The following is a 288,358-nucleotide window of genomic DNA, read 5'->3' on the forward strand; positions in this document are numbered from 1 at the left end:
CTGCGGCTTCTAACGTAGGACCCGTGGGAAGGCTGCGCTGCTCGCAAGTCAGGACTCCTGCACACGCTGCTTATATCCACCGTCACAAGGATCCAACTTGTCCCTGTCACCTTCCCCTCAAACAAACACCACTGGTGGGAACTCGCTGAGGTCAAGGTATGGGACAGGGGGTGTCACTGACAGTAGCTGCATCCTCAGGAGGTCACCAGGATGCCGAGAAACCCTCCCTGGGGCTGAGGATGGGAGATGCTGAAGGGGGCAGCTGTGGCTGCCACACTGTCCTTCACACCAGCAAGTAGGCTCCTTTCCCTTTAAGAGCCTGGAGTCAAGGGTACGCCATCTGATCAGCTCAAAGGACCACTGCCCTGATCCCACAAGCTGACCTGAGGGCTCTGAAGCATTAGTCAGAAAGAGAAAGAGAATGAGGGGCGCCTGGGTGGCTCTGACTGATCCCTGATCTCGACTCAGGTCACGATCTCACAGTGTGTGAGTTTGAAACCCCACCTCGGGCTCTGTGCTGACGGTGCGGAGCCTGCTTGGGGTTCCCTCTCCCCCCCTTTCTCTCTGTCCTTTATCCACTCGTGCTCTCTCACTCTCTAAGTAAATAAACTTTAAACAGAGAGAGAGAGAGAAAGAGAGAGAGAGAACGAACGTAAACACAAGTCTGCTTTGCCAGCTCCCACTCACGCCACCCTACTGTGCTAACAGCTTCTCTTGAGATTGACGACGATCGTGCCACGGGGTGAACAGCTCCGTCAAGGCAGACACGCCACTGAGCCACTGTCGTACTGATAATGGCTACAATGTTCCCAACACCGCAGGAGGTTTGGAGGACCGGGAGACAGCTAACATGATACATCGTGACCTGGAGACCCCCCAGGGCTGAATCTGAAGGCACCAAGGAACGGGAATCACAACACACTGTGCATAACTGTGGAAACACGAGATGTGGGTTAGAGCCCCTTTAAGCTACAAACTCCTGGAGGTGGACGTCGTCCTCGGTAACTCTTATCACTGCAGAGTTCGTGTTCGTTCCGCAAACAGTCATTTGCTGGCACAGACGTTCGTACGTCCGGAGACGAATCCCTGAGGAGCTGAGGAATTCGACAGGGTCTGGACAGAAGAACAGGAACAAATACAGACTTTGGATGCAGATGGCTTGAACTTGAAGCCTGGCCCAACCGCTGGCTAGTTAGGAGCAATACTTCCTTTTACGGGCCTCAGTTTCCTCGTCTGTAAAATGGGGGTGATTTTAGTAACCTTCCAAGGATGCGATGGGGAGGAAATACGGTAAGGTGCAAGCATTTAGCATAGTGACCATCCCAGAAGAAGCACCTCGTTGTCAGCTATGGCTGTGCTCAATTGCCAGCCGTCACTATAAGGATTCGTCGTCTAGGACGTCCAAACATGCGTTCCCACCTCAGAGACAGCCAGACGAGGAACAGCTCCGAGACAGCCATCTCTTGGGGAAACCTTAAAACCGTGTCCCCCCTCCCACAGATGGTAATGCGGGGAAAAGGGCTCTTTCCTCTGCTCTTCTTCATCTGCTTTCCTTCTGCAAAGGACCCGGTGTGCTCAGCTCACGGAGGATGGCCCAGCTCCTGGTTCTCTCCTTTCCTGGTTCTAAATACGGCAAGCGGCTTCCAAACACGTCCAGATAAACCCCTATATTGTCCAACAGGCAGGACAGAGGGCCTTCGGAAGGAACGAGGTAATAAAGCCAAAAGATGACTGGACCTTGGCCCCGGGCTTTGGCCTCACTTATGAGACAGACAGACAGACAGACATGACTTGCATACATTTGAGATTCTGTGTGGCACAGAGCAGGAACTGGCCCTTAATTAATGGTGCCAATGGGGAGCTAGTAGGTGGCTTCTGAGCGGCAACCCAGGAGTGATGCAGAGCAGCGACAGTCCAGGTGCGAACGTCCGTCCGCCTTCCTGCTCCCTCCTCTCTGCCACCCTCCCCCTTGAGCTGGGCCTGGATTCAGGCAACGGCAGCGGGATATACTGGACAGAATGACTTCAGTCATTCTGGTCAAGGAAAGCAGCCCTGCAGAAATGCTTTCCACCCAAGTCAGACAGGTTGGAAAATGGACCAGAATGACACGGGGGCAGCTTGGCGAGTCAGAGCCCGGTACCAGAGACCAAGCCTCTGGGAGCCATGGTCTGCAGACCATCAGGCCCGGGGGTCAGTCGAGAGCCAGCAGCGGAGACCCGGTCAAACACCAGGTCAGAGGGTCTCCCCCATCCGACGCTGTGGGGGCGAGGAGGAGATGGGCAGGTGGAGTTACTCAGCTACCCTGAGACCAACACAGCACCGGCTTGAATCTGGACTCCACGCCCCCTCCCCAAATCCTCTGTCAGGTGCTGGAGACAGCCAGAAACCAGTGATGCGGAATGCTGTGAGCTCCCCAGTGGCCTGCCTGCCTGGGAGAGTGGCCTTAAGCTCCCCACTGACGGAAATCAGGCAGGAGCACTGAAGAACAAACAACGGCCTCCATCAGTCACGTCTGCCTGGCTGGGCTGACGTCCCTCCGTCCCGTTCGGGCTACCAGCAGGGCCCAAAGGAAAGGGGAGAAATTTGGGCTGGGGGTTAGAAACCCAAGAGAACTAGCTTCGTAGGGCTAGGCATCCCAAAACGGGTGGAGGACCCTGGAGGGGGACGAGGGTGAACGACACCATCAGAGCTAAAGAAAGAGCCAGGACGCCATTCTCTCCACATCCTTAAAAAATGCAAAACAAAACAAAAAACCCTCTGCAGAGGCTGCAGGATCGCCCTTTTTGAACACAGGCTTTGGGGGCGGGCGGACCAGGGTTTAAGTCCCAAGTCGGCCAACATCTAAACTCACCCGTTAAATAGAAAAAGTACCGTCTACCTGCCGGGTGGCCATAAAGAGGAGACAGGCACCACCTAGCCCAGCACAGGGGCTGCAGATCTGGGAACACAGTGGAAGCTAGTCTTACTAGAGCTGTGAGACCTGCTCTAAATAGTTCCTGCCTAAAGCAACGCCTACTGTGCATGGTGAAGCAGTGTGGGGTGCCGGAGGAGGAAATGAGAAAACCAAGGTACCATGTAGCATAAAGGTTCAGCACGGAAGCATCGTGTGAGCGCTCCCACACCGCCCCACACTGTCCCATTCTGTCTGGCCCCATTCTGTGCTACATACGTTGGTCTAGAGCAGGGATCAGCACACTTTTTTTTCTGCAAAGGGCAAGAGAGTAGATATTTTCGGCTTTCTGGGCCACAATATCTTAGTAACAGCTGCTCAACTCTACTGTTGTAGCACAAAAGTAGCCACAGATAAAATGCACGTGAATGGAGGCAGATGTGTGCCAATAAAACTTTATTTACAAAAGCAACTGGTGGACCACATTTGGCTCCAGGGCCATAGTTTGCCAACTCCTGGTCTAGGGTTTGGGGGTTCATCAAGTTCACGCCACCAGCAAACAGCCAATGCAAAAAAAAGCTGAATTGGGACTAAATGAGAAAGAACTCCATGCTCTTTCCGTGGCCCCACCAGACCCTTCACAACCCCACCACCACTAACTGGGTCAGAGTTCTCAGTGGCCCCACCCATGCCCAGCTGCATTCTCGCTGCCCCCTAAATCCGATGGGTCCCTCTATGCCCCTTCCCCCCTATCTCCACCCCACTAAACATCCCTGACTACTCCATCTATGAGGAATCAACTTCTCCTAAGTCATGGGATACTTACGGACCCGAAAGATTAAGCCAAGTTATCCCTGGGGACTACACACTGTAGCAGTTAAAGGCACAGGCTTGGGCATCTGACCAGGGTTCACCTTCCCCTTCAGCCCCTTCCTAGTGGGATGAATGTGGGCATGGCAGGCAACCTGAGTGTTTCCCTTGCCTGTGGAAATTGGTTAGGATTTTTGAAAATTAAGTAAGAGAGTTTAGGTGAGACATGGAGGAACCGTTATTCAAAAATGGAATTGTGAAAAAGCTACCTCCTGTATAATTCTCTTTTCTTCAGTAGGCTTTACATTTACCAGGTAGATCACCATCTCCTTGCAAGATCATTTCCTTTTGACTTACTCTCCAGATTCTGTAGTTCTTGAAGCCGTATGGAGAGAAAGCACGTAGTAGGTGCTCAGTGAGGACGTGTGACTGATGGCTGCACCACCCCCGGGGAGCAGATGCAACGAACATGGCGGGAAGCCCCTGGAAGCTGCGAAATCATTTCTCCCACGCTGAAGATCTCATTTGTGATGCCAGCTGAACTACCAATGGCTGGCTGGAGAGGGGTGTACATTTTCTCTCAACCCCTTTCACCTCTTAATTGACTGAGCTCTTTTGACTTAACTTTTTTGGTTCTTATTCCTCTTTGCCTTTCTCCAGGGAGAGCATTCTCCCTTGAGACTGCTGGTCATTATTAGTCTATGTTGCATTGCTTTCTTTTTTTTTACATTTATTTCTTTTTTGAGAGACAGAGAGAGACAGCATGAGCAGGGGAGGGGCAGAGAGAGAGGGAGACACAGAATCCGAAGCAGGCTCCAGGCTCCGAGCTGTCAGCACAGAGCCCGACTCGGGGCTCGAACTCACAAACCATGAGATCATGACCTGAGCCGAGGTCAGATGCTTAACCGACTGAGCCACCCAGGCGCCCCTGCTGCATTGCTTTCTTGACAGAAACAGTTTTGGTTTTGTTTTTTGGGTTTGTTTGTTTTTTTTTTTAAAGGAGACAGAGGATTTCACAGCCTGATTTAGGCCTGGGTGTCTCTAAAAGCTTAGAGACTAAAGCCACAGGGGACAGCACCGAGGCACTGTAGAAATCCGATCTGCCTTCCCACAGTTAACTTCAGAGAAGTAGAAAGGTGTGTGAAACCTTGGTCCGGGAAAGCTCCCAAGCCCTGGTTCTTATGTGGAAGTAAAGGCACCTATAAACCACTGCAGATCGAATAATCCACAGATACATCGAGTGGGAGATTCTCAACTTTCCGGACAAACCAGGGTCACACTGCCTGTGGAGAGGAGGGGGCTGGATGCTTCGATCTCCTAGAACCAAAGGCAGCCATCCTACTCTCTGCAATCAGGGATGCCTTCACTGGTGCGTGGAAGGATGTGTGCCCAGCCCTCCCCACATCCTCTAGACACATTAATAAACACTTGCCACTCACCGTGCCGGCCGGGCGCCAGGCAGTTCTAAGGCTTTCTGTGCACCGACTTAAACTTCGCAATGACCATGTGAGTTTGTCTAGCAGTGACCATTTTACATATGAGGAAACTGGGGGTGCCTGGGTGGCTCCGTCGATTAAGCCTCTGACTCTTGGTTTCAGCTCAGGTCACGATCTCACCGTTTGTGAGACTGAGCCCTGCATCGGGCTCTGTGCTGGTCGTGCGGAGCCTGCTTGAGATTCTCTCTCTCCCTCTCTGCCCCACCCCTGGCTTGCTCGCTCTCTCTCAAAAGAAACAAATAAACTTAAAAAAAAAAAAAAGTTTACTGATGAGGAAACTGAGACAGAGAAGCCAAGTAACCTGCCTGAAGTCACACAGCTGGTAACGGGTGAAGCTGGGACACCTGGCAGTCTGGCTCCAGAGCCCTCGCTCGCCCGCTCCGTGAGCTGCCACCTCGCGCAGACACATAGCACCCTTGGAAACCAGGTCGTTTATTTTCTCCAGTGTGTGGGTTCTTCTGAGCCCCCAGCATTGAAGGTCTGGCTGGATCAGGCTGCCGTGAGACCAATTCTCACTTTGCAGCTACAGACGGATGGCCCAGGAAAAGGGGAGGGGTCTGCAATTGCCAAAATCATGCAACCACCCCGTGAAAGCATCAGCATGGACACAGGCCCCCAGACTCCTAATACAGTGCTCTTCTCATGGTCTTCCAGACTCACGGCCAAAATGCACAATGAACACTTGGACACCCACAGAACCTCTGGGGAACACGCGGTCCTTCTCCCGACAGGAATGAACCCAGAAAGCAGGGAACCAGGCCAAGATGAAGCCACCCAGAATCCTGTGTGACTCCAGCAGAATCGTAAGCACCCATCGAGCACCGGTCTGTGGGCTCCAGCCCCGTGACCATTTGCAGCAGGCCAAGCACCTTCACCTGGTTTTCTCTGTGACCAAATGCACATCCGAGCAAGATGGCTGGCAGACGGGAAGGCCGCGGCCCACACCAAGTTTCCCTTCTGTACAAAACGTGAGCCTTTGGAAGACAAAGTCAGGAGCAAAGGGCAGCGAGCTCTCCCCGCAGCAGAGCCAAGGGCCGGGAGAGGCTGCAGGACAGACCCTCAGGAGCATCCAAGTTACTCAACACTGACTGAGGAGGCTCGGCTCGCACACCGTCCTCAGCAACAGAGAGAGGCCAGCTGACAGATGGACGGACAGTCTAGGACCAGCACCCACCCCCTGAGAGAGAACCACAGCCACCGCGTCATCAGATCCCGCCCCCCGACGTGCTCTCCCTCACCCTCCAGGTGGCCACAAGAGGAAAGAGGTGACAAGACAAATGGGGGCCCTTGCTCACCATGCCTGAGTGGCACATTCAGTCTGCTGGCGCGTCCTCAAAACTTTAAAGAGAACGTGCCAGGCAAAGGGAGAAGCGCAAGCAGGCACCGACGCACGGGCCTCCGCCGCTGGGGCTCCCGGACGGCGCCCCCTCCTACCTGCTTCCATAAGCTGGCACTGCTGACCGAAGACGTGGGAGAAGGTGACCGGGCCTGTGGCGGAACCGGCTGGTGCCAGCGTGGAATCCATGGCGTTTCCAGGGTCTTCGGTGTTGGTCACGCGGCAGCGGCCGGACCCTTCAGAGCGTCCAGGCCAAGGACGCACGCCGCCGCCTCCAGCCCCGGGAACCGTAGGTCTGAGGCTCCCCGTCACTTCCAAGAAAACGTCCCCGCTCCCGAAGTTTATAACGCTTCTTCCTCTCACCACTCACTCCTTGCGGGTTTTCTCAAACGCCAGGCTGGTGAAAAACGAAACCCTCTGTGGCTTGGCAGATGGTGCACGCTAGCCTAGCCGAGTTAGACGCACAGGGAAATCTAAGTTTCACCCAACAGGAGTCCTTTCCTCTCGTCCGGGAGGGATGACCGGGATGCGGAGTCCCCGGAGTCCTCGCGGCTGCTCCCTGGCGGCCGCCGGCTGGGCTGGCCGGCTGGAGAGCTCAGGCCCCAGCAAGTGCCAGGCGGCTGCAGGAAGAGAAGTGCTGCCTCCTCGGGTCTCCTGCCAGGGGGGCAGGGCAGGGGGCGAGGCTGCTCAGGCGCCCCCCGGAGAGCTAGCCTCACCGGCCCTCCTCTCCCGCAGGCGAGGCCCCGCGCCCCTGGGCGGCCGGATGCAGGCGGGGAGAGCGCGGCGGGCGGGCGCAGCGCGGGCACTCTGCGGCTCTGGAGCGCGGCGTCCCTGGCTCATCCTTCACTCCCGCGTCCCCCTCCTGGCAGGGCTGTGGGAGGGGAAGGAGACACGGTTAAAGAGCCCCTGCTCCGACCTGCGGCTGCAGCCCCCCCCCCCCCCCCCCCGCACCACCACCCCTTTTCCGTGATGCAAAAGGGACGGTACTTGGAGATATTCTGGATGCAGAGGGAAGTGCTAACTCAGCCCAGCAGGCTCCTGGCTGCTGTAACCTCTTCATGCCCGCAGCCCAGGAAGTGCCAGCCTGCGGGAGAGGAGAATGCCACCAAGACAAACCCAAAGACCAAGAAGAGGGGGCAAATGCCACACGTCCCCCATGGGTGACACGGGGATGGTCTGTCCGGGTGCTATTCTGGGCACAGAACAATCCACCTGCTCCCCCCCCAAAGGGACAGTGTCTCTGGGAAGGGGGGAGAGGAAGGAGAAATACCTTCCACATGATTACAACAGCTGTGGCAGTGGGTGCTAGGTCTTTATTTTGATATCCCATCTGCTGATCACAAAGGTGCTAACTTGAGAGATTGAGAGAGAGAGAGAGAGAGAGAGAGAAGGAAAGACACCGCACCCTCTCCAGCCAGCATTTTGGATACTCTTGGGCGGGAGCTGGCTGCAGTGCTGGTGGGACCCTGGCACCACAGCCACCAGGACAGAGAACACGACAGGCAGCACAGCAGCCCCCATGTCTGTTTCCCAGGGACGACTTTGGCTCTTTGCCTATTCCGTATTTAAGATACAGAGGGTAAAGTTCCAACTTATTTGTGGGCCAAAAAGGCTCTTAAACAGAAGCGCTTTCCATTCAGGCTCTCTGCCAGCCCAGGGATGTTCAGAGGGTCGTGTGGGATGGTCAAGGCAAGGCAGAGGAAGCCTGGAAAATCCCCCAAGAGTTACACGAGGTCTACTTCACGTTCACGCTCCGAGGTAGCTTGAACAACGGAGTATTCGTTCCCTTGCACACAGAGGTTCTTCTCCAAGGCATGGGGTTACGGGACATCAGAGACCATTCCCTCTGACCACCGAGGTCTCACACAATCAAGGAGAAGACCAGATTTTTTGAGAGCTGCGGAAAACCCCACGCAGGATGGGAGGCGGACTGGGTTCCCACGTCTTGGTGGCTCCGTAAGTTTTAATGCATCCTACCGATGAACGACTGTGCTGCCACTAACAGAGAACCCAAGGTAGGTTGTGGGGAGGAGGCATGAAGAGGAGGAACACCAGGAATCTTCAGGGTGGTGAACGATCTCTATGACACTATAAGGAAGGATACGTGTCATCACACGTTTGTCTAAACCCACAGAGTGTACAACAGCGAGAGTAAAGCCTAACACAGACCACAGACTTTGGGTGACGACCACGTGTCAGTGTGGGTTCATCAGCTGAAACAAGAGTCCCACTCTGGTGGGGGGTGTTGATTAGCGGGGAGGCAGGGCACGAGGAGGGTCTATGGGAAATCTCTGCACCTTCCTCTTAATTCTGTTGTGAAACCAAAACTGCTCTAAATGTATTGTCTTCTTTTCAAAAAATTTGTAAATGTTTAGTTTTGAGAGAGAGAGAGAGAGAGAAAGACAGCACAAGCAGGGGAGGGGCAGAGAGAGACAGGGACACAGAATCTGAAACAGGTGTGGGACTCGAACTCACGAACGGCAAGATCATGACCTGAGCCAGGGTCGGATGCTTAACTGACTGAGCCACCCAGGTGCTCCTTGTCTTTAAAAAAAAATCCAAAAAAAGAAACTTTAAAAGAAACTTTATTTTTTTTTTAAATGTTCATTTATTTTTGAGAGAGGAAGAGAGACGGAGCATGAGCAGGGAGGGACAGAGAGAGAAAGAGACACAGAATCTGAAGCAGGCTCCAGGTTCTGAGCTGTCAGCACAGAGCCCAATGTGGGGCTTGAGCCCATGAACCATGAGATTATGACCTGAGCTGAAGTCAGACCCTTAACCAACTGAGCCGCCCAGGTGCCCCCTCCCAAAAAAAAGAAAAAGAAAAAACTTTAAAAGAATGGGGCATCTGGGTGGCTCAGTTGGTTCAGCATCGGACTCCTGATTTTGGCTTAGGTCATGATCTCATGGTTCATGAATTTGAGCCCTGCGTTGGGCTCTGAGCCCTGCATCAGGCTCTCTCTCTCCCTCACTCTGCCCATCTCCCTCCCTCCCTCTCTCTCTCAAAACAAATAAATAAACTTAAAAAAAATCCAAGGTAAACCTTCATACAGTAATTCAACCTGCAGATGTCTTTTGTTTGGAAAACCATGGGTTCTCCTCCCTTCTCTGCACACCCAGCCCACTGCTGCCCCCCGCTCCACGGTGTTCCATATACTAAACCTACCACTGGGCTCTCTGGGCGCCAGGCACCTGAGTTGCCTCCTGCGCCCCGGGGGACGGTAAACACAGTAATGATGCCACCTAATGGTCAGTCATCAGTATGTCACCCAAGTCGGGACGCTGTGAATGAAGGGAAGCACCTCGTAATTACACCAGGATAAGTGGCATCAACTGGGAGCCATGTACAAGAATTTCCCCGGCTACATACCCGGGGGTGGGATGATTCGGAAATATACGCAAATTTGATTTCATTAAATGCTGCCAAGAACCACTCCAAAATGGCTGTGCTGGTTCGCGCCCTCACCAGGGATGCACGCGGTTCCGACTTACTCACATCTTTACCAGTAATTTTGGCAAAAATTAGAAAGCTGGGCAATCCAACAGGTATAAAAAGCCATACAAGTCATCGTTCTGATTTGCCTTTCCTCAAGTACGAGGCAATTGAGCCCTCCTTGGAAAGTCCATTAAGACTGCAGCTGCCTCTTCAGGAAAAGACCACGGTAGAGTCAGGTGCCCCATTTCCTGTTCGTAGCCTCTACCCACCTTTCCAGTCATCTCTCTTTTCTTTCTTGTTGATTTCCTTGACTCTGCAAGATTTTGCTTTGGACCTTGCCAATATCTCCTCACTGACACCTTCGTGCCTGGTGTCTTTTCTAGACTAGAAATACTTCATTTTAATGTGGTCTGGTCCATTGCTTTTTCTGACTTGCAGTCTGTTTCGAGGGTCTTGCTTAAAACACCCTTCCCTAAGGCGGCAAAGTCAGCCTCCTTTATAGTTTCACCTTTCACGTGCAAGCCTTATCTAACTGGAGCCTACTTTTATACCTAGTATAGGGTAAGGTCCAGATCTGGTTTCCTTAAGACTGTGAACCAGCTTTCCCAAAACCATCTCTTCCCAACCCATCCTTTCCCCACTGTGACCCCACTATTACTACCTATCAAGTACCCATACCGACGGATCTGTTCCTGAGCTGTCTCCTGTTCTTCCAGTCCCCCCTACTGTGCCATCCGTGGGCAACATTGTAGAGTCGGTGACCAACATTTTTAAAAGCCCAGATTCCAAATGTTTCAACACACGTCAGGTCTGCTGTTGTTGAGCCTATATGTCTCTTGCCAGCAATCAGCTGGAGCAGCAGATACCCTCTTAAGTGCAATACGTGCCTTCCTGTTATACCAAATCTGGTCTGCGTTCATTTACGGTATAAACCGATTTCTCCTAGAGATGTGGTCAGGTATTAAAAACACCTCCAAAGACAAAGGTCTAACGAAAATCACATTCGAGAAAACATCTACTGACTTACAGGGCTTTTGTTACATCTGTGCTACTAAAGATCATGTATTAATTATCTAGTTGATACCTGACACGATGCTAATCACAGGCAGACGGAACAGAGGTGGGGCATGGAAGGTGGTGGAGGCGAGGAACGAGGAAAGGGTGGGAGAGATGACACATAATCTGATTGGACATGTTAAATATACGGAACAACTAACTTGTAAGAAGAGGAAAAACACCACAGTGTGAATTGTGGATCATGAAAGGTCTTCCCAATTCCAATATAGGTGAGGGTTATGACCTTCAGGGAAACCTTTAATTAAGGGAAGGAGTATGTCAGCTGGATCTGAGAACAGACGTGGGCTTTGCATCAGTAGAAGAAGGCTGGGCTGGGGGGAGGGGCTACACAAGTAAGTCATTTGGGCAATGCTAGTTTACATGCCGTGTTATACTGAAAAGGCTCTCAGGCCACTTAGGGCTCTTTAGATTAGGAAAGATAAAACCTCGCTCTACTTCAAATCAATGGTCATACCTACATTTTTAAAATCTCCCCTGGTACCTTTTCAGACTTTAAACTGATCTGCCTCCGAGGGCTCCCTTGACTTCGCTGAGGCTCATACTCCCCAGAGGAGTTAAGAACCAATTCTCTGACTGATCGGGCTCAACCCATCAGCTGTTATCACCCACAGTTCCCAGAAGGTACAGAGTACCACAGCCGGGCATCGTAGACAAGCAGAAGCAAAGGGGAGAGCAATCTGGGAAAAAGGGACCCCAGGCTCAGAGCAACTTGTTTCATGAAGCTTCGTGTCTCGTAGCAAAAGCCCCCTCAGCAGAGGCTGTTACATACCATGAGCCATGCTAGGAGCTCCATGGACGTCCTGATTGAGTAACAGATACTAACATGCCCCTTCCTGGATGAGGAAATCTGGGCTTAGGGGAAATTCAGGTGCTCTGCCCAAGATTATACAGCCATTAATAGGATCCTCAACAGGAACAGTTCTACTGGTTCTCTGCTTTGTGACTACCTGTTACGCACTTCACTGAAAAGTCCTGCTGCTGAAACATAGTCCACAAAGGTTTCCATATTGACTCAAGGGTCCCAGCAAGACATGAACTAGGTCTTTACTTTTACGAAGTGTTCAACAGTTTTATCGGGATATAATTCAAATGCCATACAATTTACCCATTTAAAGTGTACGATTTAGGGGCGCCTGGGTGGCTCAGTCGGTTGAGCGTCCCACTCTTGATTTCAGCTTAGGTCATGATCTCACAGCTCATGAGATTGAGCCCTGCATTGGGCTCTGCACTGACAGTCCACAGCCTGTCTTTCTCTTTCTCTCTCTCTCTGTCTCTCCTCTCTCCGCCTCTCCCCTCCTGTGCTCTCTCTCAAAATAAATAACATAAAAATAAAAAATTAAGGGTACAATTTAATGGATTTTAGTATATGCACAAATATTTACATCAGCACAATGTTGAACATTTTCACCACCTCCAAAAGAAACCCAGACGCTTTAGCCACCACCCCCTGAACACCCATCCCCCTTCAACCTAAGCAGTCAGGAATCATTCTGTCTCTATAAATGTCCCTATTGCGGTCTTTCACATGAATCGAATCATAGAATACTTGTTATACAATCATGTCTTGATGCAGTACTGGGTACTAAGTTATCGTAGCAAACTTAAAGGCAACAAAGGCAAAAATAGTACTTGGCTCAAAGGAGCTTAATTAAATTTCTAAACAGACTCATTTAGAAAGGGTAAGGCTTTCTTTCACTAGAGAAGTCACTGATCAGTAAATCTAGGCCACTCGCCTTCTATTCTGTCACAACAAAACCTGTAGAAGTAAATGTAATTTTTCTCTGGAGTAATAGGTCTTAAATTAAATCTCATCAATCCCAGGGCTTAAATTATTTCTATAATTTCATATATACTTTCCAGCACTGAATCAAAAATAACCAGTTATCTACTTTCCTTCCTTCCTTCCTTCCTTCCTTCCTTCCTTCCTCTCTGAATTATTGAATTCAATCCAAAAGAGATGAGAAGACAGACAAAAATCCATGCCTGAGGGGTCAGTGGTGGGGCCCAACGCTGAGTCAGAACCCAGGAAAGGTGAGGAAGGTATCCATACGGAGCAGCACCAGCAAAAGGAGACTGGTTACACTGGGCAGGGGAGATTAAGCAAATAGGTAAACATATTGAAGATAATAAGACAGGTCTGTTAGAGAAAAGGGAAAACTTAGAATGAAATGTATGGTGTTAAATAGGAATTATAAGTATGGGTATGAACTCATGGTTTCAACCTCTCTATATAATACATATACCACATATAAATAACTACAAACATATATATCTATATTATCTAATATGTAAGTATATACCCAAATAAATGAGTATAGATTTAGACATGTATGTGTGTGTGTGTATATAGTATGTCAGTATATAGACTCTGTATTCCCTAATTGTGTCCCCTGGAAGTGCCTGGAGGCAATGACGCCCCAACAGCAATGACATCTCATAGGTTCTAAATACCACTCTTCCCTAAAAGGAACCAGATCTAGTTGGTTCCAAGGCAGAGACAAGGAAAACATAAGAGCTTGATGTCTTGTTTGGCCAGAAAGTATGAAAATGCTCAAAGATGGATGGAGATATTCCCAACAACACAGACAAACCAGTTTAAAGAGGGTCCCACTGACCAAGTCAAGGATAATTTGAGCATAAAAAATGATAATAATGTATTTAACTCATTAAATAGAAATCTATGTTTCCATACGGATAGATGGATGAGTATGTAATACATACATACATACATACATTACAGCTCTTCTTTATATACTGTAAATAATGTAACTGGAAAATTGCCATTTGACTGCCATTCAAAGTGATAAATCAGACAAGAAACATCAATAAATGTCAAAACCATAGATGAAAGTTTGATGAGGAACAGTAGACTTAATGTCTCAAACTATGTCCCTATAAAACATTTATTAATTGCAAAGAGAAAAGGGAGTGACTTTACAGTGAAACCTGATTAAGACACTATCGTATTCAAGTGACCCAAGCTAACTCCATTAGTAAAAGAACAATTCAAAATCATGCCCCAGTGAATAGGGTACAATAAGACAAACTCAGCATGACTTCTGCAATATCCCTAACAAAGATCTATTACACGAATCTAATCATGAGGTGATCAGAGAAGCCCAAACTGAGGAACATCCTACAAAATAATTGTTCTGTAATCTTCAAAAGTAGCAAGGTCATAAAAGATAAGAAAAATCTAAAAAGTATTCCAGATCAAAAGCAACTAAAGAGGCAGGACAACCAAATGTGATCCAGAATTATTCCCACAAAACCTAAAAGGATTACCATTCATTATATGGTAATAATGGATTGGAGTTGATTCTGTGTGATGATTACACTGTGGTTGAATAGGTGAATTGTCCCTGATGTATATAGGAAATGTACCCTACAATATTTGGGAGTGATGGAGCATCATGTCTACAACATACATACTCTCAAATGACATGTGAGGGAAAAATTCTTTGTACTATTCTTGCTTTTCTGTAGGCTTGAGAAAAAATAACCAGACATAACAAAGACAACATGATCAAAATGCAAGAGAGTCGATGGAAAGACAACCACAGGTAATCCAGATAACTCCAGTCTCAGATACAGACTATAAGTTTGCACAAGATGATCAAGGAAACAGGGGTGCCTGGGCAACTCAGTCAGTTAAGCATCTGACTCTTGATCTCAGATCAGGTCTTGATCTCAGGATTATGAGTTCAAGACCTGTGTTGGGCACCACACTGGGCATGAAGCCTACGTTAAAAAAATATGATAAAGGAAACAGAAGAATATAAAGAATTTTGGCAGCGAAATGGAAAGTATAAAAAGTTACCTAATTGAAAAAGTGAGCAGCAAAATTGGTTATTAGACATAGGTAGAAAGAATTCCCGAGCTGGAAAAACAGAACAAAGTCTGAATGCAGCACAGAGAAAACGGATGGGAAAAAAAAAAAGAGAGAGAGAGAGGACAGAATGAGACAGTAGAATTCTACACCCACTGAAATGATCCTTCAAGAATGAAGAGTAACTAAAGGCATCTTCAGACTAAACAAATCAAGGAAAACTCATCACCAGGAGACCCAGTCAAAAATACACTAAAGGGAGGGACACCTGAGTGGCTCAGTCGGTTAAGTGGCTGACTTCGACTCAGGTCATGATCTCACGGTTTGTGAGTTCGAGCCCTGCATCAGGCTCTGTGCTGACAGCTCGGAGCCTGGAGCCCACTTCAGATTCTGTGTTTCCCTCTGTCTGCCCCTCTGCTGCTTGCACTCTGTCTCTCACGTTGTCTCAAAAATAAATAAACATTAAAAAAAATTTTTTTTAAATACACTAAAGGGAGTTTCTTCAGGGAGAAGAAAAATCACCCCAGATGAGAGCTTGGGGCTGTAGGAAGGAACAAAGAGAAGTGAAGGCTAGTTGTAGCTAAATATAAATTAGATAGAAATCAATGTGAACATGGAATATTAATATATAATCATACACACTTATAATTATTAATGGTTAAGATTAACTTATTGTCTATTAACATATCATCAGGTACTTAACTGTATTTAAAGTACATATAGAAATAAAATACAAGACCAAAATAGCTTAAAAATTGAGAGGGGGGTAAACGGATGAGAATGTTCTAAGATCTTTGCATTGTCCACGAAAAAATAGGAGCATTAGTGTATATTAGACCATGATAAGACAAGAATGCATGTTATGATCTCCAGTGTAACCACTGAAAGTATATGAAAAGAGTATATGATCACCAGACTAATAGAGGGGGGAAATGAATATCAAAATAAGCACTCCAAAACATGTCAGGAGAGAAGAGAGAACTTAAAAGAAAGCTGGTCTATTTCTGTCACTATCAGACAGGGAAAAAAGAAAAGAAAAAAGAAACAAACAGCTTTAGACACCACAGATATCCTTCCTAATAACAAAATGATCAGTTCTAGAAACCTCAAAACAGGAGACAAAAAAATGGATAAACTATATAGAAAAGTGAAAAATAGAAAAACTAAACAAAGAGCAGAAAATATTGAAAAATGGGACGTAACATATTGACCAATGTGCATATATAATGTGATCAACAACTACCAAATATACCTTTTTAAAATGTAGAACACTACAAAAATTGCCCCTATGCCAGACTTTAATTCATGTTTCAGAGAAATGTCAAAAGAAATAAAAAGAAACTTCCTTTAGCTATAAAGAATACATACTGAAAAGCCCGTAGAGAGAGGGATGAGTAGGCAGAGCATAGAGGGTTTTTAGGGCAATGAAAAGACCCTGTATGGCACTGTAATGATGGATAATACCATTATAAAGTTGTCTAAACCCACAGAATGTGCAACACCAAGAATGAACTTTAATGTACCTATGGACTTGGATATAATGACGTGTCAACGGAGGTTTATAGATTGTAACAAACACACTACTCTGATAATGGATATTGATAATGGGGGAGGCCATACATGTGGGGGCCACAGGGAATATGGGAAATATCTGTATCTTCCTCTCAATTTTTCTGTGAACCTAAAACTGCTCTAAAAAATAAAGTCTGCTAAAAACAAAAATCTAACCTGTCTCCTCCCAGCCAGGATAGGGACAGAAATAGCCAAATAAATGAAAAGGCAACATATTCAACTACAATAAAAAAAAAAAAAAAAAGAAAAGAAAAAAAAAGAACCTTATAGAAAAACATAATTCATAATGGTAAAATATTGAAAGCTTCCCCCTAAAATCACCACTATCATCACTTCTATTCATCATTATACTACAAGTTAAAAAAAAATGAAATTAGAAGTTTGAAGTAAAAAAAAATAAAATTGTCCCTATTTGCATGACATGACGGTTGTAGGAAATCCAAAAAGAAGAGTCTACAGATAATTATTAGCATAAATTCAGCAAGGTTGTAAGATATAAAGTATATATAAAACAGAAATTATATTTCTGTATATGAAACAGAAAATAAAAATTTTTAAGTATAATAGCATTGAAATATATCAAATAACCAGGACTAAATCTACTATAAAAGACTACAGACCCCTCTACAGAAAACTCTGAAAGATGGAGAGAAAGCAAACAAACCAAAACAAATGAAGAAATGCACCATTAGTCATAGACTCAGTAATTCAATGTTGTAAAAGTTTCAGTTCTCCCCATATTGATCTAATATTTAATCTTATTGAAATTTGAACAGATTTTCTGTGAAAATTGACAAAATGATTCTAAAATGTAATTGGAAAGGCAAAAGAACAAAATCTCTTCAAGACCACCAAAAAATGAGAAGACCTGCTCTGCCAGGTTATCCAGATTGTCAAGCTTCGGTAATTAAGAGAGTATGATATCGGTCCAAGGACACAAATGGACCGAGCCACTTGTGCTTGGTCCAGAAGGTGACTCATAATGATAAAGCAATAGAGATGCACAGTGGTGCTCAACTGGAAAACCATATGGGGGGGGGGGGGGGGTAAAACTAAACTAAAATTTGACCCCAACCTCACACCATACTCAAAAGTCAATTATTAGATGGATTACAGATTCCAATGGGAAATTAAAACAAAACTTCTTGATGATAATAAAGACTATCGTTTATTGCCCAATGGCTTCTTAAATAAGACACAAAAAGCATTAGCCATTAAGGAAAAGATTGATAATTAAGAGATCAAAGCCAAGAACTGAACGAATTCTGTGGCTTGTCTTTCCACTATAATAGTGACACATGACGAAATGTGCACCACCTATAGCCAAGAAAAGATTGCTACTCTCATTACAGAAAGATCTCCCTCAATTCATTAGGACAAAGAACTCAATCACAACACAGACAAAAGCACTTCATAAAAGAGGGTATTTCAAAGGGGAAAGGCAAATTGAAACCACAATGAAATAACTAACACATATCCACCAGAATAGCCAAAACTTAAGATAGACAATTCCAAGTGTTGGCAGAGGTATAGAGCGGCAGGAGCTCTCACACCCCATTGGTGGAAGCATGTGCAAGGACTGTGCAAACGTTTTGGAAAACTGTCTGATTAAAGTTGACCTTCCCACCTGCTCTCTGGCCTAGAAACTCTACTCCTAGGAAGACACCTAACAGGACGCATGCGGCATATCGCCAGTGTTCAAAGAAGCATCCATCACTCGTAACAGTCCCAAACGGCAAACAACCCAAATTCTGACCCACAGCAGTGCAAGAGAGATGCGTGTATTCCATACACTCAGGAAATCTAAGTGAGCAAAAGACATGCAACATAGGAGACTCTCCAGGTTGAAAGGGAAAGCCAGACGCGAAATTCATGGATGAATCCAATTCGTCCGTCTTGAGGAACTTCATGTAATCATTGGTGTGAGGGGTCAGGACACTGATCATCTTTAGGGAAGAGGGAAAGGGGCTCATTGGGAGGATCTCAGGGCGCTTGCAATGTTCTCTCAACATAGGAACTCTCTCAACATAGGAACATAGGACTCTGTGCTGTTGTTTACTTTGATAAAAGTCACTTTAGAAGGTCCGGGTGGATACACATCAAACTTAGCAACAGGACGACCCAGGGTAGTTCCATTTTTCCTTTACATTGTCTAGAATAAAGTTGTACTGTTGTAATTTAAAAAAATAATAATAATTAAACACTGAGTTGGGAGAATAAGTTTTCTATCCCCCAACCACTGTTACTGGGAAAAAAAAAAAAAAAGCTGAACATTTGAGAAGTGAGCTATTAAACAAAAGCAAACGCTACTTTATCTTAGCGCTGTCTTCACTCTGCCCGTTCCACTTACACTTTTTCCTGAGTACGAGACAAATTCCAATACCCCTTCCTACGATGTCTTTTTGCCGCACATTTAGAACAGTCCCCGGCTTGGACAGACCCTCAACCGTAATGGACAAATGGGCGACCTGAGATTTGGTGGATGTTCTTTTTTTTTTTTTTCCTAGTGGGGATTTCCCTAAGGAACTGCACCATCAAGTCGGGCTTAGCTTTCTCAGATCTGTATCACGACAGTGATGGTGTCTTTTATTGCCCAAACTGGAGCACCGGAGGGGATGCCGTTAGCAACTATACTGGTATGTCAGGCATAAACCAGGACCATTCCAGGCAAACTGGGACGTAAGGCTACAAGCTGGCTTGGGACTAAGAATGCAATGGCTGGAGAACATTCAAAACGTAAGGCAAGGCTCCTCCGGGATTAGAGCCGTGCTGCCAACCTTGTTATTAAAACAGGGTAATTGTGTTCTCTTACTTTCTACATAACAGCTAATGCTATTAGCTCTGAAATAGAAACCTGTGCTAAATGCATCTTTTATGAGACACGGCCTTTTGTACTTTCCCTGCCTTATTTGCCGGGTGCCAAATACTGTTTCTGGGAGGAAGACCGCCTGGGGCACGCTTACCAACGCCACGCAGACAAGCTGAGACGGAACCGTTGTTCTATTTGCCTCTCGGGCTCTTTCAATGCAGTCCGGGGGTTGAATTCTGGACTATTAAGAGCCCTGGGAGCTTAGTAAATATTTGTCAAGGGAGTCACGTGGCACAGTGGTCTTTCCGGTACCTCCTACATGTTATCCCCCCTCCACACATCTAGCTTTTGCACCTGCTGCTCTCTGCCTGAAGTGTCCCTCCCCCTTCCTCACCGAGTCGGCTCCTTCTGGACCTCAGCTTTCAGTTCTGACATCACTGCTTCACGAAATACGTCTCCGATCACCCCGGGAAGGTTAAGTGCCTCTGTTACAGGGTACCCAGACCTCCCGTGAGGACCCAGGTCTTGACGTGAGATTTCTCTAGGGCCAGAACCAGGGTGGGGCAAGTGAGACACTCACCTCAGGTGCGGACATGAAGGAATCAGAACAAATTACATATCTTACTGCAATATGTTTAAAAATGTTTGTTTATTTATTTAGAGAGGGAGGGAAAGAGAGCACGAGCAGGAAGGGCCAAAGAGAGAGGGAGAGAGAGAGAGAATCCCCACTGTCCGTGCAGAGCCCCACGAACGGTGAGGTCACAACCTGAATGGAGACCAAGAGTCAGATGCTTAATCGACAGAGCCACGCAGAAGCCCCTGTGCAATATTTTTTACTAGAGAGCAGAATGAATGCAGAAAGCTTCACGACAAACGCAAAATCAAAATGTAAAATAAAGGCAGGATCGCAAGGCAAGGCTTGTTAAGGTACAGATTGCTGTTAAATCCCATCCCTGAGTTTCTGATTCTGGAGGTCTAAGGTGGGGCTGAAAATCTGCATTTCCCACCAGTTCCCAAGTGGCATTGACACTGCTGATCCAGGGGCCACATTTGAGAACCACTGCTTTGGGTATACTCACCCCACCTCCCACCTCTCCCCACGTCAAAGTATAGAGAAATAATCGCTTCTATGCCAGGAGAAGAAACCGGCAGAAAAGCAGTCCAACATTTGACGGTCTAACCTCCCGTGGCAGATGCATGCGTGTGTGCCTCTCACATCCTAATGCCCAAAATCGATGAACATGTTATCTTATGTGACCGGAAAGGACTCTGCAGATGTGATTGAGTTGGGGCCCTAAGACAGGGAGACCAGCGTGCACGGTCCCAAAGTAGTCACTTCCTCTTGATGAAAGAAGGTAACACAGTGACAGAACAGAGATGGGCATGATGTACTTCACGAGGGCATGAAGACAGGAGGGTGGGGCCACAGGCCAAGGAATATGGTGGCCACTAGAAGACAAAAAGGACAAGAAGACAGATTCTCCTCTCGGAGCTTCCAGAAGCCCTGAAGACACCTTGGGGTTACCCCAGTAAAACTATTTCGGGCTTCTGCCCTCCAGAACGGTCTGAGTGGCTAAAATGCACAAATCAGGACACTATAGATGCTGGAGAGGATGTGGAGAAGCGGGAACCCTCTTGCCCTGTTGGTGGGAATGCAAACTGGTGCAGCCGCTCTGGAAAACAGTGTGGAGGTTCCTCAAAAAGTTAAAAATACAATTACCCTATGACCCAGCAATAGCGCTACTAGGCATTTACCCAAGGGATACAGGAGGGCTGATGCATAGGGGCACTTGTACCCCAATGTTTATAGCAGCACTTTCAACAATAGCCAAATTATGGAAAGAGCCTAAATGTCCATCAACTGACGAATGGATGAAGAAATTGTGGTTTATGTACACAATGGAATACTACTTGGCAATGAGAAAGAATGAAATCTGGCCTTTTGTAGCAACGTGGATGGAACTGGAGAGGGTTATGCTAAGTGAAGTAAGTCCTACAGAGAAAGATACCATATGTTTTCACTCTTAGGTGGATCCTGAGGAACTTAACAGAAGACCATGGGGGAGGGGAAGGGGAAAAAAAAAGTTACAGAGAGGGAAGGAGGCAAACCATGAGACTCTTCAAAACTGAGAATAAACTGAGGGTTGATGGGGGTGGTGAGAGGGAGGGGAAAGTGGGTGATGGCCATTGAGGAGGGTACCTGTTGGGATGAGCACTGGGAGTTGTATGCAAACCAATTTGACAATAAATTTCATTTAAATAAATACATACATGTTTTTTGAAGTCACTGAATCTGTAGCTCAGTTACGTAGCTGTAGGAAACTAACATCTTCCCATGTGAAGGAGCCTGGCGTGAGAGCCGCTCACATCTGCTACAGGAGAACGCCTCTCAGCCAGGCCATTCATGTACATTATCGCCAATATTCCCACTGGCTCTGACAAAATGGAAGACTGAAGCTCCATTTATAGCCATAAAACTAGCAGGTCACGGACAGAGGCAAGGTTCCAACCCAGGCTAGTGACCTCTAAACCTCACCACCTTTCCCTCCCCTCATAACACTGACACTTAGACACTTGGTACCAAGCTCAGAATCAAGCCTTTCACATACGAGATCGTAATTCGTCCTCACCACCATCCTCGGTGAAACTATTTTCATCCACGAGAAAACAGATTCAGAAGAACAACGACTTTCCCATAATGTCACAGCTAAGAAGAGAAGCGCTTGGAATCAAATCTGGATTTTATGTCAGAACCAGCAGCGCATTTCATTAACCATCAGGCCATATTGTCTTCTATGGGAGGAGACAATAGATGTTGGTTCTTCCATGAGAGGGACCACCTGCTTTCCATTCATCTTGAGCTCCGACCAATCCTCGTGTGCACCAACCTAAGGGCACCATGTGGACATGGCTGGACCTCACACTTCCCTTGAGATCTATACCCTAAATGAAACCAAGAACCAAAACCTGCAGGTAGTATAGACCAGCATCCCATCCACAACACCACCCAAGGCAGGGCTAGAGTCCCATGCTCCCTCCTAAAAATCTGATGAAAAAAAACATGGGCCTTTCCTCGGAAAACCAGGTACAACTTTACATGCACTCTCAGGGTCCTCATGTTGGCCCCACCACCACCATATCCCTTCCTCCTGCCAAGCCCCGAAGTCCATGCTTCTCACCCCAATGCCACTGCCCTGTCCCCACCTGGCTCCTAGCTTTGTGTCCCTTTAGACCAGGGGCATAAGCTGCATTCACCTGACCCACATTTTAAGCAGAAACCAGGCACGGACTCCAGAGTTCAAAGCAAGGGTCCTTCCTCCCCACACCGCAATGACACCAAGTATCGTAAACCTGTTATAAACAAAACACCCAGGGACACACTGGAGAAAGTCACTGTGAACTGGGCCACCAGGCCAAGCAGGATTGGCAACCACAGAGAGAGGGGCTGGTGTTCCCAGCAGACGTCAGCACCGCCTCATTTCTTCGTTTCTCCAGACGGTCTGAACTCCTTCCTACCTCAGGACCGCTGGAATGTTCATGCAGGACTCTAGTTCCTGGGCCTACGTACGAATTTCTCCAACAGCCAAGGAAACGAAACGGTGTAGTCCCTAGCAGGCCACGGCAGTCTAGAAGGGCAACCCACATCACCAGAGGTTAGACCAGGCAGTGCTATTGCAGTCTCTTTCGGCAACCCAGGTAGACTACGGGTAACAACCACCCAAGCCACGAGGCTTGAACAGTAAGATTTATCAACACAGTCCCAAGGCAGGTTTCATAGTTTAAATTTCTTCCCCTCCCCATCCCCCCACCCAAAAAAGTACATGCTGAAGTCCAAACTCCCAGCACCTCAGAGTGTGACCTTATTTGGAGACAGGGTCTCCACAGAGGTAACCAAGTTTAAGATGAGGCCAGGAGGGTGGGCCTTAGTCCAGTATGACTCATGTCCTATAAGAAAGGGAAGTCTGGACCCAGACAGGCACACGGGGACAACTCCAGGTGAAGACGAAGGCAGAGATCGAGCCAAGGGATGCCAAAGATGGCCAGCAAACCCCCAGTAGCCAGGAGAGGCCTGGGACAGACTCCCCCTCACAGGCCCTCAGAAAGAACCAACCCTGCAGGCACCTTGATCTTGGACTTCTGCCCTCTAGTAATTCTGCTCTGTTGCTTCAGCCCCTCAGCCTGTGGTATTCTGTCACGGCAGCCCCAGCAGACAAACAGACACTCCTAGTTCAATCCTCCCATTTCACAGGGGACCAGTAACTCGTCCCATCAGAGAACCAGTAACTCGTCTAGGTTCTAGCAGGGCTCAGCCTGGATTCCTGTCCAAGCTGGGGTCTGTCGGCCTCCCACGCACGGCTGGACACAGTCACTGCAGGCAATGATGCCACTGAGCTCATCAACCGCAGGCATCAGCGGGGCTTCTGTCCGCACTGGAGTTGGTGCTACAGCGGGTGCTGTCCTTATCTTTGGGCCTGCTCCATCTGAATCTGGACTAAAATGGAGTGGCCGAGTGACCCCTGAATGGAAAGGGGGCCCAAACTCCTCCTGTGGCTCCCACGGTCATTAGCATGGAAGAAACAACCTCATAATGGCGGGGTCGCTGGCGCGGGCGGGGGGGGTGTTGGAAGCAAATTCAGCTTAATCAGAGAAATACAGTTTGCAGGCAAAGTGCTAATTCATCAAAGCACAACCAATAGAGACATTCGCTTGGCTTTCATTAGCCCAATGAACACAATACAGCAGCAGTTGCGCATAAAGAGGCAGAGACCAGTAATTCCTTCCAAGGAGCTCCTGGGTGACCGGGTCTTTCACATGAATAAAAGGGAGCTGATTAATCAACGATGGTGAATAAAAGCTGCCTGCTATCCACTGAGACATGAACAAGATCTAAGCTAGATAGTGCTTCCCACCCGCCCTTTCCAAGCCGGTGCCCCCTCTCCCAACAGAACGAAACGTGACAAGAGCAGATTTTTAACAACGTGGCTGCCCTGCCGTCCCGGCTTCATTCCTTTCCCTAAATAATCGATATGTGCGGATCACAGCTGCTATAAACGTCAAGCCGCAATTTGTGACTAACGCCAGTGCAAATCAGTTCGGGCAGCTCGTGACCAGAGGCCTCCCCCACTGCAGCCAGGGTGGAATAATAAAACCGCTCAGGGGCTGCGGAGGCATTTTTCTTCCTATCAGCTCTCGACGCAGAAGGGCTCACGATTTTATTTAATCTTGCAGGCTCCCCGGGAAGGAGGAAATCATGGCTGGAATCCATGATGCTCAGTTGACCTTGGGAAGCTCAAGGACGGATGGACCTGATCCTTAAAAGCACACGTCCTTGAGCAAAATGACCTGTCATTCCTAGAGACCAACAGGGAAGAACCCAAAACTTCACCTGCCTCTGGGCCTTTGCACCTGCAATTCTCTTCGCTTGTGATGTTTTGCTTCCTTCTTGCCCAACAGCTAACCTCAGTTGTCACTCTGGTTTCAGCTCAGTGGTTTCTTCCTCCAGAAATTCTTCCCTGACCTCTGGGGCTGGGTTGAGCATGTTCCTCTACGCTCCTATAGTTCATGACACACGGGGACCCTGGTTTTCACTTACCCAACAGCACTTACCCCATCTGCCAGTAAAAGAAACCTAGAGTCCTTTGGGAGGTCCCCACCGCCAGTGCACACAGCCTTGGTGTGCACTTGGCTATCAACCTACGATCCTGTCCACTTGGGGCCAAAGAAGTAGACAGAGAGGCAAAGTCAAGTGAAATTCTCCTGCCGAGGCAACCTGGTGTTGGTGCAAGTGAGGAAAATGGTGAGAACCAGTTCGTCCCAAAGGTACCGGCCGTCTGTATCTCCTGCTCCTCAGACCTTCAGGGCTGGTGCCCGCTCCTGTCCTTTCAGCGCCCAGGTGTTCAGCTTCCCCTCCAGTCCTGTGAACCATCCCCGCAGCCTCTCAGTGCCCTGTCTTTGGCTGAGCTAAGCCAGAGTCTGCTTCTGCTGCTTCCCACCAAAAACCCCGAGGTCCTGTAACATCGCACCCGCTCTACAGAGACTGCCTAAGAAAAGTGGCTGTCGCGTGGCGCCTGGGTGGCTCAGTCAGTTAAGGAGCTTTAGCTAAGGTCATGATCTCATGGTTCATGAGTTTGAGCCCCACATCGGGTTCTCGGCTGTCAGTACAGAGCCCGCTTCGGATCCTCTGCCCACCGCCCCCCATCTCTACCCCTCCCCTGCTCATGCTCTCTCTCTCTCCAAAATTAACATTAAAAATACTAAAAGAAAAGTGGCTGTCACTGATCTTCATACCCTCTGTGCCTAACACAGGGTCTGGCACATGGTAACTGCTCGCCAGTTTATGGAGTGTAGGCTCCTGGCACTAATCACGGAGTAATGCTGCTTGGATCAGCTGGGTCAAGAGCTGTCAGTCTGACGTGAAACACATCTGCAGGTCTGCTCAAGATGCACGCACTGAGAAGCAAACGTGATGGCGTAGAAACACGTCAGGCTTCCAGGCACGCACGTCCGAATCTAGAGGCCAACCTCAGAATGTGTTAGTCAGAACCCAAGGGCACGGGGTTGGCCTGTTAGTCCTTGTATCCACAGCACGACACCTGGCACCCGGACAGGTGCTCGAGAAGTGGGTCTGAGTGTGTATCACCCGACGTCAGTCTTACCTTCAGCATCCTTACAGGAAGATAATGTTGTCCCCTCTCCAGACTACTAAGGCTTAAAGTCAACACCGAGCAAAACATGTAGCATGATCAGTGTCCGGTGTGCATCAGCTCCCCTCTCGTCAGAGGGCAGGTCCGGCCTTCAAGTCTCTCCCTAAGCCATAACTGTGGTGTGCAAGGGGAACCTCAATTTAACCCTGCGGCCCCCAACCCTCCATCTAAGTTACCTAGTCCAGCGTCTGCCGACGGAGGAGAGACTTTTTCCCTCTACCCTCCAAGACTCTCCAGCTGGGGCCCCTGCAAATTAGAAGGACAACAGACAGACTAACAAGAGGAAAACAAACAGAAGTTTGTTAACCCATGCAGCGCACATGGCACGCACAGGGGAGAAACTCAGATGAGGAATTCCAAGGGGGGTGTTAGACCTTGGGCTTTAGATAGCATCTGAACAAAGGACAATACATTTGTAGGGAAGCAAAAGGGAAACAGGTTTAGGCTTTCAGGGGTGGCAAATGTATGGGGAAAAGTCACGGGGGAAGAAAGAGTTGCTCACTGAGGTCTGTTAGGCAGATTGCTCTGGTGCGGTCTCTGGGCCGCAAAGAATCAAGAGTTGTCCCCAGGGATTAAGCAGGGTAGAGAGGAGAGGGCAGAGTATTTTTCTTGCGTCTGCTTTCTCTCAGTTGCCTTCAGCTCAACATGGCCCTTATGTCAAAGGGGCATATTTGGGGTTGTATACTCTGAACGCTTTCATGTCATATATAGAAAGGTAGGACCCAGGGTTCCAGACATCCAGCTATAGCTGTCCAGAACATGAACAGTACCCTGGGTCACCAGGACCCACTGGACAGCAAGCACAGTGCGCCCGCAAAGAATGGTTACAGAACAGTGCAGATAACTACATATATAATTCCACTGATATGACTTTGTACCCAACTGCCCTGGTGATCTGCCCTCTAAAAACTGTCCCGTCTCTTCCCACCTCCCAAAAGAGCTTAGGACGTCATTCTTCTCTGGGAGCGCAAACACGACCATCTAGATCAAGGGTTGGCAAAGGTTTTCTACAACGGGCCAGATAATAAATATTTCAGGCTCTTCAAGCCATAGAATCTCAGTCACGGCTACTCCTCTCTGCCGTGGTTGCATGAAAGCAGCCATATCTATGGTTATGACTGTGTTCTAATAAAACTTTATTTATAGACACTAGAACTTGAATCTCATCTAGTTTTCAGGTATCACGAAGTGTTATTCTTCTTTGTATTTTTTTCCAGCCACTTAAAAATGAAAAAAAAAAAAATCATTCTAGCTCTAGAGCCGTAGGCTATATTTGCCCCACAGGCCAACGTTTGCCCCATCTGGCTGGTGACTTACTTACTAGTCCATGGCACATGACGACAACCATTAACTGCTCACTCCCCTTCCCAGCTAAAACACCCCCAGAAACCTGCACCACGGGGGAACAAAAACTGGCCAAGAAAGCATAGAGAGAAATACTGTCTGGAATAGAAGGAGCAGTAGCAGTAGTTAAAAGCTGTGGAATTTGACCCAGGACAGCATTCTATTACCCCTGCTTCCTATTTGTCCGGTCCTGGGCAATTCGACTAACATTCCTAAGTCTCGGCTTTCTCTTATGCAAAAAGGGTATGTCCTACCTCATGGGATTAAGAGGGCTGAGTGAAAATTAACCTATTCAAAGCATTTAGCTCACAGCTTGGCACCTGGCAAGAGCTTCTTGGTGGTTGGTCCCAACATGGAAGGAACAGAGTATTTCAATGTTTTTGATGCCAATTAGCCTAAGAGCACCCGTACGTGTGCAGAATGTGTGTGCAGAGCAATATACACACCAAACAAGTTTGCTGAACCCCGGAAAGGATGCACTGTGTTGATCTCCTGGATACGAATGACTTCCTAAGCTGTCCTAGAAGGTGGGAAGAGACAGGACAGTTTTCAGAGGGCAGATCAACATGGCAGCTGGAATGTACCCGGGAAGAGTCCTGTTGACTTTCTACTTCGGCAGCAGAAACTCAGCTGTTTGTCGCCCTACTGCCCCATTTTCCATTCACCCTAACTAGTGCGTCCTAGCTCTGCACTGGGACCCACGGACCCCTAAACAGCAAACAATCCCCTGTAAGTTGCCTGTATCGAGAGCCGTCGTCAGCAACCTGCAACACAGCCCTCTCTGCCACACAAGAGCAGATGGCCTTTAGCCTTTAGGATCGAGGGCCCTCGCACTGTGGAAGTGAACGTACACTTGCTGCAGCTGTGATCCCCGGGGAGCCAGCTAGGCATCAACCAGGAACAGGACATCGTCAGACCTGCCCTCCGAGGGCTACATGCAAGGCACGATGGAGGTCTTTTTCCTTGACGCTTTGCACGTTGACCTTATTTTCTGATGCAGTCAGTGGGACCTCAGGTGGGCACCACGGCAGGCTTTCTTCTGCTTTGGCTTCAATTACAGCACTTTAGTCTCAACATCACTACTTAGCACTCCCCCCCTCAAGGTCCCGAACACTTCTTCACTCACCATGTAATCACTTAACAGGGTGCAAAATACCAATGGGGGTCATTGAAGTAAGGGAACTTGGCTAAACTTTCACCGTGCTCATGTCTTCTCCTATTACTGTAACCCCCACAATTTATAGGGCAATAAATGAAATGAGCTCTGGCTTTTAACCCGCCATAGAATTAGGCATGGTTCTCAGTGTGGTATTAGAGGCCAAATAACTCACTGAGAAGCACCACAAAATTACTGCAGTTGGGTGCATCTAGAACCAGAGTATTACATAAAAACAGGAAATTACATACAAACAAGCTTAATAAGACCCAAATTCATTGAGGACCCAAGATGGGCTTCTTGTTCAGGGGGTCCCCTGCTTCAAAAGAGGTTAACAAAGGGTCCATTTTTAATAGCTTCGCTGAAATGCAATTCAGTGGCCATACAACCCACCCATTCAAAGTCTACAGTGCAACGGTTTTTAGTAAAGTTACAGATTTATGGGGCCACCGCCGCTATCTAAAAGGTTATTTTTAAGAAGTTCGGAATTCAGGACACGAGTCAATGACTAAGTCTTTTGGGGTATGGTGGACCCCTGTGAGCCCCCTGAAAACCATGGACCCTCTAATTCAAACATAGTTTCAGGGAGTTCTGGTCCCTCAGAGCTGGCTAAAGCTCCTTAACCAAATCCCAGCAGTGGGCAAAGGGGCCACATATTCATTTTCACGTGAAAATTGCCTCCCAGCCCCAAATAATGAACAACTTGATGAAAAGTACTCAAGCTTGAACGTGCCAAATTAGAATGGATTGGCCACACTGACGCATTCCACAGCCTCGTGTCCAAGTGCTGGCACTTGGGCTCAGTACTGACACGGCAATGAGAACGGTGAGCTCATAAGCCAAGAACATGGAAAATGTTCTCATGGCCAGTCCTCACTAAGCTGCTATCGGCAAAAGACTTGCAGGTTATTGATTCCCCTAAGCATTCTAACCAAGCTGATCAGACAAGAACAAATTGGGAGTCCAGACTTCAAGGTCCCCAGACTTCCAGGATGCACAAAACAAAAAACAAAGTTCCTATGGGAGCATTGGGGCATACTGTATTTAGCGATCTCTGAATACAAGACGCGGGATTCTACTGGTAAACAAGGAGAATTCACTGGAAAGAAATAGGAAATGTGTGGAACCCCAATAAAGGGGGGAAACGTGTAATGGAAATCAGCAGTGTGGCGGGCTTGTCTCTTTTGGGGCTGTCTAGAATCTGACTTTCTTATTCTGGGGCAATACCGATAAGGTACGGTATTAACTGCCTCGGCATTTAACCCTAGAAACCAAAAGAGAGGGTGAGAATCTTCCTTCTTCTCCCCCAGCTCCTGGCAATCAGTGGGCAGGTGCGTGACGGGAGCCTGGCTCCCCATATCCCAACTGAGACTTTGAATCTGCGGAGAACAGTAGGAAACAAAGGAACAATTGGGATAGTTCTGGGGTGTCTGTGGAGGGGTAGCCTGATGACCTAACAGCATGCCTTAGTAACTGCATCTCTGGTCTGGTGGACTGTTTCTGCTAAAATAGGATTTTCATGTGTCCTATTTCTTACTTCTCCGGAACAGCCTTGGTCAGTGCCCATGTTTCAAATCTGACCTTCCGTATCCTTCCAAAGGATTCCTTGTTCTTACTTAAGAAAGGGACGGTCGGTACTGTAACTTACAAAACATTTAAGACATCTCCTGGGACCTCGAAGCAAAAACGGCAGGAACCGTATCAAGGCGTAAGTCTCTGGTCTGGGAACAACAGCTGAGATGGCGTGACTGCCAACCATTTTTCTTCTGGCGTTTCATCACTCTCTCGGAAGTCAAAGTCTCAGACAAGGGCATGTGCTGGGCAGAGCTTGGGTCCCCCACTCATACCCAGGCTGGGATGGTGAGAGGAAGGACTTGCCCCATCAGCAACTAAACAGAGAGCAAGCGATGGACTTGACCTCTCCTAACTAAATCATTCACGCTAGGGAGAAGGTATCCCCTCAGAGCATCCAGATATTGTGAGGAATGAGAATTGGATGCTGAGCTGGCAGAAAAGGTTAGGGTCTATCCCGCACAGTGAAGGCTCACCCTTTCAAAGACTGTGAAGCTATTTTTCCCTTGCAGTCTCCAAGCCCAGACCAGTGCTATATCCCTCAGGTACCACCGGACTGGGCACGTGCTTACATAACCACAGCATGTGAACCGGATCTCACATGTTAACAGGACCCGATCCACCCTCTGCTAGAGCTGGGTTCCCAGGGGGCCTGGCTGGACAATGCAAATCCCGGAAGGAATAGGACCCACACCCACGCTTGTCTCATCTGCCATGTCCCATTTCTCCCCAGTCGGAGACCATCATCGGCCTGCTCTTCCCTCGCTTGCCAGGACACCTTCTCTGCACAGATGTGTGTAACTTGCTGTCACACACCAGGCACGGTGCAAAGCTGAACACCTCTCATCTCCAGGCCTTATTCTTCACAGACCCTTCACTGATATGCTTAGGTCAGAACTGTTCTAAGGATGATGCGTGTCCTTCTTTTAAAAGTAGGAATTTGGGGGGCGCCTGGGTGGCGCAGTCGGTTAAGCGTCCGACTTCAGCCAGGTCACGATCTTGCAGTTCGTGAGTTCGAGCCCCGCGTCGGGCTCTGGGCTGATGGCTCGGAGCCTGGAGCCTGTTTCCAATTCTGTGTCTCCCTCTCTCTCTGCCCCTCCCCCGTTCATGCTCTGTCTCTCTCTGTCCCAAAAATAAATAAACGTTGAAAAAAACAATTTAAAAAAAAATAAAAGTAGGAATTTGGGGGCACCTGGGTGGCTCAGTCTGTTAAGCGTCCGACTCTTGATTTGGCTCAGGTCGTGATCTCGCGGGTTCATGAATTCGAGCCCCACGTTGGGCTCTGCACTGATAGGGCGGAGCCTGCTTAGGATTCCCTCTCTCTCTGCCCCTCCCCCACTCATTTTTTTTCTCTCTCTCTAACAAATCTTTCGTAAAAAAGTTTAAAAGTAGGAGTTTAAACATGATAGATTAAACATACATTTATACCAACTCCCAAAACTCCAACACAGTTATAAAGTAATTAAAAAAAAAAAAAAAGGTAGAAACCCACGGGGCAAAGAAGAGACATGATAGAAGAGGGAAATGTCCATGAACCCTGGAGGCAGGGAGAGTGATGTCCCAGAGACGGCTGCTGTAAGCAGAGAAAACACATGGAGGGCGCAGCAGGCGGAGTGGAAGGTAATGCCAGGGAAATCCAGAAAACCCCAGGAACTGAGTTACCAGGCACCTCTGAAGGTCGGGATGTAGGGTCAGGCTGAAAAACAGGAAGAGGGGTTGAAAGTCTGTAAGAAACTCTTAGATTGTCCACACTCCTTCCCATAACGGGGCAGAAAATGGCAAGCACATTCCAGGAAGCAAGTGGACCAGAAAGTCCCTGGGCTCATGAACGCCCACCACAGCTGAAGGCAAGGGCAAGAGCCGTAATGACAACAGGGAAAGCCCAGGCGCCTGGAAGGTCTGCGTGTCGCATTTCCCTACTCAGCCCTCAGAATGCCGAGGCCAGTCTTTTATCAGCCTGGCACACCCTCTTCCCAGGATCCTCCTGAGAAACGAATCGTCCCAAAGGAAAACCCATAGACAGAGACCCTCAGGAGTCCTGGCTGAATGTCTAGGTCTCCACCCAAACACCAGGTGAGGGTCCCACAAATAGACAAGCACGGCCCCTGCACAGAGAGCTTCTAGTCAGCTGCAGAGTCTCACCCTCGTATGACAAGACAGCTCAGAGCCAGCTGACCCCAGCGGGACCACCTCGTCTACGTACACACAGCGGGCTCTGAAGCCAGAGGCCTAGGTTCAAATCCCGGCTCTGCAACTGGCCAGCTGTGGAATGGAGACCGAGGATGGAGACAAAGGACTATCTCGTGGGTGGAGGATTAAGTAAACTCTTGTAAAGCTACAGAGAACAGTATCTAGAATATAAAAGAACTAAATAATGTCTCCATAGCTATATAAAAGCTCTGTAGAAACACTCAGGCAATGCATTCTGTATAAGACACTGAAAGAAAATGTGAAGACAATTTTGCACCCGTAAAATTATAGGATATTAATACAAGAGGAAAGAAAAATGTACCACTCTTAGGATATAAAAATCACTAAAGTTAAAAACAGAAGAGGAACAGTACCAAGAAAGTCTCACAAAAAAATATAGAAGAATCAAGATCAAGATTTAAAAGTAATGAAAATTGAAAAATCAATCCAGGAGCTAAACGTAAAAACTACAGAAGTCCTGGGGGAAAAAAATTTTTTTTCTGGCACATATACATGTTTATTATTTTTTTAATATGAAATTTATTGTCAAACTGGTTTCCATACAACACCCAGTGCTCATCCCAACAGATGTCCTCCTCAGTGCCCATCAGCCACTTTCCCCTCCCTCCCACCCCCCATCAACCCTCAGTTTATTCTCAGTTTTTAAGAGTCTCTGACGGTTTGGCTCCCTCCCTTTTTTTTTTTCCCCCTTCCCCTCCCCCATGATCTTCTGTTAAGGTTCTCAGGATCCACATAAGAGTGAAAACATATGGTATGTGTCTTTCTCTGTATGACTTATTATGCTAAGTGAAATAAGTCATACATGTTTACTTTAAATTTTACTGATAGGAAGTATAGAGCACACAGTTTATAAATAATAATAAAATGGACAATATTCTTTAACGAGAATTCTATGTTATCAATTGATGCGCACAGAATTTTCCATTGGTTTTGGCTGAACTTTTCTATCTGTAGCCAGCTATTAATGTAAATAGCAAGTATGATTTTGACAAGAATCTTAGTTAATATTTCTATTGGTGTTAATGATTAATAGGAAAGCGAACAAACAAAAAAAAACAAAGACAGGTGCTGGAACCTCACTCATTCTTTGATGACAGGAGTGACCTGGAGAAACTGGACAAGAGTCTTTTTTAATCTTCTCACTTCAGTGGAGTTGACACACAACGTTACATTAGTTTGAGGCGTACAACATAGGAATTCAACGAGTTTAAACATTACTGTGTGCTCACAAGTGTAGCTGCCCTGTGTCCGCCCTACGCTATTACGATGCCGTTGACTGTGCTCCGCGTACTGTGCCTTTTACTCCGGTGACCTACTCCTTCCATAACTGAAAGCCCACTATTCACACACCCCTTCACCCATGTTGACCACCCGTCCCCTGCCCCCAACGAGCCTTCCTGCTGGCCACCATCAGTGTATTCTTCTCTGTGTTTATAGGTCTGGTTCTGATTTTTGTTTGCTTGCTTAGTCATTTGGGCTTTTTTAGATTTCATATCATTTTGTAATTATTTTTTTTTAAGTTTTAAACTCTCAACAGAGTACCCAGCGGGTATAACGAACGAAAAATGCTTAGTCATGCTGTGAAGTTTCCGAACATCAAGGACAAAAAGAAGATCCTAAAAACTTCTGGAAGAAAACGAAACAGGTATAAAAATAAGGATAGCATCGAGTAACATATGTGATCGACCGAACAGGTGCACGGAAAGGTACTCAACATCACTAACCATCGGAAAAATGCAAGTCAAAACCACCGAGAGATGTTACCTCACGCCTGTCAGAATGGCCGCCATTAAAAGTCCAAGAGATAACGAACGCTGGAGAAGATGTGGAGAAAAGGGACCCTCATGCATTGCTGGTGCGAATATAAACAGGGCCGCACCAATGGGAAACAGTATGGAGGTTCCTCAAAAAATTAAAAATAGAACTACCCTATGATCCAGCAACTCCACTTCTGGGTAGATGTCCAGAGGCAATGAAAACAGGCTCTGGATGTGATACCTGCACTCCTGGGTTCAATGCAGCATTAGTCACAGTAGCCAAGACGTACCAGCAACCTAAGTGTCCAGTGACGGGTGAATGGATAAAGAAAACGAGGTGTAAGTATACAACGGAACATGTTATATATACGGTGGGACATATTTAGCCATTAAAAAGAAAGAAGTTCTGGGGCGCCTGGGTGGCGCAGTCGGTTAAGCGTCCGACTTCAGCCAGGTCACGATCTCGCGGTCCGTGAGTTCGAGCCCCGCGTCGGGCTCTGGGCTGATGGCTCGGAGCCTGGAGCCTGTTTCCGATTCTGTGTCTCCCTCTCTCTCTGCCCCTCCCCCGTTCATGCTCTGTCTCTCTCTGTCCCAAAAATAAATAAACGTTGAAAAAAAAAATTAAACAATACCCAAATACATCCCAGGCAAGGGAATACTAAAGGGCAGAAATCAATGCAATTGGAAAGAGGAAAACAATAGGGGGAAAAAAAATCAATGAAACAAAGAGCTAGTTCTTTGATGAGACTGATGAAATTGACCTTCCAGCAAGACTGACAAAGGGAAACCAGAAAGTATCAGGAATGACACAAGAGAACTGAGCGGATAATGAGGGACTATTATGAACAACTGTATACTGTATACATAAATTGGACAACTTAAAGAAATTAATTTCAGGGCGCCTGGGTGGCTCAGTCGGTTAAGCGGCCGACTTCGGCTCAGGTCATGATCTCGCGGTCTGTGAGTTCGAGCCCCGCGTCGGGCTCTGGGCTGACAGCTCAGAGCCCGGAGCCTGTTTCAGATTCTGTGTCTCCCTCTCTCTGTGACCCTCCCCCGTTCATGCTCTGTCTCTCTCTGTCTCAAAAATAAGTAAACGTTAAAAAAAAAATTAAAAAAAAAAAAAAAGAAATTAATTTCATTTAGGGATGCCTGGGTGACTCAGTCGGTTGAGCGTCTGACTTCGGCCCAGGTCATGATCTCACGGTTCGTGGGTTTGAGCCCCGCGTCGGGCTCTGTGCTGACAGCTCAGAGCCTAGAGCCTGCTTCGGATTCTGTGTCTCCCTCTTTCTCCGCCCCTCCTTTGCTCGCACTCTGTCTCTCTCTCTCTGTCTCAAAAATAAATAAATATTTTAAAAATTTTAAGAAATTACTTTCATTTAAAAACACAAATGACCATAACTCGCCCAATATGAAGTAGATCACTTGAATAGCCCTGTGGCTATTTAGGAAACTGAATTCATAATACAAAAACTCCCAAAAAAGAAATCTTCAGGCCTAATTGGTTTCACTTAGGAGTTCTACCAAATGTTTAAAGAAGAATGAAAACCAATGCTCAACAAGAAAAGGAAATAAAAAAGCATACAGATCAGAAAAGAATAAAACTGTCCCTATTTGCAGATTACATGATTATTTATATAGAAAATCCCAAGGAATCTGCCAAAAAAACTCTTAGAACTGCTGAGTTCATCAAAGCCACAAAATACAAGATCTACACACAAAATCGGCTGTGTTTTCTTCCACTTGTAAGGAACACATGAACATCAAAGTTAAAAAAGCCAATACCACTTACAGTCATTCCAAGATAAAAGATTTAGGTAAAATCAAACAAGCATGAATGTTCAGGGCTTTTATGTTGAAAACTACATGACACAGATAAATCAAAGAATGTCTAAATAAGTCACGTTCATGATTCCAAGAGCGAAGCATGGTAGAAATGCCAATTCTCCCCAAATTGCTAATATAGGTTTAACACAATTCCTGTCAAAGTCCCACCGAGACTTTTTTTTTTTGGTAGATACAAGATTATCCTAAAATTCTACAATGATTCTCAAATTACATGGAAAGGCAAAATAACTATAACAGCTAAACAATTTGGGGAAAAAAAGAACAAAGCTGAAAGAATTAGTCTACCCGATTTCGAGACTTATCGTACAGCCGTAATAATGAAGACTGTGTTGCCCTACAAAAAGCAGAAGACAAAATACAGATCAACGGAACAGAACTGAGAATCCAGAGGCAGTCCCCACTCACACAAATATGCCCGTCGACCTCTGATAAGATACAAAAGTAATTCAATGAAGGAAAGAGCTTTTAAACAAATGACACTGAAGTGAATATTCCTAAGAGAAAAGAAGACCCTTGACTTAAGTCTCACACATTACTCAGAAACTAACTCAAAAATGGATCACCAACTTAAATAGAAAACATAAAACTTTTAGAAAAGAAAACACAGGAGAAACGCTTGGGGACCTAGGGCCAGGCAGAGTCGCTAGACTTGACACTAAAAACATGATCCGTAAAAGAATAAACAGGTTTTCATTCCCCCGCCCCCCGCCAAAAAAAAGTTTTAATTGGGTGGTTTTGTTTTGTGAAAAAACCCTGGTAAAAGGACAAAAAGACAAGCCGCAGACTGGAAGAAAATATTTGCAAACACATACGTAACAAAGAACTATCCTCTAGAATATATAAAATGCCCTCAAAGCTCAGCAGTAAAAAACAAGCATTGCAATTAGAATATGGGCAAAAGACAGCAGACATTTTGCCAAAGAGGATGTACAGATGGCAAATAACCACATGAAAGGACTGGCATCATTAGCCATCAGGGAAGTGCAAATTAAAACCACAATGGCTAACATAAAAAATAGTGACCACACCAAATGCAGAGAAATCTCTCTCTGGATCGTTCCTACGCTGGAGAACGTAAAATAGTAGAGCCGCTTTGGAAAACAGTTGGGCAGTTTCTTAAAAATAAAACAAAACTGGGTATACATCTCAATGATTGCACTCCCAAGAATTCATCCCAGAGGAACGAAAACTGTGTTCACACAAAAACCTGTGCACAAGAGTCTGTCTATAGTAGCTTTATTCCATCACAGCCCCAAAGTGGAAACAACCTCCATGCCTTTCAATAGGTGAAGTACTTACTGGGATGCACCATGGAACGCGACTTAGCAATAAAAAGGAACAAACTAGCAATACACACATGATAACCTGGAGGAACCTTGAGAGAACCTCACTGAGTGAAACAAGCCAGTCCCAAAAGTTACATATACTATGTGATTCCATGTAGAACATTCTTGAAGTGACGAAATTACAGAGATGGAGAACAGATGATTACGGGTGAAGGAGAAGTGAGGAAAGTTGATGTGGCTGCCAAAGGGGTCTCCGTGGTGATGGAGATGTCCCGTATCTTGACCGAATCAAGGTCAATATCCCGCTGTGCTATAGTTACCACTGGGGCAAACTAGGCAAAGGGTATTCAGGATCTCTGTAGTATTTTCTTACAACTACACATGAATCTACAATTAATCTCAAAATTAAAAGGTTAATTAAACAAATACAAGAAAGTGACCACTATGAAAGTCAGGACAGTAGTTACTTTTGGAGGGAAACAAGGCAGCTGTAATTGGTGCTGGATGGCTGGGGCAAAGTTCCATTCTTGTCCTGGGTGGTGGTCGGGAGGGAGTTTATATAATCCACATATGTATGTGTGTGTGTGTGTGTGTGTGTGTGTACATGTATACACATATGCATAGAGCAGCCATTCTGTGTCCATCCAAGAGTCAGCAAATGTGGGGAAGGGTCCCTAGTCAATCTGCAATCAGCATGTTCCATGCTCAAGAAATAAGCATTTGTCTTCAGCAACTAAGACTCTGTTACTGCAGCATAAACAGCCCATCCTGACTGATGCGCACAAGGGGGAGAGGACAGAGGTAAAAGTCATCTGGACTCCAAGACCTAGGCATGAGTTACAAACACTGAACTAGCAGCAAATGCCAGTGTGTCCCTGGGGAATGGTGGGAGGGACTATCTGATGAGGTTAAAAAGCAAACACTCTAGAGGCGCCTGGTTGAGCATCCGACTTCAGCTCAGGTCATGATCTCACGGTCCGTGAGTTCGAGCCCTGCGTCAGGCTCTGTGCTGACAGCTCAGAGCCTGGAGCCCGTTTCAGATTCTGTGTCTCCCTCTCTCTGCCTGTCCCCTGCTCACACTCTGTCTCTCTCTCTCTCTCTCAAAAATAAAATAAACATTAAAAAATTTTTCAATAAAAAAAAAAAGCAAACACTGTGACCACTTTCCCGCATGTACTCCAAGGCCCACACCTACTACAGACTCCGCTGTCTCTTCCGTGGATCTCACTTGCAGTTTCCACAGGACAGAAAAATTATCAGAATGTTCATGTTATGGACTGAATTGTGCCCCCTGCCCAAATTCGTATGTTGAAATCCTCACTCCCAGTACACCTGAGAATGCGCCTGTATTTGGAGACAGGGCCTTTAAAAGAGGCAGTTAAAGCCAAATGCCATAAGGGTGAGCCCTATCCTGTAGGACGGGCGTGCTCACGAGGAGGAGGAGAGACACCAGGGATGGGAGCACAGAGGGGAGACCGCGTGATGTCACAGCAAGAAGGCGGCCACCTGCAAGCCGAGGGGAGAGGCCTCAGGAGAAACCAGCGCTGCCGACAGCCTGATCTTGGCCTCCCAGCCCCCAGAGCTGTGAGAGAATGAATGAGCTGCCTAAGCCCCCCAGTCCGTGGTACTTGATCGCAGCCACGCGGCCCAGTGCAATCAAGAACAGAGGCTGCGCCCTGAAATGTCCCAGGATCGCGCTGGATCCTTCCAGCAATGCCTCCCGCCATGAAGGCTTACCATGGGGCCCACCCCAGCCCGCACCTTCCACGGCTGCCCTCGCCCCTCAGAACACCCCCCACGTTAGCCGTCAGGAATCACACATGGCGTGCGGGGTTCCGTGTGCAAGGCCAGACAGGGGCAGAGCCAGAATCAGACCCTCACCATTCTGCGGCTTGTTACGCCCCAGCCTCCCCCAGCAGGGGGGGGGGGGGGTGGCCCAGAGGCGAGCTGGGGTAAGAGCGGGATCAGGGCACCGCCCAACAGGGGTAAAACTAGACAGGCAGACTGGAACCAGCACTGAGGACATCTGAAAACCCCGTTCTGGTGGGAACACGACCCGGAATGCCAGCCGCAGCCCTTCTGCCAGTGGGGAATCGCCTGTACGGGCTCCGACGGGTCCGCCTGCACCGTAGGGATGAGCGGCTCAGGCAGGGGGGCTGAGCAGCCGCAGAGCGGCCCCCCTGCTCCCCCGTGTCCAGAGTCAGGGCGGCCCGATGTGCCTCCCGCCCAGCAGCCCGACTGCACGCAGGGTCTTCCAAAAAGACACACTTCCAGCAGAGCCCCCTCCTGCAGGGGGGGCTGCCCAGCTTGCTCTGACGAGCTTCAAGGGCCCCTCGGTCTACTAAGGTCTCCAGAGGTTAACCAGACCTCATCCAGGGCTGGGGGAGGGAGCGGGGGTCTCCCCTCTGTGATCACAGGAAGGACAGCGCATTCCTGGCCCCCTGCCCCGTTTCTTCTTCCACCCAGAAGGGGAGTCTCCCACTCCCGCATCACAGTCCAAGTGGTCACCTGACCCTTCTCACTTGTCCAGTCACTGGGGAATGCACACCTTCACAAAGGGTGGGGACTTTTGCCTTTCAGAGGGTTGAATGCATCCCAAACACAAGAAATCTCTGTAATAAGCAAGCATGCTAAACGAGCCGAGCGGGATTTAAAAAACAAAAACAGGGGCGTCTGGGTGGCGCAGTCGGTTGAGCGTCCGACTTCAGCCAGGTCACGATCTCGAGGTCCGGGAGTTCGAGCCCCGCGTCAGGCTCTGGGCTGATGGCTCGGAGCCTGGAGCCTGTTTCCAATACTGTGTTTCCAATACTGTGTCTCCCTCTCTCTCTGCCCCTCCCCCGTTCATGCTCTGTCTCTCTCTGTCCCAAAAATAAATAAACGTTGTAAAAAAAAATTTTTTTTTAAATAAAAAAAATAAAAAAAACAAAAACAAAAACAAAACAGATTTAAAAAACAAAGACAAAGGGGTGCCTGGGTGGCTCTGTCCTTGGGTCCCTGGGCGTCCAACTTCCCCTCAGGTCATGATCTCACGGTTCCTGGGTTCAAACTCTGTGTCGGACTCTGTGCTGACAGCTCTGAGCCTGGAGCCTGCTTCAGATTCTGTGTACCCCGCCCCCCTCCTCCCCCCGCTTGCAGTCTGCCTCTCTCTCTCTTTCTCTCTCTCTCTCTCAAAAAATAAACTTAAAAAAAATTTTTTTTAATAAAATAAAAAACAAAGGCAAAAACAAAAAACCATGAAAGGCTGAAGAGAAATGAAGGTGGCTGTTTGGTGTCTCCCCACTGCTCCCGGGCAAAAATGTCCCCGGCCCGAGGTTCAAACCCAGCTCCACCCGACATCCTATGGCCAGGCAGGGACTGGTCCCAGTCACAGGTGGGCCATGAGATGGCACTGACCTCGAGGCGGGGCTGGGACGGTGGAGAAGATCAGCATCACGACTGCCCATCACAGACTTGACCACCGGCATGTTTTTAGATTAAAAGGCAACCAAGCCTTCGCAAGAGGCCAAGTCTGCTCCCTTGCATGTCCTATGCCACAGGTCCTAGCCCTGCCCTGGGGCCACACCTGGAGTTCGGTTATGGAAGAAATATCTTCAACACTGGGGGACAAGAATACCCATCCTTCCTGCACACAAACACGATCACAATCATTCTCCACGTTAAAAAGCTTTACGTCCTTCTAGAAGGTCCAGGACTCCCCCCAACGGTGGCTGCTCCTATGTGGACTGGGGGGTTGATCCCATCACTGGGGACCTACAGAGGGACGACGCTCCGAAGAGACGTACCACAGAACAGGCTGGTGTCAGGAGGAGAGGACAGAGCCAAGGAGCGGTAAGCAGCCCAGGCCCATCCCACCGGCAGGAAGGGCAAAACCAGAGGCCTCTCCCAACTGCCAGGTCAGCACAGTGAAGCGAGGGACACTGCGTCTCAGCTGGCACATCCTGGAGAAGGGCCCCCAGAGCAAAAGGGAGAGAAGCCAGAAGAAAGCACGTGCATCTGGCCATGGGCATCCCGCGTATGGCTCTTGGGTCGCACTGACTGCACCTTCTGCAGGTTCCCTTCCTTTTTTACATCCATCCTGACTGGGGACTCTGCTCCCCAGCAGCCACCTGTGAGAGGATGCTGAGCCTGGAGATTGTTTTTTTTTGGTATCTATGTATTTTGGGAGAGAGCCCAAGCAGGGGAGGAGCAGAGAGAGGAAGACAGAGGATCTGAAGTGGGCTCCGTGTAGACAGGCTGACAGCAATGAACCCGATGCGGGGCTCGAACTCACGAACCACGAGATCACGACCTGAGCCGACGTCGGATGCTCACCCGACTGAGCCACCCGGTGCCCCTGAGCCTGGAGGTTTCTACTAGACTTTTGGGAGCAGCAGTGGGTCTGCAGAGCACAGAGCTGGCACCAGATAAGCCCACCTGAGACACCTTGCTGGGGAGGCTGTCCCCAGGAAGGGAAAAGAGCACCTGTGCGACTCCCCTGCATTTGAGCTCTCTCCCCGCCTCTGTCCAGGTAGCTGTTGGGAGGACACCAAGGGTACTTCGGCAAAAAGGTGATTTCCTCAAGACTGCAGAACCAAGCTGGAAACAGAGCCCAGGGCAGCTGGTTTTCACTCACCCCTGCCCTGTGCCAGGAGGACCCTGCTCTCAGATACTCTCAAAAGCCCTCCCCACCTCTCTCAGCAGGAGTCCTATAGCCTGCCCTGCTTTACAGGGGATGGGCATGGGGGCCTTGGGTGGCATCGGGCAAACCAAAGGGCCTTAGGAAGACAAGGAAGAGCCTTGAAGCTCATACATTTGCAGCAATTAGAGGACGTTCCATGGAGACTGGGGCACAGGACATCTTCCACTTAGACCTCCAACAACAGACCAGCAGTCAGAACTAATCAACAAATTCAGTAAAGCCGCAGGATACCGAAGCAATATCGAAAAATCAATTATGTTTCTACATGCTATCAGAAAGAGAAATTAAGAAAACAATTTACAAGGGTATCAAAAAGGATAAAAGACCTAAGCAATAAATTTAATCAAGGAAGTGAGACACCTGTACGCTGAAAACTAGAAGATCCTGATGAAAAAAGCGAAGACACAAATGCAAAGACGTACTGTGCTCGCAGATTGCAAGCACTGAACTCATGAAATGCCCACACTATCTGAAGACATCTAGATTCAATGCAATCCCCATCAAAATTCCAATGGCAGTTCTCACAGAAAAAGAATAATCCTAAAATTTGCATAGAACGACCCCAAACTGCCCCGGCCGTCTTGAGCAAGAAGAACAGGACTAGAGATAGCATGCTTCCTGCTTTCAAACTCTAGCACGATGCCTTAGTAATCAAACAGTATGGTACTGGCATAAAAACAGACACATAGATCGAGGGCATAGAATGCAGAGCCAAGAAATAAACCCTGAACCCACGCATATATGGTCAATTCAGTTACAACAAAGTTGCCGAGAATGCACAATGGGGGAAGGATGGCTTCTTCAATAAATGGTGTTGGGAAAACTCAACAGCCACGTGCACGAGAGTGAAACTGGGCCACACCCCCTTACACCATACGCTCATGCAAAATTAAAAAATTAATCAAAAAAAAAAAAGCAGGTAGCTTCATCCACCATTTGAGACTTCAGAGGAGTACAGCCTCTTTAAGGTGGTTTCCTCCTCCATAAATATTGAAACAATGATGGAGTTTACCTCCATGGGGTTTCCATTAGGCAGACACGTAGCCCGGCAGTTGGTACACAGTGCGTATTTAATAACGATCATCAATTATTGCCTTTTAACATGGCCATTCTACTTCCATTCCGATAAAAACAAAATCATACTGTGGGCAAATACAAGGATGTCCATATGAAAATGGAGACTCCAAATGACAGCTATAATGTGAACCCTCCACCACCACTGTGACCATTAAGAGAAATGCACAAGTAGCAATGCTCTTAAAGTGTCAAAGTTCAATATAAATGACATCATAATGAATACTGATAGTCCACACCCGGAGCTGGGCACTCTTCTAAGAGCCTTTGATGTAACAATCAACTTCATCTTCCCAGACACCTACAGGGAAGGTCTGCGATCATCCCCACACTAAATATGAGGGAACTGAGGCAGGAGGAGGTTCAACAGCATCTGAAGGTCACACCAGCAGGTTGGTGGCATGGCCAGTTAGCTGACACTTATTTACATAAAAACCTTGAGGATTAGGCCCTAAAGGGCCAATGGGTACCTGGGAACTTCTTTAGATTCTATTTTTCTCAGGTTACTTCAATGTGTATTTATTTTCTAAATAGCAAATTAAGATTTTGGTGTTTAAGGAATCACACCAGAATGGGCCCCGAATTGGCCCCGTGCCTCGGGCGCAGAGGCGGCACACACAGGTTAGATGCTCACTGGGAGCTGGACACACCCCCAGGCTTACAAAGTCACAGGAGGGGTGGATGGCCCAAGGGCAGCTGCCCCTCCCGGGGCCCCACGGTGAGCATTCACATGCTCCCGGTCCCTGCCTTCCCTCTGTTCCCGTCCTAGCGCGGCCAGTGTCACCTAATGGCACTTGGGTAAAACGAAGCAGATGGGAGCCATGTGTCAGCTGGCTTAGAAGGGCTCACCCAGCATGGCCCCGGGACAGGGCAGGGGGCCCACAGCCGTAGCAGCCCTTCCTTGCCCAAGAATGATGGCATTTGGCAACATCCTACCTGCCGACACCAAAACTGGTCCACTTGTCTGCCCCACTGTCAAAGGAATCACATCAGATGGCAGGAAAGACAAGATGGTTTAAAAAAAAAAAAAATCTTATGCATCAAGCAAAGGTCAGAGCCGCAACTCCAAGACGTAGGCAGGCATCAAAAGCCACTTGAACACTCTTTAGAGTCCTCAGGGCCACACTTGACATTGCTGACCTTCACATCCACAGCATGAGCTATAATTGAGAGCAAGGGGAGCCACTGCACCAGCTGCTGGGCTGAGGGCCGGGCCTGGCTGACAAGTTCAGGGAGAACAGCTGGAACCGGGCAGGAGGTCCCAGAAAAACACAGCTGAGGGCCTTAGTCCTCTGAATAGGGTTGCCAGATTTGGCAAATAAAAATTCAGAACGCTCCATTACATCTCCATTTCAGACCAACAACAAATTTTTAGCGGAAGTATGGCCCATGCAATATTCGGTACGTATTTATAGTTAAAAAAAAAAAATCACTCATTTATCTGACATTTAAATGTAACTCGGTGTGCTGGGTCTTACCCGGCAGCGTTATCTCTGCAGCAGTGACATTTAAAATAAAAGCCGCCTTACTTCCCCCTCTGCAAAAATGGTCTGCATAGACAGACCCCTACACAGAAGCAGGCCATGGTTGAGGATTGGGCCGAATGCTCCACCCAGGTTGGCAACCTCGAACCGGCCATTCTCACAAAGCTGCATTCAATCCCCAACTCATCAAGGCCTCCTCTAAGGTCACTTTGCCCGCAGGATGCCTTTCAAAGCATCCCACAGTGAATCCTGAGGGCCTACTGGGTGCTGGATGCCGTAGCCAACAAAGAAATAGAGGGATAAGGTCTGTCTGTTCCCTCTGAGCTGACATTCTAGAGAAGCTGAGAAACTAGAAAATCTCAGGTAGTGAATAAAATCAACAAGACCAAATGACAGGGAGGCCACATTAGACCTCAGGAAAGGAGGCTGAGGGGACTACACCTAAGCTGAGAGTCATGTGATTTCTGGGTGGAAAGTTACTGGTTAGTGCAAAGGTCCTGTGGCAGAAGACAGAAGCAAAACCACAATCGGTATGGCTGGAACAGAGAGAGCAAGGAAAAAGATGGTGGTGTGTAAGGTGAGGCTGGAGTCAGTGGGTTTTCTAAACCAGAAAAAGGAGTTGGATTTTATCCTAAGTGCAGAGAAAATTCTTGGAGGGTTTTTTTTTTTTTTTCATGTTTATTTTTAAGCATGAGAGTTCATGAGCAGGGGAGGGGGAGAGAGAGAGAGGGAGACACAGAATCTGAAGTAGGTTCCAGGCTGTGAGCTGTCAACACAGAGCCCAAAGGGGGGGTGGGGGGGGGTTGAACTCACAGACTGTAAGATCACGACCTGCGCCAAAGTCAGAGGCTTAATCGATTCAGCCACCCAGCCGCCCTAGTCCTTGGTGACTTTTTACAGTGACATAACCGATTCAGAGACGTACACACGGCCCAGAGAAACACACAGCATCACAGGCCAAGATCAGGGCTAGGAGGGCACAAACGAGGCAACTTCCGTGTGCAGAATGTAAGGACACCCTCACTCTTAGCTTTGTGCAAGCGCTGACTCTCAGTGGTCCCACAGCCCCCGCATGGAAGTCAGCTGGCCCAAAGTCACAGGGCAGAGAGTGACCTTCCCCTGCCTCACCCTATCAGCAAACCTGCTCTTTCTCAGCCCCTGCTGCTGGAGGTGGAGGGCAGGCCAGAGGAGAGAAACTCACTTTGTGCTCCATCCGTTTCAGGCACAGGCCGCTTCCCCCTGGGCCGGGTGCTTCACCCCCCACCCGCCAGCCTCTTGGAAAGAAGGGGCAGACCCCGGGCCAGGCGGCCGTCTTGGAGCAGAGGCCGCCTCCGGCTGAGCCACGGCCAGGCAAGGCTGTTAGGGGCGGTCTGAGGCGTCCAGGCTCCTAGCCTGGAGAACTCGCGCCCTCAGGACCCGACGGGTCAGGAGCCGGACACCCCACGGCCGACCCTGCCTCTCTGCCTTCATCTCACACCTGAGTGGGGGCTGGGGGGCCAAGCCACCCTCTTCAGGGCAGGGAGCTCGAGGACCTGCTCTACCCACCCCTCCCCCAAGCGGTCCGTGGCCTCCACCTTCCTCTTGACGCCCATTGGCATGAACGAGAGGCAGCCGGCTCACCCCGGGGCCAAGGGAGGACCCCACCCGCTCCCGCCCAGGTGCCCAGGAGGGTGGCCCGGCCTGTGTCCGGAAAGCAGTGCGCTCGCGCGACCCCTTACCCGCGGGGGGGGGGGGGGGGTACGGCCAGCACCCACCCTGCACGGACTATGCGTCTCCCCACAGGTGCACACCGCTGATAAAGCTCGAGCGTTGAAAAAAACAAAGCTTGTAAATCACGGGCAGCAAGGGATGCAGGACGATTAACAGCAACATAGAACAATCATAACAACAACCTGGAGGAAATGTCGTGGGTGCGCTCGCGCTCTCTCAAACCGCCTCAGGGCCCTGTACTCACCCTGCCCCTGATGACGTAAGCGGGGAAACGCCTACGTGAGGTGACGGCGCCCCCGAAGGCGCATGACGTCCGCGTGACGCAGCGGCAGGCTGCTCCGGACCTGGGACTTGACGTCAGACGTAGCACCCGCTTCCGGTGGCGGTTGCCGGGGCAACCGAGACGCGGCCAGCGTGGAGTCTGCGTCTCGGTGCGAGCGCTGACCTCAGGCGACCCCAGGAGGGATCGGAGGACCCTATCATCCCCGCGCTGCCAGCTGCCGCAGCCGCAGGCCATGCGGAGCTCCCTGCTCCCCAGCGCCTCGCTCCCGGTCTCTCCCCCAGGGGCGCAGGTTTAAGGATCTTCCAAGCATCCGGCGGGTGGGCGTCTCTGGAGCCCGCTCCCCAGTCCTGGCGGTGACTGGGCGCCAGGCACAGCCTGACGCTCAGAAAAAGCACTGGAGAAGCCGGTTAATGCAAACCCCAGGGGCGCCCCTGATTCACTGGTCTGCCTGTTTGCAGACATGCTACGGCCTTTGCCCGGCGTTAAAGTTGGTGGACTGCGCAGAACAGTTGGCCAGGCAGGTGGCCCAGACCCCACCCCACCCCCGCCCCGCCCCGCCCCCAGGGATTCTGATTCAGCAGATGTGAAATTGGAGGCCAAGAATCTCTCCTTGAACCATCAGTCAGGTGATCCCTGAGGCAGGTAAATTCACTTACCTTTAGGCAAACGCATAGTAGCTAGAAATCAGGAAGGTGGGCAGAGTGGTCATCCCCTTGTACAAACAAGGAACCAAGGCTAGGCCAGTGACATGTGCTGGAGCGAGCAGAGTTGGGATTTCACCCATACCATATACATACATATACATATACATATACATATACATATACATATACATATACATATACATACACATACGTATACATATACACACATATATATGTGTGTATGTATATGTATATACATATATATGTGTGTATATGTATGTATATTTTTTATATATTTATATTTATATAATTATTGTCGAGTTAGCCAACATACAGTGTATATACACTGTACTCTTGGTTCCGGGGGTAGATTCCTGTGACTCATCGCTTACATACGACACCCAGTGCTCATCCCAGCAAGTGTCCTCCTCAATGCCCATCATCCATTTTCCCCTGTCCCCCACCCCTCCCACCAACCCTGTTTGTTCTCTGTATTTAAGAGTCTCTCATGGGTTTGCCTCCCTCTCTGTTTGAACCTATTTTTTTCCCTTTCCCTTCTGCCATGGTCGTCTGTTAAGTTTCTCAAGTTCCACATATGAATGAAAACACAGATCTGTCTCTCTCGGACTTATTTCACTCAGCATAATACCCTCCAGTTCCATCCACGTTGTCACAAATGGCAAGATATCATTCTTTCTCACTGCCAAGTATATTCCATTGTATATATAAACCACATCTTTATCCATTCATCAGTTGATGGACATCTTCACCCATACTTTTAAACCTCTGCTTCTCTTATGGCCAGTCTGGGGTGGAGCAGAAGTCCAGTAGCTGACTGCTGTTCTGGGGAGCTGGGGGGGACTGACCCATGTTGTACACAGTTTCTACCTGCAGGTGGCTTGAGAGCCGGAGAAACCAAAGGGTGACATGAGAGGCAGCAGCGAGAGGCAAGTAGGAAATACTGAACTTTGGGCCGGAAAGGGCTGAATCCAATCCCCAGTCTACATCTGCCAGCTGTGTGGCCCTGGGCAAATGGCTTAATGCGTCTGAGCCTGTTTCTTCACCTGTGAGATGGCTGTCGAAGTACCTGTCCTGCTGGGTTGCTGTGACAGGAGAGGGAATGTGTGGGGAATGGTTGGCACATGGCAATTCTCAGTATACGGCCCCTAGAACAACAGCTGAAGTCACTGCTGCAGAGGTAACAGTTGCCAGGTAAGAGCCAGCGGACCGGTTAGATACGAATTCCTATAGATAAACGAGTGATTCCCTTTTCTAAGTGTTAAGTAAGTCCCAAATATTGCACGAGTACATCCAAACCAAGGGGTATCTGGCCATAGAATGGAAGGAAGCGATGTATGCTGCAACCTGGGTAAGCCTGGAAAATACTATACGAAGAGAAAGCAGCTGGTCATAAAAGATCACATGCTGCGTGACCCCGTTTCAGTGGCATGTCCAGGAGAGGTAAATCTACATGGATACAAAGTAGATTTGTGGTTGCCTAGGGCTAGCGGCTTGGGGAGAAAGGGGGAGTGACTGCGACTGGGCAGGAGGTTTCTCATTGGGGTGACTGGAAATGTTGTAGAACTGAATGCAGTGCCAGCTGTACAACTCTACTACTAAAAAGCGCTGATTTGTACAATGATGTGGGTTAACTGTATGGTATGTGAATGTGAGCTCAATAAAGCTGCTCTAAGAATATATGTACGATCACAGAGGCCTTTCTAGCCTTAGTGAAATGGCTTAACTAACTAGCTGGCAGGTGGAAGAGGGTTTTGAAGGCAAGTGACCCTACTCACCAGGTAGGGTTTTCCACAGTGAGCGTCCTCGAAACCTCGGCTTTCTCTCACGGCTGGAAGGGGGCCTTCAAAGCCGCTTCATCCCACCCCCACCCTACGCCCCACAGAGATCGCCAAAATGGAAGACACAAAACACAGAAACCGAAACGATCACTCCCAGGCTTGTTCTTACAATCGGGCTTCACACTTTTATTGTTACTTTTCTTCACATGGCAGATACAGAACCGTCCTCTTCCGTGATCCAAACCCACGCCCCCAAAACCACCACTGACCAGCAAACACCACTCTTTAGAAGACCACCCCCGTTGTCGCGATCGGAACACTCGTATAACCCTTTCCGCTAGTCTGAGAGGGTGGAAAGCTGACTGGCACTTTTGCGCATGCAAAAACGAGCGGCCCCCAGCCCCCAGCGACATTTCCTGGAATTCACCATCGGCTGAAGGTGAACTTTCGAAGCTCTGGGTTCGTGAGCCCTCCTTGCTGCTGAGAGGGGAAACCTTCCAGAACGGAGAAGATGAGTGTCGACATTGATGGGACAAAATCGTATCGTGAGGATAAGGAACGGCCACAGCTTTCCATGCTTGTGAGGGTTAATTTTAGGAGTGGGCAAAAGGATTCCAGCTTATGGGAATTTACAACAAACACTGGTGTGTAGCTGGGTGGCAAATGGAAAACTGGGATGCGGGCCAGCCATCGGCACTTTTCTGTCCATGTGAGGATCTCGTGAGACCTTTCTCCCGGACCATGATCAGACCCTACACTGCAGCCAGTCGACTGAGTAATTAAATAACACAAGTTATAAAACTTTAAAAAGGGGGCATTTACAGTCAGGGACATAAATACGTGCTTTTAAAAGTGTCTACGTACATATTTACAGAGTTGCAAGATCAACCATAGTAGCCCTGGGGGGGGAAAAAAAAAAGTCCCTTTTTGTGTGTGACCACTCACGTTCTCCCAAGTTCTCTCCTTCCACTGTGGGTCTGATACATCACTACTGAAAACGGAGCTGAGAAAACAGCGCCAAAGTGGTCTCAGACATCCGTGTCTGGGGTCTGCCCCAAAGGCACAAAACCCAAGACCCTCACTGAACTGGGTCCAAACTCCTAGCTCAGCTCACCCGTTTCTCCGAGACATGGGCTGTCCCTGCACAAAGCAGGGGCCAGCTCCATCGTTCCCTGGCAGGCGACTGGTGGCCTCTAGAAATCTCTTCTTCTTCCCCCTGTGCTTCTTAATCCTCCCGCTTATCTTCATTTCCCAATTTTTGTTTGTTTCCCTTTTCAGCTAATTTGGGAAGGTCAGTCGCTAACGTGTTGACGGTCCCAAGTGAGGCAAAGAAGCACTGGGGAGACCTCCCCCTCCTGCCACATGCTGTCCCATCCCCTGCCTCTCCCAAGGGGGCAACCAGGTCTGCAAATGGGGACGGGGACTTCTCTCCCAGATGCCCAGGGACTGACTAGAATTTCGAATCTGGAAACGACTCAAGCCAGCAGCTCAGGCAAAGAAGGGGGGTTTTCGAAGTGCGCAGGCCAAGGGGGTCGACAGCAAGGCTCTGACGTGTCTACACGCCGTTGACTCCCAGAGACGTTGGAAGGCTAGGGAAGGTGGGCGGTGAGAAAGGAGACTCGGCCTCCTCCTGAAGGCCTTCCTCGGACAGGCCTAGAACTGACCCCTGAGCCAGACCACAGTCCCCGCCATGGCAAAAGACAACTCGAGAAAGCAAAAAGCAGGATCAAGGAGCTCTTGAAAAATTGCATAGTAGGAGAGGCCCCACCCCAGCAGGAAGGCTGAGCTGCAGAACACGGTCCCAGGGGCTGCACCCACGTGTCGTCCACGCTGTGGAGTCAGCTGCCTTCCTGCCTCCCTGGGGTTTGGGACCCTCGTCTGAAGACCGCACACGCACACCCACGCACGCACACACTCCCTCCCTTTCTCTTGCAGGCTCGTAAAACTGGAATAGGTCGGTACTCCCTGCGGGGCAGAGGGCCAGCCAGTCCCTTTGGCTTCACTGACTCCAGGTCACTTCAGGTGCTGAAGGAGAAAAAGAAAAGAAAAATGGTAACAGTGGCCGCATCCTCAGTGCCTTCCCTGGGCTGTTGAAGCACCATCTCAGTCAGTTCTTCTAATGCAACAATTTACTGACATACACCACGCGTACAGAAAGAAAGCACAGCTTGATGAATTTCCACCCGTGTAACCAGCACCCAGATCAAGAAACAGAACGTGACCAACATCCCCTTAGCCCCCAGCCCAGGCTCCTTTTTAGGACCAGCACTAACCCTCACCCCCAGAATAACTACCTCCCCTCGATCACCAGGGATTGATTTTTGTCCGTTTTTTAACTGAAGTAAATGGAATCAACCAGCACACATCCTTCCCGTCTGGGCTTCTTCCACATGGTGCATTTGGGGGATTCATCCCTTTGGAGCCCGTGCGTGCAGCTCTGTCCACCTCCTTGCTGGGAGATTCTACCGCAGGATCCTGCCACTTTCATCTGGCTGGTCCCCACCAGTGCACGAGCGGGCAGCTTCCAATCCGGGGCCACCGTGAGGAATGCGGGCGGCTAGGACTCGCTTATCTACGCCTGGAAGACATGTGTGGCGCCCATGCGTGCCTATTTGCGCCAAGTGGAAGTGCTGGCTGGTAGCGTGTACACGGATGACATAGGAGCTCTCCCATGCGTGTGCACACACCCGCTGAGTGTCTCCCTAGTGGTGTAACTGCTGGGTCCCACTTCAATCAATACTGCCAAAGGTTTTTCCGGAGTGATTACACTATCACCTGATTTCATTCTAACGGTCCCGATGACCCTCGTGGCAGGTGACACTGATCCCCATCTTGCATGGAAGAAACAGAGGCTCAGAGAGGGCAAGCGGCTTTCACCAGGTCAGGCTGGTAACGAGGGGCAGAGGTGGGGCTGGAACTCAAGCCGAGCCCACCCCAGAGCCCGCGTGTGCTTTCCGTCATAGCGAATGGCTTGGGCTGCGTGCCACCTGCACGGAAACCCCACTCGCAGTACTTGACAACAGAGCCAGGCTCGTGAATCAGTCCTCAGTAACTTCTGCTGCGCTGGGCGGAATAGGAGCATGGCGTTGTGCTGGGCCAAGTTCAGGGGCCGTTCTCTCACCCCATGGACCTGGTCATCATTCCTGTAACTCCTCCTCCTCCTACCACTACTCTGATAACTCAGTGGGAGCAGAAACAGCAGGGCTGATTCAAGGCAGGCTGACCACACACCAGCCACTTTCCTAAGGGCGTCTCACGTACTAACCCACGCAGTCCTTGCAGCAGCCCTATGACCCAGGTATACCATTAACCCATTTTGCAGATGGGCAAATTGGAACGCAGAGAAGTGAAGTACCTACCAGGACTGTTAGAGCCAGGATTCGCTTCCAGAAAATGCACACTTGACCACGATCCATTCCAACCCCCACCCCCTGAAACCTCTTGATGGGGCTGGAAGGAGGGCCGCTTGCAGTACAGGAGGGCGCCTTCAAGAGAGGGGGCCTCCCTTCCCGGTGGGGGCCCACGTGTGCCCAGGCCCATCCCCGCGCAAGCCGGGGGAGAAAAAGAACGCAGAGACAGGGGCCAGCCATGGAGTGGCCTGCATGTCCTCGGGCCGGTGTGGCTGGTGTTCTGTGTGTATTACCTGTGGGTCATTGAGCGGGACCCACAAAAGAAGCCGTCTTGCCAGTCCCCAGCCCGAGGGGCAGCCCTTCAGGGAGGGGACCCCAGCAGCAGGGGCCATGGGCTGGACCACTGGGGCTGGAGCTGGGCAGAATCTGCTAGAGGGGAGCTCTCTTATCAGGGAGGCGGGCAGGGGAAGACACCCCACCCACCCCACTCCTGGGACCCCATAAGAGGCCAGCGCTAGGAAGCCTGCCCCGAGGCCAGCGACAGCTGAGGGGAAGATCACGGAGGCAGCCAGATGACTGAGAGGTGCCAGTCCCTTCCCCGGACGTCCCCCTCGAAGACCCCGGGGCCCAAGTGCAGCTGGCCCCAAGCAACAGAAAGAGACAGAGGCGGACAGGACGTGCAGGGGCAGGCTTCACGCTGGACTGGGCAAGGTGGCACGTTTTATACCTGAAAGCGAACAGAAAGCTCTGGGCTTTGCCCGTGGCACCGATAAAGCCCAGAAAAGGGAGGTGCCCGCAGACAACAGTCACAGGAGAAAAGCCGAGCTCCTAGCTCGGTTCGGACCGTCGAGTAGAGTGGCCAGAGCCTCTAAGCCGGCGAGAGCAACAGGTGAGGGGCAGTCCCGGGGCCTGGGCGCTTCCAGGATGTCACCCGTTCCTCATAACAGACCCCACTGCACATACAGTCTCACACGGGGTTTCAGGGGACAAGCGTAGGCCACTTAAAAAGTCCACCATCCATTCTAGGAGTCAGACGACTCGAGTTCTGCCCCCAGTTCTGCCAACTGCCTCTCTGTGACCTACACACCCTGCCCACGCTAACATCCTTTGTCACAGCACTGAAAAAAAAATCATTCTGGATATGTGTTAAACACGGCAATGGGCTGAACTGTGTCCCTCTCAAGATTCATATGAGGAAGCCCTCACCCCTCGTGTGATGGGATTAGTGCCCTTACAAGGGACACCAGGGCCTCCTCTCTGCACCACGGAGGATGCAGCCAGAAGATGGCCTCTGTGAGCCGGGAAGAAGGTTCTGGTGAGGACCGTGCCGGCGCCCTGGCCTGAGACTTCTGCCTCCAGAACTGTAAGAGACAAATGTCTGCATGTTTAAGCCCCAGTCTGTGGTATTTTGTTATGGCGGCCCGAGCAAGACAAACAGTATAAATAAGGTGTTCTTTTAATTTGTATACACGTATACATATCTATAGATAGATAGATCTATATAGATAGATCCACAACAGGCTTGTTGTAAATACAAATTAGAAACATAAAAAAGTTTAAGACTTGAAGGGGCAAGTTCCAGTCACTTAGAAATTAGGCCATTCGGTTCCGAATGCTCACTGTTGATGGGCGAATAGAGGCTGTTAACTGCAGATGCTAATTACATTGGGCTTCTATTCACCTGAGCACCTTGCCGGGGAAGCTGCACCTGTTTGAAAATAAGGGAAGACAAGGCATACTTCCGGGTTCGTGCCCTGGCCCCTGGGCAGAGCCCGAATTAGCAATGCTTGGCCAACACTGTGTCAACCACCAGAGACTGCGGTAGCCAACGGACGCACCCTGTCTGCAGACGGATCAGCCCAGTTGCACCTGGCTCTCCTTCAGGTTGCAAAGAACACCTCCGGCGGCCACCACAGGGACGTCCTGGGCCCCAGAATTATCCTGGCACAGACTCCCATTCTCTGGGAGACTCCAGCCCAGCCTCTCGTCTCCAGGCCCCAATCTTCCCAACTGTAAGATGGGAGAGGGGAGGGACGATCTCCCGGGCCTTCCAGCTGGGTGCTATCCTAGAGTCCACTCCAACTCGGCTCCCCAGCATCCCCAGCTCAGGGCCGTGAGCCCTCTCAGGAGCCTGTGCTGGAGACGCGGGCTCAGTTCTGGCTCAAGACAACAGACTCTCTGGGGAAAGTGGATTCTGTTTCCGTTCCCCTCCCCAAGCCCCAGAGAAATAAAGCCAAGCCCAGAGACTCCAGCAGCTTCAGGAAGGAAGCAGTGAGTGCACTCTGTGGGCATCAGGGCAGGTGGAAGGGAGGAAAGTAGAACACAGAAGACGCCAGAGTTTCAGAATTCAGCCCATTCTTGCCTTAAACAGTGATGTTCTCATTCTGAACAACCCTGGCTGCATTAAGAAGGCATCCGCAAACTTGAGTGCATCCCAGAATCACAGGGCCACCTGCTAACACAGATTCCCAGGCCCTGCACACCAAGGATGCTTTTTAGCAAACCTGGAGTTGCACCTCGGGGTATCTTTAACCGGTGCCCCACTGCACAGGTGCATGCAGTCCTCCAATCGTTTCTTTAGAGGCTGGTCTCAGGGACACAAGGAAGGAAGATGTGCCGTGTCACCAACAAAGAAGCCCAAACCTACCCGAAGTCACTGGCAAAGCCCAGCCCTCCCCTCAAAAGATGGAAAGTCCGGCTCCTATAAATGAATTCAGGTTTTACCATCAGACAGTCTAGAAAGAGACTTCTGGTTCAACATAAATTTAACCTCTGTATCTTACAGAAAAGTAGTACTTTCACTTTCAAATACGTTGTGCGAAAAAAGACTACACGATCTTTTCTGGGCTTAAAGCCTCTGGAGGTCTCGATTAATGCTGGTTATTGTTGCTGTTCTTATTCAATCAGTAACAAGAGCTAATACTTACCTGATGCTTTCTATGCGTCAGGCGCTGATCTACATGTTTTGCATACATGTGACCCTTGTAATTCTCACAACCTATGAAGTAGGTCACCCCCACTTTATAGATGTGGAAACTGAGGCTCAGAGAAGCTGAGTACCTTGCTGAGGTCCCACCGCCAGTAAGTGGCAGAGCTGGGGGCGGGGTCCAGGGTCCGCACCTACCTGCAGGAAGGCCCCGGGCTCCACCAGGCCCACACCAGGCCCACCCTCTTCCCTGCTTCCCAGCCCAGCCCAAAGACCCAAGCCCCAGCCCTCCCGGGCCCCAGAGCCGCCCACGCAGTGCCAGAAGCTGCTCCACCCTCCTCGTACCTGTCAGGGAGCAGGCGAGGTGTCTACTCTTTGAAGAGGGGTCCCTGGAACTGGGCTGCAGCCGCCGCCTTGACATTCCTACACTGCCTGGTGATGTATGGGGCGGCTGGAGGAGGACACCGGGACGCCAGGCGAAGACTGTAGCTGTTGGGGAGAGAGCGACACACACCATCACCAGGGGTCCACCCCGGTGCCCCAGACACCACCCCGAGGCCTACGGCAGGTGAGCTTCAACAACCCGCGGGAGCTCCACCGCGGTCCGCCCACCACCTTCCGTCCCCTTGAAAGTGATGGCGGAAGCATCTGCCAGCTGGGTGCCGAGACACGGCACTCGGCAGGGGTGTCCTGGGGACCCCTCCCCCACCGCAGAGGGACGGGCGAGCTGGGGGCGTAGCCCTGCTGTGCACAGAGCGGCTGCACTGTTTCCCCATCTGCCTTCCCAGGCACGTCCTCCCCTCGGAAGCATCTGGAGGCTCCTGGTACCAAGGTGCCTCTAGCACCTGCAGCGGGTCCTCTCCAGGCCGCTAACGCTGCACTTGGCACCTATTCCAGCCTCGCTGCGCCAAGCACGTTCATTCCAGGAAATCTCTGAGCCCGGATCGTGGGACACGGGTCCGGCCCTATCTGCTACCACAGCCCACTAAATTCGATTATTCTTTCCCAGGGAAGCCTTTAAAACTTTTCTTAAAAGTAGGTAACGTAGACCACGATTCCTCCCCTCCCTTCACCCGGCAAACCCAGACTCATCTTTCAGGTCCTGGCTGGGATACCGCTTCCTCCGGAAAGCCTTCCTTCTTTAACCCCTGGGTGAGGCATCTCTTCTGCAGGCTCCCGCTGCCCCCTGGGGCTTCCCCACCACAGCATTTGTTCCACTGAGTCACAATTGCAACATAACGGATCTGCCTCCCTCCTGGCCCGTGAAATCCCAAGGTCAGGGCTTCTGTCTCGCTTGCGGATATATCGTAGCACAACCCACTCAGCACAACAAAAATAAGTATGTGTTGACTACGAACCACACATACGCCGGAAGTGTGCTAAGTATTTACGTCCATCAACTATCTCCCTCTACATACAACCTATCAAGGCGCATTTACTATATTAGCCCTAATTTACAGAGAAGGAAACAGGCGCAGAGAGGTTAAGTAACTTGTCTCAGGTCCCAGTTCTGTCCCCAGGCGGAAGAATGGAAGTGAGCAGGCCCTCCGGACAGGAGAGGTGGAAGGTGAGGGGAGCGGGAAAGCAGGAAGGGTGAACACTCCAGGCACATCACCTGCACCGGGGGTTGGCCCGGAGCCAGCTGTCTGAGGGAGCGAGAGATGGGAATGGGGCCAGTCTCGAAGCTGAAACATCAGGGTTTAGATCGCTGGTTCTCAACAAGGGCAAGCATTTGGCAGTGTCCAGAGACATTTCTGGTCGTCACATCTCAGGGAAGGGATGTGGCTACCGGTGGCTGGCGGCTGGGGTCGGGGATACTGCTAAACGTTCCACAACAATCCAAACGCTAACCGCGTCAAAGTTGCAGCCACCAAGAAACACCTATTATGATAAACGAAGTAAGCGAACGCGTAAACAAACAAACGTATAGACAGACAAATGAGAATCTGGCCCCCAAGTCAAGACGCAGGGCTGCCTCCGGGGTGAATTCCTCCCCAAGCTGTGCGATCAAGGCCCGTGGTCAGCTTATTCTACTATCTGAGCAAGATTCAAGGCAGAAAACTAAGACCCAATGCTCAGCGGCAAGCCTGTGCCCCAGATGGACCACCAAAGCCCCAGGGTCACAAGGCCCATGGGGTGGCCTGGAGGCTGGCTGGTACCCCAATGTGAGCACAGCCCCTCGGGCAGCCAACCCGACTGTGGGAGAGACAGTCAGCTGGCTGGAAACCTGGCCCACCTGCACGCCCCTGTCCTGGGACACCGCGGATCCCCCTACACTGTCCCCTCTCTGCAGAAATGTCTCCAATGGAGGGGAGCAGACCCTGCATCATCAACGTCTACGTCTCCCTCTGTCACCATCATTACCCATCTACTAAACACTCAGACACCAGATCCGTCAAAGATAACTGCCCTGGCCTCCCAGCCCTCTCCAGTTGGCCGGCATTTCTCGGCTCCCTGGCACACCTGTTCCACCCTCAGGCTCCTGCAGCTGCGGCAACCACAGCCTTGTCCGCTAGGGGGCGAGCTTTCTCCCCAACCCCTCCCTCAGCATCCATGTGGTTGGAGAGCTTACATTGGGGGGTGGGGGCCAAAGCGCCTGAAGGGAGGCCCCTCTTGCCACCTCTCAGCACACAGCCAGGCCCAGCAGAGGGCAACGCCAGCCAGCACACACACATCCCCTGTAATTCCCAAGTACTTCCTTTCTCTGCTATTATCTCTGGACCCTCCCGGCAGCTCAAGATGTAGGGAGAACAAGTGCTTTTTATACCCATTTCACAGATGAGGACACTGAGGCTCAGACACATTCGGAGACTTTCCTGGGGCAGCAGAGCCCAGCCCTTTCAGTTCCATGGACCACAATTTCTGGGGAGACACCAAGTCACCACCTGGATGTGTCCTATTAAGACTAGGGCAGTGATATCCAGCAGGACACCTGGTCACAAAACCCTTCCGGTGGTCAGAGAACTCTTGAGAGCCCGGGGGCTGCCCAGAGCTGAGATGTCAGGTGCTGAGAAACAGCATCTCAGGAACCACGTATCTCTCCAGCTCCCAGCAAGGTAGCGGTTAACACACAAAGACCTCCTGACTTGAGGTTCCCACTCTCTAGCTGTGTGACCTCGGCAAGTCAGGGGCCTCTCTGGGCTCTGGTTTCCCCACGTGCAAAGCTAGCCATTTCATCCATTAAATTCAGAGGAAGCTCTTAGCGCGGGACATGCTGGCACTCTCCAGCATCCACCGGCACGGTGTCTGCACTGTGGCAGTCAGCGGGGACGTGGGCGCCTGCCAAGGGACACGGCCCGAGGAGGGGGCGGCATGGCCATCAGTCGCGATCCTCGTGTCCACCTCCCTGCCTCCCAGCCTCCGAACCTCAGGACACCATCCCTGCTGGCCTGGAGGCAGAGCAGGGCTAGGAAGAGCCCTGGGACCAGGATGTGAGGTCACTGGCCTTCTAAGAATTCAGGACACGGGGGAGGCACCTGGTGCCGTGATGACTGTGATGACTGACGTGGCGGATCAGAGCAGGAGGCGGGCCAGGCCCTCCCTCCACCAGCCAAGTCCCTCCCCTTCCTCACTGGCCTCCTGGCTCCTACGCAGCCTCCCCTGCCATCTTTCTACAGAACAGCAAGCTGCCCCTTCCCAAAAGGCACCCTGGATCATGACACGCCCCTGCGGCAACTGTCAGTCCCAGGCTCCCAGCACAGTGACCCCGTTCTCGTTCCTCGACACACGGGGGGGGGGGGGCGCATCGCCTCCCGGCCCCCTTGGGCTCCTGTTCCCCGGGCCGTGCTGGGCTTGCTTCAACACGTCTGTCCTTCCGTCTGTCTGCACACAGCCCTCCTCCTAGTGGCCCTCAGCCCCGGCTACTCACGGGGAGGCCAGGTCTGCGCACCAGGCCTGTGGCGTCAGCGTCTCTGGGGGTGGCAGGGGCGTCGGTACTTGTGAGCTCCCCAGTGATCCTACCCGAGGCTGAGGAAGGCCCCCCAGGTCCTCATGGGGCTCGCCCCTCCCTCACGATCTTGCTCAAGGCCTCCCTCTGAGAGCCTCCCCTCAGCACTCCGTCTGAAGCTACAACACGGCCTCCCAATGGCCTCCAGGCCCTTTTCCTTTATCGTGTTCAGCACCATCAACACACTCAGAGTCTACTGGGTTGTTCGCTGGCTCCGCAGGGGCCTTCTCATCACTGACGCATCCCCGGCACCTGGACCTTCGCCTGGCACACAGGAGGGGGTCCACCACCGGCCAGGTGCTTGGCCAAGGAAGCTCTGGGAAGTAAGACAGACAGTTCTTTATGTCACCCAGTCCGCATGCGACTTAGTGCGGCCGAGACGGGAAAAACACCCAGGTTCGGAGGGGGTCTGATGCCAGCGCAAGGCCAAGACTCGGGCCCCCTGGCCCCCAGGCCACCCCGTTCTCATTCAGCCCCCACTGATTTCTGGTAAAGAGGACAGCTGGACACGTGGGTCTACACGCAAGAAACAAAACTGAAGAAACAGGAATGAAGGCCCCGGCTGGGAGAGGATTCCAAGAGTGGAAGGTTCCAGTTCAAGGACCCTTAGGACCTACCAGGGTTGGTTTGTTTGCCTGGGCCGTCTCCACAAGCTCATGGGTCACGGCAAAGGCGCGCCGTCCCCTCACACAGCCTTCCTGGAGCCCCGGGGAGGGGACTCAGCAGCCACACCTGAGCCTCTCTGGGGCCTTCCAAGAACAGAGGGTGCAGGGACCAGAGAGGGAGTCAAGTGACAACAAAACAACTTAAAAAAAAAAAAAAAAAAAAAAAGGGCAAAGGCGATCCAATCACCGAACAAATAGTTTAAGGACATACGGAGGCAATTTGCAGAGAAACCCCAAGCTCATGAACAGCAAAAGACGCCGTTGTCCAAGAAGATCACTGGTCAGACTGGGGACGTGCACTGTAAACTCGGAGCCCGCAGGTGAGGGAGGGTGGCCGGGCCAAGGACGGCCCCCATTCCCTGCCATTTGGGGGGCGAGCACCCCGCACCACCTCCTCAGAGCCTATTCAATTAGTTGGAGCTACTAACCCCGACCCCGGGGATGAGCGGTCACTGCGGCTCAGCACGTGTGAACGAGGCAGATGGAGCAGGGAGCACGGGGATCACACCTCCACCTTCCCCGGCCACCTCCTCAGTCAGAAAGGGAATAAACGAACAGGTGGCAGGCCACACCGTAGTGATCCCCACGGAGAGAAGTGACGTCGAGGAGAGAGCTCAGCAGTGCACGGCGGGGGCAGGCAGGGCCGGAAGGCGGAAGGGAACACCTCACAGAACCATGTGCGTCAAACCCGAAGGCCGTGGGAGACGGATCTGCTTGGACACCCGGGCCTAACCTGGGCTGGGTGGTGCGAACGGTACGTGCAAAGGGCCTGAGGTGGGACTTGCCTGGAATGTCAGAGAAGCGGGGGCAGAAGGGAGGGTCTCGTGACCCCTGAGTGAGGTGGGAGCCAGGTTGTCCTTCTGGGCAGCAGACGGACATGACCCGGCATGGCCACTGTGTTGGGCACAGACTGTGGGATGACAAGAATGGAAGGGGGGAGGGGGAGGGGGACCAGTTAGGAAGCGACTGCCGTCATCCAGGTGGGAGTGGATGGCAGCCTGGACCCCGGGGTGGCAGTGAGAAGCGGCCGACTCCAGGGATGGTTTGGAAGTGGTGCCGACAGGATTTGCTGACGAACCGGATGTCAGGGCTGGGGCGGGGGCCAGGAAGACACTGGAGTCTGGACAGACCCCGGGGCAGGATGGTCTGCCTTTAGCCAAGATGGGAAGATGGCAGGAGACGCTTCAGAGAGAGATCAGTTTGCACGGGATTCCATTTAAAGTGTGTACTCGACCCAAAGGAGAGGTCACGTGGGCGGCTGAAACGAACTCAGGACTCCGGGATTGGTCAGCATCTGGGGGGGGGGGGGGGGGTCCAGATGGCTCACGAAAGGGAAAGGGGCCACAGAGAGAAGTGCAGGGACCCAGGACGGGATGGGGGCGGGGAGGGGCAAGTGGTGACCTGGGGAAGCCCGGAGAGAGCGGTGGCAAGAAGGGCAAGCATGTCAAGGAAAGGGGAGCATTAAATATCTACTGTCGCCAAAGGTCGAGGAGGCCAAGACGGAGAGCCATGGACACGTTCAGTGGCCTAGAGCCTGCTGGTAACCGTGGTAACAGCAGCCTCCTGGGCGCAGTAGAGAAAAACCCCGAGTGAGTTCACAAGAAGAGGGTCCAGAGAGCTCCTTCAAGGAGAGCTCAGTCAAGGGGGGGCCAACGGGTCCGAGCAGAGACCCCCTTCCTCCCGCACCAGTCAGGAGGGATGTCCTGGAACGCAGTCCCCACAGCTGGTTAGGCCACACAGGAGTCTTACGCAACTCTCCAGAAGTTCTCGGGAGTGCAGCTCACTTGAAGTCAGTCTCACGTTCTGCACTCTTGCCAGAGGTAAAGGGGAGGCAAAGTGCGTGGGAGCCGGTGCGCCAGTAAGACAACCGGAGACGATGCTGAAATTCCCTGGAGGCTGGGTGCAGCCCCCTGGTCGGGGCTGTGGATGCCACCGCCTGCTTCCTGGAGCCAGCCACCGGCCATTTCCAGGAATGGTGGCACCTTTTGACTCCACCTTCCCTTCCATTCTGGGGAGGTCCTCCCACCCGAACGAGGCTCCAGGCCAGGAGTCAGAGGTAGGAACAGGGACACGGCACTGGGATGTGGGAACCTGAGTTTCAGCCCTGATCCACTGTTGACTTGCTAAGTGGCCTCTGGAAAATGCCTCTACTGAACCTGTGCCATCCCACCTATAAAATGAGTATGTCAAGCAAGAAAAACTATGCAATAATATCACTTATTGAGCACCTACTAAGTGCCGGGAGCTACTCTGGGTGCTTTATGGGAGCTCCTCGAATATTCCCAGCAGCCCTTGGGGCAGGGACAGGACGATCTGTGTGTTACAGGGGAAGAGACAGGTTCAGAGAGGTGAACGTCCAAACCACATTCTCTTAGCCAACCAGGGTGCAACCAAACTCCGAATCCAGGACCGTCTGACCCCAAAGCCTGGGTGCCCCTCCCTGACACAGTTCTTGTACCAATGGGGACCAAAGAGCTCTTTTCAATATTCCAAGAAGCCAAACGGGACAGCCACCCATGAGGACAGAAGTTGGGCTTTGGGTTGAACTGTGTCAGTTCAGAGGAACTCTGGCATCAGGAGCCAGGGACGGGGGCGGGGGGGGGGGGGGGGGGGGCGCGTGGGGAATTCCAAACTCCAATGCTCACTGGAATCACCTGGAGAGATGGAAACAATCCTGCGGCTGGAGCTTCAGCCCTGCAGATTTTAATTCAGCTGATTTGCATCCCAGGCACTGACAATTTTAGAAGCCAGCTCTGAGAGCCACTGGTGATCTGTCTCCTCCAAGTGTGGTCAGCAGTCCCTGCGGGCCTGTTAGAAATGCAGCTGCTCAGTGCCCCCCACCCTGCCCCCTCCCCAGCGACCTCCTGGGTCAGAACCTGCATTTTAATAAGCTCCCTGGGGAAGTATGGGGATCTGAAGCCCGGGGAGCATGGGGCTAGTGGACATCTTCAGCAGGGAGTCGAGTGCAGGCCACTAGGTGGCTGTGCCTAAGGAGGGCCTGGCACCAGAGCCTGAGAGAGGACCATGGAGGTGGCCCTGGGGGGACAGGGGCAAAGGTGTGAAACCACTGGCCTTCAGGTGAATGTGGGGGTGCTGGTAGGGAGGCCCGCAGCTAACACTCAGGGGTGGGCAACGCCAGCCCAGCCCCCTCTGTGCTTAGATGGTGTTTTCACTCACTATTCCCTGTAACCACGTGAGAAGGGTTATCGTGCCCTTTCTCTGGCTGAGAAGACGGCACAGAGAAGTTAAGTTACTTGGTCAGGGTCACACAGAGAGGTGGCAATAGATGGGAAAGGGGGAAGGAAGGAGGGAGGGAGGGAGCCAGGATTCACACAGATCTGACCCCGGAGCTGAAGTCGGCCTGCGGGCACTTCCTCCTTCCCTCCCACCAGCTCTGAAGGAGGCCACGTGCCCGTGCCGGCTGCTGATTTGGCCACCATGCATCCAAAAGACCAACTGTGCCCCTGCTTCGTGGGGCTCTCACGCCAGGACCTGAGGTCTTCAGAGGCCATGATTTCCCCAAACCTGTTTGGCTTGAACTCCGAATACCCAGCATGTGACAGCTCATAACGCAAGCCAGTCGACAGGAAGGCTGGCCCGGCCCGCGGTGACCTGAGCCAAAGGGAGCTGCCAGCGGGGAGATCCCTGCCGTGGTGGCGTCTCCTGCCCTGGCAAGACTAGGAGAGGGGCAGGGGACCCCAGCGGCCATGCCAAGCAGCCCTTCACTCTCTGTGAGGAAACTGAGCCAAGCGAGGAGGTCACTCACGCAAGATCACACAGCAAGTTGTTCTGCAGCAGCAGCGAGGGGACACGAATGGCAAAGAAGGGCAGAAGCCACAACGGCCTCGGAACGAGGACTGTGGGAGGCGGGTGCCCCTGGGGCGAGACTGAACTCCAGCCCCAGAGAGCTCCATCTGTGCTCAGGTCTCACCCACCCGTCTGCCACCAAGCCCGGCACGAGAGGTGCCTGGACGGTGTTCCCTGAACCAGCAAACGGCAAACCCGGAGGGAGCCCAGATCCTGATGCAGTTCAACCTCCACATGGCTTGAAAACCCAATCCACCCAGAAAGCCAACTTCCCGGAAGGCTTCTCTCACTGCCAAGGCCCCACCCAAACCGTGGGACCAGGTCCCCCACTTTTATGACAATTCTTTGAACCCGACTCTGCAGAGCACAGCCAACCGCCCCAGCCGAGCCCTCTGGGCCCCAGCAGGACAGATGGGGGAGTGGCTCCTCATGCAGACACCTGTCACCGCACTTTGCTCTGGCCGCCACCCAGCTCCATCCAGCACGCCCCACACGCCGTCCCTTGTCCCCTCTCACTGAGCAGAAACAGGCTGCTTTCCTCAACAGGAAACAGCTAAGACCAGGAGGGAGGCCGAAAGGAAGCGTGAACAAGACGGATGAACACACACAAAGCAGATTCCCATCTCGAGACAGAAATGGGTTGATAAGCCTCCCCGGAGGGCCGGATGGAAAAGCTCTTTTAAACGGCAAAACTCTGTGAAAAGGCGAAGACTTCGTTATTACGGCCATTCTGTCTTTTACAGTTGACACAGGCCAAAGAAAAAGAGACTAAGTCGACTCCAGGGACAAACCCCTTGCATGGTTTGGAGTCATGGGGGCCAAGAGTCTTAATTAGCCGTGTGTGGATCTGCCCTGGTAAATGGGGTTTCTAGGTCTTGCTGTCTGGTGCCCATCCCAGGACACTAGACAAGAGGTAGCTACCTTAGGGGGGGAAGCTTGTGGGAGCCCAGGGGGTTCCTGGGCTACCAAGGTGTCTCAACCAGCTCATTTTGGGAGGCCTGGGTTGTGCCACAGGAAAGGCATGGGTGTCCTGTGCCGGAACGGGGCACAGGTCACCAGCGATGACGCAGCCCACGGGGCAAGGGCGCCGTGGACCCGGGGCCTGGAGGCCTCATCCTCAGAGAGTGCAGGGGTCTGGGTGGCAGAGTCTGCTCACGTACCCGCCCCGTCTCCCCGCACTGTCCCGCCATTCCCGAAAGCCCTCACCCTGCATTCTGGCTGACTCAAACAGGCTGGAGTGAGGAGGGCTGGGCCAGTTCATCCTGTTTTACAGACGGGCAAGCAGAGGATGCCCGCAGGTGCTGGAAGACTTGGGACCCAGGCCAGCCGACTCCACTCCGGGCTGCTGGGCTTCCCAGGACTGTGTGCTTCATCTGATGTGTGAACCACGCATTCACACAGGCTCCCTCCCTGTCGGGGACAGACGCCCGGCCCGGCAACACCGGGGAGGCCCGGGGACTCACAGCCAGGTAGCGGCAGACAGGGAATGAAAACCTTCCTAATGTTTCTTCCGTGTAACCGGCATTTCCCCAACCAAGGTTCAGTAGAACAAGTTGCCCCAGATGCCACACGTGTCATTACCACCTGCGTCATGGCGGCCAACGTTTCCGCGCTTGCTATGCGTCGAGGGCTGTGCCCAATGTTTGACGGGCAGTCACAAACTGAATCTTCACGAGCCCTTTATGAGATGGGTACTGCTCCGTTTTATACACGAGGGCCCAAGGCACAGAGAGGTTCGGCAGCTTGCCCAAGAACGCGTCCCCGGCAAGAGGCAGAGCTGGGATCAAAGCCCAAGCCATTCACCTCCAGAGCATGGGCTCACGAAGCCATACAGGTGTGTCCGTGCAGAATTACTGGGCCTTTGATGTGCTCACAGAAGGTATAAACTCCCAAGAGGAGGACGTATGCCATCATGGACTCCAAACTTACTTCCTCTGTCGATCTGGTTAACTAGCTACTGAGTGCCTGCTCTGTGCCAGGTACCGTGGGACACAGTGCAGAGCCAAGCAGACGTGCCCTCTGAAGACACAATGAGAAGTCTGCAAGAGGATGGCTTTGATCCATGTGAAACCTCCGGGAGGGCCTGCTAAAGGGCAGGCGTGTGCATGCACACACACACACACACACACAAATTTAATTTAGCCTCTTTGAACAGAAATTTCCTAAAATCAGCCATATGAAGAAGTATGTCCTAAATTTAATTTAGTGTAATCGGTGGCAGTCAGGTCTGGGCCTTCGTGGGGAGAGGGCCTTGAGACTTACTAAAGTGTATCAGTATTGCTCAATCAAGCACCTATTATACACATACACACACACACACACACACACACACACACACACACACACACGGCCCTGTGCTAGGCCCAGGGGACACAGCAGTAAACCAAACAGACCTCCTGTCTGTCCCCATGGGGCATGTGTCCCAGAAGGGGAAGGTCGTTATTTGCATAACATAGGAATACATAATTACAGAGTGTAAAAAACAGAGGCTGCCTGAGCGCTCAGAATAAGGGAACAGACCACAGAAACACTGTGTGTGTGTGTGTGTGTGTGTGTGTGTGTGTGCATGTGTGTGTGCGTGTGTGTGTGTGTGTGTGTGCACATGCACACAGTTCCTGTTGACAACCTGAGACTTGGGTATTTGGGGATTTGCTTCTCTTTACCATGTTGCATCTTGTTTTATTTTATGGGGTAGGGAGGGAGGGAAGACAAAGCAAGCACCGGTTGTAGAACTTCCTTTACCCCCTGGACGAAGAGACGGCACTTCCAGAAGAGGGGTTTCTGTCCCTGAAGGCCACCGCTTGGGGAAGGGGGGAGAACTGTTACCACAAGTTCTCACCCCCGAATCTCTCCTGTCCTCTTATACCTGGGTCTCAAAGCAAGTTTTACACGAGGGAACTGGGGCAGTCTGCAAATCTGAAGAAGACCAGGGCAGGAACTCACCCAGTGTCTCTACCCTGGGGGCTTTTCTGAACTGTGAACAACGGACTTTTGCTTTTCAAAGGCAGCAGATTTGACAGAATGTGAGCAGCCGAGGCCAGTGCCTGCATCTCTGACGGGGTGGCACTCGCCTTGCTGCAGATGGTTTCCAGACAGAAACAGCCCTGGGGAAATAGCAGGAAACTTGGGGATGGCTGTGATGGAGATGCCTCCCCGGATAAGTCAGGGGGCGTCTCCACTTGCCGCGCAAGCCCGGAGACGGTCTGGTCAGTAGCACACGAAGCCACCTCCGAACCTACCACCGCTGCCGCCATCAGAAGCCACACGGGTCCCCTGCACACCCTTGGCCCAGAACACCTCCAGGCCCTTCCCGATCTCCCCAAGCCTTCAACCCCGGAGCACCCCCAGACTCAGTTCTTGGGCGTCTCCTCTTTACCTACGCTTGCTCTCTCGGGGATTTGCGATCACCAGTGGTTTTGAGTATCGTGTGCACTCTGAGGACCCCAGAATTCACATTTCCAGCCGGGCCCCTCCCTCTGAACTTCAAATGGGATACTCGACTACCCCTTCCACAGCTCCCCCTTGCCGGTCTGAGAGCATCTCAAACTTCACCTGCCCAAAACTGAACGCCCCACACACGTGCATCCCACATACTGGCTCCAATAACAGTCTTCCACCTCCTCACTTAAGGGCAAAAAATAAATAAAAATGCACCTGGGTGCTGGAAGCATAGGTGAAAAAAGCCTGCTGTCACCCTGAACTTCTCTCCTCCAATCCCCATCCAATCCTCAGCAAATCTCATGGCTCCCCCTTCAAAATATACCCAGAATGCCCCTGCTAGTCATACCTCCCCTGCTACCCTCCCGTCCATCCACCATCACTCCCGAGCTGGGTTACCACACTGGATTTCCAGTCTGTATTTCTACTCTTGGCTCCTTCCAGTTCATCCTCACCAGATGAACAAAGGAGACTCTTTTAAAAGGCAACGCATCCCATATTACCCCTGCCCTCGAAGCCCCCCAATGGCTCCCACTCAAGAGTACAAGAAAAGTCTTTACGGTGCCTGCAATGGCCCCGGGCTACCTCCCCGACCTCATCTCCCATTCCTCTCCCCTCCGCCTTGTTCCCCTCCAGACAAACAGCCCGGCCTCCCCAGTGTTCCCTGAGCATTCCAAGGATGCTTCTGCCGCAGGACCTTCGCACTTGCTATCCTTCTGCCAAGTGCTTTTCCTCCCCAGGTCCCCACGCTTGCTTCCTCACTTCCGACTCTTTGCTTCAATGTTCCCTTTTCAGCCAGACTTTCTCTGGCCCTCACATTTTCAGTGGTAGCCCCCGATTCTGGCTTCAGATCTCCCTACCCCGCTTTCTCTGTTTTCCTTCCCTCCCCAGCATTCACCGCCTGACATTCTGTGTAGCTCCTTGCTTGTTCACACTCTTGTCTCCCCACCAGACCGTGTTTCTTTCACCACTACAACCCCCAACACTGACCAGCACACACCCCCAGGCGCTGGCCCTACACCTGCTCCTGAGCAGATGGGTAAAGGAACAAACACACAAAGGCCTGAGACCTGCACTGTCCTTCCCAACTAAATCACACCCGCAATCACCTGTGAGTTCCGGTTACTATTTCAAGTGGGGCAGGCAGGGGCACCTGGGTGGCTCAGTGGGTTACGTGTCCAAATCTTGGTTTTGGCCCAGGTCATGATCTCACGGTTCGGGGAGTTCGAGCCCCCCCTTTGGGCTCTGCGCTGACAACATGGAGCCTGCTTGGGATTCACTCTCTCCCTCTCTGTCTGCCCCTCCCCCAGGCTCACTCTCTCCAAATAAGTATTTTAAAATAGTAAAGAAGTAAATAAAGTGGGGCAAAGAACTTAAGTGACTTATAAAAGCAACCTGAGTGTGAAATCGTCCTTTGCCTTCATGCAAATTTTTCACGGTTTTTCACCCACTGAATGAATGATAACTGAGTGACAGTTTTTAAGCAAACTACTCTGAGCCTTTAGAAGCATTCAACTTGTTTTTCATAAACAGCTCTTACATTCCCATTTTGTTGGTTTGGGTACCATTTAATTGAGTCATACGAGTACAGTCACAGATACACGTAGCATAAACAAACAGGTCTGGGAACGAATACAACGGACTTCTGGCAGCATTAACCTGACCGCTGGGAACGGACATGCACGGGCTCTCCCCGTGAGGGTGTCAGGATGCGATCCATCACTGGGAACGCGGGGCATCCGTTAACAGGGAGGGCTGACTAAACGGAAACACTGACTAAGCCTCCACTGTCTTTCACTCTATCCACGGTTGGAACTGTAACAGAAGTTCTGAAAGATTCCAGGTAGCGCTGTGCCCGGCAGGCCTGGCACTCTGCAAGAGGACCTCACACTATTCCTTAGGCGGCAGTGACCATGCCGGCCTTGAAGACTGCCGTGCACACGGGGGAGCCCTGTGCTTCCCCTTCGGCCTCATCAGTGGGATCATATCCCCCGGCACCTCAAAAGCGAGTGTGTGGGGGAAAGGCCAAGGTGAGTGATGCTGTGGCATAGGCCCAGTTGGGGGAACACCCTTGTTCAGCACGGCCCCGTCAGGTGCGTGGGACATCGTGAAATCAATCAGCGTTTACGCTCGAAGAGGGAAGGCTTCGAACAAAAGTGAAAACACACGAGAAAATCTTCCACTGCCGTGTATTTTGGAGGTTCTACAAGCGAGGGACCCTTGAGGAGATGTCCGGTGTCAGGAGGCAGAATTAAAGCTGGTGACACAGGGAGGGTGACCCTATTTTCAGAGCCAAAAATCGGGGGAGAGGGTTTAAAACCATAAAGGAATTTTTAGATAGTTCTACCCGGGCATCAAGGATGTTAGATCACAGTCACAGGCAGCCTGTGCGCACTGGCGTAGATCGGAGCAGAAACAATGCCACCAGCGTGGCTGAATGAATGAGCCAGCAGCTGCAATTCCCTTCTGGCCTCTATCGTTTACTGACTGGCTTTCCTTAGACATCTGTAACCCTGAGGACTGTGCCCTGAGGTGGTAACCCTTTAATGCTGGGTGTAATTAACTATCACCAAATAACCAATCCTTTTCTTTCAACCCGATTAAAAAAAAAAAAATTTAATGTTTATTTTTAAGACAGAGAGGGAGACACAGAGCACGGATAGGGGACGGGCAGAGAGGAAGACACAGAATCCGAAGCGGGCTCCAGGCTCTGAGCTGTCAGCACAGAGCCCGACGCGAGACTTGAACCTGCGAACTCCAAGACCACGACCTAAGCCGAAGTCAGAGGCTTAACTGACTGAGCCACCCAGACACCCCTCTTTCAACGCGATCTTAATTGGTCATTTACTTATCCAATGGACATTCTCTATTCTGTTGCCAACAATTAATTGCCCCCAAATTCACACTTTAGGCCAAAGAGTCCTAAATTCGGGCCAGATAAGCGAATGGTAGCTCAGACTCTATTATTCCTAGAGACTTTTTTTTTTCCTTTTTATTCCACAAACACTGAGCGGACACCTACACATGCTAGGTGCTGCATGGGTGCTGGGGACTGGTGACCACACTGGCGGGGGACGCAGCACCCAGACTATACTAGTTAATAGCTAAAGGCCGCCTGTCGCCCTCAGAAAGACACGCTAAGAGCAACAACGGACAAGGCAGAAAACCCTTACTTTCACCATGGCTGACGCTTAGAAGTGTCCCTAACTGTAGCGCCCCCCTGCTCATCCGTCACGGGGTACTCATCAGGATCGAGGAAAAACGTTAACTGATGCGTTCTGAAAACCGAAAACTACCACCTCGAAGATACTGCTAAAAACCAAAAGAAGAGAATTTCAAATGAAAACTGGAAGCAAATTAAGTTAACGAGATGGGGGCGATACCACGGTCACTTGTCCTTTTTAAGACCCAAAGGAGAACTCCTTTAGTTCTGGGTAAAGACGCATTTGAGAAGCCGATGAAAACAAAAAGAGTTCAAAGACCCACCCCGGAGATTATGGTTTAGTAGGTCTCGAATTTTAAATAAGCCTCCTGGGTTAGGTTTTGAAGCAGGTGGTCCGCTAAGTGAACATGCCGGGGTGGGGGACAACCCTAACTAGGGCCCCTTCGCGCACCTGGAAACACCTTGCGGGAACGCAGCTCCTCGAGCTGAAGTTACCAACACGCCCGGCCGGGCAAAATACCCCCACCCCTCACCCGAGCAGCTGTCCAACTCAATTCAGGGCATCGCCTTAATAAAACACCTGCTGTCAGCTGGCCCTAATGGGCTGCGTCCGTAATTTTTATAAATAGTTTTTAAGGCACACAGTCATACTAATCATGGCGATGAAGTCACTTAAAACAGCACATACTTCAACTACAGTATCTGGGCAGCGATTTACTGAGATGAGTCGAAGTGGTTGGTTCCTGCACCAAAGCAGTTAACGTAGGTTTTCACGAAACCGGCTGGCAAAAGTCGATCAAAAGAGCCTCAATATAAATGATAAAGGTAGGAGTATAAGACAGCTATGTACTGGTTATTATGTGAAATTCTGAAAAGCTTCTGGAGCAAGATCCTAAAACAGAGAGGAAAATCCCTGCCAGGTTCACCAGCCTGTGCACCAAGAAAGGAGATGGGTGAACTCCACGTACTTCCTTCCAGAGTCAACCACCTCCTAGCACTTAGCACTAAACAGAGTATCCACTCAAACATAAAGGACAGGCGTCCAGCAAAGAGAGGAAAACTATCCTGTTTCGGAACGGAGGCGCTTCCCCTAGCAGCACACCTTTGCCTTTGCCGAGGAAGCCTGTGCACACGTCACCCGGACGTTCACGTCACTCTCTTCACAAACCATTTCTCTAACTCACATGTTTTCAGGAGCTTGAAAGAAAAACAAAACCAAAAAAAAAAAAAAAAGCAGTCTCTATGTGTTTGTTACACCTAACACTCTCCTATTACAAGGTCGTTTGTCCAGCAGCGTCACTTACCAGCAAAGAACCAAGAGCCACGACCACTTTTAATGAGTAAGCAAATCATGCCAGAAAACCCACGTTCTAATATTAGCACACCTGACACACAAGGGAGGTCCCTGGGTGTTCTCTCAGGGCCCACCATTTCTTTGTTTGCATATCCTATTAACAGGACCGCTACCTAGCTTCTGTAACCATCGACGATCAACAGAAGCATTATCTGGGGACACGAGGAGGGCAGACAAGATCTATAAATAATGAAAAAGAGACAGTGAGGAGTACATCCTTCTCAAAAAACCTTCAGGATCCTGAACACCTGAATTATCGGAGGGCATCCCTTTTCCACAACCAAGTATTAGTCGATGCTTACACCTCGAGCCTTCAGGGAAAGGCGAAATTAGGTCTAGCGTAGCTCTTAAAAGCAGGCAAGTAGCCGACAGTGAGACCACAGACATCCCTTCCCGCCATGGGAGGCAGACACCAGGCACTCAGCCTGGCCCTCCTTCCCTGAGCACGACCCCACCTCCGAAGCAAGGCTGTGCAGCACCCCAAGCAGGTCCTTCCTCCCCACGCACACACATCTGGAAACCTACTGGCCAGCCATGGCTTGGGAAGGTTTGCAAATAGAAAGACAAGGGGATAAAAGGTGCCACTAGGAAGCAGCAAGGTTTGACTCTCTGAACGAGTCAGTACCCGGATCTGCCCGTTCCCTAACAAAGCCGTGTAGATGGGGGCTGAGCACGGGGCATCACACCAGGCCTACAGCAGAAACCACTCGGTCCTGTCTCCCAGGCACTCACAGAACGCACTAGGACCACGAGGGGCCAGGACTCGTGCTCGCCTCCCCGCCGGTTTGAGCTCCTCTGCATTAGCTGCTGCTTCCTACCCACACACAGGCAGCTACAAACTAAAGCCACGTCTCCTTCCTGCCTCTTAAAGAGCATACCACTGAAGGAAGAAGCGGGCAGGTCAGGGGCTTTCACCCCCAGATCTGCGGGTAGGGGTGGGAGGGAGAACACGACTCGTGATGGGCAGATGGAACCCCACGGCTGTGGCGTCGGGCAAACCGCGTCAGGAGTCTGGGCCCCGCTTCCCCGTTCGTAAAATGGGAGAACACAGAAGTATTTACTTGACAGGCTCGATGCGACGACTACGCGGGAGAACATATGGAAAACCCCCAAGACGGCGGCTAGCAAGCACTTCAAATTATCAGGGATCATTCTTCCACTATTATTTCAGTGGGCTGGAGTTCCTTGGTTAGGTTTTCATGATTTTACAACCAAGCTAACCAAGGTTTTCTTCTGCACCTGGCTTTTAAAAACTGCCACTTGGGCCTCGAAATTCAAAACCAAGAGAAATCAAGTTATGTGGAGAGGCGGTGACAAAATTACACTCATCTTCGTCCTCGCCCTGATCTGAAAAGTGGTTTTCGTGTTTTATAGCTCCTTCTATTTCTGACGGGTGGGAGTGCCTGACGCAGACAGGGAGGAGCTCCGGCCTGGCAGGCGCTCGGCAAAGCATCCTTGCCACCTGACCGCTTTCTCTCCGGGTACGGGCAGCGGAAGCGGACGACGAGGGAACGTTCCAGCTACTGCAACCTGTGCCGCCATAAAACCTACGTGGCAAGTCGGCTTTGAGCGCCAGCCGCAACCTTCCGTCCGATCCCAAGGGACATTCCAGAGGGCACCTTTCGGTAACAGCCGCAGCGGCTAACGTTCTCGAAGCACTTCGCTACGGCAGGTGGCATCTGTGGTCCTCACAGGCTCACCTGCCGTCCGCGCAACCAGCCTCTGCGGTCAGATCATTACTGCCATTTCGCAGAAGGGAAAAGCAGGGCTCAGAGAGCTTAAGTAATTTGTCCGAGGTCACAGGGCTGGTAAGTGACAAAGCCAGGCTTCAAACGTCTTATTCAGTCAGTAAGTATTTATACTGACCGGCTGCTACACACCAGGCACTGTTGCAGATGCTGGAAACGCAGCAACGAACAACACAAAGGTCCTTCCTCCCAGGTAGAATGTTCACTCTGGGAAGGCAGACGTTTAGTAAACAAAAGGTCACAAGTCGGTAGCAATGCACAGAGGAGTTAAGTGGCCCCCAAGACCAGTAGGGCAGAGTGAGAAGATGGAGAGGGCCAAGGGCACTATTTCCAACTGGATGGTCAGGGAAGGCTTCTGGGAGGAAGGGACAACTGCTCAGCAGCTCCAGGTCTGGAGCCAATCAACACGCTTACCTACGTTCTACTGCCTGTAACGAAATCACAACAAAACCTCAAAAGCCGGCCACGGCTGGCCTACACCACACTGTCCCTCATGGAAGGCCAGAGGCCGTTGGAAAAGTTCTCAACCTTGAATTCCATTCTTGTGTGGCCACGGCCGGCCACCCTGGACCGGAGCCCTACACTGACCCCCACTGCTACTGTGAGGGTCTCCAGGGAGGCCAGGGCGCCAAGGGCTCCCCGACACCTCGGTGCGCCTCGATGGAGGGAAGGAGCCCGCCCTGGAAGACTTCAAGACTGTTTCTAACGTTCTGATGCAAGTTCTAATCTCGTCTGTTCTGGGGAAACCAATATAAACTGATGCTTGTCAGTTGCCATGAAGTAATCCTTTTCCTTTCAAGGCCTTGAAAAGCACGAGCAGTTTCTTCAGGAGCTTCTTCCAAGAGTCGCTCAGGGATCACCATCACTCAAGTTCCACCCCTTCCACCAGGATGGTTGCTAGGCCGCGGGCTTCCTTAGTGGGGCAGGGCCTTCTGGGGTCTACCACAGGGAGGACTCACCATCACCACCCCCATGGCCAGCAGCTACTGCGTCCTAAGCACACACCTGACCTTCGATACAGCCACCTGCAGGTGAGGCGGCCGAGGCTCGGCCGGCAGCCTGCCCTGCCTCGGTTACCGGCGGGTCCCAGGGGAACTGAGACCCAGATCACTAGGGCTCAAGGCCTGTGTTTATTCCCACTGTGCTACACAGCCTCTGCAACAACCCCCCGCTCTGGGCGATGACATCAGCACCAGTCATTTGGGAGACACGATAGCCGTGCAAAACCCAAGTGGGGAAGGTGAATCGGGTGGTGTCACTGTAGTTAAGGGCATGGAATCAAATGGCCTGTTTGTAGGCGCCCCTTACAGCTACAGCTGTGGGACATAAACCCAGTGACCATGTCCCTCAGATGTGGTCGATTTCTCTGTAAACAGACATGCTATCTCCCTCAAGTGGTGGGGGAGCTTCAGAGCAGACAAGTGCCGCGGGACAGTCAGAACAGGGCCCGGCACGCAAGCTGGGCCAAGGAGCACCCCCAGCGCCCCACGGCGGCCGGCTACACCCCAGAGCCCTCTTGGGGCCCACACACAGACAGAGTCCATCAGATCTGCAGTCCGACACCCTCGTGACCCAGACTAGCCATTGAAGATGTTTTCTGAATGGCTGGCCAACTGAAACACTCCAGGAGAACGTGCCTAAATTCACAAGTCCAATAATAGCTTGGTAATAGAAGCCATATGAAAATGTTCCTGAACTCGAGCTGGGTTGGCAAGGTTTGGATGTGATTATAAAAAGCAAGTGACAGCAGAATGTTACTGCGAGGAAAATCGAACCCATGTGAGTCTCAAATAACTTCATTCTGACAAAGAATGTTAAAATAGCGTACCGGGGGCAAATTATTAAATACGACAACAAATACAATGATCTTAAACTGAAGTTCTTATTTTTAAATTAAAAAACAAAATTGCCCCAACTATATCCTAAGGCCCAAATCCCCTTTTGTTATTAACTTACCTGTATAACAAACACCAGGTCTTTTTTTTCCAGCGATTCCTATTCAAAGTTTACACTTAGATTTAATGCTAAGACTCGGTAGTTACCCAAGCAGAATTCCAGATTATGACACAGGTGCCTATCTAAACGTGGGTACGGAAATGTGCTTAGCGTAAATGTGTTCTGACTCAGGGCATAAATCCATACTTTAAAACCCACCGGAGGGGCGCCTGGGTGGCTCAGTCGGTTAAGCGTCTGACTTCAGCTCACGTCATGATCTCACGGTTCGTGAGTTCGAGCCCCGTGTCGGGCTTTGTGCTGACAGCTCAGAGCCTGGAGCCCGCTTCGAATTCTGGGACTCCCTCTTTCTCTGTCCCTCCCCTGCTCACACACTCTCTCTCAAAAATAAACATTAATGAAAAATTTTTTTTACTTAAAAAAAAAACAAAACAAAAAAACACCGTAGCGTTTTCTCACTACTGAAACGCCCCCCTCACTGGGCAGGTCATCACTGTGGTTTCCTGTGGCACATGGTGAGCTGGACATGGGAAGGCACATTTAGGCACTAACTCTTTCCATAAGATATTTACGTTTTCTGGAACATCTGCCTGAATTTTGGGTCACTTTCTATGCAAGCCAGAAGACAGCAACATGGACAAATGCTATTATCCCAACAGTTCAGCAAGTTTACTCTAATAAAAATACTTCCAAAACCCTTTACGTGGCTCACAACAGAGTATAATTTTTCAACTGCAAGTAAATTTAATGCACGGTCATGACAGCTTTTCCCTATTCTTATTCTTAACCCGGAAAGTAAACAAAACCTACACATACCCTCCAGGCTCTTAATCCTATACTTCAGAAATAACTACCCGCAGAAAGTTACGAACAACCCTTTCTTCGGCACTCTTTGCTGAGGTGGGAAGGCAAGCCTGGACCAACTACTATCTTTCTGGGTTAATGCCCCAACAGGTCAAGGTTCTCACGTGACATTTGAGGGAGGACTCCTGATGACGCCCGGGCCTTCTTTAGAACCACCTTCAAAATCAAAGGCTATTATTATAACGAGCTTGGCTTTCTGTTAAGCAGATTTTTCATGAGTAAGAAGAATGACCTACAAAGCCAGTCAGAGCTGAAAGGTCCGGGACAGGGAGAAGCGTATTCCGCGGTCAGCATGAAGCTGGACGCGGGTCTCCAAGGGACAGCTCCTGTCTGCAGTCTTGCTGCACCGGGAAGATTCCGTACCCACAGTGATGGTTCTACTTGTTCACTAAGCCAGAAAGCTCTTAGTAGAGAAACTATCGAGTCCTGTATTCCACGTTTAGAGGAAATGAAACTTAAAAAAAAAAAAAATACATATAATAGATAACCATAAAAACGATCAACAGGATGGCGTAGCCTGGAGGCAGTTCAAATCCCAACTGGCCAGTTGAGAGTGGTGTGGTCTCTGAAGGAAATCACTCCCCCGGGGTCCATTTCCCCCATCTGCACACGATACCAACTTCGAGGTGCTATCGTCAAGTTTGAAAGACGCTTAAGCACGGTCCCTCAAACACAGAAAGCACTCGAAAGTCGTCAAGTCCGCAAGGCTCATCAGGTCGTTTCCAAAACCACTTGGGAAAGGAAGCAAGCACAAGGCTGGGAAGGTGGGAGGAAGAGCTGGGGTTGCACGTGTGGCTGGAGACGGGAAGGGGCTACACAGTGGGGCACCTGGGCAGCCCCCAGACAGGAGACCGGGCCACGGATGCGCCAATGAGCAGTTTTCCATGTTTCCCTTTCTCACACCCACTCAAATCTCTCTTGTTCCGTCAAGCCTTTCCTGACACTGTTTTCATTTTGGCTAAAAAAGAATTTTAACAGTAATATGGAGATCATGACCACCAGCTGGATCTCGCTCCTACTATGTTATTTTTTCTTTATCTCCTAGCACAGCATAAAGGCCCTGCATCTTGTAGGCAAACTCCCAGAAGAAGGTCAAGAGGCACCAGGAGGGAGGGGACCCAACAGGGGCTGTGACCCTGGAATACTGGCTGAGAAGAAACTGCACACTCAGCCGACCTTCCTCTTCCCGAGGCCGGTCGCCTCTTCTTTCCATAACCTACAGCCCAGCCCAGGGCTCTAAGACTAGCCCTTTACTCCCCACCTCCCAGGTGACCCCTCCCCACTACCGCCTTCAGAAAAATGGGAAAGACGAGACAGTACCGGCAGGGGAACTGTAAGCTCAGACAGCAACACATCAGTGCTCGAGCCATGAAGGGCTACACTAACGGTCTCGTTTTCCCCCACCTCCATTCACTGGTTCTTCAACGCCTGCTGACATTACCTGGGGCTTTAAACGACAGACTACCCAGGCCCCACCCACGGTCTATTTTAAAAGGTTGGTCGTAGAGCTTTGGAGCCGGTCGGCTGGCACCTCTCTAGGTGAAAAGCCTGAGAGGCGCTGCACGTGAGAGCAGGGCTGTGGCTCCTCGTTGTCGTCTGACAGCCGGGCCTGCTGCCCAACAAGCGTGCCAATCCCCGCCAGGTCCCCTCCAGCCACCCCCACCTCCCAAGTCTCTCAGGCCACCCGATCGCTGTCTACACTCTACGACACACTCCTCAACGGTGCTTTCCGGAGACAGTCTCTGAAGGAGGAGATTCCCGAAGGGGGAGCAGCGGGCTGCTGCCACCCAGTAGGGAAGAGGCCACAGGCTACTGGGTCTCCTAAACAAGGACAAGTGGCAAACCACTTCCTCTAACCATCAGCCCGGTCTTTAAAATGCCACCTCGGTTGGGGCGCCTGGGTGGCTCAGTCAGTTAAGCATCCGACTTCGGCTCAGGTCATGATCTCACGGTCCGTGGGTTCGAGCCCCGCGTCGGGCTCTGTGCGGACGGCTCGGAGCCTGGAGCCTGGAGCCTGCTTCGGATTCTGGGTCTCCCTCTCTCTGCTCTTCCCTGGCTCATACTCTGTCTCTCTCTCTCTCAAAAATAAAACATTAAAAGAAATTTTTTTTAATAAATAAATACATGTGGCCTTGGCATCCAAGTCCGCCTTTCTCCCCCCCACCTGCACTCCACTCTCCTCTTGAGGTCAACGTCTATGCTTTATGGATAAAGTCAGTCCATTCAAAGGTTTGGTATCAAATCAAAATCCACCTGAGTAGCAGATGCAGTAACTGAGCTACAGTTTTACTAAAGTCACTTTCACCAAGTAGTGAAAGGCTGCAGCCAGCTAGACATCCATCCTCAAATATGCAGTTAGAGGGATTTTCTTGAGCACCCAGCCTTTGGAAAGCTGTGACAAAGTGACATTTTCCATAGGAAGTATAAACAGGGGAGACGGCCAAACAAATGTAAAGTTCCACCAGAGCCAGGATTTTTAATCCGCTGATGTAACCAGGGACCTCAACACAGCCCGGTATACAGTAGGTGCTCAATAAACCGTGATTCTGTAGAACATCTGACTAGAAAGCACCTGCAGCAACCAGGTTAAAACAGCCAGCCCAGAGAGGGGTTTGTAATCACAGCGAGAGGTGCTTCAAAAGAGCAAAAACGTAAGGCTTCAATTACTAGCCTTCGGAACGTTTTAAAACGTTGCACTCCACGAAGAGTAAAAGCAACCAGACTCTCGGGCGGCTCGTTCCTGGCCGGGTGGGAGCTACAGGGCTTCCTGGGGACTCCTCCCGAGGAACTGTCCGTGTGCCTGTCACGCTCCAGCACTGCTGTCAGCACCGGGGGCCCAAGGAGACAGACCCAGTCCCGCTCTTTTCAGTCTGGTGAGACAGTCTGTGAGCATCCATACCCAGTAAAAAAAAAAAAAGACCTCCTTCTGGAAGGAAGGCTCAGAGACCATCTCATCCGTGACCCACTTGGGCACATTGGGAACTGAGATTTGGAGGGTAAAAGAACCTGCCCGCTGGCAGGGACGCGGAGGGCACCTGTTAGACGCCTGTTAACTGGCACGTGGAGGGAGGGACGAATGAGGAGCACAGGACGGAAACCCGCTTCTCCTTCCCAGGGCAGCGCTTCATCTCACAAGGCCCAGCTCCTGCACGGGACACTGGGCGAGTTCGGCGCTCAGTTTAGCGGAACATTTAAAACAAGGGGACACCGAAAGCTATTGCAAAGCTCCCTCAGCACCCCTCTCCCCCCGCCCCCCCCCCCCCCACACATGCCTCCTCGTCCCTGGGTTTTTGCAACATAGGAGTATCCTCGGCCAGAGGTGGGACCATCTGGCCAAGGCAGGCCGCTCGCACCTTCAGCTTCACTGCCTTTCCCTCGGATGCAAGAACACGCGGAGACAGGAAGAAGGTATGACAAAGCAAGGGCTGCCGTGGAGGGCTTGATGAAACTGCTGATCTTCAATCAATTAAAAACAAACAAACAAACAAAACAGCAATTCCATATTAAGCTTGATACAAATGTTACAGCCTGTTTCATTCTTCCAGGGATTCATAAAAATAAAAACCCCCAAACTAGTGTGAACAGTTACCAAGCAGAGAGGAAGCAGAGACCCCACGTAGGAAATTCTTTATTTCCCTCTTGGCAAAAGGAGTTCACAAGGTTATTTCTCAGCACCACGGTCCCGACTGCGCGTCTACCCTCTAGACGGGATGTGAGTTTAACGTTCAGTGACTGCCAAACAGGAGCAAGGGAAGAGAGGTGGTCCGGGCGGGCTGTGCCCGCCGCACTTCTGCACAGCGCAGCCTCCGCGGTTCCTCCCGCCCCTTCGGCCTCCTCCCTCACTGCTCCCCAGGATGTACAAAAGCAGTCCTTTCACGAGGGTTTAGAAAGTGGTTTTATTGGTTACAATGATATAAAACGTATCGCTTGAATTCCCTCTAGTTATTAAGTGCTCGCTGGTAACAGCATAAACACACTCTTTATACAGCTGACAAGCTCAATGATTTATTTCACGCCAGAAGGGGGAAAACAGCGAATGGCACGCCTGTCTATAATGACCCTCTCCCTCTCTCTCTCTCTCTCTCTCTCTCTCTCTCTCTCAAGGCTACATCGGTTAAAGTCAACGGACAACCCCTTTTGTACGTCAAATTGTAAATTTTAATGTTTGTGTTAGAATAGTCTTTTATATCACTCTCCAACAAGAACAATAAAACAACTCACAGCAAACTTCAGTACAAGAACACTCTCCAGATTAACAACGCGAACAGAAATGTAAAACGTAAATCATATATAATACAATTGAAGTGTCCAAAACAATTTAAATAATTTTAAATATTTTATTTTTAAACTGCTACAAATGCTTTACACAACATTTCAACACAAAGTCCCCATAACAGAAATGTAACAAAACGGGAATGGTCGTGAGAGGGTTGAAGTGGCACAAAGTCACCGAACAAGCATCAAACTACACATTTTCAGAGGTAGATTACTTTTAAAGTTGAGAACAAAAATCAACATGAATAAAACCAAGCCATTTTCCACCAACTCAGTCATTAAGAAGGGAGGCATAGAATGCACGGAGAAATGACACTTACATCCTCTGGAAGAGGCCAATCTGTGGGTTTTTTGCTCTTAGAGACCGAAGTGTAAAACCTGGCATGTATAAATTCATTTATACTTACGTGTAGATATGCATCTAGAGAGGCCTGGGGTGCATCCTGGGCACGGACATATTGCTACGCAGTGTCCGGTAATATAATGGTTATGAATTAGTGCCAGATAATCAATCGAGAGGACAAGGTCCATTTGGATATATAAACATGATGCTGGATAAAGCATTTTTTAAAAAGTCCATATCCAATCCTGATCTGGTTTCCTCTCCATTATGCTGGCAATCTGCTTGTGATATATATTTAAACAAAAAAAAAAAAAAAAAAAAAGGCTGAAAGACGCTAAGTGCCTCTCCGTACAGAACTCATTTAAAAGAAAGGCATAAAGAGCTGGTGTGTGACCAAAACATTTTAGAATGAGTGCATCAGAATTTGTCATCCCTGAAATCTACAAAAACTTCTCCTAAAACTGAACTTGCTTTGCAAGGTAAGAAGTTCAAATCGTTCCTTTCTCTGCTGTGTGCCAAGCGCCAGGGCCGCACTTAGATCCGAGCCCCCAGTGCCATGGCGACGTGCCCTCCTCCTTGTAGCCCCATCACCCAGGAGCCAGGCACACGCCAGGAGCCGGGCTCCAGCGAAGCAGGAGACCCTGACCCTAAGCCGGGCAACAAGAAGCCTGCCGACAATCAGTTGTGTGTTAGGATTTGCGAGACAGCTTCAACTGGCCTCGCAAGCTTGGAAGATTTCGTATCCTTTGCTGTAGTGCTTATCCTAAGTTGAGCATGCAATGTCTTTATTTAGTCAATTAAAGTTTGTTTTGTTTGGGGGCTTTTCTACAGGAAGTTCCTAGAAAACAAGAAAACTGAAGGTAAATGCCAACGCAACGTAACCCAGTATGAACTGACCACGTTCAGGAAAAGACAAGCAGACCATGCAACAGATGTTACCATGACAGCAAAAGAACACCTCTGAAGGTATACAGGAACCTGGGCATCCTACGCAAAAAAGGCTGGAAGGGACCACAAGCGGGTCTCTTTGGACTGGTGTATGGCAGAGGTGGGCATGTAAAAAAATTAGCATCACTGTAGTTTTTAAATCAATTCATGGCAAATGGGAAAACTTGGTCTGTTATTTCAGTTTGCCTTTTCACCTTTTAGTGTTCAATGGGAACATAGTACTTTTTAGAAGCTGCTCTAAAAGGAGCATTAAAAAAATGTAAAAACACCTTGAAATTTACAAAGACTGAAGAGGGGTAGATAGGAGGAGAGAATGCATCTCTCTCCTCGTCTTTCTGTCTTACGCCAGGTGGCAATGAGCCCTCAGAGACAGATGGAACTTCGGTCCCATAGGACGCAGAGGAGTTCCAGCTGCTAACTGAGGAAGGGGAGCCCAACACAGGGTTCACTGGGCTGAAAGGTGTGACAGGACAACCTAAAGACGGGTGGCATGCCTGGTGCCCTCTGCTGCTCTGTCCTAAGAGGAGGATTCGGAACACAGGTCTTTCTGACACCCTGATTGGCACAATGTCTTGTGCTCCAGGAAATGACCGACTGGCAAGTTCTGCTGAACCCTCAGCACTGAATGGGAAACTCTGACTTCACTCACATGGCTTCAAAAACCTGTGGAATCCTCAACTGGCATTTAAATGTAAAGTGTCTGAGTGCTGGAGACTAGCTCTTCATCAGTCTGTTTTAACGAAACACCCAGGAAAACATGTGCTGCCAGTTCTGTGAGGTCCTTGAATACGTAAGGGGCTAATGCTGAAAACAAAGTCAAAGCAAATATTTCTAAATACGCGCCATGAAACCATCCCTGAATAAAATTTACAAGCAGGAACATAGTGAGAAAGGACAGAGACTACAGATTAAAACAGCTCCTTTCCAGTGTAACACGTCCAACCTGCGAGGATGATGAGGCTGGCTTTCCAAGAGCCCTGGGCTGGCCAGTGATGACCCACCACCTTCCCCAGGCCAGAGCTCAGGAATCCCGGTTTCATACCTAATGCACCTTGTATAAGGCGCTAAGAAGAATAAACTCTCTGAGGAAATGCCCACTCTTGTGTCCAGATGAGTTAAGTATGATGTCCTACTGAACATTTGGTTTTTACGTCCCAAAAATACTGCACAAGTTTACGGTCACTTGTAAGCAGCTCCCCGTGTGAGACACACATCCTTCAGATGTGCCCACAATACAGTTCCAGCGACTCCTGCAAACAGGGAGGCCTGCTGCTCCCATCTGCCTGTCAGAAACAATAGCCATGTTTGCTTAACAGACTCTTCCGTGTTTCCTTTTAGGCTCAATCCAGTCCAGCAACGTAACCCCCTGTTAACTATCAAATAAAGCAAAATAATGAAAATTAACCGGAGCAAAGGAGAGAGACACAATTTTATTAGGCACTTTGGTCCTTTGCACTGTTAAGGGTTCTTCAAAAAAGCACTGGAGGAGGAAGAGCCAAGGGAATGAACCTCATAACTGTATGGTTACTCAGAGAGTTTCTCTTTATAGTACTTTGATTCTTCATAACCTCACTCTTGAATTGTAGAAATAGGAACCAGTACAAAAATGAGTGATTCTTTTAGGTAATATTGCAGACAAACATGGATGCACACAGTACATTCTAAAGCATCAACCATCTGGGAGATGTTTTTTCAGTACAGTCAGTGAACATGATGGCATTTTCTGGTTCTCTAACCTTAAAAAAAAAAAACAAAAAAACAAAAAAAACTCGGCTTAAGAACACCCTGTTGTTGTGGAACTTCCGCAACACAGAATGAGCACAAACAGGTACGCCGTTAAACTGCTACAGGCAGGCAGCTTGAACAGCCGATAAACAGGTGCATATTTTCACCAGGGCGAAGCTCCAAGATGCTACACACAGGCCTGTGCCGTGGCCAGAGACCAGATGCCGAACTGGAACTATCACAACTGATCATTTAGTTCACTTACGAAAATCGCTTGTTGAAATGGAACCCTTCACTCCTACAGTAAATCATTCCAATCGGCCTTTGGCTAATGACCCTTCTCCACCTCTTTCTTCAGCCACCACGTAAGGCACACCAGCCCCAAGAACGCCACCTCATCACCTGCGCGCTGAGAACAGCACCTCCGAGTCTCCAAAACGGCAGACACGCCCCAGAATTCACTCTAATGGTTTGCCTGAAACACCAAAGAGCTTCAGACACTGAAAGTGATCGCCAAGAAAGCCTAGAGCCCAGCAGCTCACCCTGAAAGGACAAGCTTTTAGAGTGTCTTACAGAAATTCTGAGGTTGAGCACTTCGCGCGGGATTCACCTGTAGGCATTATGCAGGAAACTCCTATCAACTCGGGTTACTTGAGTAACTTGGAAAGTCTGAGAAGCCAATATAACAAGTTGAACTACTGCCCTGTGTTTTTATGTGTTGCTGAGGACAGTCTTAATACAGGGAGGACATGGAATAAAATTGTGAAATCACCTCCCACCTAAGACGAACTCTTACACCATTGCTGGGGGAACGAAGGCGCTGACCCACGGGGCTGACCTGCCCTGGGCTGCCACACCGGCCCGAGGGAACTGCCCAGCTCCGCACGGCTCTCAGCGCCCCCTCCTCTCCTTTCTTCAGAATCTGGCCTGTTTCTTAATCCTATACCTGGTGGCGGGGCGCGGGTCGGGGGACGTAAGGCATCTTAAAAAGGAATATGGTGCTGTGTTTTGTTCCATAACCAATCTGAAGCAAGTTTTTCAAATTAAAACACAATAAAAAGAAGACATGATAATAAAAGCATCCTCAGTGACTGTAACTAGGCTCCAGTCACAGAAATAGTCAACAAGATTGCAGTGTGGTTTCAATGAACTCAATGATCTACCTTAACTCTAAGCAATGATCTATGATCCGGAATAATAACAAGAGACACTGAGATGTTACCCGAGATACGAAGGAAGTGTGAGAGAATTTCATCTTTTCGTTAATAGGGTACTTGTGATTCTGAACGCTTTTCATGGTTTCAATTCACAACTGGCCCTGTTAGAGAAATGGTACCACGTGCTGAGTCCTAGGTCTGAAACAAAAGCTGGGAATTCGTGGCTGAGGCAGCCCAGCAGTGACCCTTCTTCGTGCCTCCAACGTAATTAACCAACAGCTACTTCCTTTAAATGCTTATGTCAAAATTCTACAGGAAAAAGGAAAAAATAGCCATCGGGCAAGAATATTGTTGTCTTCTGACCGTCTTCCCCCCCGCGCTCGGCAGCTTGGCTCTCCTGTGGCCCTGGAAGCCTCGGCTTACCTGAAGTCCTTCAGCTCCTGCTTGCCACCACCATCCTCCCTCCTGCTGTCGCCCGGCTCGGCAGCAGCTGCCAGCTGGAGGCTTCGGGTGACTGGCCCCCCACTCCGTTCTCTAGATTTTACATTGAACCGGTCTGTTCTTTTCTTACTGGCCAGAGCAGATTTGCTCTGTAAGACGGCTTTGCTTTTCTGTACCCTCACGTGCAGGCTCCGGGACGTCTTGCTCGCGAGCTGAGCAGAATGATTCTTGGCCACAGCTTTGGGTTTTTTCCCCTCGCCGTGGGTTATTTTGGCCATTCTTATGGGGCTTGAGTTCCTTAAGGAGGAGCTTGGCTTTTTGGACTTCACCGAAGCCGTGAACTTGACATTCTGCTTGGACCTGAAGGCCGACGAGGGCAGCGGGACTTGTGCCGGGCCTGAGCTGCGCGCCCTGGTCTTGCCCAGGGGTGCCTGCACACTTTGCATCTTGATCTCAGCGTCCGCGGTCCGCCTGCGGTGGCCGCTATTGTTTTTGTCGTTACTTGCAGGTGACGGGTGTCCACCTTTCTTGGATGAGTGGGCAGCTTTTTTTTTGGAAGGAGAAAGAGGTTTTTTGGGGCAGCTGAAAGCGGCGTGCTTATTCAGGCTCCCGATGTACGTGAACTCTCTGTGACAGTACGGACAGATGTGCGAGGAGCACTCGGAGGCGGTTTTTAGGTCGGCCTTCTGCTTTGCAGATTTGTTTTTTTGCAGGATTGCTTTCTGGACAAGCTGGTTTTTTTTCTTCAATGCATTTAGCTTGAGCTTGTTTGAGGACATCTTGCTGAGCTCGACACTGAAGTTCAGTCTCTTGGGCTGTCCCATCCGTCTGAAGGCATTTTTCCCCGAGTTATCGAAAACCACCACGCCGTTCTTGGGCTGCACAGTCTGTTTCAAGGGGACTGGGTTTTTCTTAGGGGTGTACCTCTTCTTGTCACTAGCAGAGGCACATGCCAGGATGTGTTTGTGTAACTCTGGCATGTTGTCTACACCCTTCCCACACTTTGTGCAGCGAATGGCAGTGGTGAAAGTCTGCGGGATATTGTGCGTAGTGAAATTTGTGGCCGTCACGCCGATCCCCATGGGGTTTCGGTGATGGTACTGAAATGGAGGTGGTTTAAAGCTTGGGTAATGTTGATTGAGACCCAGTCGAACATCTGGGTCTTTTGTCTTTATTCCAGAAGCCATTATTTTTATGGTCGTGTAGAGCTCTTCAGAGGAATCATTTAATTCTTCTTCTTCTTTCGAGGTTTCTAGAGGGTCTTCCGGCAAACTCTGCATGTGCTCTACGTGGGCCTTGCTGGGGTCTGTGAAGTTCTGGGGCCTGAGCGTGCCGCTCTCAAACTCATGGTGTGTGCACACCTTATCGGGGTGGAGATCTCGCTGGTGCTGCTGCAAATTGCACAAAAAAGCAAACTCTTTTTTACAAACTGAACACACAAAGATATTCCCAACTCCATGAAGCAAAAAGCGATGTTCCGACAGATCAGTTTTAGCCTTAAAGAGCTGCACACAAAATTCACATTTGAAGGGCCATTCTTCAGCATGGATAGATAAATGTTTGGTTAGATCTTTAATGGAAAGAAAAGGTGATTCACAGACATTGCAGACAAAGTTTTTGTTGAACGTCTCCTGAACAATCTCCTGCTCAACTGCAGACTGGGGCTCTTCCCTGGGCTTCAGCTCTTCATTCTCTAGCTCCTCCTGCTTGAAAGTTATCATGGGGAGAGAAGCTTCCAGATTATCCCCAGAGGAAACAACGGAGGACACTGCCGAGAGCGGCGGCGGTGAGGGGGAAGAGGAGGAGGAAGAAGAGGAGAACGAAGATGAGGAAGAAGACGAGGAAGAAGATGAGGAAAGGGTCGGGGGTCCGGGCGAAGCAGCAGACGTGAGAGGTTCCACGGAAGGGATGGGAGATGGCGAGGGGGACACCGTAGGGGACAGAATGGGAAGTGGCGACTGCACGGTAGCATTCGAGAGCGGGGAGGGACACGGACGGGGAGACGCCCCAGAAGAGGAGGCCGGAAGAGGGACAGTAGGAAGGAGTGGAGGGGGTGGTGTGGCAACAGTCAACACAGGAGGACAGGCCGGGGGGGAAGAGGGATGCGTTGGGATCAAGAGAGGAGGCAGCTGCCCAGCAGAAAGGGAAGATGTCTGCAGGGCAGGCGAGGAAGGAGAGACATCAGGTGGGGACTCGACCACAGGGGCCGATAAACCAGCGTCAGGGCCGAGGCCAGAGTCTGGCTGGGGATCCAGGGATTGACAAGGACTCGGGCTCCGGGTCACGTCTGCAGCATTCTCTGCGGGTAAATCGACGCCATTGTACTCGTTGAGAAGAACCTTCTGCAGCATGCGGGTGGTTGGCTTCTTTTTCTTTATGACACTGCAGGCTGGCTGCACCAGATGGTTTTCTTTCGACTCCTTGCCTTCAGAGTCACTACAAGGCTTCTTGTGCACACTGAGGTCTAATACAGATTCCCAATGGACCGGGGTCTTGCCTGTGCCCTCAGCCTTCTGTTTGACACCGCTGGATAAGTCCAGCGGCTGTTGGTTGCACACATTGCTGAAAGTAGGACCGGCTGCCCACTCCTTAGACACTTTGTATTCATCAAAGCCTGGCGGGCTCACCGTTTCTCTCTCCTCTCTCCCAGACAAACTCCACGCTGGTGAGTTGCTATGACTTTCTAATTTGGGTTTTTTGGAACCCAGAACGGCATCGGTCCACACCGCTTTGCCATCACTTTGCTTTCCAAAGTCTCGGAGGGCAGGACTGTGTTGTGGGGAACTGGGGGGAGAGCTGGTCCGCCGCTTAAACCTACTCGAGGTCACGGGCAGCATCGACGCGGGAGCAGACACGCAAACGGGACCTAACTTCGGTATTTCCGTGGCCGAAATGCCCGCAGGAGGCGTTAGTTTGTCCTGGGTTTGAAGCAGTTGTTTGAGCTTCGACGACAGGTACACACTCTTCTCTTTGTGGAAAGACACCGCCTCCGAAGTTGATATGCTGAGAGGCAGTAAGGAACACGCGGGCACCGAGGGCTCAGACTCCGTCTCGGCTTTGATTTTAGGGAGCGCGGGAGGACTCGCCGTTCTCCGTTTCTTGGACTCACTGTTCGTGCCGCTGGAAGGCTCTTTAGGAAGATCGTTGGCTACGGGGGCCTGTGTGGCCTTTACATTCTGAGTGATTTCCACCGTGACCGGAGTAAGCAGGCAATTGATGCCGTACAAGTCGGCCGAACCGGACTCCATCTCAATCACGTCACAGTTACTCGTGCTGCTGCTGGTCTGAATTTTGCCATCGATGTAGAAATTTAAGTTTTCAGAGATGTTGCTGGAGATGTCCATGATGTACACGTCGTCGGCCTCCCCGTCCTCCTCGGGCTCCGTGCTGGGCACGTAGACACTCTGGGCGGGCGGGGCCTGCTCCGCGGGGGGGTGCGGCTCCTCCAGGAGGCCCCCTTTCCGCCGCACGCCCTTGGGAATCAGATGGCGCTCGTGGACTCTGCGCTGATGCCGCCTCATGTTGGTATGTGTCCCGAAGACCTTCTTACAGTATTTGCACGGATGAAGCTCCTTCACTTCCCCATTCTCTTCTGCAACAGAAGAACCGACGTTTTCTTGCGGAGCCTTCTCTGAACGCAAGAGCAGAGAGTCTTGCCCGAGACCGGAAGGGGTCGAGTCGTCGTTTGGAGCCACACTGTCTCCGGACGATCTGCCATCGGCCGGGTCTTCCGACGGCTGGAGCGTGAGGCCGGGCTTGCGCTTCAGCCCCGCCTCGTGGCGCCGCTCGTGCCTCCGCCTGTTGATCTGGGTGCCGAACGCCTTCCCGCAGTACTTGCACTTGAAGGCGTGATTGACGGTGGATATGTGGATGTGCATGTGGCGTTCAAGCCCCTGCTTGGTTGTAAACTTCCTTTCACAATGCTGACACGGAAACATAAACGTTTCAAACATATCACCATTGGCCTCTTCCTTAGTTTTGGGAGTTCTGCTAACAGGCGTCAGCCCTGGAGAGCCTTCGAGAGCGTCTTTCGAAACATTTTTTGGTTCCTCTAACAAATCTTCAGGCTTCTCGTCACACCGAATTTCCGGCTCTTTCACAGAACTTTCATTTGGCGTGTCAGCTTCTTCCTCCCCCTCTTCTTCCAGCTCATCATCTTCATCTTCTTCCTCCTCCTCCTCCTCTTCCTCCAAATCGTTCACCTCACAGTTCGCTGCTTCGGGCTTCTCCTCGGGTTCCGCGTGGGGCGCGCAGGCAGTGGGGGAGACTACCGGTTCTGGAAGCACATCCTGACTAACCGCTTCCTGAAGAACGGCGGTCTGCTCAGCTGTTGAGGCCGAAGGCTTCTCGTCCTCTTTGGGACCTAGAAAGCACAGGGAAGCAGAAGCATGGGCGTAAGGGCAAAAACTAGCCACGTTATGCTCAACTCTTACTGTGCAAGTGACTTCTCTTATCACCTACAATGTGAGAGAGTGTGACCAACCAGACAGCGCTCTTTTCCCGCTTAGAAAGCTGTGCTGGATAGGAATCCACTTCGCTCATTCACCCAACAAACATTTTTGGAGCATCTGGCACATACCAGGCAACATGCTGTGCAGCGAGGACACGTATGTGAACCAAGAGTGCTCACGTGGGGCTTCGGTTCTTTTCTCTGTTCAGCCACACACACACACAAATACAATTTTGTTAACAAATCGTAGAGCTTAAAATTGTGCCGGATACTGACACAATACTGAAGTCACCGTTACGGTGTGTGTGATACGGAGTTTCAGGAGTCTAGTTGTGAAGTCTAATTTCCCACGATTCCAAACTGAAAGCAGGAAACCGTTCGTCATATTACCAGGTTAGGTTCTCAGTAGCCTGTCTGGAATAGAATGGATTCTCTCCCTCCCTCCTGACCAAAACTGTGTATACAGAAGCTAGGACATTTTTCCGGAACCCGGTGACCAGAGTTTTTTTCAAGTAAAAGAAACTTCAGAGATCACTTCTTCCAAGCCTAATCAAATTATTAAGAATTCAGGAGCTGTGGAAAAAAGGGAACCCTCATGCACTGTTGGTACGAACGCAAACTGGTGTGGCCACCGTGGGATACAGTATGGAGATTCCTCAGAAAATTAGAAATAGAACTACCCCACAATCCACAATAATTGCACCACTGGATATTTACCCCCCACCCCCAAAAAAGAAAAAAGAAAAAACGCTAATTCAAAGGGATGCATGCACCCCTGTGTTTATTTCAGCATTATTTTCAACAGCCACATAATGGAAGCAGCCCAAGCGTCCATCCAGAGAGGAATGGATAAAGATGTGGTACACACACACGGACATTATTCAGCCATAAAAAAGAATGAAACCTCGCCACGTGCAACAGCATGAATGGAGCTAAAAAGTATCATGCTAAGCAAAGTCAGTCAGCAGAGAAAGACAAAGACAAATACCCTATGACCTCACTCACATGTAGAATTTAAGAGACAAAACAGGGGCGCCTGAGTGAATCAGACAGTTAGGCATCCAACTTTGGCTCAGGTCATGATCTCACAGCCCAGTCCGGGAGTTCAAGCCACACGTCTGGCTCTGTGTTGAAAGCTCAGAGCCTGGAGCCTGCTTCAGATTCCGTGTCTCCCTCTCTCTGTCTCTCTCTGCCCCTCCCCTGCTCGCACTCTGTCTCTCTCTCAAAAATAAACAAACATGAAAAAAAGAAAAGAAAAAGAAAAAGAAAGAAATGAGCAAAGGAAAAAAAAGAAAAAGACAAACCAAGAAACAGACTCTTAACTATAGAGGACAAACTGGTGGTTACCAGAGGGGTGCTGGGTGGGAGGATGGGTGAAATAGGTGAAGGGGATTAAAGAGCACACTTATGATGAGAGAGTAACATACAGAATGGTTGAATCACTATATTGGACACCTGAAACCAATACAAAACTGCATGGAAACTTTACTGGAATTAAAATAAAAACTTAATAAAAAGACAAAAGAACTCAGGAGCACCTCGAGAAGGAAACAGAGACCTGAAGTCACTTCTGAGCCTCTATGCCCAGGAGACACCCATGTGAGCCCAACCTGAGGTGGACGGCAGACAGGTGGTCAGGGAAGGACTCACTAGTAAGGAAACAGTGGAACAGAGGCCTGAAGAAAACGAGTCATGCACATATCTGGGAGAGGGAAGCTCTCCAGACAGAGGAAATAGCAGATGCATAAGCTCTGAGTCAAGAATGTGCTAGATGTGTTAAAAAAAAAAAAAAAAAAAATAGCAACAAGTAGGAAAGGTGGGGTGGGGAGTAGAAGATAGAAAACTCTTGGACAATAGAAATAGAAAACAATGGACAAGGGTGAGGGCAGGGAGAGGTGGTGGGAGGTGGTCAGACTCTGGATATATTTTGAAGACGAAAATGACAAGATTGCGGACTGGCTGTGGCACATGGGAGAGGGAGGGAGGAGGCAAGGAAGATTCCACAACAACTGTGATAATCCTCTCTACTGGAAGACTGAGGGAAAAGTAGCTCTGATCTTGCGCGCGTGCGCTCTCTCTCTCTCTCTGTGTGCGCATGTGTGCACTGAAGGGAAATCAAGAGCTACGTTGGATGTGTTGAAGTTTGTGGTACCCAACATACACCTGAGTGAAGATATTAAGTGGTTGGTTTTACAGGACTCAAGTTCAATAAAGAGGCTGAGCCCAGAACTGTCCTTGGAACACGGAACTGCACGAGGCCATCTGGAGAGCGAATGCAGACAGAAGAGAGGCAGGAAGATAGTCCCCCAGGTGACTCTGGTACTTAGAAGTCAGAAGATTGGATAGTGAGGTATCTGGAGAGCGAAGAAGAGTAAAGAAAGTTTCCAGGAGGGAGCAATCAGCTGTGTCCATAAGTGAGAGTTGGGTTGGCTAAAAAGAGGACAGAGAATTCAACATCCGATATACCAAGGTAACTGGTGTGCTGATCATGGACAACAGTTTTGGGGAACTGTGGGGACAAACGGCTAACGGAGTTCCTAAGATAATGGATGGAGTGGGAAGACAGGGAGACTATAAACAACTCTTTCAAGTGTAGCTAATAAAGGAAAGCTGAGAAATGGGGCAATGGCTGGAAGGAATCACAGGGATAGCAAGGGACTCTCAGATGGGCACTGTTATAAGCCCATTGAATGCTGATGGGGGTGGTCCCCGATGCTGCTTTCTCTACAGTACCCCCTGAGCCCTTGCTAAATTAGGCCCCTTTTAAGAAAGTTCAACAAGAGTTAAGAAAAGGCTCTGTAAAGGAGGCAGAGCTACTCTGAATTCTGGCTGTTCATTCACTGGGCAAAATTTACTGTATGCCAACAGCAGGTAAGACTGTCAAGGCCCTTATTCTTACAGGGTTTCACTTTAACAGGCACTACGTACAAGCAAGCAGGAAACAATACTGCCATCAACGAACGCTCACGCTTTGTGGAGGTACAGGTTGCTCCAGAAGCATAACAGGAGAAGCATCTAAGAATGGCTTGGTTAATCAGGGAAGGCTACTGAGAGAAAGTACAGACTGCCTGAAGGTCAAGGACAGAAGAGGAGAAGCAAGCAGGAGGAAATCAAAACTTGTAGCACACCGTAAATTAGTTTGGACTTACCTGGGGCAGTGGGGGAGGGGGATCCACTAAGGTATTTTGTTTTAAGTTTATTTATTCATTTTGAGAGAGACAGAGACCGCGCCAGCAGGGAAGGGGCAGAGAGAAGGAGAGAGAAAATCCCAAGCAGGCTCCACACTGTCAGTGCACAGCCCGATGCGAGGCTCAAACTCACTAACCATGAGATCATGACCTGAGCCAAAACAAAAGTCACATGCTTAACCGACTGAGCCACCCAGGCGCCCCCATTAAAGGTATGTTAAAACAGGAGAGGGCCATTTGGAGATGTGGCTACAGTGTGGATAACGAGATTGGAGGCAGGAGACTGATCCTAAGGCAGGGACATTCGAAGGGAGAGGACGGGGCCTGAAACAGGGATGGGAATGAAAGGAAACAGCGGACACAGGAGAGTGGCCAGGCTGTGGACAAGAGGCCTGTCAAAAGACCTGGTGACCACCAGGATGTGGGGGAGGGGAGCTAAAAAGGCCAAGTGTTTCCAGCTCTGTGAACACAAGGTGTTCGCACAAGCTCACCTGCTCAGTCCTAGTCCCCCCACCCCCCACCCCGGCGTTGCCCTAGGAACGTCAGTCTTACCCTCACCCATCCGTCCACCACTACATTTACTGCCTGTCTCCCCACAAACCAGCCTTCTCTCCCCCAAGACAAACTCCCATCAATCCCCCAAGTTCTCCACATACTGGGACACACCAATCATTTTATGTTGGTAGGAACTAACACCCTTTCCAAATACATTTTCAACAGCACACTGCTAAAAATGTCAAATATAACAACAGAAAATGAAAATAACATCTCTAAGGCTTAGAAATTTTAGGGTTCATTTTAAGTCAAAATCTGTGGCTTCTTTTATCGGGGGGGGGGGGGGAAGGATTCTTTCCCTGTGACTGGTAAACAATTCCAGACTTACAACTATCTAAAGTAATAAGAAGCAAAACATGCAGAGCCCTATTTATTAACTAGTAAGGCCCACACCAACGTGTGTCCACGCACTCGATGAGGTCTGCTGAGTTTTAAAAATAAAGGAAGGTTTGGGAAACACAAGGAAGAGTCTGGACTGTTTGCTCAGTACACAGACCACTTGCTGGGGACAATGCAGAACATTCAGGAGAGGCTTTACCCTATTAAGGAACCAATTGCACTCTGACCAGCTATTCCACAAACAGGTAAATATTAAGTACTTTTCTTCATAGGACCTAGTGTTATGTGAGGAATAAAGACCTGTCTCCAAGTACTGAAGGAGAGAGGGCAGTCGGATTTTCTTTTTTAATTCTGCCACTAAAGGCAGTGACATTCTTTAGTGTTCAAACAAAAGACTTACTTAGCAAATCTGCTATCAGCATGTAGAACTTAGTCAACCTATCTGTTCTTGCTTCATAAAATGCCACAGGAAATTATAATCTTTTATGAATGCCATCACCTCCAACAGTGCTAATAAAGTGGTTTAAAAGGCATCCAAAATATTTTGTTGCGTTTTTTTCTCTACAAATTTTTTTTATTTATTTGAGAGAAAAACAGATTGTGCAAGCAGGGGAGGGGGAGAGAGAGTGAGTGAGTGAGTGACAGAGAGACAGAGACCGAGAATCCCAAGCAGGTTCTGCACCAGCAGCACAGAGCCCGATGCAGGGGCTCGATCCTGTGAACCATGAGATCGTGACCTGAGCCAAAACCAAGAGTCAGACGCTTAACTAACTGAGTGTCTACTCAGGCGGGTACCTATGAATGTTCTCGAAAGAGTCACAAGGCTCTATTGAAATTTGCCTGTTTGGGTCACTATGAGCAATTCTTAGCAAGCATGTATCTGCCACGTACCAGATCAGAAGACACACCTCCCTCATTTCTATCATCAACAGTCTCAATATGGCTGCTCAACTGCCAAGAGCACAGAGCCACCAGCCTTTCTGATTGACTTTCAATCCTTGCCTCTCTCTGAATTCTTCCATCATGGAGGGCCTAGAATGTTAATCCTCAGAGGGGATGATAAAAAAGAAAATTTTGGGTGGAGAAACACAAAGAATAAACTAGGAAGTTAATTTCTAACAAAAAACAAGAACGCTTTTTTTCACTCTGCACACTTTTCATGCTGATGTATAAAATCAAAGGTGTTTGGTATTTCAAGTAAACTCTTAACTGAAGCGCAAAACAAACGATTTAAGTATGTAAATCAGAAGCATTTAGCTAAATAAAATGTTTACAAAGTCAATACTGATGCCCACAGTCCACAGCTCACCCCACAGCTCAGGGGTGGACTAGCACCACCGTCCCAGAAGCCTTCTGGCATCGCTACCAGTCTGATTCTATCACCAGAGATTTGTTTTGATGGTTTTGAGCTTCATAAATTATTTATAAACGTGATCATATAGTACATTTCATTTTATTTTAACCAGGGAATAATTTTATTTTTAACAAAGAAGGTCTTTAAAAATACTTTTAAGGGAAGGTGGGATGTGGAGGCTCAGTTCACCGTTATTAAATTCAGGCAGCCTTGGGGCACCTGGGCGGTTCAGTGGGTTAAGCATCGGACTCCTGATTTCAGGTCATAACCTCAGGGTCCGGAGAGCAAGCCCTGCATCAGGCTCTGCACTGACAGCACCGAGCCTGCTTGGGATTATCTCTCCCTCTCTATCTCTGCCCCTCCCTGGCTCACGCCCCACTCCTCCCCCTCAATAAATACGGCTAAAAAATAAAAATAAAAAATTAATTAATACAGGCAGGCTTTTCGCTGTTAACCCTTTACAGTTCTTGGGGGATTCTCAGAAGGGCATTCCAAGGAGATTTACGGTATCTGTGATTTACAGTAACTGGTGATACATACCCGAACAAGTCCAACTTCGAAGCTTACCTTCCGCAGAATCTCTCATATTTGCAGAAGCAGAATCTGGCTCGCTTGTCTTCAGGGGTGTGTCTTCAGCTTTGTTTGCTTTGTTCTTACTTTCCTGGGATTTTTTCTTCCCTAAAACACAATATTTATTTGTTTACTTACTCACTATTACCCTGAATTCTTGAAAAAGACAATTACTAATCCAATGACAGCAAACTGTATACTCCTGGACAATTATCACATCGGATTTCTAAAGAAATGAACAGATGACGAATATGAATACGTGTAAATCATGTCAGAGAAGAAAAAGAAACCCAAAACCCTGTATTTTTGAGACTCCTCAAACTATTAAATCATCTGTTCGAGAAAACGTAACAATATTGACGTCAGAGGAAAACTGGATACTAACACTGAGTTTCAGTACCACACAAATAACAGGGACTGGCAGAAGTCTGATTAGGTGCAAGAAGCCCTTTAGGGGAAGACAATATGGTATAACTTGGGTCCCTTTTAGTTGAGATAAGCTTGTCCATAACTGTGAAAGTGAAGCAAGAGAAGCAGACTCTGTTGGACTACAAAGGATCCGTGTGTGCAACAGCTCAGATATCACATGCAGAGGAATTATGAAGAATTCACTGTCAGGACAGCAGGAATTCTGAGGGTCCCCAGGGACCCGACTCCAAGTTCAGTACGATTCAGGATTTCATTAACAAATGCAAAAATGGAATTCAGGAAACACCCACTGCATTCCAACCGACAGCACAGTTCAGAAGGGAAGATTAAAAGGCAACACAGTTCGGACAAGCTGGAACGAGCTCAGGTCACTAGACAGTCACAGGGACAAGCCCTTCTCTAGAAAAGTACGAATGCCGAAGGTCTGGAAGCTCCGTCTCTTTGGGATTTGGCCAGAATTTGTGGCCCTGTGTTTCTATTTTTTCAACTCTAAGGTACTTTTTCCTGGTAGCTCTTGGGTTTGCAGTTTTCAGAGTCAGAACAGGCTCATCTTCGTCTTCCCCAAACCCCTCCTTCTCCTTCAGCAGCACTCTCCCGCTGGGCCTGGCAGACCTGTCCTTTCCTCTCGCAAAACAAGCTTCCCGCCACCTCCATCTCTGAATTACTAAAATGACAAACCAGAACGCACTCGCTCACTGCTCCTGGAAAACGGTGTTCTCCGTAACAGAACATCACTACAGAGAAGCCCAGTTAACTAAAATATAGACAGCAGATAAAAATGAGGTGAGATGCACAAATAACACTGAACAGTTCAGAACGTAAAAATGGAAGCATCGATGATAGCAACAAGCACATAGGAATCCTCAAAAAGCACCACTAGATTCTGACAGATATTTAAGAGATGAAACAAAGAGGAAAAAAGTACAAAATACTTCATAATCAGCCATTTAATTTGTCAGTCTTAAAAAGCAAACTCTAAAGTACTATTTTAGGGGCGCATAGGTGGCTAAATGAGTCAAGGTTAAACGCCCGACTTCTGCTCAGGTCATGATCTCGCGGTTCCTGAGTTCCAGCCCTGCAGCGACTCTGTGCTGGAGCCGGCTTCAGATTCTATGTCTGTCTGTCTGTCTGTCTCTCTCTCTCTCTCTCTCTCAAAAACAGACATTAAAAAATGTTTAAATACCATTTTAAATCCCTAATTCTTTAAGCCCATTAAAAAAAAAAAAAATGATGCATTCTGCAACTATGTTAAAGAGTTTGCCCAAATAAATTCCTGCTAACATGTCCATCCCTCATTTCCAAAGGCATCTAAAATGGACCTCGGGACACAAGCAAGCACTTTACTGGAACCACACTCTGGTGGCAACAGAAGCCAAGAGCCTGCAGGCGGAAAGATTATAAACCAATCCCCTGGAAAGGGCAAGGACATGAAAACACCTTTTCACACTACAAGAGGTAACCTCCTCTTTCAATTCTTTCTCCTTTTGCCACCTTAACAGCACTGAGCTTAAATCTGTGATGACAAGGAATCACAGATTCCTTGAGGATTCTTGAGGAATCCAGCTGTGCTTTAGGAAGTTTGGGTTCTATCTACTTTCAGCTAGTTTTCTTATCCTCACGATGACCTATGCCCTTCCCTGTGTGTGATACCCAGTGCAGATCAGATTACCAGTAGCAAACAATACAAATATAAATGATCACTGGCTGCTAACATAATTGCCCCAATGCTGCAGTTCACGTCTGCTGAGAACCACGTAAAGGACTCCTGGTGCCCTAGGATGCTTAATTCTGAAGTTTTATTCAGTAAAGTTTTTCCCTGGACCAAAACCACAAAGTTGTTGTAAGACATCATCAGTACCACCTCATGTACCCCAAACAGCCCAAGAAATGACCCTTTCTTACCTCTAACTTTCTACTTTGAATAGGTATGGGCTTTTGAAATAAGTAAAAATGGAGGTATAGTGTAAACTGTGCCTGTTATGCATACATATTTCTTAAAAATTCACACCGTGAAATTTAATAGAAAAACAGATGTCAATCTGTTGTAATACAATCCCTGACAGAAGCAATTCAAAGTTTTTCTGCAACGTCTCAAATGCTATACAAAGCTGGTTAGCAGGTCATACAAAAAACTGGCCTATATGTAAACAGTATTAAATAAGTGAAGTTTCTAGATATAACTTACAATAAAACAGCACAACTTTAATAATAGCATTCACTAATACACATTCACACTGAAATCACGTAACTGCCTGCTACGTAAAAGTACTCTTTTAAGTTTTATTCCCTGCCTAAAAGAATAGGAAAACATCTAGCTGATACTGAACGTCAAAGTCTACTTCTGGACTCTCCAAACCTAATTAGTGAGAAGTGCCCCACCCCCCTCCCCCCACTTCCAGGCACCCTCTTTAAAAAACAAGACCAGATGGGGCGCCTGGGTGGCGCAGTCGGTCGAGCGTCCGACTTCAGCCAGGTCACGATCTCGCGGTCTGCAAGTTCGAGCCCCGCTTCAGGCTCTGGGCTGATGGCTCAGAGCCTGGAACCTGTTTCCGATTCTGTGTCTCCCTCTCTCTCTGCCCCTCCCCCGTTCATGCTCTGTCTCTCTCTGTCCCAAAAATAAATAAACTTTGAAAGAAAAAAAAAAAAATTAAAAAAAAAAAAACAAAAAACAAGACCAGGAAGCCCTTGATCCCCCGTGAAGAGAAACCATTTGAAGTAGGGACATCTGCATCCTATTCAGATGGCCACAGGCTGCCTGGGCGTCCCGCGAATGATCGTCTCGGTCGTGGGGCTGTGTGATGCACTGAAGGAAGGACGTTGAGCAGCATCCACTCACTAGACGCCAGCAGCACCTCCACTTTTAACTGTTGACAGGCAGATCCCCAGGCATGGCCAAATGTCTGGGGAGGTCTCCCCAGGTGAAGAACCACTGGGCTGAACCAATACAGGCCACTAAAGACACAACGGGGGCTCTGCAGTCTATACAGTTAAGAATTTTAAAAGTATCTGAAGAATTGCAAAAAGCAAAGTACGGGACAATTGAACTTCCCTCCAAAATGACTTCAGTGAATGCTGACACTTAGTTTTTCAGGGACATGAGTCTATCATGAATCTAAGAGATGACTCATGACACTGATATTACCTGACACATGAAATGATTCTCACGATCTTAATCGGAACCATCTAACACCCAAGTTACTTCCCATTAGGATTGTAGACTGGAGATGGAAGAGACTGTATCGAAACCACCTGTCCTACCTGCCATTTTGAGAGAAAGTGAAAGCCAGGGCCCACGGGGGACTAATCAGTCCACGAGAGAACAGAAAGTAGGACCCAGGTGTCCCGACTCACACTTAGCTATGCTTGGTGTCACTCACAAAGCCAAATACTGCAATGGGAACAGAGGAACAGGTGGTGGGACCTTCTACGTTTCGTTAGATAAGCAATCCCCCCCCCCCCATACTTGGTTTCTGTTCTATTTGTAATCAAATTTAAAAACAAAAACAAGCCTATAACCAAAAACAACCTGTAATGACTCTTACAAAGGGGAGCGGGGGCTCGTTAGTGTCTGGGAGGCGGGACGTGCCTCTAGCACTGGTCCGGCAGAGCCCGCTGGGAGCCTGGTAAGCACACGTGTGCACTTACCATCGGGTTCCTGAAGGGTCCTACATAGAAGCTACTGCCAGCTGCGTGCTCCACTTGGTCTAAACAAGAAAGATACAGGAATGAAACACAAGGAAAGTGAAATGGAAACGACAACGAAGAACATAATGAAGGACAGGACAAACTTTATGTATATAAGGAAAAGAAATGCACACAAAGTTATGAAGAAAACTAAATGAAACAGAAGGAAATGAGCAGTTACCTACCGAATCAAAGTTCTCACGCACACACAAAATAAAAAATAAATGAATCTTTAACTGTGATCTCAGCTGCTGACAGGAGGGCTCACTCGGCATACTTACTCTTATGCCTCTGCCACACCCGTGTCGCAAAACAGATGCTCTTACCGCTGACGGCACCATTCTGCCAGAGACCCCGAAGTCCCAATCATGCCGCTCATCTTACAGTTACCCAAGGACCAGAGCCGTGAAGTCATCTGCCCAAGGTCATGTAACTAAATCAGCTCTAGAGCCAGAATTAAAAACTGAGGATGACGACGCTAAAAGTGTTCCTTCTACTACAAAAAGTGTTATTTCTTAAGACCTGTAATGGCACAATCAATACCATATTCTTTAGAAAGCATTCTTTCTATGCGTTGTCTCACTTGGTTTCAAGGGCAAATGAAAGAAAAAAGTGGTAGAGACATTCACTGCATTTATGGGAAAGGAACAGCAATCAAATTGGAATGCAGATTATTTTCCCCATTTCAATTGTATCTTAGGCCACAAACACTTATAAGTCAACAGCCCAGAAGCTCAATCTAAGCAAGTATGATTCACCGTAACAGAACTGGGTTTTCTAGTGAAACAGCTACCGTAGAGAGAAAACCAACAGTCATAATGACTACTCTTTAAAGATAATGTCTAGCATTATACCTCTAATGCCTGGATGCAAGTTGCAAAACCAGAATTGCCTAAGGCATCACATAAATAATTTAACCTAGGTCTGGACTGTGTTCTACTAGTCTAATAAAACTGGTCAAACACTAGAAAAATCTAGAGAATAATGTTTCACTTAAAAACGTGCAGGCATCAGAGAAAACACAAAATTCTAGAAGGCATGCTCAGGTTACATTAAAAATTCATCACAACAGTGAAGGCTCACGAATTTCGTGATTTAAGTGAATTAAATTTAGAGCCATATGTAACTCTACATGTGCTGCCTCCTCACTGGGAGCTACCCAACTCCTACGTATAAAATCAGATTCAGTACTGGCGCACAGAAGCCGGTCTATCTGATCTCTGTTGAGGGAGCTCACCACCTTACTCAGATACACAGCTGATTCCGCACCAGGCGAGGCCCCGTCTCTGAGCTCTTAGCATGAAAGGTCATGGAGAACATGAGCTGCCCCGAACTGGAGCCACCACGGACTCCCCGAAGGACTCCCCAAAGGACGGGCTGTGCCCGTCCTGCCTCTCTCTGGTGCCTCACCTCTCGCTCAGCCCTTCATCTCAGCAAATGAGCCTTCGTCCTCTCTCCTCCACTGAAGATCCACTCTCCACGGTTCCCCCTGATCTCATAATTACAAAACCCGAAATCTCTTTAGGCTTCATTTGCCTCAAGTTCCCCCTTTTGTGTCTGACAGTTTCGTGGGCCTTACATTCTTTAGATTCCTCTCCCCAGCCTTATGACACCACCATTTACGATCTCCTTTTGTGACCACTTTTTTTGCAGAATCTTCCTCTTCTTCCTGCCCTCAGACAAGTGGGTCCCTTACAGGAAATCTGAAGATCGGGGGCTTCCGTACAAGGCTGGAGAAAGGCTTCAACAAAGTATTCAGCTGAGCCAAGGGTACAGATCTTAGAGAACAGAACAGACATGGAATAACGGAAAGAATGGCTATGTTAAAAGGTAAGGAAGAAGAACCCTAAGATTTGACACAGAAGGAGCCTTTAAAGGTGATCTTAGTCTGCTCCCCAAACTCCACAAAAATGCTTCTCAAAGCTTTATCTCATTGTATGAATTGCCTAAAATCTCAGAGCAAGTTGGCAGCAAAACTGGGATTTTTATTCCCACCCAATTCACTAATCTGTCTCCTGTGTTCCAGAAGCCTTACTATGAGTAATACTTTCTGGGTCCTAATTTTTTCACCCTAAGAAAGATAATGGTGCACCTGGGTGGCTCAGTTGAGCGTCCAACTCTTGATTTCAGCTCAGGTCATGGTCCCAGGGTCGTGGGATCGAGCCCCACATCGGGCTCCACACTAAGTGTGGAGCCTGCTTAAGACAGTCTGTCTGTCTCTCTCTCTCCCTCCCTCTTTCTCTCTCCCTCCCTCCCTCTGCCCCCTCCCCTGTTCACGCTCTAAAATAAAATAATAAAATAAAAAAGAAAGATAATAGTGCCATGTTCATTGCAAGCTACATTGAGAACTTTATCATAAAATATAAAGTCAGGATACAGCTTTTCAAATTTTTGAAAGGCAAGGGTGTGGCTTCCATGGCAGCAGGCTGGCCTGGCACTGACAGCAACTCTCAGAACACCTGCTGTAGAGGTAAATCAGAGTTCACGGGCAAGGTAAAACACTTGCTTGGAAAAAAGCATAAAGTTCAGGGGCGCCCGGCTGCCTCAGGCAGTAGGCCATGCGACTCTTGATCTCAGGGTCCTGAGTTCAGTCCCACGCTGGTCGTGGAGCCTACTTAAAACATTTTTTTTTTTATTTAAAAGGCATAAGTTTCATGTTAAATGACTTCTTTATAGGATGAAAAGAAACACACACACACACACACACACACACACACACACACACACACACACTCACGAACTCTAACAGACCACGCAGTGAGGACGGCGCATCAAAGGTAACAGCCAAGTCATGGGCTGAAAGAATGGCCGAAACGTGCCATGTGAGCTGGTAACGGGAGGCAGGGAGTCAGACCCCCAGCCCTTGTTTTCCATCTGGGGGTGGTTAACCTTCTACAGTTGGTGTGATGGGTACAGAGGACACAAGCCAGAAACACATATGACAGTCCGTCTTCCACAAGGAATCAGCAGTCTGTTTAGACCACTGTAACATATGCTTAAAAAAGAAAACAAGAAGATAACTGAATGACTCAGTAACCTGGACGTCCACGGAAGTCACAATCTGGGCAACGGGGAAGCTGGACAGCAGGACCAAAGTGAGAGCAGGGCCTCCAAGACCACAGCCAGAAAGGCACCCGCAAAGGTCGGCCAAGCTGCACACGGGTCGGGGTGTGTCCATCAGATGGTCAGGGTGGACGTTACAGCTGCCCAAGGGGGTCTCCGGGGGAAACCGAGCTACTGGGGGCCTAGCCCTGCTGCCCCACGGTGTTTTGGGCAGAACGCTCTGAAGTGGCAAGATGCTGTGCAGCAACTGGTTTTTATGAAATATGCTCTCCATTTTCTATACATTTCTTTCATATTTAAAGTAACTTGAAGTGTACCTGACACTAAAAAAAATTCTGTTAAGCAGCTCGGGCACAATTTCAACCTTTTCCTGGAGTTAAGCTCTCCAAGAGCTGTCTGTAATCCCAGAGGCAAATTACGAAAATAAAACCTCTCTGGTTTTAAATTGCTCATAGTATTAAAACAGGGCTCTAGGCTTTGCTTCCAACAGAAACAATGGAAAAGTTCTGGATTTTTCAGTGCTGCAGATCCCGGTGTAAATTCCTGGGATGCTTGTGTCGCGCCGGGGGGGGGGGGGGGGGGGGGGGGGCGTGCACAGCCTCTGCCCCTGTGGAGGGTCCAGCCAGCAACTCTTCCAAGTGCCAGGCTGACGGCAGTAGCAGCAAGGATCACATCTGAAGGGAGCTTTGAATTTCTCTAAAAAAGGCTTTTAGTGGCTTTGACCGGATAAATCCAAATACCAGAAGAGGCTCCCCAAATAAACTTTAATAAATTCAAATTAAGAAAGCATTAAATTTCCTTATACTGTTCGGAACCTCAAAGTCTTGTGGCATGAACAAAATGAGTCTAGAGACTAACCAAATACCCCTGAAACTTAAACAAGCTGCCAGCCTGTTCTTCTTTATAATTATTTTAATTTCTAGGGTTCTTCTCAAGGATCTTCAGTAGCTTTTATTTTACAGGGAAAAAATGTATCTAAAGTCTGAAAACCTTGCATATAAAAAGTGAATGGGCAACTACAAAGTAAAAACCTTAAATTCAAGTGTCAGTCCCCGGAGGCCACACAAACAGGACTGGGAACTAGGTAGGGAGGTGGTGACGACATGAGCCTGGCAACTGGTAAAACAGAGTGCACAGCCACACCCTCAAGAACTGGTTATCCTCAGCTAAAAGGAAAGTCATTTATGATAAATTTTACAATTCTATATCCGGATGAATTAACTGCGCAATTTAGATTAAAAATACTTTCAGGAAATAAAATCTAGATATAAATCTGAAAGAAGACACAATTACCACACTTCAGATCATTCTCTAGATTTGTTTACAGAAATGTTTACAGGAACAATGATCAAGCCACAGCACTAATTAATCAAATCAGGCTACAATGTATCCACAGATGTAAACCAAGAAGATTAGGATGCTGGCAGGTGGCTCCCAGCAATGAGACTATTGGTGAAGGTAGGAGACCTGTTTATGTGTTCATATTTTCTAACTTTTCTAGATGAACATTTGGTTCTATTATGCAAAAAACAAATGAATACATTATTTTTGAAAGAAATGACTAACAAAGGCAAAATTAATGAGGCAACTGAAAAATGGCCACTATGGATTGAGATTAATATATGCCATTTATACCCATACAATTTGGAAAAGGTCTCAACTGTCCACTCTGTCTACACGGCAGAAAGTACTGAAGTGCTCCTCTGTTCTCTATCTCCTACCTGTACACCTGCTGTTAAGTGTCCAGAAAACAAGCAGTAGCTCCAGAAACACCAAATCCACAACAGACGCACATTTCAAGGGGGTGTAGTCACAAGAGACATCATTCAACGGACGACACTGCGTACGCATTCAAACTGCCACTGCTAACCTTCTGGTGGGTCTTCAACTCTTTTCCCTGTGCATCACATCGCTTCAAACAAAAATTTAATTTCCCTCCTCCTTTTGAGCAGCCACATACCTTGTATTCTTTTTCTTGCTTCACTGCACTCGGTTATGACACCCATCTTCATGGTTATGACACCCATCTTTATGTAAACCAAAAAGCTAATTTAAATAATCGTGCTGAGTGCCTCCCAGGCGTAAGCGAAGGGTCAATGTTTTGGCAGTCAGCCATGATAATCATGAGAGTATGGTTTCCTGGCTTTTATTTTGCTTCCCCTAAAAATGCAAAATTCATATGCCACATTTTGATAGAGGTTTAAGAAACAGGTTATGAAAATAAGACCATTTACAGAGACACTAAACTACTCCTCACTTAGATCTACCATGAGACATTTTATTCGGGTATAGTTCTTAAGACTATTCATCACTACAGCGGAGCAATCTCATTCCCTTCTTTCCAAGACCTCAACTGTCTTCTGGCCTCCGCCACACCTGCAGATGTGCCTCTATCAGAGCTTGTGAACGGACACATCATCACTCCATCGGAGCAGAGCCTGGACCTCTGGAGGCTCATGCATGGGCACCAACTAGCACAAATCCGCCTACTCGGAGAACTCAAAATGCTGTCTTTTAGAGATTCACAAGCAGAGAAGGAACTAAAATGTATCCTCCTCACAAATTATGGTCACAAATTACATTTAAATTCAAGATTTTTTTCTCCTAAGATCTGCACCTAAAAACAAAATCCCACTAACCAGCCTATTTGACAACACATCTCGCACTCAGATGCACTAGCATGTATCAGACTACTGTTCAAATTTAGCTCAATTCTTGCAAGATTAGAATTTTTTCCTTGACATACTTTGTAAGGTTTCTGGAACCATGGTGAAGCGGAAGTATTTGGATTTTTCCTGGGTGCTTATTATCTACAAAGCACTTTGTTAAGAGCTATATAGGGTGGGTGGGTGTATGTGTGTGTATAACTTAAAATTGAAGTTATGTCCAACTCTGTGAAAAGCCAAGCCCCTTTGCAGAAAGGCTCTACCTAATGTCAACAAGAAGCAAATTTTGAACGGAAGAGATGTTCAAGAGAATCTGAATCTCATTAAAAATAAAAACAAGGGAGGAGAAGGGAAGAGAGAGGTAGGAAGAGGGAGAGCCAGAGAGGTGGGAGGGAGAGGGAAGGGGCAGAGAGAGACAGGGGAGGGGATGATGTAGATCGCCGGCCAGCCAGGTAAAGCGAAGACCCCTGGCGCAGCTGGGCCCTCCTCAGGAGTGCGGCCTGAGACGACAGCCTTTCAGACACACTAAAATCTTCTCAGGGCTGGTGTCCCAGGGTTAGGCCACATTATCCTGACTTGATGCTGCTTCTATCTTTTGTCAACACACGGGTAAAATAACGCCCCCAGGGAACAAAGAAGCTTGGGAGGAAGGGCTCACAGAAGACTAGGATTTTAAACGGCTGCCTCCCAGGCCGGTGCCCAAGGCAAGGAGAAAGGGCCTCCCTCTCACTCCGGTCACATTTCACCTGCTCCCAAAAGGTTCCTGTGCCCCCAAAGTCACACATCTTTCCTGCAGATGGTCTGACCCCAACTAATGTAAGACACTGCAATGGGCTCTCCTGTCCCTCCCCACTGTTGGGGTGGCACTCTGATTAAAACAGGTTCCTGCGGGGCGCCTGGGTGGCGCAGTCGGTTAAGCGTCCGACTTCAGCCAGGTCACGATCTTGCGGTCCGTGAGTTCGAGCCCCGCGTCGGGCTCTGGGCTGATGGCTCAGAGCCTGGAGCCTGTTTCCGATTCTGTGTCTCCCTCTCTCTCTGCCCTTCCCCCGTTCATGCTCTGTCTCTCTCTGTCCCAAAAATAAATAAACGTTGAAAAAAAAAAAATTTAAAAAAAAAAAAAACAAAAAACAGGTTCCTGAAGGGCACAAACTCACACAACTTGAAATCCACAAAACTAAAATGATATTGCACAGCCTTGGGCCATGATTTGATTAAGGAGAAATACTCCTGGTTAAGGCAGACAGGAACAAACCATGGACACACTAGTGACCACTACCTGATACTGTCACCAGGAGGAGTAAATCTGACAATGCATAAAAAGAATGCTGCGCAGTGCCTGACGCAGACTCAATGGAACCAACTGTAAGGATTAGCTACAGGAGATTCTACTAAACAAATTTCAGAAACCCCACGCCCACAAGTCTAAATTGTCAGCACATGTTCCTTCTTAGGAAGACAATGACATCCTGCTTCCACTAACAATCCCGAATTCATCCATTTGTTTTGTTCATTTGTCCTATACAGTGATTCACACGATCCCACCCAGATATCACTATGGAAATGTGCGAGTCCGGATGAGGACGGAGGTTGAACGGAGTGCTTCAAACACTCACTAATGCTCCCATCAATATGCAGTATTGCTCCCACAGAAGCTGGAGGTACATTTCGGTTTTTTTTAACCTGTAACCTTGATATTTTATTGCTTCCAACCAACTGTCTAAACATACCAGCTCACTTCGTGGTTCTTAATCTTTTGGGAAAGAAACCTTAGACCCCTTTGAAAATCGGGCAACAGTGAAGGCCCCTCTTTCCAGGTGGTCACACAGAGACATAAATACACTTGGAGACCCAGAGACCTCTACGTCATCACCAAGTTCAGTTCTGAGTCTATGTGAATGTGCATATGGAGGGGTACACCTGTGTGATCCCTGAAAAATACCCCAACTCCTTAGACTATTCAATAAAATTGCCGCAGAGAAAATCGGGGCATTTGTTTCCTTAAAACGGTCTTGTCGGTTTTACTGGTAACTTGTAAGAAAAGGACTCTTTCACATTTTTGTTTTTTCCTGACTGCACATCCAGAGAGATGTGAAGTGACAGATTTCCTAATCCGTCATGTGCAGCACGGAAATTGCTCCCGCACATTTACTTTCAAGGCGGTCTGATCATTTAATGTTTAAGGAAACGTATCCAAAATACACCCAAAATGTCAACCACATGAAATTTGGTCCTAACAGTATGGTAGTCACGAGTGGTTACGACCACAGAGAGGTGACAGAAAAAACGAGAAGAAAACAGTAAACACTTCATTTAGGCAACAAACATGTTTACTTTTGCCCAGGCAAACGCAACAAATCAAATTCCAGGAGTTATCTAATCCACCAATCTATGCAACCACAGGTGTCCCAGTTTGGGCAACTAGTAAAACGAGACGGCTTTTGAGAGAAAAGCGGGTCTCTAGCACATGAGGAGTTCTCCAGGGCCATGGTGTGTACCTAGCTGCAGATCCAAATAACATCTTACCTCTTACCTGGTTTTCAATCGACTTAATCCACTTCATGTCACCGAAGCAAAACAGATGGATTTCAATAAGCCACGTTAAAAGATACCGGAACTATTCCTTTATTTTTCGAAGTGCCGTGATAAGTCCAAGCACGGGCAGAGTCACCACGGAGCTAATTGTACCAGTGCCCACCAATTAAGATGGGACCAAGGTCAGTGTGCAGGCATATTCCTACGAGGCTCTCACTTAGTGCTCACAGTGATCCCACAAGGCAGATCTTACCCCATTTTACCAACAAGTAAAGTGAAGATCAAAACATGTGGAGTAACCTGTCCAAAGTCATACTGCTATTAACGGGTGGAGCCAGGATATGAAGCCGGCCTCACGATTCCAAGGCCGTGTTCTGGCATGCCACAATGAAGTCCACGTGCTGTACATCTTCTGGAACTCAAAGGTATAGCTGGGTCAGCAATTTTTCCCTGCTCGCCTCCCCACAACAGACACACACGATTCAGGCTCATTTCAGCAGGTTATCCGTTTGCAAAGTATTGATCAAGCTGTATCTAATACAGAAGCAATAACGAAGCCCAAGCAGTACACTCATGTACTTTAGCACAGAAATTTAAGTTGGACATAGCACAACAATCATTCACTATAAAAACAAAGTTTACCAATTCCATGCACTTCTGACAACTGCCCATGAGATTCAGAGGATCCTGTCTCTCTAAAACTGAAGAGGGTCAGAAAGTGTTTTAAATAAGCATCATTTTTTTCTTGATTTTAATATATTCTACCCTCTACTGCAACCATAAATTGAATTCACCGTGACACACAGACAGCAATTTCCATTTCTAAGGCTTTTTTTTTTTTTTAATGTTTATTATTTTGACAGAGAGCAAACCAGTGGACAGGGAAGGGGCAGAGAGAGTAGGGGGGAGAGAAAGAATCCCAAGCAGGCTTGGAGCTGTCAGTGCAGAGCCCAATGCAGGGCTCAAACCCATGAACCATGAGATCCTGACCTGAGCTGAAATCAAGAGCCGGTTGCTTAACCAACTGAGCCACCCAGGTGCCCCCAATTTGCATTTTTTTAATCCTGAATTCTTTTTCTTAAGTTTATTTTGAGAGCGAGAGAGTGCACCCCAAAACTATAAATAGATACTAAGCTTCACACCCAAATTTGATCTTGTTATCAACTCCATGATCACACGCAAGGAAGACTTTCTGTGACAATGTATTTAGCAGCTAATAAAACTGCTAAAGACAAATTTGGCATTTTAAGCCCCCTGTTCAAAACTCCAAGATTGATTTATAGTTACTCCCTTTTATTATTTGTTTTGAATGCCAGTGAGAGAGACACTTTAATTTTGACCCCATTGTTAAACCTACAAAAATTACAATCCACAATATGTAACTACACGAGGAGAGTTCCAGAGAGTTCCGTGTGTAAAAGATCAGAGCTGCGGCTAACCAGCGCCACGCTGCCCACAGAATAAACCCCGGGCAGCATAAACCTGGTAGAGATGAATGTGAGACTTTGGTCTACACTAATGCCAGCATTATTAGGCTCACAGAGAAGGTACCAGAGGCAGGGGGTGGAGGTAGAAGCCCTCAGCCCTCACAGGGATCCTCAGACGTTCTGCCTAAAACCAGCAGTCGCTTGACTGCACAGAGGAACAGGGTCTAAAGATCTTATATGTTAAAAGCAAAAATACAGCCAACAGAACCAGAAAGGGCATACTCTCCACCTCAAACTGGCAAGAGAATGAAATCTGAACCTAAGAAGCCAAACGGTAGGAAAAAAATAACAGAAGGCACAGGAACTGCATTGTTGCCCGTTCCAAACTGTATCGCCACTTCAAACACTGCACGATTGGTTTTGGGGTTCTAAACACCGGTGAACAAAACAAACCAGTCTGTCTTCATTTTTGTGGCAGGTGGTGTCTCAGGAAACCTACAAAAGACTGCAGCAATAGGAAGGATTAGAAGGACAAGGGGAAAGACTATCACTGCAGCTTTAACAGAAGGGGGGGGGGGGGGGGGAGGCATTTTAGCCTAAGTAGGCATCCACTGGTTTTCTTTTTAACCAAAGCAAAGATAATCCTCTGCAACTACACATAACTGGTGTCACACATTTAATTTATTAAACCTAGCAAATTAGGTTTGGACCATTCAGACACTGATTAAATTAATCAAAGCCTGTAAGCAAAAGTTTTTAAACTATTGAATTTGCAAGGACTTTCGATATCATAATCTTATTTTAGAAACTGGTATTTTTATATACCACACACACACAGTATCATGATTTTATCATTAGAATAAGTCTCTAACCTCTGAAACTATTCAAAGATTCTGTCTGTCCCCCTCTCTCTCTGCCCCTCCCCTGCTCGCATGCTCTCTCAAAAGTAAATAAACATATAAAAAATAAAAAAATAAAATATATTAAAACAGGGACGCCTGGGTGGCTCAGTCAGTCAAGCGTCCAACTTTGGCTCAGGTCATGATCTCACGGTCCGTGGGTTCGAGCCCTGCGTCGGGCTCTGTGCTGACAGCTCAGAGCCTGGAGCCCGTTTCAGATTCTGTGTCTCCCTCTCTCTCTGCCCTTCCCCTGTTCATGCTTTGTCTCTCTCTGTCTCAAAAATAAATAAACATTAAATATATATATATATATATAAACATAATACTTAAAATAACTATACATGTACCAGCTTATTATGAAAATTTCCATCAAAAATTTTTTTTAAATTTCAGGGTCCGTGGCTACAAAAAAATGGGAAGTGGAAATAGATACAACAGATGCTTCAGAAAGCTGGGAATTTTCTAGTCTCTTACCCATAACCCTTCAAGACGTTTAATAACCCTTCTTAATATATGTGCCAAGTTTTAACCTTTTAATACAAAGGTGCCTCCTAACTTAGAGAAAAAAAGGACAGAACAGAAAGGAAAATGCCTTTGGAAAATGAAAGCACAGATTACAAAGCGGAGGTTTTGTCCAGTTTACCATGTGTGTTTGAGGCATGGGGGTGGGGTGTTAAGGATTAAAGACTAAATCTTGGGGCACCCAGTGGCTCAGTTAAATTAAATTATCGTCTCTTGATTTTGGCTTAGGTCATGATCTCACAGTTCATGAGATCAAGCCCCAAGTTGGGCTCTGTGCTGACAGTGCAGAGCCTGCTTGGGATTCTGTCTCCCTTTCTCTCTGCCCCTCCCCAGCTCGCTCTCTCAAAAATAAAGAAACGTTTTTTTTTAAAAAGACCAAATCTTTAAGGACAGAGTAAATACTCTTATTAAAAGTTTCAGGTAAGGTCGCCTGAGTGGCTCAGTCAGTTAAGCATCTGAGTCTTGATTTCGGTTCAGCTCATGATCTCACAGTTCACGGAATCGAGCCCCGCACCGGACTTTGCGCTGGCAGCACGGAGTCCGCTTGGGATTCTCTCTCTTTCTCTCTGCCCCTTCCCTGCTCACGCTCATTCACTCTCAAAAAAAATAAACTTCAAAAAAAAAGTTCAGGTAGAAAAGGCTGTATTACATTTTGTTACAAATTCAAGAAGTTTCAAAATTCTTACATACGCATACATGTTCCAAAGACTCTGCGGTGGAATAATTACAATTAAGAAACCAACCCCTGCCCCTCGTTAGGAAAATTCAAGAGTGCACAAGGACAGGTTAGGGCAACTCCTTTCTCGCTGTTTCTTTTCATGCTTTTCCTCCTAAATGAGTCAAGCCACTAGAATGGGAACAGTAAACAAAGTCTCTTAACAAAGTGCTGCTTCAAACAGTTCAAATGAGCTCCTCTTAATAAATAAAAAAGCTACTACCCCCTCCACCCCAATAAACACTTTGACAAAACAAAACAAAAAAAATAAATAAAACACAGTCCCTCTCTTTTGTTAGTGTCACATCGTAAGAGTGAAAGAAACTAACAATAAGCATGATTTAACCCCACAACAAATCAGAACTGCACTTGCCATCAGTTTCTAGATTTAATTTTTGGAGTGTACGTAAATTAAAACATGTTAATGATCCAGAACACTCAGCTTAAGAAAACTTTTTAAAAATTATATTGTATTCAGTTTAAGAGCCCATCATTCTCCACAAAAGCACACTGGTGCAAGAAGGAAGCAGAACAACACATCATCATCTTGAAATCACCAATAAGACGAAGTGAAAAGAGCTCCTCCCTGCCCACTGTCCACACTGCACAGGGACCTAGGCCAAGGCAATGTCTCTCTCTGTTCTTGTGGTTTCTAAAATGACTTCAAAAACAATGTACAACTTAAGAAAAATGGAATGAATCCCATTCATCTGAAGCCCAAACCAACAAATGCCATTAAAAAAAAAACACTTAACAAACAACAGCTAACAAGGGACAAAAACGTAATGTTAGTGTTTTTAAAAGCTGTTTGTTTGAGGTGCTCAAAGGAACACAATAAATCTCTTCAATCCATAAACCCCCAAAGCAAAAATAACTGAAGGCATTAGTTCTCACCATAAGGTAGCTTTCTAATACCAAAGGCTTCACTTAATCACACTGCCTGGTTATTCAGGATTAAAGTGGGCAATTCTACAGTGAGTAGTGAAAATACATCCTGGCTAATTAGTAAAGCCTTATAAAACACTGCTACTTATTCAGTATAGCTGTCCCACTCAGAAACACTATGAATAAACACTGGATTTAGGCGAGACAGAGCCAAATATTGTAGGAGCCACGTGAACTTGGGCCAACCACATAACCCCGGCCCCAAGCACCAGTTCCCTCATCTACAGAGAAGGATCCACTCCTTGCCACGCTACTGGGAGCATCAGCAATGCTGTCTACGGAGCACCAAGCACAGGGCCAGGCACGTGTGACACACACTCATGGAGTCACTGCCGTCACTCCCACCATTAACAGAAAGCAGCGACTCGACACGTTAACGACGGGATGCGCAGGTTAAATGTCAAATCACGAGATAGGTCCGAATCAAAATACATCAGAAGGAATGAATTCCAGCCAAGAACCCTTGTAAGGTCTGACCGTGTTTGAATCGGAGTGGCAATAACGAGAAACGGCTGCTTTCAGTATTCATTCATCTTTTTTACTTTGAGAAACAACGGTAGTGTTTTCAAGTAACTCTTGCTTCTCCATTCAGATTCCCTAAACTGTGTCAACCAGCTTATTAACATTAATCAAATCAAACTTTAGAACTCTCCTTGGCAGCATGTAAAACGTGAACAGACAGCGTGAGTGCCACGCGAGCACGCCAGCCTATCTGAAACCAACACGGGCAAACACTTCTTCCAGCCTAAGGTTGTCTGGAGAACTACTAACGTTTAACCTGCATCACGGTGTCCTTGGAGTATTTACCCAATTCCTCACTTCTTCACAGGCAACTTCACATATAGAACTATAGTCCCTTCTGTAATTCTACTAAGCGCATGTGTGCAATAGCCCCTCTGTAAACCAGAACACGAAACCACCTAGTTCAGAAAGGAGGCACTCCGTGAGTTTTAAAAACAACAATTAATCTGTAATTTAGAAAAAGAACCTAGTACTCCGATTTAGGGAAAGCACGGGAAATTGTTTTGTTTTTTACTTTCAAATTACAACTACATTTTTAGTATCAACTAAACTACTTTGAGCTCATTGCATTAAGGGTCTCATTTCTTTTTTCCTTTTAGAAAACTTAGTCATAATCAAATCTATCTTCTGGATTAGGGTAAATTTTACCTTCCAATTTATATATGGACAGGAGACCCAGAATAACAGCCTAAGTACACACGGAGCACAGCAGATTTCCTAATATGCTCAGTTATGATGTTTGAAGCAGTTTTTAATCATGGCATGTATTAGGATATTTTCCAAGTTCATCCACTGAACTACAGTTGAAATGTGCAAAAGGCTTTGAAAAATTCTAGTTAATCCACTTAATTTCCCTATGAGCAAGGTTATACAGAGCAAACATGAAAGGTACAAAGCTACCGACCAATTTATTACCTAAATTTGGAGCAAATCCGTAGCAACAGAATTAGAAATTAAAAAAAAAAAAAAAAAAAAAAAAAATGTCCTGTCACCAACTACTGAAAAACTACCAAAACTGTATCAAGCTTTTAAAAAGAGGCCACCGTAGGGGTGCCTGGCTGGGTCACTTGGAACAGCATGCAATTCCTGACCTCGGGGTTGTTCAGTTCAAGTCCCACGTTGGCTGTACAGATTACTTCAAGATTAAAAAAGAAACTTTTTTTTTTTTTTAAACGTTTATTTATTTTTGGGACAGAGGGAGACAGAGCATGAACGGGGGAGGGGCAGAGAGAGAGGGAGACACAGAATCCGAAACAGGCTCCAGGCTCTGAGCCATCAGCCCAGAGCCTGACGCGGGGCTCGAACTTGCAGACCGCGAGATCGTGACCTGGCTGAAGTCGGACGCTTAACCGACTGCGCCACCCAGGCGCCCCAAAAAGAAACTTTTTTTAATTAAAATTAAAAAATAAAGACAGGCCATGGGAACAGCAACATGGACCAACCTGGCATGCAACCATCAGAGATGGGACCCAACGCTCAGCAAAGGCATCACTCAGCCAGAGACAAGTGAGAGCCATCATGGGGTCCAACCAGGACACTGCTCACTTGGGTTCAACACGCCAGGCTTGCAAGCATTTAATGCTGAGGCCACATTTCCACAGGAAAGTCACCACCTCCAAGTGCCCGTGCCCTACAAGCAAACAAGAACTACCAAGGAGTGCCCTTGAACTAGGCACAGGACCTGCCCACCAGATGCCCACAAGGTTCAGGGCCCATCTGCCATCATCCTCAGGCACCACAGCCAGGCATCCATCATTCAGACAGGCCTCTGCCCTTCAGCTTTGGCCAGAGCCTCAAAAAGAGCCATCCGGGGGTGCCTGGGTGGCTCAGTCGGTTGAGCGTCCGACTTCGTTCAGCTCAGGTCAGGGTCTCGTGGTTCGTGGGTTCAAGACCCACGTCGGGCTCTGTGCTGACACCTCAGCCTGGAGCCTGCTTCCCATTCTGTGTCTCCCTCTCTCTCTCTGCCCCTCTCCCACTCATGCTCTCTCTCTCCGTCAAAAATAAACAGACATTAAAAAGAGCCATCGGCTGCTATAAGACACCAGGGCGGCAAACACCACCGAAGTACCCTTGTCCTCTCAGCTTTTACTACACATATTCCTTAATTTTAACTTTAAACGGAACCAGTGTTGTCACATCTGCTGCTGCTGCCCGCCCCATGGAGACCTGGACGAAAAGCAGCATATGCTGTAGAAGAAAAGGCATGGAAAACCTGGGTTCAAGTTCTGACGCTGACGGCCACCGGCAAGGAGCTTGGACAAGTTACCCAACCTCGCTAAGTGTCGGTCTCCTCCTCCGGAGAAGGTGTGCACACCACAGAAGTAGAGGCTGAGCAGGAATGCCCGAGGGAGAGAGCGCAGCACTACCTGGGGCTCCCGGCTGCAGCCCCATGGGCCGGTGCCCAGGAGGGAGCATGCTCCATGCCTCCATCAGAGCCTCTCGCCACATCTGTCTTTTACCTGTTGCCCAGCAGCGACCCATGACCTCCTGTGTCCCCCCGAGTTTTTCCTTCCCCAACTCATGCATTGGTCTTTCCTCCTTCCCTCCTCAATATCCTTCCTAGAAGTCCCCCCCACGTGCGCTGCTGTGCACTACACAGCAGCACGTCCTCCCGCCTGCTCCCCTCCCTACCCAGGACCCCCCCCCCCCAACACACGCAGACTGGAACACCTAGTGAGCCTGACCTGCACTGAGCCACGTTAAGATGGATGAAAAGCTCCTCCCTGAATGTTTTACTCATCTCTCTAATTTTCCATACCAATCCAGCCACTAAGTGCAGTGAGTGCCTGGCAGAAACAAAGGCCAATACGTCCATTTACCAAGCTGAGTTTCATGACACAACCACACTTGTGCGGGTTTCTAAGTGGCCCCTCCATGCACCCACCACCTCCCCTCTCCCGCACCGACCCCAGCAAGAAATTTCCCCAACTGCTGACGGAACCTCCAGCTTGGTCCCTCTCCCTGGAGCTGAACTTGCCCGGGCCCACCCCTGTGTCATTCATGCCAAAGCCTCAGAAAGGCCACCTCTGGCTACCCATCTACAGTCACACCGTGTCTCATACACATGAAACGTGACAAAACTCATACTGTTCATCGGTTGACTGGTCATCCCCCTGCTCTTTAGAACATACATTCCATGAGAGCAGAAACCCTGGCCGTTCTCGTTCTCCGCTGTAACTTGGGCACCTAGCAGTGTCGGACACGGCAAATGCCTGTCACATCAGGGAGACCCTCCAGACCTCCACCACTTCTCCGACCTGCTGACAGTCCCCTAGGGCTCCTGCGCACATCCTCCCCGCTCTCGCACATCCTCCCCACTCTCGTCCCTCCACCCTTTGGAAAGAGACCACCCGGGGAGCCCAGGCGAGTCCCCTTCTCCTTCCCTGTTGCCCAGACACTTTGTTTCCTTAAATGGCCTCAGACCAAGTCACTTTGCACGTGGCTCTCTTACCTCCCATTCAAGTGTGTATATAGGCTTTGTCACCTTTGGAGAAGAAAGAATTCGAAATATGTGCAACTATAGAAAACTTTAAGTGTTCTTCCCGGTACCACGGTTTTTTACTTGAATGACTCTGATTACAGAGATACGTGAAAGATTTCCTCTTGAAACGGATTATAATCTAACTGTTCTGTGAGTACCACGAGTCACCTAGATAAATACTATAAACTAGTTGGTATTCTCAGGGACTATTTACATTCTTCTAAGCCTCTCGGGTAACCTTAAGGAGCTATATATACTCTTCCAATTCACTGCCGCTTCTGGTATAAACTGCCTCCTTCACTGTGCAGCTCTCAGGCATCAAAACTATTTGCTGCTAGAAATACCTCCTCATCGCTTCTCGGCCTTTCGGCTAAGATCAAGTGTAGAAATACCTCCTTCTCTCGAATCTGTTGTGAGCACGAAAAGGGTAGCAGTAGGCCTAAAATAAGGGTGAAGGGCCACAGTTAGGCTCTGCCATGGGAAATGGGAGTGGAGAGGCCCGCTGCTTATTTGGGGCTTACAGAAATCCTCCACAAATACCAGCTGATTAAATGAGTCACAAACTCGGTAGTTCCTCCGCAAGAAACACGAACTGTCAGCCACATTCCATCGGTGGCACTTACTGCTCCAACGGACAGGCGTGCGCCAGGCTGTTCTGTATGATCTCGTTTGTTCTTGACAGCAACCCCACGAGGTTAGGTAGCACAGAGACTACTCCGCGTTAGGACGCCCATTTTTAAAGCTATGGAAACTGGACCCCCAGAAAGGTGACACGATTTCCCCAGTGATACACCTGGTCAAAAGCCCGGAGCCCCAAGTTCTGCATTCCTTCCACTAAGCCCATCTGTGAGAGCCGCTATTGTTTCCTTAGGGGAAAAGAACTTCAGGTAAGGATCTTCTGTAGCCAAGAGACAGCAGGGCAACACCACATTCGGATCCTGCTCTTACGTTCTGTACTTTAAAAGCACTTTTGCCAACAGTCATTATTTATTGCTAACACGCAAATTCCACCTCTTCTCACAGTTAACGGCACAAATCGAGAAGACGGTAAATCCTTGGAAATACGTTCTAGGTTACTTCACAGATTATAATCTTCCTACAGTTCAAGTCGAAATCGCTGAAACATCTGACACTAAAAGCCCTCCCTTCTTCTCTACCTGGAAAGGCTGATCTGTCCCATCCAAGAAATTCTCATGCTCAATCTCCTAACGGGCTGCTCAGACATGTAAGAAGCTAGGCTGAATAACAAAGCTGAGAATCCAAAATTCTAGTTTGAAATACCCAATGTATGCACATCTTTGGCCCATGGCAAACCTACACGCTCCCTGGTCAGAGACAATATGAACTGTATTCTCACAACACTGTGTTCTCTTCCTTCGCTACAAGTTTGTGTGGGTCTTTGTTTGCCAATCAACCAATATTGATTGAGGGCCTGTTCCATGCCAACCATCCAGGCGCTGATCAGCAACTCGCAGATTTAATGTTGGTCTCCCCCAACTAGACTCCAGGCCACTGCTTCTTTTCTGCTCACCAGTGCACACCATACAACCTAGCAGAGCGCCTGGCATACGGTAGGGGCTCAAGAAACATTAGTTGTAGGGCACCTGGGTGGCTCAGCCGGTTAAGCGTCCGACTTCAGCTCAGGTCATGATCTCACGGTCTGTGAGTTCGAACCCCACACCGGGCTCTGTGCTGACAGTTCGGAGCCTCGAGCCTGCTTCGGATTCTGTGTCCCTCTCCGGACCTGCCCCTCCCCTGCTCCTGATCTGTCTGTCTGCCTGTGTGTGTCTCTCTCTCAGAAATAAACATTTTTTTTAATTTTTTTAAAAAAGAAGAGAAACATTAGATGAATGAAGGAACAAATGAATGAGTAAGAGAGGCAAAAACAGAGAGAAGAGGCCACTCTGTAAAGGAAGCAGGGCTTTTTACTGCCCAGAACACGCCTCATGACCCACTAGCGATGTGATGAATTCTGAAAGGCGCCACATGCATCGCACAGCTGTAGGCACAGCAGCTGTCATGCAAAGGAGCCGAGGCCCAGAACTCTGAAGAATTCAGCCCTTTGTTTCTGTCTGCCGGCCTCATAGCCAAAATGAAGCGAAGGCCACTGTCAGTCTACCTGTCAGCTGCGTGCCTTCAACATCTGGCTTTCAGAATCACTAAATTAACATGCTACTGGATGAAATTTATGTCGATTAACTCTCTGACATCACTGCCTGCAAAACTATTTAAATGTCTGAGGTCACACATAAGACCTAAAGAGAACCGAGTTAAAATGAACAGTTCTCCGTTTCAGGTCTTTGCAAGCAAAAAATTAGCTTTCAGAGTATTTAACTTAAAAGCAAAAAAGGTTTGACTCATTATTTAAACTCTCTTAAACTTCAGGACTCTACCAGTAAGTGGTTCAAAACAGACTGTTAAGTTCCAAGAGTAAGCTTCATGCAAGTATTTTCATTAAAACCTAAGATTCAGTGGATTATAGGCTTCCCAGAGTTAAGTACAAACTACTTCACTCAACAGGAAAACCCAGCAATCTAGGCATGTATATAAAAATGAACATGTGTAAATTCATCTATCACTAATAAAACAAAAAGTTTATTTTCAGGTGTTTTTTTTTTTTTCCACATCCATCTAAAAGAAGAGAAAATAAAATTCAGGAATAAATAAAAAAGCAGAAAATGATGAAATGTTCTAAACATGCACACTAAAGTATGCTGAACAGAGAAAATCCTGAAAGAAGCTGCGAATAAGCTATGAATATATCTAAATATATGACTAGTTACACTTAGCAGAGTAAAGATCTCCCTTCCCCTCAAACTCTAGTCCCTGCAAATAAATCGCAACTTACCTGGAGAGGCTGGTGGCATCACTTACAAAAAGAACACTAAATAAAGAAACTAAAATATGTAAACAATTATTCACTAAGCCTAAAATCAACAAAAATTGTAAAACTCAGTTACAACAGTAGAAAAAAACACTTAGGAATTTTCTAGACCCTGATCATCTGATTCAAGATCAAAGCATTTAATGACCTAAAAGAGTGACAAAAATAACATTCAGTAAATTGTACTGAATAAAAGACCCACCAACTGTCTCCTGGGATGAGTTAGCTGTATTCACATTACACTGAGAAATACAGAGAATATGTAATGGAAAAAATCAGAATGAACTTCTTGCCTATGTTTTCAAATATTATTTTTACATTCCTCCAAAATCAGGTTTATGTTATGATTTTATTTACAATCGGACTTCCACAACTCACTTGGCAATGTTCTGAATAAAGGACGAACTCGAGAGTTCTGATGACTACAAAAATTTACGTAAGGCCTAAAGCAGGCCAAAAAAAGGGGGGGGGGGGGGGGGGGAAACGAGCAAAAAAGGATTTATATTAGTACGAAACTACCATACCGTGCCTTGGCTTATATTCAAACTGGGCTCTACGAAAGATTCGCGAATTCACATTAAAATTCGTCATTAAAAAAAAAAAATCCCAACGTGTCCGAATGCCAGCTGGAAATATGATACATCCAACCAAACTATTTTCCTACCCAGAAATTATCCCCTCCCCCTTATAAGTGTGACTACGCTTTGCCTTTTGTTCGAAAACATCGTAAAACAAACTAAAACTATTAAGAGTTGAGTCAAAAGTGACAAAACGGCACAGTCTTCAACTTCCATTTTGTTACTGGCCTAATTTCGAGGTCTGCTGCGCTCAGACCTTCGCCCACCCCAAGTGTTGCAATCGTGCGCAGCGCGGCGCGGCCCGGCCCGGCGCGGACAGGAGTGGCGGGGCCTGTCCTGTCCCGGCCCGGCCCGGCCCGGCCCCGCGCCGACAGCAGTGAGGAGCGGCGGGCCCGGCGCCGCGCGGCCCCGAGCCGAGGCGCCGAGCTCCGTCCGGGGCCGGGCCGGGGCGGGCCGGGCCGGGCCGGGCCGGGGCGGCGCGGGGGACAGAGCGGCGGGGCACGGCCCGCCCGGCCCGCTCTCTGCCCCCGGAGACGAGCGCACCCGCCGCCGCGCGCCCGGCCCGGCCCTGGCCGCACGAATCTGCAGACCTGGAAATGTCACCCTCGGAACACATTTCGTGACGCGTTCGCTGGCGAACGGCACACACAAAAAAAGCTAAGAATACGCCGGGTGCGCAGGGCTTTGGAAGAGACCGGCCGCCGCTCCCTCCCGCAAGTGCGGCTATTCCGGAGGTTCCGAGCGAAGTGACAAGTAGCCCTCGGCCGACCCTCCCGGCGCTCGGTCCGCTCACTTTTGCGCGCCCGGCTTCTCGGCCCCAAGTTAGCCAAGAGCCCGAGCGCGGCGTCCGGCCGTGATTCAGCAGCGGCCCTGGGGAGGGGAGGAGGGAGGGGGACGACCGGGGGCCGGGATCGCGGGCCGGGGCCGGGCCGGGCCGGGGAAGGTCACGGAGCGCCGCGGGCTTCGGCCGAGCCCGGGCCCGGTCCGGTCCGACGGCGGCGGGGGAGCCGGGGCGGCGCGGGCTCCTACCTTTCCTGCTTTTCGGGGAGCTCCGCTTGCTCCGGGCGCTGGCTCGCTCTTCCTCAATCGCAGCTGCTATCTCGGGGTTGTCTTCCCCATTGTACCAGACCAGGAGCTCCTCGCCCGGCGCGATTGGCTGCGGGGAGAGAAGAGACAGGCGCCGGGCCAATCAGAGAGGCGGTTGTTGGCGGGGCGGGGCGGGGCGGGGGCGGCGCTCCCAGCTGGGGCGGCGAGCCAGGCCAGCCCGGCAGGAAGGGCTCCTTAACCCTTGGCGGCCGCGGGCAGGGCCCCTCTGCTGGAGGGAGGACCTCATTTCCCGGCCCGCCTCCTCTTCCCCCGGGTCCGCGCGGGCGGACCTACGGACCCGGCTGGGCGCGACCGCCGTCCACTCCAAACTGCCCTACACTACCGAAGCAGCTCACTGTTCGCAGCCTCACGACTGCCCACGCAGAAGGAAAAATAAAACACGGAACCATTTTGCCCACGAAATCGGAGCTGATGAGAAAATAGAAAGCGTAATTTAACAGAACCAGGTGCTTTGGGAAGAGAAGTGTTGAACGCTAATTAATTACCAGCGTACGTTTCGGATGCCAAGAGCAAGTTCAGCATGTTAAGGAAGAAGTGTATGTCATTGCACATTTAAAAACGCACAGCTAACGAGATCACGGAAATGCTAAAGTAAGAGGCGGCACGGAAGACGCAGGCGTCCGCGCACTCTACTCTCTAGGATCTGCCACCGACCTGCTCGAGCCCAGGGAGAAGCCACTGCCTCGCCCTCTGCACCAGACAAGTTTTAAATTCCTAAAAGTACCTCACAGGTACTATGCTCCTAAAACATTAAGTCTTAACAGCCATGTGAGTAGCGAGGACATATACCACCACCATGCTGATTACGCCTAGAAGATCCTGAAGAAAAAAACACACCGAGTGTGGACACATCACATTCCTCAACAGAATTTAAGGAATGGCTTAGTGGTTTCTCATCTATGCACAATGACTCATCTATTCAGAAAGTTCCAAGAGTAACAATACAAGTAAAATTCCAAGTAAAACCCACTGAATAAAGTCAGAATCCATCAGCCCATACTGATACAAATAAATGAATGAAGTCAATAAGAAGGAAAGCTCTTCCTTAAAGTAGATCCCAACTAATCAATGAAAAACAAATAATGGAATTCGAAAATCACCATTTGGCAATCAGTGCAGTAATAATTGACTCATCAATAGATGCTAAAACTAGGAAGTAAATTTTGGGTGTAACTGACTATTAGCATGGTCTCAAAATATCTCCTCATAGAACATTCATTAATTACAAAGGGAAAAACAGTATCCTTATAATTACATAAATCAACATCATGTGCCTCCTGATATAACGTACAGAAAAGAACATCACTTATGGAGATCTCTGCCTGAAGAGCATAACCATAATTTAATCATGAGACCTAAGAAAAGCCCAAACTGTGCGACATTCTACAAAATAACTGACCAGTCTCTCAAAACTGAAAGGTTATAAAAGATAAAGACTAAAGTACTGTCCAAACTAAGGAGACTGACAAGACATTATAACTGAATGCAACTGAGCATTCTTTTCCTATAAGGACATGAACGGAACAACTAACAGAATGTGAAAAGGTGTATAGATTAGCTAATAAAATATTGTGTCAGTATTAGCCTCCCAATTTTGATCACTGCACTATGATTATGGAAGGCGATGGCCCTGTTCTTAAGTGCAGGTGAATTCCATCGGAGATGCCTGTTGAGAAACAGCATAGCTCCTCATTTGAACATACCTTCCCATCTAGATAAAGCCCTTGAAAGTAGACATTACTTTGTTTCCTTCTCTGCAAAACTCAGTTCATATAGTCCAAATTTAAGATATTCTGAATTCTTTAAAAGAATATAACGACTGTTTTCTTTGCTCCCCCAGAGAAGGCTAAAACCTGCCATTTTCTCATCTTTAAACCAATGTACTATTACTTTCCTTCTTGAATCAGCTGCACCTAAACCAAAAAAACTTAATCTAATATATGGGCTTTTAATGAGTTGAAGTAATCATTACAGATGTCTTTTGGCATTCTGATGAGCTAAATCTGTTTCTGCTGAAGGACAGGCTTTTTTATTTAAGTCAGCTATTTCTAGTTCCAAATGTATAGTTTGCTTCTCTACTATTTTGTAAGCCACATATTTATGAAATGGTGGTATCCTGTAATATTTGAAATGATTAGGGTTCATATAAGCAAGTGAGGACTTCAATAAGACCAAAGTAAGAAAAGAAACATGCAAAGGAGGGAGGCAAAGTTATTCCAAATTTATTCCTAACCTAAACAGCATAACAGGAACAACGGCTACAAGACACCCACTGGGCATTTTCAAGACACCTCCCAGACTCTGAGCTTAAGTTTCCTTGCTCATCCACTGCAATCTTCTGCACAGTACTAACTGTACTAGCAACTGGGTGAAGATAAACAACACAAACTCTTCATTTAGGATGGTACGCCTTTGTTGCAAAGCACACAATGTAAAAACACAACAGAATCTGTTATTAAATCTAATATAACATGTCTAAATAGCTAATGAGCTGGTGAACATCTAGGTTAAGAGCAACCCGATTTGTTAGCTGTTGAACAACCTGCAAAACTGTTAGCAAGTGGGAGATTATTGTATTATGGAGTTACAGCCTTCCCAACTTCGTAGTAAAACAGCTACACAAGAGACCTTTATGAAGAGGAAAACAATCTATTTATTTTATTTACAAGAGCACAGTTAAGATTTTGTAAGTCAAATTTCAGAGAAGAAAAATTATGTCCTAAACACATTAAATACAAACCCACATTTTAAAAAGTAAAGTTGATGGGGTGCCTGGGTGGCTCAGACAGTTGAGCATCTGACTTCGGCTCAGGTCATGATCTCGTGGTTTGTGAGTTCGAGCCCCACATCGGGCTCTGTGCTGGCAGCTCAGAGCCTGGAACCTGCTTCGGATTCTGTGTCTCCCTCTCCCTCTGCCCCTCCCCCACTCGCACTCTGTCTCCCTCTCCTTCAAAAAATAAATTAACATCTAAAAAAATTTTTTTTGATAAATAATAAATAAATAAAAAGTAAAGTTTAAAGTCCAAAAAACCTCTTTTTTGTATATTGTATTTTGATGTTCAACAAAACAACAACAAGAAGACTTTAAGATCTGTCAGTGTTTCCTTTGGGTTCTGACAGCCTTGCAGAAGAACCAAGCACACTCTCTTACCGAAATATCAGCAAATATAAACCTGAAATCTTACCAGACCAATTAGGAAGAGGCAAGGTTCCAATAAATATTCCTGACACGAGGTCAAAATAAGAGAAATCCTCCAGAATTACAGGAATACACAAAGCACGTCAACGCTCAGCCACCTACAATCTATCCCCAACATATGCTCTCTTCAAAGTCACAGATCAGACGCCTCAACTCTCAAATGGATGAACTGAAGACTGAAATTCACCTTTCTCCCTGCAGGCCACTAGGCCGCACCTGATCTGACCCCTGGCCACCTCACTAGCCTCATCTATCATTCCTCTCCTCGCTCTAGCCACACTGGCCTTTGTTCTATTCCTTTAAAAAAAAAAAGTCCAGCTTATCCCTACTTCAAGGCCTTTGCTTCTACCGGGGCCCCTCTTCCTAGACTGTTCTTTCTGCAGAGATCTCTGTGTGCCTGGCTCCTTCCCATGGTACGAGGGTGGGGAGAGGCGCTTCACATTTGTCTTGTCTTCCCTGACCCACGAGGAGGGATGGAGATATACATACATATACATATACATATATACACATATATATGTATATGTATGTATAACTATGTAATTTCACAAAATTATCATTTTACTCATTGTTTATTATCTGCCTCCTCTGCCATAAACTGCAGTCCCAGGAGACCAGAGACTGTCCTGTTCACTATCACAGGAGAACACCTAGTACACAGTAGACTCTCAATAAATGCTTATCAAAGTAATGAAGAGATGAATGAATGGATGACAGGCTAACAACTAACTTTCAGAAATTTAAAATAGTTTCTCATCATACTACAAACAAAACCAGTCTTGAGATTTCCTAATTATCTGGGTAATAGTTGAGGAGGCTATACATAGCCAAGAAGAACATCACATGTAGTTTCATTTACAAAACCTAACCCACAGAAAGCTTTATCCGGAAGATTGTAGTTAGATAATCACTAGCAAGGAATCTGAAAGGTCTTGCGCATACGTGAGCAAACACCAAAGGTCAGGACCGGGGGAAGTCTGCAAAAACAGAACTATGTCACTTCAGACAGAGACAGGTAAGAATGGTGGTAGTCGTGCGCTTGGGAGCACTTCGGTTAGGCTAGGAACTGCTCACAGAACCTCACCTACAGTGGCTCGTTTAACCTTCACGACACCTAGACGTGTTAACTGTACTATTAACTCCATTTTTACAGAAGAGAAAACAAAAACGGTGTAAGCAACTTCTCATGCTCGCACATCTAGAAGCCCAGATTCACTCACAAGCCAGTCTGCTCCAGGGTCCCCACTCCTAACCACGGCATTATACCACCTCACCAAAAATAACAGCCAGCACTGAGCCCTGAGCAGGCGCTAGAGCTCTACCTCTACTGACCTGTGTAATCATGGTAACACCGTGAGGTCGATACTGTATTTCTCTGTATCTTACAAATGAGGGAACTAAGGCACAGAAAGGTGAGCTGCCTACGGTTGCACGGCTAGGTAAAGTCCCAATGGCTTGCCCTGGGTCACACAGCAAGCCCAGATTTAATCCAGCAGTCGGGCTTCAGAGTTCACTCTCCCAAACACTATTTGGGAGAATAGTGTTTTGGGAGAAGCAACACTCTTGCTTCTCACTGTTTCTCAGATTTGCTACCAGGGAGGTGAACACATTTTAACCGGAAGTCTTGCAAAGGAACCACAGCGAGGGAACGTCACCCCGGACATGCTCTCCCTTGGAACCTCGCTTCTACTCCCTCGATCCTCTCCTATTCATCCCTTTGCCCGCCCTTCATCTCCACCAGGATCCTACCTCGATTTAACCAGATGTCATGCTCACTTTAAGTAAATTTGAGAGACAACGCGTGAATTCTCCAATCAAATTTTTTTTTTTTTTCAACGTTTATTTATTTTTGGGACAGAGAGAGACAGAGCATGAACGGGGGAGGGGCAGAGAGAGAAGGAGACACAGAATCGGAAACAGGCTCTAGGCTCTGAGCCATCAGCCCAGAGTCCGACGCGGGGCTCGAACTCACGGACCACGAGATCGTGACCTGGCTGAAGTCGGACGCTTCACCGACTGCGCCACCCAGGCGCCCCTCCAATCAAATTTTGACTCCAATTTCAAACTGCGGTGTAACAAAACCGTATAGTAGTACCTACTAGGAAATCACGCTATTACCGTCAGCAGAAAGAAAATGAGAACGAAGGTTGTAGACATTTTAAATGAGAATACACCACAGAAAAATATCTCCTGCAGGGATTAGAATCAAGGACATGGGTGTATCTGAAGTAAAGGGCAGTCCCACTGGCTACAGATGACAGGAAAAATACAGCAGAGGAAAATTAAACAGCTCTGTGCTAACTGAACTTCCAGAAGTCCTAGTGCCCCCGCACAGGCAAATTTCAGCATGTTGCAAAGCTGACCACGGTCTTCAATGCTTGCTCATCGAGAGATTTCAACTCCGTGGAGATAATCTGTTTTCACGGAATGTCCCCCAGCCTATGACATTTTTAAATGGAAGTGAATAAACAGAAATGTGAATTACAGCAATTTTAGTAAACATATGTATTCCAAAAAGCAATCATCATCTATCTTTACAGCCGTAAGACTCTTTAGAGAACATTTCCGTGCACGATCGGTACAGATTCGCCTTCCCAGAGAACCTGAGAGCAGGGACAAAGACCCAGACTCGCCTGTCGCAGAAATACGACGATACTCAGTGCTTCCCAATGTACTCAGTACCCTGAATGCACTCGGTGACCTGTGACCTCACCACAAACTCTAAAAAATGATTTGCCTCTTCTTTTCATCTCAACAATTAATGTCTCTAAATAAAAACTTGGCAGGAAGAAGAAACCCACTCTGTTTAGTTTCCATTCTGAATGACATCTACAGAAGAGAAAAGCTAATAATCCAAGGCTGCCTTATACCGAAGACCAAGTGCATGTTTTTGGTCAGCACAGAACCACCGCAGCTGGCGACAGCTGCTTACAGTCGACACGTCTGCCAGTCAGACCGTTCGTGACGCCTCTGTTTCGTAGGAGGAGGGAAGTAGTTGCCACACACCTCACTCACTGGTCTCTGCGAGGGGGCAGGGTGTAATTACTTAACTCTTCGTGCTTTAGCGCACACAAAGCAGTGGCAACTGTAGATTTAAAACAAAGACCTTCCCATGTGTTGATGAACCACTTTCAAATATAATCCTTTCAAGGTCGGCAAAGTCATTCTTGTCAGTCCCAAGTGAGGACAGTTTTTGCAAAACTGCACGCAGAGTGACTAGAGCAGACCAGCTTTAACACTCTTACCTTTAAAGTTTTATAGTAAATGGCCCTGTTGATTTCCAGCGGAAACAAATTCTGCTCTTCTCCTGAGCAAGCCCAATTCACATACCGCAGCCAGTTTCCCTTCTCTGGATCGGTGGCATCAATGCACATCCATCCCAAATTTGGGTAATATACCTGGGGGGGGAGGGGGAGGTAAACACCTTTGTTAAAATAGAAATGTCTTTAAAATGTCTCCACTTTCAACTTTTAAGACAACTCTTTTTCGTCATATCCAAGTACTCTACAAAACGCTTCACAGAAACTAAATTAGCAGCAAAGAAAAGAAAAAGAAAAGATAAAAACAGAGATCCAAAACTGATAATCCTCATTACTCATTTTTCTATCTGGACTTGAGTCATTTTTCTCTCTTAAACCTAAACAACTGTAGTAATTGTGTTTAATGATCTCTAAATGCTCTGCAAATACCGTATGTACACAAAGACGAGTGACAGTCCTAGTCGCTACATGAACTTGAGAAGAAGAGTGAGCGTCCAGCAATGCCCCACCGCACCCAAATCCCCTGAGTGTTCTGGGTTGTTCTGCAAGTCAAGGGCAGGGGCCTGGTCCTGCCAGACCACACGGTTTGGCGGGTCCCTTTACTGCAAGGCTGAAAAAGAACTTCGGTGAGTGAACGTGCAGTATGAAGGTCCACGTGAGTGACGGCGTACGAAGCCCTGGCAGATGCAGCTGACCCTCCAAACCTTATCTAAGCATCTGTCAGGACTAAGGTGTCATGGAACACACTTCGGGAAATATCAGTGTCCTTCCAAGACCGGAAACGCAAGCCGCTTTTCAGGACTCAGATCAAACTTACTCCTGCAAGAAGCTTTCCCTGATCATCCACTCTTGGTCAATGTCCCCGCCCCACTGGCCTCTACCACGCGTCCAGCACTTCTCATTCCGTCATTTTAAAGAAAATCTATTTAGCAACTATTTTTAACTTTTATCTTTGTACACACACACACACATATATATGGATTTTTTTTTTTTTTTTTACTTCCCCCAAACTAGACCGTAAAAACACTTGATTAGGCACTGAACTAGAGCTGCAGGACCAACTGGTGATAGACCTGTCAAAAATAAAGCAAAAGAAATGAGTCTTTTACTTCTCTTTAGGAAAGAAAGGAAAGACTCTCGATGCTTCCACTCCTTCCCTACGTATATGAAGCGAAGACTCCCGCCACTCATTTCTTCTCTCCTCTCCCACCCACATTGCATACTCTTCTTTACTGCAACTTTCCTTCCGGAACAAAACTCCCACTCTGCACTCTCAGCTCTTCTGACCATACCTGCATCTCCAAGCCTGCGTCTGGCAGGGGGCAGCGCCCAACCTTACTGGGTACTAACCATATTTCCTTCCTATTGGGAACTGGATGTCAGGCATAGTGCTACATGCTTTGCATCTTACCTCAATGAACAGGGTAGGTTCGTTATCATCTCCTTTTTTAACATGTGGAAGGTGAGGATCAAAATTCAATTGAACTTTCCCAAAGTCACCCAATTAAAAAAAAGAAAAGAAAATCTGCCTGACCTCTACCATACTTATCAGCACCTTCCTTGACCGTCCTGGTTAAAAACTACGACTCCCTCTCTTCCCATCAGCCCCCAGTCACCCCCCCAATTTGTTTTTCTCCATAGCACTTATGCTCTTGTAAAGTAGGAGATCTACTCAGGGACTTACTTTTTTTATCTGGTGACTGCATCGTCACACCAGAGTATGGGCTCCATGAAGAGAAGACATGTTAGCCTTTTTTCACTCACTGCAGTGCTTCCAGTATCTTGACTGGTACCTGGCACCGAGTAGGCCCTCAATAAATAACTATGGAACGGATGTAAGGATGCTGTTACACATAAAGGTATTCAGGGCCATCCCCTGTGAGTTTCTCCAAAAACTGTCTGTTTACTGAAACCCCTCTCTGCACCACTCCAAAGAAAAGCTCTCCCTGTTGCTGCAGACCCCTCTTCAAACTCACTCTCATTCACCTTCAGTGCATACAAGTATGCGTGCACACACACTCCCCCCCCCCCTTTTTTTAATATTTATTTCTTTTTGAGAGTTGGGGGTGGAAGACAGAGATTCCCAAGCAGCCTGCACACTGTCAGTACGGAGCCCGACGTGGGACCTGAACTCACGAGCCATGAGATCGTGACCTGAGCCGAAATCAAGTCAGACGCTTAACCGACTGGGCCACCCGCGCGGGCCATCCACTCCTCTCCCTCTAGACAAAGAGAAAGGGAAGCCCCAAACGGTGTGTTACCAAGAGTCTCACAATGCAAATTTTAAAGTTAAATTTTAAATGCCAAAATAACAGAAGTGGCTTTACTTTAAAATGTTTAAGAGACGTCTGTCACATGTCAGCATGGTGAATTAAGAAAAATGGGAGCTGTCGCTACTTTAACAGTCAGTCCACAGTAGGTAGTGACTTTGGACTCATTTAGGGATCAAAAGCGTTGCTTCGGTTTATCACAGAGGATGGCATGGTCCCACTCACACCCCATCCGACGTCCTGACACCGCTCCAGGAAACCAACGGGAGACAGATGGTGCTGGAAAACCCCACACAGTCAAAGAGGGCAGCTGGGGAGAGACACGAAGCCCACCCACCAACCTGAGGATATCAGCATGAGCCATGCCAGAATTTCCCGACACCCTGGTCAACACTGACCTCTGCAAAGAGCAAGGCAGCCCACTCGAGTGAATTATTTATTTACGTAGGGTTCATTTTGTTTCAAAATCGATGGCAGCATCTGCTAAGTCATACTTAAACTGAAATACATATTTCACAGAAAAAGATGAACACTTCAATTTTTTAACGTGCAAAAATAATTCACAAAGGAATACACAGGACCAAAATCTCATGGAAATAAATTAAGTTTACCTAATAATCATAAAATAACTTCAAATTAGATCATTTCTACCTAGCAGACTGGTAAAAAGAAATTTTTAAGAGAAAAAGGAAAAAAACACAGGACCAGAGAGTAGACATTCTCCCAAACAATGCTGATCAGAGAATAAATTGGTATCATTTTTTGGATGGAATTTATTAACAGTCCATGACAAAAAAAAAAAAAAAAAAAAAAAAAGCTTTAAAATGTACACACACTTTAGTGAGCATACACACTTGCAGGAATTTATTCTCATGAGATAATTGGCAATTGTACCAAGACGTATGTACAAAAATGTTCCTAACAGTGTGGTTTATTACAGACTGTTTCCAATTAGTTGCTAAGTGAAAACCACTACGGATTAGCTCAGTATGATAATCCATGCACAGAGCAGAATACTAAGCAGACCTAAAAAGCACTTTTGTACAAACTGTTAGTTTATGTGGAGTCTTTTATTTTGTTAGATAATTCTATATCCCTTAAGAATTTTTCCAATGAACACACATGATTTCTACAATTGGAAGAAAACCAAGGTAACCACGAGCTGGGGAAGTATTTTTACTGGTGCAAAGGGCGGACACAAAACTAGTGATGACTGAATAAAGCTGGTTATAGAAAGGATGGCTTAAGATGGCACCATTTTTGTTTCAACATGTGAATGCCTGAGGAGAAAAATAAGCTGACACTAAATACACGAAACTGTCAGCAACGGTTTTCTCCGAGAAGTGGGATCATCCATAGTTTTTGTTTTCTTTCTTCTGTTTATCTGAATTTTCCGCCTTTCCTCCACTGACTTCGTGTGATCTCAAAGTGAAGAAGGGGCAGGGTGGGAGAGCAAATTCGTCTCCGGCGTGAAACCCCACGTCGGACTGAAGGCCTCAGAGGCCCTACCGATGCTCCTCCTTCCTCCTGCCATCACCACCGTCGTCACACACAGTTTAAATCTGCAGCTTTCTCATTTTTATTGAGAGTCTAACCTTATAAACAGAAACCGGTATGAAAACATCTTTTGACACAATTTCTACCTTAGCTGGCCAAACCTGGGCTTCCAATCAGAATCAATTTCAGTGGCTGACACACAGAACCCAAACGGTAACATGTGACAGCTCTGGCTTCACGTTAACCGCCAAAACTAGACCACAAAGGCGCTGCAGCACTGTTAGGCTAGGGTAGCGGGAAACGAACTAGAATCCCTTCTTTCACACAAAGCGAGTGCAAAGGCAGGTCAAACGCCCACTCCAGCTCCAGCTCAATAAATGATATGCAACCAATCAATTTCCAAATCTTTATAATGACCAAAAAATATTCGGCTGACTTGATCCCAGAGAGAAATATTTTCATATAATCAATAATTTTTCCTCATCCAATCTATAGGAGTCCCTTTTAACAAAGCAAGGTATACCCTTTAACAAGGCATAACAAAAGGTACACCTTTTATACAAGGCAAGGCAAGGATACCTCATTGTGTATATACAAAACAATTTTTACAAATTAACTTCCAAGTGGAAATTCCTTCCTCGGAGAAACAGAGCTCAGGGAGAGGCATCTCCACACCAAGCCCCGGGCTAGATGCTTAATGAGGGATTTTATTTAGCTTTTACAGGAACCCTATGATATAGAAGTAAGCCCCTTTTATAAATCGAGACACTAGGAAAGGCTGCAAATTTTACTAGAACACTGAAGTCACTAAAAGTCTGAGCCAGGATTCAAACCCGGTCCCCTCAGTTATGCTTCCATTTCAATTTCCCTTTTTCCAAACCTCTCCTCCCATCCTGGACCTTCCCTCAGTCACCCAAGGCTGACTTCCCTTCCGCCCTTACCACTGAGCACAGCCTGGGTATTAACTCTTTGTCAAACAAAACCTAATTTTCACACCACCTAATTGCCATGCAATTTAATCCAATCCTTTTGAAATAGCCATAAAACCACCTACATTCAAAATCCAGTACACACCGCAATCTAAAAATGCATCAAAGTTAAAGACTCCTGAAGAACAGAGGATGCTTTGCAAAGGACGAACCAAACTGATAAAACATACTTACCTCCTGGGTTGGGGGTGAGGGTTTTCATTTAGATCTGTCCTTATCATTTACTTGTTATATTCTACATGTGTTCATTCAAATTTGTAAACTCAAAAACCTCTCATTCAATTAATGCAAACATTCATCATTTGAGTCCTCAACTGTTTGTCTAGGAGGTCCTTACCCACTCTCAACTTACAATAACGAACTTTACTCGGACACAAATCACTGCCAGGGATTAAGACAGAGCACTAAAGATGCTTCCTCATACTGAATCGACTCTTCATGCTGAGATACGTCTTGCATTCATCCAAACAACCCCCAGCCCCCTGCAAATTAGAGTCTACAGTGATACAGCCTTTCCGTTGGCTGTTCTCTGGACTTGCCCTTCAAACAGCTCTGACACATTACTAACGGTGGGACAGAACCTCTCCGGGAGGTCCATGCTCCTGAGGCTCCTTTCCATCTTTATTCCTCTGGGGATCTAGCTTACTGAATTTCCACCATTATGATCCATACACTGTTTGCCACTTTCCCCGCCTGTTCCCGGGAAGAGACAATATCTATTTCCACTTGTGGAGACTGACAAAAGGAGTAAAGGGGAGACAGGAGGCTCGTGTCTCTACAGGCCCAACTTGCGGAGCATTTACTTCTCATGTGTTCCATAAGTAAACAATAACTCAGCTTGTAGAAGTCACTTTCGGGATTCCTCCTGCCTCCCCCCCCCCCCCCCCCCCCGCCCCACACACACACCATGTTAGAGCTTTTTGGTTCAAAATACAGCCCATACTCTCTAACATTAGAAGAGAAAAAAATTCGGACCACCTGGGTGGCTCAGTTGGCTGGGCGTCCGACTTTGGCCCAGGTCATGATCTCACGGTTCGTGAGTTTGAGCCCCGCGTCGGGCTCTATACTGACAGTTCAGAGCCTGGAGCCTTCTTCAGATTCTGTGTCTCCTTCTCTCTCCACCCCTCCCCGACTTGTGCTCTGTCTCTCAAAAATAAATAAATGTTAAAAAAAAAAAAAAAAGACAAGAAAAAAATTCAGGGCACCTGGGTGGCTCAGTCGGTTAAGCCTCCAACTTGAGCTCGGGTCATGATCTCCCAATTCTTGAGTTTGGGCCCCATATCGGGCTCGGCGCTAACAGTGTGGAACCTGTTCAGATTCTGTCCCTCTCTCTCTCTGCCCCTCCCAACTCATGTGCTCACATGCTCACTCGCTCTGTCTCTCAAAAATAAACAATTTTTTAAAAACAAACAAATAAATTAGAAATTCTAACTCTGAACTATGGATGCTTAAGAATCCCATATAACCCTATATATGATAGGCAAAATGTTGTGTACATATACACACTTGTACATTTTCTGCGGAAATTTTCAAAAGGGCCCACAACCCACAGAAAAAGTAAGAACCTCCGGGCTCTGCTAGCGGGAAGGGCACAGAACAGGCAACCAGGAAGCCTGGACGCGAGGCCAGACTCTGGGACTGGCAGCTTGAAGGCATGAAGCAAGCCACCTCACACAGATTTCTCACCTGTCGAAAGACTCAGGGCATTTCCAGTATCCTATTATTCCACAAACAAAAATCTCCATTGGGTATTGCCAGTAATCTATGCAATACCACGAATATTATATGTCAGACTCAGTGCTCCAGAACTTAGGACACTGGTAAAAGCACATGCCGAAAGCTTAACAAATAGGGGCTAAAATAAAGGAATAAATGGACTCCCAGAGACACTTTTTTTTTTTTTTTTTTTGCACCAGACCAAGCTGCCAATCTGCGTAAAAGTTAACTTATTTGGGAGGCTCACTTACTTCTCTGTATTGCAATGCCCTCATCTGCCCTAAAGTTCCACAGAAAAGAGTATGATCGGCCTAGAAGCTTCTATGACCACCAACTGTACAGCTACTCCACTTGTAACTACCAAGTTCAAAATCTTTTCACTACCGGGGTGCCTGGGTGGCTCAGTCAGTTGGGCGTCCGACTTCAGCTCAGGTCATGATCTCGTGTCTTGAGTTCGAGTCCCCGGTCGGGCTCTGTGCTGACAGCTCAGAGACTGGAACCTGCTTCGGATTCTGTGTCTCCCTCCCTCTCTGCCCCTAACGCACTCACATTCTGTCTCTGTCTCTCTCAAAAATGAATAAACATTTAAAAAATTAAAAAAAAATCTTTCCACTGCCATCAACCACATAGCTTCACAGTAAACCTAAGACACCAGTCATCACCACACTCATCCCCACTTGCTTCTCCTTTCTGCACACTGAGACCAGGGCTCAGCTAACTTTTTCTGTAAAGAACTAGCAATAAATATTTTCAGCTTTGCAGGCTGCACGGACTCTTGTCAAAACTCCTCAACTCTGCCACCGTAGGGCCAAAGCAGCCATCGATAACACACAAACAAATGAACGCAGCTATGTTCTAATAAATCTTGATTTGTGAGCGGACATCTGAGTTTCATATGATTTTTTATGTGTCACGAAACATTTGATTTTTTGTTTAAACCACTTACAAATGTAAAAAGCACTCTTGGCTGTGGGACTGTAAACAACAGGTGGCAGGTTGCATTTCCATGAGACCCAGGTCTTTTCCTCTGGCACCCCCCCTCTGGTGCAGGTTTGGAAGATGGAAAGAAGAGCTGAGCAGTACTTTCTAGAAAAAGGTTCTACAGAAACAGCTGGCTGACTTCTCTGCTCTTTTTTCTTCTTGCCTCCATTTTTAACTTAGAAATAATCTGAAATTCGGAGTGTTGAGCTAGGGGGCACCAGGGTTGGCTCAGTCGTTTAAGTGTGAGACTTGATTTCGTCTCAGGTCACGATCTCACGGTTCGTGAGATAGAGCCCTGTGCCGGGCTCTGCGCTCAGCGCAGAGCCTGCTTGGGACCTCTCTCTGCCTCTCCCCTGTGCACATGCACGTGCGCAAGCTTTCTCTCTCTCTCAAAATAAATAAATAAACATTAAAAAAAAAAAAAAAAAAAAGAAGTGTTGAGCTAGCCAAGACTAGGGAATGCACTTGCTCATGTCTAATCTGAACAGTGCAGATGGATAAAACGTTTTTCACTTCCTTAAATGATTAAAGTCTTCTCACTGAAGAGCAATAATTCATCAACTTTAGTTGAAATACAATTCTACATCTTCCCACCATCCCCGATTCAAAAGTTATTTGCCTAAATGAATAACATGCAAACAGAAGTAGTGAACTATCAGTTTTCACTTATAAGAATGGGGCGGAGGAGGGGACCATTAAAAAGATTAACAATACTGGGTTTTAAAAAGCTAGAAAAAAATAGGTACTTTTGGTGGGTATACAAATCAGTGCAATCCTTCTGGAGGTCTGTTAGCAAAATTCACCAGAGACTAAAATGTAAATAACTTCTGACTTAACATTTATACTTCCAGGAATTTATCTTAAGAAGATAACCAGACAAGTCAGCACACATGTATACACGGTGAGTTTCATAGTCAGAAGAGTTGTTAATACCATGAAGAGATGAAAACTATTTAAATGACAACTGGTTGAATAGTGGAAGAATGCAATGGAATTCTATGTGGCCACAGGACATAATGATGCAGATGAAACTGTTTGACATGGGCACGTCCACAGCAAATTGAAAGAGAAAAACCCGTCACAAAACTGCATGTGCGCTTTGATCTCAGTTGCACGAAGCATCTCTATATGGTGTTTGTATATGCACCAGCCTGTGTGAGAGACAGAAGAAAAACAGGCAGAGAAGCACAGACTTGGAACGTTCACCAAAAGATTCACAGATGATTTTTACTTTCTTGTTTACAGTGTTCCGTAATGTTTACGTTATTTTCCAATGAGCATGTATTACTTTTATAATTTAAAAGAGACTTATCAGAATGTACACCAAGAATGAACCCTAATGAAAACTATGAGCTTTAAGTGACAGTGATGTGTCATAAGTGCAGGCTCTCTGAAAGTCTAACCAATGCACCACCCTGGTGTGATGGTGGGAGGAAGGGGGCGATGGGGTATGCAGGCACACTCTGTACTTTCTGCTCAATTTGCTCTGAACCTAAAACTACTCTAAAAAAATAAAATCTAGGGGGGAAAAAAACGCATCAAAACAATTCACATGCAAACAACTCACAAGTGCAACAGAAGCCATCTGAGACCCACGAAAGCGAATCTGAAAGGCTTTTGTCAGAAGCGCAGATCACCGCAGACCTCTCGGCACGGGTGGGGGCAGTCAGCACGGGTGGGGGCAGTCCCCGGAGTATCACACCAAGTCCAGCACTCCAGCTGCCAGCAAGCAGTTCCCCACCAGAAACTGCTCAAACAACTGCTCTCCTCTTAGGAGAACCTGACTGTTTGGGGCATCACCCTGAGGACACTTTATTGTTTCTCCCCCGTTGTTTCTGATTTACTAGAATGTTTTCAGTGAAAGCTTAGGGGACGAAAGACTCTGTGAGACAATCAAGGGCTCAAGAAAAGCAACTTAACACTTGGTCTTAGTTAGCTTTAAAATGGAGTTCTAGCTGGGGCAAAAGACGAGGCTGCTAAAAGATAAGCAGGTCTTAAGGGGCTTTAATAGAAGACCAAATGCCAAGATGAGATTTTAATGATAAGCAGTTTCTCTTACTTGAATACAAGCCATTCTGATGCAAGTCTGAGGATCAGACCAAGGTTGGAAGAAATCACTGGGGATATACTAAATTTTACTTGGGTGTTTTACCTTCTTTACAAGACACATGGACATTATAACTGCTGCTTCCTGATTTTGCCGAATGCATGCCTCTACATATACATGTATCTACTTTTATCTTAACAGAGCAAAGGCTTACAGGTTTCTGTACGGAATACTATGTTATGTACCTTGTAGTCGGAACTACCTGAATGACATCCAGTTGTTTTTAATTCCCAGAAGGAAAAGCCAGCCTTGACAAGAACTAAAGTTTTAAATATAACAAGAACTGGCAATGTCAGAAGACTCACAAACTGTGGTGGTATACAAGTACCTAAGTTAACAATGCGATCTTCACATGTTTGTAAGTAGAAATCGAATCCCTAATATGTCATGGCTCCGAACTAGGATATTCACCAAGCTACTATGAACTCATACTACGTACGAATTTCAATACAAACGAAGCTTAATTTACAAAAGACACGATTAATGATTTATATACTACGCCCAACAATAACAAACTGTTAAGGCGGGTAAATTAGGTACAATAAACTTAGGTATAATATTAATGACATTTGTTCAAGCTCAGCAATACACAAACGGAACTAGAGAACACATCTCCTGGTTTCCAGATACTGTCCTCACTAAGATTAGCGTGGACCCAGTAGAACATATCTGTTAGCTTCCCTGGGAAATTTCTAAAATTAAAAATGCAGTTGATCTGGGGGCATACTTTTGTGGTCCTGACATTTTTAATCACACAGGCATTATCTTGAGTAGTTAATATCATTTTTTGGCTGGGCAGTTTTTGTACAAATGTAAGCGCTCTTTCACCTCAAAAGTAGTGAAATAGCATAATGTGATTATTCTCACGCTAACTCCTCATTTCCTAAGGCCCTTCGGGTTAACTGTCATCAGATTTATTATAAGGGACTCACGACAAACACAGAACCTCAAAATTACTGGAAGAAACCAGAGGAATCTTCAAGTTAAGAAACACTGCCCTGAACACTGAGAACAGCAGCGACATACCTGATGTACAAATGTCACAGAACTTCTTGAGGTAAAGTATCCAGACATTTCCTAGGCATATTTTGTTTTTAGGTCTGTGTATGTTTACGTGTGAAACAGATGTGATTCCATTTAAGACAATCTGATAGGGATGCTTTTCCTAACCACCGAAAAACTTCACTTGCTTTGCAAAGGGAGTCACACACCACTGAGATCCTATCAGACCACGAGAGCTTCCCCAGAGCACCTGATCTGAACAAAATTCCACAAGAATGATGAATTTGCATGCAACGCTCCAGGAAGCAGTAACAACCTATTTACCTTCACAGCTATCTTAATGAGGGATTTCTTCTTGTTCCCGTTTTTAAATTGAGGATTTTAGGGCCCAGAGGTTAAGTACCCTACACCCAGCGTCACAAGGCTAAAATAAAGGTAGGATCTGAAACCAGGTAATCCAATGAAACATTTTTAAATGTCTTACTGTCGGGCAGGAGACATGGGTCCTAGCTCTGCATCAACACCACTCTCGACACGGGTCCTCACGGAGAGGAACAATTCACCTCTGTTCCTGACGGCCTCACCTCTGTAAGGAATGTGCTAATGCCCTACTCTGTCCTCCAGGATCATAGTGAGAATAGGAAATGCACAAAATTAAAGCCTCCTGAGAAGTCCGAAGCACTCTATAAATATGCCATGTGCTAAATATATCCAATTCTGAATATTCCAGCAACACAGAGATTATTTTCTAAAACACAGAGAAGACCCTGACAGTGTTTTATTTGTGGTCACCTCAGAGTGTTCTTTTATGGTACCTATTTGGAAGCCTGCAAAGGGACAGACCGAAGTCTTGGTTGTAAAGCACAACACCCTGAACAAGGCAATGTAAAAACTGGATTTGACATTCATCGTTGAGGACACCCAAGCCGCTTCAAAATACAAATGTAAACGGCGGTCTGTATCCAAAGAGACACATTTTCTCTTTAATAAAAACATTTTTGATTTTAAAGAACATAGTAAGCGAACTATTTTAATTTCAAATGTCGACTCCTGAGAGAATAGAATGATTTCTTTAAAAACGTACTGAATGCTGATAAACAAAGAACCAGAATTCTTTCTTACCTCCCACATGTACACATTATTCTTAACCTGAGATCTTTTTTTCTTATCACCAACAAATGGCCCAAACTTTTTGCCTTTTAAAATTGGTTTAGTGGCCCAGACACCTAGAAAATAAAACCAATATTTTTATAAAGTATTGTGGTTAAAGTTCAAAGCATTAAAGTCAATTCTGTTTCACAAAATAGTTAAAAGGCTAGCTAGCCAGTCTAAAAGCAAGATAATGTTAAATCAATGGAGAGCAAGTGAAATTAAATGAAATCAAGTCTTCAGGAGGATTTTTATTTTTCTTCTTTGTATTCTTCTGTACTTCCCAAATAGCCTGTAAAGAACCTACACTGTTTTATAAGTAGGAAAGAATGTTTTATATCTGTTTGTTTCTATTTCTCACATGTAAAATTACCCAGATGGCACAATCACAAACACCCAGAGAACAGCACAATAACAACTTAACGAGAAAAAATACGAGGAGTGAAACTATATAATTTTTCGAGGGAATGTTTTTGTTTTAAGATGTATTTATTTATTTAAGTAATCTCTACACTCAACACAGGGCTCAAACTCATGACCCCGAGATCAAGAGCCACATGCTCCACCAACTGAGCCAGCCAGGCGCCCCGAAACTATAAATAATTTTTAACTCTTTCTACTTTTCCGCAGATTTGGAATGATCTCCAATGAACATGAATTGCTTTTACAAAGGCTGAGAAATGCAGTTTTGTGAATAAGTATTTCTGAAGTTCGCTCAAAACGGAACACTCTTTCCTCTCCAGCTAGGTCTCCTGAAAACTTGGCTACTGTAACAACTCACTCTTCAGAGTTGCAAACAGCCAACAGTTATACCGCTGCTGTTCCTGCTGCTCCTGCTGCTCCGTGGTATTCCTAGGCTGTTGTTTTTCTGTGCACTACCCACAGGCAAACAGACGAGCCGAAGAAGGCAACAGGCAAAACGGCGGAAGGTGGTGGTGGGGCCAAGGGAACCGGCACCCAGAGGTGACGCTCCCTGACAACATCCCTTTGGACAAGTTCCCTCATCTTCTGGTCTCCGTTTCCTCAGGCACAGAAGGAAGGCGGAGACTGAGCCAGTCCTGCCCAGCTAGGAGGTTCAAGTTTCCCTCTTCTGTAAGTCTATGAATCCAGTTTGATAACAGAGCTAACGATCAGTTAGTGGAGCTATAAAATCAACCACTTTCTCGTGAATGATGTAAGCGCTCACGTTGCTTACTGAATACTTTTTCAGTGAGAATTAGGAAAAGCATTTATTAACAATTTATTCACACACGTATACACATAAACTGGAGTATCAGAAATACATCTAAAAAAAAAAAAACAAAAAAACGAAAAGGGATACAAACATGATAGATTCCAAAAATGTACTTTGACTAAATTTTTATGATTTACTTCCTTATTAGCCTTCCGTCCAAAGATTAGGTCACGCAAGCAAAACCAAATACACAAAAGCTCGGTTTGTATTCAATGAGAAATCCCAGCCAGAAGCATTCAGAGACACTCGGATCATCATTCGTTCAAGTACCTGCTGAGGTCCATAATGCGTCAGGTACTGGAGACATAAAGAGAAATAAGAAATGAAGGCCCTCAAATCAATGCAAGGGCAGATGTGACGATACACAAGGATGAAATTAAATATAACAGCACAATCACACTCAAGTCCCAGTGAAACGAGACAGGAAGGAATACGCTCTGTAGTACGAAGAGCCCCGAGGAAACGTGGAAGGGAACACGCGGGCTGAATCACGAAGGACGGGAGGTGGTGGGCGTGGAGGTATTTCTGGTTCAGTTTTATAATCTATGTCCACCCTGGATTCTTCACTGGAAAATGCAGAAACACCACACAGTGTTCTAAATCAAAGTGTAAACCTGTTGCTTTTATGATGAGTTCCCCCCACCTCCACACAGGCTGCTCCCTTCCCCTCCCCGTCCCCTCCGGGGACCCTAGTACTCACCAATCCGAGTCTTGTCAACAGCAGATGGGAAAAGCCTCACTTCCTCCGGAAGTCCTCGAAGCACATGTTCAGGTACCTCAGCCAGGCTCTCAGCAGCTGCGACAGGCTCGGTGGCGTTCTGCAAGTCAAGGAACAGAAGGATCAGAGCAGAGGGAAGCAAACCCAGTCGGTGGGTTTTTTGTTGTTTTTTTTTTCTTTTTTCTGGCCCAATAAGCAAATATGCAAAACTGTAACTGCAACCTGAAGCTGGCAAGCCAGACGGAGACTACAAGGTGCGAGATGCAGAGCATTTCAGGAGTTGCTTTCGCTGTTGTGAGTCTCCAAAGGAAAACTGCAACCTTCAAGTCTGTCTGTGTTAATCTGTTTTGTTCAGCCACCTGTAGTCACTTTCAAACTACGTGAATCTCTGGCACCACACTGTTTCCAACTCCCACAGAATCTGGAAGTAAAATACGGCTTCAGCTTCCGTTTCAGTCAAAGGCTACCATGAGCATTTTAGAACGCTTAAAAAATAAAAATCAACACTCCTACTTAAACGTATAATTCTGGCACACACTGCAAAGGCCCGGCCGGCCGGCCGGCCAGACCCCACCCCACCTATGTTTTCATCCCTCTGGCAGCAACGCCCCCTTTAACAGGGGCTTGAATATTCCGACAAGAACACTACAACTTTTTCTGGGCCCTCAATGGAAATGCAACCTTTCCCGGAAGCAGTAATTTACGGCTTCCATCAAGTCACATTAAACAGCAAAGCTGCCAGAATATCACAGTCTCCAAGAACTAGAGAACTGTATATAATTACTAACCAAAATTCACTTTAATCTTAAGAAATAACATTACTATTAGGTATGTATTATATAAGGGAAGAGGAAGCAAAAATCTGAGGCAACTGGTAAAACGTGACTGTTAGTTTGAAAATAACGTTCAAAGGAAAGCCAAGTTTGTATTGACTGTTATCCCATATACTCCCAAAGAACCCATGTACATATCATAACACCACTAAGAATGATGGGTCCTTTAGTCTTAGGTGTTTTTTATTTCACTGCAAAGGGAAACACTTCTCAAGGATTTTCAAAGATACCAAAGTAAGCAAAAAGCAAACTCCAACCTAAGGAAGTTAACTTCCCCACAATGAAGCTCTTACAGCTTTTAAGAATGTTTTGTACAAAGACAAGAAATCATCCACGTTTGTGTAATCCCAACATTATTTTTTTTGATGTTTTCTGTGCTTTGTTTGTTTGTTTAAAGTATCAATAGGCTGCTTTAAGAGAAATGAATCCCCCAGCAAGGAGCAACTCATTATGAAGGTCCACTCTCTGGCCTTTTTCGAGTCGGGATGCACACAAGCGGGCCCCCAGGGACGGAGATTCCCTTCTCAAACAGGGCAAAAGCTCACAGTGCCGGCACTCCGGAAGCACGAGCGCCGTGAGCCTGCTGGATCTACAGCTTGGTTATGACAATAATACCAAGCACACGTTAAATGCCTTTCAAAACACAAGAATGCCAAAACTGCCCCCGAAAATGGGTCTGATGGTGTTTTTAATTAGCTACAGTGTGAATACATTCAGCACACAAATTTCTCACTTTTAAATATGGTACCCCATTTTTAAAACTTTAATCTGTAAATGGTGATTCTGGAAACAGGAATCTTTTTTCCAAAGGGAGAACGGGTATTAAACTGGCAGTGGGTACCCTAGGCTACATAATGATTATTGGACAAATAATAACATGAAGAAGTACTTAGCTAAGGCTCTGAGTCCCATCAGCACATGGCCACTTAGCAGCATGAGGAAGTTTTCTTCTCCTTCCTCAGATAGGACCCTAGCCTAAGATTTAAAAGGACCTGACACCATTTAACCTCCCTAGGAGCTTTGAAAAGACACTGCATCAGCTACTCTAAACTGGTACTTCCAGACACAATGACAATAATACTAATAAGTTAGCATTTCCTGAGAAAGTCCTCAGGGCCTCAGTACAAGGCACTGTACTAACCGTCTTCTGTGCATGATGGCATTTACTCCAAACAGCTCAAGGGGCAGGGACTGTCATTGCTTCCTCTGGCACCGCCCCTGCCCTATCCCCTCACCCCCACCCCCAACACCAACACACCCATTAAGGAGGAAATTGAGGCTTAGGGAAGTGGTCTAAGTTGCTCAAGACCAGGATTTGAACCTTTGTCTGTCTGACCCTGAGCCCATGTTCATAACTACTGTGCTCTTTCCAGTTAAGATTCTGCTGGATAAGGTCTGAGGATCTAATGTAAAACGTGCTAACTCTAGGTGATAGCGCTGTATTATAGAATTGAAATCTGCTAAGAGAAATGTTCTCACTAAAAAAAAAAAAAAAAAAAAAAGGAAAAGGATAAATATGAGAGATGATGGATGGGGTAATTAACTAGATGGTTACACATATATCAAATTACCACTATGTATACTTCATATATCTTACAATTCGTCAATTATACCTCAATAAACCTGAAAAAAAAAAAAAAAGAAAAGAAAAAAATTCTGCTGGAACAGAATCTGAGAACCTCTGCCCTAAAACCTCCCAACTTCCATGGCAGTGACAGCAGCCAACGGCTCCTGAGGCAGGAATGGTCATTCCCACGGGAAATGTGTCACTGGAGTGTAATTTGGAGACCACGTGTGTTAACATTTCTGATACACCTGTGAACAGAAAGGACCTCAGCAGAACTGCCACAAGAAAAAAGGGAAGACAAATTCCTATGCATTTATTTACCTGCTTTTGGTGAACCCCTCCCTGCTTGTAAATTTGGGCTCATTTACCTAGTGGAGGAAAGCTTTTTTTTATATTTTAGTAGCCTTCACACTACAAGACTCGACTAAAATTTGCAGACTTCCAACCACACCAAGCCAACCCTGGCAGCCCCAGGACCTGGCTCTCACCTTTCCAGCTGCGATGGCTCCAGCTGGAAACTGCCTCTTCCCTTCCTTAGTTTACCTTCATAGCTCTTATCACAATTTTAAATAATTAGTTGTAAAATTACGTGTTTAACATACCTCCTCTGATAAACTACAGTGAAGACAGATGGTACCTTTTTTTTTTTTTTTAACATTTATTTATTTTTGAGACAGAGAGAGACAGAGCATGAGCAGGGGAGGGTCAGAGAGAGAGGGAGACACAGAATCCGAAATAGGCTCCAGGCTCTGAGCTGTCAGCACAGAGCCCGACGCGGGGCTCGAACTCACAGACCGCGAGATCATGACCTGAGCCGAAGTCGGACGCTCAACTGACTGAGCCACCCCGGCGCCCCAGATGGTATCTATCTTATTCGATGTTGCGTTCCCAATGCTTAGCAGGGGACACAACATGTTTGTTGTCATTTAAATACCTGAATGAATACATAATTCTTGTAAACCAACTTAAAACTTTTTTAGAAAAAGGAGGGCTAGAAATAAATAAAATAGCTGGGTCATCTATCGGAAAGCATTTTTTCCATGTGCCTGAATTTCTTGAATGTGAGGTAGGTATATTTCTGGGTCAACATAAGAATTCTTTTTTAGAAAATGTGATATAAGCTTTCAATTCTTAGCACGCAATTTACAAGTAAACCTTTAGAACAAAAGACTATTTAAAAGAAAATTTCTCTCCCCCACCCATATATAAACTGGGATCTCATTTATACACACAAACATACGTATACACATATGTTTATATATATGAACATCCTTAGAGTATTAGATGTAATATTATACTCTAAACAAGGTCATGTTGGTTCCTACACTGAAGATCACCATTTGATCCTGGGACTACTTCCCAGATCAATTTTTCTCTAAAAGAAACTGCAGCATCTACTCAATTTCTGAGTCCCTTCTACGGCCCAGGCAATGTTTTAAGCACCTCCTTTGCCTTAACAATGTGTCACTCTATGGAGGAAGACCGACAAAATCAACCAAGGATATACAATGCCTGATACTTTCTGATGCTCTGAGGAAAAATTAGGCACAAGAGGAGGACACAGTGACGGAGATGGGTAGGGTGCTACTTTAAACAGAGAGCTTCAAGAAGTAGAAGGGCATCATGTGACAGTAAGGGGGGCAAACACACCAGGACAGGCAATCAGCAAGGACCCTTGCTGACTCAAGAATAAGCTTGACATGATCACAGAACAGACAGGCAAAAAGACCAGCGAGTCCAGAGCAGAGAAGGTGAGGGAAAAGCAGCTGGAGCTGACGCGGGAGAGGCAGGTAGGGGTAACACCTTAGGAGAAATGGATCACCTGCTGAACTACACAGAATATGAGGACTAGAAGGTGACCAACCAGAGACCAAACTGCAGGCTCCAGGAAGGACCCTTGCTCCCCCTTCTGGAGTGGCCAACCGCCCATCCTTGCCATCCCAGAATAAAGGCACGTTCCTGTTTCAAGGGTTTCTGGACACCGATCACTGTGGTAAGCACAGAGGACGTTACAAGGACTTCTCTACTTTCCTATTCCGTAACAGGAAACAGAAGAGCTCGTTTATTTCACCGCTTGATGAAGTAAAGGCTCCAAACGTGTATCAGTGAACTGATCTAGAACAGCGTATGTTAAATTTAATGTGTTAAATTTAAGTTAACTTAATAAGCTTTGTTATTGATCTCATTAAATCAAGGTCTCCAACTTCCTAACTCAAACTCAAAAGAAGGCAGTCAGTATTCCTTCCCCTCCCCGACTCGTGGCCACAAGCAGCTCTCCTTCACTCAGTCCATCACTCAGTCATTAACAAACACTTCCTGAGAGCCCGCTCCAGGCTGGCCCTGCGCTGAGCAGTGAAGGCACGATGGTTCACAAAGCTGATCCGGGCCCTCTGCTCACAAAGTTTTCAGAGAACTGCTTTTTCCCTTCCCCTAATACCTAATACCTTTCCTTTGGCTCACGATGACTTCCCATGCTGGATGGTGGGGGAGCATCAGGAGTATGACTTTTACTCCCTCCTCTGGACCAAGCTCTGCGCTAAATGTTTTTCCTGCATTACCTCGCAATAATCACAGCTAACACCGATGGATGTTCAGGACGCCATTCGGATGCTACTGCAAGCTCTTTTAATCTTTTAACCAGCTCGTTTAATCTTTACACCGCCACTCTGGCTGTGGGCACCTTCATGATCCTCACTCTACAGATGAAACTGAGACCTGCCCACAGACATGGCTAGTAAGTGGCAGAGGCAGGATTCAAACCCAGACAGTCAGGCTTCAGGGTCTGGGTTCTCAAATACTATGCCACAGAGCTGTCCTGTCAAGTAACTCTCCCAAGCTGCGTGGTTTTAAAGTAGCAGAGCCAAGGGGCACCTAGTGGCTCAGTCGGTTGAGCGTCAGACTCCTGATGTCGGGTCATGATCCCAGGGTCAAGGGATCGAGTCCTGCATCAGGCTCTGAGTTGCGTGTGGAACCTGCTTAATTCTCTCTCTCTCCCTCTGCCCCTCCCCCTCTTACATTCTCTTTCTCTAAAATAAAATTTTTCAAAACACATAAAAAATAAAAATAAGAAAAATAAAGTAGCAGAGCCAAGATAAAGTCCAGACAGACTCCAGAGTGCACGTTCCAACCAAGCCAGTGGGGTATCTCACGGTCATTTAGGGCCACCTTTGGGGGGTCCACAGGGTCAGGGCTATTTCAACAATAGTCCTAGGATGTTACCTGCCTTTTTCATTCTCAGGCATGTAGAGGGGAGGTTTTCAGGGTTTATGACAAGTGATGATGTCATCATTCCACTGGCTAATGGATGTGTGATTGCCTAATCTCATGTTTTAAAAATTTCTGAACTATGAGTAAGGACTGTAGTCTAACCAACTCCTGAACTAGGTCTAGTTCCTGGTCTTGATACTGTAATAAAGTAAGATGTTACCACCGCGAAAAACTGAGTGAAGAAGAGTATAGGGCTCTGTACTATTTCTGCCACTTCCTGTGAAGCTATACTCCCTAAACATTGTTCAAAGAATTTTTGTTTCAAGGGGCGCATTCGGTAGAGCTTGCTCATTCGGCAGAGCTTGGGGCTCTTGATCTTGGGGTCGTGAGTTCAAGCCCCACAGTGGCTGCAGAGTTTACTTCACAAAAAAGAAAAAAAATTGCTTCAATTTCTCACATGGTAAATATCCAAAGATCTAATGCACATAAACAAAAGCCTGATGATTGCTGCACGAAAGAGACCACCTCTGCTCTTCCGGCACCTCCCATCTCAGGACTGAGAAGCAGAGATCAGGAGAGATTCTGAGAGACTGACTAAACCAAGAGGAGGAAGGAGGGTGGGGTCCGCACATTCGCACCCTACCTCCCCAACTTCTCCACTACAACTCGAGGGGCTGTTCCCTACAGGCAAGGGGGGGGGGTTCCGTTTTAAGGGTTTCACTCTGAATCGCTAACGGAGAACAAGCAAAGCATACCAGAACAACCTGGGATAAATAGCTTCAAAGGCAATTAAAGGCAACCAGTTATTGTCCATGCCCCTTCGGGGCTCCTGCAGAAGAGAGTTCCTACCCCTTACTTTAAGCACCAGCCTGGTTGGGCCAAGACCTATCAAGGCAGGAGGGTGTCATTTTGCCTGCAGGGCTCTGGGCCTCTGCCCTGCCCTAAGGAAGCCAGTCCCCCCGCTGTCCTACCACGCAGGATTTCCCCTAAGGCTCCATTACCACACGCCCCACCTCTCCCCACCTCCCCCGGCACTTTGCACTTTGTAAGCACTTACTGGCTGGCTGGTTTAATGGCCTCTCCACCAGAGGCAGGTTTAAGCTGCAGACCCAGGGGGCAGGTTCCGTTTCACTCACCGCTGCACCCGGCGCCTGGCACAGGATGCCGAGCCCGGAGCAGTGGTTGCTGTCAACAAACAAGTACCTGGCAGTCAAGTGCAGGAGGTCTGTGTGCACAGAGATGGCTGTGAGGGTGTACAGACTCAGCTGGCCACGGAGTCCAGGGGAGTGGATGAGATCAGAGAAGAGAGACAAGAAAGGACAAAGCCCTCAGGATGTCACTATCTAAGAGTGGGAGGTAAGACCAGGCACGATGTCACCGTGGCAGAAGGGGCATCAAGAACATGATGTCAGAAAGGCTGGGGAAAAGGCTCCACGAAGGGGGAGAAGTCAACAGTCGAATCTGCTGGTGAGCTTGCAGTATGTGTGGTATCTGATCCTTCTCCACTTCCCACCGCTGTAGTCACCCTTCAGCCTGAAATAACACAGCAATCCCCTCATCCTTCGAAGGGCAGACGAGCACCCCACGTGCCAGCACTGCGCTACCGAGGAAAGCGGCAGCGAAGACAGACGGGTTCTGCCCACCTGACCGGGTATTCCACTGGGACCAGGGAAATAAAGAGTGTGATGGGGCACCTCGGCAGCTCAGCTCCGACTTCGGCTCAGGTCATGATCTCACGGTTCCTAAGTTCGAGCCCCGCGTCGGGCTCTGTGCTGACAGCTCAGGGCCTGGAGCTTGCTTCGGATTCTGTGTCTCCCTCTCTCTCTACTCCTTCCCTGCTCTCTCTTTCAAAAATAAATAAAGACTTTAAAAAAAAAAATTTTTTTTTTAAAGAGTGTGATAGATAAGGAGGGGGCACTGTCCTCGTCAGGGCAGCTGCGTGCAGGGGGACATCTTAGAGAAGATCACACACAGACACTTGGACCTGAAAGAGGAGAACGGCCACGCGTTAAGGATCGAGCATTCCAGGGAAACGTACTAAGGGGACAAAGGGCTTGGCACGTTCAGGAATAAAATGAGACCACCGTGGCCAGGTCACAGCGAGCCAGGGAGAAAGCAGAGGCGGCTGCCGCCAGAACCTGCAGAACCTTGAAGGTCAGGGTAGAGAGAGACTGGAGCTCATTTAGAGAGCAGCGGGACACAACTAGACGGTCTTGGGCAGGGGAGTGACATGACGTGATGAGAAGGTCTTCTGGCTTCCAGTCTGTTCCCTATTCAACTTCTCTAAACCCTCTGCCTTCTTGATTAATCATCCTATAAAAGCATCCGGTTCAGAATTCCTTTTTTTTTTTTTTAACTTTCTAAATAAACCAGTGGTTACTTTACTGGTTGTAGAGTCTCTCGAGGTTGAAGAGAAGCAAAGTAAATTAGACCTAAGAGCTCTTCTCAACCTGACATGCCCCTGAAGGAGGGTTCTGCTGCCTCCTAGTGAGTCTGTTACTGCTGAGACTGAGCTGCCAAATTTCAAACCACCTTCATCCAAGGCAGCAAACCAAGGAGCAACAGCCTTTCAAGTCAGGTGGGAGTTTGCTTGGTCTAGCCACAGCCTTAAAAAAAAAAGAAAAGAAAAGAAAAGAAAAAGAAAAAGAAAAAGAAAAAGAAAAAGAAAAAGAAAAAGAAAAAGAAAAAGAAAAATTCTATTGGAAGAAATCACAGAAAAATCTCGATTTTACTCTCAAAGTTCCTCCCTAGTCCCTACAGGCACCACTCTCTGGAGGTCCTCCTACTCCTTGGCGTCTTTCACAGATCAGGCTTTTAGCCAACAGGGCCCCCAGACCACTGATCCTTCTGGCCCTCAATTCTTCTGACCAGTCAATATCTTCTATATCCTTCCAGGTCAAGTTCAAATCCATTCATCCATGAAGACATTCCAAACAACTCACGATAATTGCCTGCTTTTCTAATTTCCTATATGCTCAGGTTTATGTTGTATGAATACAGTACTCAAGACATACAGAGAATGGTCCCACAGAGAGAGAGACCGTCAGCCAAGCAGTGCTCAATGAGGGGGTTTCTGTGAAAATCCAAAGTAATGACTTGGTCTGAACTAAAGCACTAACAGTGCTTAGAAAAGTATGTTACAGGGCAGAATCAGCACTTGCTTACGAGCTGAAAATAATGGTGATGATGATACCTACAGTGTTTCCTACATGCCAGGCGCTGGCCTTGACGTTTATTAACTCATTTACTCTTGACCACAACCACATGGGGTGGTCACCACTATTATCTCTATTTAACAGGTAGGAAAGCAAATACCAAGAGGTCAAGTGACTTGCCCAAGGTCACACAGATGGAGTGCCTGTGAAGGACGAAAGTCCACTCCCTGTGGAGTCCTGTAAAGGACTGAGGGTGAAAGTGAGTCACCACACAGCAAAGTTGAGGAAGAGCAAAACAATCCTACAAAACCTTTTTCTTTGCCAAAGCATTAATATCAGAATAACAAAAAATGTAAACCTTCTTGCCAGAGTTCCTCCCACAGTTATATAAGAAAAATGTCATCCAAGTTGCTAATTTTTTTCCAAATTTCAGAAATAATCTAATATTTTCATTCACAAAGACAATGTCCCAGATCTTATAAAAATTGCCAATTTATCTAGTAGAATACATGATTCAAAATGAGATTTAAGTGCCATCATTATTTTTTTTTTTTTAATTTTTTTTTTCAACGTTTTTAATTTATTTTTGGGACAGAGAGAGACAGAGCATGAACGGGGGAGGGGCAGAGAGAGAGAGGGAGACACAGAATCTGAAACAGGCTCCAGGCTCCGAGCCATCAGCCCAGAGCCCGACGCAGGGCTCGAACTCACGGACCGCGAGATCGTGACCTGGCTGAAGTCGGACGCTTAACCGACTGCGCCACCCAGGCGCCCCATTAAGTGCCATCATTATTAAACATGTTAATTTTCTAAACTATACATTCATTAATCAAAGTTTAAGTCATAACACATAAGAATCACCTTACTTGGAAGTCTCTTTTTAAAAAGCCTGAAAAATCAAATTCGCATTTATAATTACTTATAAAAATCTAATTCTATATTAATAATATGCTACAACAGCAAAAGTGGTTTCAATGTTTTATACCTCATTATGCATATATACCCAGGATTAGGAAAAAAGTAGGGAAGATAACCTAAAACCAAAGATAGAAAGCCATTCAAGGCTTTACCAAATCTTTGGAAATACATCTATGAACAGATGTATCTGAAGGGTCACATGGTCTGCTGCCCCCCATAAAACGTCCTCTGTGAAAGGAATAACCTACCACCTATAACAAAATGGATGAATCTCAAAAACACCACGCTGATCAAAAGGAGACAAACACAGGGGTGCCTGGGTAGCTCAGTCGGTTGAGTGTCTGACTCTTGATTTCAGCTCAGGTCATGATCTCAGAGTTCATAGGATTGAGCCCCACTTCAGGCCCTGTACTGACAGTGCAGAGCCTGCATGGGATTCTCTCTCTCCCTCTCTCTTTGTCCCTCCCTTGCTCGTGCTCTAAGTAAATAAATAAACATTAAAAAAAAAAAAAAAAAAGGAGGGGGGACAAATACAAAAGGGCAAGTACTAACAATTCCACTCACGTGAAATTCTAGAACAGGAAAAAACAATCCACAGGGACAGAAAGCCAATCAGTGCCTGCCTGGGGTAAGGACTGGGGGGGTGGGGAAGTGACACTAACTGCAGAGCAGCAGGAAAGAATTTTTGGGGTAATGGAAGAGTTCTGTACCTTGAGAGAACTGAGTGCAGGTATCTGGCAATCTTAAGACTTGCGCACTTCAAACAGGTACATTTAAAAAAAAAATTTTAGGGGCACCTGGGTGGCTCAGTCAGTTAAGCATCCAAGTCTGGCTCAGGTCATGATCTCGCGGTTCGTGAGTTCGAGCCCCGCGTCGGGCTCTGTGCTGACAGCTCAGAGCCTGGAGCCTGCTTCGGATTCTGCGTCTCCCTCTCTCTGCCCCTCCCCTGTTGACACCCATTCACTTGTGCTCTTGCTCTCTCTCCCTCTCTCTCTCAAAACTAAACATTATAAAAAATGAAAATTAAATTTTTTTAAACTTTATTGATTTATTTTGAGAGTATGTGGGAAGAGCAGAGAGAGAGAAAGAGAATCTCAAGCAGGCTCTGCACTGCCAGTGCAGAGCCCAATGTGGGGCCTGAACTCACAAACCGTGAGATCATGACCTGAGCTGACATTAAGAGTCAGCTGCTTAACCAAGTGAGCCACCCAGACGTCTCTCAAATGAGTATATTTGATGCACACAAATGATACCTCAATGCTGGGCTTTTAAAGTAAAATAAGTAAATGAATTACACACTGTCCTCTTTAAATCATGTCCAAATGAAACTGTAATGGTCCCAGAAAACCAAAGATAAAAATACTGATGACGTAGTAAAAAAAATGATTTAATCAAAATTTTTTTCATACCCAACTCAAGCATTCCTCTGCTCAAAACCCTCCGACGGTCTCCCATCTCCTTAGGCAAAGTCTACTCTGTTCTTTACAATGACCACAGAGCTGAGCCCACACCTCTCCTCCTTCATCTGCTCTGCTCCAAGCACACAGGTGCCCTAGAACCAGCCTGCTCTGCTCCCTAGCCAGCCCCCACCTCTCAGATACACATCCACTGGGATCAGGAAGGTAACTCCACTACATGGCGTTATATATATAGCATGGCATTGGCATTGGCTGCTGTTACAGGAGGCTGCAAGTACGATCTGACATAGACGATATGTACTAATGTTTTCATTTTTAAAAATATAAAAATAAGCATGTTTTACTGGTATCTCATTTAAATTTGTATCAGTAACTAGGGGCACCTGGGTGGCTCAGTTGGCTAAGCGTCCGACTTCGGCTCAGGTCATGATCTCGCAGTTCATGGGTTAGAGCCCTGCACCGGGCTCTGTGCCGACAGCTCAGAGCCTGGATCCTGCTTCAGACTCTGTGTCTGCCTGTCTCTCTCTCTGCCCCTCTCCCACTCATACCCTGTCTCTCTCTCTCTCTCTCTCTCTCAAAAATAAATTTAAAAAAAATTTTAATAAAATAAATTTGTATCAAATTCTTTTTACATACTCTATCCAGAAAACAACCATAAATGATCATACCCGTTTTCATCAATTTAATTAAAGCACCTAGTTTCTTAAACATGAACTTTATTTTAAATTTTAATGTTTATTTATTTTTGAGAGAGAGAGACAGTATGAGCAGAGGAGCGGCAGAGAGAGAGGGAGACACAGAATCCGAAGCAGGCTCCAGGCTCTGAGCTGTCAGCACAGAGCCCGACATGGGGCTCGAACCCACAAACCATGAGATCGTGACCTGAGACAAAGTCGGATGTTCAACTGAGTGAGCCACCCAGGCGCCCCTTAAACATCAACGTAAACGTCAATGCTGGAGAGCAACAGCAGTGTCTGACAGAAGAGTTTAGACTAAACATGAACATGACTTGACATCGAGAATGTGTCATAGTATATCACACTAAGATACATGCTATTCTACAACAGACTAATGATAAGCACCACAGTTCATTGTTGTCACCAGCAAAAGACATCCAAGAATTAGAGCGCTAATATTTCAAATTCTATGAACAAGTCTTCTTTGTTTAAACTTGCAAACAAGACTCTTAGCTACTATTCTGGGAGCAAACAGTGAGGGGGAGAGAGGATGAAACAAGCTTCAGTTTACTGAAACAGCATTAAATCGTGTTTGGTTAAGGAATGAGCAGAAGAATACGACCGCAACAACAATAAAGAGATGCGGACACCAAACAAAACAACCTTTACACGGTCTCTGGAAAACAACAGTAGCCAAAGAGTTCTAAAACACACCAAAAAAGCACCCTCTTTCAAAAAGCTGGCAGGCCCTTTAAATTGTCCGACTGAAGAAACTATCTTCAACTACAGCATTAATCTCAATAGTGAACAAACATATTACTATACTCTTGCCCAATAAAGATAAAGGTGCTACTCTAAAAAACGGAAACCAGATCATGTCACTGTCCAGTCGCTTCCCACTGCACTTAGAGTAAAACATAAGCTTCTTCCTATGGCCCTTAAGGCTCTATAAATCTGACCCCAGCCTCTCCCCAACTCCATCTTGCCTCAGAGCCCCCCTGATGCCTGCCAAGCTCCAGGCCCTGGCCTGTTCTGTCTGTGTTTGAACCAGCAAGCTCATTCCCACCTCAGAGCCTTTGCACTCACTACTGATCGCTCTACCTAGAATTTTCTTTCCCTGGATCTTCACATACCTGGTTCTTGGCTACCACTTGAGTCTGTTTTAACTGTTAGTCACCTCTTCAGAGCAGCCTTCTCTGACCATGTGATCCGAAGAAACTCCCTGCTGCCTCCATTCATCACCCTTTATCACACCGCCTTGTTTCGCCGTCCTCACGGCACTTTTCGCTATCTAAAATGGTCTCGTCTTCCGCTTTTCAACTCTCTCTGAGTAGGTAAGCAGCAGAGCAGAGCCCTGGCCTATCTAGTTTACTGTGGAACCCACAACACCCAGGGGTGCCGTCCAGTCCATCAACGGCAGGATGAATGAGGGAGCAAGTGAACACCCAGAACAGAGAAGAGAATGGAACCGGGGACTGCTTATCCCAGTGCTCAGGGTTGGATCTGCAGCATCCAGTGATTAAAAGCTTCTTTTGTTATTTCACTGTGCAAAACTTTTATTTAAAGTCTGGAAGGCTAAGCTGCTAAAACTGTTTTGCTACTGGCAATAGCAGATCGTTCATCTGGATGTAGAAATGCTGCAATCATAAGCTGCTTTGTTGATAGAAAGTTTCAAGTGTCAGTAACAACCTGAGTTACGCAAAGATTCAAAAAAAAAAAAAAAAAACCACCTACATGTGATTCAATAAATCAGAAATCAAGGCAGCTGTATTACCTCATTAGGGCTAAAACTTACACAATGCCCCGTGTCAATTAGATCTCAATAAAGCTGGGGAAACAAATCACCGAGGCTATACCCAAGATGCCACAGTTCTCCTCTCTTCCCCGCAGGATTGCACTGCCCCCCAGCCAGCCCCTAATACCAGAGTTTTAAGTCAGATGTGGCCATATGACTAACTTTGGCTAATCAGATGTGAGTAGAAGTGATGTATATTGAGACAAAGCCTTCATCATCTCTGGTTCTTGAGCAACTACAAAGGCAGATCCACACAGGATGTGTAGCAAGAACAAGAAATAAACAAATGTTGTATTAAGCCCCTGAGATTTTGGAGCTGCTTTTTGTTAGCACAGCATAACAGAGCTTATCCTGACTAATAACGGCAGTATAAAATGGTGACCTAGAACCTTAGCTTTGGAATTTGACGAGTGACAGTGTGAATCAGAGCTCTATCACTTACTGTTTGAGTGGCCGTGGGCAAACCACGGCCACCGCTCTGGGCTTTAACTGCCTTCGTCCATAAAATTGTTATACTACCTACACTTCATAGAGTGGATGCAAAGACTCAATTAGTGAGAAAGTACATATGCAATATTTAATGGAGTGCCTGGCCTGTTGATTAAGCACTCAGTAGACAGCAAGTGGTATTAAACTCTAGCATACCTATTTTAAGCTACTATAAGCATATTCACATTATGGGACTTTGCTCACCTTTGATATCCTATAAAGTAAAGCATTCTAAACTCTTTATTCAACGAGAAAGTAATTTTTAAAGTTTTGGATGCTCCTAGATAAATCTACGGGGGGAAAAAAGAAAGAAAATAGTGGAACATCTCAAAAGTTAAATATTGGGATGGGTGTAGAATGTTAATGAAGTAAAGGACACCTGTGATTTAAAATGGGAGAGAAAAGAAACTGGGAGAAGGCAGTCGGGAAGCAGAATGGCTCTCCTCTTGTCTGCCAACCAGCCTGGACTGAGTTGGAACAAAGGCTCACGGGCAACACGAGTGGAGTTCCCAGTTGGGAAGATAAGAGAAGGGCTAAGTGTTGAATGGAGAACAAACTGGAAGGGAAAGAAGGACAAAGACCATGTGGATCTGGAGGCTTTGTGCAGCCCTGGGCTAGGGTCAGAGAGACAGCCTGGTGAGCTACCACACCAGGAACGACTTGGAACACACTGGTAAGACTGAGCAGTTCGGAATGTTGCTCCAATAGTTAGTGTTTAATATACCATGAGACTCTGGAGTCTGTTGTTTCTTCTAAAGGACTCATTTACAAACAGTATGGTCTGCTCACTCAGAGGATCCTTCAGTCCCTAAAACTCAACCAGCAAACACATGAATGAATGATACAGTACTACTCTCTTTGAGACCATTCCCACTATAAGAGATTGCTCTGACTGCTAAAGTTCATCTAAGGAAAGCTGCTTGGTACCTACAGGGAATAATCTCAGCGTAACATCACCATTAAGATTTTAATTAAAAGTCAATCTGGTTCAGGGGCGCCTGCCTGGCTCAGTTGGTGGAGTATGCAGCTCTTGATCTCAGGGTCACGAGTTCGAGCCCCACGCTGGGTACAGAGATTGCTTAAATAAATAAACTAAAAAAAAAAAAAAATCAATCTGATTCAAGTTAAAACTTTAATATCCGAATTTTTGTGTAGTTACTTCCAAGTTTCTCAAGCACTGATTGCTCATTTTCACTGGCTGAAAAGGGGAAAATAAATATAAGAGGGAAAAAGATAAAATGTCCTGAAACAATCCTTAACTTTTAAAAATTACTGAGACAACTGCTGAAAAACACTGAGATTTTATGCCATGACATAATAATCAGGTCTAAATATCATACAACCAATATTCCTCAGATAATGAAAATAAAACTAAAGATGCTGAAAATTTTACTCATAAAAAGTGGACAACTTTTATACTCCAAATGAAAGTTTCATTACTACCAGACCACGTAAATTACATCCAAATCAGAAATGTGCTAACCATTAGAAACATAAGAGGACACTTTTCCCCTGATATCTGGCATTTGGCATCAAAGGCAGTCTTCTGCAGATCTGATATTAAAACTTGTCAAAAACAAAATGAAATTGTAAAAGAGCCAAAAAAGAAATGGTTATTGCTACAACTCTTCTGAATGGCATGTGGACTTTCTCCACACACAAGGTCGTGTGATGTAAGGGGAGCCACAGAGTGAAAAGTATGAGGTGTCCAACAGGTCGAAACGCGTTAGAAAGAAAGTATTAGTAGCCTGATATGGTGTAACAATTAATGTGTTAGTAAGCCTACCGGTAAAGCTGTAGCCACCTGAAAATAACTGGCTGCTGATTAGCAATACAACAAAAGCAATGTCAACATTTGGATTCCACTACGGAAGCACTCGCAATCGTTCTAATCCAGAATCAAGACTCCTAACAACAGTTCCTAGGCAGGAGAAAAGCCAAGTTCCTTTGGGTGACCAAGTTCACATATAGAACCAGTCTTAAGAGAGAAAGAGAAATGAAATCTAGGACATATATGTGCACATAACTTTGAGGAACAATGACTAGGGCAATCCACTGTTCTCTTCTCCCCTCCCCCATCTGACCATTTCAAAACTAATTTGGCTTCAAAAGCATGTCAGTAAATCTGCAAGTTGTAAAATAATAGGAACCATGTGCCCCATGTGTTCGCCAGATTCATTTTTTATGATGTATGGTCCTCCGCATTAAAATAAACATATTTTTGATAAAGAAAAGTAATGAAACAAAATCAAAAGAATCCATTCCCCAAAAGTCACATCTCTCAATGCAACCCGGGACTGAACTTCACTAAATGCAGCCCACCCCAATAAAAGTGGGACTCCAGTTAGAAGCACCTGTGAATGATGAAAAGGTGTCCAAAATCTCAGATAGTGAGGGATACAAAATGTTTTCAAGTCTGGTAGTTTTAAGCTCAACACTACTAATTAGACTTCACATTTTCAAGTTTGTCTCTCATATTTTTTAAATGTTTATGAAGATCTCAAGAGAGTGTCTCTAACACCCATGAATTTCTGTTAACTACAAGTAAAATGATAATAAACCAGAAAATAAGAATCCTCGTTTAGAATACATTAGTCCATATAACTGGTTTTACTTATCAGAACAGCCCTGAGGCTCCAGAAATCTCCACAGCAGAACTGTTTAATCCCCAGGTAGCTCCACACCCTCTTCCACTAAGAAACACATCTTACATTTCAATATCTGCCTTCTTGTTTGTATTCTATTAACAGGGTTTTCAAGGACAGAGTGCTTATAAAGTCTCCCACTTGATCAGTTTCAGCTTCTAAAAATAAATTTCAATCTTCCCTTTTCAACCAATGGATAATTTACAAAATAAAAAAAAATATTAAAAATGAAAGCTTAATAAGCTTCAAAACAAAACCAAAAAATGAACACTACAACGTGGCAGGGGAAAGGTAAAAACAGAAAGTCTGAACTAAGGTCTCAAAGACTCTGTCCCCTGAGCAGGCTTCCTCAGAAAGGCCAAGCCACGCCCAAACAGAGCACAGGCCACTCCACGAACAAATGCACACTATGAAAGCAATGAGCTAGTTAATGGTGCGAAGAAACAGAAAAGAAAATCAGGGGAAAATGAATGTGTGTGTTTTGATCCTTCAAAAATCAAGAACTGGTCTAGCATCTAGGTAATGTATTTGTATAAATTCTTATTTTTAAACTCACCTGATTCATTTTCAATTCCTGTTGTGTTCTGAAAAGTTACACACAACAAAGAAACTTCTTTGATTACATGAGCCCTAAAAAGAAAAACAGACAATTGTAATATGTACCTGCCTACACATTCACAGTGATTTCAAACCACATACAGAACTGTAGAGTTTGCTCAAAGGGCTATTCATAAAGCAACTCCATGCCAGGTCAAATTCAATCTATGCTGAGAGCTTACTTTGCAGATTTATTATCTACAATAAAATAGATTTCTTACTAATCTTTACTAGGCCCTCATTGTACTCTACAATTGAAAGCAGACTCATTAGAATGACATCAAATTTTTGCTGTGAAATTGCATCATTCCTAAGAAGAAACAGATTAGCTCTGTTAATAGAAACACAAAGCACTGCTGAGTAATTTATTATGCAATGTAAATGTTTTTCTTTTACTTATATCAATACTGTGTTGAATGCAAACACAATTAGACCCTTTACATTATTTAGTTTTTCAAGTTCCTGAAGTACAGAGGTGAATTTACTAACATTTCCATGGGGAGTTCTCTTTGAGGAATAAAACAAAAACCGTGTAGTAAAATACAAATGTTTTCATAAAAACTGTTTGGAAAGAGCTGCAATATTCCTTTACAATCTTTATTCGTATATTCACAGTACACTAAAACGATACGACAAAATCATTTCTTGTAAATGCATGTGACATACTTGTTTCTAAATGACGATCTACGAAGACAGTCCTTTCTGCCACGTACATCCTAGGAGGCACTGGAAGTCACTCACAATAAATGAGAGTCGTGCTGCTTTAAGTAGCACTTCCACAGAAACGTTCTAAATGTTTCTGGCAGGTACAGGCACACATACCATCAGTCATAGGTCTATTTTTTCATGAACTTGCTTTAATAAATTATCCTTTCTTCCTAGATCCACAAGACTCCACTCACATTGTAGAACTTTATGTTCTAATTGTTAATAAACCAAGGAACGTGGGACATTTTTCATCTCAGAATATGCTGCCTGCCCGCTATCATAAAAAACAGCGCTTTGACATTTTGTCCCAGTTCATTAATATGAAGATTTTGGGTTTTTATTTCCCCTTGAGCTACTTCACCACACTCACCTTGATCAGCTTTAATAATCAAAGGTACTGTATTTAAGTTAGGGCCTGGTCATCTGAACTAGTTTTTATTCACAAATGGCACAGGGAAATGTATTCTGTAACTTGCATCTTGTTAGAGAGCTCAGTGCTAGCCCAACCAATACAAACTCCTAATGAGGAAATACTCAGAGAATATGATTTCAGGTAACTGGAGGTTAGCCCATGAGGTCCATTCCTTTAAATTTTAATATCGAGCATCTTTCTCATATATATTTACCATGTCTTTCTGTAGTATACATCTCCCATTGAACATAATCGATCCTTTTCTATGAGACTTGGAATCATTATAAAGTTCAAAGTGTATTTGGGTGTCAGACAGTGATGAGGTTAGTGGCCCGAGGTGTGCGTCCCTCAACCCCCTCTGTCACCAATGCCTACTGAATGCCACACAGTCCACTAGGAGGGCCATGAGGGACACCCTGGCACCCAGAAGTGAATAAAACATCAGTGGTTTCACCTGCCCTCTTACAAAGCTTTTATGGATGGATTTAGTAACATCGGCCATAGGGAGCTCTCTTTAAGGAACCAAAAAAAAAAAAAAAAAAAAATGCAGTAAATGCCAGTACTGTAATGAAAGATCTTTTGGAAAGAGCTATGATGCTTTACCATTTCCTTCAGATGGTCTTGTCCTTCCCATGAGAATCTTCGGTATCATCATCGTAACTATCACTTATGATGCTCCTCCCAAGACAAGCAGGCACTGTGCTATGGTCACGTAAATCAGTCCAGCTGATTTTTACAAAGATAAGTACTAGCACCCTCAACAAACAGGTTCAAGGAGGTTGGATAACTCAGCCATAACTGAGTCTCATAACTGGTTTCTATTAGTGCTTCTTCTTAAAAAAATTGTTTACCTGTTTATTCTGGGGGGGGGGGAGGGAGGGGGGAGAATCCCAAGCAGGCTCCGTTCTATAAGGACAGAGCACAACTTGGGGCTCAATCTCATGAACGATGAGATCACGACATGACCTGATATCAAGAGTTGGATGCTTAACCGACTGAGCCACCCAGGTGCCCTTCTGCTATTGCTTCTTAACCACACTTCACCAACTTTTACTCCCGTCTCACCGTAACTCCTACTATCTTTGTGTCAACCACTGTTTTCAGCAGTAAGCAGAAAATCCCTGCCTCTGGGGAAAGGGACCCGCAGACCCGCAACAACAACAACAAAAAAAAATCAGTAAAATGTGCAGTAGATGAGATAATGAAAGTGCTTCAGGGAAAAATGAAGAGGTGGTAGGGAGGAGGAGGTAGGAATTACCATCTCTGTCTCTATGCCTGTGAAACCAAGAGTAAGTATGGTCAGAAAAGGCCACTGTAAGAAAAGGACATCTGCATAAAAGCCGGAAGGAGAGCTATGGGCCAGGACGGTATGGGAACATGAAGTGAGAAACCCCATTCGGCAGCATGCCCATGCCCAGGTGTTTCAGGGAGGGCAAGGAAGGAGGCAGGGAAAGTGGAGGAGGGGATTCAGAAAGGCAGGGAAGGCAGATAAAGTATGGGTTTAGCAAGGTAAGCACTGCTCACCAGAATGGCTGGAGCTTTTCCATCCAGGGACAGAAAGCCGCTGGGAGGCTCAAGGTGGCCGACCTCGTGTGACTTAGGTTTAAAAAGAGGCTGTAAGGAAAGAGGGTGGAGGCAGGCAGATCTCTCAGGAGGCTAATGCCCCAATCTAGGCAAGAGATGATGTTGGCTTGGCCCGCACAGAAGAGATGTGAGAAGTAATCAGATCCCGGATATATTTTTAAAACAGAGCCCCCAAGATTTGCTGCCACCGGAGATATCAGGTATGAAAGAAGAGGAAGTCAGGGATGACACCCAGATTTTTATCCTAAGGACAAGGAAGGCTGGAGCTGCCATTTTCTGTCATCGAAGGAGATGCTGCCTCTTCCTTTCCATCTGCTTTTCCTTGCTTTTTTCCTCTTCCTTTCCTTTCCCTCCCCTTTTGTAGTTGCTGGTTCACAGGCACAAATAACTGAGATACTATGGCCTCTAATCCCAAAGAACTCAAATACTAAAGTATTCAGAACGTTTCAGTCTTTCATTTGTTTCTCAATGAATCTCACTTTCTCTTAATAAAAAGTTACAACATAATTCAGGTTGTTAAATGATTAATAAGCTTCTCTCTGACTTCCCGCACTATCTGTTCCTTCCTTGTCCTAATAGGAATCCGCTCATCATTTCTTTCCAGAGAAAAGGATCGTAACATCTTTTTCTTTTTTTTTTTTAAGAGTTCACTTATATACATGCATGCTTGGACCCTCCTCTCCATCACTTCTAATCCCAATTGCCAAAAACCAGAGTCTCATTTTTTTTCTCTCTTAACTCACGACATCGTCAATTATATATCTAAAATATTTTACGTGAAAAGCATTGCAAATCCGACACTGACTTCTCAAATGATACTTTAAAAATTAAATCTTTTACTAAATTATACTGAAAACAAGGGATGTGAAACACAAGAACTGAGAATTTGGCAGTGGCTCTCAACAGAAGACCACTGCATTTTGGACTGGGCAACTAATCCTTGTCTGTCCCTTCTATCATGGCCATGGCCTTGTCTGTCCCTTCTATCATGGCCATGGCTTTGTCTGTCCCTTCTATCATGGCCATGGCCATGCCTGCACAATCAATGCCGGCAGTGCCTCTGACTGTTTTGAAAATCACAAATACCTACACACCTCCCAAATAACCTCCTAGCTGAGAACCTCTGAACTGTAATAATCATGTAACTAGCTGCAATATGACAATATGTTTAAAAGCAACTACAGACTCTGAAAGTTGGTACTGAAGTAACTTTAGATTCCTCCAGCATGCAAAACCCCTGTGGAAGCGTCCTGGCAATCCTATCTATTTTCATATTCAGTGCTGACTTCAACAGCATTATTTTCACATACCCACCTAACTAACATAGAATCTCAAGGTCAAAGTTTTATCATATGTACAAACTTGAACCAACAATCCTATCAGTGCAGTGGCAGAGAAAAATCTTTCCATACCTATCACTGAAACTGACTAATTCTATCAAGTTAGGGGAAAAAAAATACCTAAACAGTTAAGTGCCTCTGGTTTTCCAATGGTAAATATTGAAAATCTTAAAATCACGAGGATTTCTCCTACCCTGGCTTATGCCTTAGTTTCTTTTTTGGATTTCTGTACCTGACCAAACCTCCTTGAATTCCAGCTTGCTGACATTTATCAGATAAAGTACCTGAGGCAGATACACAGACTAAGAGTATGGGAATCTTTATCATCAACTGTACTTTACTAATAGCATACATTCTTAGAAAAATAAGAGCTTGATCTTGATTTTACATATCCATGGCTTTAATAATATACACGTACTTAACTTTTCAAGATATTGCTTCCAAATTCTAGGGCAAATCATCCTCACAAGTATTTAATTTAATATTATAGAGATGACTTGATTATACATGATCAGTATCAATGCAGCAACAATAAAATAATTAGGGTCTTTATTCCAACAATGGTCCCTTGAAGTGGCAAGACAACGTCAAGAACTGTAAGCTGCTGTCTTCTGACATGGAGGCCAGAGACCAGAAAAGGGAGAGATACGTGGGACACCCCGGTCCCTGGGTCAGACCAGCCCGGCAGCCCCACCGGGGCACACCACCATCACCCATCACCCATCCTCAGAGATAAGGCAGATTAAACTGAAGACAAACACAAAGTAACATGAATGCAACACACAGAACAGGTTAAACAGTCACATCTACCCTTTGTAGACCCGTCCATCTACAAAACTACATGAGAGGCAAAGTAAAAGCAACAGCAGATTCTTTACGATCAGTCTAAATCTGAGAAGGAAGGGGGAGAATTAGGAAGATAATTGTTTGATTTCATTTGCATATTCACCTTTTAGTCACTGATGTTATTTTACAACTATTCTCTCGGGTCATTTTAGATCTTTTGGAGCTATCTGGAAAATAATTAATTAAATTTGCAACAAAGTCATTAATATTACTTTATAATTATTTTAAGTTATAAAAAAATGCATATTGTAACATCAAGACTCAGAAGAAACTAACTTTTAAGACTCAGGAAGCAACATAGAGCTTACAGACAAATACTAAAAGAAAAATAAAAAAACCAGTATGGTATATCAAAATGCAAAAGATCGTAAATGCCCTAAAAATGTGGGCTAGATGCAAAGAAAAGTTTTAAAAATTCCAATCTGTGGGGCGCCTGGGTGGCTCAGTCGGTTAAGTATCTGACTTCGGCTCAGGTCATGATCTCCTGGTCCATGAGTTTGAGCCCCGCATCGGGCTTTGTGCTGACAGCTCAGAGCCCGGAGCCTATTTCGGATTCTGTGTCTCCCTCTCTCTGACCCTCCCCCGTTCATGCTCTGTCTCTCTCTGTCTCAAAAATGAATAAAAGTTAAAAAAAAAAAATTTAAAAATACCAATTTGTGAAAGAAGTCTTAGAAAGTTTATGGCCTATATAAGATAAAAATATATATATATATTCTAAACTAATCACAGCATAAAGTAGATCTTTCATGGTAAGTAAGTATCATTGTAGCAAATGCAGAGATGATTCAGCTTTTAGTGGAGTAGATTTACAGTGTTTAACACTGATTTCAACTTACTCTGACCAGAAGATTCTTGAAATCCAGAAACTTCTAGAAAAAACAGTAAAAATATCTAAACTATGCCGACTTCTCAAAAGCAGTTTTCATTAATTTACAAACACAGCTAGCATATTTGACATTCAAAACTACCACTCCTAATTCCTACCAGAAGAATGGAATCACCAAGTTACAATCTATAAACTCTAGGTATCAATAACGAAAACAGTTGGCACTTATTCAGATTAAACAAAAACACGTAATTCATAAATACTGAATCTGCCCAGGAATTTGTCAAATACAAACACAATTTCACAAGAATAATCATCTAGAACATCTAGTTTCACACTAAAATACATACTCCCAACTCCGCTCATAAAAGGCAGATTCTATTACCATATTAAATCAGCCAAAGTGAAAATCAAACCAGATACGTTTATCATTTTAAGAATAAAGAGGTCACGTGCACCCGTGTGTGCGTAAAGAGAAAGAGACCCAGAACACGGCAAAGATTCGGCCAGTGTGAACTCTTGCTTCTTGACACCCCACCCTCCCGCCTCTCTCCCCATCTAGAACGATTTCTACCCAAGGCAAAAAGGCAATCATGCAACACACTGTATCACACAGGAATTTCTCTGCCTGAAAAGTAAATGAGATTTGAAGAGAACGCTCACAAATAAATCCGTACTTTCTCCTACTTCAATGAAGCGATTTCCCCAACGAGGCCTAGAACACTATGGACAAAAATACCCCAGGGCCTGATCTTCCAAATTCTTGGAGCAAGGTGTCCTGACACAAACCTAAACAGGGAAGCAGAGTCCAGCGAATCTACTCCTGGTGGGAGAATCTGATCCTGACAACACGGTTTCCACAAGAAGGAAGGGAAAAAACAGAAAGTCTGCCGTTCTGAATGGCTTCAGAGCTGCAGAAATCAATGAGAAAATGAGGTTGATCAGAGCTTTTGTTTGAAATATGTAAGTTAACACCACGGAAGAATGTTAAGAGATCTGTGGATGTGCGAGGAAAGTACTATAAAGCCGAATTTAGATTATGGCGCCCTGGGGGTTTTTTCCTCCCTTAGAATATCTCTACAGGAAAAAAAGAGAGAGAGAGAGAGAGAGAGAGAGAGAGATTCAAGAAAATTTTTTCATAAAATATTGCTTCAAGCACCCATTAACAAAGAGCTAGCTTAGCTCTCATAAACATATAGCAAATGCTGATTATCGCTTACGTTGTTTATGTCATGGGCAGCTACTAACAAATGCTCTCCTTTCTTTGGATTACATTTATACACCCATGTCATCATATTACATTACATCACAAATTTCAGGTTTTGTTTAGCGTTTCTACAATAATACCCTCTAACCCCACAATTTAAAATACCCAGTTTCTCTACAGAAATTAAAACATATTATGCCCACTTTAACATGTTCCTCTGATATCCTTCCTCAAGGCACTAAAAACTAAAGAATCACTGTCCATTTTCCCAGATGAACTAACTCCATCAATTTAAAATGTGCTTGAATTAAAAAGTTACTTTCCTTTCCTTATTTTCAAGGCTACCTGACAAGAAGTCTAGATGTAAAACTCCACCTGGGGAGATGGGTGGGTAAGAACACAAATGCCAGCCCCCAGCTCTGTAACACAGCTGGGCTCCCATCTCTCCTAGAAGTTCAGCTTAACCAAATGCTGGCTGTACATTCTGCCAAACAGCATTCAAACCAAAGCAGTTTCTACAAAATGATACTTTTCTGATATTTCCCTATGTTGGACATGCAAAACTTTTAAGTTCTTTTCAAAGGAAAATTAAGTCAATTCTTCCCTAACACTTAAATGTCACGCTTCCAACTCAAACACAAAATTTCTAAAGATGCCACATGGTAGTTCATTTCACAATCCCTAAAATACAAGGACTTCTCAGTTGACCCCTCTGAGTCAATGTTTTTCCACTGTCATTGCCAATACAGATGTTACTTCTGTGATTAAACACTTAAAACTGAGGGATCTTCAGGAACCCTACAAAATACTTGTCAGTTTCCTGGAAAACGGAAGCAACCTTCTGCAACACGATGCTCTGGTCCTGGCACTCAAGTATTCATTTTCTCACGCAAGGACTCTCTAAGCAAGCGAAGGGAATCACCTTACAAGTGGCTGCTGACAGCTTTTCTGGTTTTTCCCACACAATAAAATACGTAGGAAAACTCATCTTCCACAAGCTACACGGAAATGACAAGGCTTCCTGAATTCATCAGCGAAGAACCTAAAGTAAAATTGCAAGTTATCCCAGACAGACTGACAACTTCCGGCGTACCTTGCTAAGATCCCAGACACGCTTTATGTCACTACCAGATTCAAGGTCTTCTCCCAAGAGTTTATTAAGGTATTTATTATTTGGGGAGGGAGTGACTCACTCCACTTTAAATAAAGGCTGAGGTTTAGGGTCTCTCCTCTAAATATGCAAGTACTTCTGTTCTCAAGAGCGTTTTGAAAGAACAGCAACACCTACTGTCTGCAGAGCAATGTTTGTGAATTGCTCTGCGGTTTAAGTGGCTCTGGTACATACAGAAGTTTTTACTTTTTAAGGGAAAGCAGGATTCCAAATAAATCATCTGTAGTTCTTGTTTCAAGGTAAAGATATGTAACTCCCCTGCTTATGATAGAAAGAATGAAAGCCTATCTCTTGGTACTATGAGCAGTGGTAAACCAAAGAGCACGACTCACGCGAGACTGTGTGCAAAAAGCACTAACAGATTAAATGGGAGCGTCCCGGAGGGGTGTGAGTCCCAGGTTAAATGTAAATCTGACCCTGTGGGTCAGGCTCCCCAGATGTCGTGTGAGGAGTTATTATCCCACCCATCCTCCCTCTGGACCCACTCCAAAAGCCCGGGAGGTCTTTAAGGAAAGACGCAAGAGGAATTAAAGGCAGAGCCCTTGAACACGTGCACCTGGGAGACCAGGGCCAAGAGCCTGATTCTATGACTGTCTGTCAGGCAAGCAGCTTCCGCCACCTGGGATGAGCAGCGTGGAGCCACCGGGAGTTTCTGACTGAGGAATGCTACAAACAAAACAACGCCTAACAGTTTAGAAAGATTAAATGGACAGGAAAGAGCGAGGTGGGGAGACGGCAGCCAGAAAGACTGGGACTGGGCAAGTCGGTTAAGAATCCAAGATGTTATGTGATGAAGGTCTGATATGACCAACGCCACACACAGGAAGAAGAGACAAAACGTGTCTTCGAACTAAACAGGAAGTAAAAAGAGATGGTGAAGAGGAGTCCAGAATATGCTACGTGACTGAGCGGAAGAATGAATATGTTTTTAAAGACAGAGCAGCCAGAGTAGGGATAGTATTTAAGTGGAAGGTGGTGAGCTCCATTTTAGACTTTGAGGAGAGGCCAGACATCCACACAGAAAGCTGCATCCATTAAATGAGGGGAAAAACGTCCCAGCACAGATTGCCTTCAAGTGTGGGGATGGCTGGGGATGGCTGGGGATGGCTGGGGATGGCTGGGGATGGCTGGGGACGGAGATCTAGAAGTCTTCAGCCACAAGGGGGTGCCTAGGGATTAAGGAAACTGCCAAAGGAAAAAATATCCACAGAGAAGAGAAGACTAAGGATTTGGCTTTATGACAGGCATGGAAGGGACTAGAAAGAAACTTGCCCCCTCCACCATGTCGGGGCGGGGGGGGGGGGGGGGAGGAGGAGGCAAAAAGCTTAAGGACTCAGAGGTAACTCGGAAGGGTTTCTCTCGGCAATAATTTTGCCATGTTATCCCACAAGACTTACTGCACTGAGAGAAGTAGCTAAGAAAAACGCTATTAATATTTTTGAAAAAAACTAAAGTAACTGAAATTGCTTTCATATTCTTCATCTATTCGCCTCAGAACATCCCAACGAAAGAAAGAAGTAATCATTATCCCCACTTTACAGACAGGAAGAGGAGAGGACAACCGACCTGCCCCCCACCACTGCCAGAAATAACTCAGGCCCTGCGCTCAATCTGTGATACGGTTTATTCTGTGCATCCAGGCAGGGCTCAATTAAATTACTATGGGACCGCACAGATACGACAGTCCTCTCCCAAAACAGGTAAAACTGACTTGCTCAATGTCCTCTAACAAATGGTAAGACAGCTTCATAATTAAAAATCTAAATTTATCCCAAGAGCCCCCCTTCTTAAAATTCCTATTTTCAGATGTACGTTAAAACTAGGCCTTTCTGAATTATAGCGAATTCCCTAAAATAAGCCTCAGAGAAACGTTCAGAATGTCACATTTATACCGATACTCCAAGTTACACTTGATTTATACTGTCTTAATAACCTCCCGGGCAATGCACAGGATTCACACTGAAGTATGTAAGGGTTTGGTGAACCTCCAATTTCTTTTCAAATTTTAATAGCATCATTTAAATTACTTGAAAATGCCATGGAGTTTTCCCACCAGAGTTTAATGTCGTCTTAGTGGAACTACTTACACGCACACGGAAAAGCTGTAGGTTTTACCAATTCCCAGACAAGCTGCCCACAATAATCAAACTAACAGTTGCACTTAGCTTTACATATTTCAGGCAAGCTGTGCCAAGAAGCAATTTAGCTCTTTCAAAGCAAAGCCTATCGTACAATTTAGTGCAAGAGCTCCAAAATATTCTTTTCACCAAAATGGCTGGCAAATATGTAAGTAATTCAGTGAAACCTCCTTTACTGCACGTTCCAAAAAGACTAATAAATGAAACACAGCATAGGTATGACATGAACCGAGACGCTGAGAATAAACACTATACAGTACTGAGGAAAATACGATAAGCATGTTTCACTCCAAATGAACCAGATTTACCACGTACAATAACTAATTCACAGTTCAGGGAAGTGGGGTGAGGAATGAAAGGCATTCTCTTTAAGAAAGCATACTTGAATGGCACATGCATTCATTCCAGCGAAATTATGAAGATATTCCGTAATTGAGAAAACCACCCCATTACCAAATGTGGTCCAACAGGACATCTCTTTTTTTTACGTTTTCCTTATCACTAAGCTCTAGCTAATTCTTTATGCCACGATAAAAACTCAATCTATTCTGCTCCTCCAAAGACTGCAAATGTAGATTGGATAACCTATACTTTTTTTGCCCGGGGGTAGTTGCATTAATGATGCATGTATGCCATGAAGATCAATAGCTATCTTTAAATTATAAAGTAATAAGCTGAAGTTGGGTAAGCACTTCAAAAGTAAACTTTATTTCCTCAAGACAAACTTATCGCTTTCAATGCATAACCTGAACTGGTTGGGGGCGGGGAAAGATCTTAGAAAAACTAGTCTGGCCGCCTACATCAATCTTCAAGGGGTTGCTTCACCCTCGTTTTCCAGAAGACGGTTGTTTCTGTGCCATTCGGGATAACAGGCAACAAGCTTACATTATTCACCACGCATCAACTCTATACAAACTGATTTAAATCCGTAATAATTTAATCTACAGACTATGTCATGAAAACTCCCTCATACTCTCCAGGTTATCTCAAATTGCTTTATCTCTTGCCACAGAACTGCTGAAAAGTGTACGATTCGATAAAATCACAGGCACACACACAGGAAGGAACCTCCACGGGGGAGTAAGTCTATTCCCCAACTTCAAGGTGGGCTTCATGTAAACCGTAGTCTATTCTTCCGGTTCTTTGCCTAAAGCGATTCCATAAACTGCTTTAGTGGTTCAACCATCCCATCAGATGGGCCTTTCTTTAAGGCTGTGGTTGACAACTGGGTCCCCACCAAGGGACATCTGGCAACGTCTGGAGACTTCATCAGTTGTGTCGGCTGGGGGGAGCTGTTACTGGCATCTCACAGGTAGGAGCCAGGGAGGCTGCCAAACATCCTCCAATGTGCAGGACCGCCCCCAAAAGAAAAAATTATCCAGCCCCACTTGTCAATCGTGCCAAGGTTAAGAAATCCTGCTTTAACGGAACCTAAGTGATGCTTTTTCAGTAACGGAGTCCATAGCTTTCAGTCGCTCTAGGAAGATAATTTTAGCGGCTCTAATTATAAACTTCTCACTTCAAAAGGAGAGAGCCAGATCTCTAACCAAATGCTATGAGGAGTGACAGTGTAACTGACAGGCACCACGCAAACCACAGAGCACTGGCCACACGTCAGCAGTATCAGCAGTAATGACTGCCAGGTAATGTCCCCATCATCTGGAAACTCCCTGTATCTGCACATCGCCTCACAAGTTTGACAACTTCCCCCCACCGTCCACCTACTCCCCTTGCACTCCCCACTATGGAGTTTTCCCATGCAGCCCACAGGCTTTTTTCCCTGCCTGGGTATTAAAAATAGCATGAAAAGCAAGTTGGAAGACACAAAAATAGTAAATAACCTAAGGTGCTTTCCATCCCAGAAAGTCTATGATTTAACGGGACTTAAAAGGTTTGTAAATCAGAACTGGAACTTGAAAAGAGATCAGCAGCTTAAAGAAACAGTCCCATGAATAAATAAACATCTAACGTAAAATAATCATCAAAAGAATATGCGTGCATACATATATATGGAACTGCACAGACCCGGCTCAGGGAGAAGAGAATAAAAGGAAGCTGAAATTGAGTGCTGCTTCCTATAACTGCATTGGCAGGAAAAATACCTATTTAGAGGCTAAAAAACAGAATTTACATTTTCACATACCTTAAAAGATTACAAAACTTCAAAATTCACAATGGAAAAACCTAAACAATCTTAATGAAAAGAGAATCTCAGGCTTTAGAAACCTTACTGATCAATACAGAATTGATAAATAAATTATGGCCCATCCATATATTACACAGCCATTAAAAATCACATTGAAGAATATTTAATGGCATGAATAGATGCTCACAATATAGTAAAAAGACAGGTTATGGATAATATACACAATCTGGTATTCTGTGTAATCGATTCTGTATAAAATATAAAAGCAAATAAATACATACAAGAAACACACACATGCACAAGACAGACAAGGAGGAGGTCCGCCAAAATGTTAACGGTGGTTATCTGAAGAACAAGAAGATCAGAGCTGGTTTCTTTTCCTTCTTTGTGCCTTTCTCTATTTTCATATCATCCTACACTGAGAATCATTTGTTAGTTTTTTACTTACAAAGCGAATAGATTATCACAAATACAAATTTAAACCGTACTGTTTCAGGAACCGTCCACAAAATGAGAAAAAAACAAATCTGAATATGCCAACCTTTCAATTAAAGAAACCACCTTCAGAATCCACAAAAGCGAACTTTCACGGAGTTGTTATTATGTGTCTGGTATTCTTCTAAACACTTCAATGTATTAACTTATTTAAATCAAACCAAGAGAGATACGGAAAAAAAAAAAGAAGAGCCCTGGAATAACAGAGGCTGTGAACCATTTTAGTCCCCGTGTGAATTTCAATCTCGGCTTCTATAGATTGAAATGAGTGTTTAATCAGATGATCTTTAAAGGTCCTCTCAAGGCTACAATGAGATTCTACACATGATGAATATGGTTGCACGTTTGTAAGGAAGCTTCTAGAGAATGATGGGGCAGCTGCATGCAATCTCAAACACAAAACCCTACTTAAAAAGAACATGATTATGCGTCTCAGTTCCTCCTCAGTATCTATCTGTACAACAAATTGCATAACATGTTAGAAATAAATTCTAAAGCCTTACATTTTCCCAATACTTGGCCGTATCTGATCAGTTGGATATGAAGTCTGGTATGGTAGGTAAGAGAATCACTGAAAGGTTAGGTTTCTTGTTCAACGTTAGGGTTGTTTTTAACAATAAACCTGTAGTAAACAAAAACTTTATGAAATATATTAGTCGTGTTCTGGGTACAACCATTTTGGGGTCTGATTTAAGGGGCCTAAAGATCTACTGGAAGTCACCAAAGGAATTCCACTTACGAAATAAAACCAAAACCTGAATACAACACGGAATGGAAAATGAGGGGCCAGCATGAATCTCCCTTCGAGGTTAAAGGAATTTGGGCTTCCCGGGTAAATGTGGGTTTATTCCCCAAGCTCACCGCGCGACAAAAGGGGGCCAGTCGCAGTTCAGCGGCTCACTCGTGGGTCGGGAGGAACCACCGAGATTTGGGAATACCCGTAACTGTTAGTTATACTTCGGGTCTCACTCGCCACCATCAAAAAATAGGTTCGTGGATATCTTTAGTAACAAAATTAACAATACATAAGTGCACGTCTGTTAAAAACAAAAACAAAACACCGGTGGGTCTAAGATAGGAATACCGAAGGGAGACAATTTGCAGGGTGAAACCACACAAAAACTACTTAGGAAACACAAAGACGCAAGACACAAAACAAATTAAGAATGCAAGTGTGAAAGGCACATTCGCCTTGAACACAAAAGAGAAAAAGCAAAAAGCTGGCACGGCCCAGGGACCCCGCGTGCGCCTTCGCTGTCCGGGGACGCGGGTCCCGGGTGGACTCGCAGCCGCCGCCCGGCCCCGCCGCCCACACGCGTCCCCCTCGCGGGGCGCGCGGCGACCCAACGGCCACAAAGCGAACCGCACAACTTCGCCGCCGCGGGCCCCAAGGCCGGCCCGGGGGCTCGGGCGCGGGAGGGAGGAAGCGGGGAGCCCCGGGCAGGCCCGCGCCTGGTGCCGGGACCCCGCCGGCCCGGGACGCCCGGTCCTCCGTGGGGGCGCGTCCGCCGGCCCGCCCGGCCCTGCGCGCCCGGTCCCCGCGGGTCGCCCCCGCCGCCGCCTCGCTCTTCGCGGGCAGGGACGAGCGTCCCGGCGTCGAGCCCGCCGCCGTCCCGGAAGCCGCCCGTCCCGGCCGCCCCTTACCTGCGCCCGCCGCGCCCCGCGCCTCAGAGCGCCGAGAGCCGCCGCCCGCGCCGCCGCCGCTGCCGCCGCTCCGCCCGCCCCGGCGTCCGCGGCCGCGCCGCCGCCATCTTGGCTCCGGTCGGAAGTGACGTCGGGCGGTGCCGGCCGCGGCCGCGAGAGCCCACGCCGCCCGCGCCGTCGCCGAGGGCCGCGACCCCTGGCCGCGCGGGCACCCACCCCGAGACGCACGCGCCCCGACGACCTCCGGCCGCCCCGACCCCGAGGCGCCGCAGCCCTTCGGTCTCGCGCTGGCCCGGTCGCCCTCGCAGGGACAGCGCGGACCCCACGGGCGGCGCCTCGCCTCGCCACGACCAGCCCGACCGCACCCGGGGGGGGGCGGGGGGGCGGGAGGTAATTCTGCACGATTAAAAGTTGCTACGGGAATCTGTAGCCTTTAGTAAAAGGTGCGGGGAGGCGAAAAATGGGTTCATCACCGAGTTCCTGGCAAAGAAGCGTCGATCCCATTCTTCGCGCGTCTCGAAAGGACCAACCTTGCCTCACCCAAAAAGCTCAAGCTCCAAGGGGGCAGATGCACCTGGATTTAGTTGCTTATTCATTTGGAGCAAGTATTTATTGCCTGCCCACCATGTGCCTGGCACTGTTCTCGGTGCTGCAGCTACATCCGGCCCAGAACGTGACATTCGCCTTGTCCTGATGGATCTTATTATTTACAAATAGATGGGGTGGGTGGCTACGAATAAATGCTGTCATGGAGGCGGACTGGGTTGAGTCGGAGATGTTTAGCAGGTAGTTAGAAAGGAGTCTGGAGTCAGGGAGAGAAAACTGGGGGTTCTCAAATGTGGGTAGTATCTAAAGCCGTGAGCACTTCAAGATAAACTTATGCCCTGAGAATGAAATCAGGGAGAATTTAAAATGTAATGGGTAACATTAAGCCTCTGTGTTAAGGAGCCACCGGAAAGAATAGACACTAAATTGGATGCAGGTGTGCAAGTCCACTTAGTTAACTGGGGTTTTAATCTTAAGAAAACCTGATGTATCTAACATACAGTATGTTATAATCTTACTGCAAAGGGATGATGTAGCCAATGACCTAGTCAGGCATAGTTAAAAAAAAATCAAGATAATCTCATCAGAATAAATTTCATCAAGGCCTTTGAAAGTGATAGGGTCAGTACAGAGCCTAGGGAAAAAAAGAAATCAAACCTCAAGCGTTTGCCTTTTTTCTGCTACCATTCCAGGGAACGAGGTCCCAGATCTGGGAGATACTCCTATCTATGTATGTTACTAAAATAGCATACTCTGCTGTGGATCAAAGACGACATCAGACTTTCCAGACTCCTTTACCTAAATCGATGCCTTGCAACATGATCCATACATTAAAATTATCTGGAGTATCTGCAAAACAGAAAGAGAGAGAGACGCCACCATTCCATCCACTGAAAACACTGACATACGGGGGCACCTTAGACGGCTCAGTCTGTTAAGCATCTGACTTCAGCTCAGGTCACGATCTCACAGTTCATCAGTTCGAGCCCCACATTGGGGTCTGTGCTGAAAGCTTAGAGCCTGGAGCCTGCTTCAGATTCTGTGTCTCCCTCTCTCTCTGCCCCTCCCCCACTCATGCTCTGTCTGTCCGTCTCTCTCTCTGAAATAAACAAAAATAAAAAAATAAGACACTGACATACAAATCAAAAAAATTAAAAGAAGAACTCTATGCCATCTGGCATTTAATAGAGTGCAAAGGAAAATGAAGGAGCATCAGGTTAGAAGGACCATGGGGACATATACTTGACATATACTAGAGAGCATCATGCCAAGAGATGGTTGACCGAGTAGCCCGTGGTTGTCCTCCTGTCATTAAGATGACTGGGTGTATTAGGTCCCTGTGGCTCTTATAACAAATTACCATAAGCTGTGTAGCTCTAAACACCAGAAATGGACTCTCTCTCGGTTCTAGAGGCCAAGAGGCCAACATCTGTATCAATGGACCAAAATTCAGGCATCAGGAGGGTCGCACTCCCTCTGGAGGCTCTAGGGGAGAATCATTCCTTACCTCTTCCAGCTTCTGATGGCTGCCTGCATTCATAGGCTTGTGGTCACATCACTTTAGTCTTTAAGGCCAGCATCTTTAAATCTCCCTACTCCATCTCTGCATCACCTTCTCTGGGTGTGGTCAAATTTCCATTTGTGTCCCTTTTATGAAGATAGATGTGATTGCATTTAGGATCCACCCAGATAATCCAGGGTAGTCTCCCCATGTCAAAATCCTTCACTTAATCACCTCTGCAAAGACCTCCTTCCATATGGGGATTAGGATGCGGACAAATCTTTGGGGACCATTATTTAGCCTGCCACACTTGGGTACATCCTCGGCTCTTCTAAATTACCCCCTAATCAGCCATTGCAAATTTTTCCCCTGTGTGCTTTCCTTGAACGGGCTTATATTTTCCAACCTGTGCCACTTCTCAGGATAAATACTATGTATATGTTACCAACTTAACCCAAAAAAGACACTCTCTGCCGAAAATACAATGTAATTTCATGAGTGTTTATTATCCGATAATGCGAAGTATTACTCTTCTGCCTTGTTGAAAAGCTGAAATATATTGCTAAAGGGTGAGGGAAGGAAATTCAGACATTTTCACCACATCTCACGGGCAATTTCTATGTTGGGACAGAAGTATAAAATGCACTCTTTGTCTAAATCTATAACACGGCTGGAACTCCACTCTACACAGGTCCAGTGTAGATCTTGGCCAGTTTTGTACTTCGGTGTGCGGTAGCATTCCAGAGCATGTATCATCATTCACCACCACATCCCAGTACCCAGAACTGTCTGGCACATAGCAGACACTAGAGAGATGTTTTTAATGGGGGGGGGGGGGGGGGGAGCCTTCTCTCTGACTCTTCTGAAGCGGCCGGATTACAGCAAGTATGTGTGGACCAAAGACATCATGCACTTAAAAGACAACATATGGCTATAATGGAAACCACAGAACTCCTGCTCAGGATAGCAGCCAGAAGACTTACAGCGGAGCCCCTCAAAAAGATGAAAGATTTTACAACCAAGATTAAGGAATTTACAACACATCACCAACGTGACTGTAAGTGGACTTTTCAAATTCCTCGGATGATAACAGTGCTTATTTTCCACTGGCTTCTATTCTAGGTATTTTACACAGACCATCTCTCATTCATTCTCGTAGCAACCCTACACGATAAACTATCCCCATTTTACAACTGAGAAAACTGAGGCCAGGAAAAGTTAAAGAGCCTGTCTAGTTAGTCACAGAACCAGGTTTTCAACCCAGACAACTTAGCTCCCTAGTAAGCTGCAGGCTTAACAAGTAAACTATACTCCCTACACACACACACACACACACACACACACACACACACACACACACTCTCTCTCTCTCTCTCCTTCACACACACACACACACATACACACACACACACACTCTCTCTTTCACACACACACACACACACATATACACACTCTCTATCTCTCTTTCACACACACACACATACACACACACATACACTCTCTCTCTCTCTTTCACACACACACACACACACACACACACACACATATACACTCTCTCTCTTTCACACACACACACACACACACACACACACACTAAAAAGCCTGAGAGCTGGTAACAGGTAATTCTGCCACTATGTGCGCTCAACTAGTCGTTCCTGAACCCAGATACTTGGGGTAGGAATTGGGATGTATTTTTTTTTAATATCTGTGTAAGGAGACCATTCTAAATAGTCCCTCTGGGCTGTCCCGCAAGAACGTCTCATGAACACGGGAAAGGGGATTGGGTGTCTAAGGGCAACAGCATCACATCAACTCACATTTTGTCCAAAGAACACATCGCCTGGGTCTCCTTTCCTGGTGACCGTATATGGTTTCCAATGAGACCCAGAGTCTCTTCTCTCAACCTCTTCACCTCTCCCTCTCCACTCAGCATCCCTCTGCCATGTTGTTTACCTAAGCAAGGAACAACATCCCAGCAAAGCAGACCAGCAACCAAAAGATTTGGAACTTGGATTCTGGGTTCTGGTTAGAGATGAATGAATGAAGTTCAAAGATAGAAACTCAGGAGGCTAACGATACATCTTCTTGTGTACCGGACGCTTTGGGCTGCATAATTTTCGTGTGAAAATTTCTGCAGCCTCCAAATGTACAGAGGAGCCTTAGCAGCAGTAAGACTGAAAGGCAGAAAGGGGAAAGGAGGTGACCTCCACCGAGGACCAGCCTGCCCTTCTCATGAAGTCCTCAGCACAGCACAAACGACGGCTGCCGTTTTACGGATGAAGAAACAGAAGCCCAGGTTGTTGAAGGGCACAGCCTGGTGAGCGCCAGAGAGGCAGGGTTCGAGAACTCGTCTGGTGCCACGGTCCATGAGCTGTCTACTGGCCACTGCTTCCCAGTCACCGTAATGCTCTTAGCCCTACAATCTCTGGGCAGTGAGGAAAGCACAAAGGGACAAAGACACCATCCCTGCCCTCCAAGAACTTAGCTTCTGGTGGAGCAGTCTGGGCTTGCTTACAAAAGCCCTGCAGAGCATTGTATGAGACTAGAACAACATCTCTATGCTCCCTGTGTGCCCCATGGGGGCTTGATCCCCACTCCTTTTTGTTCTTCAGTATTACTTTAAGGCGGCCTACTAAATGGGAAAAAAACATCTGCGAATCATACATCTGATAAGGGGTTAATATCCCAAATATATAAAGAACACATACAACTCAACAGAAAAAAAAAAAGCGATTAAAAACAACAGGCAGAGGATCTGAATAGACGTTTTTCCAAAGAAGATGTAAAAATGGCCGACAGGTACATGAAAACATGTTCAACACTGATCATCAGGGAAATGCAGATTAAAACCAGAATGAGCGACCACCTCACACCTGTGAGAATGGCTATTATCAAAAAGACAAGAAATAACAAATGTTGCTGAGGAGGCGGAGAAACGGGAACCCACGTACACTGCTGGTGGGAATGTAGAGTGCAGCCACTCTGGAAAGCAGTGCAGAGGTTCCTCAAAAAAAATTAAAATTAGAATTACTACGTGATCCAGCAATGTACTTCTGGGTATTCAGCCAAAGAAAATGAAAACACTCATTTGAAAAAAAATAGATGCACTCCCATGTTTATTGCAGCATTATTTACAATAACCAGGATATGGAGACAACCTAAGTGTCCATCAATGGATGGGTAGATATATATGGATGTCGGTATATATCATCAGTATAAGATATGTATATTGTATTTCTCCTATATCTGCCCATATATATTATATATAGCATGATAGACAGATAACCACAATGGAATATTATTCAGCCATAAAGAAAAATAAAATCTTGGCACTTGCAACAAGCTGAGTGAACCTTGAGGGCATTAGGCTAAGCAAAATAACTCAGAGAAAGACAGATACCATACTATCCCATTTATATATGAAATCTAAAACGAACAACCAAACAAAACCAAAGTCATAGATACAGAGAACAGTTTGGTAGTTGCCAGAGGCAGGGTGTGGAGCGTGGGCAAAATGGGTGAACGTAATCAGAAGGTCCAAACTTCCAGTTTTGGGGATTCTCTCTCTTCCTCTCTCTCTCCCCCTCCCCCACTTGCTCTCTGTCTCAAAATAAATAAATAAACTTAAAAAAAAAAAAAGAAAATCTCTCCCCCTCCCCCACTTGCTCTCCGTCTCAAAATAAATAAACTTAAAAAAAAAAAAAGAAAATTCAGAGCACCGTTTCTAGATTTTTCCATCGCACTCCATACACCACATTTTTAGAATGAAACATGTTAATTAATCAGTTTCAAAGTTCAGAATTTGCCATGCAGACGTCCCTGAGTAGCAGCACCCACTCCTGTCTCAGAGCCCCTAGTATAACAGGCTCGAAGGCCCATGTAGTTTTGTTCGAGAGAATACAAAAGGAAGTTTATTGAAGTCTTCATTTTCCTTGAAGGCGGAATTAATTCACTAATACGCCACCACGAGAACATGAATAAAACATATAGGTTGGCAACGAAAACATAGAGTGAAAATATTTTTCAGCAGGAAATAGCAAGCAGCACGGGAAGGAATAGAAGATAAATTACGTACAGAAATATGCGCAAAGCATTGAGGTGGTAAAGCCTGCATTTGTTTCCCCAGATAGGAAGCTCCTGTGTGTCCCTTTACAGGGGTGTCTATGAACAGGGTGGCCCGTCCTACCTACCCGGACAACATTCATTCACCATTGACATGAATCAGATGCTCTGTGAGTCCTCACTTCCCACCGCCCCCACCCTTCTGGTTTTCTTCAGCTTGCTTTTTGTCTAGAACTCACCTGTCACTCCTTCTCTCCTCCATCCGAATTTCACCTCTCAGAAGCCAGCATTTTGATGAAATTTTCCTTTAGGAGTTACATAAGATTCCTAGGACTGCCTTAACGAAGCACCGCAGGCTGGATGGCTGAAATCAACGGAAATTTAACTCGCTCACAGTTCTGGAGGCCGGGGGTCTGAAATCAAAGTGTTGGCAGAATTGGTTCCCACCGGAGGTTCTGAGGAAGAATCTGTTCCACGCCTCTCTCCTAGATTCTGCTGGTTGTCTTGGTGTTCCTTGGCTTCTAGACACATCACTCCAAATCTGTCTCCATGCTCCCATGGCCTTCTTCCCTCCGTCTCTCTGTGTCTTCAACATGGCCTTCTTAGGAGGACACCAGTCACTGGTTTTAAGGCCCTATCCATGGGCCATGAGTTTATGACCTCATCTTAACTAATTACATCTGCGAAGGCAGTATTTCCAAATAAGATCCCGTGCTGAGGTTGCAGGTGGATATGAATTTGGGGGCACACTATTCAATCAGTGCAGATGTGAACCCCACATTGATCACGTTCTCTCTTTATGAATCCCTACATATGCACCATCAGCAATTATCCATATGCTCCGTCCCACTGTGGTCCAATTACTGCATGTAGACGTTTCAAGTCCCAAACCTATTCTAAGCCCTTAATGAAAACAGTTGTACACGCTTCCATTACCCAAACACTGGTAGAGGAGAGTCTTCCCTTCATCAATATTGTTGATTGAGGGGAATCTGGGTGGCTCAATTGGTTAAGCATCCAACTTCAGCTCAGGTCGTGATCTCACGGTCCGTAAGTTAAAGCCCTGCATCAGGCTCTGTGCTGATAGCTCAGAGCCTGGAGCTTGCTTCACATTCTGTGTGTGTCTCTCTCTCTGCCCCTTCCCGGCTCATGCTCTGTCTCTCTCTTTCTCTCTCTCTCTCTCTCTCTCTCTCTCAAAAATAAAATAAAAACATTAAAAAAATTTTTAAATATTGTTGGTTGATAGAGATCTGTGCACTGTGTTATAATTTAAATCTAATCTGTGAAATAGAAACACTTCAGCCATAACTTACGAAGAGCTCAGGGCCTGTGCTTTGAATTCATTTTTCTTCCAATTTAATTTGGCTGTGTATCCCTCCCCCCTCCTCAACCTTTCTAAAGCTTCACAAACAAGTGTCAGAAGGCATGGCATTCCTTTGTCACAGAGGTCATCATTTATACAGTACTGAGTCATACAAATGTCACAGGCGAGATGGCACCTGCCAATACTTGCCAGGGCTGAGACACCTGAGCTGGAATCCTAAACATTGTAATCAACCTGTCTGAGCTTCTATGCAAAACCTACCCATTGGCCACATTATGATTAACGTTAACTAATTGTAGAGCAGTGGTTCTCAACTAGAGTGAGATTTGATCCCAAGGCGACATTTCCCAATGTCTGGAGATGCTTTGGATGCTCATAACTGGGTGAGAGATACTACTGGCCTCTAATGTGTAGAGCCCAGGGAAGTTGCTAAACATTCTATGATACACAGGACAGCCGCTCCCACAGCAAAGAATTATTTGGCCAAGATGTCAAAATGTTGAGAAATCCTACCGTAGCTTATTCTGCGTCTGAGTTTCTAGTCTCACCTTCAGACATTTGCCTGCTCTATTGGAATATGAAACAAGAACTTGTCAAGGAAAAGGAGTATACCTCAACCTTTTGTTGTTGTTGTTGTGACATCCTGTATTCCCAGAAGCCTTTCTAGACATTTCTTTCTAACTTATGCCTCCCTCACCATGAAATTTTAATATCACAGATATGCTGTATATCTGTTTATGGACTATGTGTGCATCTGTGCTCCCTGGTGAAATACTACAGCCACAATCATGAAAGAGAAAACAAATATTTTAGTAGAGAATAAGCTAATCTTTTACATGAGATTATAGACAGCTTTTTTTTTTTTTAATTTTTTTTCTCAACGTTTATTTATTTTGGGGACAGAGAGAGACAGAGCATGAACAGGGGAGGGGCAGAGAGAGAGGGAGACACAGAATGGGAAACAGGCTCCAGGCTCCGGGCCATCAGCCCAGAGCCTGACGCGGGGCTCGAACTCACGGACCGCGAGATCGTGACCTGGCTGAAGTCGGACGCTTAACCGACTGCGCCACCCAGGCGCCCCAATTATAGACAGCTTTTTAAAAAGTTATAGTAAAATGCACATAACGTAAAATTTACCATCTTAACCATTTTTAAGTGTTTAGCTCAGTGGTATTAAGTACATCCACATGCTTGAGCAGACATCACTACCGTCCCTGTCCAGAACTCTTTTCATTGTCCCAAACTGGAACTCTACACCCATCAAAAAATCACCCCCCATTCCACCTCAGCCCCAGCCCCTGGCAACCTCCATTCTACTTTCTGTCGTTATTAAACTAGTGTAGGTACCTCATATAATTGGAAGATTCATACCGTATTTTGTCTTTAATTATGCCTGGAGTGCCTGGGTGGCTCAGTCGGTTGGTTGGGCATCCGACTTCGGCTCAGGTCATGATCTCACGGTTCATGGGCTGGAGCCCCGCATCCGGCTCTGTGCTGACAGCTCAGAGCCTGGAGCCTGCTCTCTCTCTCTGCCCCTCCCCCACTCGTACCCTGTGCCTCCCTCTCAAAAATAAATAAAAACATTAAATTTTTTAAAATTGCGCCTGGCTTATGTGACTTAGCATAATGTCCTCAAGGTTCATCCATATTGTAGAGTGTGTCAGAATTTCTTTCCTTTTTATTTTTTATTAAAAAATTTTTTTTAATGTTTATCCATTTTTGAGAGACAGAGAGACAGAGCACAAGCAGGCGTGGGGCAGAGAGAGAGGGAGACACAGAATCCGAAACAGGCTCCAGTCTCTGAGCTGTCAGCACAGAGTCAGGCACGGGGCTCGAACTCATGAATCATGAGATTGTGGCCTGAGCTGAAGTCGGACACTTAACCGACTGAGCCCCTCAGGCGCCCCATCTTTCCCTTTTAAGGCTAAAGAATATCCCATTGTATGTATAGAGCATATTTTGTTTATCCATTCATCTGTCGGAAGACACTTGGGTGGCTCCCACCTTTTGGCTGTTGTGAATAATGCTGTTGTGAACATGGGTGTGCAAATATCTGTTCAAGATCCTACTTTCCGTTCTTTTGGATAGATACCCAGGAGCGTAGTGCTGGATGTTTCATTTTTAATTTTTTTGTAAGAACTGCCACACTGTTTTCTGTAGTAGCGACACCATTTTACATTCCTCCCAAGAATGCATGAGGCTTCCAATTTCTCCACGCCCTCGCCGAAACATTATTTTCTGGGTCTTGGATAGTAGCCATCATGATGGGCATGAGGTGGTATCTCCATGTGGTTTTGATTTCCATTTCCCTAATGACTAGGGATATGAACATGTTTTCAGGTGTTTGTTGGCTATATATATCTTCTTTGAAGAGATGTCTATTCAAGTTCATTGCTTTTTAAAAAAATTTTTATTTAAATTCCAGTTAGTTAATATATAGTGTAATATTGGCTTCAAGTGTACAATACAGTGATTCAACACTTCCATACATCACCCGGTGCTCATCACAGCAAGTGCCCTCCCTCACCCCCATCACCTGTTTTACACCCCGACCCCCGCCGCCTCCCCTCTGGTAACCATCAATTTGTTCTCCACAGTTAAGAGTTTATTTCTTAATTTGTCTCTCTCTCCTCTCTCTCTTTTTATTCCCCTTTGCTTCATTGACCTTTTCATTGTGCTGGCTATTGAGTTGTAAGGGTTGTTTATATATTCTGAATATAAACCCCCTCCCCCTTATCTGATCTGCAGGTATTTTTTTCCCATTCTTGGGTTCTTTTGACTCTCTTGATCATGTCTCTTTTTTTTAATGTTTATTTATTTATTCTGAGAGGAGTGGGGGGAGAAGGGCAGAGAGAGGGAGAGAGAATCCCAAGCAGGCTCTGTGCTGTCAGCACAGAGCCCGATGCGGAGCTGGCTCTCACAAATTGTGAGATCATGACCTGAGCCAAAATCAAGGGTCAGATGCTCAACCGACTGAACCACCCAGGCATCCCTTGATCGTGTCGTTTGATGCATGGAAGTTTTGAATTTTGTTTTAGTCCAATCTGTCTATTTTTACTTATTTTGCCTGTGCTTTAGGTGTTATATCCAAGAAATCACTGCCAAATCCAATGTCATGGAGCTTTCCCTCTACGTTTTCTTCTAAGAGTTTTATGGTTTTGGCTCTGACATTTACATCTTTAATCCATCTTGAGTTAATTTTTGTGTGTAGTGTAAAGGAGAGATTCAACAACTTCTCCTTCTCCTCCTCCCTTACATCCCCCTCCTCCTCCTCCTTCTTCTTCAGCTTCTTCTTCGTCTTTTTCTTCTTCTGCATGTGCTAGTTTTTCTGACCATTTATCGAAAAGACTGTCTCTTCCCTATTGAATGATCTGGGCACACTTGTTCCAAATCATTTGATTATATATGCGGGGGTCTATTTCTGGGTTTATAAACAGCTCTCAAATATCAATTCCTCTCTCATGTTTCTTCTTCAAACATCTGTTTCAGCCTTGGGAAAGTTTTGGGTGTTCTGTTTTGTTTTTAAGAATTTATGGCCAAGAATTTTTAAATGTTTAATGATTAACATTTTGTATCCTCCAAGAACCAATGTTTGCCCCTGTTGGGAATGCATAACTCAAATCAATAACCTCCTGATTATGGGAGGAAAAGTTCACTAGTACAAAGGTTGAACACATTGATCAAAATAGGGATGTTGTATCCATAAGATAACATATCCCCAATTACTTTTCCTAATGAATGCTGTTCACGCCAAATGGCTCTTCAGTTTAAGATCGGGATTGTGTTTAGCAGATCCAAAGAGGCAACATGCCCAACAATGAACTAAAACCCCCTAGCAGTGAGAAAACCAAAACTTCACTTCCTCATACTGTGATTACCTAATCTAAAAATATCAACAAACCCAGGCTCCATTTGACTGGAGAGGCACCTTGCCTCTTTCTCGATGTATCTCATGATGCAGGGCATAAGGATAGCAATATGGAAAGCTTAATATTAATCATACTCTTTTTATGTATTCTACTCTGAAAGCAAATGTCAAAGAAATTTACTAGCAAGACTGAAGCCTCATTAACATCTTCTTATGCCACTCAGGATTATGTCTGCTTCCAGGGAGGCAGACCAAAGCATGAGGAAACCGTAAGCCCGAGGCAATGTTTTTCAAACTTTCTCTTCCGATAGGATTAAAACAAGCAATAGGCATTCCTAGGGGGTTTTTCCTTATTTACCCAGGTGGCATCACAAATCACAACACCCCGACCACTTTGTATAGTTGACCATGATGTTAGATTATGACAACAGTTATATTGAGCAAACAAATATTTTAGCAGGGAATAAACTAATATTTTATGCAAGGCTATAAATGGCTCTGCATTTATTTACATATTTTATTTTGAGAGAGAGAGAGACAGAGAGAGTGGTTGATCTCAGTTGTGAGTTCAAGGCCCACAGTGGGTATGGAGACTACTTAAAAATAGAGAGATAGAGTGAGTACAAGTGGGGCAGAGGGGCAGAGGGAGAGAGAATCTTAAGCAGGCTCCACGCTCAGTATAGAACCCGACAAGGGGCTCGATCCCACAACCCTGGGATCATGACCTGAGCTGAAATCAAGTGTATTGCTCAACCGACTGAACCCCCAGGTTCCCCTACAAATGGCTGTTAAATGTAAAACTAATTCCTATGTTTCTTTTAAAAGTATTTGTTTTTGGCTCAGAGCCTGGAGCCTGTTTCCGATTCTGTGTGTCCCTCTCTCTCTGCCCCTCCCCCATTCATGCTCTGTCTCTCTCTGTCCCAAAAATAAATAAACATTGGAAAAAAAAATTTTTTTTAATTAAAAAAATAATAAAAAATAATAAAAAAAATAATAAAATAAATAAATAAATAAATAAATAAATAAATAAATAAATAAATAAAATTATTTGTTTTAGGGGCGCCTGGGTGGCTCAGTCGGTTGGGCATCTGACTTCGGCTCAGGTCATGATCTCGTGGTCCGTGAGTTCGAGCCCCGCATCGGGCTCTGGGCTGACAGCACAGAGCCTGGAGCCTGTTTCGGATTCTGTGTCTCCCTCTCTCTCTGACCCTCCCCTGCTCATGCTCTGTCTCTCTCTGTCTCAAAAATAAATAATAATTTTTAAAAAATAAATAAATAAAAGTATTTGTTTTAGGGATGCCTGCGCCTGGGTGGCTCAGTCGGTTGAGCGTCTGACTCTTGATTTTGGCCAGGTCATGATCTCATGGTTCATGAGTTTGAGCCCTAGATCAGTCTCCACACTGATGATGCAGAGCCTGCTTGGGATTCTCTCTGCCTCTTCAGTGCTCTCTCTCTCTCTCTCTCAAAATAAATAAATAAACTTTAAAAAATAAAATAAAAGCACTTGTTTTTCCTCTGAAAAGTATTTTAGTGTTTTGTTTTTGTTTCTAAGAATTTGTGGTTAAGAATTTTTTTAAAGAATTTGTATGACTTTAATTATGATGCCTAGTATCTCTCGGCCTGATTTTTATGTATGTAAAATTAAGGAACTAGACCAAACCCCTAAGATCCCTACTGGTTCTAAAATCTATCATTCTAATTGTATTTATATAAACTTCTCTCAGAAAGTTTCACAATAAAAAACTGAACCAGTAATAGTTGACAAGCAGAGGTATTTTGAGTTAAAAATAGTGTAGTTGAGATATCCCTTACTTTGTAAGAAACCCTCTAAAAATTTTATTTTATAAACCTTCTTCTTAAATTTGATTTACTTATTTAAAAAATTTGTTTTAATGTTTATTTACTTTTGAGAGAGAGAGAGAGAGAGAGAGAGAGAGAGAGACAGAAAGACAGTATGAGTTGGGGGAGAACAGAGAGAGATGCACACAGAATCCAAAGCAGGCTCCAGGCTCTGAGCTGTCAGCACAGAGCCCCACGCGGGGCTCGAACTCGTGAACCTTGAGATCATGACCTGAGCTGAAGTCGCACGCTTAACCAATGAGCCACCCAGGCTCCCCAGTTTTATTTATTTTTTTAAAGAGAGCGTGGAGGGAGGGGGGACGCCTGGGTGGCTCAGTTGGTAAAGCATCTGACTTCGGCCTAGGTCATGATCTCACGGCTTGTGAGTTCGCACCCCACGTCGGGCTCTGTGCTGACAACTCAGAGCCTGGAGCCTGTTTCAGATTCTGTGTCCCTCTCTCACTCTGCCCCTCCCCCGCTCATGCTCTGTCTAAGAATAAATGAAACATTAGAAAAAAAATTTTTTTAAACATTAAAAAAAGAGAGAGAGAGAGAGCGCAGGGGAAAGGCAGAGGGAGAGAGTCTTAAGCGGGCTCCATGCCCAAGGCAGGGCCCCATGTGGGGCTCTATCTCACAGCTATGAGTTCACAACCTAAGCCAAAATCAAGAGTCCTTGGCTTAACCAACTGAGTCACCCACTCACCCTTAAACCTTAAGCCTAAAGTGTAAGGCGCCTTAAACTTTAGGCATTTTTCAACAATAACAACTACTTAAGTAAGCATCATTTGCAATTCACCTTTTATTACAGGTGACATACGGAGGGAAATGCAGAACAAAGAAAACCATAATATTGTATAACTTGAGACTTCACATGGTATCTTAAAATGTCATTATGGAATTTGGACATTTATGGTTAAATAGGGTAGGGATGTTCTTTCAGTGACAAAAAAATAAACTCATTAGCTGATAACATATCTATGGGAACATATATAAATACATATATAAATATGTATTATAGAAGGTACATTATATAAAACAAATGTATATAATACAGTCTTTAATATGAAATGGGCAAACGTGTTTATATAATGTAAACTATGATGTATACATACAAAAGCCACTACTTTGAATCAAAGAACAAAAAGACTATCACATGTATCTTTTTATGTAATCATCTTGTTTGTTTAGATATAATTAACACATAACTTTGTATTTGTTTAGACGTACAATAACATAATATCTCTTTTAATTAAAAGAGATTATTACAGATTCTCCCCCTTAGATGGAAGATTGCTGAATAACAGAACAGGAATTGACTTGAAAATAGCAAGAAAAACAATTTCCTCTAAATCTACAATGTCTATTTTAAAAGTAGTTATAATTCTAAAAGCATAATTATAAGAATGGCATGTATGAGATTAATAAATATTATAATGGTGTTTTAATCTTTTCTGGCTTCACTGAATTTTTTTCTGCTAAGATTTCTGAACAAAATATATAAAGTGGATGCCATTAATGTATGCATTTATTTAATTCTGTTCCACTTCATGTTTAGAATAATACAGGTGGACGACATTTGTGTATACAGTTATAATAGGGCAAAAATAGGTAAAGAAAGCAAAGTGGAAGCAAAAAAAAAAGGTAAGTACAACAGACGTTTCCATAAAAGTACCTCAACAACCTCCTTATGGTTCAAACATAATGTGTGTCTTATGCCTGCTATAAATAAATATGTAAACATAAATATATTTATATATATTTATAGATACATAAAATAGATACATAAAATCTGTTTTTAGATATATATTTCCCTGTAGTGAGGGCCAACAGACAGGAAGTCCAGAAAAGCCTTTGGTCTAGATGAAATCTGACAGCAGTCTACTGAGGAATTCCTTCTTTTTTGCGGAGACTAGTCTTTTTCTATTCAAGCCATCAACTGATTGGACGAGGCCCACCCATTCATAAGACCCTCCCTATGGAAGGCAATCTGCTTTACCAAACGTTTTCTAATTTAAATGTTCATCTCATCCAAAAACACCCTCCAAATTGATATATACAAATAGCCATTACAAAGATAGAGTAATACTATAAAACTGAATCTGATCGTAACAAATATTAATGGAAATATAACATTGGTACTTAAGTATTGTATAGCAATATTAATTAGCACATTCAGATAAAATTCTTTTTTTCTGTCAACAATTTCCATTCAGAGGCCATGTTTATGGGCAAACTTATTTTTTCACAACTCTACAATATTTCTTTCTCCTTAAAGAGTAGCACTAAACAGTTGCTGATGAATCTTCTAAATTTGGTTGCACTTTGTTCTTTTTCTGTGCATGTGAAATTATGAGTGAAGATTATTCCTATGAAAAGGGAAAACTGTATTAAAGCAAAGACAAGACCAGCTCAATCATGTTTATAGATCTTTTATATTTCCGTCTCTTTAGCTGTAGATTAATGTGTGGCATTCAGGCAAGACTTGACATGAAACCTGGAGAATTTCTGTTACTGTAGTTTATAACATACATCATTTGTTTTTAGTATAAACATCTTTAAAGAACATTATCAAGCAATAGAAAGAAATGTATTTCTACCAAAGCACCTCCAAATTCCTAGAGGAAAATGTGTTTTTGTTCCAAAATTTACGCACGCGCACACACACACACACACACGCACACGCAGACACACACACACACACACACGCACACATGCAGACACACACGCACACACACACATGCAGACACACACACACACACGCACACATGCAGACACACACACACACACACACACACACACACACACGCACACACACAGCATTTACTGGTAAAAATATGAGATTACATCTAAAAGCAAAAAATAAGGATGCAAATATAACATTGGGGCGCCTGGCTGGCTCAGGCGGTGGAGATCGCAACTTTTGATCTCGAGGTTGTGAGTCCGCACCCCACTTTGGGTGTGGAGATTACTTACAAATAAAATCTTTAGAGGTGCCTGGGCAGCTCAGTCTGTTAAGCATCCAACTCTTGATTTCAGCTCAGGCCACGAACTCACGGTTTGTGAGTTCGAGCCCCGTGTCAGGCTCGAGCTAACAGCACAGAACCTGCTTGGGGTTCTCTTTCTCCCTCTCTCTCTGCCCCTCCCCTGCTCTCTTGCTCTCTCAGAATAGATAAATATTCCTTTAAAAATAAAGTCTTTAAAAAAAGAATACAAATATGACATTAAGTGTAAAAAAGTGATTTCCTCCCGTAAACGCCCCCTTTCTGAGATCTCTGTAGGAACGAACCTGCTGTGTCTCACCCTCACACTTTTCCTTTTGCCCTGCATTCTTTATCTGTCTTCACTTCATTGTTCGTGTTCGGATTAGTTGATCCTGAGATGTGACAACACAGTTGACTGCATCACTAAGTTGACTAGGAGGCAAGGGGAGGTTCAGGTATTCCAGGTTTGTCCATTTACTCTGCACAGATTTATGGAACAGCAGGCAAAGTCTGGGAGGTGGAGCCCTGCCTTCATGGGGTTGGGACTGATAGTCGGCCGATTGACGCACAGTCTATCCCACCTGAAGTCAAGGCCTCGTGTGACACCTCATTAACTATACCTTTCAGCTTGCCTACCTTCGTTCCCTGTGACTCACCTTTGCCCGTCTTACTGGCTTGCTCCTCACTTCCCCTCTCTCAGAGAAGCCCCATTCCCACTTTCCCAGTGGTTCCCTCTTCACTTGCCCCCTTGTGAGCCGCTCCCCTGCCCTTCCTCATCCCCTCCTGCCACCCCTCCCCGCCCCCACAGTGAGGAGAAATTCCTCCTTCTTTCATACTCCCAGAGCTCCACATCCTTCCTAGAGCTGTTTCCTAGGAAGGCTTCCTCGAGCCTTCCATCGGCCTGTTTCAATGCATTTAGAACTTTCTGCTTTATAATTCTCATTATTTGCACCCACATCTTAGCTCTCCCACTAGACTGTTAATGACCCGAGGACAGGGTGCAAGGCTATTTGGTTCTGTCCTCACATCTGTCACAGTGCCCTGCCCACAATGGATACAGCTTATGGGGCGAATAAATTACTGAATTAGTGATTTCTTTGGGCAAGTCACTTAACCTCATTTGATCTGGTCTGCAAAGCGAGTTGGGGTGTAAATGTTTGCAATGATGACTTTTCGTCATGTTTTCCCGTAAAGCCTGAAGGCTCTGATTAACCATACCTCAATCATATGTAAAGGTCTGGATCCGTAACCTTGAACTGGAAGGGTATAGAGTAAGCTTTTCTGGACCTTGGTCCCTGCCTTCTCCAGACCCGGCTGACCTTCAAGAAGATGATAATGATGTGGCTGTCAGCCCTGACTGTCATCTTCCCCATGTGTGGAAATCTACCCTCCTGGCCCCCTTCTCTCCTATCCCAAACGCTCTCCTTCTCTGAGGCCGTGCTTATGACTTTGTGCTCATGGATCTGCTCCTACCCCTCCCCCCCGCCCCTGCCTTAGCTCCTTGACTGGCCAAGCACACGGAGTCACACTTCACACCTTTCCTCAATATGAGTTTATTTCCGGACTCTGGATTCTATTCTATTGATCTATGTCTGTCCTTATGCCAGTGCCACACTTCTGACCACTGCAGCTCTGAGGCAAGTTTTGAAATCAAGAAACATGAGCCTAATTTTATTTGCTTTTTAAAAATTTTTAAATGTTTTTATTTTTGAGAGAGAGAGAGAGAGAGAGAGAGAGAGAGAGATGGAACACAAGCGGGGAGGGGCAGAGAGAGAGGGAGCACAGAATCTGAAGCCGTTTCCAGGCTCTGCTAAGCTGTCAGCACAGAGCCCGACGCAGGGCCCCAACTCACAGACCTCAAGATCATAACCTGAGAAAGAGTTGGATGCTTCACCGACTGAGCCACCCAGGAACCCCCTAATTTTATTTTTTAAATAAATTTAAAATTTAAATTTGAATAATTTTATTTTCTTTTTAAAATTGGGATGTTCCCTGATTTTATTTTATTTTATTTTTATTTTTATTTTTTATTTTTTTTCAATTCACATCCAAATTAGTTAGCATATAGTGCAACAATGATTTCAGGAGTAGATTCCTTAATGCCCCTTACCCATTTAGCCCATCCCCCTTCCCACAACCCCTCCAGTAACCCTTAGTTTATTCTCCATATTTATGAGTCTCTTCTGTTTTGTCCCCCTCCCTGTTTTTATATTATTTTTGTTTCCCTTCCCTTATGTTCATCTGTTTTGTCTCTTAAAGTCCTCATATGAGTGAAGTCATAGGATTTTTGTCTTTCTCTGACTGGCTAATTTCACTTAGCATAATACCCTCCAGTTCCATCCACATAGCTGCAAATGGCAAGATGTCATTCTTTTTGATTGCCAAGTAATACTCCATTGTATATATATACCATATCTTCTTTAACCATTCATCCATCGATGGACATTTGGGCTCTTTCCATACTTTGGCCATTGTTGATAGTGCTGCTATAAACATGGGGGTGCATGTGTCCCTTCAAAACAGCATACCTGTATCCCTTGGATAAATGCCTAGAAGTGCAATTGCTGGGTGGTAGGATAGTTCTATTTTTAGTGTTTTGAGGAACCTCCATACTGTTTTCCAGAGTGGCTGCACCAGTTTGCATTCCCACCAACAATGCAAAAGAGATCCTCTCTCTCCGCATCCTCGCCAACGTCTATTGTTGCCCGAGTTGTTCATGTTAGCCATTCTGACAGGTGTAAGGTGGTATTTCATTGTGGTTTTGATTTGTATTTCCCTGATGATGAGTGATGTTGAGCATTTTTTCATGTGTCGATTGGCCATCTGGATGTCTTCTGTGGCGAAGTGTCTATTCATGTCTTTTGCCCATTTCTTCACCGGATTATTTGTTTTTTGGATGTTGAGTTTGATAAGTACTTTCTAGATTTTGGATACTAACCCTTTATCTGATATGTCATTTGCAAATATCTCCTGCCATTCTGTCGGTTGCCTTTTAGTTTTGCTGATTGTTTCCTTCCCTGTGCAGAAGCTTTTTATTTTGATGAGGTCCCAGTAGTTCATTTTTGCTTTTGTTTCCCTTGCCTCTGGAGACGTGTTGAATAAGAAGTTGCTGCGGGCAAAATCAAAGAGGTTTTTGCCTGCTTTCTCCTTGAGGATTCTGATGGCTTCCTGTCCTACATTGAGGTCTTTCATCCATTTTGACTTTATTTTTGTGTCTTGTGTAAGAAAGCGGTCCAGGTTCATTCTTCTGCATGTTGCTGTCCAGTTTTCCCAGCACCACTTGCCAAAGAGACTGTCTTTATTCCATTGGATATTCTTTCCTGCTTTGTCAAAGATTCGTTAGCCATACATTTGAGGGTCCATTTCTGGGTTCTCTATCCTGTTCCACTGATCTGAGTGTCTGTTCTTGTGCCAGTACCATACTGTCTTGGTGATTACAGCTTTGTAGTATAGCTTGAAGTCTGGGATTGTGATGCCTCCTGCTTTGGTTTTCTATTTCAAGATTGCTTTGGCTATTTGGGGTCTTTTCTGGTTCCATACAAATTTTAGGATTATTTGTTCTAGCTCTGTGAAGAATGCTGGTGTTATTTTGATAGGGATTGCACTGAATAGGTAGATTGCTTTGGGTAGTATCGACATTTTAACAATATTTGTTCTTCCTATTCAGGAGCATGGAATGTTTTTCCATTTTCTTTGTGTCTTCTTCAATTTCTTTCATAAGTTTTCTATTGTTTTCAGTGTATAGATTTTTCACCTCTTTGGTTAGATTTATTCCTAGGTATTTTATGGGTTTTGGTGCAACTGTAAATGGGATCGATTCCTTGATTTCTCTTTCAGTCACTTCACTCTTGGTATATAGGAATGCAACCGATTTCTGTGCGTTGATTTTATATCCCGCAACTTTGCTGAATTCATGAATCAATTCTAGCAGTTTTTTGGTGGAATCTTTAGGGTTTTCCATATGGAGTATCATGTCATCTGCGAAGAGTGGAAGTTTGACCTCCTCCTGGCCGATTTGGATGCCTTTAATTTCTTTGTGTTGTCTGATTGCCGAGGCTAAGACTTCCAATACTATGTTGAATAACAATGGCACAAGTGGACATCCCTGTCCTGTTCCTGACCTTAGGGGGAAAGCTCTCAGTTTTTCCCCATTGAGGATGATATTAGCGTTGGTCATTCATATATGGCTTTCATGATCTCGAGGTATGCTCCTTCTATCCCTATTTTCTTGAGGGTTTTTACCAAGAAAGGATGCTGTATTTTGTCAAATGCTTTCTCTGAATCTATTGAGAGGATCATATGGTTCTTGTCCTTTCTTTTATTGATGTGATGAATCACGTTAACTGTTTTGCAGATATTGATCCAGCCCTGCATCCCAGGTATAAATCCCACTTGGTTGTGGTGAATAACTTTTTTAATGTATTGTTGAATCCGGTTGGCTAATATCTTGAGGATTTTGCACCCATGTTCATCAGGAAAATTGGTCTATAGTTCTCCTTTTTAGTGGGGTCTCTGTCTGCTTTTAGAATCAAGGTAATGCTGGCTTCATAGAAAGAGTTTGGAAGTTTTCCTGCCATTTCTATTTTTTGGAACACCTTCAAGAGAATGGGTGCTAACTCTTCCTTAAATGTTTGGTAGAATTCCCCTGGAAAGCTATCTGGCCCTGGACTCTTGTTTTTTGGCAGATTTTTGATTACTAATTCGATTTCCTTACTGGTTATGGGTCTGTTCAAGTTTTCTATTTCTTCCTGTTTCAGTTTTGGTAGTGTATATGTTTCTAGGAATTTGTCCATTTCTTCCAGATTGCCCATTTTATTGGCGTATAATTGCTCATAATATTCTCTTATTATTGTTTGTATTTCTGCTGTGTAGGTTGTGATCTCTCCTCTTTCATTCTTGATTTTATTTGGGTCCTTTCCTTTTTCTTTTTGATCAAACTGGCTGGTGGTTTATCAATTTTGTTAATTCTTTCAAAGAACCAGCTCTGGTTTCGTTGATCTGTTCTACTGCTTTTTTTGGTTTTGATAGCATTAATTTCTGCTCCAATCTTTATTATTTCCTGTCTTCTGCTGGTTTTGGGTTTTATTTGCTGTTCCTTTTCCAGCTCTTTAAGGCATAAGGTTAGGTTGTGTATCTGAGATCTTTCTTCCTTCTTTAGGAAGGCCTAGATTGCTATATACTTTCCTCTTATGACTGCCTTTGCTGCGTCCCAGAGGTTTTGGGTTGGTATTATCATTTTCATTGGCTTCCATATACTTCCAAATTTCCTCTTTCATTCTTTAGTAGGATGTTCTTCAGTGTCCATGTATTTGTTACCTTTCCAAATTTTTTCTTGTGGTTGATTTTGAGTTTCATAGAGTTGTGGTCTGAAAATATGCACGGTATGATCTTGATCTTTTTGTACTTACTTAGGGCTGATTTGTGTCCAAGTATATGGTCTATTCTGGAGAACATTCCATGTGCACTGGAGAAGAATGCATATTCTGCTGCTTTAGGATGAAATGTTCCGAATACTTCTGTTAAGTCCATCTGGTCCAGTGTGTCATTCAAAGCCGTTGTTCCTTGTTGATTTTTTGATTAGATGATCTGTCCATTGCTGTGAGTGGGGTGTTGAAGTCTCCTACTATTAAGGTATTACTATCAATGAGTTTCTTTACGTTTGTGATTAACTGATTTATATATTTGGGTTCTCCCACATTTGGCGCATAAATGTTTACAATTGTTAGGTCTTCCTGGTGGATAGACCCCTTGATTATGATATAATGCCCTTCTGCATCTCTTGATACAGTCTTTATTTTAATGTCTAGATTGTCTGATATAAGTATAGCTACTCTGGCTTTCTTTTGTTGACCATTAGCATGATAGATGGTTCTCCATCCCCTTATCTTCAATCTGAAGGTGTCTTTAGGTCTAAAGTGGTCTCTTGTAAACAGCATATAGATGGATCTTGTTTTCTTATCCATTCTGTTACCCTATGTCTTTTGATTGGAGCATTGAGTCCATTGACTTTTAGAGTGAGTACTGAAAGATGCGAATTTATGTTTCTTGTAGAGTTGGAGCTTCTGGTGGTGTTCTCTGGTCCTTTCTAGTCTTTGTTGCTTTTGATCTTTTTTTTTTTTTTCATCTTTTCTCCCCTCATAGAGTCTCCCTTAAAATTTCTTGCAGGGCTGGTTTAGTGGTCACAAACTCCTTTAATTTTTGTTTGGGAAACTTTTTATCTTTCCCTCTGTTTTGAATTTTTTTTTTCAACATTTATTTATTTTTGGGACAGAGAGAGACAGAGCATGAACGGGGGAGGGGCAGAGAGAGAGGGAGACACAGAATCGGAAACAGGCTCCAGGCTCTGAGCCATCAGCCCAGAGCCTGACGCGGGGCTCGAACTCACGGGCCGCGAGATCGTGACCTGGCTGAAGTCGGACGCTCAACTGACTGCGCCACCCAGGCGCCCCTTTCCCTCTGTTTTGAATGACAGTCTTACTGGGTAAAGAATTCTTGGCTGCATATTTTTCTGATTCAGCACATTGAATATATCCTGCCACTCCTTTCTGACCTGCCAAGTTTCTGTGGATAGGTCTGCTGCAAACCTGATCTGTCTTCCCTTGTAGGTTAAGGAGTTTTTTCCCTTGCTGCTTTCATGATCCTCTCCTTGCCTGAGTATTTTGTGAATTTGATTATGATATGCCTTGTTGATGGTTGGTTTTTGTTGAATCTAATGGGGATCCTCTGTGCTTCCTGGATTTTGATGTCTGTGTCTTTCCCCAGGTTAGGAAAGTTTTCCGCTATGATTTGCTCACATAACCCTTCTCCTATTTCTCTCTCTTCCTCTTCTGGGACCCCTGTGATTCTGATGTTGTTCCTTTTTAATGAGTCACTGATTTCTCTAATTCTTAAACTGTGCTTTTGCCTTAGTCTTCCTCTTTTTTCTGCTTCATTATTCTCTATAAGTTTGTCCTCTATATCACTGATTCTCTTTTCTGCCTCATCCATCCTTGTTGCCATAGCATTCTGGTTCAGACATCTTGCTTGTATCTGTGTTGGTTAAATCCCTGGCTGTCGTTTCTTCACGCTCTTTCTTTTAGGGTGAATTCCTTCGTTTTGTCATTTTGAAGGAATAAAAGGAATTAATGAAGTAGAAAATTTTAAATTAAAAAAATTAAAATTAAAAAAATATTAAAATTTTAAAAATATTACAATTAAAAAATTAAACACACACACACACACACACACACACACACACACACACACAAATCAAATAAATGATGTTAGATCCTAGGTGTGTTTTGGTCTGGGTGTTGAAAGTGCTTTGACAGATTAGAGAAAAAAAGGGCAGGGAGAGGAAATCGTTTGAGAATTTGAAAAAATGAATACACCAAAGTAGACTAAAATGAGATGATGGGAGTAAAACAGAATTTTAAAAAATTTACACAAAAATAAAGAATATAGTAGAAAAAATTAAAGAAAAATATTTTTAATAAAAATTAAAAATAAAAGTGAATTTTTTATCTTTCTGTATTCAAGAAAAAGAAAAGAAACAAAAAAGAAAAAAAAGAGGAAAAAAGGAAATTGTTTGAAAATTTGAAAAAGTGAATTCACTGTAGTATACTAAAATAAAATGATGGAAGTAAAATAGAATTTGAAAAAATTTACAGAAAAGTAAAAAATATAGTAAAAAAATTGAAGAAAAATATTTGTAATAGAAATTGAAAGTAAAAATGAAGTTTTTCTCTTTCTGCATCCAAGAAAAAGAAAAGAAATGAGAAAGAGAAAAAAGAACAGGAAGAAAGAGGAAATCGTTTGAAACTTTGAAAAGGTGAATACACTGTATTAGACTAAAATAAAATGTTGGAAGTAAAATAGAATTTGAAAAAATTTACACAGAAGTAAAAAATGTAGTAAAAAAACAAAGAAAAATATTGTTAGTAAAAATTGAAAATAAAAATGAATTTTTCTCTTTCTGTATTCAAGAAAAAGAAGTGAGGGGCGCCTGGGTGGCGCAGTCGGTTAAGCGTCCGACTTCAGCCAGGTCACGATCTCACGATCCGTGAGTTCGAGCCCCGCGTCGGGCTCTGGGCTGATGGCTCAGAGCCTGGAGCCTGTTTCCGATCTTGTCTCCCTCTCTCTCTGCCCCTCCCCTGTTCATGCTCTGTCTCTCTCTGTCCCAAAAATAAATAAACGTTGAAAAAAAAAAATTAAAAAAAAAAAAAAAAAGAAGTGAAAAAGAAGAAAAAAGAAAGAAAATGGGATAGATGGACTTTCTACCAGATTGAAATAGAACTGAAATTACTTTGTTTTCCCCTAGAAGTCAGACTAGGAAGCGCTTTATGGTCCATAAACTCAGCAGGCGGTGAGACGTGTGTTCTTCAAGAGCGAGGTTGGCCCGGTTGGGCGGGGCTCATTGTAACGGCTCTGCTCTCCACTAGATGGCGCTGCTAGCCTCCTGGGGTGGGTTCTTGTGGTGCTCGTAGTTGCGTATGCGCATGTGCGGGAGCGGTGAAATGGCGTCACCCAGCTACCCGGTCTGTTCTCCCTGATCAGCAGTCGCACACCCGTCCTCTGTCTTCAGCTCTTGACCGCTCCCCGCTTCTTCCCTCTCCGTGACCAGGCCCCAGGCAGTCGCTCTCTCCCGAGTTTTGTCTCAGATGCGGCTGTTTTCCCCGGCCCCTTACTTCGGAAGGGCTGCGGCTTCGGCCCCTTCCGCCCCTCTGCGGGAGGGTCTCCCCGAGCAAGGGCCGAACGCGGCTGCACCCAGGAAAGTTCGCCAAACCGTGCTGCTGCCGGAGCCCAGGGACTGTGGCCGGGTGCCAGCCGCCCCAGAAAAAGTTCGCGAGCTAGCGCAGCAGCAGCCTTTCAGGGATTATGGAAAATCGCAACACGCATCTGGCACCAGGCTTCACCCTTAAAGACCTTGTTCCAGCACCAGCGATCGGGGCCGTTCTCTGGGCTCTGCTGGGTCCAGGTGGCCTCACCCTCTACCAGAAGTCCTTCTGGCCGTGGAACCGCTTCTCCCCGTGTGGCCCGAGAACCTCCCGGACCCCACTCTGCTCCTGGGGATTCGCCCTTCCCTCCAGAGCACCCACCGCCAGGTATCGAGCTGGGGAGTTGCAGCCTTTGCTCTCCCTCTGTTTACAGTCTTAATGGAATTTAAACCCTCTTCTTTCTCCTTTCTCCCCTTTTAGTTCAGTCCCTGTGGCTGTTTCCAATTTTCCACTTTCTCTCCAGCTGCTTTTGGGGAGGGGTGCTTTTCCCGTATTCTCTCCCCGACCCTTGACTCCCTCCTCTCTCTGCCTGCAAAAGCACCTCCCTTCCCGCGGCTTCTTGCTCCCCAAGTCCGCCTCTCTGCACCGCTTACCTGCTAAATTCTGTGGCTCAGGTTGTGCAGATTGCCGTGTTAATCCTCCAGTCCGTTTTCTAGGTGTGTAGGATGGTTTAGTGTTGGTCTGGCTGTATTTCACAGACGGAGACACACAAAATCTTCCATGCTGTTCTGCCATCTTGGCTCCTCCCCTCCCTAATTTTATTTTTTAAAGATTGTTATGTGTTTATTTGAATATGTTGTGCAGACAGCGTGAGTCACAAATTTAAAACTTTTGTGCATCAAAGGACATTACCACGTCAGTACAAGGCAGGCAACTCAGACAACGAGAAAAAATATTTGCAAATCATATATCTGATAAGGGCCTAGTATTCAGATTACATAAACAACACTTACAATTCAACAAGAAGAAGAAAAATAGCCATATTTTTTAAAAAGAGCAGAGGATTTGAGTAGATTTTTCTTCAAACAGGATATACAAATGGCCAATAAACACACGAAAAGGTGTACCACATCAGTGATCAGAGGGAAATGCAAATCCAAACAATGGTAAGATACCACTTCATACCCACCAGGATGGCTGTCATCCAAAAGACAGACAAAAAACAAACGTTGGCAAGGAACGATTACAATTGGAACCTTCAAACATTGCCAGTCGAAATATAAAATGGGGCAGGAGCTTTGGAAAACAGACCGGCAGTTCCTCTAGAAGGTAAACGTAGAGTTGCCATGGGACCTAGCAATTTCACTCTTAGATTATATCCAAGAGAATTGAAAACATATATCCACACAAAAATGTCTATACAAATATTCAATACAGCTTTATTTATAATATCCCAAAGGCCAAACAACCCATCAACTGATGAATGGATAAGCAAATTGCACCGTATCCTTAAAATGGAATACTATTCAGTCATAAAACAGGATAAAGCACCGATTTATCAAGAATGCTTCATGTTTCAGGGGTGCCTGGGTGGCTCAGTCGGTTAAGGTTCCAACTCTTCATCTCAGCTCAGGTCATGATCTCTAGGTTCTGTGACTTCAGAGTCCCTCGTTGAGCCCTGCATCCATCGGTCTCTGGGCTAACAGCAGGGAGCCTGCTTCCGATTCTGTCTCTCTCTCTCTCTGCCCCTCCCCACCCCACTCTCTCTCAAAATTAAAAAAAAAAAAAAAAAGAATGCTTCATGCTTCAATATGAATAATGCTTCAAGACTGAAACTGGAAAACATTACGTGAGGTGAAAAACGCCAGACACAAAAGACCACATATTGTAAGATTTCACTTGTGATAATTACCCTGAATAGGTGAATCAAATCCATAAGACAGAAAGCAGGTTAGTGGTTTCCAGAGAAGAGGGAAATGGGAGTCACTGCAAATGAGTACAAGGTTTCCTTTTGGGATGATGAAAATTGTCTGGAAGTCCATAGTTGGTGATGGTTGCACAACTCTGTAAATAGGCTAAAAATCACTGAAATTCAGTACACTTTTTAAAAAGTGAATTTTATGGTATGTGGATTATACATTAATTTTTTTTTTAATTTTTTTTTCAACGTTTTTATTTATTTTTGGGACAGAGAGAGACAGAGCATGAACGGGGGAGGGGCAGAGAGAGAGGGAGACACAGAATCAGAAACAGGCTCCAGGCTCTGAGCCATCAGCCCAGAGCCTGACGCGGGGCTTGAACTCACGGACCGTGAGATCGTGACCTGGCTGAAGTCGGACGCTTCACCGACTGCGCCACCCAGGCGCCCCTATACATTAATTTTTTAAACTGCAAAGACAAACTAATCTCTATCCCAGAATTACCTACTTTGAGCACAATATACAATGAAATGAGCGGTAAGCACACTCCAAAATATCGTGACGGAAAGGGCAAGTTTCAGGGGCGCCGAGTGGCTCAGTCAGTTAAACATCTGCCTTCGGCTTAGGCCACGATCTCGCAACTCGTGAGTTTGAGCCCCACATTGGGCTCTGTGCTGAGAGCATGGGGCCTGCCTGGGATTCTCTCTCCTCTCTCTGCCTCTGCCCCACATGTGCTCTCTCTCTCAGAATGAAAAAATAAACTTTAAAAAAAGAAAAAGAAAGGGCAAGTTTCAAGGGTGAGTCTGAAAAGAAAGCCCTGTGAATTCATTCCTTTGGTCTGAGGAGTGATTTCTGATACCTGTCAAAATGGCAAACCAATATAGGCTGCTGTTTCCTTCTTCAAAAAAATCAACTTTGGAGAAACTATTTAAAAACAACAAAAGGATGGGGCGCCTGGGTGGCTCAATTGGTTGAGCGTCTGACTTTGGCCCTGATCATGATCTCAAGATTTGTGGGCTTGAGCCCTGTGTTGGGCTCTGTGCTGACAGCTCAGAGCTTGGAGCCTGCTTCGGATTCTGTGTCTCCCTCTGTCTCTGTCCCTCCCCCAGTCATGCTCTGTCTCTCTCTGTCTCAAAAATAAATAAACATTAAAAAAGAAAATTACAAAAAAATAAATAAAAACAAAAAAAGGAAAGTATGGCTTCCATAAAATGCAAACCAACAACAAAATGTTAGAAAAACTAGCTGGTTGTGGGAATACTGGTGATTTAGCCTGGGCGGTGGCAGCTGAAAATGACACTAAGAGGTCAGGTTGGGGAGAGATCTTAAGTTCTCCTCTTCTTTCTTCCCCAAAATGCCTCCCCTGCTTAACCAGAGAAGTCTCAGGTCATGGGTGTCTGAGGGCACCACATGTCCTTGCTGGGCTGAGGAGTTGATATACATTAATGTATGTGTATGCCTACATCCATATATAATGCATACATATGTCCTTAATATAGGCACATATATACACGTATTTTTATATATCATGAGTCTCTTAATTGCATTTTTCAGATTTTTGCTACGTATATGCATAGTGAGAGGGAGGAAACTCTACGTACCAAACAGCAGAACACATCTTTTTCTGCACATTTTGGGGTACATGTGGAAAAAATATCAAAAAAGTAGACCATAAATTGGACCATAAAAGAGACCTCAATAAATTCCAGACGAACAGGATCACATATGCCATATTGATCATGTTCTTCAGCTATAATGCAATAAAATTACAATTTAATACCAGAGGATGACCACAAAAATGCCGTATGTCTGGAACATGAAATATTAAGAAATAACCTATAGTTGTAAAGGAAACAAAAAAAGAAAGAAATTCTTAGAACTCAATGATAGTAAAAAAAAAAAAAAAGAAAAAGAAAAGAATGATAGTGAAAACATTTGTCCATAACGTTGATGGTCTGGTGAAGAATACTTCTGCCGAATATTTCTGCCACAACTGGAGTTGTGCTCACATGGCATATCCCACAGTCTGGAATCTCTCACTTAAGGATGAAGTTGCATGGATTTTAATGGAGTCCACAGTTTAATGGAGCATTTGGATTTTTAAGGAGACCAAACTCTGATGCATATGGTCCAATCATTAAAAGTTTGCTTTCTTCTCCTGAAAATCAATAATTTTCTACCTTTGATGAAGAAATAGCTCAATGATGTGTTGTTGGGAATAATCTTAATACCACATCGAAATGCTTGACACAACACGAAGAAATACAGCCCATGCCAACAGCAAGGAAAACAGGAGACAGGAATTTGCACTCAGCTCCTACTCAAGTGGAAATGGAAACTTCCAGAACAAGTGTGACATGTTGGGTGAGCCAAGGATGGGGCACTGGAAAGAGACTTCCCTGAGGGATTTGCCCATAACTTCTGGTCTTCCTTCTAGCTGAGCATTCGTAACTATCTGAGCTGCTACATGCTTGCTGCCATTCTCAAAGACTCTTAATGAGGAATTTAGTATATGAAGTGGGCAAGTGTTGTTTTTCCCCAGCAGACATTAATGCCCCACTTCTCTGATAACCGCATTCTAAATTCACCTTGGAAAATGACCCCCTTCTTGCTCTCAGGCTGTGCAGTGCATGTGGATGCCAACCTAAATTTGGAGGATGGGTACAAGTCCAGGCCTGTCCAGGGATTTCAGCATTTCCTGGGCACAGTGATTGGTTTATACCCAGGAAGATGGATTTGTAATCAATCCATCCTTTGGGAGATTTTCACAGGGTTTTTGCTGAGAGAGCCACTCTGTCCTTTTGAGAGCATAGGCAATAAGATATGTAAGTCTGGAGCAGGCTGGGGTTATCTTTGCTGCCACACGGACAGAAGGCCTAGAATGGAAGGAAAAAATTAGAACCAAAAAACAGGGACGGTGGGACCCAAGAGATGAAAAGAGACATGTTCTTGATGACATCATTCGGGTGCCTAGATCCAGCCATGCGTAAAATTAGCAGTATCTCTGGAAGTTTCTGGTTATCTAAGCCAATAGGTTCTTTTTTTTTTTTTTTAATTTTTTTACATTTATTTATTTTTCAGAGACAGAGTGCAAGCGAGGGAGGAGCAGAGAGCGAGGGAGACACAGAATCCGAAGCAGGCTCCAGGCTCTGAGCTGTCAGCACAGACCCTGACATGGGGCTCGAACTCATGGACTGTGAGATCCTGACCTGAGCTGAAGTTGGACGTTCAACCGACTGAGGCACCCTGGTGCCCCATGAGCCAGTAAGTTCTTTTTTAAATTACACTAACTTGATATTTATCACTTCAAGGGAAAGAACACTGGCAAGTATAGCAACTAATAAAAAATAAAAAACGAAACCAGTCGGATTCGGAGCCATACTTTTGGCTCAACTGATCCATCATCAACAATGTCCAACTATGGACACCTTCTTAAAAGACAAGGAACGGCATATCCTAGTCACTCATATAAACAACTATTATTCTTTATTTAAAAATATGTTTTATTTTGTTTACAAAGAATTACAAGGGATTTTAAAATATGTTGAATTTTATTTTATTTTTATTTATTTAAGTAATCCCTACACCCAACGGGAGGCTTGAACTCATGACTCTCAGATCAAGAGTCACGTGCTCCTCTGACTGAGCCAGCCAGGCGCGCCAAATATGTTGAATTTTAAAATAAATTTGGAGAGCTGCGTGTACCCCAAGACCCCATTTTATACTCCACTGAGGTCACCAGTTTGAGAAACTCTGACTCAGCTTTATCCCTCCTTCCCAGCCTTCCTTCCACAGTGGATTTACAACCATCTCATTCTATATGGAAGTATGTCTTCTGACTGTTCTTTAGAAGCCTGTTGAAAACATTTTACCTGGACAGGGAAACGATGAGACCTTCACTTATGTAAACATATTGGCTCTTTCGTTGGCTTCTGGGCACATTTTTTGGGTGCTCTTTAGAGCTGCCGTCTTAAAATTGACGTGCTTAAAATCACATGCTCTCTGCTCCGCTGAGAAGGGCGTTATAAGGAAAAGAATAGAGGATTTAGAAAAGGAACAGCGCACATGTGTATTAAATTCTGAGCATATTTGCATGCACGAGTGATTTGCAACAGGGAAAACCATATTGCGCATCAATATTTACGTTAAAAGAGCGAACTACCATCCAACCGAATGAGGATTTCAAACCTCTCCTTGCTGTCAGCTCCCTCATTTGCACTTGAAAAGAGCTATCAGTCAAGATTGGGTTTTTTTGTTTGTTTGTTTCTTGGGGTTTTTTTTTTTTTTGTTACTGGAGAGATGATTCTCTTGGAAGGCTATGTTTTTTCTTTTTTTAAGCTACAACATGCTTCACAACTTAAAAGTGTGTTCATCTTCTTAAAATCACATGGGCTTCATTTTTCAAGCCTTGAGTTAAAGGGATATCGCCCTGGATAAAAATACATCCACGGGGGGGAAAGGGTTATTTGCAATTCAGAAATGCTAGTCTAATGCATTTGGTGGCGGTGTAAGTTGGGACCGACATAGGAATCTAATTTAAAGTTTTAGAAACCGTAACTGTTTTGGTTACAGTAATGCGAAGATGAGTCCGTTTTCTGACAGCTCAGCAGGCCTCCCAAGCTGTGATTGTCAAAATGATAGACACTGACAAAGAAAATCAATTCTATGTCACAGTGAAACCTATTGCTGAGGTTTTTCATTAAAAAAACTGCAAGAGAAGACCAGGCAGGACTCTTGGGCATATCTGTAAGGTGTGAAAAGCAGCAGAAGAGGTATCTGAATCAAACTGAATTGAAAGATTTCTTTTCCAAGAGAGGCCCCCATTCAACCACCTTAACACTTTCTAGAACATTGCATGTCTTCTGCGCCAACCCCAAGGGTAAGACAGCTAACAATTCATTAGTAGAATTGCCATGTTCTTCCTTTTCCTTTGCTTTAACAGCAAATGCCAGATGCTTAGAGCCTGGAGCCTGCTTCTGTTTCTGTGTCTCCCTTTCTTCTGCCCCGTCCCCCACTCCGGCTCTGTCTCTCTCAAAAGTAAATAAACATTAAAAAAAAAAAAAAAAGACTCCCTGGTTAGTACTCCTGCTGAATGGCCGCTGCTCTGTGCCTAAGTCACATCTGCCACTCTCTGAGCTCCCTAACGTGGTGCAGCAGTGATAGTCCCTGCTTTCAGTTGTCTTGGAAATGACGAGTAACTGAGGAATCCCTGCCTCCCCCCATCGCTGTGGGGCTGGTGCTTTCCCATTTCCCACCCAGATTCCTACTGGTGTCCCACGTTGTGAAGCGATGCCTTACACCCCAGCCCTGTTCCCCACGATGGGCATGGACCGAGGTCTCTCTCTCAGGCATCATCCACATCGCCTTCCCTCCTTCCACCCTTTCCCCATACCCCAGCCCTAAGCCAAGGAAGCAGTTTGTAACTCTCCCATTTCAGGGCTCTGTAACATAATATGGTGATGTGGTATAGTGGAAGGACGATGGCTTTTGAAGTTTCACCCAGTATTGTGACTTTAGGCTACCTAACCGCGGTTCTCGCTTTGCAAGGTCGTCGTGAGGACTCAGGAAAAGAGGATTATAAGGCTTCTGGAACCTGGTGGTACTTGGAACGGAAGGTCGGTTTCATAAGCACCGTGTATGCGCGCGCGCGTATTAGGGGCAGAAATGACACCAACTGGACCATTTGTTTTTACTTCTATCCCTCGGACGGTCACTGACTGCGGAGCGGGCTTGACTCGGTCCCTCCTAACCTGCTCCCTTTGCCAGGCTGGACTGCACAACATGTGGGAGAACGCGCCTCCTTGTGGCCGGCCAGAGAGTTGCGGTTACTTGCCTTGTCTTGCATCAGTACTTTTTTTTTTTTTTTAAGATGCAAAGTCACTTTCCTGACCCAGGTGCTGAGAGGGGTGTTAGGAGCGCGGTGAGGTCACAGGAGTTGACCTCGGGAGGTTGCCTTCAAGGAGTTACGGTAACCAAGGTAACCAACCGTTGGTTGGTTGGCCGGTGGGGGCTGAAGGATACATTGTTATGCTGAGGTTGTTTTTCCCACTAGCAAAGCATTAACTTTAAGACAGTTGGGAGTTCCCAGGGATGTCAGACTGTGCCAGTCTGGAGTATTTGTCAATGGGCTGCAGATTGTAAGGAGATTTGATTTTGTGTACATTTTCTTTTGCCTTTGTTCTCCACATCAGCCTGTGGAGGGGGACATCCAGGACTTTAGCAACTCCTGGACAAGCTGGGACACGGTCCCCACTAGGTTTATCTCGCTCTGTTGCTGAGCTGAGACCAGGTCTCTGCAGGGGTTAAATCACAACACTGGCGGTTTAAATGGGAACAAGGATTGAGAAAAGTCTGGAGAATGGCACAATTTCCCTAAAGGTCAGGTGTAATCAGGGTACCAGCTCAGAGACTGGGGGCGGGGTGGGCCACGTTGGGAGAAGGAACTCACAAAGAACAAAGTTCCTCCCATTGTGTCTACACAGCGACGTTCTGGACTCTGTGATCTGGCTTTGTCTCTAATCTTTCTAGGACTGGTCTTCATCAAAGAAAGCCTTTTGCAGATTTATGAGCTATGGGGTAATTGTTTTTCTTTTGGCAAGACAATTTAAGGGAAGTTTCTCTCTCCATTATTACATCCCACAGAGCCAAAATGAGAAACTTCCAGTTGTCCTTTTCATCCACCAGTGCTGTGCCAACTTAAACATTACAAACAAATCACAAATTAATATCCCCTAACTAATCACTAGAAGCGGAGAGAATAATTATGGTTTAGTCATGCAGTGTAGAACAGAAGCAGAGAAAGGCACCATGTGCCGTGAAAATTGGAAGGAACACCATGGAAGGTAACCTCAAGCACCTGGACTGGAAATGGGCCAGGACCACACGGTTCACACACCGCTCAGGCACAGGTGTTCCAGTGAATGAACCAGAGCGACCTCCCAATCTTTTAAGTCACTTATCAAATTACCCAAATTCTACTCCTGTTGGTCCTTGGAGGTTGCCTTTGCAAAGACTTGCCCGGTTCAGTCCTGCCCAGTGAATCAAAGCTCATCAGATGAAAGAGGAAAAGGACCAGGGTGTTGACTCCAAGACTTCCAGTCCCCTTTCTATTGTAAAGCTGCTAATGCAACTCTCTGGGTTTATTATTACACAACAGCACTTTCCAACTGGGGATCATTTTGCTTTTCCCCTCCCCACACCGGGGGGGGGGGGGGGGGGGCATTTGATAATGTCTGGAGACACTGTGGTTGTCACCACTTGGTGAGTACTACTGACATCTAGGGGGTGGGGCCAGGAATGCTGCTGAATACCTCCCAGGACAGGAAGCTCCCAGGACAAGGAAGTATCCATTCCCAAGTGTCCATGTCCAGAGAGCCTCCAAGATGGCATAGCTCTGTCAGGCTCTTCTGTTTTCCTTTTTCTCCAACCAGAGGAAGAACAACTGATTTGTATGTTCACATTGCTGCCATGGAATAGCATCCACACTTTCCCGGGAATGTTCAACAAAAACAGAATAGAGGGGCGCCTGGGCGGCTCATTCGGTTAAGCATCCGACGCTTGATTTTGGCTCAGGTCATGATCTCACGGTTCATGAGTTCGAGCCCCGTGTGGGGCTCAGAGCCTGCTTGGGATGCTCTGTCACCCTCTCTCACTGCCCCTCCCTGTTTGTGTACTCTCTCTCGCTCTCAAAAATAAACATTTAAACAAACAAAAGCAGAATAGAGAATATAGGGTGATGTTAAAACCCTGATACTTTCATCAATTTACTGAGCCCAATGGAAAGAACTGAGCTAACTCCATTGTAAATTGGTACAGCTCAGGAAATAGGTCAAGGGTTCAAAGCTAGGATCATAGGTTTGTGGTCAGATCCAGAGGACTGCCAATACCATCCAAAAGAAAGGTAGAAAGACAGGAATAAAGTATTGTGGAAACTCAATGTGTAGCCACATATCATATAATTGTAGTATTAATTCAGTTTTTACACATGGCCAACGGGGAAATTTACAAGATGCATGTAATAGTGCCAGAAAATAAGAAAGTGCTCACATAAATAAAAAATACAAGAATGGGGGTAGGGGGCGCCTGGGTGGCTCAGTCGGTGAAGTGTCCAACTTCAGCTCAGGACATGATCTCATGGCTTGTGGGTTCAAGCCCCGTGGCAGGTTCTGTGCTGACAGCTCAGAGCCTGGATCCTGCTTTGGATTCCATCTGTCTGTCTGTCTGTCTCTGTCTCTCTCTCTCAAAAATAAATAAACATTTTAAAATAATTTTAAAAAATACCATGATGGGGACATGTCAGGGACACATGAGCCAGCTGCAAGAGCTCCTCCCAGTGGCCAAAGCTGGAACATCCTGAACAACAGAAAAACGAGATAGTGCGGGATTATAAACCAAAGTATAAAATAACTAGCCATGAATCCGTAATACCGTAACTAAGTGAGGAAGAATAACTAAATCTATTCTGGGTTGGGGGATAAGAAAACTCATATTTTATTTTTCGAAGCTGTCTGTTAGAGGCGTGCTAGCATCTACACTCTGGAGGCAGAGGGACTTCCTCTTCTCTCTGCCACTTCCAGCTTAGTCAACTTGGGCAAGTTTCTCGTCTTTCTAAAGGCTCATTTTTTTTTTTTTTTGCATAAGCAAAATGCAGATAGTAAGGGTATCTACCTCATTATCGTGTGAGTCTCTTACCTTGGTGCCAGCACAATTCAGGAATTTAAGAACTTTTCTTTCCTCCTCTGTATTATTTGCCAGTTGGCATCTCCTTCTTGCCTCTAACCTGTGAGGTCAGTCAGGATGGGGACTGGGTCCCTCATCCCCAAAACATTCATCACATCACCGCATCCATCACAGTGGTTTCAAAGAAGCCTCTGTTGAACAAATGAATGAACCAGTGAATGGAGGCATGTGTAGATGTGATCAGAACTGCAGCCACACTGGCTGAAGGCCACGGTGTCAATAGAATGGGAATCTTGGTTTCAAGCAATGGGGACAGGGAAGGTGGGGAGTCAGCAGGTGGGGTAAGACCTTCAGACTTTGGATCTGACTGTGTTTGGCAATTCTCTTGACTGTTTCTGTCTTGGAAGGAGGCATGCAAGTTACCGAGGCCCTGCCAATCCGACTCTTGGAGATGCAGAGTCTGTGAGCACTTCCTTCCTCCTGTGAGTAGCAGGTGACCTGGGAGAGCTTACTGTCACAAAGGAGCTCCACAAGAAGCAGGACTTATATAAGACACAATCATTAAAGGATATCGTTCTATGGGGTGTCCAAACATACCAGTTGTATGCTAGTCGGTAGAACATACAACTCTTGATCTCGGGGTGGTGAGTTAGAGCCCCATGTTGTGGGTAGAGTTTACTTTAAAAAAAAAAAAAGGACCTCCTTTGGGAAGTATTGAATCTACTTTGAGCCAATTACCTTTCAGTGCCAAAAGCACACCAATAAGAACTCTGTTGTGTTTGGATTTTATAAATATATCCGTATATATGCACACATACAATTTCTTAATACAAACAAGTTACACTGTGGATTTGTGTATGTTTTTGAAATACATGTTAGATCCTAGGGTTATTATAGGCTCTAGCAGTAAAGTTTTTATTCTTTGGTTATGATCCTTTCAAATGTGTTCTAACTTCAATAAGATCATACTTATTCCTGTGATTTTAGTCCTAAAGGAACTTTCCTTGGATAACAAGGGTGCATTTTCCAGTTCTTTTGATAGCCACAGAAGATAGCTATTGCATCCAGTTTAATCGTCTCATGATTATCATGAATTAATGCTGTGTGTACTTGTGTGGACTTGCTCGATTTTCTGGATGTGTAAACAGTAACAAAAGTGGGCTTCACTTAAAATGGCAAAGCAGGGTAGCTACCAATGCCAAATTTGCCAAAGGAGTCCTTAATTCTCTGTTTGTCTGTACAGACCCAGCAAGACGTTGTCAGAGCTGGCTCAGGGTGTGATTGGTGAGTCTGCTTGAAATTCCAGACTTTCCATCACAGAGTGCTGGATGTGATAAATGGGCTGGGGTCTGATGGTTAATGACTGCTCTCAAGGACAGCTAGAGTATCCTTCAGGCTGAATTACAGTGAACTACCAAGAACCTGCTACATACTCAAAAGCTTTCTGCAAAAGCTATACATATTCAAGGATGGCTTTTTTTTTTTCCTCCAAACATAGAGATTTTCTATTCCCTTCTTTTCTAACCCCATCCTGGACCCTCCTCCCAGTATTCTGACAACCGTATCAGGCAAGCTGCTCATCGGTTTTCCAGCCAAACGCACCCCTTGGCATTTTAAATAAAGATGTCTGTATGATTTAGTTAAGAGGGTAAAAATTATGCACTGTGGAAGGTGCCTAAAAAGTGGTTTAGAAATTGAGATGTAAGATGTCCTTAATGCAAATGTTCTCTCTATTTTTCCTGGCAAATAATGTCTTCATTAATGCTTGCCACTAGCTGGTGCTAGGGCACCACTGAGCAAGCGTGCAATTTCATTGAATCCGTCCACCAGGATTAGTCACCCTAGGTGGGTCGTTCCTCTTTGTTTAACATCACGCCCTTATGTCATTTCCACTCTCTGGCTAATCAACATGTAGGAAAGCAGTTCTCCAATCTTCCCACCCCACAGCTGCACTTTACAAACATCGAGGAAATTTCCTTTTGAATGAGATGAGCTTTCAAAACACCGGGATTTTCTCATTTTATTGTCACGTCCAACACATAAAGTTATTTTGATTGTTCTTCAATCTTATAATATACAGGGTGCATCTGGGGGACCAGAGATTTTAAAGACAGAGGCATCCTAATAAAGATACGAATCCCCAAATTTATATTGTTCAAGTCCTCCTTAAGGGAAGCAACAGGGCTAGATAGCTAGCCAGAACTCTCTTTTTATTTACAATTTTACATTGGACCATTTATATATACGTTGAAAGACTCTGCCTTATAGAGGTCTGAAAGCCTCTCTATAAATGTGGGGTCTTTCACACTACTGGAAAAACAATGCAGAAGTTCACATCCTGCTGTTTGTTGGTTACTTCTGTTATCCTCAACCAATAAAGAATAGCAAATTTTATGACAAAAAAAAAAAAAAAGAAAAGAAAAGAAAAAGCACAGAAGAAAAGTTTAAAAATATGCTGACAATTCCATTTCTGGTTAAGTTTTATGTAAATATCACCTTTCAAAATACTTAGGAAATTTGCACAAATTAAGTTTCATTTTAGTATACTATCATCATTATACATTTTGCTTTTAAAAGTCATTAGATTTAAAAAAAAAAGTGGGGAGGGGGCACCTGGGTGGCTCAGTCGGTTAAATGTCCGACTTCAGCTCAAATCATGATCTCACGGTTCGTCAGTTCAAGCCCCGCGACGGGCTCTGTGCTGACAACTCAGAGCCTGGAGCCTGCTTCGGATTCCGTGTCTCCTTCTCTCTCTGCCCCTCCCCCGCTTGAGCTCGCTCACATTCTCTCTCTCTCAAAAATAAATACACATTAAAAAAAATCAATAAGTAAAAGTCATCGAAATAGTTAGAAATACCATTATTTGCAATTGTCTGAATTAATTGCTCTAAAGTGATCAGCTCTGGCATTTCTGATGGTAACATGGAGTGCTCCTCCCCCCTGTGGAGATCAAGGACAGGATGTGTTCTCAAAGGTTTGTGACACATGTGAGCCACTCTGTTTGTCAACAGCAAATGTAAAAGTCTCCTATCCCCGTTCTGTCTGGTATATAATATTGCACCAGAAGTTTAGAGGAAGTGGACAGCTTGGCCAGCAAGCAGCGTTTATTCTTCCTGGCGTCCTGTGTCACATCATGTGTTGGGCTGTTGTTGAGGTAGGAGGGTTGGTAGTGTGGTTAGAAAACCTAAAACAGCAGGCTGAATGAAGGTATCAGCTATTTCCCAGCGTACTGACTTGTAACTTTTAAAGTAGTGTCGAGTTTTAGCCTCAGCGACAAGGTGCTGGAAATATGAAATAAATTATTATCTTTCTTTAACTAAGGCTATCCAATGAACCAGAACAGCGATCATTTCCACTAACTGTGTCAAAACCACAACAATCACAATTCCATCTGGAAAATAATCTGTCGCTCACACAGTATGTCAAGATGATTTCCACGAGTGGCTGGCTGGCTCAGTAAGAGGAGCGTGTGACTCTTGATCTCGGGATCGTGAGTTCAAGCCCCATCTTGGGGGTAGAGGCTGCTTAAAAAAGAAAAGAAAAGAGGGGCGCCTGGGTGGCGCAGTCGGTTAAGCGTCCGACTTCAGCCAGGTCACGATCTCGCGGTCCGTGAGTTCGAGCCCCGCGTCGGGCTCTGGGCTGATGGCTCGGAGCCTGGAGCCTGTTTCTGATTCTGTGTCTCCCTCTCTCTCTGCCCCTCCCCCGTTCATGCTCTGTCTCTCTCTGTCCCAAAAATAAATAAACGTTGAAAAAAAAAAATTAAAAAAAAAAAAGAAAGAAAAGAAAAGAAAGAAAAAAGATGATTTCCAAATGGACCAAAGATCTACATTTTATAAATGAAATTATATAAGCACCGGAGAAAAAGTAGGCAAATTCCTTTGTAACGTAGGAGTGGAGAAAAACCTTAGTCATTATGACTTGAAATTCAGAAGCAATAGAAAAAAGAGATTGTGAATTTAACTCCCCCAAATAAAACAAAACACATCGAAGACCTTTTAAATGGCGAAACTACTAGACGCAAAGGCAAAAGACAAGAGGGGAATGATTTGCAACTTATAGAGAAGGGATTTATAGACAGCGCCTCTAAAAGTCAAGAAGAAAAAGTGATTTTTTTTTTAATGGATGAAAGTTACAAACAGTTCATAGAAAATGAGAAGCAAATGGTTTTTAAAAAGAAGATAAAGATGCTCAACGTCACTCAGAATAGGGGAAACGAGAAAACCTCACCGAGGGGTTATTCCTCACCTATCAGAGTTACACACATTTAAAACTTTGACACAAAATGCCATCGGTGAGACTGCGGAGGAAACAGGAATCCTCATACATCATAGGTAGGAGTACAGAATAGCATAAGCCCTGTGGAGGAGGATTTGGCAATATCTAGCAAACCCCCGTATGCATTTATCCTTCGAAGGAACAATCCCATTTCTAGGAAACTATCCCAGCGATTCATCCGCAAACAAACAAGCAAAACACAGAACGACATGTGAATTTACTCATACATATTCAGTTACTCATGACAACATTATTTGCAATGGTAAAACACTGGAAACAGCACAAATAGCCCTCAGTAGGGAAATGGTTGAATAAAGTATGAAAAATCCGCACAATGGAGCACTGTGTGTCGTATAAAGGAATGTGGACTATCTCTGTATTCTTAAATGGGGTGATATGCAGGATATATTGGTAAAAGAAAAGGCCATCCACAAAACACTGCATGTAGCACACCACCTTTTCAGTAAAGGAGGGGAGGAAATACTAATGCGAACACACACACACACACACACACACACACACACACACACACACTTATATTTCCAAAAGGAAACACAAGAAGGATAAACCAGTGGGGAAAATATTGGGAGGAAGAGGGAGAGCGAGCATATGAGGCAAAACAGAAATAGAAATGAGACTTCTCTGAATAAATCTAGCTATAAAGCTTTGACTTGGGAATCAGGAAATATTTTACATATTTCAAAAAGAAAATTAAATCAAAAGGCAGGGAAAAAAAGCATTTCCTTAAAATTCGAAAACAAATCCAAACAAGTGCTGAATTATATATGAAACTGATGTACCACTAAGATCACTAAGATAAAGAGCTATTTCAAGTTAACTTTGGTAGGCAGCATTTGGACTGCACATCATTAGAATATTCTGAGGCTAAAAAGAACTGGGAAGAAAATTTGAACTTCAACAGTCTTTTATGAGTCTCAATATTGACATTTTGAAGTTATTATATGTGTATGGTAGATTAATAAGTCATTATAGCAATAAAATTATTGTTAGAAATCAAGATTTTTTTAGTATAATGGAAAAGACACTTCTGTTATAAACAAAATTAAAGAATTTAAGTGTCAACCCAATGATGTTAAACTTGAAGCGGAAATATCACTACAAATACTTCAGGCTTTTTGCTTTTGAAAAACAGTGAAAGATGTGTTTTCTAAATCAGTTAACAGAGGCAATAACAGCTCAGTAGCAATGAATATACCATTCCCCACTGAAACAAACAAGGCTTTTTAGAGAAATAGCTAAAGCTAAATTGGAGGCAGGAAGTGTATGAGCTGGTCCTGGGGGCTCTGGTGCCAGAAAGCAAGGAAGCAAAGACAAATGGGGTCATGTCAAAAAGCCACCTTGTGGGGCTACCATGGCCTAAGATGGGACAATTTGAGCTTCAGAAAGAATAATGATTGCAACTGATCAACACATAACAAATGTATGAGATCCTGAGTTCACAGTGATAATCAGAAGAAGGGAGAGGGATGGCAGCAGTAACTCAAAACATTCATCGGGCTCTATTGAAGCAACTATTGGAAGCTAGAACACCAACTCTTTTACGGACCGAATGTTTGTATCCCCGCCAAATTCAAATGCTAAAACCCCAACTCTCCAGTGTGAAGGTGTTCAGAGGTGGGACCTTTGGAGCTTTCTCTCTGTCTCTGCACCACATGAGGACACAGCAGGAAGGTGGCAGTCTCCAAGCCAGGAGGAGGGCTCTCACCGGACACTGAATCTGCTGGCAACTTGATCTTGGACACCCCAGCCTCCAGAATTGTGAAAAATAAATGCCTACTGTTGAAGGCACCAGTGTGTGGTATCTTGCTACAGCAGCCTCAGCTAAGACGAACTCTCTACTCTGAGAAGTGGTAATGCGAGGGAAAGAATTAAGCTTTCCTTCTGCTTGTTCCGTGTGAACTGCATTTCTACGTTACTAAGTAGTTCTAGTTGATGAAGAGAAGTTCTTCTTTACAAGAAAATTCCAGCTAATAAATGTGATAGAATAAAAATGGTAGAAAGATCACCACTTTTCAATTCCTAATTAAATAAGTGGTCCAGATACAAAACCTAATGGTGATGGTTGACAGGGATATTTACAACGAGAGGTCGGACTGTCCCACCTGAACCCAATGGCGTGTCCAGCATCACTGTAGGTAGGACAACCAGTAAGTACCTGCTGATGAGACACCATAGAAACTACAATAGAAAGTACCACTGTGATGTATTCTTGCCAAAGAATTGCCAAAACCTCTAAACCTAGCTTTTAGTTTATAGAACAAACAAGGGACAAACACCAAGTTAAATGTCTCCAGAAGAAAACTAACAAACACGTGCAGAATGTAGGACACCCTGTAGAAAAGCAGATGCAGTTTCTAAAATAAGTCAAGAGCATAAGGGAAATAGGGTGGAGGGAGCAGGGGTTGGGGGAATGTCCCGGATTATAAAAAAGACTCGAGAGCCATAATAATCTTCAAATGTAATGAGTGGAAAATTAGAGTATGCACTGACTAATCGTTCTTATTAAGGAATTTTTAACTTCAGTTAAATGAGGTGATGCTATTGTGGGAAATGCCCTGATAGTTCAGAAAGATCTACAGAAGTATTTCAAGGTAAAATGACATGGTGGTAAGGCTATGCTTTTAATTAGTGATGGGGGAAAAAAGACAGGAAGGAAGGGAAGGAGAGAGGGGAAGAATGGTTAGATAAAGCAAGTATGACAAAATAAAAATGTTGAAATCGCTAACGCAGAGAAATGGGTCCGTGGGGGTTAATTATTCAATTCACTGCATTTTTGCGGGAAAAAAATGTTCATAATAAAATGTAAAAGACAAAACAATAACCATTGCGCACTTTGCCGAAAAGATTTCAGATGATCAGAGTATCACCTAGGATAGACCTTCTGGTCATGAGTTTCCTGCACCCGGGTGCTGACAGTGACCTTCCCAGGTAGTCCAGAGAAGAGAGATATGCAACGATGGGGTGACAGGTGCTCCAAGAGTCCCTCGTGAGCTGCTGTGTCTTCACTGTCCCCTTAAGAAACATTTTATTTTAAAACCTTTCTTTCCTGGAACGCCTGGGTGGCTCAGTCGGTTGAGCGTCCGACTTCAGCTCAGGTCATGATCTCATGGTTTATGGGTTCAAGGCCCGCTTCAGGCTCTGTGCTGACAGCTCAGAGCCCGGAGCCTGCTTCAGATTCTGTGTCTCCCTCTCTCTCTGCCCCTCCCCCACTCATGCTCTGTCTCTGTCTCTGTCAAAATTAAATAAACATTAAAAAAAAAAAAAAGGAAACCTTTCTTTCCTTTATTACTGATCAGGCTGATTCAAACAGTCCATTTAGCAAAAGTGCCCGACAGGTCCGAAACATACCGTGTGAAACCAAATGATGTGGCTCATTCATTCCCAGAAGGGAATAGCTCTTTAGTATAGGCACAGAAAAGAACAAATGTTTTTATGATCTGGACTTAAAAAAAGTTAATGTAAGGAAGAGCGGGAACATACTGGATTGGGAAGAAGAAGAGCTGGGTTGTGCCAGTAAAGGACTGTAGAGTATTTGGCAAGTTGCTTAACAGGAATAAGAGTGTCCAGGGGATCCCCAGTTCTGGGCTTCTAGGAGCACGTAGTCTCATGAGGTAGTGAGCATCTGCTCGCGGGTGGTGCATGAGCAGAACAGGAGCCAGAGACAGAATGCAGAGCTAGGAGATGATTGTAAGGTTCCTTGTGACTGTGAGATCCTGGGATGCTGGGACCCAGGTGCCAGAATAGCACACGCGTGGAAGGGTGTTCATAGGTAAATAAAAGAAGCTCCAAACTCCAGTTCTGTGACGGGATCCGCTACCTTGCCTCCGGCTGGAGTGCATCTCTGCTATGAAACACAGTAGCTTGTTTCTGGATAGGCTGGTCAATATTTGGTTTTCCGGGCAGTGATTCTGGGGTGCCCCAGAGAATGTGGTCCAAGAATTCCTGAGGGATCCTGGTAGCCCTTTCAGGCAGACCTCCCTTTGTCAACCTGTCTGATTGAAGCAGGGGTTTCTCCATATACCTAACCAAAACCCAACTCTAGAAGCAGGTATGGGAATCCAGCTGTCCTCGATGACACCAGACATTAAGGAGATTTGCAAAACTGTAAAACAGTGTCACTCTTCTCACGAAATTGGTTTTGTTTTGGAATTCGTAGTTATTTTTCATTAAAATGTGCTATGTATGGTAACGTATAAATGGGCTTATTGTATTTTAAATAAATCTATACATATTTTTAAATGTGTATTTTTGAGAGAGAGACAGAGAGAGCACAAGTGGGGCAGGAGCAGAGAGAGAGAGAGAGAGAGAGAGAGAGAGAGAGAGACAGAATCCAGGCTCTGAGCTGTCAGCACAGAGCCCGATGTGGAGCTTGAACTCGTGAGCGGTGAGATCATGACCTGAGCCGAAGTCAGACACCCAACCGACTGAGCTATCCAGGTGCTCCAATAAATATATATTTATATATTAAATATATATTTATAATATATATATAACATATATATTTTTATATATAATATATATAAATATATATTTTATATATAATATATATTTATATAAAAAATAGATATAATATATATAATATATTTTTATATATAATAAATATATGTTTATTATATATATAAACATATATTTATATAAATAAATATATATTTTAAATTTTTAAAATTTTCCCAGTTTTAATTTCTAATGTGGTAAATATCGGTAGATATACCACGTAAACAAAAGCTCTTTGTGGTCCTAAATCATATTTGAGTGTAAAGAAACCCCAAGATTGAAAAGCTTAAGAACCATCGTTCTAGAAAAATCCGACCTCGGGGTACCTGGGTGGCTGAGTTGGTTAAGCATTCAGCTTTTGATTTTGACTCAGATTATGATCTCCTGGTTCTCTCTCCCTTTCTCTCCCTTTCTGTGTGCCCCTCCTCCCCTCAAAAAAACAAAATAAATAAAATAAACATTTAGAAAAATCTGACCTCATTTTACTTCTAGCCTCTTCTTACCAAGGATGAAACTTAATCCTTGCAACAGCTCTTGAAGGAAGACACAGATGGAGAAAAGAGGCTCAGAGGTAAATCACCTTGTCCAGAGGCTGCCAGTCCCAGCACACTTCCACTGTCGGCTCAGAAGTCAGAATTAGTTCCCTTGCCAGTTCTAAATCAATCACTGGAAAGGAGATGAGATCCATGATTGATTTAGACAGGTTGCTTAGGGATAATGGATGTTGGGGTGTCAACCACAGATTGTCCATTCTCTTTATAAATGACAAGTCCATGCAATGAAATGGCCAAAGAGAGGTGCACTATCTCATTATGGATCAGACCATTCCCGGTGGCTACAACAATCCTCAACCCGCGGTATTAACTGTCACAGATCACCGAGGAGCTGGGACCCAGGTGCTGCAGCCCCAGGACCCTATAATGTAGCCTCTGTGTACCTCCTCCACCTTCTCCGGACAGCTGGGCTTGGTGCTTTTACAATTGCTGGCCATATCTAAGTCCTTTTAATACAATTCTAATTGATTTCTTAATGTCATTGCCTCGGCATGCAAATCTATAGCTGTTGACTCTTCCCACAACAGCCTGAAAGGTTGTAATTTTCCAGAGCATCCATTCAGTTGAAGCAATGGTCAAGTTTCCACTTCCTGAAGGCACATTCAGAGGCAAGAAAACTGTGTTTACTGTGAAGAAAAATTAGCATCAATCATAGGTTGTACTAAAAGTCAGCTGACTGATTTAGGAAAGCTAATACACGCAAATATTTGTTTGGGTTCTCAGGGCTCAATGCAAAGCTGGAGACACTTAACTTTTATTCTAAAGGAGCCTCTTTGGAATAATGATTGATGTACTGAAGTTCTTCCAAAGCTCAAACCCAGAGCAAGGCCGCCCGGCCACAGACTGCTTCTCCAGACTTCTCACGGTGTTATTTCTGGAGGAGCTGTGGCATTGGTAACTCAGGGCACACACTGATCTGTAAGCAGAGGCCTGGTCTGCGGACTGGGGGGAGGGGGCACTGAGAGGCAATAGAGCCAGAGGCTAAGACCTCAGGTCTCAGCTTTGCCACTTAGTGTTGAGTGCCTTTGGGCCTTTTGCCCTGACCATGCCTCAGTTTCCCTGCTGTGAAACAGGAATAATAAATAATAATAGTGTGCACTTCCTGGGTTGTCGTGAGCATATGTAGAGCTCATAGAATGATGTGCAGCATATGACGAGGGATGTGTGTGTGTTTACTATTATTATTATCCCTCTGGGATTGAGGCCGGCAGGGTGAACCAGCGAGGTGGGTATGGGGGTGTGGGGTCGGACTTGGAGACAGATGCTAGGGAAAGACGAGGGAGGCCCAGGGCTTGGTCACGCCCCCGGGGTTGTTGGTGCTTGTCCAGTGCTTGGGAGTGTGATGGGTGTGAACACGCACTTGTGGAAGAGAAATTTCATCTCCCGTGGCCCCTACTAAGCCCGTCAGGAAACTTGTCACACAATTGGCTTTCCCTGTGCAGATAGCTTTTTTTTTTTCTTAGATTTTTTTTTCCAAAAATTATAAATGTTTATTTATTTTGAGAGAGAGAGAGCATTAGCAGGGGAGGCGCAGAGAGAGAGGGAGAGAGAGAGAATACCAAGCAGGCTCTGAACTGACAGCACAGAGCACCACAGGGGGCTCAATCTCACAAACCTCAAGATCATGACCTGAGCCAATATCAAGAGTCTGACGCTCAACCGACTGAGCCACCCAGACGCCCCTAGATTTTATTTTCTTCAAGTAACCTCTACACCCAACATGAGACTCAAACTTATAACCCTAAGACTAAGAGTCACAAGCCCCATCAACTGAGCCAGCCAGGTGCCCCAAAGATGGCTTTGGATAAAAACGAGTTGCCCTGCCAAGGCAACCCACCCTCCGATTATGAATACGTATACCAGAAAACATATGAAATGGAAGGAACCCAGCCGATTAAAATGCCCTCAGATTTGATTTGCACAGGGTTCTAAGTGTTGTGCTCCTCAGCATGGAGAGATTAACAAGCAAGGAGGTTGAATGGAGATCTTTGTACTTCGACCCAACTGTTTGTTACCAGAGGGTCTGTGGGTTTGGTCCGATGCCTAGACCCACAGATGCAGACGGAGAGACACGTAGCTGGCGCGGCGCGATGTGGGGTTTATTTACTGAGTGGGCTTGGGCCGCGACTGGAGTACAGCACAAATCTGTGACTCAGACCCTTGTTGCTGCTGGCAACTCCCCTGGGTGACCCCCCAGGCTGTGTGCTCCCCATCTTGTGCTCACCATGGCAACCCTTCATAACCCACAGGTCGATGACCCGGGATTAGCTGAGGAGCTGATTTCAGGGCTTGGCCACTGGGGACAGCCTGACCCCAGTGAGCAAAGCTTTCCCCCGTAAATAGCCATATGCTCTGTGTGTGGGGCACGGGGGAAGAGGCTGCCTGCAGGCTTCTGTCAGAGCCTTGAGGGCCCCAGAGGGGATGGTGTGGGGGGCCATGCAAAAATGGATCTTTTCGGGGCTCCTGGATGGCTCAGTCAGTTAAGCATCTGACTTCAGCTCAGGTTATGATCTCACAGCTTGTGGGTTCGAGTCCTGCATCAGGCTCTGTGCTGACAGCTCAGAGCCTGGAGCCTGCTTCGGATTCTGTGTCTCCTTCTCTCTCTGCCCCTCCCCCCCGTCTCTCTCAAAAACAAATAAACGTTGAAAAAAAGAAAAAAAGAAAAAAAGAAAAAAAAAAGGAAATGGATCTTTCCTCCCACCGGTTTTATGCTCACACGGGAAGGGCAGGTACACCCAGCACAGGGGGCGAAAGGACATTTGTTTAGTGCGGTGGTTTCCCGTGGCTGCCATAACAAGGTGTCACAAGCACGGTGGCTCCAAACAACAGAAACGTATTCCCTCCTGGTTCTGGAGGCCAGAGGTCCAAAGCCACGGTGTTGCAAGACTACACTACCTCCGGATTCTCCAGGGGAGACTCTGTTCTTTGACTCCACCAGCGTCTGGCGGCTGCTGGCATTTCTTGGCTTATGGTGCGTTACTCCAGCCTCTGCCTCTGGGGTCACCCCGCCTCCTCTTCTCCCTGTGACTTCTCTTTTTCTGTGTCTTATCAGGACACATTGGATTTAGGGCCCACTGGGTAATCCAGGATGATCTCATCTAAACATCCTTAAATTAACTACATTTGCAAAGACCCTTTTTCCAAATTACGTCCCATTCACAGGTTCTAGGAACTTGGATGTGGACCTATCTTTTTGGGCACAACCACTGAACCCATTACACCCAGGTACAGGTTCTATACCCAATGCCCGTAGTCCCTTCAAGGAGGTCAAAGGCCACGATACAAGGCAAACAAACCGAATTGATAATCTAGGCTGCTAGATAAAGTTTTCCAGAAGAGAGGGGGAGTTGAATACCTTGTTTCTTAGACTTTTCAATTTATTTCTCTAGGTGAGACAAAAGCAGTCAACTGAGTGAGCCTGTGTAGGAACAATGTCTTATATTGGGGGATCAGTGACACAGTGAGAGCTAGAGGTTTGGGACGGAGGTCCTTCACCTCCTATTTTTTTTTTAAGTTTACTTATTTATTTTGAGAGAGACAGTGAGCAGGAGAGGGGCAGAGAGAGGCAGAAAGAGTGAGAATCCCAAGCAGGCTCAGCACCATCAGCGCAGAGAATCATGTGGGGCTGGAACTCACGAATCACAAGATCATGACCTGAGCCTAAATCAAGAGTCGGACTCTTGATGCGTAACTGACTGAGCCACCCAGGCGCCCCTCCTTCACCTACTATTGTGTGGCCTTGGGTAATTCAGCCACTCCAACGTTTGGCTTTCTCACCCAAAAGAAAAGGGCAACAGCAATACCCACATCTGAGGGTTGTTGCAATGCATGTAGAGACTCTAGCATGTTCTAGGACGTGATAGTTGCCAAATAAACAGCAACTCCTATTGCTGTTGTGTTGTTCTTTTAAGATTTTATTTTCAAGTAATCTCTACACATGACGTGGGACTCCAACCCATAGCCCCGAGACCAAGAGTCGCGTGCTCCACCAACGGGGCCAGCCAGGTATCCCTACTGCTTTGTATTTAGAAAACACTTCCACGTGCACTATGGATTTGTTCCAGGTGCAAACAAGACTGTGGACCGTGTTATTATTTCTATTTTTGCAGGCGAGGAAACAGACAAGTAATGTGCTATTACATGAACTTCGAGCCAGACACTCCAGCATTAGACTCCGTGTTCCTTCTACCCCATGGTTCTCTCCCCTTCCGGGTGGCTCAGTTGGCAGCCTGCTGAGGGCAAGCTCATCCATCGCCGTGGAGTATACAGGAGCGTGGGGGAGAGGACCGAACAACGGGGAGGTGGGAAGGCACCAAAGAAGTTCCTAATGTTGCCACAACCATCTTTGAAGTTGTGTTGCTCTGTGTTTGGGTGTCTGACCGCCATCTGACGCCATGGCCATTGAACTCTAATCCCGTTGGAGATCTGTGAATGAAGAGTGTGCCTCAGACCCCAAATAGTTGTTTCCTTCAGCCACAGACCCAAAGAGATATTTTCATCATTGGCACGCTTTATGAGTTATTAGAATAATTCTTCTCACTGTTAACATCTATGGCAGCGCCTGACTCACAGAAAAGTGCTCCATGAATATTTGTTGAATGCTCAGTTGACGTCGGTATTTTATTTTCATTAAAGCGTTTCTGATCACGCAGAGCGCGTGTCGAGTGAGGAAGGCATTTTAGGGTGACTCACCACAAAGGGTAGAGAAATGAGTGCCGCTGGGTCTGCCTTTCTATACCGCTCATCATGCAAGTGTTGGCTTTGCCTATTGTTCCAGGACACATTTCTGTCACCGTGGATTCCTCCAACATGAGCGAAAAATTGGAATGACAGTATCGGAAGGTCTGGGGACATCTGTCTGTCACAAAGGAAGCATGGTAGCTGCCAACCCATTGTTTAGAGAATCCAGGGAATGGCTCCAGGTCAAGAGTGGATGAGGTCAGTGTCACTTTCCATCTGGGATGGGCTGGATGGGCCATGGGGAGCTGCCTTCCCAGATGGGCTACTCATGGGGTGTGTTAATTTCCTAGGGAGGCTGTAACAAATTACCTCAAACTGTGCGGCTTAAAACAACAGAAATTTATTTTTCATAGTTCTGGAGACAACAAATCTGAAACCAAGGTGTTGGCAGGCATACCTCCCTCTGCAGGCTCTAGGGGAACCTTCCAGCTTCTTCAGCTTCCTGTGGTTTCCAAGGGTTCCTTGGCTTGTGGCTACATCACTCCGACCTGCCTGTGTCTTCATATGGCCTTCCCCACCCCCCCCCACCCCCGTGTTTCTCTTCTTCTCTTTTTACAAGAACACTTGTTATGGGATTTAGAGTCCCATTAATCCAGGATGATCTTGTCTTGAGGTCCTTAACTCACTTACATCTGTAAATACCTTTTTTCCACATAAGCTCACCTTCACAGGGACTGGGGGTAAGGACTTGGACTTCCTCTTTTGCGGGCCTCAGTTCAACCCATTAGAGTTGGGGCTGGCTCCCGTTTCTGAAGGCGATACTGATAAAACAATTGTGGACGGATTCCCAGTCGATTCCAAGCATACTCCTTATTTCCTACTTAAAAGAGGAAATGTTCAATTTAATTTTGTGCATGTAGACATTCATTTCAGAGAAGGTGACTATCATGAAATCTTGTGATTTTTGACAACTTCCCCAGAAAGATTTTGGACTCTGGATCACCAGAGGAATTTTCTCAGGAGCCAACTTCACATCTTTAAATTCCTTTTCTTCTACATATTAGAAAATCCCTTCCAGCATCTAACACATCACCTTATACTTAAAAAAATACACTGACTTTTTAATTCACTCAGTTCTATTTTTATTAGAAATAATTGACTAGCTCCAAACATGTTCTCATGGAAGGTAAATGAGACATTTCTATCATTTTGAAAAGACACAATAAATGTATTTTATCAAAATGTTTTCATATAGAAAATAAGATCAGGAGGTCATCTGAAAGAGGACAGATGGATAGGAACGAAAGATCCTTGTGAAGTTATTAGCCATTTAAATCCAATTAATTTAGACCTTCTTCCTGGGAGCATCACACTTATGAGGAAGATGTCAACCAATTCCTAATCAAAGCTGGATAATTAAATATCCAAAGAATTAGTTCATGTTTACTTTTATTTTTCCTAGGGGACAAAATCCTCATCTCTAGAAACACGTACATTCTTTTATTATGATGAGCCCATTGGTCGCAGCATGATTTGTAATTCAAAAATTTAGAAACATCCTAAATATCCATCTGCAGGAAAAGAGTTAAGTAAATAATGGTCTGGTCATGGTCTAGTGCTCCACACCAGCTACAGAGATATACTGGAGCTCCACACTCAGTGAGGAAGAATGTCCCAGTGGAGGGCGGGGGGTGGGGGTGGGAGGAGAGCAAGTTACAGAGAAGGATTCGGAGCAGTTAAAAGTTGAAAACATGTACAACAAAGCTACATGTTGGTTATGGGTGCCTACATATACAATAAGAAGAGTGGTAGAGAAATATACATGTTTTCCAATGAAATGTATGCAATTCAGGAGAATGGTCCCTCTGGGAAGGATAAGAGGAAGGAACTGATGTCAGGAGAGTACCCAAGGGACAGTATGTGCTGGGGGTAGGGGGGTTTCTTTCTCAAAAAAAAGTATGTAGAAAACATGAGAATACATTTGTGTTTGCTAGAATGGAATTTGGGCATGTGGGGCTTTCTTTCCCCCGTATGTTTAAAATATTTCATAATTAAAAAAATAAGTTCCCCATTTTCCACTGGCTGAAGAAACTATATCTTCAAAATGCACTACTGTTGAGCTGATAGGGAAACAAGTGATTAAAAAAAACTTTTTTTTTCCAATATTTACTTTTGAGAGACAGAACTCAAGCAGGGAAGGGGCAGAGAGAGGGACACACAGAACCCGAAGCAGTTCCAGGCTTGGAGCTGTTCGCACAGAGCCCGACATGGGGCTTGAACTCACGGACCATGAGATCATGACCTGAGCCGAAGTCAGATGCTCAACCAACCGAACCATCTAGGTGCCCAGGAAACAAGTGATTTTACAAGAAGACTTGTGGGGGCTCCTGGCTGGCTTAGTAGGTAGACTGTGCGACTTTTGATCTCCAGGTCACGAGTTCAAGCTCCACGTTGGGCGGAGAAATTACTTAAAAAAACCAGAAATGACACGTGGACCAAATAAAGGAGGTCCAGAGGAATAGAGATGCCTGCACCCTGGTTATGCTTCAGGCACATTGTAAATCTGTAATTTTAGGTAACCATTTGAACCCCAATGTCTTCATCCCTAAAGTGGGGTTAATCTCTCTTGCCTACTTCACAGGGATGTAGTGAGAGTAATTGGGGCTATCATAATTGAAGCAAGAAGTGGTCGTTGGAATAATTGCTGCTAATGACTGAGCAGTTACTGTGTTTTCAAACAGGCAGTAAACATTCATTATTTATTTTAAGGCTGATAACAACTCTATGATGTAGGTATTATTTTCTATGCGTGTGTGTGTGTGTGTGTGTGTGTGTGTGTGTGTGTGTGTGTGTAAAAATATTAAAGCTCAGAGACAGATGGTTTATTCATGCTCTTCCCTCCAGAACCCACCCCTGCCAACAAGGAATGGGCAATGACGAGGGGTGGGGGTGAAGTTACCTACAGTGGTCGGTGACCCATGTGGCCTGGCACAGGGAGTTCTGACCAACAAAGACGATGGGTAATAGCCAAGCAAAGCAGATTCCCTCGGGCATCAGAAGTCTTAGAAATGCAGTGAATCGGTCCAGTGGTGGCAGAAACCAAAGTTGAGGGAGGCTGTTGCTCTGGCAGGGTGCACGTGCCTCGGGGGCACCACTGGCCCATTTGTGATTTAAGCTGGGAGATCGTGGAAGTTCTAGATCCACAGAGGCCAGGAAACAGCATGGCGTTGGCCGGTGATGGTAGGAAGGACGGGAGGGAATTCTAGATGTTCAACACAGAATTCCTGCTCTTTCTCAAACCCGAAATACCCACAGCCTTCCCCAGTGACCTGATAGTAACTCCACTTTCTAGTTGCTCAGGGCAAAGTCCTTAGAGTCATTTTGATTCTGTTTTTTTTTTTTGTTTTTTGTTTTCCACATCCCACGCCCAACCCATCAGATAATTCTGTTGATTTTATTCAAAATACAGTCAGAACAAGACCACCTTATGCCACCTCCACTACAGCCATCTGGTCTGAGCCATCAGCATCTTGAGCCTGGATGTGATAACACTGGCCTTTTTTTTTTTTTTAAAGATTATATTATTAACTAATCTCCATACCCAACATGAGGCTTGAACCCACAACCCTGAGATCAAGTGTCACATGCTCTACCAGCTGAGCCAGTCAGGTACCTCTACCAGACTGGCTTTTTAATTGACCAGTTCCCAACCAAGAGTGAGAGTGATTTGTTTAAAGTTTTATTTATTTATTTTAAGGGGGTGGGGAGGAACAGGGGGAGAGAGAGAAAGAGAGAGAGAGAGAGAGAGAGAGAGAGAATCCCAAGCAGGTTCCATGCTGACAGCTTGGAGCCCAATGTAGGGCTCGAACTCGTGAACTGTGAGATCATGACCTGAGCTGAAATCAAGGGTCAGACGTTTAACCAACTGAGCCACCCAGGTGCCCCGAAAGTGATTTATTTAAAAATGTCAGATGTTTTTTTTGAAACAGCATAGCTCTGCTCAGAGCCTTCCAATGGCTCCCCATTAAGAGCACCCCCAACCTCTCTGGCTTCATCACGTACTTTTCTCCCCAGAATCCATACTGTTCCAGCCTCCTGAGCTTCCCTGCCTTCCCCAAACACCAGATGGGCAGACTTGCTCCTATCTCAGGCCTCTGATGTTCCCCTGCTGGGAAGGCTTTTCATCCCGATGTCTCTCTGGCTCACTCCTTAGCCTCTTCAAGAACCTTTCCAAACCTTGGCGAGGCCTTCCCCACCCCCAATTCCACGCTTCAGTCCTCCACCTTACACTGCTTCTCCCTTCCCCTGTTTCTCTCCACTGTCTCTACTGCCCGTGAAGCTTCTACATACTCTATGACTTATTTGGGGTGCAGTCTGTCTCCCATGCTAGACTGTAAGCTCACGTGGGCAGGGATTTTTGTCAGTTTCGGTCACTGTGTATCCCCAGGACCTAGAAGAGGACCTGAGAACAAATGTTTGTTGAATGAATGAATGAATGAATGAATGAATGGATTATTCATCCCACAAGAGAATCTCTCTCTTTCCAGAATCCCCAAAGACCTCGTTGACACCAAACACTCCCTTTCCAAGTGGCCCTGTGCCATCCACAGCTCCAGCCTCATCTACGGGGTGGACGTCAGAAGCAAAAGGAAGCTTCCACGGGTCCCTTTAGTTGGAACATTCTTATCCCTCCTGAGGTCACACACGGGACGCTCTAAGTAGTGTTAGTTGTCCAAGCACATATTTCAGATGATGTCTTCAGTGGCTTCCAGAGGGCAGCCGTCATTTCAGAAGCAGCTCCCTGTGACTGGCATGTGACTTTTTCCCCCAAAAGATTTGCATCAGTGGGAAGGTAGAGGCAGTAAGAGAGAAGGGAGCAGGAAAGGAAAAAATGGGAGAAATGAGGTCTCAGGACTGCATATGATTCTGGCGGGGAGCCCTTGGACGCAGAGGTAGAACACACAGAGTGCTTTGCCTCAGTGTCTGATAAAATGACCGCCGGAGAGAGCAGAAATGATGAGGAATCGTTTGGGGGAATCCAGGCTGGCCCTTAGCCTGTACGAGGCAGATACGTGTACCTTGGATGCTCTGGACTAAAAACAAAACAAAACAAAACAAAACAACCCACATTCTTCACAGCAGTGGGTCAATCTTCATGCTTTGACTCCAAGATTTTAAATTTATTCTGCAGTATTTCCCATGAATGGTGGTGACATAATTTATATTTACTGAATTTAAGAACCCAGGCTCTATGACACATCCTAACACAATGTTAAGCCTCAGGTAGAGCACAGAGAAGTGCAGTCTTTTAGGCAAGGCAAGCTCTCCAACACACAAGTGCACGACTGAGTATTCCAAGCATGTGTCCACACCCAGCCGGCTCTCGGGGACCGGCCTCTCCCACTTTCACTGGACTTTTGATTAGTCGAGAAAGGTTTCATGTCAGAATACACATTATTGCCCATCGAAGCATTTGTCCCAAGCCGCCCCATGCCCTGAATACTAAGAAAGATGGATACAGCAAGGGGTTCAGTTACTTGTTCTTTCCCGGTTCATGAAAGGTGGGGCAGGAGGCAGAACTATGTGTTGGTTTTCAACTGGCTCTTTCAGGTTGACCAAAAAAAAAAAAAAAAAAGAAAAAAGAAAAGAAAAGGTGTGTATGTCCATGTGGCAGGGGTTAATACAAGGCTCTGATCTGGTGTAGTTAAGCACGCCGGCTCCCAGGTGCCTCTGACGGGAGAATGGATGCTGTCATTTCCATGAACTTCCAGCACCCCTTGGTGGCTCCGTTAGGGCGCAGTCCTCTTGTGCGGGGAGCGTGTGAGGCGACGTAACTGCACACGTGGTGTAGCTGAGATCTCTGTTCTCGGTCTTGAGGCCACGTGGACGTGGCTCGTTTCCTGTTAGAAAAGGGATGCTTTTTTTTCTTCACCGTCTCATGGACTTTCTTACAAAGAAACTGTAGCCCAAAGAGGTTAAATGACTCACCTGAGGCATTCCTGTTGTAAACTAGAGAACGGGACTCAAATTCTGGTCCTTTCCACTATGCTTCATCGGTTAGGAAACAGGCACCCAGAATTCCTGATGTCTGCTCCATCCAACGATCCCGATTTAACCAAAACAGAGCGCTGCAAGGAAGGCATGGTACTAAGGGCTCTCGTGCTCCAACTTCCAACCTTTAGGAGCAGGGATAGGTTGGGCAGGGAGAAGGCCCCAGGTGTTGCCCTGGAGTCCACACTGAGCAGTGTAGGTGGGCATGGGAAACAGATCAACCGCCAGAGAGGGACAGAGCGACAGAGGCGGGGCGCCTGGCCACTGCGGTCTCCAGAGCGGGTGGAACATTTGCAGCGGAGGACCACAAAGCAGGGAGATGTCCCAAGGACAGGAATTCCGGAGTGACAGTCTGCCCCGGGGCCCACAGGCGGTGGGAACACCCTCACAGGGCTCCCTGCCTCTTCCTGTGTAGCCAAGCCCCACACACCTGAGGCCGGGTTCCCAGGGAGGACTGGCAGGTACAGAGGGTAACTGTTCCCTCACCTGGCTCCCATCCAGTGCCGTCCAGTGCGGAGAAATCAGGAGCTAGGCAAGACCTTGTTAACTCTTTGGTGACCAGAAGGCAAAAGAAGTCCCAAGGTGCCACTTGTCTCATCCCATTCCTCACCTTGACCTTAACCTCTCTACTTTGACAGAGCCCTACGTGAAAGGTGTGTTTGTGTTTGTTTCCAGTGGATGCATTTCCCGCGACCACTTAAAATTCACTCCCAATCAAGAAAAGAGGCATATGTTTCCATAACTTATAATCTTATCTGGAGGTGTTCTGAAGTGTGACCCAGACATGATCTTTCCAATCAAAGGCCCGACTCATCATTACACGCAATCATCTGTTTTATTTTAAAACATGTCTATACTGCGTTGAGCACCAACACAGATGTGACCAAGAAACCCACAGTCCTGTCCCAGCAGGCGGCGGGTCCAGTGTGTGACTTGGGGCGGACGGTTATGGTTCACAGTGACAGAAAAAAAGAAAAGGGCAGGAAAGACAAAACGGACTTTGTCCTCAATTCCTGTTCAGGAATCTGAGCGAAAGAAAGAGAGGGATCCTTAAGCTCACAAAGCTCTTCAAAAGCCCCTTCTCTGAATTAGCGGATGTTCAAATATAGACCCTGGGTTGGTGGACCAGCCGGACTTGGTAACAGAAGAGCAAAAGCTGTTTAATATAACATCCCCACGTTACTGCAAGAAAGAGGGAAATGGGCTGTGCTTTTTTAGTTTACTTTTTCGTACAAGTGGAGAGGACATCAGCCTTACACAACCACAATCGTGACAGACCATCTGGTCAGTATAAAAACTCTGCGTTTGGGAAAAAGATGTCACCTGACCTACGGGAAGAAATGGACTGAGCTGGATGGTGCCTACACCAGATGGCAGCTTGGGTTCCTTTACTTTAATGATCTTTTCAACGATGACGCCACGGAAGGGTGTGGTATGTGTCGTGAAGACTGGGAATCTCACTTATTTTTACATCAAGCCCTTAAATCCACCTGCTTCCTTAAAATTACTATTGTATGGGATTCTTCTCGTGTCCACATCGGTCCTCTGAGGCAGGAAGTAAAGGTTAGAAAATTGGCAGGTTCTGTTTCTCAGGCCAGAGGAACGCACAGGGTTTCCTTCTGTTTCTTGGTTTCTGGAACACTTGAGCCTCAGGCACCATCGGGCCTCCAGCAGCCTCCTTGGCATCCAGGGCTCAGACTTCCCTATTCTCAATCCGGAGGACTTATGTCATGGAAAGAAAAAAGACTGCCCCAAGAGTCCTTGGCTCCTGGGCCCTCATCTGAGGGAAGAGGAAGCAGCAGGTAGGAGCAAACCTTTGAGTCACCAAGTCATCACTGGAGAAGGCAATAAGCAAGCCTAGAGCCTGCCTGATGACCTTATTGTGAGAAACACAGTCCCTTCTCCAAACCATAGACTTCCTGTTTATAATCTAAAATGGGTGTCTTTGAAATGACTTACCCCGGGCCAGTGAAAGGCAATCGCTCATTACATGTTATACTAGGTTAGATTTCTACTTGATGATTCACATGAAATTTGAAAACGGGCCAGACTACCTTGGAATGTGTGTGTTTCAACTGATCAGAAATTGCAAAAGGCTTTTGCCATTTACGAATATAGCACTTGAACCCAAGGGCTCCATTGGTATGAATATTTCCAGACTTGTTTGCCTTTTAACAATAACAGAGCATGGTTGGAATGAAGACCTGATTACAGTTTCTAACATCGATTAAATTATGTCATCTTAGTTACAAATCAATTTACGCCGTTTTGCTCCATTTTCTATGCACTCTGTCTTTTAAATCATCCGGTATGAAATTTATATTTAAAAAATTTTTCAAAAGGCAAATGCCTAGAGGAGCAAGTCGTTTGCATTGTCTTTCCTTGAGTTACTTTGGGTAAGCGGAGGGATCACCATGGATTTGGAGTGGGGTCGCCAAGCATTTCCATGGGTCATCTTCTTCCACGTGCCCCAGGATGGGGAAGTCGGAAACTCTCTTCTAAACATGTTGGCAGAAGGGCACAATTTCTCAGCTCTTTAGGGCCTGTGAAAACAAAGAGAAAGGTGGCTGTCACTTCTCTTACTGGCACCGTGAATAGTAATCCCATGAGTCATGGTCCTATTGTCCTCTTGTCTAAGACTCGCAGTTCTGGAACCCGGACCTCTTCTCCTCTCTCTGCTCATTCCTCCTGCATGCTTGGTCCTCACATGGCCAGGGGCAGACTTCCAGGCATTTCCAAGCACATAAATCTGTGATGCTATTGTGGGCTGTGTCCCTCAGCCCCCAGTTGTAGAACATTTTCCCTCTCTGCCACCCTCCACCCCATTGTATAACATCTCCCTAACAGAAATAAGAAAAAGACTTCCTCTGGTTATGAGTTTGAATCTTCTGAGTTCTTATGGAATTTTCAGAGACAGAAAGCACTCCTTCCCCTCCTCAATGGTCAATTCTAGGAGTTCACTACCATGTGTGTGGGTGTGTGCAGGGCAGAAGTGGAGGGAGGAGACCTCACTACCAGAAGAATTCTCATCAGAACGGTGACCTAGCTCTGCAATGAATGCTCTTCTGGAAACCACCCAACTCCCTCTGATGCCTGGGAGTGGGGAGATTAGGTATCAAGGTGAAACTTGGTTTGGGTTTTCTTTCAAGTTCAGTTAGTTGAAAAATTAGGACAAGAAGCCAAATTTGGTTAGAGCTCAATAGGAGTCAAATAAAAGCCATCTCTGGCTCTAACTCTCTCTCTCTCTCTCTCTCTCTCTCTCTCTTTTTCGAAACTTAGAAGGGCCAGTTACCTGTTTCTCCCGGGGAAACTTCAGATGTAGCCCTCACAGAGGTAAGGGGCTTCTGAAAAGGACTCTTTGCTTTTAAAGTAAACTCTATGCCCAACGCGGGGCTCAAACTCAAGATTATGAGATCAGCAGTTGCTTGTTCCTCTGACTGAAGCAGCCAGGCACCACTGAACCTGATTTCTAGAGGTTTCTATTGGCTCGAGGTTGGGGTTCTAGATATGACCACTCTCATTTATCTACCACATGGGTGTAATTTCTTTACTTACGAGTACCTTCCTGACATTTTTCGAGCAACCAAAATGATGATCCCACCAATGAATCCAATGGCTAGTAAGACTCCAACTATGATTCCAACCAGGGTCACTGTCGCCAGGCCATCTGATTGAGGAGGAAAAAAAAAAAAAGCATGAACCCCAGATAAATGATACACCTGTGTCATTTATAAACAATACCACTGTCCCACTAAAGACAGCAAATAATGTTCTAATTTGCTTCTCCTTATCCAGTAGGAGTTGACTTAGAAGAGAGGAAACCTTGGGCTACTCTAATCCCATCTTATGAGTGGCAAGATTCCTGGGTCTCAGGATCTATCAAGCATATCACTCATACTGGGTGGCTTCATTGTTTATTATTAGGTAGTGTTTGTCTGCTGCTATTAAATTAGCCCCTACTTTTATTCTTAGTAACAATAAATTATATGACACCATTCTCCATAGCTGTCATTAAGTGAGTAGACTCATTTGTGGTTTATTTTCAGATTCAGGTAATTTTCTTTTCTCTCTTAAAAGAGGTTTGAAACCTGTTCTCAGAAGGTTCTGTATTGCACTCTTGTTGACTACAATCCAGGAAAGAATGTCATTCATCAAAAGATTAGCTTCAAAGAAACTTTTTTAAGCTCCCACAAAAATATTTTGATAACAAAATCTAGCTTACCTTTCTCAACTGTTGTCTCTGTGTCTTCACCTATTTTCTCTGGAAAGAAAGAGATGTAATGATACAGAATTATTAGGATTTAATAACTATAATTTAACAACTGGCAAAAGATTAATTTACTCTAAGTGGAAGGCAGCAAGGCACAAGCAAAGAGGATAATTTCTTAAATAAATTGGATCAGAGGATTTTTAAGCAAGCTCTGACATGATCCTATCTTCAAAAGTATTATTATTGAATTTATGAATGCTTCTTCACACCTATGGGCCCATAGCACTTTGGTGTATCTTTTTTCTCACCCACTTTTGAGAGCAGAGTCAAGGAAATTGACCCACAGAAATCTTACATAAATGGTCACAAAGTTTCAGAGGTTTGAATGACACAAGAAGCCAAGGCTGTTGATTCTATGGTCCAATGTCAAGACCGTAGAAAACTCATTCACAGTGATGAGTTTGATTTTGAAAGATTTTGTTTTAGAACAATATACTCTAGTTCTGGAAGATGGGCCCAGACAGTGATTTGTCTTACGTATCAGTTCCCTGCTTTTTCTTTAGTAGCAAAACCCACATCTTACAGGGCAGCAATATGCCCAGCTAAGTTTAATGAGGGAATATACCTTGGGGCACCTGGGTGGCTCAGTCAGTTAAGCACCTGACTTTTAGCTTAGGTCATGATCTTGTAGTTCATGAGTTCAAATCCCACGTTGGGCTCTGTACTGACAGCTCAGAGCCTGGAGCCTGCTTCAGAATCTGTGTCTCCCCTTTTTTTCTGCCCCTCCCCTGCTCACGCTCTGTCTGTGTCTCTCAAAAATAAGCATTAAATTTTCTTTTTTTTTAATGAGGGAATATACCCTTTGTGTTTAGCCTCTGTTATTTTAGGATTTCTCTCTGTAGCCAAACCTAGTCCCATAGTTACAATGTGAATATTCTCATTAAGCTATCACATGGGTTTGAGTTATTAACTTAGAGTAAGTAAGTAATAAAGCTGCGGGTTTCTTTCAGATAATTTTACACAATGTCTATTTAAAAATATACGCTTTGGGTTTTATTTTTCCCATCACCCTGCTTGCACACTAAGTCCTTAACTCCTCTGGGTGGTGGTGATTTACCTAGTTTGCAGATGGAGAAAAAGTCAAGAGGCTTTGATTCAATGAAACAATAGAGAGACGTGGATCAATTAGGTGCCTCCCTAGGACTGTAGTTCACAACCTGCAAATACCGCAGATATCCAAGAGCTTTTCTAATCAAAGGGGAAAGCACCATCTGCAAGATGCTTAACTTTTCCTAATGCTTGAATTTGAAAGAAGTCTTCGTACCAAGGCTCTCTTCCAAAAAAAAAAAAAAAAAAAAAAATGTACCTTTTCAAGATGGTCCCAGGATAAGAGTGTCTGAATCCAGCTCTGCCGGCTGGCATGAGCTGAACTCATAGCTGTGGAGCATTTATATGGAGCTCAAGCTGATGGTGCTATCCCACCTAAGAAGGGGGTGAGACTGTTGGGTCTGAGGCCAGCCCAGAACAAAGGTGTCATGGAATCACTCCTGAAAGGTCATCTTTGGTTGCCAACTACCAGTAGAAAAAAAGTCAACCATTCGCTTGTCATGAACTAAACTGGTAGCTGCTGATTCCAGACTTACAACACATCCTCATCCATTGTGACACCGTTGGCCAGAAAACATATTACCAAAAATTCATGTGGAAGATTCGTTACCAAATTAAAGCTTATTAGTTCTATATTCCCTAGCTCCCACCCGGTGACAGTGGCTGCAGTCATGAGAATGTGTCATACATACATGTGAACGTCATCATACTTGGGTGTTTCGTGGGAAAGACATCTGCTGCCCTAATAAAATCAGCTCTTAAAAACCAAGTGCTTATAATTATATTTTAACTCACATGTGAAAATTTCTGGGATGCTGGTGTGTTATGGGGAAATGTGCGGTAAGTCACAGTTTTTGTGACAGGGTAGGGCAAGAGACAGGACAGGAGACTAATCATGAGTATTTTCCAGAGAACTGAGAATTTTGTTTTAAAGGAATGGGAGAGGTATCCTGGTATTATAGGAAGAAGGCTCCGTTTTCTGCAGGTAATTAGCCGTCAACTCATTTACACGCAAATGATTCTCCAAAATTTTGAAATGTTTTCCAGTGACCATATTGATGATTCTTTCCTCCCATAGCCCTACTTGGTTCTATCTAGTGCTTAAATGGTAAGCGTTTTTTGGGGTGCCCTGGGTGGCTCAGTCGGTTGAGTGTCCTACTTCAGCTCAGGTCATGACTTCACAGCTGTGAGTTCGAGCCCCGCGTCGGGCTCTGTGCTGACGGCTCAGAGCCTGGAGCCTGCTTCAGATTCTGTGTCTCCCTCTCTCTCTGCCCCTCCCCTACTCATGCTCTGTCTCTCTCTCTCTCTCTCAAAAATAAATAAACATTAAAAAGAATAAATAAATGGTAACCATTTCTTTAGCATCTCAGAGAGACTTTGTGGCTTTATTCCCAAAGTACTTCATACAGCTTTTTTCTTTCCTATCATGGTAAAATACACATAACATAAAACTATCCTCACCATCTTTAAATAGCAAGTTCAGTGGCATTAAACACATTCGCTCTAGTGCCACCACCACTGCCGTCCATCTCCAGGACTCTTCCTATCTCACAAAACTGACACCCCATAGCCATTAAACCAACTCCTCACTCTCTCCTTCCCCCAAGCCCCTGGCAACCACCCTCCTACTTTCTGTCTCTATGAATTTGACTCTAGGCAGTCTAGTACCTCATGTAAGTGGAATCATACAGTGTTTGTCTTTAGGTGACTGGTATGTTCCAGTTAGCATAAGGTCCTCAAGCATCATCCATATTGTAGCATGTGTCAGAATTTTCTTCCTTTTAAAGGCTGAATATTAGTTCATTAAATGTATATACCACATTTTGTGTATTCATTCATGTTGATGGACATCTGAGCTGCTCTCATGTTCTAGCCATTGTGAATGATGCTGCTATGGACATTTTGTGCACAAATATAAAGCAATTAAAAAAAATCCTCAGAAGCATTATAGTTTTTAAAAACAGAATGGTGATAGGGTCTAGAAATGTATACTGAACAATAAAGAGTAATTTTCTAGGTGTTCAGATGGGCAACTGATTGGAGGAACCATTAATTTAGGTAAGGTCTTTATGTTGACTTTCATTTAAAGATGGAAACACTCATCTAGATAAAATAATTAGCAAACATTCAGTGCAATTATTGGAGGATCACTTTTTTCCCTCTCCCACCCCCATCTACTCTAAAAGAAATAAAGAAATTTAAAAAATCTCAAATAGGAGCCCCTGTGTGGCTCAGTCTGTTGAGCGTCCAACTTTGGCTCAGGTCATGACCTCACAGTTCATGATTCAAGTCCCTCGTTGGGCTCTGTGCTGACAGCTCAGAGCCTGGAGGCTGCTTCGGATTCTGTGTCTTCCTCTCTCTCTGACCCACCCCCACTCATACTCTGTCTTTCTCTCTCTCTCAAAGATAAATAAACATTAAAAAAAATCCCAAACAACTGAATTTCTCCTAAAAAAGCTCTAGAAATAGGCTTTTTCTTTCCATTGCTAAGTTATAATGGCAATTATTTTTCCTCCTTCTCAGGAAGGATGGAAGGATGGAAGAATGGTCTATACCCATAATAATGGCAAAGACCCAAGACAGTGCTCCATTCACATTGCTGCAGGTGTCACCTATGAATCACAAGGACAGCCCCCAATCCTGGTAAGACTGGTTACATAGGTTGCTTGGGTTTTCTGCTCCTGGGAGTCAATGTGAAGTTCTTAGTGTAACATTGTATCAAGTTACAGTCAGCAACATGACACTGGTAGCTAACTTGCCCCTTAGGGACATTTTCACTAGTTGTCATTCAAAGTGGAGAGCTGTGTTCAGCAACCCAATAAATCAGATTCAGTTTAGCAACCCTATAAGTAGAATTCTGAAGCTAGCACATAAGTCTTGGTTCAGAATTCACTGTTATGTTCCAATATATGCGCCACTAATCATTAGATTTGTTCATGGATATTTGGAATGCACTGATCATGCAAAAGAAGATCAATACCTATTGGGGCGACTGATTTTCTTACCTATGGAGTGACTGGTCACCACATTCAAGGTTGTGGTGCTCTGGCTTTCTTCATTGGCATGGCCTGTACTTTCTTGAGTCGGCCCATCCTCTATGTGAAAGTCTGTTATACTCTCTGTATTTGTTGGCACCTATTGGAGAAGTAAATGAGACAAAAGAGAAATAAAATCTAATGTTTTAAAATATATATTCAGCCTCATAACAGAAAGGGATTTAAAGTGGCATAAATATATAAAATATATGATGACTTAAATTTAAACAGGAAACAAGAAAACAAACAGAAATGACAGAGTGGGGATAGGAATAAAACCAAACGTACTCCACAAATAAATATCAAATGTTGACTCCATAGGGTCTTAATTCTTTAGAAAATACCAGGTCACTAGGCTTTAATTCTTTATCTCCCTGAACTTAAATGGCATTTTTCCTTTATTTGGCACATAATATGTTGTATCCTCTTTCAATGCCCTCCCTCCTCCAATTAGAGTAATAACCGAATTTTATTGAGAGCTTACTATGTGCTAAGCCTTTTAAATACCTTCTCATTTATTCCACAAACAACCCTCTAAAGTTAATCCTAATATTAGTCCTATAGTCTGGATGAGGCCAAGAGAGATTAGACAACATGCCCAAACTCAGACAGCTAACAAGCAACAGAAGGTGACTTAGAAGTGATTCTGTTGACTTCAAAGTTCATGCCAATGTGGCATTGGACAAATAAGCTCATCAGCACAGGCAACAAAAGCAAAATTAGATAAGTGGGACCCCATCAAACTTAAAAACTTCATGCATCCTAAGACACAATCAACAGAGTAAAAAAGCAATCTGTGGAATGGGAGAAAATATTTACCAATAATATATCTGATAAGGGTATAAAGAACTCCTACCACTTAGCAACAAAGAATCAAATAACTTGACTCAAAAATGGGCAGAAGGGCTCGCACAGACCTTTCCCCAGAAATGATAGACAATGGTCAACAAGCATATGAAAGATGCTCAGTGTCTTAACATAAACATCAGAAAAAGGCAAATTAAAACCACCATGAGATGATCACCTCACTCCTGTCAAAAGAATGGTAAATAACGTACTGGCAAGAAGGTGGAGAAACTGAAATCGTTGTATCCTGTTGGCGGGGATGTAACATGGTGTAACCGCTATGGAAAACAAGATAGAGGTTCCTCCAAAAAAATTAAAAATAGAACTACCTTATGACCCATCAATCCCACTTCTGGGTGTATACCCGACTGAAAGCAAGATCTGGAAGAGGTGTTTCCACATCCATTTTTCATAGCAGCACTGTTCACAAGATCCAAGAGTTGGAAGCAACTCAAACATCCACTGACCAATGAACAGATGCACAAAATGTGGCACACACATACAATGGAATAATAATCAGCCTTGAAAACGAAGGACATTCTCACATGCACTACAACATGGACAAATCCTAAGGACACTATGCAAAGTGAACTAAGCCAGTCATAAAGTATCCTTGCATGTGGTTGCATGGCTGTGGGGCAACTTCTTCTCTTCCTGGGACACTCTTCCTGGGACACTCACCAGACCTGTCGGGCCAGTAGACTCCTCAGGGTCTGCACCGGCACCTGTGGTCACCACATTGTCTTCTGCACGTAGGGTCACCATGCCATCTTCCACACCTAGTGTCATAATGTCATCTTCTGGCCGGACCGTGCTAGCTAAAAAAGAAAGACTGGGTCAGGGCTTAAGGTAGAAATTGTGTGGGCAGACCTAACTGGCCAGCTACAATCAGATTATTTTCTTTACCATTTCTTTTGGGGATTGTTTTTGGGGGGAGGGTCGTCTTTCCAGCTTACCACAAACCACTCTCCTTGCTGTACCTCTGTCACATACAAGGACCTGGTTGTCTCCATAGCAAGGTAAAGGGAGATAAAACTACAAAATGGTGAGGCCGCCAGCCCTTCCCCACTGCGGTAACAGGAGGGATATAGACCTTGCCTTTTCAGTAATGAACCAGGTTCTTCCTGGTGTCGTTTCATACAATGAACTAATGTATTCGGGTTGCTAGAATATCATTTAGACCTGGAAAAATTTTTAATTAGAGTCACGTGGAAAGACTTCTAAAAATACCAATTGTTATCTTAAACATTCTGAATCATAATGTCCAGAAGGAGATCTCCATCCTTAAATATCAAGCTTGCTTTCCATTTAATTTTGAGACTGCTGTCTCCTTGAATGAGGAGAACCATTGCCTCTGACCACGGACCTCATAGGTGAGGTCAACTTCTTAGTTTATAGTTGAGGTTACTATCTGTGGGAGATAGTAATGTATGTAACGTGCTGAGGTAGCCAATAGGATTCTTAGTGCACAGAGAGCTAAACTAATAAGGGACCTCGGTGCCCCAGGCTGGGGTTTTTCTGCTTTAACATTGAATGACCCTGTTGTACAAACCAGAAAGGTTTTCAGAGGAGCAGGGGATGGGTGGGGTGGGATAGCAGGTTGAATTCCACACAAAGGTGGGGTGGGGGAGTGGAACAGATAACAACAGTGGCCTTTTCTTGAACCTCTGTCTCAATGATCCCAAACTAAATCACGACCAAGCAAGGGCATCATCTCAACTCATCAAATAACCCTTTTCATGAGTTAAAAATCTGACTCATTGGCCACGGGCTCCCTCCCCATACTCAGAGTGGCTCTGGAAATTCCATGACTAAATACAGTTGCAAACTAAGCAAACACAAGTCCTAGGAGCAAGAGGGGCTGGGGTGCTTGGAGGCTTCTTTGTGTAATTAAAGAGTTGATGTTTGTATCCAGGCAGTGCTCAAGTTAGCAACCCAGACCTTGCCTTAAGATGCCTTATTTCTCCCTATGCTTAGAGAGCCCAGCCAAGGGCACAGCTAATAAATATTTGATCATAACTTCTTTGCTGATGCATAGAGGTAGAAAGTCTCAAGAGTAAATTCGCTTGCTCTGTGAGCCTTCTCTTTGCATCTGGAGTCCTAATCCAGGGCTGCCTATCTATGGCTTTGGTTGAGCCCCCTAAGCATATACATTTATTTTTTCATCTGGGGGCGAAATGGCTTTCACCAGTTAGCAATAACTGAATACCTTCGTGCAAGCAGCCTCCCCTCCTGGCTGCTTGCTGGGGTGGGGGTGGGGCCAGCGATGGGCTCCCACCAGGATTTATGACTCTGGTGGTAGACCAATGTTGAATGTAAGAGGGAGATATCCCTTTGCCAGGCAAGTTGTCCTTATTAAACACACACACACACACACACACACACACACACACACACACACACACCTATACCCCTTTTCTTCCCCTCCAGGTTTGAACAGTTAACAAATCATGAATTTTACAAATGTTTTCTGGAGGCTGCTTAGCAAAACCATTTACTATATGGTACCTTCCAACTTTACAAAACAAAACACCCTTGCTTTAAAAAAAAAAAAATCAACTACTGAATGAAATTGGTTTGAATTCTTTCATAGAAAGTTCAGCTCATTGAAAGCGTAACTTGATAAAAAATTCCTTCTTGTTCTTTTCTATTCTTGGCCCACAGAGCCAAGCACTAAAATCGCCCTGAATAGACAAAGGGCGTTTTATGAATGACACTCATGATTAAGATGCATGGCTTTTGTCTCACTGCCCTGGCATTCTTTTTGCTCCATGGGAAAGTTGATCTTTAACAAGGGATCTTCAATTGTCCCTCGTATTATTTTGGCGGAAGGCTTTCCTGGGTGAAGAGTTCCTACCAGCCCAGCTGCCGCGTTTCCAGCCAGCGATTGATGCCCCTTTCCCTTCAAGGGTGAAATTCAAATCATGTCTTGATGCCCTTCATCTCGGATTCTTTTTCCTCCTAAGACACGTGTGTGCGCAGGCAATACCCACAGCTGTTTATACAAGCGCAGTGAGGAACGTACAATCACAGGGTCAGTTCTGCTGCCGTGTACCCTCATGATCTCACAATTCCAGCCTCACCCAGATTCACCCAGCCTGGGGGTCAGAATCAATGGAAGTTTCCAAAGACGGTGGCAACCCGTCCATTTGCTTTGGAATTTGTGCGTAGGTGTTATTCTTTCAAGAGCTCAGCCAAACTTTATATTACCTATGAGAAGATGTGATAAATCCATTTTACCTTGAGGTTCTTAAGCTTGAGAACAAGTAAGAACTGAGGAGATGTTTATTGGCTTGAAAGTGCTAATTATGATCACTTTTATCTTTGCATGGAAGCCCGACCTCTCCAAAGGAATTCTTCTAGTTTATATACAGTTAGGAGAGGGCCTTTCATTTAAAATATCTTAGGGGCGCCTGGGTGGCTCAGTCGGTTAAGCGTCCAACTTTGGCTCAGGTCATGATCTCACGGTCCATGAGTTCGAGCCCCGCGTCGGGCTCTGTGCTGACCGCTCAGAGCCTGGAGCCTGTTTCAGATTCTGTGTCTCCCTCTCTCTGACCCTCCCGCATTCGTGCTCTGTCTCTCTCTGTCTCAAAAGTAAATAAACATTAAAAAAATTAAAAAAAAATAAAATAGAATATCTTAGAATTTAGGTGCAAGGTAAATCATGCTGCTACTGTAATAGTAATAGTCCCAAGTTCTTGGTCAAAATGTTTTAAATAAGTGTTTTCAATCTTCTGGTTTTATGGACATTCCTGATAAGTGGGGAGTTCTTCCATTTATCTGTTGGCCGTTAAAAATATCTTCTCTTGTGGCCATTTTTCTCTTGTGGCGCTCATCTTTTTTACAGTTTTGTAAGTGTTGTTTATACCTTAGGAATACATCCTTTGGGGGCACCTGGTTGGCTCGGTTGGTAGATCTGGATCTCAGGGTCATGAGTTCGAGCCCCCTGTTGGAAGGAATATACTCTTCTTTTTTTTTAAGGTACTATCTTTTTAACAAAAATGTTTATTTATTTATTTTGAGAGAGAGAGTGCGTGCACGTGTGTGCGAGTGGAGGAGGGGCAGAGAGAGAAGGAGAGGGAACCCCAAGCCGGCTCCACACGGTCAGCCCAGAGCCCTTATGGTTTTGTTCTTACACTTCATATTTCTATTTGCCTTGTGCTTCTTCTGAAGTATGATATAAAATGGGGATATAATTTGATTTCCCCTGAAAGATGAGCCGGTTGTCCCAATAAACTCTCCTTCTCCCCCTGCTTCAAAACTAGCTCTCACTGACGCAAAGGTCTTCTTTCAAGTACCATGTCATGGTCATGGGAGGAAGCTTTCAGTATAAGGACCAGCTGCAGTGGCCTGGGCACTGCCATCTGCCCCTTCTTCCATGCCACCCTCTGTCTTCAGATTCTTTCCAGAACCGATTCCGAAATCCGTGTTCCCCTTACCATAGGCTCCCCCTTCCTCCTCATATCAGCTAACCGCTGCCGGATGAATTCAACGCCACGGGTGTAGGGGTGTAGAGAGTGAGGAGGAAGGGTAGACTACTTCAACAGAAGTTCATCGAGGTCTTTCCAAGTTGCATGTTCTACTTAACGTGGGAGGCCCAGCTTTATAACATCACCCTCCCCCGGCCCCCCACCACATTTGTGCAGCCACGTAGGGTTTGTTTATTATCTTTCGGCTGACTTTATTCCAAAATGGCTTTGTGGGTGAGTTGCACTGGCATCATTGTCCCCTTTATCAGATGAAGAAAGTGAGGCCGACAAACATCTCCCCTTGACCAAATTCTACTTAGGTGTCCCTACCCATCCTTGCAAGAGTCTTGTTTCTTTCTTTCTTTTTTTTTTTTTTTAACATTTATTTATTTTTGAGACAGAGAGAGACAGAGCATGAATGGGGGAGGGTCAGAGAGAGAGAGAGGGAGACACAGAATCCAAAGCAGGCTCCAGGCTCCGAGCTGTCAGCACAGAACCCGACACGGAGCTCGAACTCGCGGACCACAAGATCATGACCTGAGCCACCCAGGCACCCTGCAAGAGTCTTGTTTCAACAAGAGTCTGAAATCAGCTCCCAACTCACCAAGTTCCCCATCCCCCACCTTTGATGTCTAAGTGGTAGGCCTGCCTTGAGCAAGAATCCTGTCAGGCCAGTTTAGCAAGAACCCCCTACCCTTGATGTGTCTTCTCCATAATTGGCCATTCACTGCCCCCCCCCACACACATACTCTGCTCCTTGCTTATAAACCCCCAGCTACCTTTGCTGCATTTCGAGCTGAGCTCTATTTCTCACCCCCCTTGGGATAAGTCTTGAATAAAGTCCTCCACCTGTTTCAACAAGTGTCAGAATAATTGTCTAACACTGGAAATTAAATGATTTGCCTGGTTCACCTGGTTGGTGACCAGACACAAAGCCATGTGTTGTGACAGCTCATCCGTGTAGTAACCAACACAACAAAAGACATCTTTGTGCTACCGTGGCCGCGGTGGCCCAGAAAGCCCGCAGCCCCCCACCCTGGGTCCTGACGTCCTTCCTCTTCAGCCCCCATCCTCTCATAAATTATAATCCTGGTTGTCAGAAGCAACTGTTTCCTGTGGCATCACACATCCTCTTATGAAATCCCATCTGGTTAGAATCTTCCAGTTTGACTTGTGTAGGAACCAGAATCTCAGCTTCCTCAAATGAGTCCCTTCGAGGACTAAGCTTTCAGAAGTGGTATAGAAGGAAGGTGTGACCTGCTTTATAAGAGTGTGACTCTTTCAGCAGCTCTCCCTTGCTCTGCAAATGAAGACGGCAGCAATAATCAAGACTGGAATCTTCCCAAGGCTCACCTGTATATCCCCAAATAGTCCATGTGTATCTACTATGTGTTGGGTCCCATTCTGGGCACTGAAGACAGAGGAGTGAACAAGGTGAGTTCTCTCATGGATTTGGGTACCATCGGCGGTGGTGGGGGGATACTTCCAACAAGCAAACAAGGAAAACCTCAAGATAGCTTTTTTCCACCCCCTTAGATCTGTCCTCAAAGGGCACTTTCTCGGGGAGTCCTTTTCCCATGACCGAAGTGAAATTCCCTCCCTCCACACACCCTCACACATATACCACAGTACTCAACCTCTCATGCTGTATATCCACTAACTGGCTGTCCCACTAGAATATAAACTCAATAACGGCCGTTTACTTCAATGTCCCCCCTTGCCTAAAATATCTGGTACACAGGAGACACCCAGTAGGTATTTGTTGAATGAACATGTGAACTGTGGACAGGAAGAGCCGGTCTAATTAACCTGGAAGCCGAGAGTGAGCCCGAGGCACCACTCACTGAAGAGACAGAGAGTGGTCAGTGGGGCTGGATGAGAAAGAAGCAAGACTGAGGAGGTGTGGAGGGCCAGTCAGGTGGGATTTTCCTTTCAATCAGAGGGTGAGGGGAAGCCAGAAGATGAGGTTACTGGAGTCGGAATGCCATGTGAACGCTGGGGGTGGGGGCGGGGGTCTGTCAAGGACGGTGCTGGGATCTGACTGAGGCAGGGAGACCACTCGGGCTACCTGGCTGTCCCGGCAGGAGCGGCTCACTGCTTGCACCAGGGCAAGGGGAGAAAAACAGACAGGTAATGGCCGGGACGTGTCTGAAGTCATCACCCACCAACGATCAGAAATAAACACAAAACATCGGAGCCAAGAATTCGTTTTAGCATCTGTGACAGCTGCGTTGAGAAACAGCATTCGGAGTGTGAATGGATGTACTGACTGTATGATGCTGAGTCTTTTACTGGACTTCCCTTGTTTCGTTAGGAGAGCCACGGAAGTCCCCTCCCTAAGTTTAAGAGCCTCTGTCTTGTTGCCATGTCCGCAGGCGGCAGAAGCTCCCGCTGCCCTCTTTCTGCTGACCTGAAGCCTCAGAAGCAGACAGCTGGAGAAGCGGCCTCCACAGCATTTTATCTTGAAACAGGAAAGTTGATTTTTAGCAATAAAGAAGTCACACGCTGAGCTAGCCCCGGGGTTTTTCAAAGAAAACCTGCGGTGTTCGCCAACAGATCAAGGCAGTCTTTCGTGGTCCCTGGTGTGTTCCATGTTGAGCTGTTCCAGCGTCTAAATGCACAAGTAAAGCCTTTGAAGATGGAGAAATACGTGGCCAGGGAATGGTTTCCGTGGCCACTGAGAAATAGAATGCCCCCCCTTTTTTTTTTCTTACATCCTAGGAAATTCTGGTTTTCCCCAGTAGGGTAATTACCAAGCGATTAATTCTAGCATTCCCCACTCCCTACTTACATTTAGGATGAAGTAATGCTTTTAGAGAGAGGTCAAAACACCTATTTGGAAAACAAAGGCAAAAAAAAATTAAAAAAAAAAAAAAATGTCTGCTTCTATTCCTTTGCCCAGACATAGGCCTCTGCGTATCACTTTTCTATCATGTCTCAATGCTGTGCTCCAAAGCCTGAAAATAAACACACCCAGAGCTGTGGAAAGGTGCCAACCTCCAACATTTTCTAGCACCCTGCGGACCACCCACAGTGATCCCCAGATACTCAGATCTTCATATGGTTCTTCATCTCCATTCAAACGGCCCCAATTTAGCTGTTTGATGTTATTCCCTTAGTTTCTGCAACCAGAAGAAAGGTGTTGGGACTTAGCTTTTTTTTCTTCACCACATCTTTTGAGTTACTCCTCCTGTCCTACGGGCCAGCCCATCCTCTGACCCTTGTGAAGGAGCCTTTCCTTGGAATATTGAAAACCACTTGCTGACGCGGAGCTGTGCGCCTGTGCTCAGCTCCTGGCAGACACTGGGTTGTGGTCAGTATAATCACTGATGTGGCAATGGGTTCCCCCTCTAAGCCACCCTCTCCTTGGACCCTGGTAAAGTGCTTACTGGATCAAAAGTGTGGCCATGGAAAATCTAGGCAGCTCCTTGAAGGCTTGGCCCTGCCACTCGGTATCCCATGATGATTTTCCTCCAGGTGGCACAGTGCTACTTAAAGTCCACACTGCCCCATGGTCCCAGTGCTTGGCACCGTGGTAAGCCTTTTGTAGATGTTTGTTGACCAACGGTTGGAAAGAGAACACTGACACCCAAGTAGGACGTTCCTTTTGAATTATCCCTTCCATGACAAATCCCTGCTACTGTCCACTGTGCTTCCCTCAAGAGTTGTTGACTACCTTCCCCCTTCCCCCGAACGTGGCTGAAAATAGGACAATGCCCCTCCGAGGATGAGCTCTGTGGCTTTGCTGTTCAATCTGTGGTGAGCAGCAGCCTGCTGCTCGGTGTCTCATCCTGGCAGTCCCTGCAGGCCCAGACCAATGGCGAGGAGTGACCATCCACTGTTAGCACTGGGGACCTGTGCCTCCCCTGTGAAATTCAAGAGAGACGTGTCAAGGCTGAGATCACACAGGTATCACTAGTTCCTCTGAAGAAATCAGAAGAAATGCCACACATCAAGATTTGGAGCAGAGTTCCTTGACTTTGGAGACGGGGCCCCACAGTGCCCCCAAAAGAGGCAGAATTCTGAAGAGCTCTGTAGCTGAGCATGGGCAGTAAAAGAAGGGAGAGGGGGCCATGTGGCTGGGGACTCATCTTTCAATTCCATAGCAAGGGCTCACACCCAGTCACTGGCAGGTGAATAGAACAGAACATGCAGGCCATTAGACGTGACACCAGGCTCCCAGCCACCTGCCTTCTTTCTCTCACCTGATGGGGGAAGATCAGCTGAGACCCACTGTGTGCCCTTCACAAGGCTTCACAGTTAGTCTCCACGGCTATCTGAGAAGCAGGTATTTTGTTCTATTTATTTTTCAGTCCAGTGTAATTAACATATAGTGTTATATTAGCTTCAGGGGTACAATATAGTGATTCATAATTCTATACTTACTCCGTGCTCCTCACGATAAGGGTACCCTTAATCTCCCTCACTTAGTTCACCCATCTTCCCACCTACCTCCCCTCAACCATCCATGTGTTCTCTATAGTTAAGAGTTAAGAATTTTTTGAGTTTATAGTTAAGAGTCTTTTGGTTTGTCTCTTTCTTTGTTTTGTTTCTTAAGTCCTACATAAGAGGGAAATCACATGGTATTTGTCTTTCTCTGACTTATTTCACTTAGCATTATACTCTCTAGATCCATCCGTGTTGTTGCAAATGGCAAGATTTCATTTTTTAGGGCTGAGTAATACTCCATTGCATATATACACCACATCTTCTTTGTCCATTCACCTATGGATGGACCCTTGGGCTGCTTCCATATCTTGGCTGTTGTAAATAATGTGGCAATAAACATAGTAGTGCATGTATCTTTTCGAATTAGTGTTTTCATTTTCTTTGGATAAATACCCAGGAGCGGAATTATGGGATCATAAGGCAGTTCTGTTTTTAACTTTTTTTTTTTTAAATTTTTTTTTTCAACGTTTATTTATTTTTGGGACAGAGAGATACAGAGCATGAACGGGCGAGGGGCAGAGAGAGAGGGAGACACAGAATCGGAAACAGGCTCCAGGCTCTGAGCCATCAGCCCAGAGCCCGACGCGGGGCTCGAACTCACGGACCGTGAGATCGTGACCTGGCTGAAGTCGGACGCTTAACCAACTGCGCCACCCAGGCGCCCCTGTTTTTAACTTTTTGAGGAACCCTCCACACTGTTTTCCACAGTGGCCGCACCAGTCTGCACTTCCAAGGAGGTAGGTATTATAATAATGGCTGCTATTTTTGAATTTAGGGGAAAATATACAAACCGTGGTGCCCAGCACTCTCTCCTGATCTTTACAAAAGCCTTGCAAACGAATGTCATTCTCATTTTGAAGCTGAGGACGGTGACCCTGAGAGTAAACTGCCCATGTAGCCAGCAAGTGGGGACACAGGGATTAGACATCGGATCTGTCAGACTCCAAGCCCCGCTCGAGCCACCGTCTCACACAGCCCCCGTGTATCCTGGTTACTTTCCTGCAGCTCCCCTCATAATCCCTCTACTTCATGTGGCAATGACTGGGGTGGCACTGAAGCAGCTCCCTGGGCTTCTGGATGCCAAGGGCACCCGAAGTTTCATCTTCTGACTGCACTGTCGTCTAAACCCCACCTACTCTTCTACCTGGCCCCGGTGCGAGACTCCTTCCCTTAGAGCCTTCCCAAGGTGACAAGAGAAAGTAATTCCTCTGAACTAGCACAGGATAACACCGACACTGGCTACTTTTTCTCTGCTAGCATCTATAAGCTTCCTGAGGGCAACACCCCCTTCTGCTGGAGGTTTGCAGCCTCCCACCCACCAGCGTGGCCTCTGTGAGCTGAATGAATACATGAATATCCCCCTTTTCAGCGTTCACATATCAACTTACCCACTCACCACCATCCCCCACCCCCCCCACCCCCGCCCACCACAAACAGGGCCCAGGACTCCTCCAGCGTTAAAACTGGATGCTGTTGGTTACAACCTCAACCAAGATTATTACTCAGCCCGGGGAGAGGTTTTCTGTTGACCAAGAGCAGAATGTTCTCTGTAAAAGAGGAAATGAGTTCAGCTTGGTAAACTGGAATCAACACCTCCGTAATAACTTTTCTGGAACTAGCTGGGTCTGGCGTCCCGTTAGAAAGGCCACCTCATAGTGAGGACTGTTGAGTACTTGAAAAACCAAATGACTAAAAAACCTGCTTTAGAAGTCATGCCCCGGAGCAGTGCATCTCAACCGTGTGGTGGACCATTTGGGAAACACTCGCCATCTGCTCGGAAACTGAGCTTCTGATTCATTCAAGGCTGTCAGCTGAGCAAGCCCTGATTTTGCAAGAGTAAAAAGAGAAGCCCCTTTAGATCTGACCTCACCATCTACCCATGCAGCTTGCAGACAGCCCAGCTGTGCAGCCAGGAGGATGAGGCCTTGCAGGAATGTGCAGAATGTGGCTGTGTTTCCATTAGCTGCCCTCGGCCTTGATCCTGAGCCTGGCTGGGGAGTCTGAAGTGTGCTTCGGTAGATTATTAAAAATAATTGTTCTCAGCTGGTGGGGGGGGGACAATCTCTTCTGACCCTCCTTGCCACCTTTCTCCCCTTGTTCTGATGAATGGGGAGGAGTTCAGGCAGCAAACTGTATGTCCAGGGTTTATTTCTGATGCCATTTTGATGATCTCCCCAGGTACCCATCAGATACATCAAACTGGATGTCCTACTATTACCTCAAAGTCACTGCGTCTAAAACAGAGTACACAGACTTGAACTCCTTCTTATAACATTGGTTCCAAACTTATCATCCCTCCAACCTGCTTTTTTTTGTATTTCTATCACCTGCCTCCTTGTCATTTCTGCCCAAAGTTTGGATCACTGTGTTTCCTCCCGCTTCCTCCTGACAAATGTTTACGATGCACCAACCATATGTTCTTTTAAGTGCTGAGTAAGGAATGGCTCCTGCTCTCTTCTCTAATGGGCAAGAGGTGTATACAAGTAACTAAAATACAGTGATAAGAATAGTCAAAGCAATCTTGAAAAAAAAAAAAAAAAATCAAAGGAGGCAGACTCACACTTCCCAACTTCAAAACTTACTACCAAACTGCAAGGCAGTTTGCCAAAACTGTGTGGCATTGGCGTAAGGACAGATGTACACAACAATGGAGTAGAATTGAGGGTCCAGAAAGAAATCCATCCATTTATGGTCAATTGATTTTTGACAAAGGTGCCTGAGTAACTCAATGGGGGAAAGAATTGCCTTTTCAACAAATGGTTCTGGGACATCTGGACAGCCACATGCAAAAGAACAGAGTAGGATCTCTACTTCGTATCACATAGAAAAAGTAACTCCAAATGAGCCAAAACCCTAAATTTAAGATCTGAAACTATGCAACTATTGGAGGTAAAAATAAGAGTAAACCTCTGTGACCTTGGATGAAGCAATGGGTTTTTAGATATGACACCAACAACATAAGCAATAAAAGAAAGCGAGATAAATGGGACTGCATCACAAATTTTAAAACTTGTGCTTCAATGGACACCATCAAGAAATTGAATGGGAAGGATATTTGCGATTCATAGGTCTGATAAATGTCTAGTATCCAGAATGTATAAAGAATTCAACAGGGACGCCTGGGTGGCTCAGTCAGTTGACTGTTTGACTCTTGATTTCAGCTCAGGTCAGGATACCAGGGTTGTGGGATCAAGCCCTGAGTTGGGCTCCACGTTGAACATGGTGCCTGCTTGGGATTCTTTCTCTCCCTCTCTCTCTGCCCCTCCCCTGTTCACGTGTGTGCATATGCTCTCTCTCTTTCTCTCAAAATAAATAAACATGTTTTAAAAAGAATTCAACAATAAAAAGACAACTCAATTTTAAAATGGGAAAAGGATTTCAATAGACATTGCTCCAAAGGAAGATAGGTTAATGGCCAGCAAGTGCATGAAAAGATGCTAAACATCGTTAGTCAATCAAAATCACAATGAGATACCACTTCATACCCATTAGGATGGCTTCCATCAATAAATGAAATGAAACAAAAAACCGAAAATAACAAGTATGCTAAGGATTGGAAAAATTGGAACCCTTCTGCATCGCTGGGAGGAATGTAAAATGATGCGGCCACTTAGAAAACAGTTTGCAGTTCCTTAAAAAGTTCAGCATAGAGTTACCATATGACCGGGCGATTCTACTCCTAGGTATATCCCTGAGAGACATGAAAGCACATCCACGTAAAGATTTGTGCATGAATGTCCACAGCAATATTATTCATTCTAGCCCCAGAGCGGAAGCGACCCAAGTGTCCAGCAACTGATGAGTGGATATGTAACAGACGGTATATCTGTACAATGGAGCATCATTCAGCCACAAAAAATTAATAAAATTCTGAGACACACACACCACAACAGGAACGAACTTTTGAAATCATGCTAAGTGAAAAGAAGCCAGGCACAAAAAGCCACATAGTGTACAATTCCATTTATATGAGATACCTAGAGTAGGCAAATCTATAGGCCTAAAAAACAGATCAGTGGTTGCAGGGGGTGGGGGTAGGGGGACGGGAGAAATTCCTAAGGGTTTGATTATTTTATTTATTTATGATTTTATTTTTAATTTTTTTTTTTTTTTAATTCTTGAGAGAGAGAGAGAGAGAAAAAGACAGAGCATGAGCAGGGGAGGGGCAGAGAGCGAGGGAGACACAGAATCCGAAGCAGGCTCCAGGCTCCCAGCTGTCAGCACAGAGCCCGATGCGGGGCTCGAACTCATAAGCCAGGAGATCATGATCTGAGCCGAAGCTGGACGCTTAACCAACTGAACCACCTATGTGCCCCATTATGAGTTTATTTTTAAATAATCTCTATACCCAACGTGGGGCTCAACCTCACAACCCTAAGAGTCACACGCTCCACCGACTGAGCCAGCCAGGTGCCCCTGACTCTTCAACTGGAAAGGGTTAATTTTATGATATGTGAGTTACCTATGGATAAAAAAAATGTAAATAGTGTTGTGTGGTTAAGAGGCGAATAGTAAGAATGCAGGAAATGAGGGAAGAGTAAGAAATCAGGAAATACTGAGCTACAAGTCAGTAGCTGGCTCTGATTCCCCAAATCTGACCTCATCCCCCCCCCCCATTCTGTTGTCATCACACTTAGTCTCTTATCTCCTGACCCCCCCATCCCACCCCACCCCACTGGTCCCATAAACTAGATTCAATCCCATATGGTTCCTGTCATCATTTTTTTTCTGACAACTGCTAATTCATGGCCCACCTCACTCCCATTCGCGGTTACTGCCTATTGCCTACAAAAAAAGGTCCAACTCTCTCACTCATCAGGGGTTCGTCCTTCCCCCTGACTTCCCTTCCTCCAACACCAGTGAGCCTCCATGCATCTTCCCACACAAACTCCAGGTTGTTCCAACTCCCGTGCATTTGCTCAAGCAGTCTCTCCTGCCTGGACTGCCCTTCTCTGCCACTTTGTCTGGCCAATCCTACCATTTTTCACAGTCAAGATCAATCCCCATCTGCCCCATATGGTTTTTTTTTTTTCCAACTGTTGACAACCGCAAGAATCTCATCTCCAAACTCTGAGCACATAATGGTTTGTGCTGCTCAGGACATGTTGTTTTATGTTGTCTTGTATGTTCTTTTTACGCTTACACCACACCCACTCGTCTTGCTTCTCTCTGTGAGCTGCAATCCCGCTTCGTGTTCCTTCTTTCACTCTTAAAAGTGTTTTTTTTTTAAATATGTTTTTATTTATTTTTGAGAGACAGAGTACAAGCGGATGAGGGGCAGAGAGAGAGGGAGACACAGAATCCGAAGCGGGCTCCAGGCTCTGAGCTGTCAGCACAGGGCTCGAACTCGTGAGCCACAAGATCATGACCTGAGCTGAAGCCGGAGGCTTAACCAACTGAGCCACCCTTAGCTCTTAAGTTCTTAATAACATGTGTGTCCTATAAATATGTAAAGGGGCAGGACCATGACCTTCAGTTTGGTACCCCAACGCCAGCCAGCTCTTCAATCTGAAATATGCATCTAACAAATACCAGGTGATGTTGTTACTGTAAGGGTACTTGAAGAAACCAATTGGCTGATTTTCTGGGTGTCCTTGGAAGCCTTGAGCCCAAGTATGGGTGGCTGTCTCGTTGAGTGGTTAGGAGCATGGGTTCTGGGCTTGGGCTGCCTGGATTCAAGTCTCACCTTTGCTATTTACTACCTGCCTGTGTGTGTAAGTAACTGAACCTCTCTGAGCCTCTTCACTGGCCTATGAAATGCAAATAGTTCTTACCTTGTAGGTCTGCAGCACGGATTAAATGAAGCAGGGCTTGGAGAGTGCTGGAAATTGCTAAGCACCCAGTAGAGGTTAGCTGCTATTACATAGTTACTGCTGTTACCACCACCCAACCAGAATCCAGTTCCCTTGGCTTTATAGATCCAGAAATTTAATCTTACTATGGGGTGATCCAACTCAGATGATACTGTTTCCCATCAGCCAAATTCACAAGAGGCCAGGAAACCAAATAGTTTATTTCCAACAGGAGACAGCTTTCCAACACCAAACACATCATGCCCTTCTCAGGAGTGAACTACCTGGGATGCTGTTCGGTGTGTATAAAACAAAGGCAAAGGGTGGGGCTCTTGGGTGGAGTACATTTCCAGACTGTGATGGAACAGAGGTCCCTGATTCACCATAGAACACTGTGACTGAGATCAGAACACCCATGGCCACCAGATAGGATCTCCTGCATACTAGCTGTAAACAGGGATTACATGTGCCTTGCCTGACTCACAAAGCAGTCACTCAATATGTACTGGGTAAATAAATGAATTCCTTGGGTAGGGCGGGTTTACCATCATCAAATCCTCATCACTTTTCTCTCCCTTTCTAGATTCTCAGCAAACTGACACCTTCTTCCTCAGGCAGGACACTATTTATCGATAACAGCCTTCAGTGCTAAGTTGCGTCTTATTCTCCTGGATAGAGACATTGTAATGAATTGCAGGAAAATACTGCATTCTCATCACATCTTCTAGCACCCCTTCTCTGCTTCCTATCTGTTGTCTGTGTAATTGACAGTACTTTGCATGCTGTACACGTTAACAATGTCAATGTCATTCATTACCCCCTGTGTTCAGTGATACTCTCTCCACTGCCTGGGGCATTGGCAGCTCTATCCCCCTGGACCCTGGTGGAGAGCCCATCATCCTCCAGAAAGATGATTATCCTTTTGTTGATTTCCCCCCACCCCCTGCATGAAATTGAGTGTTACCCCAAACAATTTCAGTCTGCAAGCTCCCCAGACAACTAAGTGAATGAGGTGCTCAGATCTGCAGACTTCCTTCTGGACTCAGAGTGATTCCCCTCAGAGGGCAAGCCCACCTCGTCTGAGCAGTTCCCCAGGCAAAGGCACCCAGCCAGACAAAAAGAAGGGAGAGCCTGCCCACCCCTGTGTGTGAAGCCCGAGGGAATTCTTGCCTTGGACTGGTCCCCCCACCAGGCGCCAGTGGTTGATGGGCCCTGGAGTGGGGCAAGGAGGAAAGAAGCTGTCACCTCATTTTCCCCACTTGCATGAAGTTGGCAGAATTCCAGCTGTTCCCTAACCTGGCTCTGTCCTGTAGCCCTCGGATCAAATGCCTGATCTCTTTCTTTCCCCCAAAGTTTTAAGAAATCAGTAGGGAACGGATTCAAAATTTCAATCAAGGTTGCTTCATTTCTTATCTTCCCCCCCCCCCCCCCCCCCCCCCCCCCCCCGCCCATGGGAATCTATCAAGACTCATCTTGATAACTGTTGACTTGGCTGTAGGAGGGCTCCCCACCCCGTGCCCCCAGTCATTTGATTCTCTTCCAACAAATCGCTCACGCTGGGGGTTTCCTGGAGGGGTTTCAGGGTGGCAGGAATGGCAAGGCTTCCTTCGAGAGCCTTGCAGGCTCTTATTCAGATTATTCAAATGAGTTTCACCAGGGTAGTGCTGGGCATTTGGGTCTTTTGTCTCTCTACATCTTCCCCTGAAACATTTCCACAAGTTGTAACCTGGCATGCCTGTTCTTGGAGCCCAAAATATGACAAATATTCAGATAAGCCAATGGAATTTAAAGCACAGGTCCGTTGCTCTGCTGGTGAAGACTTCAGGGAATGCTTTGTAATGTTAGGTGTGCCTCTCCCGAAAGTGCTCACAGCTCAAATCCAGTACCTGGCCCTGTACCAAGCACTCAGGAGATGCTCGATTACCATACGGGGAAGGAATTAATGAATCCTATTTCAACGTACTGTGATGTCTTCATTCTTATAGGAATATTATAGCAAGTAGTTAGTGTAAAGGACTTTTTATACCTTTATATATATATATATTATAATATTATATTATATATATTTATATTTATATATTTATTTTTATGTAATTATACAAATTATATGATTATATAAATTATTTATATTTATATGTGTATAGTTGTATATTTATATATTTAAATTATATAAATTATATAATATATAAACTATTTAAATTTAAATTTATATAATTATTAAAATTATATAATTATATTTATATATTTATATATAAAATATATATTTATATTATATTATATTATAATATTATATATATATTCATGTTTAAGGAGCTTAAAATGACATAAACCTTCAATTTCAAGTTCAACTTTTGGTTCTTATGTGGTTTTGTAATGTAGTGAAGAGAGCCTGGGGTTTGGAGTTAGACCCATCTCTGAAACCCAGTTCTGGCATATTCTGAAGATAGTGATGTATAATTTAAGGAGTTGCCATGGTTAAATGAGGGAACTGTGACATTCCCAGCACGTGGCGGGGGTGGAAATGGGAGAGAGGTGGTGTCCTCCCCACTTGGCCAGACCACTCACTGTCACGCCAAGGTTTGGGGGCTTTACAATTCTTTGGTAGAGAGTTACTCATGGACCACTCATTTTAGAGGCCAGAGAAAGAGAGAAGGAGTCGTGTACCTCCGCTCAGCCAGGGTCCTGCCTTATCCGCCAAGTTCTGACTTAGCCTTCTCTCACCTGGATCCTTCTTAAAAAATTTTTTTTTTCTTTCCATTAAATGCTATTTTGGGGGCGCCTGGGTGGCGCAGTTGGTTGAGCGTCCGACTTCAGCCAGGTCACGATCTCGCGATCTGTGAGTTCGAGCCCCACGTCGGGCTCTGGGCTGATGGCTCAGAGCCTGGAGCCTGTTTCCGATTCTGTGTCTCCCTCTCTCTCTGCCCCTCCCCTGTTCATGCTCTGTCTCTCTCTGTCCCAAAAATAAATAAACGTTGAAAAAAAATTAAAAAAAAAATGCTATTTTGGATCTCACACACCAGTGTAAGGGATAGACTTCCCTCGCGAAGACTCTAACAGACCTGGTGTTTATTAAATGCTTGATAGATGTCTTTAAGTGAACAGAAACTCTCAGCAACTCATGAAGGTCTCAGGGCCTCTGAAACTCACTGCCAAGAGTTTCGGGGAAATCACAGGGAAATTTGTTCACCGCATGATTAATCCTGGGTGGATTGGTCCCGGAAAAATCACATGTGGGTCTGTAGCGAGCAGCAGCCTGCAGAATTTTACAAAAGAAACCATACCGGATGGGCCCCGGGGTACGTGTTTTGTATGAAAGTTCAGAGTGAGGGCGGGGCCTGACGATCCAGGAGAAGGCCAGATGTGCGGACAACGGTATTCCTCTGGAGCCACTCAGCTCCAAAGACGATGACACATAGGACCAGAGTACAAAACTGAACCAGATCATACAGCAGAGGAAGCAAACCCCGTAGGGAGTAGGATCCTGTGAGAAGGATAATAAAATTCATCCCCATAATTACCCCCGGCCCAACTCCGCAACAGGACCCACAATAGCTCAGCTCAATGAAGTTATTCATCCATATTCACATCGCCTCAGTCATTATCCTCAGACAAAACCCCTCCTGGGCCTCAGCTGCTCGAAGGCAGCCCAGCAATTCAGTGTCCACACACAGCTTGGGGCAGGAGGGGGGGTGTGGGGGGGAGGGGGGGGAAGGTGGGGGGTGTCTGCCGTTAACAGATTTTCTAGTACAGATTTTCTAGTAGTTTTTTTGCTTTGCTTTGTTTTCTTTTCTTTTCTTTTTTTTTCTTTCTTTCTTTCTTTCTTTCTTTCTTTCTTTCTTTCTTTTTTTTTTCAGACAAGGTTTACAGAGGCCTAAGTCAGGTTCACGCCTCGGGCAAACCCCTCCTTTAAAGCACCTCTGACATTCAAAAACTGGCGTAAGGATAATTACAGCCAACGCTTTCCTAGGAGGAAACAGAGGATGCTGCCCAGCTGTTGCCTTCCCTTAGCTAAATTGGGATGAGGCTCAGTTTGGGGGTGTCCCACACCTTGGCCTGGGGGAGCACGAAACGGCATCCTCTGCACACTGTGTTGCCAAAAGGGAAACGTAAGTGAAGGGCAGAGCTGTGTATGTTCCAGTGGAAAGAGAAGTTCCAAAGATAGGACCTGCCATGAATAGCCCACGGCCCTGTAAAAACAGTTGCTCAAGTCTCTCTGAAGCAGACGGCCTGGCACAGAGTAGTACACCCTGTATAATTTCCCCAGGGCTGGGTATTATTGTCTTCGTGCGGAATTATAGCTGCCTAGGTGAGGTCCACCCTCCCACCAGCCACTCCCTCCCAGAAGGATTTTTTTTCTGGTAGGAGACCTTCCTCTAGCCTCCATTTGGAAAATACAAGAGTTTACCTTTCAGCAACCTCCAACTCCAAAGATCACGAGTGAGCTTACAGCTCCTCCAGCCAGGATTTAGTGAGCAGCTACTTCGTGCCAGATATGGTTTTGGCCCTAGGGATCGAGACTAGGACAGAGCTCTGTTCTCCAGAGCTTATATTCTATGCGGGGAAACAGATAAAAATAAAGTGGATGGAAGAGTCCGAAGAGGGAAAGGGGCGGGGGAGGCATAGCTGGCGGGCAGGCGGAGCCCCCACCAGCAGATCTAATGCAGTTAAAGTCCAAGGAGACGCCAAACACTCACTCTGTCATTGGTGTTGGCCGAGTTCAACACAGGGCCCCAAACCAGCTTATGCCTCAAGGCTCACAACAGTCCTCCACTGCCCCACGCTACTCAGGAGCCCTCCGCTCAGTCCTGCTACACACGGCATCCTCTCCACGGAGGAGAACTGACGCCTCTTCCAGACAATCCCAATGATGGGGGTCCCTGGGGTGTCCAACACGTTGCGCACAGGGTGTAAGACCAGGCGGCCACCAGAGGGAGACCATCGCCGCACAGGGGAGTCCTCCCCACCCCAGTACTGCTTAGTGTCCCTCCTGATACCCAGGGCCAACTTCTTCTGAGGCCATGTGCATTCCTCCCATGCACAGCCCTATAGGAAAGCGCAGCCCAGCCAGGGGAAGGCTCCTTGCTTCTTGCCTTCTACCCTAGGTCTCATGAGCTGAGCAGGGGGTGGGCAGGAGGTGGCCTGCCCTGCAGGGACATCCCTCTCTGCTCCCCACCCCTGCTGCCCGTGGATGCGGGGTCTCCTCCTCACACCCTGCTCAGCCATTGCTGTGGGGACTCGGCACCAGCTAAGCCACCGTCTCTCCTTCCCGGGATCCTCCAGCCTCGCGGGCACACTCCCAGCTCCCCTCTGCTCTCCTGGGCAACTTCAAATAACAGGCCCAGGCATTCCAGCAAGTCCCAGCTCGCACTCGTCCCCACCCTGCCGGAGCCGTTCTGCTGGGTCTCACCTCCTCCTGCCGGGATCCAGAGCCAGGCGCTTCCCAAAACCAGGAGTAGAACCGGCACCTTCCACATCTTCTTGGTTGACTGGTCCTCTTTGGGGCCCGTGCAGCTGGTGTCTGTGCCAGGGGAAGATTAAAAAGCCCTGCAGCCAGAGGCCCTCGCCCAGTGGAACCAGAGAGTAGGGGCTGGAAGGCGGGGAGCAAAAGCCTCAGCGCGGGAGGGGTCCCCGAGCTTCCTTCCCCCACAGCAGCGGAGGAGCAAACTTGGCAGTTGGAAACTTTGCAGAGAGTGAGAGCGGAGTCAGCATTTATCTCTCCCGAGGAGGGCGGGGAGCAGCTGGCCCTAAGGTGGTCCCAGTCCAGGGCTCACTAGGACCGCCCTCTGCCTCTGTTTGGCTAGCACGAAAGCGATGACCTCAGGCCAGGTTTAAAGTTACAGGGCTGCAGCTGTGGGGGGCTGCCAGGGCTTGTGGAGGGCCCTGAGCCCCAACAGGAGGGAAAGGGGACGCAGACAGTGAGCAATTTAGTTTTTAAAACATTTTATTTTATTATTGTGGGGTTTTTTTTGTTTGTTTTTGTTGTGTTTGGTTTTTTTGCTTTGTTTTGTGTTCGGAGTAAGGCACAAGCCTACGTTTTTCTTGTTAGGAGGAGTAAACTCTTCCTTGTGTGGCCAATAGTTTTGGAACCAAGCATGGGATTGTTCTCGCAAATATTGAATTTGACGGCTTTCTTCAAAAGTGGCGGTCCTCATCTGGGTGGGCCCGGAGGCGGATCGGGCTGGTGGATCGTGCCTTGTCTGGGGGACCTGAGCAGGTGGGCTCTGGGGTCCTGGCTGCCTGAGAGAGATGGTGGGGACTTTCGGGGACTCCCTGGCTCTGGCAGTTTTAGAAAAAAGGCTGAGTTTGAGGTCTGCTTCTCCTCCCTTTGGATGTAGCGCTGTGGTGCTGGACGGACGGACAGATGGACGGCCGTGTGCCGGGAGTGAGGTGTCGTAGCCCAGGAATGTCAAAGGCCCCACCTGGTCACCAAATCTGTGTCCGCTTCCAGCCCACACTCATCCTTTTTAATCCTGGAATTTGGACTCATGATCCCTGCTTTACTGGTTTAAGCCATTTCTCAGGTGCTGGATGTTAGCAATAGGCAAACTTGGTGTGTGTGTGTGTGTGTGTGTGTGTGTGTGTGTGCGCGCGCGCGTATTACTTTTTTCCCTTCTGAACCGTAGACGCATGCCCCAAAGCTCCTGACTGGTATGAAAGTTGGTTATTTTCAGATCCTCATCCCCAGACCCTGATTCCAAATTTATTTTGTCATAAGAATCACAAGGGGGAGGTTGCTTTAAAAGCTCAGATTCCTGGGCTCCACCCCCCAACTCCTTAAATCAGACCCTTTGGGAATTCACTTGTTAAACCAGTGTAGAACTTTGTCCAGAGGCCTCGATTCTCAAACACCAAGGTGAGACGCCTCAGTGCTGTTAGATGCAGGTGGGCTTCTGAGGGTCTGGGGTGGGGGAGATTCCACATTTCTAAAGGTCTAGGCAATGTCTTATCCTGGGGCTACAAGATAGGAGCTGAAACCTGACCTAAAGAGAGGGAAGGGACCCTGGGTCAAGGGGTTGAAAAGGTAAAGATAAAAGGGATAGAGAAGATAACCTGACTGCCTCTCCCATCTTGTTAATAGATTATTATTACCGCATTACCAGGAATGTTTGTTCACAGACTGAATGATACATGTATCATCTGTTGAGCCTGTTAGATGGAGAAAAGATGCAAATCCACTCTAAAGAGAGAGAAAGAAAGGGAGGAAGAGCCCATCTTCACTTGGGAACAGGGGTGAAATGAAGCCTGTGTGGTGGGGATGGGTTAAATTCAGCTAGTTTGGAGGGGGGCTGGGGCTAGGTTACTACTCAAGGAGATGCCCCTCTCCCCACCCCCACTGCCAACCCTCTCCCCAGGGATGTGTCTAGGTTCTACAAGTTTGGTCACCAGACCTTCTGGTGGATGATGGAGGAGGGAGACGTGATAGAGAGTTGCATCCTGTTGGAGGCCATCCTGGGGACGGTGAGAGGGGGAGGACCAGGGGAGTCTATGGACGTGGTCTAGGTGCTGTTGGTTTGAGTAACTGGGAAGAGTGGGCTACAGAAGCTGGTGAGGGACCTTCCTGAAAATGCAGACAGCACAGGAGAGACAGGAGACGCTGTCTCGGGCACAGGGGTAGGAGGCAGAGGTCATCTGAGTGACTCAAGGTTGGGCCAAGAAGCTGCAGTGAAGCTTAATGGACCTGGCAGCCTGAGATCAGCCCAGATGAGGGGAAGAAGGAAACAGGTAGAGTACATGCCGGAAGATGCCTCCAGTCTTTGAAATAGCTTGTGCTCCAAAAACAGTGACTGGTAAGATAATAGTGACATTTTCTCTGTTCACCAGGAACCAGAGCCCTATGTCACTTAATCTTCAAAATACCCCTTGGGTTGAGAACACTGATAATACCCATTTTGTATATAAGGAACATGTTTCCAAAGGGGTTTCCAGAACAAATGTGCATCAAATTTGTGTGAGGACTGGCTGGTTAGAATTAAGACACTGAGGGGCGGGGCGCCTGGGTGGCTCAGGCGGTTAAGTGGCCAACTTCGGCTCAGGTCAGGATCTCACAGTTCTTTAAGTTCGAGCCCTGTGTTGGGCTCTGTGCTGACAGCTCAGAGCCTGGAGCCTGCTTCGGATTCTGTGTCTCCCTCTCTCTCTCTCTCTACTCCTCCCCAACTCGTGCTCTGTCGGTCTCTCTCTCTCACAAATAAATAAGCATTAAAAAAATTAAAAGAAAAAAGACACTGAAGGGCTCCTGGCTGGTTCAGTGGGTGCGTTGGTGGAGTGTGTGACTCTTGATGTTGGGGTCCTGAGTTCGAGCTCTACACTGGGTGTAGAGCTTTCTTAAAAATAATTAAGGGGTACCTGGGTGGCCCAGTCTGTTGAGCATCCGACTTCAGCTTAGGTCATGATCTCATGGTTCATGGGTTTGAGCCCCACATCAGGCTCTGTGCTGACTGCTCAGAACCTGGAGCCTGCTTCAGATTCTGTGCGCAAGGAGAAGATGCAAGGTCAGAGCACCCGCCATGGGACCCTGAACCATGAGGTTGCCGTAGAGAAGCTGTCAGAATCTCTCCTGCTCCCTGCATGCCCTGAGGCCTGTCCAGAGCCCCGGAGCTCCCCCCACGCTGCCTGGGAAGACCTCTCAAGCGTCTTCTCTTGCTTCTCAACACGCACTGCTCCGGGGCCAGGATACCACCCGAAATGGTGGCCGATGTCAAAGGCACCTCTGTGACGCAGGAATAAATCACGCACTTAGGTGTATGAGCAAAATGTATTTAGCAGCAAGGGGATGAGGTTGGGGGTGGGGAAGGCGGGTCGGGAGTGGTGTGGGACTGAAGGAGTGCACAGCAGCTTGGTTTGCTGGAAAGAGCCTCAGTGTTTTCGAATCGAACTTCAGCTCCCTGGTGGCCTCTGGCCACACAAGTCTCAGTTTCTGCTTCTTTAAGGGGCGCCTGGGTGGCGCAGTCAGTTAAGCGTCCGACTTCAGCCAGGTCACGATCTCGCGGTCCATGAGTTCGAGCCCCGCGTCAGGCTCTGGGCTGATGGCTTGGAGCCTGGAGCCTGTTTCGGATTCTGTATCTCCCTCTCTCTCTGCCCCTCCCCCGTTCATGCTCTGTCTCTCTCTGTCCCCCCCAAAAAAAAATGTTGAAAAAAATGTTGAAAAAAAAAATTAAAAAAATAAAATAAAATAAAATGGGCGTGTTATTCCTATTTTGGAAGGGTCTATGCACAGCCACGAGTGTGCCTGCTTTGATCGCCACGATGGCTGTTTCTGCCAGGCCCTGCCTGGTTCTCAGCCTCTTGAGTCCTCCAGTGCCCACCTGTGCCCACCTGTGCCCACCAGCGCCCACCTATGCCCACCAGCCAGCCCCTACGTCAGAGGTTCTTGACATGGGCCCGATGGAACCGGTTCCTTTCCACCTTAGGACACCCAGCTGGATCAGTACATGGGGACCTGGCATCAGCTTGTTCTCTGTTAGGACCAACCCTCACCTTGGGCCTTGTTCCTCTCCTGGATCCCTGTCCAGCTCCCTGGGCCCGAGGACCCCTCTGGGAAGTCAGATTATCCCCCCATTTCTACCCAGGAACTAGTGTTCTGCACCAGGATCCTACCTGGAGGCTGGATCCTGCCATTCCACACATGGTGGGAAGCTGGCTTGGATTCCTAGTTGCCAGAGCACCACCCTACGCTCCCAGGAGCCTCCCCAATGCTGACCGCCCCTTCCTATTGTCAGAATCAAACTCATGCCCTATTTCAGTGGCGGTCATACCATTTTGCTGGCAGACCTTCAAAAGAATTTTGAGAAACTAGATACAATCATTTTTTTTAATGTTTCCTATTTATTTTTGAGAGAAAGAGAGAGTGTGAGCAGAGGAGGGGCAGAGAAAGAGACAGAGAGAGACAGAGAGAGAGAATCCCAAGCAGGCTCTGCACTGGGAGCCTGGGCTCCATCCTGGGCTCCATCCCACGCACGGTGAGATCATGACCTGAGCTGAATTCAAGAGTCAGGCACTTAACTGACTGAACCACCCAGATGCCCCATATACCCAATCATGTTTAACCACAGAATTAAATAAGTATACGTTTAGTGGGAGGTAGTCTATATTAAACACTTGATAAAAAGAAATAAGGTGAAGACTGACTGTGATTGGAAAAAATACTCATGGTATGTTTTGATGATATGAACTGAATACGTATTGGCATGGAAAAATTATATAAAAATCTTATCCATGAATTTTAATCCATACATTTTGACATTTTTTGATAGCAGATCCAGAAAACTTTCCAGTTACCCTTAAAAGAATCAGCGTCACTAATATTCTTTTGTATTTATTTTTATTTTTCATTGTATGTATGTATTACGTAAATTCTATACCCAATGGGGGCTTGAACTCACGACCCTGAGGTCAAGAGTCACGTGCTCTACTGACTGAACCAGCCAGTAGAGCATAATTATATATATAATAGAGTATAATAGAGTATACTCTATGTAGAGAGTATAATTATAACATCTAATTATAATGTTATAATAATCACAATTATGAATTATAAAAATATAAATTCATTACAGAAACTGTGGAAAACAGGAACAAAGAGAAATTATCCTATGTCCAGATTTCTTTGTGCATTTGTTTGCAACTTTTTTTTGACAAGGTTTCAACCCCTTGCTTTGTGTTTTGTCCTATTTGTTTCATTGTTATCTCTGTATTGAAAACGTTTGAATATTGGTTTTGTTCTGAATCACTTGAGAGGAACGGAGATTATGGCCTCCAGCCCCGAACACCTGGGTGTGAATTCCCCAAGGACAAAGACATTCTCTCCTAGCGGCAGTAGGATTAGCAAAGTAAGAAACTTGATATGAATACCATACTATTATCTAATCCACAGCCCATATTGAAATTTTGACAACTGTCCCAATAGTACCCTTTACAGGTTTGTTTGTTTTTTTCCCCAGAATCAAATCCAAAGCCACACGTGTCATCTGTCATCGTGTCATTGAACTTGACTGTCTTGTCTTCCCAAGATTCCAGAACACTGCTTTTCTTTGTCTTTCTTGAGCTTGATGCTTTTTGAAGACGGCAGGCTAGTTATCTTGCAGCATGTCCCTTCCGTCTGGGTTCCTCGGATCTTTTCTCCCGATTATATTCAGGTATGCATTTTTGGCTGGAGGGCTGCAGAAGTGACCCATGTTTTCTCAGTGCCTGAAGGAGGAGGCAGAATGGCGGTTCCCAATGCAGTTGATTGTTAACTTTGATCCCTGGGAGGGCCTTCTGATGCTGAATTCAGAACCCCCCAAGGTAGTCCCAGCTCCACCCTTCACAGGATGTATGCAAACCAGGAAAAACCAGTCTATATACACAGGCACCCCTGGGGCTAAAGATATTTTTTTTCCGCCCCAGAAAATGCCCCATAGTAAGACTTGAGCTTGTAGAAGGAGCTGCCTTTTGTAAATGGAGAGGGGTTATTTGTGAAGATGCTGATTTATCCCTCCCTGTGGCTTTACAGGAAAATTTATGGATGCTGAGGATTTGAGAAGTTGCTCCCTTGCTGGGATGCCCCTGGGGAAGTCTGTGTGTGTCCCCAGTTTGAAAACTCCTGCCCTGTCCCTCTGCCTGGGTGGATCTCCTCCCCGCATTCCAGCCACCTCATCCCATCCTGATATAGTTGAAAGATTGAGCCCAATGTCTTCTAAGCTACGGTGCCGCCCCTGCCCCCTTGAGGATGTCATGAGCTCCCCGAAACCAGGAGCTTACTGATACAGTCATCTTCGTAGCCTTTGCTTGTGACAGGAAAGCTTGAGATTTTATCTGACCTGCTGGGAGGGAGATCCTCCCCATCCAGGGCACACACACACACACACACACACACCCCGTCCGGGCTCACCCCAGAGACTCAGTCAATGGCAGGTGATACACCACAGGCCAGTCTAATTCCAAGGACAAAACCAAGAGCAAAGGGGCGCCTGGGTGGCTCAGTCGGTTAAGCATCTGACTTCGGCTCAGGTCATGATCTCATGGTTTGTGAGTTCGAGCCCCACCTCGGGCTCTGTGCTGACAGCTGGAACCCGCTTGGGATCCTCTTTGCCTCTCTCTGCCCCTCCCTCTCTTTTGCAAAAATAACATTAAAAAACAAACAACAAGAGCAGGTGTTGATAGGGCGCCCAAGGGACTGGCTTCTTGGGATTTTCCAGGAAGAAGAAAGCCCTGGGGCGCTAAAGACAGTTTTACCCATTTCATCATTCTGTTTGGTCAAGCACTGCTAGCCATTCATGCTGCCACTCATTCACTATTGTAATTCATTGACTCACTCGTTCCAGAAACGCTCACTGATGCGCGTGGCCTGCCCCGCGTGGCACTGCCATGGGCATTCTGGTTGTGGTGCCAGGACTGTGACATTTCCCGCGTTTGGCTGGAGCTACCCCACCCACACGACCTGCCATCAGCCTCCTCGGGCCAAAGGTCCACTTTCAGCGCCCTCCCCCCCATCTTGGTACAGGAGAATTGACTCTTCTCCGCCCAGGCGGGGCCCTGTGTCTGTCTTGGGACAAGGAACAAGGTGTGTTGTTCCTTTTTTTCACTGGTCTATTAAAAGCATCAGGCTTTTGAGTGAAGCAATAAGGAGAACATTCAACGCTGTGGATCAACAGGCTTCTGTGTGCCTCGTCGTCCTGGGGAAGCCTTGGGCCTCTCCGCTGGGCACAGAGTGAGGTCCACAGACGCCAGGAGAATGGAGAGCTCGGACCTGGCCGTTCCCCGTTTCACAGACTAAATTTGGTGCTGGTTTCACGGGCCACCAAAGAAATGCAAAAAGCGCTCACTCAGGCCACTGGTAATTTTTTTCCACAACAACGAACTGCTTATTTATATACAACCTCCCCCCGCCCAACCCCCTCCCCCAGCCCCAAAAGAGAAAAAAACTGGCTGAATCCACGAGTTGCTTTGAATTCAGGTATTTTGGATGGTTGGGAGGAGAGGGCCACTGATTACTTTCATGCGTTGGGAGCATAGTCAGTTTTTTGTTTGTTTTGTGTTCTGTTTTGTTTTATTATTATTATTTTTAATCAACACTGAGTTTTTAATGGACAGGCAACCATCGGGGAGGAGGGAGGGTGGCGTTTTTTACAATTTAGACCTATGCACACAGAAAGCCCCTTTCATTGCTGTGTTCAGAGAGTCCTTCATTATGGAGACTCAGCACTGCTTGGAAAACAATCTGAATGAATGTGTCTCAGTGTGGGAGGCTGGGAAGTCGAGTAGGGACAGGGCTGGGAGGCTGGTGTTTATCTTACTGTTCTCTTCAAGGCTGGTGGCCCTGAAGACATCGGTCCTTGGCTTTCTCTCCCTCAGTTTCCCTGGGTGGAAACTGAAGCTTGGTGATGAAGCCCCTGTGTATCAGGAAAATCACTGACGTGTGAGGCGTAGCCGTGTGCTGAAGGCTTGAACGACCTCACCCTGCATTCCACCAGCTCCTGCTCACACGCTGAGGGCAATGGCAGCAAACCCTCACCACGGACCTCATGCTGTCCCGCCCTCCTGGAGTCCCCTGCCCAGAGCTGCTGGTGGCTTTCCCCAAAGATGAGGCCAAGAGGACCAGAGGATGAGCCCCAGCCCTATATCCCTCCACTGGGTATAATCCCTATGGAACAGTCTGGCTTTTGTTGGTATTTTGGAATCTTCTGTTGAGGTCCCAAATCGGTTTTAATCATCACTGTTCAGGAATCTAATTCAAAAAATTCAGACGTTAGTGCCTGCCAAGAGGTGGGTTTGGCCATGACAGGAAAACAGGAAAAGGCTTAAAACTTAATAAAGCTGGAAGAAAACAACTTTAATGTCAGCAGTCCAATATCCAGAGCCCCTGCCCCCCATCCTGTCCTCAACTGCCTTTGGATAGAGCCAGGCATCCCGAGATGGGTGAGAGGCACAGAACAGTTTCTGGGAGATGTTATTAGAGGGATTTAACTGTTTTCCTTAGCAGAGCCGGGGAACCTGGTCACCTTTTTATTACTGGCACCAACAGCAGGAAGCTACAATACAGATGATTTATTCTTTCATTTAACAACTACCTACGGATCATCCGGCAGGGTGCCAGGTGGTGTCCTGAGCTCCAGGGACATGGCAGGGACAAGGCATCCAGGTGGCTGTTTCTGAGCCCTTTACATTCTGTGGGGGAGACAGATGATAGGTCCACAAGTAAATCCGGTAGGTAGGGGTGGTGGAGACTGTTATAAAAACAGTAAAAAAAAAAAAAAAAAAAAAAAAACCTCAGAGAAGCAATCTTGCAAGTGGGGTTGGAAACCACCAAAGGCAGTGCTGACTTTCGGAGGTGACACACGCCGACAGGAAAGTTTAAAGGACATCAATTTTCTTTTTCTTTTTCTTTTTTTAACACTTATTTTCTTTAGTTTTGAGACAGAGAGAGAGAGCACAAGTGGGAAGGGTCAGAGAGAAAGGGAGACACAGAATCCGAAGCAGGCTCCAGGCTCTGAACTGTCAGCACAGAGCCCGATGTGGGGCTTGAACTCCCCAACTGTGAGACCATGACCTGAGCCAAAACCAAGAGTTGGACGTTCAACCGACCGAGCCACCCAAGCGCCCCAAACATCAATTTTCAAATTCTCAGATAACTTGTGTTCTCTTTGCCTACGTGGCTCTAACACGTTTTTCTTCCACTTTGCTGTAGAAAGACAAATCTATTAATCACCCTTAATCGCACAATGATGCATGGCCTATAGGATGTAAAACCCCTGTAAGGGCGAAAAGATGACAATTCAAAACGATGGCAGATGCATGGTCTTCTTTAAGTAAAGTACCATAAGCCTATAGGAGAGCTTTATGTCTTTTTTTGTCATATGGATATTTCCATGGAATGTGAAATCTAGTTTTAGAATTGGGGTTTTGGGGCGCCTGGGTGGCTCAGTCGGTTAAGCGTCCAACTTTGGCTCAGGTCGTGATCTCGCAAGTTTGTGAGTTCGAGCCCCACGTCGGGCTTTGTGCTGACAGCTCAGAGCCTGGAGCCTGCTTCAGATTCTGTGTCTCCTTCTCTCTCTGCTCCTTGCTTCAGATTCAGTGTCTCCTTCTCTCTCTGACCCTTGCCTGTTCACACTCTGTCTCTCTGTCTCTCTCTCTCTCAAAAATAAACATTAAAAAAAGATGGGGGTTTTCGGACCCAAGTTGGGTCATTCTGAATTCAGATATCAACAGTGATGACAATTTGATTTTATGACCTGGCCTCTTCCATATCCTGGCTCTTGACCCAGATGTGTGGCTCTGAGGGAGAGCTCTGGGAGACCAATGCAGAGAAAGGACAAAAAGAAACAGTGAAGGCTAGGGGGACGTGATGGATGTTTCTGACGTGAGAAGGAAGAGTCAAGATGCTCAGAAGGAGGACAAAGGGGGAAAGATGCTCCCTGGGTCCTTTGGGGCTCTGTCCAAGGTCAGGGTGATGGCAAGGAGATGGAAACCTCAGTCAACACATGGGCCAATGTTCTGCTTCCAGAACCATCCAACATGGCAAGGATGAAGAAGTGTGGCACTGTGGAGGGAGGTGTCCAGACAGGTTCCAGAGACGACCCTGAACTGGCACAGCTGGCCCCTCATGGAGGGAAGTCCCTTATGTCCCCCTCAGAGGAAAGAGAGAGGCCAAGAGGACCAGAGGTCCTGACACAAGCCTGGGTCAGGACAGGGAGATCTCAGAGAGCAATGACCTTAGCACAGAGCAAATAGCAGAGTCGAGAATCAGTAATAGCAGATGCCAGCTCACGGATTAAGAACAGACAGGACCAGTGACCTCACCAGCCAATTCAGCAAGGATGGAGGTCAAGCCCAAAATGTGCATATGCATGTGGATGTCTAACTGTCATAGACTTAATGTTTCTGTGTCCCCCAAATGCATATGTTGAAACCTATTCCCCCAATGTGACAGTGTTTACAGGTGGGGACTTTGGGAGGTGATTAGGTCATGAATAGGATTAACACCCTTACAAAAGAGATCCTTCTGCCATGTGAGGACACAGTGAAGAGAGCCATGTATGAACCAGGAAGCAGAATCTCTCTCATCAGACACTAAACCTGCCTGTGCTTGACCTCGGACTTCCTAGCCTCCAGAACTGCAAGAAATAAACTTCCATTTTTTGTTTATTATTTTTTTAATGTTTATTCATTTTTGAGAGACAGAGAGAGACAGAGCATGAGCAGGGAAGGGGCAGAGAGAGGGAGACACAGAATCTCAAGCAGGCTCCAGGCTCTGAGCTGTCAGCCCAGAGCCCGACGCGGGGCTTGAACTCACGAACTGAGAGATCATGACCTAAGCTGAAGTTGGACGCTCAACTGACTGAGTCACCCAGGCACCCCGAAACTTCCATTTTTTATAAGCCACCTAGTGTGTGCTATTTTGTTATAGCAGCCAGAAAGGACTGACACTAACTTTGTAGGACAATGCTACATTGTTTTCCAGAGTAATTCCTTGTTTTAAATGACACCATACCCCCTACCCTCTGGAAGCTGTGCCAGTTTCTATTAGGGCACATTCTGCCAACACTCGTTAATGTCAGACGTTTTAATACTACAGCGAATTCTTTTTTTTTTTTAATTTTTTTTTCAACGTTTATTTATTTTTGGGACAGAGAGAGACAGAGCATGAACGGGGGAGGGGCAGAGAGAGAGGGAGACACAGAATCGGAAACAGGCTCCAGGCTCTGAGCCATCAGCCCAGAGCCCGACGCGGGGCTCGAACTCACGGACCGCGAGATCGTGACCTGGCTGAAGTCGGACGCTTAACCGACTCCGCCACCCAGGCGCCCCGTTACTACAGCGAATTCTTACACAATACCGTGTGTTAGGCACTATTCTGTATTTTACGTATACTAATTTTCATGCAATCTTTGTGACCTCATGAGTCGGGTACTACAGTAAAAGTCTGCCATAATCCTATAAATGAGGTCCAGAAAACACAATTGTTTAAGATATTAGGTGGCGTTATTGTGGGGTTGGGGAAATGAGAACAAGGGCTGGGTGGATGATGGGAGCCAATTTCCAATAAGGTTTTACTGGGCGAATATTCCATTTTACATAGAGGAAACTGAGGCGTGGAGAGGCTGTTGCTTTCTCAAGGCTTGGAGGAGCCATCCTAGGACCCAGTCTGGCTTTAGAGTCTGTGGTCTTATCTCCAGCACAATGCAGATCTAGAAGGTGTAAAATAGCACAGTTCGCTGGGGCTCTGTATGCAAATTAGTACCTGATTACTAATGAGGCTGATTATTGTTCCATAGGTTTATCCACCATATACATTTTCTCTTCTGTGAAAGTCCTGCTTGTATCTTTTGCCCATTTTATTATTAGGTTGTTCACCTTTCTCTTATTGATTTATGGGAATTTGACATATGTATATATTATATCCATGCTACCGATCCTTTGTGCTTATAAGTGTGCAAATATATCCCCCAATTCATGGCTCACTTTTTCTTTATGGTGTCTTGTGGTGAACAGAATGGATTAATTTTAATGTAGCTCACTGTGTCAAGTTTTTCTTTTAAGTCTTACGTAAAAAAAAAACAAAAAACTTTCCTTATTCCAAGGTCATAAAAATATTCTCTGATATGTCCTTCTGAAGTTTCAGATTTTTGCCTTTCACATTCATGTTGTCGATTCACATGGAACTGATTTTGTAGGTGGTGTGAGGTAAGGGTTCCCCCGCCCCCACCCCAGATGGATAATCAGTTATCTCAGGATTTATTGCCTAATCCATCCTTGACTCACAGAACTGTGATGTCTCCTCTTTATGTATCAGGTTTGCAAATAATTAAATCTATTCTGCTTCATTGATTGGCATGTCTGTAATGGCATAAATATCATACTATCTGAATTACTATAACTTCATAATAAATCTTGTTATGGGGTTGGGCAAATTCCTCCTCCCTCACCTTTCGGCCAGCCTTTCTTCACCCAAATGCCTTAAAACAGTCATTGTATGTAAACCATGACATTTTCCCTAGGCATCTAGGATGCTTGCTCCTACCCTTAGGAGGATTGAGAGAATAATTACTAGAATCATTTTCTGTGTTCAGAGGAGTAACTTAGTTGAGAAAGGCTCCAGATTATTTTCAGCCCATTGCTCTTCTTTCTATATACATTTTGGAATCAACTTCTCAAATTTCTCAACAAACAAACAAAACAAACAAACACCAACCAACAAAACTGTTGGGATTATGACTGAAATCACATTGACTCTACAGATCAATTTGGAGACAACTGATATCTTTGTGTTGTATATTTCTAGCCAAGTACAGTATTTAGGTTTTTTTCTTTTAATTTATTTTTTTAATTTACATCCAAATTAGTTAGTATATAGTGCAACAGTGATTTCAGGAGTAGATTCCTTAATGCCCCTTCCCCATTTAGCCCATCCCCCCTCCCACACCCCCTCCAGTAACCCTCTGTTTGTTCTCCATATTTAAGAGTCTCTTATGTTTTGTCCCCTTCCCTGTTTTTATATTATTTTTGCTTCCCTTCCCTTATGTTCATCTGTTGTGTCTTAAAGTCCTCAAATGAATGAAGTCATATGATGTTTGTCTTTCTCTGACTAATTTCACTTAGCATAATACCCTCTAGTTCCATTCACGTAGTTGCAAATGGCAAGATTTCATTCTTTTCGCTTGCTGAGTAATACTCCATTGTGTATCTATACCCCATCTTCTTTAACCATTCATCCATCGGTGGACATTTGATCTCTTTCCATACTTTGGCTATTGTTGATAGTGCTGCTATAAACATGGGGGTGCATGTGCCCCCTCGAAACAGCACACCTGTATCCCTTGGATAAATACCTAGTATTGCAATTGCTGGGTCGTAGGGTAGTTCTATTTTTAATTTTTTGAGGAACTTCTATACTGTTTTCCAGAGTGGCTGCACCAGTTTGCATTCCCACCAACAAGGCAAAAGAGATCCTCTATCTCTGCATCCTCGCCAACATCTGTTGTTGCCTGAGTTGTTAATGTTAGCCATTCTGACAGGTGTAAGGTGGTGTATCTCATTGTGGTTTTGATTTGTATTTTAGGGTTGTTTTTAAATGTTTTATTTATTTTTGAGAGAGAGAGACAGAGAGACAGAGACAGAGCACAAGCAGGGTAGGGGCAGAGAGAGAGGGAGACACAGGATCCGAAGCAGGCTCCAGGCTCTGAACTGTCAGCATAGAGCCTGACGCAGGGCTCGAACCCACGAACTGTGAGACCATGACCTGAACCGAAGTTGGATGCTTAACTGACTGAGCCACCTAGGCACCCCTAAATCACATCTTTTTTAAAAATTATGTTTTTATTTGTTGCTTATGTATAAAGATACAATTGAATCTTGTACGTTGATCTCATTTGCAGCCATTTTGCTAAACCCTTTTATTAATTCTAACAATCAGGTCTGAGAATCTTGGGGGCTATCTCTTTGCAGATAATCATGTTATCTAGGAATTCTGATACTTCTGCTTTCTAACCCTCAAGCACTGTTTCCTCTTCTTGCCTTATTGTTCCAACTAGTACCCCCAGCACAATATTAAATAGAAACAGGAATGCGGGCACCTGACTGGCTCAGTCGGTAGAGCATACGACTCTTGATCTCAGGGTCCTTGAGTTGAATCCCCACGTTGGGTGTAGAGCTTACTTTTAAAAAAATGAAAGTTTGGTAGGCTTTACCTACAAACGTCTCTAGTACTGGTGTATTATCTTTGGGTCAATTTTTAACTATTAATTCAAACTTCTACATCCTCAATAATTATATGACTGTTTAAATTTTCTACTTCTTCAGTCAGTTTAATAAGCTATGTTTTCTATTAACTCGTCTTTTCCATCTACATTTTCCAATTGGCATAACATTTATTATATACTCTAATTATCTTCTTAATCTCAGCTACCTCTGCAGTTTCTTTTCCTATGTCAGATCTTGTTTATTTGGGAAAGTCTCTTTTTTCCTTGATTCATCTTGCTAGAGGTTTTACAATTTTTTTTTTTATCAGTCTTTTCAAAGAACCAAACTTTGGCTTTGTAGATACTAAGTACCAGGCACTATTCTAAATTATTTTTCTGTATTAACTAATTTAATTGAGTGTATATCATACTTTCTCATTCCATCTTCTTTATCATTCATATTTTCCATCTCCTTTTCTGTGTTTGGCATCCCAGATACTATTTTCAGCTGTATCTCTCTCTTTTTTAAAAAAATTTTAATGTTTATTTTTTGAGAGAGAGACAGATCGTGATGGGGAGGAGAGACAGAGGGAGACACAGAATCTGAATGAGGCTCCAGGTTCTGAGCTGTCAGCACAGAGCGTGACTTGGGGCTCAAACCCATGAACCGCGAGATCATGACCTGAGCTGAAGCCAGGCGCTTAACTGACTGAGGCACCCAGGAGCCCCTACGATGTATCTCTTAATTCACTCATGCTTTTGCTAATCTGCTGCCTACCACATCCATTGAATTTCAGTGAATATATTTTTCATTTCCAGAAGTTCTACTAGGTTCTTTTTCCAGTCCGCCTGGTCAATTTTTGTGGTCTCTCGTTCTTTGTTCATTTTTAATGGCACATTTTTTCTACACACATTTCATACTTCTTTTTTTAATGTCTTACAATTGCAACGTCAGAAATTCATATGATTCTAAATCAGTATCTTGTTGATTCTGCTGATCTCACTCAGTGAAACTTATTGCCTTGAGTATTTGAGTTTTTTTGTTTGTTTTTTGTTTGTTTGTTTTTACTGTGAGCTTATGTTTGGTTGAGTATCTGCTGTAGGGATACTGAGAATCTAAACTGGTAATGCGTTCTTCCAGGGAGGATTTATGTTTGCTCTTCTTAAGGGCCAGAGGCTTGTTACCATGCTGGGCACACTCGAACTCATTTGAAGAATCAGGGCTTATGGAGGGAGGTCTAAGGGTACATGCTCCCATCCACAGGGAGCTCAGGGCTTAGCATCCCAATCCCAGGGCTGGTACTCACACCATTTCCTGCCATCATTACAGGTCCTGACTATTCCCACTCTGCTGTCATTGTATTATTCTCCCCCATGGCCCTACCAACCTTGGAAGTTGTTCTTATTTTCATACAAGCCTAGCAATCATTGAGGTATGTTTATTGTAATTTTCCTAGGATCTAGTTATATTATAGTAGGAGGGGCCTTTGGAAGAAATGATTTGCCATAGTCCCTGCGTGAGAAAATCAGTTCATTTTTCACCTTTGGATTATATCAAGGAGAAAGTCTGAAGGAATTGTCCTCGTGTCTTTAACACCTCCTGAAGACCTGCTAAGGGTCAGAGACTTCACCATGCAAAGTATCCAGCTGGAATTTAATACCATAGTTTTGTTATCATTACCTTTACCTCATGGTCACATTCTATTATGGAAAGTGACCCTGGGTTTCCATTTGCTATTGTGATATGAAATTTCCTTTAAAGAAGAGTTAATTTGTATACAAAAAAAAAATGATTTGATTAAAAGAAAATGCTCAATAAACAATAGAACAGCCTGCAGCCAAATGTTGCGAAAATCATATGAGGATGAGGGTTGGGAAACACCACCAGAATGTGTCTTCCTGACTCCTCAGATCCCATGACCCCCTAAAAGTTTGCCTTCTCAGCCCCGCCCCAAGTGCTTCCTCCCTCCTCTGAATGACTAAAGCACAGTGCTTCTCAGCCTCTCCCCTGCTAATCACACCCACTCTCTGTGTCATGCCCCCTAGCTCACTCCGAAACTCAAGTGAGCTCTTTGAGGACAGTCAAATAAAAAAACCCAAACCCGACTCCCCACAGATTGTCTCCTTGCACCTCTTTGTCTCCCCATGAGTCTTCATCTCCCCACGTCTCCCCAGGATCCTTGCCATGTGTCTTACATGTATTCTCGTGGCACTTGGTACACTCTGGTTTTGTTTGGACATGAAAACGAGTTGATGTAACCAGAAGGACCCAGCTGGGGGCGGGGGTCATAAGAGGCAAACCAGTCTCCGGTGGTGACAGCAAATGGGCTGTTGCTCCCAGACCGGCCAACAACTGGAGTGAAGGCACTAAGCAGCTTGTCTCCTGGCTTTTCATTTGTTTGTCTCATAAACAAACTCAGGGCTTCTGTTTCTTGGGAAGTCAGTATAAACCCCTTCCCGTTTCCTGGCACTCGTGGCCAATGAGCCATCTGTGCTGACCACGGTGCTGGCCTCCAGTGGGCACTTAGGAGAGCAAAATTCTTACCTACTCCTGCTTTGCTAAGGTCTCATGACAGGCTTGCTTCAACCACAGGGGCAACGCTACAGAGGTAAATGGGGGTGAGAGGGAGCTCCGAGTGGAAGAGGACGACAACTCCTGGCCCACGCATCTGCCTTTGGGAAACCAATAATTTGTTTTGTAAGATGTTGTTCCTTTTTCCACTCAAAGTTTATTCCTAGGACCTGGGGAAAAAAAAAAAAGTACAATGAGGTTTTCTCTAGGACTTGTACGGTCTGATAACTGTACTTATTTAGACTACTTTCTTTCCTTTCTTCAAGTCACAGCTGTTTTTTAATTCATGTATTGCAACAAATATTTACTGACAGCCTCTCTGGCTTGGAGTTTAAGAGCAAGGCTGTGGAGTCGGAACGCCTGGTTTCAATCCCCGCCCCCGCCCCCTGCTAACTGGGTGACCACAGACGTAGAAACTTCTCTGAGGCCAACTCTCCACTAAATGGGGATCGTAATAGTACCTGCTGCAGAGGGTTATGGTGATGGAATAGGATCATTTCTGTGAAGGAATCTGCATACTGCTTGGCACTTAATGGTATATGTTGGTGGTGGTGATGATGGGGGCACACGTCATATACCACGTTGGGTTCTGGGGACACCAGCATCAGTGAGAAAATCCCTTGCCCACAGGGGTTCACAAAACATCCATCAGATGTAGCAGGCGGTGGCGGAACACGGAATTCACTGGAACAAGGATGGTGTTAGTGAGAAATCCATTCCTTGGCCGTAGGTTCACGTGAGGTCAGGTCTGCTAGAGAAGCACTCTCAGACTCTTAGGAGAGGAGAAATGACCGGGGTTGGGCAGCTCAGAGAAGGTGCTGCACTGCCCATTCTCTCTGCAGGATGTCTTGTCTGAAGGTGCATTCTTGGCTTCTCCGAATATCAAGCCTACCTGACTGTGCTGGGTTCCTGCAGGGGGAGCCCCAGCTGTGACCAGGTGGCTAAGTGTGTCTACTTCAGGGAAGAGGGATTACAAAGTCCTTTGCGGCCATACATCTTCTGCCACATCCTCTGAGGCAGCTTTTTTTCATTTTAAAGCCATCATTTTGTTCTCCATCTTTCCTGTCTACCAGTAGGGAGCCTCCGAGATGGTTCCTGGGAATTCCTAGATGCTGGTATTTGTGCTCTCTTGGGGTGCCGTGTTGCATCAGGGGCGGTCTATCTGACCATTGGCATGTGGCAAATGGTGGCTGGCCACTCCCTCTCTCTTTTCCCCTCTCTCATCAGTTGCTTTGGGGGAAGCCAGCTTCAACATCCTGGGCACCCTTAGGGAGAAGCCTGCATGGCAAGGAATGCCAACACCAAGTGAGGGAGCTTCGAAAGCAACTCCTCCAGCCCCCACTGAGCTCTGAGGTGACCACAGCCCTGGCTGACCTCTTGACCAAAATCTCTTAAGTGACCCCGTCTCATAATCACCCCGCTGATCTGCTCCCAAGATTCCTGACCCTCAGAAGCGGTGAGACAATGCACGTTTCTCATGGTCCGAAGCTGCCAAATTTGGGGAAAGTTTGTCACGCAGAAACAGATAGTTAACATTGTCTGTTTCTCAATTGTTGGTACACTCCGAAGGGGAGTAAAAGGTGTTATTGATCGGCCCCCTACCATTCCAACAGACGGCGCCCAGTAGACTCTGGTCTGCTTTGGGAGGAAACAGGGCTTGAGCACACACCTGAGTCTGAATCCTGGTTCCTGCAATTACTTCCTCCTACATGATCACGGGCCACTCTAACCATGGTAAGCCTCAGCCTTTTCAATTTCGTAAATGGAGGTAATAGCTACCTTGTAAAATTGTTGAGAATGAAATGAAATAATGCACGTAAGGAGCATAAGGATAAGAGTCCCCTCATGTGCTGGCTATTAATGTGAATAATAAAGCCAACTCTTTTCTTACCTCGAACTTGTGAGAGGTTCCCCGGGGGACAAGCCTCTTCACTACCCACCCCCCATCTGCCATTCACCTGCGACCCAGTGGGGGAGGGGGAGGACCTCGGTTTTGAAAGCTAAGTGGGATGTGTTTATAGGATAGCCAACACTTATTTGCCTTTCGGAAGTCACCCCACACTTCACTTGAGTTGGTGCCACCACAAAATAGTCCCACACATGTGACATGTATACACATGGACAACCAGTTCTACTCACAGATTCGGTTAGAGGAAATTTGGGATAACTGGTCCCCTTCAGAGAGGGTCCTTTTTCTTTCCTTTTCTTTTCTTTTCTTTTCTTTCCTTTTCTTTTCTTTCCTTTTCTTTTCCTTTTCTTTTCTTTTGTCTTCTTTTCTTTTCTCTTTTTCTTTTCTTTTCTCTTTTTCTTTTCTTTTTTTCTTTTCTTTTCTTTCTTTCTTTCTTTTTTTTTCTTTTTTTGATTTCCAGGGTGGAATAGAGTCTGATTATTTTATCAAGAGTCCTTCTCAAGTGATGCCTCCCTAACAGACATGCAGGCGCTTGAAAGCAAGCATAATGCCCCATATTAAGTTTACTTGGCTAATTTTAAAGCTCTGGGCATCCATCATGTACTTAGCTCTAAATTATATGGTGGATCTGGGTTTTTCTTAGGCTTCATCCATGCAGCAGGTAAATAAAACAACCCTGTGAAGGGACCGTAAAAAGCCCTGTAAAGGCCCAGTGTTTCTGTCCTCTCCTGGCAAGGGCTGCAAGTTGCCTGTCCAGGAAAGCTGTCCTTGTGCTGTTTGGTAGGCCTGTGACTTGGGACCATCCAGGATAAATAACAGCCCAGGTTAATGGAGGCCACCAGCCCAAGAAGCCCTCAGCTCCCCGGAGCCTCTCTGGCAGCTCACCAGTCCTCCTGGCTAAGTCCTTCACCATCGAAATCATCCCGTTACTCCCTCAGTCTGGAAAAATCACTTCTGGGCATACGCAGTGTCCGTCCTGACCACGAGAGGGCGCCGCAAGGCAACAAGCCTGGAGGACAGGTTTGCCTCCTTCCTTCCTCTCCCAGGATGACACCAGGAGACAGGACAAATATAGCGTAAACAATAGTCAGAGGCTGCAATTTGGGTGCGACAGCCTCCGATGCCAGCCTCTTCTCCTTCTTTTTTTGACTTTTTTTTTTTAAGACGTCTAATGAGAGGGAAGCGTGCTGAGTTTGGAAATAGAACCTCTATTTCAGGTCAAGGCCTGGGCTCAGATTTGCTGAGTTGGAGGAGGGCCCTGTTCCTTCTAACATGAATTAATAAACTCATTCACACAATCGACAACTAGTTATCAAACCACCATGTGTGGGGCACTCTGGGCACTCTGCAGGACACTGGGAACACAACAATATGCTCTGGTGCAGCTGGGGAGGAAAGTGCCCTCCAGGAGCAGGTGCTGTTGCGGGGTGGGGTCGGGGAGCGGGGGGAGAGAACATGCGCGGGGAAGGGGCAGAGGGAGAGGGAGAGAGAGAGAATCCCAAGCAGGCTCCGCACCATCAGTGCAGAGCCCTACGCGGGGCTCGAACTCACGACCTGTGAGATCATGAGCTGGGCTGAGACTAGGAGTCCAACGCTTAACTGACTGAGCCACGCAGGTGCCTCTAGCGGGTGGCTTTTGAGGTGCTGCTGAGGGCTGAGTGTGAGTGTGCAAGGCAAAGTTACCAGACACACGGAAGCCAGGTGAGGGCAGGGGATGAGCGAAAATCCGAGGCATGACTGTGAGCCGCTGCAGGCACTTTGGCCTGTCCGTCTCCCCCACCACCTCTGCCTTCTCAGCTGGCTCCCTACTTACTCCCCCTTGGACCCCACTGCAACCAGTCTCACCCGGTGGCCAAGCGGATCTTTAAAAATATGAATCAAGTGGAGTCTCTCCCAGGCGCACAGCCCCATCACACCTTCCCACGGGCTACCGAAGTCTGCCTGATCACCTTTCTGACCTCCTCCTCTGCCCTCTGCCCTCTGGATCATGGGCCTTCTTACTAATTCTGGAAATTTCCAAGGGCTGTCAGACTGCTATTCTTCTCAGGGCCCACTTCTTGAGCAAATGAGCTCGCAGTGACACGGAGCCCGAGCCTAGAGGGGCCCCACACTTCCTTCAATGCTCTGCTCACACCATCTTGAAATTCTTCATGAGTTTGGAACCAGGCCCCATGTTTTCATTTTGCCCAGGACCGCAAGCATCATCTGGCAGGTGCTACCTCTACCTAGAACACTCTGGCCTTGGTATGTCTGTCTCCTTTAGTTACCGGAGCCTTCTTGGCTTGAGGGTCACTTCCTCAGGGAGTCCCTCCCTGGCCACCTGTCCAAGAAGACTCAGCGGGTCTTTCTTGGTCCTGGAACCGTTTTATTTCTCTTACAACACCATCTGTGTCTGAAATGACCTTATCGTTTCTTTCTTTCCGTGTTTGTTGTCTGTCTCGTCTTGCTCACGCTGTCTGCCCACAGCTGTGTCCCCGCTCAGAGCACAGAGCTGGCTCTGTGGGCACCAGTGCCTGTGAGTGTTAGTACAGGAGTTGGGTGGGTGCGAGACAGTGGGGCAGAGCAGGAGGGAACTGGCCCACGCCGTGTGAAGAGGCAGGTAGTTCTCTCTCTCTCTCTCTCTCTCTCTTTAAAGCTTATTTATTTTGAGAGAGAGAGAGAGAGAGAGAGAGTTAGCAGGGGAGAGGCAGACAGAGAGGGAGAGAGAGAATCCCAAGCAGGCTCTGCATTGTCAGAGTCAGCCGGACTCGGGATTCGAACTCACGAACCTGAGCTGAAATCAAGAGTCAGACGCTTAACTGACTGCGCCACCCAGGCGCCCCTCTCTTTTCTTTGTAAATCTCCCTGGAACACTGGCGTGCAGACCAGCCAAGCACCCTCTCTACCCCGCCGGCGCTGCTCTGTGTGTCCATGATGGTGCTCATTTCTTCCAGCCATGGCCAGTGTGAAATCCTAGACCAGAACAGGGGGAGTGCACTTGCCTCTGAAGTCGGAGATGGATCTGACCTGTGTCCTGAAGCCAAAGAAGAGAAGGAATGTGTGGCATTTTCTCTCCCACTTGGAGCCTCTCGGAGGTGATCCCTGAGACAGAGAGATGGCCTACCATCCAGACAGCCCTGCTCATAGCTGCTGGGCACTCAGCAGCTTCATCCAAGTGAAGTCAGGCTTAAGTTACGGACTAAATGTTTGCGTGTGCTTCCCCAGGGTAGAATGATCCAGAACCTTCCAAGGGCACCAGTGCTTCCTCTGAGTCTGTAATTTGTCAATGGATCGGGTCAGGAGTTTTCTTCTGAAATGTCTCCAGTGTGGGGGGAAAAATGTCTGAATTAAGGCTGTAACCTGGGGGACAAAGGGTTTCATTTGGACTGTATGCATTTTCTTTTTCAGTTAAAAGTGTGACTTCAGAGGCACCTGGGTGGCTCAGTCGGTAAAGCATCTGACTTCAGCTCAGGTCATGATCTCGCCGTTCCATGTTTGAGCCCCGGGTCGGGCTCTGTGCTGACAGCTCAGAGCCTGGAGCCTGCTTCAGATTCTGTCTGTCTGTCTCTCTCTCTCTCTGTCTCTCTCTCTCTGCGCCTCCCCCATTCATGTTCTGTCTGTCCGTCTCTCAAAAATAAGTAAAAATTAAAACAAAATTAAAAGAAAAGTGAGACTTCATTACCATGATTACTATTACTATTGTTTGTTGATTTACCCAGAACCTGAGGGCAAGGCTGTCTCCCTCTTGGAGAAATGGAGCCTTTCATTCTATGCATTCAAGAAATCCTTATTGAACCCCTGCTATGTAACAAGCAGGGGGTGGGGCTCACCTGGGTGTCAGAGACTGAACCAGGGACAGTATGTGTGTGAACTCACTGGAAGCTGCAGTCACCCCATAGGGGTCCTACTATTAATCCCACTTGATGGCTGAGGAATCTGAGTCCCAGAGGGAGGTGAGGCCGCCTACCTAGTGGCTCAACTAATAACATGGACCAGACCCGTCTGTGCCACTCCAGTGCCCAAGCTCGTGACCACCATCCCGTCATGCCCGGCAGGTGCTTTCCTGAGCCAGGAAGAGAGATAATGACCTAAACCCTGGGGCTCTGTCTGCCACCTAAAGATGGGCCCACCAGCCAAAGTGAAAACCAGTCGCCTTACCACCACCTCTCTTGTTTGTCATCTTTGGAGATATTGCCCCATTTGCTCCATCCAGCAGAAAGTTCCATTGGGAATTGGCACAGCTAGAGCTGTGTGCATTTTATACCCCACCTCCAGGGGGCGCCATTCACACAGACAGCTGTCCCTGAAAGTCTGCAATGGCCAAGCTCTGGAAAGAAGACAACCCGTGTCCGTTTTCTATTGATGCAAAACAAATCATCCCCAAACCTAGCAGCCTCAAAGAACAAATGCTAATTATCTCACAAGTCCTGTGGGTCAGGAATCCAGGAGAGGCTTAGCTGGATGCTAATGGCCTAAGACCTCTCTGGAGGTTACAGTCAAGATGTCACACAGGGCTGTCCTCACCTGGGGCCGGGGTGTCCAAGCTCATTTACGTGGTTGTTGGCAGGAGGCTTCGCGTTCTCACTGACTGTTGGTGGGAGACCTCAGCTCTTGGCCACCTGGGCTTCTCTTTGACTTAGTGTCCTCGGTGGCAGCTGGCTTCCCCAGAGAAAATGATTTGAGAGAGAGAACAAGAGAAGAGTGCCTGAGACAGAAATTAAAGTCTTTTCTTAACCTCGTATCAGAACTGAATTGCCATAAGTTACTGGTTGCAGTATGCTGTGGGAGGGGACTAGGCAAGGGTGTGCATCCCAGGATGGTCGGGGGGACACTGGGGGCCATCTTGCAGGCCCACTGCCACGAGACTGCAAAACAGGAACACTGGCATCCTTAGAAAGTCACATTTCGGGGGCGCCGGGGGGGCGCGGTCGGTTAAGCGTCCGACTTCAGCCAGGTCACGATCTTGCAGTCTGTGAGTTCTAGCCCCGCGTCGGGCTCTGGGCTGATGGCTCAGAGCCTGGAGCCTGCTTCCGATTCTGTGTCTCCCTCTCTCTCTGCCCCTCCCCCATTCATGCTCTGTCTCTCTCTGTCCCAAAAATAAATAAAAAATGTTGAAAAAAAAAAAAAAAAAAAAGAAAGTCACATTTCGGAGCCAGTGCCTAGATCCACCAGCTCGGGGTCCCCAGACTTTGTAGGCCTTGGGGGTTTCAGCCATGGAGACTTTCACTCCTGTTATGTGCTCTGCAGATGTGCCCCCCCTTCCTGTTCCTTCCCAGTTGAGCTTTGATGTTGAGGTCTCTGTCGTATTGCCCAGTCAGTGTTGCCCAAGCTGTCAGGAAAGTCAACAGATTTCATACAAGGTTTGCACTCAAGATCTAGACAGCAAAAGGTGGGGCTGCTTTCTTACCCTTCTGAAAGACTCTTAAGAAAGAAACCTGTTGGTGGGGCGCCTGGGTGGCGCAGTCGGTTAAGCGTCCGACTTCAGCCAGGTCACGATCTCGCGGCCCGTGAGTTCGAGCCCCGCGTCAGGCTCTGGGCTGATGGCTCAGAGCCTGGAGCCTGTTTCCGATTCTGTGTCTCCCTCTCTCTCTGCCCCTCCCCCACTCATGCTCTCTCTCTGTCCCAAAAATGAATAAATGTTGAAAAAAAAAATTTAAAAGCATTAAAAAAAAAAAAAAAAGAAAGAAACCTGTTGGGGCGCCTGGGTGACGCAGTCGGTTAAGCGTCCGACTTCAGCCAGGTCACGATCTCGCGGTCCATGAGTTCGAGCCCTGCGTCAGGCTCTGGGCTGATGGCTCAGAGCCTGGAGCCTGTTTCCGATTCTGTGTCTCCCTCTCTCTCTGCCCCTCCCCCGTTCATGCTCTGTCTCTCTCTGTCCCAAAAATAAATAAACGTTAAAAAAAAAAAGTTTAAAAAAAAAAAAAAGAAAGAAAGAAACCTGTTAGGGGGTGCCTGGGTGGCTCAGTCGGTTGGGCGTCCGACTTCGGCTCAGGTCATGATATGGTGGATGGTGAGTCCAAGCCCTGCATCAGGCTCTGTGCTTGGAGCCTAGAGCCTGCTTCAGATTCTGTGCCTCCCTCTCTCTCCCCTTCCCCTGCTCATGCTCTGTCTTTCTCTCTCTCAAAAATAAATAAACATGAAAGAAAGAAAGAAAGAAAGAAAGAGAAAAGAAAGGAAAGAAAGGAAGAAAGAAACCAAACCCATTAGAATCTGGGCTCCAGACCTGTTTCATTTAGCAGCTAAAGTTGTTGTTGGGGTCATTGTTTAGTGTTTTACTTTAGACCTTTAAACCAGATATCTCTGATGGAGGGGAAAATACTCCAAACCCAGAATCACCAGACCTGGTTTGAATTCGGCTCTGCCACTTTCAGGCGTGAACGTGGGTGAGTGACTTAAGCTGCCTGAACTTTATTATTGCATTAGAAAAAGAAGAAAATAATACCTAGTTCAGAGGTTGTTATGGGAATTAATTTAGATACAATGTAAAAATGTCTCGTCTGGTGCCCCAAACTTAGGAACTACCCAGGAAATGGTGGTTGACACTGAAATTATTGTACCATATGGAGAAATAACCTTAGCACTTTATTTCATGTTCTTCAGCTTTTTTGGAATGTATTTTTTTTTTAATATAAGAAAATGGTCACTTCCAAGTATAAAAGTGATCACGTTAAAAGGGTTGCTGCGGTCTTAGCTGTGGTTTTATTATATCCTAGAGCCTAAGAATATTCTGAGGGCCCATTTTGCAAGGAGAGTAATGGGAAAAAAATGATTTAGGCTATAAAAATTCCAATTTGCGGTTAACTTTTCAGGAACACATCCCTTCCCTAAAGTGAGGGGCATGTGTATCCAGATGAGATCAGAAGTCCCCTTGTCTCTTTTCTGTTCATTCCTTCCTTCATAATCAGACAATGAGTGTCTTCTGGAGAAATAGCTGCCTGTCTACAGGCGCAATTTCTCAGAAATAATCACTTCGAAACTTCTTTTCCTGAGAGTCTCATCTGCAAAGTGCTTTCTCATCAAAGATACATTCCTATTTTCAAGGCAGGAACCGTGCTATTTTCCTTTTTCAATATGCATTGTCATTCTGCGCAGAGGGCTCTGTCTCTACGTTTTGCACTCGGGGATATTGAAAGTCGCCACAACCCCAAGGCAAGTGTCACCCATCAACAGCTCCCGAATAAGTAATCAGGGGTGGGAGACGGAGAATCACAATGCAGAACTCATTTTCTACTCCTACAGGGCTTGTGATGAAGCTGAGAAAAAGGCCTTGATTCACCCTCTGTGCGTGTTCGTGCTTGTGCCTTGCATTTGCTGGTGAAGGGTAGACCAGATGTCCACAGGGACTTTGCCTGTCGGGCCTGGAAATGGGATGGGGAGATTAGTAGTTAGGTGTCACTTCCTCTGAGGCATCCCCTCTCACCTCTTCCCATCCTTTCAGGTGATGAAATGTACCGTCTGCTGAGGTCATTTGCTCCCTGAGGAATCAGACGGCTGGCCTCCTAATAGACACTGGAAAGTTTCCAAATTCAGCATCTCCAATCTGATTTGAGCGGCCCTGCCTAAGTGCTTCTCCCCTTAAACCCAGTGATGATTAAGAACATTTCCATGATGAGTTTAGCCATGGGGAGATTAGAGTTTAATGGCTGCTGAGAACCAAGGACTCACGTCTGTGGCCCAGAACTTCCATTGCTTTCCTCTCCTCCCAAGGACCTGGTCCAGGACTGGTGCAGGGCTCTGCATGCACGTAAGAGGTGCTCAATAAATGCTTACTGACCTATGTGTTTTCTTTCTTTCTTTTTTATTTTCGATTTTTTTACAGTAGGCTTCGAGCCCAGCATGGAGCCCAACACGGGGCTTGAAGTCACAACTGACCCTGTGATCAAGACCTGAGCCAAGATCAAGTGTTGCACGCTTAACCATTGAGCTACCCGGGTGCCCCTTTATTTTTACTGAAGAATAATTCACATATAATATGTTAGTTTCAGATGTGCAGCACAGTGATTGATATTCATATACATGATTATATGGTCACCACTGATAAGTCTAGTTATATCATCTGTCACCAAACAAAGTTGTCACAATATTATTGACTCTATTCCTTGTGCTGTACATTATATGCCTGTATCTTATTTATTTTATAACTAGAAGGTTGCACCTTTTCGTCCTTTTCACCTATTTCGCATCCCCCCACAGTCCTCCCCTCTGGCAACCCTCGGCTTGTTCTCTGTATCTATGAGTCTCTTTCGGTTCGTTTCATTTGCTGATTTGTTTTGGTTTGTTTTTTTTTTTCTATATTTCCACATAGAAGCGAAATCACATAGTATCTGTCTTAATCTGACTTATTTCACGTAGTGTACTTCCCTCTAGGTCCATCCATGTTGTCGCAAATGGCAAGATTTCATTCTTTTTTTCCCCATTAATATCCCATTGTGCGTGTGTCATATCTTATTTTTAAAAATTTTTAACTTCTATTTATTTATTTTAGAGAGAGAGGGAGTGTGGACGGGGGGGTGGGGAGAGAAGGGCAGAGAGAGAGAGAGAGAAAGAGAATCTCAAGCAGGCTCCACACTCAGCATGGAAGAAGCTGCTCATCTCATTAAATGAAGTTTCAACACGTAGACATCATTTTACTTTTCTTTTACTCACCAGTACAAATCAAGAGATCAGTCAATATTCACATCGGAACTACAGGCGATCGTCAAAGATGCAAGCAGTTTCTTTGTGGAGTCAGATCAGTCATTTTGCCAACATGGTTGAATTGCACCCCTTGGATTGCTACAGATCAAGAGTTCTACAGAAGTCAGTGAGGGGTTCCTGGGTGGCTCAGTTGGTTAAGTGACCGACTTATGCTCAGGTCATGATCTCATGATCCGTGAGTTCAAGCCCTGCATCGGGCTCTGTGCCGACAGCTCAGAGCCTGGAGCCTGCTTCCAATTCTGTGTCTCCCTCTCTCTCTGTCCCTCTCCCACTCATGCTCTGTCTCTTTCTCTCAAAAATAAACAAACATTAAAAAAATTTAAAAAAAAAGAAATCAGTGAAACTGTTTTGCAAGAATCATTTGGCTGTATGGAATTTATAATACACGTATTGTGTGACATTATCTGTAAATTATGTGCTATACATCATTTTTGTTGGCAAAATTTTTACTTATTGCAGGGCAGTTTTTTTTTTTTTTAAGTTTATTTTCAAGAAAGAGACAGAGCGCAAGTGGGGGAGGGGCCGAGAGAGGGAGACACAGAATCCGAAGCAGTCTCCAGGCCCTGAGCGCTCAGCACAGAGCCCGACTCGGGGCTCGAACTCACAAACCGCGAGATCATGACCTGGGCTGAAGTTGGAGGCTTCACCTACTGAGTCACCCAGGCGCCCCCAATTTTTACTGATTTATGTACTTAAATATTAGTTTGGTTTTTGTTCTTGTTTTTCTGGAGAGCCAATGATTAACATTTACCAGCATGTCACTGGTTGCTATACATTTCTAGCGTGATAGGGCCCAACTTAAACGGGTACATTGCTTCAAAGAATTCCCCCAAATGTGACCATCCCACTGGAACTGCCACAAATTATCAAGACCCAGAGACATAGTTTTGGCAGCATTGAAGGTAAGGAGGACTGACACTTCATGGAAAAGGTAGGATAAATGAGCAAGAGACTGCTTGCTCAGAATTGGTGCAATTTATTTCCATCTGTCCATTGAAATGAATTCATTTCCCCCACTCAGAGACCAGTCTGCAATATAGACTTCAAATCTTCTTGTCCCCCAGAGTCCAGTCGGGGAACCAAGTTGTCTGATGTTTGAATGGATAAACAAAATGACACTTGTTTAGAGGACACTGCAGAAAATTCAAAGTTTTTTTTTTTTTTTTTTTTTTTTTATTTTTTGGGACAGAGAGAGACAGAGCATGAATGGGGGAGGGGCAGAGAGAGAGGGAGACACAGAATCGGAAACAGGCTCCAGGCTCCGAGCCATCAGCCCAGAGCCTGACGCGGTGCTCGAACTCACGGAGTGCGAGATCGTGACCTGGCTGAAGTCGGACGCTTAACCGACTGCGCCACCCAGGCGCCCCAGAAAATTCAGAACAAAACCTCTCGGCACACGAATAACCCATGAGCTTCTCGTATGCTTGCCAAGAAATACACATAATCTTCCGGGTAATTAATCTGGTAGGATATCCACAAAAGCACCGGTATGAAGTGCACTCTCCCTATCTCCCAAAGAACTTGGAACTCATCTGCTCTGTGACATCTGAGAAAGGGAACATTCTCAGTGGAAAACAGGTGCGCCTACCTTTTCTGCTCTTTCATACTCGAGTGAAGGATGGGTATGTCCTGGGCTTCAGAGGCGTGTGAGGAGGACCTCACGTTTGCAAAGTGTTGCAGAACTTACCAGGAGCTTCATAGATATCATCCCATCCAATCCACGCAGCAAACTTGAAACACTTACTGAAATGCTGTGCTTGAGGGGAGCGAGCTGGGGCTCCGAGGGAGACACCAACTGGCTAGCCTCACAGGATTTCAGGAAAAGTCAGATTTGAACTCAGCCGGAAAACAAGCAAGAGCCAACTGACAAAAGCAGGCGGGAAGTAGCACCAGGGGTTTCCTAACTATCCCTGAGAGGAAGAGAGGGTTGCTTTGGCGAGCGATGGTCAGAACTGAACAGCTTAGAGAAGAAAGTAAGAAAATAGAGCGTGTGCTGATCCGGCTTGCCGGTAACAGACACACAAAGAGGGAGACATAGGCGCGGGCAGGTGGCAGGGTTCACGGAGACTGGAAAAATACCTTCCCTCACTCCGACCTGGGTTCTGAATAAATTGAGAATAAGAGGCTGGGACATTCTCTTTACTACTACGAAAGCTGACTTAGGAGAAGCTGGCTTAAATTTGAGCGCATGTAGACACCCTATGATGGATGGAAAATGGCAGGTGTGCCCGGGCACGGGGAGAGCTGTGCCAGCACGGGCCTCCCCCTGCAAGGCAGAGCTGCTCCTGCAAATCCCCAGTTCTGAGGAGCACAGCTCCCCAAGAAGAGAGAAGGGCTGTGTTAGGCACACTCATTTTTCTTCCAGCTGCCCTTTTTCCCTGATGAGGAGGCCGAGACAGCTCCCTCTACGTGGCAGGAAACGTTACCCCGGGAGCCCTTTGAGCGCTGTGGCCAGCCGTGGCCTTAGCCGCTCTGCGTGGTACCCAGACCCTTCCTCAACCAGTGTTGAATCTGTGTTTAACCCATCACTTAGGCCATCGGGAGTTTCTGTTTGGATTTCAATATCTTTTTCTGATTATAAAATTCCACTTAGAAGCTTTGTTACTCTTTCATTCTTTTTCTCTGTGCACATCTGTAAAACTAATTGGAACCACACTGCACGCACAGTTTTGTGAACAACCCATTTTCACCTAATATTTTCCTCATCACCGAATGGTCTTCTAGAACAAGGTCTCTAAGTGCGGCACGGCATTTCATTACGTGGACATTGCACAATTTATGTAACCGGTCTTGTGTTGCTGGGTATTTGCTGTGGCCTGAGTGTTTTGTGTCTCCCCCGTCCAACAGATTCGCATATTGGAATCCTAACCCCCAAGGCGGCGGTGGTAGGAGGTGGGGACTTTGGGAAGGGATTCAGTCATTAAAGTGGAGCCCTCAGGAGTGTGGTCAGTGCCCTTGTAAAAGACACCCCACAGAGCTCCCTAGACCCTTCCGCCATGGGAGGACAGAGCGAGAGGATGGCCATTTATGAACCAGGAGTAGGCCCTCACCAGACATGAACTGATTGCTGTTGTCTGTAAGACATAAGCATTTTGTTCTAGCAATTTGAATGGATGAAGACAATATTTCCAGTTGTTTCTTTCCCTTTCTTGCTTTCCTTCTTTCTTTCTTTCCTCCCTCCCTCCTTTCTTTCTTTCTTTCTTTCTTTCTTTCTTTCTTTCTTTCTCCTTCCTCCCTCCCTCTTTCTTTCTTTCTTTCTTTCTTTCTTTCTTTCACCATTATAAACAATGTGATGAACATCTTTGTGCACATCTCTGGTCATCAGAAGGCTCTAGGCAAAGATCAGATCTCTCTTTGGAAGACCACAGGGGTAGGAATGCTGAGCGAGATTTAGGT

The 288,358-nt window shown here is 46.1% G+C and overlaps 2 protein-coding genes and 1 long non-coding RNA gene across 12 annotated transcripts; 1 reads left to right on the forward strand and 2 right to left on the reverse strand.

Moving 5' to 3' along the window:
- Positions 1–30,819: 30,819 nt before the first annotated feature.
- PRDM2 (PR/SET domain 2) lies at positions 30,820–172,797 on the reverse strand. Of its 8 annotated transcripts, XR_007154451.1 has the most exons (13): positions 171,973–172,238; positions 171,615–171,733; positions 158,198–158,271; positions 140,920–141,037; positions 138,959–139,062; positions 127,260–127,412; positions 120,738–120,864; positions 95,332–95,469; positions 84,888–89,268; positions 55,424–55,567; positions 50,860–53,860; positions 39,493–39,497; positions 30,820–30,832 (listed from the first exon to the last, which is right to left on the reverse strand). XR_007154451.1 is itself a non-coding variant. In XM_047869014.1 (11 exons), the coding sequence occupies exons 3-10, from the start codon at positions 158,204–158,206 to the stop codon at positions 55,447–55,449; spliced, it is 5,151 nt and encodes a 1,716-aa protein (XP_047724970.1). In that variant the 5' UTR covers positions 158,207–158,271; positions 171,615–171,733; positions 171,973–172,236; the 3' UTR covers positions 48,970–50,827; positions 55,424–55,446. The 8 variants fall into 8 exon arrangements, 7 of the variants coding, with proteins under 7 accessions (XP_047724970.1, XP_047724973.1, XP_047724971.1 ...); XM_047869014.1 differs by lacking the exons at positions 30,820–30,832; positions 39,493–39,497; positions 50,860–53,860 and adding an exon at positions 48,970–50,827 and having other exon boundaries at positions 171,973–172,236; XM_047869017.1 differs by lacking the exons at positions 30,820–30,832; positions 39,493–39,497; positions 50,860–53,860 and adding an exon at positions 48,970–50,827 and having other exon boundaries at positions 95,359–95,469; positions 171,973–172,229.
- LOC125171851 (uncharacterized) lies at positions 46,422–49,101 on the forward strand. 2 transcript variants are annotated; one of them, XR_007154452.1, is made up of 3 exons: positions 46,422–47,001; positions 47,885–48,215; positions 49,016–49,101. It is a non-coding gene; the product is annotated as an uncharacterized LOC125171851 (long non-coding RNA). The 2 variants fall into 2 exon arrangements; XR_007154453.1 differs by having other exon boundaries at positions 47,898–48,215.
- A 56,264-nt stretch (positions 172,798–229,061) lies between the features above and the next one.
- Positions 229,062–257,867, reverse strand: PDPN (podoplanin). 2 transcript variants are annotated; one of them, XM_047873370.1, is made up of 6 exons: positions 257,561–257,867; positions 238,125–238,261; positions 236,568–236,697; positions 232,468–232,506; positions 231,801–231,912; positions 229,062–230,788 (listed from the first exon to the last, which is right to left on the reverse strand). In XM_047873370.1, exons 1-6 carry the CDS (start codon positions 257,625–257,627, stop codon positions 230,782–230,784), a joined length of 492 nt encoding a protein of 163 aa, XP_047729326.1. In that variant the 5' UTR covers positions 257,628–257,867; the 3' UTR covers positions 229,062–230,781. The 2 variants fall into 2 exon arrangements, with proteins under 2 accessions (XP_047729326.1, XP_047729327.1); XM_047873371.1 differs by having other exon boundaries at positions 231,807–231,912; positions 257,561–257,866.
- Between the last annotated feature and the right edge of the window lie 30,491 nt (positions 257,868–288,358).

This window comes from Prionailurus viverrinus, chromosome C1 (assembly GCF_022837055.1).
Source record: "Prionailurus viverrinus isolate Anna chromosome C1, UM_Priviv_1.0, whole genome shotgun sequence".
Taxonomy (NCBI): Eukaryota; Metazoa; Chordata; class Mammalia; order Carnivora; family Felidae; genus Prionailurus; species Prionailurus viverrinus.

Excerpts from the sequence above, each read along its gene's own strand:
- PRDM2 (XM_047869015.1), bottom strand. Across the intron at positions 95,470-120,737 it reads CTCCCCGAAAAGCAGGAAAG|GGAAGAAAAAATCCCAGGAA; the intron begins GTAGGAGCCCGC and ends ATTGTGTTTTAG. Across the intron at positions 55,568-84,887 it reads CAGGAGCTGAAGGACTTCAG|CTACAGTCTTCGCCTGGCGT; the intron begins GTAAGCCGAGGC and ends TCTCCCCAACAG.
- PDPN (XM_047873370.1), bottom strand. The coding sequence starts at position 257,627 with ATGTGGAAGGTGCCGGTTCTACTCCTGGTTTTGGGAAGCGCCTGGCTC. Across the intron at positions 232,507-236,567 it reads GGTGACCAGTCACTCCATAG|AGAAAATAGGTGAAGACACA; the intron begins GTAAGAAAATCA and ends CTTTCTTTCCAG. Across the intron at positions 231,913-232,467 it reads AGAGACAACAGTTGAGAAAG|ATGGCCTGGCGACAGTGACC; the intron begins GTAAGCTAGATT and ends CTCCTCAATCAG.